The following is a 270,784-nucleotide window of genomic DNA, read 5'->3' as shown; positions in this document are numbered from 1 at the left end:
TTTGCACTATTCAGTTTACATATGTACATCTTTTGAGTATTTAATTTTATTTGTGTATATTGTACCTTTTTCTGTTTTTTTATCTACAGTTGGGAGTCACCATTTGAAATTTTGTTATGTGAAAACATAGTGACAACAAAGATGCTTGATTCTTGATATATAATGCTGTATAATTGTAATTTTTTACATTATTACAGGGTTTGAATTTTAATATTTAATTCGGTCTGGTAAATCTTTTTTTTTCTATGGCATTGCGCAATCTTAATAATTAAATTTCAATTAGTCAGATGCATTCATATCAGAAATAAAAAGACAGGGACTCGATTTTATTTAAACTTGTCCGGTAAATTCATAACGTCAGTCTTATTCCTCATTTGGAAAGCACTTTGACTTTGTTGTTACACACAAGCAACAAAAGAATATTTGACTAAAAAGATCCTCAGTATAAATCACATAAAAATAATATGAATCATTACCTATTCAACTCTAAAAAGGTAATCTATAAGAATAGGCTTTAAAGAAGTTTTAAAGTTCACTAATTACTTAAAGAGAGCTGGTCTGATAATGCACATTTAAAGCATCTGTGACGTATAGAAAACGTTTTTGTATCATTATAAATCACAATACAGATATATTATAGTGTAGCATGGAGCACACAGTATTGCTTAAACTATTTCTTGTCTTTTCTTTTAATGTATTTTCAATTATTGTCCCTGCTCTGATAACCTTGTCCAGCCGCTGTGACACTAATATGCATAATTCTGGTGATACCATAAAAAATAAGTCAAATTTGTGTGAGTAAAACACTGATTCACCACCCTGAACAGTAAACAGCATAATTCACTCTTCCTGAATGTAAAATATAGTTGCCATACTGTGATTAACCACAAGATGGCACCACAGTGGCACAGAATATGAGACTAGCCAGACTGATAATGGAGAAATTCATACCACATGGACAAAAGGGCTTTTTCACAGCAGACATTTTGACATGTGTTGGCAGAAAAGGCATGTGTGGCATTAAAAACATTAACGATGGCAGGACACCGTTTATCTGTGACAGTTTAAGGTTCGTCAAACGCTGACGATGGACACGACCTGCACTGAATTCAACAGTCTTTGTGAAGGTTATTGATTATATTTTGCCAAAATGTATCTATTGCTAATAAAAGTTCTACAGTAAAGGAACAAAAACAGAAAACGATGTCCATTTTACATGTTTTTATTAAAGTTGCATAAAAGTGTAACAAAATTGGGCAAAAACAAGACCTGTTGTTGATATTGCTACATTTGTTGGTTGGTTTGATCTAATCATTATCCAAAAAAAACCAAAAACGCACCACCACTCCACCAATCTGCATGGTTTAGCTCTTGTATTTAGCCTCAATGATAATAATCAGTATATATAATTTTTTTACTTTTTTTTTTTTTACTTTTTGCAATTTTCCCCAACAGTAAAAAAACTGACTTCTCAATAACAGTCTAAGAAGGTATAATCCAAAACCTGGATTTAGAAATGAAAATCCACTCAAATGCAGCTACTGATTGAGCTTTGCCTGGTGCGATTTGACCAATCACAACATCTCCAAAAAAATAAAAACTGCAGATTTGGAAACACCACCGGGAAAGGCAAAAGCAATCGCACCGAAAAACCGTGTATCTGAATGGATTTTTCTCGTTTCGACTACATGTTAATCCAAGGCCTGGCGTCAAGAAGTGTCATGATCACAATAAAAACAGACCAAGTATTCAAATGGTAAATGCAAAGAACATTGTTTATCTAAACAAAATCACTGTATCAAGGCCTAAGTATTAAACACTCACTTCTAGAAAAAAAAAGAAAAAAAACAGAATCTCATTTTGTTTGTCTCAGTAATACACATTTTTTTTTTTAGCAGTTTTCAAAAAAAATGAATGTCTCCTGTTTATTTGGTTTGTGTAACATAAATAATACCTAAGGCAACATCTGTTTAATAATAAAAAAAAGGAGAGAGAGAGAGAGAGGAGGGTGGAGAGAAGGATGGAAATGGATGGAAGGGAGAGAAAATGAGGGGAAATAACAGAGCAGCAAGATGAAAACGGGCCAGAGTGTGTGAATGTGTGAGAGAGAAAAGGCAGTGAAGGTCTGCTGTCACTGCAGGTGTTCGCAATTGGTCACAGGAATCGCTGCTCCTCCCGTCGGCCAATGGGCTCCGGGCTCTGATCTGATTGGCCCAGGATCAGAAACAGATGGCTTATTCTTGGAGATGATTGGCAGCAGCAGCGGAGGGAGGAAAAAAAACAAAAAGAAACCCACAGATCTTGTGACATCTATGGGTCTGTCTCACTCTCTCTTTCTCCCTGCCTGGTGTGGATGTGCATCTGTGTCGGAGGCAGCTGTGTTTGGTAATGCGAGGAAAGAAGGAGGGAAAGAAGAAGCGTTTAGGCAGCTTCCATCTGAAACAATGGCCTCCCCTCCTGCTCAGCCTTTCCTTTTTGGTGACGTGACAGGCAGCTCCGGAAACAAAGAATGTGGCGGTCGAAATAATTTCTTAGAAAACGGCGTGGAAGTAGAGGGGGAGATGTGTGGGTTTGATTCAAAAAAGGCAGCTTTGTTTTGTTCTGGGTCCCCCCATTGGACTGTCAGTGTGTGTGTGTGTGTGTGTGTGTGAAGAAATGAATAAAAATAAAAATAAAAACAGGAACCAGTCCTCTACTAAAAAAATCCTATCTGTCGCACAGAACAGCAGAATATACAGGCCCAAAAAAACACACTCCTATAACAGATGTTGCCGTACATTATGTAGCAACACACACACACGTAGCATTTTAGCAACACAGACATACAGGACGTATGTGCAGGCTGGACAGCAGTGGCTTCTGAGGAGATCTCTCCTGACTCTACTACGCATTTCATGAAAGAAAAAAAAAAACGCCTTTTTTTGTTTCTCAAATTTGAACTCTAGTCATCCAGAGAACCTACATCTGGTCAAGCTTCAAAAAGAGTCTAAAACTGCTCCAGCCATACAACCACTACAGCCAACCGTTTTTGTTGGTTTTTTCCCCCGTTTCCAGGCATCAATTTTTCCTCTTTTCTGTACTAAAGATAAACCATACATTATTCTTTGTGGTCAGAGGTTCGGATTTTCTTCCCAAAATGACATAGTGCAGATTTTCTCAACAGACATACAGACACGAAAAAAATAAAAATAAAAAAGTCTTTGAATGCACCACTGCAGCAATGCCTCTGATTACGGGGAAGGATTAGCAAAACGACCGTTCTGACCCCCAATAAAAAATATAAAACCTAAAAGCAATGTGAATAACCCCGTGCCCTCAAACTGAACCAGGAAACAGTGAAAGAATTAGAAGTTTAAAAAGAACAACATGAGGAACCTCATTGGTGGAGACATAAGCGACGATTAAGCTGACTGGCTGCTTCTCTTTTGCTTGTTTTTTTGGGCTGCTGCCGCCTCTTTCTCTTGTCCTTCTTCCCACTCTGCTCTCGGTAATTACGGGACTCATCTCGGCTCCTCATCCTCCTCAGACAGATGGGAGGAGGGGGAGGAAGAGGAGCCGGGCGAGGAAGAGGAGCAGAGCCAAACGTTGGCCGGAGCAGAGTCAGGAGGAGAAAAGAGGGAAGGGAAGGAGCCTGGATTAAAGCCCGTAATCGCCTATTCAAGAATTCTTTACTTTTTCTTCTTTGCTGAGTTTTTTTAAATGAAGGAAGTCCAACAAAACAAACAAACGAGGGCCACTGACAGCAGAAAAGAAAAAGAGAAGCGACATCTACGGTTGAATCCAGAAACAAGGTTCAGTTGTAACATTTTATGACCTTCAACAGAAGAAAACGGACATTAAAACAAAAGAGCGGCAGGAAGACGAGAGGTGAGGGCCGAGGTGGAAGGGTGAGGAGGAGGAGGGTGAGGGGGAAGAGGAAGGACGCCATCATTTCTTTTGAGGCGTGGAGAGCTTCTGCATCCCTCGGATCTTGTCGAGCAGCTCTGAGATGAAATCCTAAAGGAAGACAAGAACACACGAGGGGACTCAGAATGAAACTAAATGTGGATTTGGAGGTTCGAGAAAAGGGAGTGAAGGAGGAAGAAGTTTTACCTCAGTAGGTTTGAAACAGTCAACCAGTAAGTCCTGTAAAGACAAGAAAACACAGGATGAAAAGATGCTCTGTGGCAGGAAAGTTTCTGCACTTTTATCTAACTGGTCACCGTTTTTGCTCCACAGAACAATTTCCACACTTAGATCTTTAATAAGTTAGAGCTATTGTTGGAATTCAGCAACAAGTTTGACAACGCCAGACTTTATTAGAGTTAGCCGGCTAAACAAATCCTAAAACCCAGTCAGAGATGAGTTGTGTCTAGACAGCTGTTGTCACATTCTTTGTTGACCCTCGTGTTGTCCTGCAGGTCAAAATTGAACCGTTTTAAAGTTCGAAAATGTGGAAAAAATATAGATTTTTACAGTGAAACTTCTGATGTCCACATTTTCAACATATTTGGAAAATCTTTGAACATTTTTTGGTGGAAAAAAGAAACGTTAAAAATGTTTCTTTAAGAACATTCACATAGAAATCAACCAAAATTCAGCGAATTTCACTGCAAAAAATGTTCAAAGATTTCCCAAAAATGTTAAAAATGTGGACATCAGAAATTTCACTTTGAAAATATTTTTTTTCCTCATTTTCAAACTAAAACGTGTCAATTTTGACCCGCAGGACGACACGAGGTTTAAAGTGTCCATACAGGGAGGCTAAACAAAAAAAACCAAACTAATTTTAATAACAATAATAGTAATCTGCAATCCTGCATTTCGCAATAGAGGTGGCAATACAAATTACTTAAAGAATGTTTTGAGAGAGTCTTAATGGTTTTGGGGGGTGTGTTAGGTTCACTGATGCCTTAACGTCTATCTGAGCCCCTACAGACTCCATCAGTCAAAAACCCCTATCAAGTTTTTACATGCTTCAACACAAGAGTATGTTCGTCCTACCTTGACCCTGGCTGCCCGTTCAACGTCACTGGGCATATCCAGCAGTTCATCCACATCTATCTCCAGCTCTGGGATGGCTTCCTCCTGCAACAACAAGAGAACAGAGCAGAGTCAGAAACAAAACTTCAAACACACCTTCTTACAGTGCTAAAGTCAGCTGACAGCTCACACACACATCAGTGAAGCTCCTTTCATGAACACATGGAAAGAAATCCTCATCATCCTTTCTATTCTTAGAGTCTGCGTTTATGTTTTTGTGGTCGTCTGCAAATAGACCAGCAAGCCTTCCTGTCTGCATGACGTGGTGCAGCTACTGATGAAGCTCTGGACACTAGGGGGCGATGCTCTCCCACCAGCCCACATGTTGTACAAGACGGAGACAAAGAGACGCAGACATGTGGACAGTTTTTGTGAACCAAGAGCCCATTTATTTTTAAAGTTGAAGTAGAGACAAAGGAAATACAGTTGCCTTAATGTAGTCTGCGTTTGTGGACAGTTTGTAAAAATCCCTGAGCTGCGTGTGAGAAAAATGCTGCTTCTTTATTTTTCATAACCCCTGTTTGAAATGGCTTTAGCTGCTTAAATAATAGAGATAAAGCAGTGGTGTGATGACAGTGTTTTGACATAAACAGCAATGAGGCATCACATAGAAAGAGCAGCAACTTATACCCTACATGTGTATGTCTAAAGCACAGACTATCTTCAATTTAAACTATCTGCAGCTTATTTTGCACAGATTGTTATTACCAGGATTGCTTAGGACAAATCAATATGTAAAGTTGGCAAACAAGATGATTAAAGGAATAGTCTGAAATTTGTGGTTTGCTTCCTTGAGGTCGATACGTCTGTCATGTCCGTCCAGCAGCCACTTAGATTAGATTAACACAATGACTGGTAGCAGGAGGCTGCTGTGGTCCAAAGTTTACCACTGATAAAGTCCATATGTTTCTTTTTCCACGATGAGACAGAGCTACGGTCGGCAAGGAGTCCCAGAAGCATTTTTTGTGATATTTGTGGAAAGTCTCTTTACATTCCAATTGATAAATGAACTGTCTTGCTAACAAAAAGACAAAAAATCTGTCATCTGTGCTTGTAAAAAGCCATTTAATTATTACATTCAGTCCACTAAGATGACTAAATGGTCTACCTGTTTAACTATGTACTCCTACATGGGTTTACTGCTACTCTTTCACAAAGTGAGGGGGACATTTCTAAAGCTAGTGAGCAGACAGCCACATTTTGAATTTCCACATAAACCTGCAACATGTTGCAGTGTTTAACCCGTCAGATAGTTATCTGCATTCATTTGCATTTGTGCCTCTCAGTGCTCATCATCCTCCATTTTTAGCCTCATTGTGGGCCAGTATTGTTTAATATCTTGTGTTGCTCTAGCCTAGCCACGCTAGACCCATGCTCTGAAGACGCAAGGGTCTAGGCACGCTCGACAGGGAGGGAGGCGGGCTAAAAGGTTGTCTATCAAATCACTCTGCAGCAATTGGGTAGGTATACAACCAATCAGCGCAACGAATAGGTTCCTCGAGCGCCGGAAATCAGAGGATGCGGTAGTTTGGTGAAGCCTTATTTATACAGTCAATGGGTGAAGCTCAAGTATGTTACAGACATGTTAACAGAAAGATTATTCAGAGTCGGTGCTACTGGAGCTCAACGACTGTTGTCGTTTTTGTTGTCGACCCTGGCAGAGAATTAAATTCGTTGCCGTGGGTTGTCTAGCGCGGCTAGGCTAGTTGTTTCCGGTTGTTTCTGTCAGAATCGTCGCGCCTCTGTCGTCACGTAGTTACGCCCGCCTTCTGACTCTACACTTCATGGTGATTGGTCCGGCCAGTTTTAGGAGAATCCAGCCTCGATCCTTATGGAGGGTAACTAGACCCACCCTGGCAGAGAATTAAATTCGTTGCCGTGGGTTGTCTAGTGCAGCTAGGCTAGTGTTGTTCTACACTGGCTTTGAACAGGACTTCAAGTAAACGTGTTTTTAGGGATGAGATGCTGGTAACATTGCATTATTATCTTGAGCCAGGTTAGCTAATCCAAGCCCATTTTCAGTGCCTGTGCTAAGCTAAGCTAACCATCGCCATAACTTACAGTACAGACATGTGACTGATATATATATAATTGCGATTTGATTTGTGACAACTTTTTCAAGTCAAATTTAAGTTCAGTTTTTACTGTACCGCACAGGATACCATTAAAAGCCAGACTGTCGCGCAAGAACGACAGCTTGAATGTGTATAATCAGTTGAAACTCTGGGTCAGAAGCGCTGCAAAATGCACAAGATGAGGCTATTAAGTACAGAAACTAGGATTATGTTAGCTAAACCAAAGGGTATAAACTCATCAACCCCTGAAAGCCCCTGAAAGTTTCAATCTGGTCAAATAAAATAAACTGAACTACAGTATTAGTCTCATTGTTTGATGGCCCTACTTAATGTTTTCACATTGCAGTATTGATTTGACATCGATTACTGGTTGAAAACACAATCAGTACTTACTAAAAAGTATGGAGGAACACCATTAAAACAACATCGTCTCTAAAGCTGTGTATTGGACATGAGCATGAAATCTACTGCACAAGACTTCTAAGATTTATTCCAGAATAACACCTTTCTTCATTTGTTGTTGAGTGTTTCCTGCAGAAAGGGCTTTGTTAAAACTTGGCTGCTAACTGCTGACTATCCCACTGTTGCCTCAAGTGAAAACAGGCGGTTGTAAATCTCAAAGGGGTGAAATCTGCTCCTGTGAAACACCACAGGCGACACATGCAGAATTGTCTGTTCAAAATTGACCTAGAATTCACAGTAAATGGTAACACATACTTCGAATATCAACTTTAAGAAGACCTCCAGGAACGATTAGCGAATAAGTGAAGCAGAAAAACTCTTTGTCTCTTTCCTGCCACTTCTTCTCTACTTATCCAATCAATCCCTTTTCCCGGTTAATCTGTCGCTCTATAAAAAGGGTTCAAATGGTCTTCCCGTCTTCCTCTGTCTCTCCATCTGTCTCACTCACACACACTGGCTCAGTGTGTTCCATCAAAGTGCTTCACCACTAGCGACAAGAACACACACACTCGTACCAGCGCTCGTTTCCCCCTCTTTTGCGGCTCAATTGCTACCCTATATTCATGCCGTTCTCCAGGAATCTCTCCCTCGCTCTCGTCCTCCCCCTCGGTTCGAGTTGCCCACACCAGCTGTCTCTGCACCTGCCCGACTGCCCCCTATCCCATCGCACAAACACACACCCCAACACACACTTGCACAAGTCGTGTGGACTCACAAACGTAGAGACAGACAGGCGCAACATGCTGCGTGAGCACATTTGTGTGTCACGTTAACCGAACCGTAGGTTTTTTTGGTGCACACCTTACACACACACGGATTAAAGAATTATAAAATGGGCTTTAATAAGTCTTAGATGAACCGTGTGTGTGTGTGTGTGTGTGTGTGTGTGTGTGTGTGTGTGTGTGTGTGTGTGTGTGTGTGTGTGTGTGTGTGTGTGTGTAGAAAAGCAGAGTATTAGGATTTAATTCGAAGCCCGACAGCCTGTGTGTGCGAGATAGAGACTGGAGGTGACAGACAGACTTACTGTCAGCAAAGCAACACACTTACGCACACACACGGACGCACTGTAAGCACACAACAATGTGCAGCACATGCACAACAGATGTAGAAGCAGCAGAAAAAGCAGGCAGCATTAACACACTTTCTCACTCCAACACAAAATCTAATTCTCGGGAATATTAGTAGACATATTGAAGACTGATGCACACGACATGTGGGCTCCATGCGCGACTGCAAGTAAGAAACGATGAAAGACAAAGGAAGCTAAAAGGTACTTAACCCTCCTGTTGTCCTCATTTACAGGCACCAAGAAATATTGTTTCCTTGTCTGAAAAAAAATCCAAAAAAATCAGCAAAAAAATTCCCCAAATTTTTTGAAAATTTGCAAAACTTTCAGGAAGAAAATTCTAAGTTTCCCTTAAAAGTTTTATTTAAAAAAAAAAAATCCCACAAATTTGGCCAGAAAAGTCTTGTAAATATTTTCGAAAAATGAGTAAAAATTTTCCCCCAAAAAATCCTAAAATATCTGAAGTGATTACATATATATCAATAAAACTTCTAATATTTTCTTTAAGAACATTCACATAAAAATCAACCAAAATCCAGCGAAATTCGCTGGATTTTGGTTGATTTTTATGTGAATGTTCTTAAAGAAACATTAACATTTCTTTTTTTCCCACCAAAAAATATTCAAAGATTTCTCCAAAATGCGGACATCAGAAGTTTTACAGTGAAAACATTTTTTTCTCCACATTTTCACACTTTAAAACGGGTCAATTTTGGCCCACAGGACGACATGAGGCACTTTTCCAGCGATTATATGGATCGATGTTTTTAAAGCTCTGTGTCGACGCTCGTGAGGTAAATGTAACATGTAAAGTACTGAAAAGCATAAATTATAGCAGCTTAATGCGGCTTACTTGAAAATGATTTAACAGACACTGTTAAATCTGTGAAAGGGGGGAAGGGAACGCCAGGAGGAAGGAAGGTAAAAGGTTAAGGAGCACATGGAGGAGGCTGAGCAGCTGAGTAGAGCAGACTGGAAGAGTGAGGAGGGGGAGAGCCGAGAGACGAGGGAGAGCGACGGGAGGGAGGGGAGAGACGTTGAAAAAGGCCGGAAGACAGGCTTCAGAGAGGAGACACAAAGAAAGCAGGGAATCACGAGGGAGGATTTCCAAAACAATCCTCCAGACTGACTTACTGAACTAGTCTGGAGTCTGGAGGGGGTTTACTGTTGGCTGCAGATGTGGTCGGGAATAAAAGAAAGGCGTCTACGAGATATTGGCATTCACTGCAGGCTTGTAAACAAAGCAGAGCAGCGAGGAACGATTCAGAGGAGGTGTGGAGGTAAAGCAAGGCACGTCTGCTTTAGCCTAGACTCTTTTCAGGACATTCAGAAACACATCTGGATCAGATGGGTGCTTGAGGTGCCTTTTGATAGAGGTAGGTGTGAAATTAAAGTAAAAAACTGAAGTGGCCGAGCCTTTAAGTGTAAAGTTATAGCTTTAGCAAGTATGTGAAGGTCCACTAGAGTCCAGGTGATTTCAGTTTCAACATCACAGATTGTACATGAAGCATCCACCTTCATACAAGAACACAGATGTTGATCTACGTATATATGGAACATGTCCTTCAACTGGAATAGAGAGTAATATAATAACATGTCCATGGTGCCTGTAGCTATCCAAAGGAGTATAACCTTTAATGTGTCAGACCATAACTATCATCTGAGACACCCATGAGGGCCATACCAGTGACTCACGCACAGTTAGTGTGAATGTACGACCCCCTCTCATTAAAATTACATGCATGTATGTAAATAAATAGCTCCCATTCAGATACACATTTAGGCCCCATCCACACGAAGACAAACCGAGGTCTAAACGCATAAGTTTCTTGCCGAATCAGCGTATCATCCACACGAAGACGGCGTTTTGGGGGTCTGTAAACGAGCATTTTTGAAACCAAGTTCCAGAGTGGAAAGATTTTGAAATGCCGTATATGCAGCTCCGCGTTTACTGGCTCCCCGCTGCTTTTCAGATACGCTTGCGTCATAGTTTCGTATCTTCATTGACACGCATGCGTCACACGCGGCAACGACAACAACAATGGCGGCGTACGGTGTAGCAAATGTGCTGATGAAGCTAGTGACCCTACTATCCCTGTTGCAGCAAAATCTCCTTCTCAATCACCACGGAGTTGAACAACCAATTATCGAGGACACATTATGGCACTTTATGGATAAACCCCGGAAAAGGACCCACTGTTTTTTCTTCTGTTTGCGCGTTTCCGTCATATCGTTACAGCGCCCCTAGAGGTCTGGCATGTGTTTTGTAGGGTTTCCATGCGTATCGAGTGCATTCATGTAGACGCACACATTTTCTGAGACGCCTTCGTCTTTATGGCGATCGTTTTTGAAAGTGTTAAGCGTTTTGTCTTCGTGTGGATGGGGCCTTACACAACAATGGTGACACCAAGACTGGGTTCAGTATCTTGCCCAAAGACACTTCGGCAAGCAAAGGGGGAAGGGGTTGAACTGCCAACCGGTTCTATCATCTGATCCACAGCCATGCAATACATAACGTGCCGTAGCGAATACTTTCTGTAGGAAACTGCTTGTGCTACAGTTACTATAAGGAATAATAAGGAAGTGTAACAGGATGTATTTCCGAACATCACGGCTACAGTTCTGTCTCTTATCTGTAGTAGGTAGGGATGTCTTGATAAGGGATGATTAAGACATTTTTTTTAACCTCTTGACGCCTATTGTCACGAATTCGCAACATGCCGCTTTCATTCAGACTGCAGGCGTAGTAGTGTATCCATCCCTCTGATGCCGGTTTGTGCATATTCAATACGTAACTCTGAACCTTTTGCAAGCACTGGTTTCTCATAGGACCAGTCGGAGTAGGACTAAATTATTATATATCTGTTATTATGATTATATATCGGTGTATCTATGTGTTATAGATTAATGAACAATCTCCACTTACTTTAGCATCAGCGAGAAAGCCAAAAGATACAAAAAGTTTTTTATTTAATTGTAAATAAATTCAAGGGGTTGATTGATTGGTATCAGCAGAAACCGAAGCCTGATCTTTTGTTTAAGTCCACTGTCACATAGGTGTTATAAAGAGAGAGCAGATTTGTGGCAGGACAGTAAGGATGCAAGCCTTAAATACTTTGTCAACTCAATAATCAGCAGCATTATCAATCAATAATCAAGTGATGATACAGTTTAAGTACAGGGAATGTTCGTCATCAGGCACTCTGGTACAAGCCACTGGGATACCTAAACACTGTTCTAGTTGATCTCAGTCATTCTTAAACACATGGTCTGGCTGGAGGTCATTAAGCGGCACTCAAGTCTTTGTCATGGTGCCCATTGCTAGCTAAAGCCCCAACAATGCTCTCTGCTTGCCAACAAAGAACTGACTGTAGTGAATAATGATTTTAGTTACTTAACGTACTTGAAGTGACTTAGAAAAAGGTATTAGATTGGACATTCAATGACTCAAATCAAATTGGGGGGAATAAACTGAATCCCCTCCCTTGTAGAAGATAACTTAGAGTAACCACAGGTGACATTTCACTGACAAAACAGCTTCGACTGAGTCCAAATCACCTGAAAAACAACCAGATACCGTAAACTGGCATATTGCTTCATTGCATTATTGTAGTCTTTGAATATAATTACACTCTTCCTGACAAGCTTGCAAATGTGATTCTCACACGGCGAGAGAGAGCAACAGTCAGACGCGGTGTTCGTCCGGAGGCTTCCTGCAGAACACAGTCGAATGAGAAGTGACAGTATGAGAGCGCGGTGTGTGAATATGTGAGCGTAGGCCATAGTACTATTCCTCTCACTGGGGAGCTGTGCAGCGGCTGCAGGCTTTGGACAGATGAAATGCCAGATACAGCTCCCTCTCCGGAAAAGCATAAGCTACACACAAGTGGGTCAGTGTCCTCGCGTTACAACAAAAAGGCCCGTCGTGGCTACTGGAAATATCTCTGGAAGGGGAAGTAATGAGAATGGAGAAGCAAAGTCAGTTTTTTTTATGTTTGCCTGACTTGATTTCACACGACCCCAACTGACCTTACACCTGATTTAAACTTGGAACTTGTGTGTAAAAAGAGCCGAGACTGCAAATACAGGAAAGCTTAACTGTTGCATTAATGCATTTAGACAAGAAATGACAGTACAGGTATATTAATGGAGGATATAAGCCAACGCTTTGGCAGCTCTGTGTTGCGAAAGTAGGTCGCAGAGGCCACCTACAAGGATTACACAGCATGCCTTCCAGTGATATCACACTCCATAACTGATGTATTTGATAGAATCTGTGTAAACTGTGTGTGAGAAACTGTGTCAGCTTGTGAGGGCTGAGAAGAGCATTTTAAAAAATGTAAAGACCGACATGGAGGCTTCACAGAATCTGGATGACGAACAGCCACTTTTGCTTTTCTACTGTGTCGATAACAAACAAGGATAAAAATAACCAGACTTGAGGATGGACAACTGCCCGTTCTGCTACACAACACAAAAACAATGTTTTGGCTGGTTTGACAAAGGGACAGAGAGAAAGAGGAGGGCAAGAGGAAGCGGGAAGCAGAGGGAAGCGGCGGCTGGAGCGGACAGGATGGAGGAAGGAGGAAAGGGAAGAAGTAGGAAAAGTAGGCCGCGTGGCAAAACACAATGACATTCTCTCTAATTTCCTCGTGTGTGTTTGTTTAGACTCGTGGCAAGCTGATACTTTATGCATCCATCAGAGCAGAACGGAGCCTTTACTGCTTCTTTTATGTGCTGTTTTGGATTCGTTTGCTTTATTGCAAAGTGCTAGCCTAGCCATGCTAGACCCATGTTTCTGACGGCACAAGGGTCTAGGGAAGCTCGACAGGGAGGGAGGCGGGCTAAAAGGTTGTCTATCAAATCCCTCTGCAGCAATTGGGTAGGTATACAACCAATCAACGCAACGAATAGGCTGACGTAGTTCCGAGAGCACCGGCGGATTGTGGCTAAGTCCCATTAGCTTCCCAACCAGCGGAACCGCGGAGCCAACTGGTATATTAAGGATTTGCCATATCCCGTCGGCATAAGTCCAAATACGTCTTTCTTCTCAATGAAACACTTAAGTGCCGTCCTTTGTTTATCTTTCAAGTTGAATTTTAGCTTCAAATCTTTAAGGGCTGTGGCCAAAGCCGAGTCGAAAGATAACTGTTTATTGTGCGCCGGTTGTTTCTGTCAGAATCGTCACGCCTCTGTCGTCACTTCGTTACGCCCGCCTTCTGACTCTACACTTCATGGTGATTGGTCCGGCCAGTTTTAGGAGAATCCAGCCTCGATCCTTATGGAGGGTAACTAGACCCACCCTGGCAGAGAATTAAATTCGTTCCCGTGGGTAGTCTAGCGCGGCTAGGCTAGCAAAGTGCCGCAGAGACACGGGTGATACAGACGAGGAGATCTGCTCGCTACAACTGCTACACCGACACTTTGTGCCTTTCCTTTGCAGATTTACCCATTCTGTATTGAGGTCAATCCAAGCAGGGAGGCATTTTGCTGAGTGTTTATACTGTAAGAGTGCAAGCTACGGCGTGTTTATGTGTGCGCTCCATTAAAACTATTACCCCATTCCGGTTCACTTGGCACAGTCACACAGGTATGCTGACAATGACGAGTTGCTGCGGAGCAAAGAGAGCTCAGGCCCTGTTGAAATGGTTTGACTCTTAGTGTGTGTTTCGGCTCTCACGGGTGAGAGAACATACTGTCCACACACCAGTTTTACAGCATCGTGAACATCAGAGCAGTTTGAGCTACTTAGGATTAGTCAGCGATATGAGTTTTTTTTTTCCAAGGCCTGATTAACCCTCTAATCCTCAATCTCTTTCTGTGAGTTTTTTTGCTCCTGTCACATTACTGCACCTCTATGGAAACAGCACAATCATGTCTTTAGTGCAGTAAAACAAAGCTGTAATGCCATAAATCATTGAAAAGTGGAATTGCTTATTATACAAAATAGAAAAACCTGGAATCAGTCTATACAACCTTTTCTGCCAAGCGCCCACACGTTACCAACAGTGGGAAAAAAATCCTTGAATATTTGTCATCTGACTTGAAGTCACTAATGGCTTCTCAGTGGCATTGAGGTGTGCAGATTGAACTTCTTTTTTTATTTTATTTTATTTTTTACAGATTCTTGTTCATGCAAATGGCATATTGTGGCATTTTTTTTAAATGGAAACATGTATAATAAAGTGATTTTTAGCTGAAGTTGTTCAATGGAGCGTCACATCAACAACGATAATTCTTTTTCTTCTTCAGTTTCTGCCTCTGATAAATGATCTTCTTTGGGTGACTTTTTAAAGAGACAACATGCCCTTTTTGGGATTCAGAGAGTCAAGGATGTGGGTAACTGATATACATTTGCAGTAAAGCTGAACTGTTTGGTATGAACACTTTTTTTAATTGCTGAAATGCCATCCATCCATTATCTGTACACCACTTAATCCTCATTAGGGTTGCGGGGGAGCTGGAGTCTGTCCCAGCTGACTGGAAAGGCCACCAGTCTATCACAGGGCCACATTTTGAGACAATCACATTCACATCCTATGGACAATTTAGAATCCCCAGTACACGAACCAAAGATCTTCTAGCTGCAAGGCGACGATGCCAACCACCGAGGCACTGCACAGACCCCTGTTCAAATGCCCTTGTTTATTTATATTCAAAATACGCTTAATAACAGAGACCTTTTCTGCATTTATTCTTCAGTGTTGATGGCTGGTTATTACTTGAAATGAAACCAATCAGACCACAGTCAGTCCACAGAGCAGTGAATACAGTTTTGACAGATTTGGCTGCATCATAATGAAAGAAGAAAGAAAAATAAAAATAAAACAACAACATCAGATTCGTTAACTGGTCGACACCCTTGTAAGGATCAAGGTCAATGCTGAAACTCTTACGTGGTAAAGTTCTTGCATATCGTATCACGATATCAGAAATCACTGGTGCCAATTATTTTCTGTCGAAATGGATTATTATTTGAGTTATGAGAGAATTTTATGGCTCTTGAGGGCAGCATTCAAATCGAATGAGGCAAAGTGAATTAAAATCTACTAAAACAGTAAAGAAAATGAAAGTCACAGCAAAGACAAATCAGAAACATTATTATAATTGAAATAAAAACACATATTGCTGTGATTAAATGCATGATTCCTGCTTTTTGTTCACCTTCAGTTATCAGAAAACCGCTGCATCATGATAGAGTTGTCGTCACATGATATCACGTGTTACTGTGTCATTTCCACCCGCAGAGGGAAAAAAAGCTAAAAGCATGCCTTTGCAAAAAAATTCCCTTAATTATATTTGACTAAGAATGTACAGAAGGGGTTTTACTGGCAAACACAGCTCATAAAGCCTCAACCATGAGCCGGGAACTGCACATTCAGACTGTCACATCGTATGCATGTGCAGACCTGAGTTTCACATAAACACCGACTGACTGAGAAAGGAAGGATACGCAGCAGAACTGCAGCTGAGCCCAAATCAAACACGGGAATATAACACAGAAACCAAACACAAAAGCATTCTTTCCCAGCAGAACTCCACATTAGTTTCCGAGAAGAGGATAAGCTGCTAAATTTGGTGCTGGCAGATTATTTGGAAATGTCCGCAGACAATATGGAAACATGGGCCACAACAAAACCACATTTTCCTCGCCAAATTCAAAGACAAGGAGCTGGAAGCTGAACTGCAGCCTGGAAGCCATCTCGAGGTGGTAATTCATGACACCCTTGTGACTGGTGTGGTAGTTTGGTCTACGATCATCTGATTAACGCAGACAAACAGACGCGCAGAGACAGGATGGAGAATAGTAGAAAAATACCGGGCTTGAACCTGCTTCCTGCCTCCCCCCTCTGTCCCTTTATCTTGACGTCTCCTTTGATGCCCTTCCCCTCTGGCTGTGTTGCAGAGATTCACCCTCGGTGTGTTTGCAGTAGGTCAGCTGGTGGCGTTTGGACCGCCTGGCTGCAAACCACTTACGAGGGGGAGTCACCCAGAGGTCGACAGGGGTGTAGGGATTAGAGATGCATTGTGTCAGTCATCGCCTGCTGCTTTCCATCTCCCTTCTATCTCCTTCTGTCTCACGCACACATGGCTGCTTATCAGGAATCTGCAGATCTTACAACAACAAGCACACCGGCGATGTTGGCTTCCCGTAGAATCCCCTCTGCTTCGAGTCACACAGATATGTTTTTGCAGTGTGAGAGCTGAAAATACAGCTTCATAAACGTCCTTAAGCAGGAGTGTCAAACTCATTGTAGTTCAACAGCCACATTCAGCCAAACTTAAGTGGGCCGGACCAGTTAAATCACAGCATATTAACCCATAAAACTCCAAATTTTTCCTTTGTTTTCGTGCAAAAAAGCATGTTCTTCAAATGTTCACACTTAATGAACAAAACATTATGAACAACCTGAAGTTTCTTCAGAAAAATAAATTGAATTTCAGCAATAACATTCCTCAGTTTACTGACACATTACAACTTACAGATCACAGTGTGTCTACAAAGGCACAAAACATTTAGTCATGATCAAAACAACAACAGTTGGACAAGAAAAGACAACAAAGAAGACAAAATGTTACAAAAATGAGACACAAAATGACAACAACGAGAACAAAACGACAAAAAATGAGACAATCGACACGAAACAAAACAGAAAAGTGACAAAAATTAGGCAAAAGAGTTGCAGAGCACCAAAATAATAGACAAACGACAAAACAAAGACAAAAAACGACACAACCGAGACAAAAAACACAATACACAAAACAGTGAATAAAGTGAAACACAAAATGAGAAAAATAAGACCAAAAATACGAGCACGACAAAAAGGAAACAAAACGACAAAACTCAGACAAAACACAACAAAAGCAAGACAAAATATCACAAAAATGAGACACAAAATGACAAAAGAACAATGAGCAACATAATATTTTACTTTATGATCAAAATAACTGGTCTAGAAATTATTTTAAACTTATAGTTTCCAAATTTACTCTCTGCAGTTAGTGTCTTCTCTGTAATTTTTACTCTTTATAAAATCGTCCCACTGGCCAGACTGGACCTTCTGGAGGGCCGGTTTTGGCCCACGGGCCGCATGTTTGACACCTCTGTCTTAAAGGGTTAAAACTCCACCGCAGCAGTCAGCAACTTCCGGTCTGAGCATGTGAACTAGGAGGGGAGGGGAGGTATAACGACATCTGTGGGAAGTGGCCATCTGAGTGTAAGACTTAAAAAGAAACACTTAAAAGGATGCAGAGCGATAACAGTGTGTGTGTTTGTGTGTGAGCGCACAATTAATCTAAGTGGTGACTGGCTGCTGTAATGAATATGTGGCCTAACAGGCAACCATAAACCAAAGTGATCCATAATCAATGCAATGTACTTAATCCTGTGCTGTGTATGTGTGTTACTGTGCGCCTTTTGTTTCGTTGGTTGTGTGCGTTGTGCGCTGATCTTCATCTCTATTGCGCGTCTAATCAGTTGGATGCACTTCCTCACAGGAAGAATATGATGTCCTGTTTTGAATCGTATGAAAAACAGGGAGAAAGAGCCGCAGGCAAAGCAGACAAACTGCTTTATAGCTTCCTTACAGACGGAACGGAGACTAGAAAACATCATTTAACTGCTTTAATCAGTCGTGTTTTCTTTACTCGACTTTGTAGTGCAGTTTGCAGTAGGGATTTGTTCTTTTTGCCCTGCTGATGAAAGGAAACATTACAAATTTCTTCATAAAAATTAACTTCTTAATGCTTCGCTACATGCGCCTCTTAGAAGTAAGTACATAGGAGGCCTGTTAATGGCGTCATTCTATAAAAACTCTCTTAAAACAACCCCTCATTTAGCCCATTACACCCATCCCTCCATCTGTTTTGACTCTGCAGCCCCCGTCTATCTTCCTGCTATCGCTCTGCAGATAAAATGGCTCTGTCATGTAAAGTAAAAAGAAGCAGAGCCTCCAGAGTGTGGTGGTAGTGATGTGGGCATGCTAATGTGTGTCCCGGTGCTGTGTGGGTAGTTTCAGACTTCTTGCAAGAGAAAGCCAAACCAAACAGGCTCCAAGTACACCGAACAAATCTTTACACGAAGCCAGGAAACATTCATCACTATAATTAGGACGCGGGCAGAGCAGTTTTGATTGGACTCGCACTGTAATTAGACGACAATAGAACAGATAGAAAGACGAACTTAATTGTAATATCCAGTGGCTGTAAGAAGTTTTCATCCCTGTTGGAAGTTTTCCCCTCATTAAATCAAACAGTTGGTGTCGTTTTTGTTGAAAAGCGCTGGATAATTCTGAAATTGTTTCGAGCCATGAAAACAAAATAACTCCTCACAAAATATAGGGAAAGTAAGGAATAGGATAGACTGGCTTTACTGTCATCACACAGGTTTGAATGACGAAAATATAAATAGCTTCCGCTGGATGGTGTGTTAAAAACAAGCAATAAGAAATAAGATATCAACATTAAATAATAAAATCAAATCTACATATATATATCAAGACATTACTGAAAATGACAACATACGCAATGAAGCCAGATATATACAACACAGGAGGTAAATGAAATGAAACGAGAACCAATAAAATACAACATATATGGTCAGGAAATTGCATAAAAGGAGCAAAAAGTGAAATTTAGCATTCAGCACATTCAACACTTGAATAATCCATCTTCAAAAGTATTTATCTTTTTTGAAATTACTTTTATGCTTTAAATCGTAGCCGATTTAATTTAGCATTTTTGACAAGAATTTACAAAAAAAGACTCGTTCATGTCAAAGTGAGAACAGATTTCTAAAAAAAATCATTTTATGTAAATTTTGGATTTCAATGTTGAAATCAAAACTTTCAAGGTGGGTAAATAGTTTTTTATAGGCACTGTTGAGTGAAATTATTTCTCAGTAAAAAAGCAGAACATCAACATAAAGCCACAGTGATGCAGCATGCCAAAAATCTGCAGAGAAATCAGCAGTTTTCCACAGTTATTCACAGCAGATTCTAACACTAATGCAGCTGTCTGTCAAAACTGCCTCGGGGTGAAACTGTGGTTCAAGTTTAACGCTCCGTCTCCCTCTGATTCCACCCACAGCACACAAACATCACACACTTTGCTTAAAAAAAAACTATTTGCAGAGTCAAAATGTAGAACGTCACCCAACCTTGACCCTTCAAAAGCTGCCCCTAGTCACAACTAACTCGCTGTACGGTTGAACGATTCGCATATCGGCTTGTTTGGCCTGACTGAACGGTTCAGTGGTTTCTGTGTGTCGACTGGACATGTCTGCGCTGCAGCTTCACCCGGGGGGACTCTGCTGGTCCCACAGGGTCACAACCAGCCCTGGGTGGACTTGTACTGGCAACTGAGCGGCTGCTGCCAGGCCTGGAGCTCCGTGGCTGTGTTCTGCTTTCTAACTACACGAACACGAAGGCGCAGACTGACACGGCCGCTTACATGCAGCAGTAAACACAGCACGACAGGAGCGATTTAACCTGTGGACTCTCCATAAAAATTTTCCTCTTTTAGCATTCTAAGCACTCGTGGCTTAGCAGGCGGTTTGAAATAAATGTATTTATAGTTACAGCAGTTTTCACCTATATAAACACAAACTATGGCAAAAAAAAGTGTAAAGACATCACAGTCACACAGCCCGATGAGTGATCTGAGGTAAGTGCAGCGCAGAAATAGCGTAGCATCAAGTGGTTAGCAACACAACGATGAATCAGACCATAGAAATGCTGCATAAAGACAGAGTCATGATAGCAGCTCGGATGAGGCTCAGGATTATGATGTGAGCATGACAACGCTGATATTAACCCTCAAGATCGACCCATTTTAAAGTTTCAAAATATGGGAAAAATATATAGATTTTCACAGTGAAACTTCTGATGTCCACATTTTCAACATTTTTGGGAAATTTTTGAACATTTATTGGTGGAAAAAAGAAATGTTAAAAATGTTTCTTGAAGAACATTCACAAAAAAAGAAAAATCAACCAAAATCCAGTGAATTTCGCTGGATTTTGGTTGATTTTTTTCTGAATGTTCTTAAAGAAAATATAAGTTTTACTGATATATATGTAATCACTTTAGATATTTTTAGGATTTTTTCAGGAAGACTTTTACTAATTTTTTGAAAATATTTAAGAATTTTCTGGCCAAATTTGGGGTATTTTTTTAAATAAAACTTTTAAAGGAAACTTTTAAGGAATTATTCCAGTAATTTTTTACTAATAAGTGATTGCTTCCATAATAAATAGTTCGAATTTGTAAAGACATTATCTTAATGAACATAAAAAACATGAGTTTTTTTTACTTTTAATAAAAATGTAGATATATCCCATTGACTTCAAGAGCCCCTCAATTATACAGTGACCCAACTGTCAAATTGGCCTTGTCATGCCAAGAAAAAGGTTGCGTAAATTGCATAAAAGAATCATTTAATGGCTGAGTATGGGCATAAACAAAGCAAAAACAATGTAAAGATTATATAAGACAACCACAGTTGGCAGACTGAGAAAAACACTGAGTGCACAAACAACCTTTGGCTCCAAACTTTTCACTTACAGATGCAATTTCCATGCAGCAACACACAAAGATCACCCATTTCTCTCTCTCTCTTCGGCCCACTCTAATTACAAAATCCCTCATCTGAAATATGTGATCCAGACAGTATCTGAAGTGGCTCCTTTCACCCTCCACCTCCACTCTGCATCTCTTCTTGAGCTTTTGTCATTTGTGCAGCAGAGAACAGGAGAAAATCACAGCGTGCCACAAACTGATATAAATGACATGCATGTGAGGGATGAGCATGTTCAGCATGTGTGAAGGTGTCTTGGGTAAATTGGAAAAAAGCGGCCTTGGGCGTTTGTCGAAAAGCCGATTTTTCCCTTTCATCTTCAGTCGATTGCTAATTATCATCAGCGCAGACAAGTAATAATGTAAACAGTGAGACATCAGACCACACACCCTTTTCTTCTGCAGGCCAGATGAGTCATTAGCACTACAATTGGACTGAAAGAAGAGATTATCTGCAGATTAAAATAAGAATGCATACAAACAAGGATTACAGCAGATTATCATTATGTCACTCTTGGCAAGTACCACTAACACAACAAAATGGCTTAACACGGAGCTGCTCACTTGCCATGTTTATACAATGACTTACTCCTTCATTCTGACAGGAGAGGCGACTGGAGAGTCACTGAAGTTCCACTTAATGCTCCTGTTGTCCTCATTTACGGCTACCAAAAAGTATTGTTTCCTTGTCTGAAAAAAAATCCAAAAATTCAGCAAAAAAATTCCTCGAATTTCTGAAAATTTGCAAAACGTTCAGGAAGAAAATTCCAATAAAAAAATCCCCAAAATTTGGCAAGAAAATTCTTGTAAATATTTTCAAAAAATGAGTAAAAATCTTCCAAAAAATACTAAAAATATCTAAAATGATTCCGTACGTATCAGTAAAACTTCTAATATTTTCTTTAAGAACATTAGCATAAAATAACAAAAATCCAGTGAAATTCATTGGATTTTCTTTGATTTTTTTCTGAATGTTCTTCAGAAACATTTTTAACATTTCTTTTTTTCCACCAAAAAATGTTCAAAGATTTCCCAAAATGTTGAAAATGTGGACATCAGAAGTTTCACTGTGAAAACATGTATTTTTTTCCACATTTTCAAACTTTAAACTGGGTTCATTTTGACCTGCAGGACAACACGAGGGATAAACAGTGTTTTTAGAGACATCCACGTTTTTTGTGCAGCCTTTTAATTCATTCTGCCGTTACTGAGATATAATCCATTTGGATTTCAAAAGGGATTTTGAGAACCTTATTATTCTTTCAGACAGATCAATCATCAACACAGTCTCTGACCTCTTGGCAACACGTTGGATAATCTAATCAGCTAATGCTTTGGTTCATTTCCATATTCAGTCAATCAGCTCCCGGATAAAAAAGTCACAATGCGGGAGATTCCAGTAGATTATCACACAGGAATGAAAAACCACACAGATAAGGCCAGAAACAAGAACCCCAATAAGCCTCATTCTTCCATTTCTTCTTTTCTTTCTCTTTATTTTCCTACTTAGTGATATTTCCCAAACTTTAACTAACTCTGCTCATGCGTGCCTCAGTGACTGTTCACTCCATCCTCCAGAACATCACTAATAAGCAGTATGCTCAGGATTAAACATGAAATGTAGCTAATGAATGACAAAAACTAAAGCTACAGCTGCCACTTTAACTGTCCAGTGTGAGGCCTTTTTTACTTTAACCTTTATTTAGCTCAGAAAACAGAAGTTCTCACTCTTCTGTGAGGCTACAACAGAACAGAGTAATACTGAAACCAGCAGGAACCGACCAAACTCTTCCCCTGCAGGCTTGGATGTTTACTGTAAAGGAAGTTTCTATTCCCAGTTTGTTCTTTTGTGCCTTAAATGAATGTAATTCGTTAGAATCCATTACACACAGCCACTGCGTAGCTTTGTCATTGCATGTGCTGTTACCTTCATCTTTGCAGCATCAATGTCAAATGTTGTAATACAGACAGAAAGGGGAACAACAGGTGAATGATTTAACACTTGAGTTGTTCATTCTGTGCTCCCAGTTCCAGCATCATAAGGGCGTGAGGCAGAGACCGACTCCCTTCCTGATGAATCAGCAGCTTGTAAATTCCCGTCACTCGACACGTTGGCCAAATATGGTCAGTCGTTCCTTCCTGCTCCGAGACCAAATGCAAATTCAAAGCGTCAGTCTCGTACAATAAAGAGGACTCAGATTGTAGCGATTAAAAAGGAATCACAGGTGTATCTATTCATGATCGAATTATGCAAAAATAGAGCTGATAGCATTATTCTTCATCCTAACTGCCTATCTATTTGTCTGTCTGCCTGCCAGCTGTCTGTCCATCTGTCCACACGTCTATCCATTTGTTCCAACAGACATTCAGAACAGAGCATAACTAAGAATTCCTCCACATTTTCTTTGCCGTCGCCTACGTTACGCTTCCCTGAAGGCTTAAGCTTCACAGCGATGACATCACCGAGGACACAGGAAGCCAACACGACACCTGTTCTCCAAGATACCTGGCAAAATCAGTCGCCGTCTGCCTGCCCGACGCTGACATCAGGTCAGGAAGTAACTGGCTGCAGCTCTGAAGGCAGCCTCTTTCTGTAGCTATTTAATAGTAGAAATCACACCCCGAACCTGACATCATCTATGTACACAGGGGGGACATTGTGGAGGACTCCTGTCCACTCGCTGACCGCCACAAACAGCACAATAAACACACTACACGCACAAAACACAACACGGATTGGGAATAAAGCCTGTATCTGAGCTGCCAACCAACAGATCAACTGGCATCTGCTCTAATGCACCTTCTGGCGCTGAACTAACCTCCTGACTGGATCTGTGTCACCGGCGTTTACTTACACAGAGGCTTCATGGTGACTCCACACCAGCGATCCATCGCTTCTGAAGGACACTAGACACGCGTCTCCAAAAGATCTGCCCTAATTTTAAAGCGCTATTATAAAAACAGCACCCTGGAGCCGCATGTGTGGTAATAACGGAGGCCTGTGGACCGAACGGCATCGCCATTACGGCTACGCTCACTTTTAAAGGGCTCCTCGAGGGCACAAGAGCATTCACAAAGCAGCTATCAAAAGCATATGTGTGTTCTTAAACTGATTTAATTACAAATAGCAGTTTGGTTGGGACCAACAGGAGCATTTGTTTGAAATAAAGAACACGATACTGTGCATACTGTGTCAAAGTAATGAGCAGAGAAGCTGAGGGGTTCTTTAACCCTCGTGTCGTCCTGCGGGTCAAAACTGACCCGCTTGAAAGTTTAAAAATATGGAAAAAATATACATGTTTTCACAGTTAAACTTCTGATGTCCACATTTTCAACATTTTTGGGAAATCTCTGAACATTTTTTGCTGGAAAAAAAGAAATGTTACAAATGTTTCTTAAGAACATTCACATAAAAATCAACCAAAATCCATCGAATTTCGCTGGATTTTGGTTGATTTTTTTGTGAATGTTCTTCAGATAATTTTAGGATTTTTTTGGAAGATTTTCACTCATTTTTTGAAGATATTTACAAGAATTTTCTTGCCAAATTTGAGGGATTTTTTTAAAATAAAACTTTTAAGGGAAAATTTTAAGGAATTATTGGAATTTTCTTCCTGAAGGTTTTTGCAAATTTTCAGAAATTTGGGGAATTTTTTTGCTGAATTTTTAGATTTTTTTCCAGACAAGGAAACAATATTTTTAGGTGCCTGCAAATGAGGACAACAGGAGGTTAATTATGTTTATGGCGGCAAAGACATTAACAGCTTGAGTATTTATTTATTCATCTATCAAACGCAAAATGTGAGCAACTGTTCAGCAGGAAGACGTGAATAGACAAGATTTCTCGTGCCAAGCCAAGTTACATAATCGAACTGTAAACGAGGCTCACTTGACTTCTGGTCTTTCAGGTAAGATGGTTTTGTTTAACCCTATATTCTCGCTAAGTCTTCAGTTGACTGACGGAGTGCGACAGAGGCTGGACTGACGAGCTCATCAAGCTGAGCTGGTGCTGAAACATAATACTTAAGGTTTGACATGACGGGAAGACATTAGGCAATAAGTTTGTACAAGCTGTACTGGCTGACACATGACGGAGAACATGCCAAGGGCTGCGACGAACAAAGCAAAGAGACAGACGGCAAAAGAGTATGCAAAGAATTGCACGCACACACGCTGTTCATCAAGGCTGTCCATCAACTACATTTTAGTTTTTGGGTTTTTTGAAATTGGCACAATGGTGAGCTTGTATCCTCAAGGTGTTGAGCTTGATATGCAAAGAAAAAACTCTGCAAGTGCCAAGAAAACGCAATGATAATTCTACTTTGTTGTTGTTTGCTCCTTTTTAGCAAGAGCTAAGTCGCTAGTAAGAACAAAATGTGGCCATAAGAGCCAAAATTTGGTCCCCTCTAGACCCCATTTATTGCACATTTTGATAGTTTTCCACTGCTGCAAAAAGTGCACTGAGAATAAAACCAATTCAGTAATTTGTTCAGTCATTACACCTATAAACATCTGTGTGGACTACATGGAAAATGCTTGGCATACACTGAACCCTTCAATGCACAGTCCTCAAGTGTTTCCATGATTTGTGCATTCTGTGCAATTCTTAATCAGTTACTTTTAAGATGACTGTTGAAAAACATACAAAGCAAGCTGACACAGAGGCTCACGCTTCACCATCATCCTGCTCAAATTGTTTTTAAGTAACTTGTTAATTAAAATCTATGGGATTTAAATGAGTAGTTGACTGTTTGACCAGCAGCCGGTGCTTCAGGGGAGCTCTGCTTTCCAATTCTAATCTCACAACTTTAAGAGCCATTAGTTCTCTCTCTTCTTCTGCTCTTACTACAGAACACATCTGAATTAACTGCGACCACTTGATTTGCTCATGAGCCATTGTGGAGCAGTGTAGTTTAGAGAATTGTCTGTTAAAAGCTGCTAAAAGCTGTGCATTTCAGGTCTCAAAACATGTGCGAAGCCAAGCGGTAGATTGTTGTTTCCAGACCTGTACACTTGTGTATTAGGATCAATTTTGAGAGGCAAATGTCAAACATGATCTAAAGCAATGCTGTTATTTGATGCCAATGCAAGGTACGGTCAAATAGTTTTAGATCCAGGTGTTAAGTCTGCACCTATAAAAAGCAAAAACAGCACCTGATTTAAATTTGGCCTGATCAAAATAGTCTTCTTGTGCAGTGACACATCAGTCCCAGTGCTCCTGCCACGGTCGATATACTCTCTGGAAATCTTGTTCTGACTATATGCAGTCATGAATTTGGAATTTCACCGTAGAAATTAACCTTGCAGAGAGCAATCATCAGAATCTGTGTCAAACTGATCCAACCTTCGTGTCGCGGATCATTACTGGTGACCAGATTTGGGTCGATGGTTACGATCCTGAGGCCAAACCACAGTCTTCAGGGGAGAATCCTGCAGTCTCCAAGGCTGAAGAAGGTACAGCAGGCCAGCAGAACATCCAAGAGCATGCTCATTGTTTGGTTGTACATTCACGTGGTTGAACTCGATGAATCTTTCCCCCATGGTCAGGCTGTCAACATCGATTCCAACTGTGACATCCTGAGGCGTCTCACAGAGACAATGCAGCGCAAACAAGCTGAGCTGTGGCACGTGCCGATGCACGGCGGTTTACATCATATTGTAAAGGCGCCAGTATTTTTGGCTGCACTAACACAATCACCCCGCTCAATCTGCCCCACTCGGCAGATTTGAACCTTTTTCCACATACCCTTAATGAAACTCAAGCTAAAACGTCGCAGTTTTAACACTAGAGGAGACCCAGCATGCATTGTTCTTATTTATTTATGTATTTGGTAGGGACAGTGGGCATTAATGAACACCTATTTAGACAGCAATGGGTGTAAATATGCCGGATTATAGCATAATGCTAATTTACATCTGCAGTCCAGAACTGCTGTTCTTGATGCGCTGGGATGCACATCGATGGGATTTCCAGAAGGCGTACTAAGAGTGGCAGAAGCACTGGGAGCAGTGTGGTGCTGCACAAGGACTTTCAAAGAGGTGGCCAAATGTCAAACAGGTGTTGTTTTTAACCCTCGTGTCGTCCTGTGGGTCAAAATTGACCCGTTTTAAAGTTTGAAAATGTGGGGGAAAAAATAATTCACAGTGACACTTCTGATATCCACATTTTCAGCATTTTGAGGAGATTTTTGAACATTTTTTGATGGGAAAAAAGAAATGTTAAAAATGTTTCTTAATTCACTGGATTTCGGTTGACTTTTTTCTGAACATTCTTAAGAGAATATTAGAAGTTTTACTGATATATTTGGAATCACTTTAGATATTTTTAGGATTTTTTTTGGAAGATTTTTACTCATTTTTTGAACATTTTTTGGTGGAAAAAAAAGAAATGTTAATGTTTCTTTAAGAACATTCACGTAAAAAAAATCAACCAAAATCCAGCGAATTTCGCTGGATTTTGGTTGATTTTTACGTGAATGTTCTTAAAGAAAATATTAGAAGTTTTACTCATATATATGTCATCACTTTAGATATTTTTAGGATTTTTTTGGAAGATTTTTACTCATTTTTTGAAGATATTTACAAGAATTTTCTTGCCAAATTTGGGGTATTTTTTAAAATAAATTTTTAAGGGAAACTGTGAAGGAATTATTGGAATTTTCTTCCTGAAGGTTTTGCAAATTTTCAGAAATTTGGGGAATTTTTTTCTGAATTTTTTTTCAGAAGGAAATGATATTTTTTTGGCGTAAATGAAGACAACAGGTGGGTTAGGTTGCATGTCTTACGCTGCAACGAAGCGAATGACCTGCAGTGGATGATTTTGTTTCCAATTTCAACAGATTTACAATCAAAAAATTGTCTTTAATAACTTGGAAAGCCGAATCTCTAATTACACAAAAATACTCAGTACAAGTTCACTTCATGTATCCAGGTATGAGTGAATGAACAGGTGTGTTCTGGGTACAATGAGCTTTTGAGAGAAACTGCTAGGTTGATGTTGTTCATTTTCGTTCATCTGTGCCACTTTCTTTCTCAAACACTTCCTGTAACAACATGCATAAACATTCCTCTGAGTGACTCACATCCCTGGTTCTACCTCTCCCTCCACATCCCTCTCTTTCTTCATCCACGCGTTCTCTCTCTTGGCGTTCTTTACTTCCTTCCGATGTTACTCACAGACGAACCAAAACACGCGCTTGGACTGCTTCACTCTCAGTAGGCTTGGCAGTCTTCCTCCTCTCCGAGTTTCGGTTGATTTATTTGTTACAGAAACGTTCACATAGTCAGTCAGTGGGTCAGGCTACAGTTCCTGCTGACTCACCCTCAAGCTTGAGGAAAAAATAACTGCGACTTCAACCTCAACATGTAGAACCACATGTAACCTATTAACGAGATGTGTGTGTGTCCATGTGTGTGCAATTGTGTGTGTGTGTGCGCACTGGTGTGGGGGGTGTTTACAAAGACACAGTGGAGTCTTTCACTCCTGCTGTGTAACAACCACTCTTTGTAGTCACTCTCTTCCACACACACTGACTGAAGCTGGGTAATGCTGATTGGTATTCCAGCCCTAAAGTGCACGGCTTAAGAAAACGCTGTGACTGTTTCCATGCATGTGTGTGTCCTCCTGCAGCGTCAGTGAAGGAGGCCAACTCAATCCACAACTGGGAAAGCTATGAAATTACAGCTGTTCCCACAGTCCGGCTTCCTCCAATAAGTTTCTCCTGTACAGACACACAACACCAGGGCGCCTTTTCTGGATTTTACTGACCTTATTAGGTTAAATAATTAAAGATTCATTTGTTTACTTCTTCCCCATGAGTACAAGATACAGCCAGAAGAGCATGTGATGTTAATAAAAATGTTTGTGTCACTGTGTAAGGTGCCTATAAAAAGATTTGCCCTTTTATTTGTCTTTAAAGAGTCAGTCAAGGTCAGTGTAATTTGGCTTTTTTTTATTTTTACAAGAAATTACAGAAAAGACTTTTTCATGTCAAAGTGGGAAACATTTGGCAAAACAATGTAAATGAATCGAAAACATAAAAATATGTGATTGCATAAGTATTTACATTAGTATTCAGTAAATCTAAGTCTAATCTAATGGCCAGAATGTTACATTTTGGTCTCATCAGGCTAAATAACCTTCTTCCAGCTGACTTCAGAGTCTCCAACATGCCCTCTGGTAATCTCAAGGCCAGATTTAATTTGAGCTTTTTCCACCAGTGGCTTCCTCTTTGTAACTCTCCCAAAAAGCTTTGGTTGATGAAACAAAGACAACAAGAGCTGATGCCAAGTCACTGAAGCTTGTAACTCCTTCAGAGGAGTCATAGGTGTCTTGGTGGCCGTTCTCACTAGCCTCTTTCTTGCAAAATCACTACATTTTAGAGTACAAGCTGCTCTAGACGTATGCCCTGATTTATTCTTTTCAATAACCCTTTCACAGTGTTGCTTGGGGTATTCTTTTCTCCTCGTGGTGTTGTTATATCCAGGACTACTGATTCATCAGTGACTGGACTCTCCAGACACCGATGTCTTTATATTACAATCATGCATCCCCCCTGATCTCCATTTTACCAGTTACCTGACTTCTAGTACTAACTGGCTGCACATGTGTTGAATTAGGTGAGTCACTTTAATACTTATGAAACCACTTATTTCAGATTTAATTTGTTGAATTCTGTCTTTACTTTGACATAAAAGAATCTTTCTGATTCATTCAACGATGAAATTTTCAAGGGGGTTGAATACTCTTCCAGTGTTACACGTCCTATTTTTCCTGTATTTCATAAAGTAGAATTGTATTTGTGTGGCTGTAAAAACATTTCAATGTTGAATTTGCACAGTTTCTATGTAAATGCAGGAACAGGAACTATTGTAACCGTTTCATGTAATGAATTGTATGAGCTGCACTTCAGCTGGCAGCACTTCCTCTTTTCCATGTAAAGAGTCACATTTTCTCGGCCTTGTTTGCTTCATTTTGTTTTCACTATATAGTCTCTGTGATGTTGCATTACTTCAAACAGATATAAAATGAACATTTGACATTCTTACATTTTGGAACAAATGTTTTATGCATAAATTGCGACATTAAAGTCGTCCAACGTGCAACACAAACGCAGACTGATATTATCTGGATCTGAGTGTTTTCAGCTCAGACAGCTGCGGGCACATTGTGAAAATTTCCAATGACTGATTAATGACTAAAAACATTTCATCAGAGTCTCAGTAGAAAAACTACTGTGCTCAGACAGGATTTCAAAACTCTTTTCATTCGATATCTTTGGTATCTAAGTGATCCTTGTGCACACAGTGGCTTACATGAGAGAAGTGGGCGAGTCGATAACGAGCGTCTTGTTCAGTTTCATCTTTAAAGAACAACTGCTGGGGTTACAAACTGATTTTTAGACCAACTAAAGCCCGGCTGGTGAGACGTGTGGGAAATCCCTGAGTGATTAAAGCGACACCATGCTCTGAAAAATAGGAAATAATGAAGGTAGAAGCAGAACTGAAAGCACAGGCCAATCCAACCTTTAGCATGAGGTGAGAAAGAGCATCACTGTTTGTTTACTCAGCTGTCAGAATCATTTAAGTGTGAACTACAATTAGAAGTAGAATCTTTGTGACCACCACTGTAGCAGGGAACACAAAAACACTTTCTCCCTGCCCGCTACTTTTTCCTTCTCCTCTTGCCATCCCATCTACTTTTTTTTCCCCCTCCTTTCTCTTCCCTCATTTACAGCATTCCTGCTCACCAATCCTGCCTCTGTTCCCACTCGTATTCCCATCTGTGTTTATGTGTGTGTGTGTGTGTGTGTGTGTGTGTGTGTGTGTGTGTGTGTGTGTGTGTGTGTGTGTGTGTGTGTGTGTGTGTGTGTGTGTGTGTGTGTGTGCGTCTTTGTGGCCACGTAGGACCCTGGAGTTTGGGGATTCGGTCCGCCCACTCGCTCCACCGTTAACTATGTAACTACTGGTCAGCTGCGAAACACTCGAGATGAAAACGGGAGAGAAAATGAGTCTTTACAGTCAAATAAAAAAAACTTAACAGGCCAGTTACCATGGAAATGACAGCACGACTGGAGTGAAATCTGATTATTTTACTAAAAGCGGGGCTGGAGACTCGCTGAGCGTAACCCACAGTTTGCTTTTCCCCAGAGTAAGCTCAAACTCACTTAACACCTCATACACAAACCCTCTAATAGAGTGGACGCTCATTAACAGAGAATATTCTTTAAAGAGCACCTACACGTGTTACGCGAACCGTTAACAGCTTTAAATCCTGACATTTACTGCCAGTTTAGGGTGCATTTTTTAACCGACCACAGTTAAATGTGAAACATAAACTGTGATATAGGGATTGTGGGATTTGAAGGCTTGATTGCAGCTATTACTCCCCAGCACCAGCCATGAATGCTTCGAGTGCAGTCAGATTAGATTTTATGTGATTTCACCTTCACTGAGGCTCGACTGATTAAACAGCCACCACGCAAAAGTCTGAAAGTTCAGATTAGATCAACATCAGATCGCTGGTTTTTCACTTCAGTGGACTGATTCAAAAATAATTTTCAAAAATGGCACTAACGAGCCTCCAGTTTCACTTAAAATAATTTGGGTGTATTGTTTGTTTTGTACCTAAAATATTCCAAATGTGTTGCTTGTGAAGTAAATGAGAGTTAATATACTATTTTATTTCCTTTCAGAGAACTGTTTCAACCTCTATGGTGTCGATTTTTCTTCATAAATCAAGTCGGCTGATATATTTAATCAGAATCTGCAAATGGAATCGTTTACTTCCCAAGATTTATTCCGCATAGCCCCTCACGACTGCAGAAATGCACACAAGTAACCCTGATCTGCTCCGTTGTGCACCCTAATAAAACCAAGGAGTGTTTCTTTAACAAAGCAAATGCCACATTAACATCAGCTGCAGGTATTCACCAAAGCTGCTTCTATTATAACTCAGTGACTCTAATTATAATAATGGAATAATGAAAAGTGGAGCTTCTTGGAAATTATACAATTCTACGTTTCTTTTACTAAATGAATGGAAGCTGTTTGTGTTTTTTTTCCCTCATTGCACGGCTAACCAACATAAACATTTATTAAGCCCTGTTGCCATGGATCCACGCTAAGGTTTGGCGCTTCACTATTACCCATAGCAACTCTGGCTGATAGGCTGACTAAGTGGCTGGATGAATATCTGAGGAGCTGGCTGGCTGGCAGAAGTGACTGGTTGACTGCTTGTAGCGTGTTTAAAGGGATTATATGAATGGAAAAATAGCTCATAATGAATCCCCTGCTGCACAGATTCCATGCAGCTTTATTATTAGTCGAAATATGCACCAACAATCGGAGAGAGCTAGAAAACGGGACGTTGATTGATAGGAAATAATGAAAAAAAAGGGGTGAAAGAGGAGAATGTGGATTAAGTCAGAAGAAAAAGAGCGACATGGCAAGAAAAAAACATTGTGAAAAGGAGTAAAACCAGAGCATGGTGCATGTGTTTGTCCTGGAGCAGGGTTGTCCAGGACCAGACCAGCTAAATCTGCCTCTCCAGTTACAGTGTTTTGTAGCACGTGCTCCATATCGCCCCGTCTAAATGAGCCCAATGTGTCTCCATCATTGAAGCGACTGTAAATTAATCTCTTTGTTGTCTAACAGCCGAGGCAGAGGCTGGATCGGGACAATGAAAAGAGGGGAACTACTGTGGATGAAAGCCAGAAGTAGGCATCATCATTAGGGATGAATGAGGTGCGAGTGTCCAGAAATGTAAAATAAATCTTTAATGTCTCATTTACATGACTATAACCTGATACGCCTGTGACCCGATTGTGAAAAATCTACGCGAGGCTCAGGTCTCACTGTGGAAAGGACAGACGGAATCATCGTGCATCCATTCCTGGGGTTTTTTGGACTCTGTTTGACCCTGTTTATGCTGCTGAAAAGCAGACTAACTACGAATCATCAGTGCATTAAAGCATGCATGACTGAGTGGATTACTGAATGAAAGATGGACGTGGGAGGGGTGAAAAAGATAAATATCCATTCCTGAAACTGAAGAGACTGTCTGGTATCAATCATTAGGATGCTGCGGCACACAATGGATTTAATAAGATCACTTATCAGCCATAGAAATCAAAAAATGTCTGCATTTTAAATTCCGCTTTGTCTACAAAATCACACCACAACACAGTACTATAAAGCTTTTTGCTCAGACTTTTTAGGCTCTGCAAAGTCTACACCCGGCATATTAATCCATTACTGGCAGACAATCAAAGCACATTGATTTTAAAATCCTCTCTGGGTCCTTTAATCACCTCTGCTGGCATTTGTAACTCAGCAGTGTCATTCCACAGGATATCCCTGTCACATCATCCATCACTACAGACTCTCCGTTGACAGGGTGAAGAACTAATTTAGTCCAAACAGAGGGTGACGGACTACAGTCTGGTTTTCTGGCATCACATGAGCAGTTCGTGGCTTTTTGCTGAGTGCTTTTACACTCGTGGATAATGGCTGGTTGCTTTTGGTCGGTGAACTGGAGTTTGAAGGTGTAAATATAGGTTTAATGGTAAAGCTGTCTGCAAAGCGACAGCGCACTGTAGCAACACTCAGCTCAACCCAACATGCTTGTATGTTTGCTTCAGGGAACATTTTGAGAGCATCAGTTGATAAAATGCAAAAAAAATTTCAAAAACACAACATAATTAAACAACTCCGGCATCCTCTAACCCGTAACCTTACTACGCTCCTGCCTTTCCTCTTCTGTAGCCTACAAGGAATTCTCCATACCTGTTAAGTCGTTGTATTCTTCACCCTAGGAATAGAATGTGGGTCAATGCCAGCTCAGTTGAGTTGACAAGAGCTTACCAACTACTGACGCCAGCAGCTACACCACAGCTGCCGCCAGGTTACATTACAGCCGCATGCGTGTCACCATGACCAAGGGTTTGAAGTGAGCTAGCCACTGCTAATGGTTCCACACAGTCACCACTACAGCAGGGAGGTCATTACAAAGGGCTGACTAGACTAGACGTATGACTAGACTCCCCCCCACCCCCCCCAATGAGACTCATCAGTAGCATTTGTCTCTCGTTTGACATAATCTCCTTCACCTTTGTGCACATTTTTCTTTACACATGCTCTGAACCAAACCAGACACGACTACACAAGAGCCAGAGCGTTTTTATCAGTCGGTAGTAGTACCTCGTTGCGCCACAAGGTGGAGTATCTTAATGTTTAACCCTCGTGCTGTCCTGTGGGTCAAAAGTGACCCGTTTTAAAGTTTGAAAATGTGGAAGAAAAAAAACAGTTTCACAAAATTATTTCGCTGGATTTTGGTTGATTTTTATGTGAATGTTCTTAAAGAAAATAATAGAAGTTGTGTTGATATATATGTAATCATTTCAGATATTTTTAGGATTTTTTTGGGAAGATTTTCACTCATTTTTTAAAAATATTTACAAGAATTTTGTTGCCAAATTTGGGGGATTATTTTTTAAATAAAACTTTGAAGCGAAACTGTTAAGGAATTATTGGAATTTTCTTTCTTTTTTCTGCAAGTTTTCAGAAATTTGGGGAATTTTTTTGCCGAATTTTTGGATTTTTTCAGATAAGGAAGCAATATGTTTTAGTGCCCGTAAATGAGGACAGCAACAGGAAGGTTAACACAGCTGCGACCAAAGGAGACAGTCATTTGGACTACATGAAGTTAAATAATGAGAGAGAGCATTATGGGAGTTTAGCAAGTAAAGGGCACCACGAAAAAGTATCCTGTGATGCTTAATGACTGCCAGCCATAGCTGAAGTGCGTCATAATGATGGATAAGTTACAGTGGAGTAGATGTCTGCTGAGTTCATGTAGTGTTATATTTTTTTCTGACTAACTAGGCTGCAAATTATAAGTTAAGAAAATTGCTTACAACTTGCATCGCTAATTGCTACCATGGTATATGTAGGCTGATATAAAACCTTCTTTTACAGATCATAATAGAGAAAAACATATGCCGGCTAATTTAGAAACTGTGTCATTGCATAATGTGTCCAGCAGAGGAGCTAAGACTTCAAAGTTTTACTCTCTATACTGTCTGCAGCGCATGTAGCAGAGTATAGCTTAACAGACAGCAGTGTGGAGTCGAGTGGTGCTGCCATGCTAAGCTGCTACTTAGTGGGTAAAATACTTTTGTGGAAAGGTAATAAACTTTTTCAATAAACCTAAAACATATGAATGAGCAATACCAGCAGCAGTTTGCGCCCCAATCATCGGCATTAATCCCAAAAATGCAGCTTTTGTCTTAATTTCTATATTGAAATGTTATTTTGCACTCACACTGTTGCTGTACATCCTCTGAACCAAACCAGACACCACTAGACTATGTTGTACAAGATAAAAATCATATTTCATAGAACATAATAGAGAATAATAGAGAAAAAGATGCTTGGGATAACACTGAAACTGTGTCATTGCATGACTTGTCCAGCAGAGTAGCTCAGACTCCATACTTTACTGTCTGCAGCACATGTAGCAGAGCATGGTAGTGTGGAGTAAAGTGGTCTAAGTCGCCAACTAGTTTGTAAAATCCATTTCTGGGAAGTTAATATGCAACAATTCCATTATTTAACCTATGCGATATTAGTCTAACATATGCAGAAAAAAATATGAGCTCAGTATCACACGTTTTTGCCTTCATTTTTACACTCACTTCATTAACTTTTTGTCTTTTAAACTAAAAAAAGCTCCCAAACAGCATCTAAACAATACATTAAATAAACTACAAAAAGACCGGAAATGGCTCATCTATTAATAATGAATTAATTTAATTCACAGGTGTGCTTTAAAGCGCCTCAGCCAATCAGAACAAAGAGCAGAGTGTGTCGGTTTCATGGTCGGGCTATAAAGGTACCTGTGCTGCATTTAGCTACCTGTGGGGAGGGCATGAAGTTTAACCACAATACACGACTGAAATGCATTAAAATTAGACATTCACACTCTTTGTATTTACATTTCCAGCTTCTCTAAATTATCTACTTGCATATGGGCCACATACTGTAGGCTGTGGAGAACCGGAGCTAGGCCAAAAGCACCGACAAAGGGCCCGGTAGAGCCCTTTATCAACAGTTTGCTCCGGTTTGGACCCATACTCCTGCTATTACTTATCACCGCCGCCTAATCGATACCTTTGATCGGCTTCGAGGGCCGCTTATTGTTTGGAGTCTTTACCTCACAGTCGTAGAGGTCCGTTAGCTGGTCGATAATCCACTCCTCCAGGTTCAGTCTCTTCCTCAGCTCCTTTCGGTCGTATTTCACGGTAACGCGCCCCTGCTTCCGAACCGGAGTCTCCGGCTCCTCCGTGGTGCCGGCCGGCGTCTGGAAATACACCCGGGGCTGAGGGCTCGTCTCCGGGCTCGTTACAGCTGCCATGGTCGCTCGGTTTCTGGGGGGAATGGAGGGGAAAAAAAGGAAAACCTCCCAGTGTGTGGAAGTGTGACTGGAGAGGAGGAGGAGGAGGCTTTTCCGCACTGAAAAATCCCGGCTGGTGAATGTGTGACTTGAAATCCCCCCGAAGAAGAGACGAGCGACACGCCGGACCTGATGCTTTTGTTGTCCGAACCGGCTCGAAGGGACTCTGGGCAGCGGCTGGTCGCCTCCACGGCACGAAGAGGAGCGACGGACGCGGCGGAACGGAGAGAGTAACCGGCTTATTGGGCTATTTACAGCATGCAAAGTGTGCTTATATAAAAAGAGAAGCAGCAGCAGAACAGCCGGCCTCAACTCTTCATTCAGTACAAAGAAATCTCACGTCTCCGCTCTGCTCCCCACGAGAGCTGCGTGCGCGCTCTCTGGACTCGAGCGCATCCCACGTAGGGACAGAAAAAAGGAAAACCTAATGTTGGTCCACTGTCAGCTTAGGTTTATACTGGAGTCTGCACTGCAAACAACAACATGAAAAACACTAAAAATCCTTTTAAAAAGCTGCATATATATATATATATATATATATATATATATATACACACATACATATAAAATTACTAGAAAAAATCTTAAAACACTAACATTCCATATCTATTAAAAGAAATTAACTGTTATATTACAGATTTTACATCTAGTGCTCAATTTTACACTGTTGAAGAAAGAAAGAAAAACTATTAAACACTGTTAAAAGGCAGTGAATGGTGTGAGAAAAATTATGTAAAAAACAGTGGAATATAGTAATTTTCAAAAGCTGTTAATATAAAAAATATAAACTAAATCTAAACATTTAAATGCAAAATACAATTCATTCTTTTAAGTGTATTTGTTGAACAGGTTATTGGTTTAGTATTTTTGTTTTGTTTCGTTTAACAGATTTTCCCAGTTAAATTGCACACTGTGATAAAGCAGCATAAAAGCAAAAAAATCTACATATATATGTACTCATATATATATATATATATATATACACACACACACACGTCACCTCTCAATAGAAATTAACATTTGTACCTTTGCATCATACTAATGTACAGATTTTCTGCATAATTCTACGACTGTTGCCTCAATTTATCTGTCTAATTCATTTTTAGGTTTTTGAGTGCTTAATTCAGTTTATTATGTCGAGTTTTTATATTCAGACAATTAAAAATACAATGAAACATGAAGTTGAATGAACTCCCTCCTGAAATTTCACGAAACTCATTAAATTTATGATAAGCTAATATGTGCGCAGTTATTGAGAGTTAAAACTAACCAGAGACTGTTCTGTTTCTAACAAGTCATGCTTGTTACTTTCCATAATAATGGCATTTAAATTCTAACCATGACAAAGGTTTGTATTGAATTCAGTTCTTAAAACCACACATTTACTCAATAGTTACCACCTTAGAGATTGCCTTCTGTTGTCTTCTAACTCTATAAAAGAACTCTTTAAACTAAAAAATGTCACATTTAAAGCAAGTTTGCAACTACTGTCTGTCATTTACATGTCAACTCAACTGAATATCTTAAGTTTATTAAATTTGTGTTTTTAAGTTCAGCTAACTCTGCTACTTTTACCATTTTAACCAACATAAACAACATAGGCTCACTTAACTCACACTTTTAAGTCAGCGGGAAAATTTGTGTGTCAAGTTGAACAAACTTAAAGTGATTTACAGCATATTTCATATTAATATGCTTACACACACTTGGCACAGCTAACATCAACTACAAACAACTAAGGCTAATTTTTCTTTCCTCTGTGTACTTTCACTCCCATTATCCACAGCTGCCTATTCAACAGCCTAACCTTTGACAAGCTGACTTTCTAAATAGGCTATTAAAGGCCATTGTGTGCACCATTAGCCTGCAGGAGGCATTATATAGTCGACTGAAGACCTAGATTTCCGTGCACTGTGCAGCTCTTTGTCCTTACACAATATTTACACACATTTTCCCAGAGGCCAAACTGCTTCAAACAGTCCGAGTATCCTCACAACTGTTAAAACGCTTCCTCTGGAATGTGTGAAATGCATATGCGCAAACTTTCACACCTATATCTCACATATAAGCACAGATTTCACAACAGAAACCAGACTACATCCCAAAATGAGCTTACAATCTGTCCCACAGGTGGGAGAGCAGCTGGAGTTTCCAGTTTGGATTCTCTAGATTTGACTTTTGTGCTTCATATCCAGGCGATAGCAGCGTAAACCCACTGGAGGTGTTCCATTAATAGGAAACCAGTCGCATTTCTTCACAGTTCCTTCATTGTGCTGCACCAGCAGGGAGTCCCACACCCGGCCAGGCTGCTTAATAACAAGAGTTTTAATAATAATAGGAGTGTGAAGTGAAGGGGGAGGTAACAGAGGGAGAGTGAATTCATAATGTCTGCCTCTTGCCTCTTCCTTTGGTGGGAGTACGGGGGTGTTCACATCTGTCAACATGCTCATATTAGTGTGCGTGTGTGTGTGTGCACGTGTCATAGCGGCCCAAGCAACCATTTCAGAGACAACCATAGCAACAAGACATAAAAACCTGAATAATTCAGCAAGCATGTCTGAAACTTACAGTTGAGTAAGCACAGACAGACCAGCACTCATACACACGGTGACTACATGTGTGCTTTCAGATAAAAATGCATCACTTTTATAAAAAAAATAACACTTGACACAATCCAAGTGGGTCGCCAGGTAATAGAATCAAATGTATCTGCAAACTATGTGTGCTTGCAGCCAACTGGACTTGTGTGACCTGCTGGTGATATTTGGGTTTTTCCATTTTATGTCAGACAAAACCTCAGGAGATGGAGGTCATGGTGAAGTTGGCATGTAATATTAAAACTCTAGTGAGAGGTAAGAGGTACAGCTCTACTATATGTAGTACGTGTGAATGTGCCCGTTTGTGAGAAAGTGTCATGAGCTCAAATAATCTCCCAAAGAATCTAAAGATTGCAAATGGCCATAAAACTGAGCGTATTAACTTCTGTAGTGAGACAAAGAGTGACCTTTGTGGCCTGAGTAGTGCAAAGACTGTTAAGCAGCGTGGGAGAACTATACTTACCTAGGAGTAAAATGTACAGCAGTCCTGGGTCAGTGGTGACACACAATACATTACAATGTGATACAATAAAAATCAATGCAATACAATGATGTAATCTAAGATATGATGTAATGTATGATAAACGATACAATATGATGACACGACACAGCACGATACAATATGTGATTATGTAACACAGTATGACATGATACGATATGAGAAGATACAATAAAATATGTGATGAGACTAAATATGCTTTACTGTCCACTGAGCGTAGTTTTTCTTGAGCTAATGTTGCATTTTACATACAGAGTACACATACATGTGACAGTCAACCAAATATCTTAACTTAAATATTCTGTGAGAATAATGGCACAAGACAAGCTTCAACGAGTTTTAAAGATGCACAGAAACAAATAAATTTTACTTCTCCAGACACTTCTGATACGACTTTTCGCAAAAATTGGTTAAGGAAGTTACACATTGTTGCTGGTTAACAATGAAACGAGCTCAGTGTGGCAAATGCAGCACAGCAACTACTGTGCAGTACAATTTTAAAGTATTTGGACTTAAATATTCAAATTTTCTGTATCCTTCTATTTGAAAAGCTAACATATTTAGCTATTCTCAAAAATAAGCAAGATTAGAGAAACAAATGTTATTTTGTCCCACACTCATTAATCACCTCACAGTTCCCTAATACTTAATATTAAAAGTCAAATAATGTGAAATAAAAACACATCTGGTATAGCAGTAGTGAATTTGTTTTTAACTTGCAGCTTTAATAAAGTTACAAGCAGCGTTGGATGGGTCCTCGCGTCGTTGCTGGTCAGCGAATCCACACATGTCCACCAGGTGGTGCTGTGACTGAGAATGTATGTCATTCTATAGATGTTTCATCCTGTTCCTCTCAATTCCACTTGATCTATCAGATCTCAAATCCTGAATGCCAAGACCTTAGAAAAACTTGTTTTTTTTTAAATTAAAAATATATTTTTAGAAAATTCCCTCCCTGCCTCAAAGACAAGTTCATAAGCATCCTGACATTCACAACACTTTCACTTTGATTTTCATGTTATGACACAAACTCACATTATTTATTGACTGTATCTAAAGATATTAAAAGATATTTTAAACTTAAATTCAGATATTAAATTATACAATATAAAATAGAGTAACTTAAATTGTATTATTGTATATACTAGGTCATTAAATCAATACGTACCACCTGGAGCTCAACGCTCAGAAGACAGTGGAGATGAGGATCAACAACAGATGATTTTCCTTGACCCAGCAGAATCCACAGAGGACCAGGAGCAGACCGAGGAACCTGAGGAGTCAGGTAACAAAAAGCCATGTCCAGCATCAAACAACAACTGACGATGGTTCTTATAGGACGCCAGGACCTGATTAGCTGGCCTCCACCTGCACATGATCTGCTGATGACAGATGACACACACCTGGACTCCTCATCAGCACAGCTACACCTGCAAAGAGAGCCCTGCCACAGCTCACAGCCTAAGCTGTGGCTATAACAAAACATGTGAGTTTGCATGTTTTAACACCTTATTTTCCAAAGAAATTAAAACATTATTGCCATCTGCAGATTGCACTTTAAAGAGAAGAGCCTTTATTTGTCACATTGAGATAAAACAGAGTAAAATGTTCCCTCTCCAGACTCTACAGCAGAGCCTGGTATTTGCCTGATCTCACACCAGCTCAAGAAGTGATTGCTGGATGTGATAAAGATGAAATGTAATAGTTTACGCCACCATGAATCTGATTGTAACGTCCACACTATTAGAAAGGTCGATTAGAGCATTTATGACTATTTGCTCGGTGTCATAAAGGGAAGTGGGCTGTTTGATTAATACGAGCAGCTCCAGGTTCAGCACATTCTGATGTTGCATATAACTTACAGAGGTGGTAATGGGCCGGTTCATACACTAAAATGTAATCTGTCACACATGTGAGAGAAGCAGAATTATGACTAACACATTCTGCATTTATGGGCTGCACAGTGATGTAGTGGTTAGCACTTTTGCCTTGCAGCAAGAAGATCCTGGTTCAAATCCCGGCCTGGGCCTGGGATCTTTCTGCATGGAGTTTGCATGTTCTCCCTGTGCATGCGTGGGTTTTCTCCGAGCACTCCAGCTTCCTCCCACAGTCCAAAAATATGCTGAGGTTAATTGGTTACTCTAAATTGCCCGTAGGCGTGAATGTGAATGTGATTGTCTGTCTGTATATGTAGCCCTGTGACAGACTAGTGACCTGTCCAGGGTGTCCCCTGCCTTCGTCTGAGTCAGCTGGGATAGGCTCCAGCACCCCCCGTGACCCTATTGAGGATAAAGCGGTGTATAGAGAATGGATGGATGGACATTCTGCATTTCCCCCAAGTGCTGTGTTTGATATGCACGCTGTGTAAATGTGGGTGAGTAAAACTTCAGTTTCATAACTCTGGAGGACACGCACTGGCCGTAGTAAATGTTTGAAATGTTCCAGGTGGCGCTGTGGAGCCATTTTGCCACAATCAGGTGAAATTTCCCTAAAACATGAAATGGTTTACCAATCCAAATATGTGTGTTAATTTTGGCGAGCTTTTGAGCATTTTTAACCTGTCAAAAAGTAATTTGTTTGTCACGGCAACGATGCGTTGCCACGGCAAAAGCGTCAAAATCTTCACACTGTGGCATCATCTCGGTGTGAACACTGAGATGATTCATAGAATATTTAACACATGATCCATGATGATGAAAACACATTAAAATAGGAATGCATGGCAAAAATTGCAAGCTGCCAATATTTTGGAGACCCAAAAGCTGGCAGTAGTTCTGTCCACATTCCTGACTGTTGCACAATGAAACCACATGCAGAGCAGAGCAGCGTTTCCCTGCAGCCACTAGATGGAAGTGTAGGATTATATTAGAGTAAAGGCAGCGGAAATCAGCTGTCATGGATGGTCAGTATGAGCACTTGAACCAAGTCCTTTGAGGCGTTTGTGAAGGCGGCTTGTCCTGAAAACTGGACTGAGCAGAACTATAATGAGAGTAAATCACAGCTGTGGGTTAAGCACATCTGCATTGTGAGTGAAGCCTCTTCTGGGGGAAAACTGTAATCAGCGCTTTGCCTTCTCGCCCACATGAGAGCTTTTCTCCAAAACACACTGACAATAATCCTGCAGCGTTATGGAGACAGACGGGTCCGGCATGCAGTCAGCAGACGGCCGTTTCAGACCAAAATCTCAGCAATCTCATCGAGTTTTCTTTCTTTTTTTGCTACTGCTGTCTGAGTCAGGCCTTTCCCATTAAAACCAGTGCGGCCTTCGTGCTTGTGTCGGCCTCTTTGTGTGCTTGTGTGTGGGGAGAGACAGTGAATGTGTCTTGTGTGACTCTACACAATGTGTCTTTGTGAGTCCTTGGCGTTGCGTTGGAGAGAGAGATCTGGCTGCTGCTGGACGGAGAGACAGATGAGTGGTTGGGGGTCTTCCCTCTTTTCCATGTGGCCATCGCTTTGTTCCATTTTTAACCTTCACCGTCTCCCTTTTGTCTCTTTCCTTTACTCTCATTTATCCTCCTGCTTCCCTACTTCTTCTCTCTGTTTTTCTTTCTTTCTTTTCAACACCATGAATCAGAAAACTGGACTTCCTTGTGGCACGAAATGCCTGAGCGTGATTAAATCTGACCGCAGTTGGATTCCCAGTGAATGAGCTCTGTTTCTGTCACTTACATTCCACACTTTCTTGTATTTTTTTACTGCATTTCTCTTATTAACCCACCAAAAAATGCTGTTTGAAAAAAATCTAAAAATTCAGCAAAAAAATCCCCCAAATTTATGAAAATGATCAAAACCGTCAGGAAGAAAATGTTTCCCGTGAAAATTTTATTTTAAAAAAAAATCCCCAAAATTTGGACAAAACAATTCTTGTAAATATTTTCAAAAAATAGAAAAAAATCTTCAAAAAAAATCCTAAAAATATCTAAAATGATTATATAAGACAAGTTCATTTGCAAAAACAGGTAACTCCGTTTTCAGAAAACTCATTTTTTTATTGTTTACTTGAGATAATAATAATAATAACACTCATAATTTATTTTTTCTCTATTTTCTTATGTATTTTTCTACTGAGTCAAATCCACTCAACATCAGTTTGATTGATATTATCTCAAGTAAACAATAAAAAAAGTTTTCTGAAAATGTATCAAAACAGAGTTATCTGTTTTTGTAAATGAACTCTTCATATATAATTGGCTGGATTTTGGTTGATTTTTATGTGAATGTTCTTAAGAAACATTTTTTAAATTTCTTTTTTCTACCATAAATGTTCAGAGATTTTCTAAAAATGTTAAAAATGTGGACATCAGAAGTTTCGCTGTAAAAATATTTTTTCAACCACATTTTCAAACTTTAAAACGGGTCAATTTTGACCTGCAGGATGACACGAGGGTTAACTGATACCTCTGTTTGCTCAATTTCCTCACCCACATTAACAAATAAATCAGTAAAAAGTAACATGCTCAGTAATCTAATGGTGGATTAGTTGAGACAGAAAGTGCTGAAAAGCCAAAACAAAAAGTGAAAACAGCATAAATGGACAAATAACCAAAGTCATATTTATTCAGAGGAACACTAGGAGCAGGACAATTGTTGGAATAAGACATTAGATATGGAGTCCAGTGTTTGCAGCAAGGAGAACACAGATTTGTCAAGGGGGAGACAGGCAGAGAATAGGGTGAGTCAAAAGGGGGAGGAGACCGTCTATTGACACCACAGGTGCCTCTACTTCAAATGCAGCGTTCAACACAACGTTCCATAAGTATGCACTGTAAAAAAAATTGACGTTTTAAAACTGTTTTAGCTGTGATTTTACAGATTCCCTCACTTTGTGAAATTACAGCTAATATCAGAGCTGGAATTTTTTATTTATTTTTTTGTTCTAGCAGCGTCTTAGTGGGAATTTTATTGAGTTCTAAAAGACAGGTTTCATGATCTTTCATTACATCCCAAAAATGTTCCCAAAATGTTGCAAAAATGTCCTTCCTTGTCATCATAATCTGACCACCCTGACATCCTCTGACAGTTTCAGTTAAAATATTGTGCATTTGTTCACATTTAACCTCTTCTAAAAGAGAAATGTCCTCAAAATATTCTTCGAACATTAATTTAAAATGTTTCATAATGTTAGCCAGCGCTGTGAGAATATTCCCTGTTTGCTGGGTAAAATCACAGAGATGAGGTATGAAATTACACATTAACCATAAAAGACAAGACTCTGAGTAATGTCTGCATAAAAAAATATGTTTTTTTTTACAAACGGCAATTTGTTCTTAAACAATATTCAGCTACGCTCTTTTTAATATTTAAAAAAATATGTATTATTTTCAGATATTTTCTGTTATTTGAATCAAAAAAGATGTGTATAATAAATTGAAAAATAGTAAATAAAGTATTTTACAAGTACAATTTCAGGGAAAAAATTCATTATTATTTATATGTGACTGTAAAAAACGTAACAAAACAAATAAAAGCAAATAGAATAAATATAAACTGTAAATGATGTCCAAATCAAAAATCTTCATTTTTAATTTTTTAAAATATTTTTTACTATTTAAATCAGTATATATTTTTTTGTTTTAAATATTTACCATTATTTGTAAGGATAATTATTTATATTCATAGTTTTAAAAATAAAATAAAAAAATTAACTATTTAGTCGACAGATTTCCCATCTTTGTCTATATTACAGATAATATATTGTAAAAAAACACCTTAATAGTTTTAATTTAAATGCCAGCTGTAAAAAAGTAATTTTTTACAGTGCAGAGCTGTCAAATAACTTTGTTGAACTGCATTCGAATTGACCAAATTTATTATTAATTAACATATTTGTCCATATGTGTTCTGTTTTTGCAGTTCTTGAATGATACAATATTTCACATTTTTAATGTTTTTTTTCTGCCACATTTCACTGCTTTTTGTTGTAGTTTTTACAGTGTATGTTTATGAGAGCAGGTGGGGTTTTGTGTATAACTGCATCCTATTATACACCACAGAAACACAATATGCGGCCTGATTATGCATGTGTGCTGCACTGCTGACAGGATGCATATGCATGTGTCCGTCTTGTTTTTGTTTGTTGTCATACGAGAGGACGAGCACAGAGTGTGTGTTGGCTGCAGATCAGATTAATCAACAGTGTACCTGGACTCAGTTACTGCCTGGACTCAAACACACTGAGCTCAGATGTACACAGACACACACACACACACACACACACACACACACACACACACACACACACACACACTGCTAAATTGTTCAACAATCCTGCTGCTGTTGTACAGGGTGATGTAACACTAATGGCAGCCCTTTCTACATGCAAACACGCAGAATTGTGTTTGACCGATTCTTGTGAAGTGTCATTTTGGACTTCCTCTTCCTCACTTTGGTTTGGTCAAAGGAAACACAGAGAGTCAGGCTCTGTGTCAGTCAGCAGGCTGCAGCATAGCACACATTCCTGCCGGGTGTAGTTAGGGAGTTGGAGAATGGCAACGGTTGCCAAAAAATCTGTTGCTCTGCAGCATTTTTTACAAGAAGTCCAAGTTGTAATGTTGCTTGGCAGCGGGATTTGGACTAGATCGCACCGTGGCTGTGCAGCCTCCTCTGCTCTCACGCTCCTTAAAACATGATACGCTGCCACTGATCAGGAGGAGGGAGGGGAAAGTTACCTGACCACTTTCAGCAGCTTCAATTACCTCCAAATCCTCTAAATAATTTCCTGTTTTTGTGATGCAGATTTGGTGTCATCATTTATAAAACATGGCCTTAATTTAACAATCTGACCGCCTTAGAAACTGAATCGCTCACTGCTTTCCAGCTCACCTCGGAGCTGATTATTGTATGTTTCTGATAACTGTAATAAGTGCTGCCATGTTTTAATAACATTACTGACTGTGTCAGCAATCTGTCACTGTCAGCACCAGGGAAAACTATTTAAATCGATGAAAGGCAAAGGTAATTAGAGGAATTAAGAGAGCCCTGTAATTACTTTTGCACCCTGCAGTGACCAACAGTACAGAGGAAAATCTAGTATTTCCACAGGCATCTCTGTGTGTGTGTGTGTGCTATACTGAATAAAGAAGGACCTCACACCATATTTATTGTAGTTATTTTCCTTTATTGGCTTTTCAAATGAATAGTGTGACACTTTGGTGACACAAAATCACTGTCATAGCTGTTCTACGCAGGAAAGCAAGTGAGGAAATTGTAATTCCAGCCACTAGGGGTCTCTCAATCAAAACAGTAATTAAAGATGTTGTTTAAAGACTTTGTTAAGTAGCGTGGGATCATGGGAGTTGTAGTCCTCACCACCATTGCAGATGTTAGCTAAGATGATGCTAACTGCTAACTTATCATTTGATGACTCAGCAGCTACTGAACACGCCATGATTAAAAACTTCTAGGACTGTTTGAGGTGTGCATGCAGGGAACAGTGTGTGCGACTGTTGCGACTAACAAGATCATACCTGTACACCTCCAAACCCGATGATCAGGAGACTTCTCGCTCTACCATCTGACTCATGGACGCCAATCTACTATTTTTGGCTGCAACAACACAATTGCTCCTGCAAGACTCACTAGATTTGGCCTCTTCCTTTTCTGCAAAGATGAATTCAAGCTGAATGTTTGGAGTTCTGACGCAATGAAGGAGATTCATTGCGGGTGGTGATTAGCATGTGGACCTAGCAGGACTTCCAGGGAGTGTTGCAGGAGCACTAGGAGCAGTTTAGCGCTGCACGAGGAAATTATAGTGACTAAAATCAGATCAGGTATGGCGTCTGATTTTATTTCACACCTCTTACCTTAGTGCTGTGATTTGCGGTCAGAAAAATCCCACTAAAATCATCGTGATCCATCACAAGTGAGCATGAAAAGAACAACAACTAAGTGGCATGGTCTCCATGTCTGAACACAAAGTGCACAACTGGCAAACTATGTCACATTGATTTTGTTGTTTTTGGCCGTTTTACTGTGCAACTACGAGGTGCATATTTGCGGCTTCTCATCGAACACCTTTGGTAGGTGGATATGAGGTATGTGAGGTATGTGGATGCACACTACAATATTTACTCAGGGGTTTATATTTGTATGTAGCACTGTGCCTCAGTTCACTCTGGCAGACCTGTGATAGCTCTCTTCACTTTCATATCTGCTCTGCTGAAGGTGGCTCAAGTATTTGAGAGCTCATTAAAGGGGCACTCCACTGATTTTACACATCAGGGTTAATTTAGTGGGAGTGAGAAATAATGCACGGCCTGGAAACAGCAGTGTGTCGAAGAAGAACCCGCATCTTTTGCTTAGGGGTAAAATACAGCATGATGGAAGCACTGCAAGACCTGTAAGTATGCAGCTCAAGTCTATTCATCACTGAAAAAGCAGGATTTTACGCTTGTATCTGGTTGAAGTGAAGCTCACTTGACTTCTTTTGTGTCCGACTGCAACTAATAATAACTTTTTCCAGTAACTGATTGTTTGATCTGTTAAAGAGTCTAAAAACACTGAGAAATGCCATCATGAGTTCTCTAAATGATCTAAACAGCTGTCCAATTTCTGCTATGTGACTAACTGATTAATCTGATAATCAGTTCAACTGTACTGATGTAAACTGTTGGCTTTATATGAAGCTTCTCATGTGCTTTGTGTTCAAAAAAACTCTATTTGTCAATTAGCTAAAGCTGTCAGGTAAATGTAGGGAAGTAAAAAGTATTTTCTTTGCAGATGTATTGGAGCAAAAGTGGAGAAAAGACTCAAGAAACTTCAAATTTACCTCTGTCTATATGCTACTTCAATAAATGTACTTACCTTCTTCTGCGAGTGTATTTGAGCTGTAGTTGAAGCAGTAAATGGTACTGGCGGTCTACTTTTCTAGAGTCTATCAACTTGAAATTACATTTTGTCCCTTTAAACTGGTATCTAATTGTGATAAAGTGAGAAAATTAGGTGTGCGACTCCTCTAACATTGTGCATCCAAGCAACTGTTTTCTTCCAGTCGGATTACAGAACAAAGAAAAGCAAAGATCAGCACATCTAATGACAAAAATCATGCTTTTCATTTTGGCTGAAGCACATTTACGTAAGAAAAACTGGAAACTTTAAATTGACTTTGCTTCGAATTAAGTTACAGTGATGCTAATTTGAGAAGAACCAAATAATTGAAGTCAGAAAAAGCAGCATTAACAGACTTACTGCCACCTTAATTCAATTGTGTGCTACCAAATGAAGTAATTTATTTAAGTTAGTCCAACTATTCTCTTTTTTCAGGGACCATAGATCAGCATATGTTGATTTACTGTCGTTTGATTTTGACCATTACTTTTTGCAAGTTTTCCAAGGAGATGGAAGCACAATATTAAATCAGTGGAGCAGGGAATCTGAAGTAAGCATGAAAGCTATTTAACCATTTTGCAATGATTACCTTGAATCATTTTAAATAAGCTCTTCTCTGACATTTCTCCTTCATTTCTTATTTTGATTCTCCCTTCATGAACTGTTTCATAACTGACCACAACTGATTACTTGGTTACTTTTTCTTATTAATAATTGATTGTTTGGTTTGTAAAACTCCTAAAAACACTGAGAATTTGCATCATGATTCATCTTAATGACCATGTAAGTTGTGAAACTGATCCTTTTACCTGTGCATGGGTGAACTATTCAGTGTATAAAAAGGATTTTTGAGTGTTTTGTGTGAAAAATCTCAAGTTTTTAAAGCAATTAAAACGTACTTTAGGTCCCTCTGAAGTAGTGGCATGAAGAGAAAAGTACCTTAAATGTGTGCTTCAATGGAGTACTTTTGAGCACATTTAAGTCAGAATATTTGGATTTCTTTTGCTCTGATAGCACAGATTACAGTTCCAAACTCCAATGTGACGGAGGCCCAAATTTAAGGCAGTTTGAGTGGATTTTTGGAGTTTTGAAAGCTTAAGAAATGATCACCACAAATAGGCTACAGGGGAAATTAATAACATCCCAGAAAATGTGCATGACTTGCATGTGTGTGTGTTTTTTTACAGCTCAAACAGGCAGAAAGAGAAGCAGCCAGACAGAGGAACTGAATTAAAACACACCCATTTTACACAACTCCCTCCGTTTCTCTATCATTTCTCATTCACTCAGCGCTATCTGACGCCGTCCTCACTCTCTCTCTCTCTCCTCTCCAAATCTCTCCCCCTCTCTTTTTTTCCTCCCCTCTGCAGAAAACATGCTGGGAGGCGAGGAGGAGGAGGAGAAAGCAAGAAGCGAGGCGACAGGAGAAGAAGCGAGAGGAAGCGGAGAAAGTTGAAGAGAGGAGAGGAGAGCAGATGGGAGGAAGGAAGGAAGGGATCATACAGGATTGTGCGAGAATAAACCAGCGCGGCGAGTTGTTATTATAATTACAATAAAAAAAGTGGGTGAATCAGACGCGCGCCTCCGCGGTGCGTGGACGCGGACAAGACAAGACAGCGGCGCTGCTGGAGCGGCTCTGTGGATTTTTGTTGACTCCTCATGTTCTCCAAACTCTCTCAGTGAGCTTTTGTAACTTTTAAAGACAGCTGCTTCCCCTCTCTTTTCCCCTTGTATTTAACTTCCCGATTCCTGGAAAAGAAGAGAAGGAAAAAGCTGCGGGGGTGGAAGCAGGAGGAAGCGTTTTGTTCCCTTCCGAGGAGTCCAGCTCGCCGTAGCCGGGTTTAGGCGTTGGCACCCGGGCAGGGAGTCCCTCGTCATGGCCGGGGCCAAGCCGGGAGTCCACGCGTTGCAGCTGAAGCCAGTGTCCGTCCACGAAGCGCTCAAGAAGGGGGGCAAATTCATCAAATGGGACGAGGTGAGCGGTTGTGGGGAGGGGGAGAAAGTTTGCAAAGTCTTCTATATCTCGACAACATGACAGGCAGTGTTTGACAGAAGGCCCCGCAGTGAAGTGTGTTCAGGTGTGTTAATCAGGAGGGTGGAAAAAAAGAAAGATAAAGTTCCTCTCCAGTCGCCAGCAGGCTGCTTGAATGTGAATGTTGTGCAGAATTCTCGTCGAGCCGGTTTTCCTTCGGGTTCAAATGCCTTCCTACACCCTCTTTCTGTACTTCCCCCTGCAGAGGAAAGCACCTGTCTTGATTCCTGAGTGCAAACGTGCGTATTTCTGCACAACCTGGCAACCCGGGCAGGCCCATAGGTGCCATTGACCTTAATGCTCGTGCCGTCCAAGTTTGAAAATGTGGGGAAAAAAAAAAAAAATCATAGTGAAACTTCTGATGTCCACATTTTCAACATTTCTGGGAAGTCTTTGAACATATTTGGTGGAAAAAGGAATGTTAAAATTGTTTCTTTAAGAACATTCACATAAAAATCAACCAAAATCCAAGATTTTGGTTGATTTTTATGCGAATGTTCTTAAAGAAAATATTAGAAATTTTACTGATAATCACTTCAGATATTTTTAGGATTTTTCGGGAAGATTTTTACTCATTTTAAAAAAATATTTACAAGAATTTTCTTGCCAAATTTGGGGGATTTTTTTTTTAAATATAACTTTTTAAGGAATTATTTTCTTCCTGAAGGTTTTGCAAATTTTCAGAAATGTGGTCAATTTTTTTTACTGATTTAAAAAAAAATCAGACAAAGAAACAATATTTTTTGGTGCCTGTAAACAAGGACAACAGGAGGGTTAATAATCGTGTTAGTGTGGGGTTTTCTGAGCCACAGTGCAGACTTGTAGGCGTGTGTCCATCAATGATTAACACACTGAAAGGCTCAAAGTGAAGCTCCTGAGTCTGGAATCTAAAACAAACTGCATGCAAAGTGGATCATCAGATGTCCTGCACACATTTTTATAGTAGTAATGACAGCATGAGCCCTGTGTGTCCTGCAGACAGGGGTCTTGTCACGCAAACAAGTCCTTTTGATTTCCTCCCTCACACTGACTCTCTGTTTCTGTCCCTCAAAGGGAATTCCCAGGAAATAGTTATGCTGGTGATTAAGTGTGTGAACACTCAAAAACATGTGCATGTCGATCTTCCAGCCCCCTCTAAGCCTCTTATTTGCTGTTAGACGAATGTTGCAGGGTAGATGGTTGGAATATTTTCATGCATCGGGAACCTGAAGGTGCTCCAGAGTTGAATCCAGAATCATAAAATGAGACCGTGGTGGACCAATTAGTGTGGATTTTCTTCAAATTAAGTCTCGCAGCTCGCTCATAATTGACGAATCTAAAGCTTATGTAGCATGGAAACTGAGATTAAATAATAAAAAAGTTCATAATAGACATCTCGTGTTCATTTTCGAGTCTCACTAGCACAACAGTAATGCGATTAAGTCAAATAAAATCATGGAAAATGCATCCAATTGTTTCAAAATAGCACAATGTGCATTGTTGCGTAATGCTGCACAGTGACCCCCCCCTCAGTGGAAAAACAGGGGATTTATCTTTGCATCTTTATTTTTCACATTGAGCTTTAATCTTTCTATCTCCAGACATCCGTGTCGCCTAAGCACGCAGATCGAGATAATTTTGGAGCTCTGCATCTATGTTTCTTCTTAATTAGCTTCTGTCATGCACTTTTTGCTCAAAAATTTGTAAAGTTTAAGCATTTGCATCAATTTGACTCTTTTGACAACTTATTTTTTCCATTTTTAATCATTTTAATGACTCAAATAAGCATGAATTCAGACAGAACCTTCAAAATATTCACCTAAATGACCCAGAGTCAGTTACACCACGGTTTGCTCAGTGAGTTTATTGATCCAGGTTGGCCTAAAGAAGGTCACTACAGACCGTATTTGTACTTATTTTTACCCTTATTATATCCCCGAATTCTCTCAGTAATGACTTGCTGGTTTCAATTTGATCTAAAGTCCTGCATCTTCTCTGATTCCTGCTTTGCTAAATGAGATTTTGCTGCTCTTCTGTGCTCTCACTGACTGCAAACTGAATTTATTTGAGTTCTAGATGATGGGAAACTTGAATTTACAGACTTTTATTACAATTTTCTAACATGTAATCATTGAAAAGTTCCTTAAGTTGAAAAAAATCATCAGATTTCCAGTTTTATTGCAAAACTTCAGCCTTATTCCTCTTTGTGTCGTCTCAAAATGACGCTTTTCTTTGTCTGAAACGTGCATGAAACAGCAGTTTAGTCCAGATTACACCTTATAAATCAAATCCCCAATGATTTGCAGCTAAGATACTCCATTTCAGTTAACAAAATACACTAAAAACAAGCACTGGTTGCAAGCGTGCAGCTAAATTTTCTCTCGAGACTTTGCGCGTCATTTCTTTTACAGGAGAACCAAAATGACAGTGTGCAGAGAAAATAGATTTACAACGTTCGCATCTAAAAGGAGAGAACTTGACCAGTGTGAAAATGCAGTTTTCTGAGTTTTCAGGCTTTCGGTTCATCCAGTTTAAACTGAGCATTGACTCAACCTGGCTTTTTTTGTGAAGAAAACTAAACGCGCTCAAACTGTGCAGAGAGAAACACTAACAACCGGTAGGAGCTGCTTTGGTTCCCATGTGGATTTGCTTATCATTTATTAAGATTTCAGATAATTGTGATTTGATTAAAGATCAGTCGTCTCAGAGGAACGTTTGCCAGAGTTTCAGCTCAGCGTGTGTTTTCTAACGAGCTGACCTGTGGACCGCTGCTACAGAGCCTCAGTGTGTTTCTATAAGGACTTAACAAAGTAAGATAAGCATTGAGACACACAAAGTGCCCTGAAGGCAGCGCGGTGTGTTTGCATGAAAACTCCACTGATGACCCCTGAGTCCTCCATCACCACGTCCTCTCTCCACAGGGCTCATTGTTTCATCGTCTGCTCTCTGCACTGTAAAAAATAGCATGTTTTGACAGTTTTTTATTACACTTTTTAAATTTTTTCCTGTTTTGTTCAGTTACACACTGTTTAAAAAAAACACAACGGTGTACAAAAATAGTGAAAAGGTGCCAGAAAAAATCAGTGAAGGATGAGAAAAAAAGGGAAAACAACATCAAATATCTGGAAAATATTATTTTAAACTGGTTTAAATACAGTAAAATTGTGTCATTTTATGGTCACACATTGAAAAGGAATGAATTATTTGTTCAAATACAGATTTTTTTGATACAGACTTTAAATACAGTTTTTTTTTACATTCACTGTGTAATTTTACTGGATATTATGATATTTAGCCAGTAACTGTATAACAATATTCAGAATTTTTCCACTATTTAATATACTTAATTTTTTCCTATGAATAATGGCAAATGACTGTAAAATAATGATTTTGTCGCATTTTTAAATACAGTAAAAAAAAAAACAATAATTATTTTACAGTAAAATGCTGTAAAAGTTACCTTTTATAAACGTACAGATTCTTGAAGTGGACATTATTTATATTTTGGGCCTTTTTTTAACGGTTAATTTGTAAATTAGTACTTTTTTCTGTGATTTTACCAGATGTTATCTGTAATTTAACAAAACAGGAAAATATGTAAAAACAAACGAACAAATAGCAGTAAATTAGTGAAATAAATGTGAAAAAGAAATTTTTTTTACAGTGCAGATATAAACCATAAAATTACAAATTTTTTTACGGAGTCATTCTTTTATTTTTATTTTAGTATTTATTATACTAGTATTTATTTTTTGAGCAACATTTGATTATAATTTATACTATATGTAAATCAGTCAAAAATATCAGCATTATTTTACAGATAATTACTTTTATTTTGAAGAACATTTGTGCATACTGAGGATTAAAAAAATCCTAAATATTTTTTCAATTGCTTGGTAATTCTTTTCTAAAGGTTTGGCTGTATTTTACTGTTGACTGTTGTGTTTTTAACCTATTTTTTTCTGCCGCATTTTAGCACTTTTTTTTGCATGGTTATTTTAGTGTCTTTATTTTTGTGCACCGTCTCCTCAGCCTTTATCCTTTCTTTCTCTGTAATTCACCTCTCTTCTGTCATTCATTCTGCTGCTGCTGATTCCTCTTCCTTTTATCGTTTTTGTCAGTCTTTAGCGCCTCACAACAGAAGCTTGGTTTCTCAATGGCTTTTGGGAAATCTACTACGGCACATCAAATGACACACGCCACTGAGTCATGCGTGGGGGAGGACTGTGCTCCAAATTGACCCTCTTTCTGCCGCCTTTTGCCTTGTGTACACATGTGTGCTCATATGCGTGTGTGGTTGTTTTGTTCTGGGTGTGCGTTTCACGTTGAATGACTTCCTGTTGGAGCTTGTTGTGAGGCTCCAGAGCCAAACCATTTTCCTTCGCTCTCCCTCCCTGCCGCTGCCGCTCCGCCCTCTGCAGCTCGGCCGCAATTCAATTTAGACAAATTCCAACTGGAATTTGGTTAAAATTCCTCCTAAACAACCAATTAAACAAACAGAGACAGACAGTTTGTCTACAGAGCAGCTCGCCTCTCTGTGGAGTCTCATTATGAATCATAAAAGCACATAAAAGTAAAATAATCGTCTTAACACCTAACAGGAACATTTACCTCTACTGCAGTGTTTCTGCTACTGAAATGCGCTCTATATTCGTGCCAAATAAGCAGCATATGTCCTTTTCGGCATTAAGAAAAACAAAGCGAGCACAAACACTCCTACATGTTTGCTTTGGTCAGAACCAGATGGGGAAAGTGCACTTTTCTCCAATTTTGTGGACTTGAATTGTTTATATTAGCGTTGCACGATTACAAGCAGACCAGGGGCTGTAAACAAAGTCACATGGAATCACAAGTTGCTGCTTAATTGGACAGAGATTTGGGAAGCTGACATTCCCTGGCTTCATTTCAAATCTCTGTGAGGTGAACGAGGCGTGATGGACCATAAAGTGTTGCGTTTTAGGGTTGTTTCCTTCAGTCTGGTTGGGATTATTTGGTCAGACCTTATAGACCTCGCTGCAGTTCGCTTAGAGGAACTAACAACTATAATGTGGCCACAGCTGAGGACGACGGAGACGCTTAATGCTGTTGTTTTCCTCCGTTGTTATCAACACTGTGCTGCTAAACCAAACCAGCACTTGTTCCCTTTCCACAGGTATTCTGACTAGCTGAGCTATTGTTGTCATTACGTTCATCTAAAGTGCCTATAAAGAGCAATTACCCCCCCCATTGAAGGTTTCGACATTGAATCATGGTCTGTTTAATCTAGATTTGTTTGTGACCAGAAAAGACAAGAAAAAGACTCTTTCATGTCAAAATGAGAACAGATTTTTACAAAATGATTGGAAATAAATACAAGTATATAGTGTAAAATAAGTGATTGCGTGAATATTTACCACCTTTAAAGTGACTCGGTTCATTTAATGCAGGTTCAGTTTGCGTTGGATGTCACACAGTTATTGAATTGGAAATCATCTGAGTGCAGTGAATGTGTCTCAGAGATTGTAGTATGAAGGCCACTTCGACAGATATGAGGAGTTATAAGGTTTAGCAGCTGAGAAATGTTTTGCAGTGACCGAGTCAGAGTCCAGACCTCAGTACAGTTGAGAATTTACAGCTGGACTTAAAACGGGTTTTTCTCTCATGAGCGCTCTCTGTAGCATCGGTCAATGCACTGACATAGAATACAGGAGACTGAATGTCTTTGAATGGTGTCGTGTTGATAGATGAGGTAACTGAAGTTCAACTGTTGATGTAGTTTGGCTAAACTGTTATTAAGACTGTTGACATAATATGACTATCCATTGCTGGAACAGCTAAAACAAAGAGTGGGGGCTGGTCTGACTATGCAAGACTATAGTTTCATTAGTATTCTGTTTTTTTTGGTCCCTCGATGAATCGAATGTTCTGCCGATGTTGACCCCAGTTTTCATCTAATGTCGCTCTGATTCCCATTTGGCCAAACACTGACGTTACTTGATAAAACTTTGTGTTGTTGCCTGTGCTCTGGTGGAGTTTGCGTTGGAGGCTGTGTTGTACTCGGACCCGGCCATTTGTTGACATTGGCAGAATCCATTGCTAAGCGTGCGTTAGCTTGTGTTTCTTACTGTTGGCACTGTGGCAGGGCACTGGGAGCAAGCATGAACGTCACATCCTTTTGGATTTTCCTGGAAAATTTACCCTGAGCTCCTTCCATACAAGCAGCAAGCAGTTCATAGGCTGTCGAAAAAGTCAGAAGTGGTTTATACATGTAAATTGCGACTGGAAGAAAATTTAAGACCATTTAGCATCAGATCTCCTAAATATGTACAGCCATGGCCATAAGTTTGGACACAAGTACCATGACGCTTGTGAATCTTAGAAAATACCACAAAATTGTCACTTACAATACAGTACACAACTCCTGAGAACTATGTTAAGTTTCATATTTAAAAAAAACATCAAAAGAGTTTGGTGTCATTTTGTTATTCTTACCAAATTCGGTTGTGAAAGTACTGCATTTTTTTGTTATTTTCTTCTAATATTATGTTTTGGGAACAAAGTTGTTCCAATTGCTGGAATTTATTGATAATATTATATCCCTTGTTGATTTGTTGACTAATTAAACTGGTGCTGTCAAAAAATATTAGTTATGTTCTGTAATAGACATCAAAACAGACATAGTAAGTCATGCTGTGTCCAAACTTATGGCCATGGCTGTAGGTTCTTTGTTTAGTTTTTGCCCTGTAGGGTTGCTATAGACCTGTTTTCCTTTGAGAAGTTTCCTTTTTTTGGCATAGTCTTGACAATCTTTTTGCACATTTGGTGATACCATGCCAAGATTTGTTGCCTTGTCATCAAAGTCTGGGAAAAAGCAGACTGCTTGCTAATAAACACGGATGTAAATAATGCAGGCTGTAAACTACTTAAACAGCTTAGCAAGCATTTTGCAGGAAATGCTCCTTTGGGAACCTGGCAGAGGTTGAAGGATATATGTTTGTTTTTAGAGAAAACTATGGCCTTTTATTTAAGAAATGCATGCAGTTAGAAGGTTGACCCCACAAAACTGCAATTTAAATCATCATCAGAAGTATGTGACCCTTTTAATGTCGCATAGTAGCAGAAAGAAACGTGCATTTTTGCAACGCTCAGAGAGTCCAGTCCTGTTCCTTAAGTTACATTTGGAATTTTCAGGCAGGGACGATTTCCTTTGCTTTCTTTAGTTTTAGACTCAGCACTTATCACAATCAGTAAGGATTTCAGGGTCAGTTTTCAGGGTTTTTTTTGAAAGATGCTGTTCTTAACTTCAGGGCTATTTTAGTGCTCCTGGAAATCAATTCAGCAAGCACTTTTCCCCTGAAACAAATTTTTATGACTTTCAGTCTTGTCAACATTCCTTATAATCCTATAAACCTGATTGAAAGCCTGTTTTTGGAGCGAAATTCGTATCAGTTGATCCCGTTTTATAAATTTTCTTCATGAGGAAATTTTTCCTGCTTTTTGAAACTTTTTTTTTGCCAATCCTTTCATATCATGTCATGCTTTTTTTTTTTTTCTTCATCAGCAAGAGCGCGGATTAAAAAAATCTACCGTAGCAGCCTTGAGTGATCTTTGCTCTCTCCAGAAAGATATTTTTACGACATGCTTAATTGCGGTTTTGAAATGAAGCATGCGTCAGCACAACAACTTGGAACTGTTTCACACCTGAAATGCGTTAAATGCATTTTTAGCGTGGAAACGCAACCCTTTTGTAAGCAGAGGTGCTGTGTCATCCTGTCTTATATCAGAGAACACAATGGGCTCCACTGTCAGGCCAGTTGTGGGATCTTTTTCAGAAAATGGATATTTTGGTTTTGCGTTAGATTGATGCGAGGAAGCAACAAGCTACGAATTGACATCATGAGATGGATAGCTGGTAGATTAGAGAGAGGGAGAGGATTAAGAAACGCAGGACGGTGTGAAGGTCTGACACTGTGTCGACAAACACTCTGACATCCTGACAGAATGGTGAGAAACAAGGGCTGGATGGAGGGATGGAGTCAGAGAGGAGGAGGTGGAAGGTCAACCACAGCCACATGTTAAGTGTGGAACTGACATCTGGACGGCTCCGTCTCAGCGCCTCCTGTTTCTGTCTGTTAATAATTTGCCTTCAATGCCGTCTCTCTGTATCTTGTATGTCATCTCTTCCCTGTCCATTCTGTTGTCATCCCTCCAGCTCTCTCTTCCTCCTTCTATGAATCCGTCTGCTTCCTGTCTTTTCTTTGTGTTGTTTCCTCCTCGACTTTTAGTTCTGTTTCTGTCTGTCTCGTCTTCGGCTTTGATTTCTGGTAAATCTTGTGCACATCTTACTTGTTTCGTCACCGCCGTGTGAAAACTTGCACATCAAGGTTCTTGGCAAACATTACACTGGACGCTGTCAAAAAGCAAAACGTTTCAGTGAGAAACGGAGCTGAAGTTGCACTAGTTCCAGTCTGAAGGGCTCAGCAGGCTTCAAAAAAGTGCTTTTCATGTCAGTCAGATGTCTTCAGTTCTTCCCCTCGTGCCTTTACAGTGTCAGAATCAGGCGATTGCATCCATTTGGTTTTGTAACTTTTGGAGGCTGTTGAAAATGTCACGATTGGTCATGAATGCTTCACGGAGAAAGCGAGTGCCGTTATTGTGGTTTGTACGATTCATTGCATGTCACTCTTCCATGACTGCCGACAATCTCTGCCACGTTGGAGTGTGGTTTGTCTTGAAAGAGCTACAAAAACTATTGACCTTAGTCTTTATTCTTTCCTGTGTAATTCAAAAAAGGCAAAGGGCTCTGGTTACCGAGTTAAAACGTAGCTTCCTGTGTTTTTGGTAGCTGTGTTTCCTTTTCTTCACGGTAGTTTCTGTCAAGTGTCACCAAAATCTGCGTAGTTTCGTGACTTTGTGGTGAAACATGATTTTCCCTGTTGGGTGTAGCGTAAGCAGCAAAGATACTGTCAGGTTAGCCTGATTCTTGACTCACATGTGCACAGCCCCAAGATGACAATTTCATCTACTTTCTTTACAGCGATTGAATAAAAGACAAAATTTAGAAAATCGTCTGTCCTGCAGTATTGATATCTAGTCATCCTTTAGCCTATTTCAGCTTAGGGCTGCTGTGATTAGTAATGTGTCAACATCAATATTTTTATTCACATTTTCTTACTTTAAGTAGTTAGAACAAAAGTCTTCAGTATCACTGGCAATCGTTGCGTCATGATGCTGGTCTTTTTGGTAGCAGCAGCAGCAGCAGCAGCAAAGTCTGGTTAAATCAGTTATTTTCCAAATACCCAAGACTTGTAGAAAGTTTTTTTTTGTAACCTGTGCAGAGTTTTCATGAAAGACTACAGTAGTACAGCACAATGCATGACTACCTGAACAGTAAATTCACAGGAGGGAATTTCCATCTGTTTACTTCTCTCCTGCTCCCTGTGCTCACATATATATTGTATTTAAATACAGTCAAATTCCCAAAAAAGCTGCTCTCTTCTGCATATTTTTTCTGTTCCTGTTGTCAGACAACAGAATGAGCATGAAGTAGCAACAGAAAAATGGCCAAGTAAGGCTACTCTGCACCGTTAACGTCCTGATTTTATATCATCATTTGCATCATCGGATAAGCTCAACATGCTCATGGAATTAAAACAGCTGCTGTACAGTGATTTTGGCTACTTTTTCAAAAGATTTTAAGGGTGACTCAGTTAGCAATTACACAACAAGTAGACAAATTTTCCAAAGAGTTCTGTGCATTTTCACTTTAAGTAGATTGATTGAGCCTGCATTTCTTTTGGCGTTGCACTACTGACTTAGATAATGAGCAATCTTTTTTTGTTTCCAGGTTAACTTTGCAGTTTCGGACTTTTACTTTTGCACTGTGCCGCATTTTGCAATGACAGAGTTAGTCAAAACTAAATAAAGTTCAAGGAAATTGCCATTTTGATTTTTTTGAATTTTAAATTAATCATCAAGTTGAATCAACTAATATAGAAAATAGTTGTTAGTGGCCGCCCTATTCAAGCAAATAATCATATGTGCACACACTTCTAGTTCTATATTAAAGAAGAAGTGGCTGGTGTTGCCTTGTGATCGGTGAACTCCAGTTATTTGCAGGTTACTGTGGCGTTAAACAGTGGTATGGGCTCCAGTGCATCGGAATTTGGCATTTCCAACAAGCGGGAAAATCTGAAAACTTGATCTTGCAACTTTATTTAGCCCAGTGAAACCTGCATACACTGGGGGTTTGTTTGGTATGTAGAACGTGGCTCTGGTTAGTGGTTCATTTGCCTGCTTATGTGGCCGGATCGGATGAAAGTTAAATGAACCCCATGGAGAAATGAAATGGTGCAGAACCTGCTAATAAGAAAGTGAGAAGAACAGCCAGGTAATGCTGTTTGGGTGCCATTTATACCGACATTAAATATTATCTTTACACGCCCGGTACTTTCTTTTCTGTCCGTTGGTAATCTGTAGCTTGCTTTCACCTGGCCGGCTTCACTCCTCCCTCTTTCCCTGTCCTCGCTCTCGAGTCCAAAGGGCAACTACTGTCATCAACTTTTTACACATGTTGCCAAAGCAGCCAGCTGAAACACAGTAAGAACGCACTGGCTGTTCTCACAGCGCTCCTGTAGGCACACACCGCTGACCAAAGGTGCACTCGGAGAGACTCTTTTATCAGTTTCCATTACAAAATGCCCACACGTATTAATCTGAGGCGACGATGGTACGAGAAGAGAAGCACAGCAGCCATGTGTGCGACTTTTCTGCATGCAGACTGTGATTTTTTTTTTTTTTGAGAGGCGCTCATTAAGCTGGTTGGCGGTAGACGACGGCCGCAGGGGGTTGGTCCTTCCACTCGCTGTGTTTGACATTAGGTAATGAAGGTGTTTGTCAGAGGGTCAAGACTCCTGGAGTGGGTCTGCAATAGAGAGACGTGGCCTTTAAATCCAATAGGGAGGAAGAAAGCAGTCAAAGTGTTGCATAAACTGTGAACTGAAGCAATGATTGACACAAAGAGAGGCAGAAACGAATGAAAGGAAAGGAAGCAGGGCGAGACTTCTGAAAGGTTTCTACATGTGGTGGGTAATTGGGGAGTGGGTGATGTCCAATTATAGACCTACCACCCACTGTCACACAGAAACACAGCATAGAGGGTGCATGTTTACCATAAACAAGGTGTGTGTGTCAGAGGAAGGGCATGCACTAATGATTTCCTGGTTAGGCTTTAACCTCTAAACCTTAATTTGAGCTGGAAGTGACACTTTTCAAGAGCGACAACATGGAAAAAAGGTGGACAAAGACCCCCAAAAGTCATCCATTAGTGAATCTACTACAGTCCGAATCCTAAAGATGTTCAATTTACAACGAAATAAAACAAGAATGAGCAGCAAATCCTCACATTTCTTGAAGCTGGAACCAAAGAATGTTTGGCATTTTTGTTTTGTTTTAAATCATAAAAAAGCAACTAGACAAAGAATTAATTGAGTGCATTTCAGAAAACACAGGAAATTACTGAAAATGTGGATGAATAAGGGAAGAAACAAGGAGTGTGTGGTCTAACAACACAACACTAGAAAGCAACAGACAGGTATGTAAAACTCAGCAAGATATGCAAATGTGTATCAGACCACAATCGTGTGTGTGTTTAACCTCCTTCTTGGAGCTGTATGGGTGATGCAGTCCATATTTGTAGTCACATGACGAATAGATCACTGTCTTCTCAGTAAAAGTGTATTTGTGTATCTGCTCCCAGTGGAATTCCCCCGTACAGCAGTAATCAAATACTGTATACACCCAGTCAATGGATGGGCAAAAGGAAGCAAACATAAGATTGTTTTATCCCTTTGTTCGTTGCCATCTGAACCAAGCACACACCCAACAGGACAAATCTAGCAGCTATGCTTTACCAGTCACATCCAGTGCTGCAATTACAGTTTCAGAAAGCAGTTTGTTAATTTTTAATAGCATTTGCACAGAAATATTGATACTTTTTTTATTTCCATCACAGAAAATCAGTATGAAACACAGGACAGAACTGTGTCTGATATAAGATGACAAGGCTTGTGAATAATGTGCAAGAACCGACTTACCGTTGTGTGAACAATGAGGAATGCCATTGCTTTTGTTCCAGTTAATCAATCTGTTGAATTACTGAAGAATACTGTTGCACAACATGCAGTGATTCAGACTTTCTTAACAATGAAGATGTCTCTTCTAACACGAACAAGTTGTCTGCAGTGACCTCATATGAATAGTCAAACTCAGGTTGAAAACATATATTCATTGTCAAGGAGTTTACTGGAGATTATGTGTTAAGTTGATGTTTGACTGATCTTTTGCTGCATAACCAATCTCTGTGAATCTTATTATCCTGATGGACGGTTTTCTCTCCTTGTTCCTCTTGACTCTTGCATATTGTACGCAGTGATGATGCATATTATGCATTTGTATTTAAATGATGTTATTGAGTTTTTTCTATTTCTAGTCATATGTTTATACTGTTCCATAGAGATGTAGGACTTTACATTGCGTGAAAAAAGACGGCACCGTGAATAAAATGTGACTGAAGCAAAAGTTGCTCCTGAAACTGCTTGTGGGTCAGAGAGTTGAATGTAAATTTTGAGTGTGCAAACAGCAACAACTGTCTCATTTGCCTTCATTGCCCAAGCATTTGGATTTGCAAATGCTTTGCTGTTTGCATTAATAAAAAGATAAAAACCTTTGTGCGGATGGTAATAGAAAGTCTGACCTTGCATACAAAAAAAAAACATACACTAAAACTTTTTTGGCCCAAATTTGCAAGCTGAGTGTTCACTGTGAGTTAGACTTAAGAACTGTCTGGTGTTGGTGTCTGAAGCATCCAGGCAGTCACAGCTGACAGCAGCATCTGACATGAGGTCACAGCTTTAAGATGCAAATCGCAGCATGAAATTGAGGTTGTATAGCTTTCCAGTCAGACAGTGAGTAAATACAGGTCACAAGTTCAGATTCAGATGGATAGATAGGTATTGACAGAAAAAAACTAAATAAATATATATAAGTTGTCAAATAGTGCAAAATAACACACATATACGGCAAAGTGTAAACAGTAGTTTGCAGGTTGATTGTCTATTGAGTCTACTGTTTCAGGTTGAGCAGACGACAGCCTGTGGGAAGAAACTCCTTCTCATCCTCTCCATGTTTGCCTTCAGGCGGCAGCAGAGAGAACAGTCTGTGGCTGGGGTGGGTGGGCTCACTTGCAATCTTCCTGGCCTTAACTTGCAGCGTTTGTTGTAAATGTCCTGCATGTTGGAGAGGGTGGTTCTGATGGTGCTGCTGCCCATCCAGTGGTGATACTCCGAGCCACCAAACTCAGTGGTGCAGGTGTAGAAGTTCCTGAACACCTTGAGGGGGAATTAAAAAGTCCTCAGGCGTCTGAGGTGGTAGAGATGCCGTTGAGCTTTCTTCATCAGGAATGTTGAACCATGTCAGGTCCTGATGTTAACACCCTGGTACTTGAAGCTCTCCAGTCCTCTCACCTCTGTCCTGTTGATCCTGAGTGGGTGGTATGCCCTCTGTTGCTTCTTCTGTAGTCCACAATCAGTCTGCTTGGTCTTGCTGACATTTCAGGAGGAGGCTGTTGTCTCTGCACCAGACCTCCAGGTGGGTGATCTCCATTCAAATAGTCCTCCTCAATGTTGTTGGAGATCAGATCCAGCACTGCTGTGTCGTCAGCAAACTTAATGAAGTGTTAGAGTCAGATGTGGATAGGCTGTCATGAGTGTACAGTGAGTACACAGAGGGCTCAGCCACACAGCCCTGGGGGTCACCGATGTTCAGGGTGTTGTGAGTGGGACAGGTGGTTTTCCCACTTGAACTGCCTGCACAGGGAAGAGGCGAATCTGAGGTCCTGCAGCTTTAGTGGCTAGTCGGAGAGGATTATGGTGTTGAGTTCAGCAGCACATCTGTCACAGCTGGTTGGTACTTCAGAGTAAGGTTGCCTCGCACTCGTCACTAACTCTAATCTAAGGATGCACACTTTAAATAGACAACTGTTTTTACATCCTCAAGAAGTTATTGACACGAGACTTTTGACTGATCTGAAATTCACCCTTCTCCCATCATTAGTTTCTCTGTATATAATGGACATTCAAAGGCTTGCTTGATAGTTAACAGTAAAGTAATGAGAATTCATCCAGAATTGAACATTGTAATAAAATGACTGATATAGGGATGATTTCAGACAAATTTCAGATTCTCTTCTTTTTCTTCTGACATTTGTTTCTTTTTCTTTTTTAACCTTTTCCTAACTCCACTTGTCTTCTTATCCTTCGTTGTCAAAACCCTTCTTCCTTCCCCAAATCCAAACATTTTGTCCTCCTGTCTAACCCTCTGTCTGTTAGCCAACTTCTGGGAGCTAATCAAGGTATGTTAGCTGAAAATACAATAGATAAGTATGTTTTTTTTTTTAAAGGAATAAGATGTCTTAATGAATAATTTAATTTTAGGAATATTCTGCTTGTTTCTAAGAAAATTGATGTGTGTGGTAGCTCAATGTAAAGATTGAAACGGGAAAATAGCTAGCTTGCTCTGTAGAAAGGTAACATATATCACATGATATTTATGCTATATGACAGGTTCAAAACATAGCTAGACATAACATTCAGGAAGTGAGGCTTCTTTAAGGCACAATTTGACATTTTGAGAAATATGCTAATTTGCTTTCTTACTTAAAGCTGCTCAATGTCGCATGAGTAGCTACATCTTTAGCTTAGCATAATGATTGAAATGAGGGAATGAGTAGCTTGCTCTGTAGAGAGGTAGCATCATAATATGTCTCACAATATATCTTATCTAGTTATATGACAGCTTTGGAATTTAGCTAACTTTAAATTTAGGGATTGAAATTTTTTTCAAGAAACAAATATGCTAATTTGCTTTCTTACTAAAAGAAAGCTCAAAGTAGAGTGAGCGGCTACAGTGTTAGCTTAGCATAAAGACTGAAAAGGAAGAAACAGAGGGCTTAACTCTGTAGAAAGGTAACAAAATCTGGCAATATATCACATATGTCTGTTTATGTAATGATATGTCTAATATTTTAACGATAATACAGCATTGTCTTCCTAAGGCATTAGCTCATGTTTTATTTATTTGCTCATCATTGAAACATCATTGTCTTTCCAGGTGTTTAAGTATTTTCCACATGTTGTTCAACTGCTAATGAGTTATCTCTCCATTTACAGCACGAATCTCATGAATATAAATGTGCTGGGGTCCCAATTCATTGTGAAATAGATTTGCATTGATTATTTTATGTGAAGATTGTGTTTATTATGCTGTTTTTCAGTCTGACTGTCCGCTTTGTTAAAATCACATGGAAGCCATTTTATTTGTCTGACCCCCACATCACAAAATACCTTCTGCATGTGGTCACTGGTTGCGTGTTTGTTGCGTTCTTGTAAAGCTGCCTCCTCTCTGACAGTATGTCGGTGGGAAAGTTCGGCGTTTGTTGCCTAGAAGAACTTTCTCTCCTTTGCCAGCTGATGCTGATGGAATGCTCATGATGACAGATGTCCATGAGTCATCTGTCACTTTAATAACAATCTGGATCATCATCGCTGTTTCCCAGGAAGTCTGGACAGTGTGTTACTCTGTCGGACCAGACTGTAATTACAGAGCCAGAAGCCGTGTGGATGTGTGCGTTGTCATGCTATCTTGCGTATGACCCCCGTAATGATGATGCTAATGACATGTGATTCAGGCTCCTGTGCCATCATTATGCTGCACATGAATGAGATCTTCATGCTGGCTGAAGCGTGTGTTGGTTTTTTTTGTGTGTTTTTTTTTTTTTTTTTTTTGCAGCGTCCAAACAGGTGACACACACTGTCTGTCCCTCTCTGTCTGTCTAAAACAGCATGTAGTGCTACTGCTGCTACTGCTACACATCATATGCTGCTTCTATATAGATACTGGATTCAAATATAATAGCTGCTTTAATTCTGTTTGACATCAAATGATGATTTTATACAACTAGGGTCTTATTTTTGTTAACTTTGGCCACATTTCTGTTGGTAGTATCACTTTAGGCTAATGCAACTGTAAGGCAGGAAGACTTTACAAAGCCAGCAAACAAATGACATTTATGACTTCTCTATCTATTGTGTCAAAATCCACAGTGCTTCTGCATTTTCAGATGGTTTGCTGTCATAATTGTCCTTCATTATCTTATTTTAGTGAAGCGTCCAGCAGTAGTTTAGTCATAATTATGCAGTAGATCAGATGAGGAATCCTGGGTTTGAGATGTGGAAGCAGTGTGGTTGATTTTGACCTCGTGTATTCGATATGCATGCACTTGATTTCAATTATACCTCTAATTTATGAGGCGTAGCTACTGTGGCTAAACTACTTTTGTAAAACCTGTCATCATCTAAATTGTCATGCGTTTTTGCCCAATTGAAACACAATGGTACCAGTGTTATCTTACACAAGTGCTGGCCAAAAATGTAAAAATAAGACCCTTCAATGTAAGAATATTGTGCGATTTAACAGAGTTTTTTGTTGTTTATCTTATTGATTTATTTCAGCATTTTGGAAATGCACACAAATATTATGTGCACTGACAAAAACAGACTGAATTTAGATGTCCAAAAATTAACTCTGACATAAACAAGATCTTTGAGTTCACCTCTGTGTTAAAAATACTTTTTTAATTACAATTGGTATGATTTAAAATTTTTAAAAAAATTAAGCTATTTTTAACAAAACAAACATGTAAGATTTTTATGTAAAATTACATGTATAAACTTGACTGAATTACTGGTTATAAAGTAGTATTTTGATTTTTTTTAAATAAGATTTTTGCATAAAACTATGCCAAAAATGAACTGCTAATGGCATGTTTCTGCAGTATCAACATTATACAACCATATTTGTAGGTAATGATTCCATACATTGTGTAAAATTAAGGCTAGAAACTGTGCTTTGATGATGAAAAATTAGTTTTTTTTTAAATGGTGCACCTATTTTGTAGCAGCTTTCGGTGCCCTAACTGCATGAAAATTGCATTTCTTTTAAACAGTGTAGCTTTAATAAAACAAAAACATCTTTTAAGAGTGACTAGCATGCTGGCTATTGGTTTTAAAATCTAAGCTATCTCTTCTTGCCACTGTGCGATGTAGGTGTGTGTGTGTGTTACTGATAGTTTTGGGTGTGTTCGTCCTTCTAACATCTCTATTTCTGTTGTCGCTTAGGAGCCCAACAGCGGGCCCCCCACGCTGGTAACCCTGAAAGTTGACCCAGATGGATTCTTCCTCTACTGGACTGGAGGGTCCAACCTGGTAAGACACACAAAACACACACACTGGCTGGTCTCAAAGTAGGCCAAATGGACTGTCGCCCATTTTGCAAAGTGCTCATGAAGTCAGATGTGATCAGATACAAATGGGCCACTCCGCAGCTAAACCACAATGGATGTTTTATGCGCCAACAGAAGTGCTAACATGGGTATTACACCCCTTATTTCTGTACTTTAACACCACTACATAGCTACACCCTGTCTCATCCCACATGTTTGAGCTCCTAAATTGCTCCCTCCTCCTCCTTTCATTGTGTGCCTGTTGTTGTGGTTTTTATCCCGTCCATTAGTTCAGCCACAATGGGTTTCATCAATTTGTCCTGATCTTGTTTGTCTCTTCTTCCCCCCTTCTGTTCTCCCTGTTGTGTTTGTGGTCTTCATCTGAGCTCCATCCGTCTTTCAGCCATGCCTCCTCTCGTATCTCTGTGGCTGCGCTTAAGCCATTAGTTTAGTAATATTGGATTTTACATTTTAGGCATTTAGCGGACATAATTAGCCAAATGCAATAAGCGGCGAGTCAGCAGGATGGGAGGCTTTGAGGTTTAGATTAAGGTTGTGTTTGATTTTAATCCTTGCGTTTTAAAGCCTGAAAATGTGGGGGGGAAAAAAATATTCTCACAGTAAAACTTCTGATGTCCACATTTTCAACATTTTTGGGAAATCTTTGAACATTTTTTGGTGGGGAAAAAATGTTTCTTTAAGAACTTTGACATAAAAATCAACCAAAATCCAGCGAAATTCGCTGGATTTTGGTTGATTTTTATGTCAAAGTTCTTAAAGGAAAATCTTAGAAGTTTTACTGATATATATGTAATCACTTTAGCTATCCTTAGGATGTTTTTGGGAGATTTTTACTCAATTTTTGGAAATATTTACAAGAATTTTCTTGCCAAATTTGAGGGATTTCAGTGCTGGATTTAGACAGTCGCCAGGTCACCACGAGCGCCGGGAATGATAGGAGGTTGATGACATCATACAAAGTGGCTGCCTCCATGAAGAAAACATGATACGCGGTTCAGCTCGATTGAGCGGATTTGGACGGTCGCTGGGTCGCCATTTGTGACTAAAAATATCGCAAATGGCGACAAAACCAAACTCTACCAAAATGACCCAATACTTAAAATTTCTTATTTTTATGACTAAAAACATCGCAAATGGCGACCTGATCAACACTGGCGACCACAGATTTGGACGGTCGCCAGATCGCCATTTGCGACTAAAAACGTCGCAAATGGCGACCCGGCGACCGTCCAAATCCGCTCGATCGACCTGAACCGCGTATCATGTTTTCTTCATGGAGGCAGCCATTTTGTGTGATGTCATCAACCTCCTATCATTCCCGTCGCTCGCAGCGACCTGGCGACCGTCTAAATCGAGTGCTGGATTTTTTTAAAAATAAAATTTTAAAGGGAAACTTTTAAGGAATTATTGGAATTTTCTTCCTTTAGGTTTTGCAAGTTTCAGAAATTTGTGGAATTGTTTGCTGAATTTTTGGATTTTTTTCAGACAAGGCAACAATATTTTTCGTTGCCCATAATAGTAGTCAGATTGTATTAATCTTGAGACATCTGTAAATGCTTCCATTAACAAAACCTATACACAAAGTCCACTTTCTATTGTTTTGTCTTGCATCTTACGTCTTTTTTCCCCCTCTATCTCCACCTTTAACTTTTATTCTTCTATGCTACTCTCCGTTCATCTGTCCGTCTACTGTAAACACGTATATCTGTGTGATGTTGGCTCGGCCTCCTGGATCAAATGACATTTTACGGCACACACCTCCCCCTTCCCAATTACTCTCTATGTTTTTCTCCTTCTCTTTCCCACACACACACACACCTTCTCCTTCTTTATTTCTGGCTGTCTGTTTATCCTAAAGGCATGTATGGAATGACCTGTTGATAGCCAATATTATCGCTGCCTTGTATCTGCATGCGTGTCCAAATCTGGGCCAGAGCTCGCGTCACCTCGCCTGTCTGCACGTGCATCAGCATGTGTTCACGCAATCACATCACAGGCAGAATTAAATACTCGTTTTATCCTGATGTCTTACTTGTGCATGTGTCTGCACAGGCCAGTGTGTGTGTGTGTGGTATTAAGATAGTAGGCCGTTTGCCGCCTGAGGTGCAACTGTGACACTGTTTAGAAAAGAGTCAGGCTGCCAGTCATTGAATCTTTTCAACAAGACGCTAAAGCCGAGCTACACAGGGATCGTTCAGGCGTCAGATAAGGTGTAGTTGAGCTGTAAGTTGGCCCTAGAAAGTTTGATAATTTTAAGAAAATGGAGCATACTGTGTTGAATGTTGTCCTTGAAAGAGTACCACACTGATTTAGCATTGCACTTATGCATTACATTTTAAAATGAGCATCAAAGCAGCGCAACACAAACAGAGACATGAGGAAAAATGTTTTTGGGAACCCTTAAAATTTTACACAATCGGATATTATCAGGACATATTTGGGGGAAAAAAATCCTTTTTGTGTTTCAAAAGGTGTGGCTGCATTAGACAGACACAAACAAATACAAATGATATTATTGTTTGTTTACATAAAATAACAAAACCAAACTCTACCAAAATGACCCAATACTTAAAATTTCTTATTTTTATGAAACCAATCAATATTTAATGGCTTTTTAAGTACTCTTTAGTATTATTGCTGTAATTGTACTTAAAGAAATTACACTTGAAGACTGATTCTTAAAGCAATGTTTTACAAATGTAAGGGGTGCCCCTAAAACTTTTTTCCACCTCTGTATATCGTTCACAGTAATTCACAGTATGGGTCATCTCAGTCCACTTTATACAGTAAGATCAAGACCTTACAGAGCAAACATTTAGCTGTAGGGAATGGGGAGGAAACTGCTTTGTAATAGGAAGAAACTTAGAAAAGAACCTGTCTTAACTGATTGGACTTAGAGGAAATTAAAGAGAGAAAAGATGAGCAACAAAGATGACAATAAACACTGTACAGCTTTGAAGCCAGAGATACCAGCAGGAAGGTACAGGGAAGAGATAAAGAAAACAAACAGATACAAAGTTAATGACATGCAATGGTGCCATATAAGAGGAGAGAGTAGATGCACAGTGCAGCAATCCAGGCCTACAGCAGCATAACTAAAGGGATGAGTCAGGGTTAAATGAGCAGCCTTAACTAAAAGATTAATCAAAAAGGAGTTTTAAGATTAATGCTAGGAGTCGAGACAGTGTCTGCCTCCCAGCACTAACCTGAGAGTTGTTCCACCGCAGAAGAGCCTGACAGCTAAAAGCTCTACCTCCTATTCTACTTTTGGACACTCTAAGAACCACAAGACAGCCTGCACTCTGAAAGCAAAGTGCTCCGTTTGGATTAGAGGCTTCTATGAGGTCTTTGAGATAGGATGGAGTTTGGTTATTAATGGCTTTGTATGTGAGGAGGAGGATTTTAAATTCCATTCTGGATTTGACAAAGAGCCGCTGAAGAGAGGCCAATGTGCTGGAAACTGGATCTCTTGTTAGCTCTGCTGTCTTTTTGGATCAACCCGAAGCTTCTCTAGCCAAGAAGTAACAAATGCATGGACTAGTTTTTAGACTCACTCAGGCGTTACTAATTTTGGCAATTTTGGCAGCAAAATAGTGTTGGAGGCCAAGCTACTGCCACCCAGAGTAACAACATGTTTAGTGTGTTTATGACGTCTGTAGGGCCACATACAATGACTTCAGTTTTGTCTGAATTTAGAATTTAAAATGTAGCAAGTCATCTGGACCTTCATGGCTTTAGGACATGCTTGAAATTTGACTAACTTGTTTTATCTGGCGTCATGGATAAGCGATGGAATTTCATGTGGTGCTTTCTAATAACATTGGCTCAGGGAAAAAAGAATTTTCTCCCACACTTTCATTCCATGTGAAAACCTGGTGCCTGCATTACAAATATTGTAACTTAACCACCAACTGAGTGAAAGATTTACTAGTGTTTTGCTGTTACAGACGAATTCCGCCATTTGTTGCGCTCCTGAGAAGATTTTAGATGTCTTTCAAAGATCAGACGTCACAAAAAGATCTGTACACAGACTGTAAAATTTAGGGCTGGCCCGAATAGTGGTTTCTGGCCTCCGAATATTCGGGCCCTATTGAAGACGAATATCCGAATATTCGTTCCGCCCCGTAACGTCTGACGGAGGGGGTGCAGCGTGGTGCGGAGGTGCGGTAGTGGCGGCAGCAGCGGCTTGTGACACAGACGGCCCGAAAATCCGGATCCTTTTTCATTTTTAGAAAGTTCTGGCCAACATTTCCTGATGACAGATTGAACCCAGTGTAAACTGACCTTCGTTGCCTTCGTTTTGTCTTCAGCAGAGGTCTTCGGCATCTTGTCTTGTGTTTATGCAACGAAGTGAAGCGAGACATCAGAGTCAGCAGCCACCCGGCCATTCGGGTGGTGTTTACAAACACAAATGGAGGAGCCGAAGAACACGGCGGGATGAGCCGAAGTGGGCCGAAGGCGCAGGGAAGAGACGAGCTCCGAATATTTTCGTCTGGGGGGAGGAGGCAGTGATCACATAGACATATGTGGATATGTTATAGACATATGTGTATATGTTTATGTGATCACATGATGAGATGAGCCGATAAGTGCCGATGTGGGCCGAAGGCGGAGGGAAGACAGTAACGCGGTAACGTCTTTCGGGGGGTGGGGGGCGAATATTCGGATACCAAATTAATATCCGGATAGTGCCGTAGCGAACGAATATCCGGATATTTGGGATATTCGGGTCCAGCTCTAGTAAAATTAGTGGATTTCCCCTTAAGTCATTTTTAATTGGTTGCTTTATATTTATGCTTCCTGGTTCTGTAGTTAAAAGAAATATTTGTAGCTTTGCTCGTCAAAACAATCTGTGAAATAGCATGTCATTCTTTTTGGGCTAATGTTGTTCTGTCGGTCTGTCACCAAGTTATTTGCTGAGATTTGAGAATGTGGAGACATTAAAAAAAACATTTCTGTCACGTGAGTTACTGTCAACTTTCTGTGGAAAAGAAAACATTTAACCAAAAATTCCCATTAGAAGCATCCATCATGGTTTAGACTGTTTGTTTTTTTAAATGTAGAACAGTTTTCTCTTGCAGTGATGGATTTTTTTTTTGTATTTTAAAAACTTTAAACCTTAAATAAGAGGCTGGTTAGCTCAGATCATTTGTGATGTGGGTAAAAAAAAGATCAGGATGAAATAAGCCATAAAACGGAGTCTTTTCTGAACCCTTTTGAGTGTGATTAAAGAACTCTAGGTGAAATATCCCTCAGGCTGACTGATGTGTTTTCTTATTTGGATCCAGCTTTTCAATTGACTTATTTCCATAATGCTGGGTCAGATTTTATCTCAACACTACAACAATTTCAAGGCAGCTTCCAGCAGTGCTATTGCCACCTCATTTGCCGTATGTGCCGCAATGTTTGGCTTTTCTTTCATTACTGCGTTTCATTTTTGTTGACGCTGGTGTGACTGAGCTGGATTGTGGCCACTATTCTTATTTCAGTAGCGGGAATGCAGCTCGCTGACGGTCATGGCCAAAAAAAAAAACATGAAATATGCCTCAAACCCTTCAGACCACCGAGGCTAATTACAGGGACATGTGGCTATTTAGACATGAACGAGGTCAGGGACTGGCAGTGACTAATGCGTTACTTCATTTATGTTATTTTACGTTCAAAAAGTTGCGTATTGTGGTTTTTTTTTTTTTTTTTGCAACTTGATTTTCAGTCGTTACTGTGGTGTTTTTCAACTGTTCTTCCCAGAGATCACTTCACGTCAGTCAAGTTTCAAGCTTGACGCACGTTTAAATCCGGCTCAGAAAATCCGGAGAGTGGAAATGAAAAACAAAGCTTCCTTGCGCTGCTCTAAGTTGGAAATAGGAGCCTAAACATATAGAAGTGAGCCGAGGATCTCCAGAAGTCCTACTTCAAAGTGACTGTGTAGTCTGTTCAGTGATCGTCGTGGCTCCCCAGGAGATTTCCAAGCAGAGCTGAAGAGAAAGAGGACACTGCAACACAGATATCCAGCGATTATTAATGAGAACAGTTAATACGCTTTTACACAGATGACAAGGGTATTCTGGATGGAACCCATTTCTCTGAATAGAGGCGCCCAAAATATTGCATCTCCAGTGCAGTTTTTATTTTTGCCGCTCTGCTCTTCTTATCGCTGCTAATGTCAGGAGTTTTAAACCGCAGGCATGTATAGTTTTACATCATGGATTCTTTCCAGTTGGACCCGATGAAGATGTATTGTGCGTGTTTTGTATAATCGGAGTGCTCATGGTCAGTGAGTGGAACTGGATCACGCTCATTTTTAGAATCTCAGCAAGGGCGTGCAAGGACGCCCACAAGTTTGGAGCCCAAAAATGTCAGAAGCACTTTTCTAGCAACTTGAGAAAAGAGGATATGTTGTACCGTAAAGGTGACATTGCATTTTATTTAGGACAGGCATTAAAAACTTCGCCCCTGTGGATGTGAGTTTACAAGGACTCATACTCTGACTTCTGAAATAACAACCCGACATCCAGCTGCACAGTATCCGAAACTGTAAATGCTTTAAACAAAAAGCCTCTTTGATCACTCTGTGTATTTTTTTTTACCACAACCTTATTAAACATCCTGTTTATCTTTAGGGATTTAGAAGGTTTTAATATTAGTTTTCTGGTTAGTCATGTAGTAGATATGCAGTGTGGCTGCTCTGAGGACCAGTCTTGAGCCAAATTGAAGCAGAAATTCAACAAATACTCTGCTGTGTTGTCTCTCACTGTGGCTGCAGTTAAGGTTTTCTAATGGTTTATCTACTGTCCTCCCAATATATATCAATAGTATTTTTGATCTGATCCAACTCTTGTTGAGATGTGGTGTTTAAGTTCATTACAAAGAACGTGTAAATGTTTGCAGAATCTCCGGCCAAACCTCTTGAATGTTCGCTTACATTAACGCCTGCAGAAGCGTGTTCCAGCCTTTCCTATTGCTCCATCCATCATCCTTCTAATAGCCTCTTTTCATTCTTCTGGGACTTTATTTACATCGTCTGCCTCCTTCTTCTCACCTACTCTTTTACACTTGTTTCACGACTTTTCTCTCTGGAATCTGCTTTATCTCATTTCCTCCTCATTTGTATATAGTTATCTTTATATATGTCCTTTCACCTTTTCTCCAGGTATTTTCACCTCATCCCGTCTTATCGCCATCTGTTTCGTGTCACCGTCCTCTTAAGCTTCACTTTGTTTAACATTTTCATTAAAATATCTCTATATTTTCCAGCCTTTCATTTATCACTGTCTCTGTGCTGACAGCTTTTCTTGAGAACAGTATTCTTCCTGCTGATATTTTCTCTCTCCATCCCTTTACGGTAGTCTTTTACATCTCTCTCTTTTCCTTTGCCTCCTTTCTACATCCTTTCCTCCTCCCTTTCTCTCTCCGTTATCTCCCTTTTGCCGTCTTTGCTTAATGTTTGGAGGCTGAACTTACAAGACCTTTGATTTTTGTGTGTTTGTGCGTGCGTAGCCCAGTATTTCCCATAATTCTTGAGTCAGTTTCGATAACAACCAACTGCCGCTGACAGATGCACGCACACACTCATTTGCACACAGTAGTTGTGGGTAGACACACCCACCATGCACCGGTCTACACTGTTTTGCTTTCCCTTTTTCTCACTGTGCTTCTTTCTTTCTGTCTTTTCTTTTCCCGACTCTTTAAATCTGTCCAATCTTTGAGATGAAGTATGAGTAACACTAATATTTTTGCTTGAGGAACAGAAAACACTCCAAGGATTTACATTAGGTATTATTTCCTGGGTGTTCTGCAGACATAAAGAAATGACACACAACATAACATACAGGCCACATTGTTAGTGTAACATGGCTGATAGAGTTTGATTAAATACCTCACTGCTAATCTATACAGTCCAGAGAGAGGTTTAAGCTTTAACCCTCCTGTTGTCCTCATTTACAGGCACCAAAAAAAGTTTTCTCATCTGAAAAAAAAATCCAAAAATTCAGCAAAAAAATGCCAAAAATTTCTGAAAATTTGCAAAACCTTCAGGAAAAAAATTCAAATAATTCCTTGAAAGCTTCGTTTTTAAAAAATCCTCCAAATTTGTAAAGAAAATTCTTGTAAATATTTTCAAAAATAAGTAAAAATCTTCCAAAAAAATCCTAAAAATATCTAAAGTGATTACATATATATCTGTAAAACTTCTAATATTTTCTTTAAGAACATTCACATAAAAATCAACCAAAATCCAGCGAATTTCGCTGGATTTTGGTTGATTTTTATGTGAATGTTCTTACAGAAACAATTTTAACTTTTTTTTTTTTTTTTTACCCAAAAAATGTTCAAAGATTTCCCAAAAAAATGTAGAAAATGTGGACATCAGACATTTCACTGCGAAAATATATATTTTTTCCACATTTTCAGAATTTAAAACGGGTCAATTTGACCCGCAGGACGACATGAGGGTAAATGAAGTGCACATTTCACCAGACCATCCAGGAGAAGCTCAACAGAAATAGCCTAGCCGCGCTAGACAACCCACGGCAATGAATTTAATTCTCTGCCAGGGTAGGTCTAGTTACCCTCCATAAGGCTCGAGGCTGGATTCTCCTAAAACTGGCCGGACCAATCACCATGAAGTGTAGAGTCAGAAGGCGGGCGTAACGAAGTGACAACAGAGGCGTGACGATTCTGACAGAAACAACCAGCGCACACTAAACAGTTATCTTTCCACTCGGCTTTGGCCACAGCCCTTAAAGATTTGAAGCTAAAATTCAACTTGAAAGATAAACAAAGGACGGCACTGAAGTGTTTCATTGAGAAGAAAGACGTATTTGGACTTATGCCGACGGGATATGGCAAATCCTTAGTATACCAGTTGACTCCGTGGCTCCGCTGGTTGGGAAGCTAATGGGACTTAGCCACAATCCGCCGGTGCTCTCGGAACTACGTCAGCCTATGTGTTGCGTTGATTGGTTGTATACCTACCCAATTGCTGCAGAGGGATTTGATAGACAACCTTTTAGCCCGCCTCCCTCCCTGTCAAGCTTCCCTAGACCCTTGTGCCTTTAGAAACATGGGTGTAGCATGGCTAGGCTACAACAGAAACCCATTTGGCTAAAAATTGCCTCAGGTTTCTATGCATATAATCTTTTTTCATGCTGTCCATCTTCAAATTTCAAGCAGTAGAATTTAAATTTGGACCTGCCGTAACTGCCGTGGCATCCACTTTGGTTCCCCATTATGTTCTCACTGCGGGTCGCCGGGTTGAGTCCAGCTGAGGTTAAACGCTGAACGCAGAGTACATGCCGGTGGCCACGGGTTATACAAGATCCACATGCACATCCCAAATCCACACATCTGTTCCAACATGTGCTCGCAACTTCCTGCTCATCCTGCTGTGTCCTTTTTTTTTTTCTGTCCTCTGGCCAAACTTTTCCTCCTCTTTACATTTGCAATCTAAATTAAACATCGTGGTTATCAAGCAGATGTGTTGGCTGCTTGGATTAAAGTAACAGCAAGGTGGAGACAAGAGGATAAAGAGTTCTCTAAAGAGATTGCGATGGATGTTAAACCAGAGCTGTGAATCATGTCACATCAACAAGTACATAAAAGTTGGTTGCTTGTTCCTATCTAGAGGCAGAAGCTGCTCGAAATAGCATCAAAAAGTCCTCAAAATGCCAATAGATAGTTTAGAAAAAGTTTCTCTGCTTGATTTTTGCTCTTAGAAACTAGTGTCTGTGAAGGAGAAAGTGACAAACTCCTGCCACCCTGATATAGGTGACCTACAAATTATTATGTAAGTGGAGAAAACTGCTGCAGAAGAAAGAGGCTGGATTTGGACGGTCGCCGGGTCACCATTTGCGACTAAAAACATCGCAAATGGCGATCTGGCAACCGTCCAAATCTGTGGTCGCCAGTGTTGATCAGGTCGCCACGTTTTTAGTCGCAAATGGTGACCCGGCGACCGTCCAAATCCGCTCGATTGAGCTGAACCACGTATCATGTTTTCTTCATGGAGGCAGCCACTTTGTATGATGTCATCAACCTCCTATCATTCCTGGCGCTTGCGGCGACCCGGCGACCGTCTAAATCGAGCACTGCATTTGAGATCTGGGGACTCTCAGTTTAATTTATGTTTATTTATATAGGGCCAATTCACAACATGAGCCCACTTATGTCCACAGGAGTCGTCATTTTTGTGCTTCCGGTTGTAGACATGTACCTTCAGGATGCTTATTATAGTGATCACAGTGTAGTATTATAGATTGGAACCCAGCAAATTCAACAGTTTCCTTTTGAGCAAGAACTCCCTTTTTAATAAAGCGAACCAGGCTCAGGGAGGGCAAATATCTGCCTCAACCGGTGAGGATGAAGGATAGCAGCCTTCATCTGTAGTGTTTTTTTTTGTGTGTGTTATTCACATATTGTCACAGGACACATTGTAATAAAGTGGTACCCTGTTTTGCATCCAAGTGTGGTCAGAGCAGCTGAAGAGGCCGTGAAAACCGAAAGGTGAAATTTTAAACGTTCTGAAGTTCACTCACCATTTCGCTTTTAGTTCCTTTTTAAATGGAATGTCCTGCAGATGTTGTCATTCTCCAGAAGTGCTTACACTGCATCTGAGGTGTTCCCATGTGTCCTTGCCAATCAAATTTCCATCTAACATTTGCCTCAGTGGAAATTTAATATCCGGGCCACACCGAATAGATACAGGAAACAAAGACTACAGTGGAATTTGACGATTCAAATGTGGTTTAGTTTGGATTCCACCACACAATCAAGCAGGGCAGACATCATTTATGGCACCTTGTTTGCTTTAGGAATATTTCTGCAGGTATTCTCCAGTTATCAGTACCAGCTCCGATGATTCGTCAGCCAAACTATAGCTTCCAGTAAACAAACAGGAGCTGATTCTGGCAGAGTTATCCTCACCTGCAATGGGGGGATGAGTTGAGTGAGCTACACCTGGCACGGCGGTTAATCCTCCCAGTCGCTCCGTTTTACTTCGGCTACCCCTTTATTTTACACTTTGGCTGTTGCTCTGTTTCTACACCGCTAATCCACCTTCAGTTTATCTTTGTCTGCCCCATTTCCCTTCCCCATGTCTCTCTGTCTTTGGGCAGCTGGTTGCCGTCAGAGAGATGAGGCAAAAGTTGTTCCTGTAATATAAACTGTATGTTTCCTCCCTCTCCATTTTTTGTCTTGCTTTTTGCCTTCCACCTTGTTATCTACGTTTTTCTGCCCTTCTCACATCACCATTTTCTGCCCTTCCTCTCCTCCCTCTGCTCTCATCTTCCTCTTCTTTTCATCAGTGCATCAATTTTCTCACGTGGTCACTTCTCTGCAGAGTCGTTGCTCCTTAATTTCTTGCAACAACACTTCTGATCTCTCTCATTCTCTCTCTTGGCGTGGGAAAGTGGGCAGGAAGTTGCTCAGACGAGGATATGGGGGTTCTGGGGAATTTCGTTGCCCCCTCCTCCTCCTCCTACATCTCCACATTTCCCAGTTTTTTTTTTAAATTTTCTTTCCTTTTCTTCCTATTATTTCTTTCTTCTCTCCCTTCTTCTCTTAAGGTGTACAGATCATGTCAATAGCACCTATTCCTTTAGACATTTGCCCCCAGGGATGTAACTTGAGTCACCACAGAACTCCAATTTAGCCTGTAATGGTGTGGAATTGATTTCACAAACCTTCACCAGAATGAAGGCTGAGACGAACACACAAAAACCACAAACAAAAACGAGCTCTAGCGTGTCAGAAAGTGATTCCAAACAGTGTAAATCCAAAATGACAGAAGTTAGTGTTTAAAAATGGCCATAACTACGGTTATTATTACATTTCCGTTTGTTTTTCTTGATGAAATTTTCCGTTTTAATTACTCCAAGTGTGTGTTTATTGCAGGCTTGGAAGTCAAATGTACAGATGTGTGTGTGTGTGTGTGTCAGTGTAAATGTTAGTGATTGTTGGCACGTATAAGTAGAGATCTAATAGAGATTATCTCCCCTGCTCAAGTCAAACATCCACAAGGAATTAAGTCGGAACAAGAGGTTTACATAACACACTCTTTGTCATTCTCGTGCACACATGGTGGTTCGAAGGGGAAGTTGAGAGTGTCAGTTGATAATGTGACGGCTTCCTCCCTGTTTCTCCTCTCTTTTGGTTTCTTTAATCTGCTCGGTCACATGTTCGACTTTCTGTTGACATTATCTGTCAGCGCACATGGTGGATCAGTCTTCATTTCAACTCCTGTGCTGGAGACGTACTGAGACACACACACACTTTTATATATATATAGACAGAAATATAACACATAACACACAATCACCTAGTGGACTACTAACACAGTCATGTACATTAAAGAAAATAGATTTTTCACGCTTTATGGCTGATCAAAATAATTTGAATATTCGACCGCGCTGCTACACACGCAACTCCAACTGCCAGTTTCTATTAGTACACACCTTGAACTGCATTTTACTGGTTGAAATGAAGAACTGAGACACCACATAGTATCGAATCCATTGCCTGTGCAGATGCTTCCTCCTCAATGTGTGCGTTTATGTGTGAGAGAGTGTGCATGTATATAAAATTCAGTTTATTACATCTCGAATCCCATATTCACGTAGTTAATTGCTAAGATGTGGGATCACAACATCATCGAGAAGACGTAGTAAATTGAGGTGAAAAACACGACGAGGTAAACAAACCGCGCTGGTAAACAAAGGCGATCAGTAGAATCAATCAGCCTTCTTTGTTGCTGTAGTGGGTGAGCTCACTTTGTGTTTAACCCATAAATACAGTGATATATGTTTACGATAATCTTTATAACCTGTGAAATCATCTTGCTTCTTGTTATTGCTCCGTAGGTCATTGCTGGATTGATTATAGGTAAAATATCCAACCAGTCACCGTCAGTCAAGCAACCAGCAACTGCCGATATATCTGAAAATAGCTTCATGGTGTCAAATCAGTGTTTCACATACATAACCTTATTTACTGTGGCGGACCACAACATCAGCATGGACCACAGCATGAACAGTGATGAAGGATAGCGGAATGTACAGACGATTCACACTTAATCCAGAGCAACAAGAAAACAGTTTGATAGAATGTTCAGTACCACATAATGAAAACAACCTCGGACTTTATTCAAAAAAGATCAATTATTATCGATATCGGTTGCAATAAAGCGTTTCCTCTTTGTCTGTCTCATGAACACATTGACACCAGACATGCCTGAAAACAGTCCCTCCTCTTGGTGCAATTCAAACATGCGAGGGAGTAATGGTTATTGTTGGCTGTACCCTTGCAGAATACAATTAATCTGGAGTTCACCAAGAGTTTGCTGCACTCCTCTGTTAAGGTATTTTCAGCGTGTAAGGTGCAGAGTGTTAGGGAGCCCTCTGGTTTCAAATGTCTTTACTCTAACCTGGCTGGTAACTGCTAACTAGCCTCGACACTGATGGCGCGAGATATGTTGCATTAGCTGGATCTTTATTTCCATTTATGGGGCAGTGATCATGGTATACAACATATGGATAGCGGTTAGAATGAAACTTGAGCCTATCTACACTCCTGATAACAGATTACAGTAACTTGAACCTTGGACCGTGTTGCTAACTTCAACAACTCTGACTGCCCGTTTCTACTAGCACACTTTAAATTACATGTTGCAGGTTAATCATTTACTTGAAATCTCAATCTCACAGACCAATAAATTAGTACAATACACTGACAACAACTGCCTCAATGAAAACACCCAGAGATGGACTTTTTTTTATCACCCTACCTGACTGTGGTAGTCAGTTTTGGTTACAAATTTCATATTTGGACTGTAATGAATTTGTCAACAAAAAAAAAGACAAAGCACATAATAAACAAAGTTAAAAATTAAAAAAATCATTATCAGGAATCATTTTAGCCACAGTAACTGTTTATAGAAAATGTGATAGCAACCCTAATATAGCATTTTACATGGATTTGCTAGCTCTCAAAGAGCATGCTAACAAACTAGCTTATGTTTCAAAGCTATTTTGAAGTGTAAAACTAAATGCACCTTTGGTCTGGTATAAAAACCTGCTTTTTTAAAAGAAATCTAATTATTTTGGGAAATATTTATATTCTTTAACTTGCTATTTGATGATAAAAACCGGTCAGATGACACTAAACATGAAGCTACATCCAACGCTTGCTTAGCTTAAGTTAGCATTTTTTCAGCTCTATTAGACTATTACTTTGAAGAATGTGATCTGAATGTAAGTCTGTAGATTGAAATTCTGGGAAATATTACTAATTTACTAGAAAGACAATGGATACCACTCCAATGTAGTAAATTAGCTTAGCATAAAGACTGGAAAGAGACCCTTTTAGCCATCTCTAGCCAATGCACTGACTGTATAGACTTTGTAGTGACGTTAAGCCTTGATTATAAGCTTTTAGAGGCATGCACAACTTGGGAAACCACAGATGCTTAATTGTTATTATTATGCTACTTGCTTAACTCAGTATGCATTGAAGTGCATATTCTTTGCACAAACAGCTTTGCTGAGCATGTTCACTGCTGCTCTCGTAGAGTAGTTGCTGCATGGACACAAATCTGGGGCTGCCCGCGGACATCTGCTCTCTTGCGGACATGAGCCGATGCCGAAATTTCAGCGTGGAAAGTATAACACCGGCCTCGGCCACAGTCTAGACAGCAGCAGACGCACCAATCGTTTGTGTGGCAAAGAAAATTTGTTCAAAATTGCATCCTTGGTTCACACTGAAGTTAAAAAAGTGTAAAAGTTACATTGTTTCTTGTCTGGGTGCAGTGTTTATGCTAAGCTAAGCTAGTTCTTTGTTGATTCTGATTTTAAAAATATGCATACAGGAAGAAGAGGACTATAAATCTTTTCATCTGATTTTGGAAAACAAAATCATACATGCTCGGTCTGTTTGCTGCTGTTTTGTCTTCGTGTGTGTGTGTGTGTGTGTGTGTGTGTTTGTGTGTGTGCGCTACAGACGGCTGCACATGCGGGTTTGTGATGAAGTTCACCCTCGCTGATCCATGTGTGTTTGTTTTGTGAGAGATTTATGATTACTGCAACTATTTTAGATTTGTGTGATTGTTTTTTTTTTCCAGCGAGCCTTTGGTCCAGCCGGTATTTATTTGCGCTCTGAGACATTTGCGTTGTTTATGTGTGTTTTCACTTTATTGATGTTCGTCTTGCTTTTTCGCCTCATAAACGACGATGTTTTCTGTCCTCGTGCTTTTGGGACCGACTTCGTTTCTCTTTCATGTTTTATTGTTTGCGCCTCTTGTAGTTTTTCCATCGATTCAGCATCTTTTCTCCTTTCTCTGTGGATCACACACGCTATAAATCACTCTGCATCCGATTATTGGCTAAGTGGCTGAAATGTGAATGCTAACCTAGTCTAATTTGTCTGCTTCAGATCGCAGAAATATGAAACAACTGAGTGGGAAAGAAGGAGAAAGATCCAATTGGTATATAATGAGACGACCCAGAGACAGAGTTATAGAGCTGTCCCATGCTTCACAGGGGTATTAAGTATCCCCCTCCTTCTCTTTCTCTAAACACCTTGCCAGCTCTTCCATCACAGCCATAAAACAGACTGAAGTTCTCTTTGTTGTGCTTCTCTGTTGTCTCTCTGTCCTTTAAAGTCTTCCTCTGTCAAGTCTCCCTCTCCTGCGCAACGATTGGCCGTCTGGGTTGCGGCCAAGTGGCAGCGGACAGAGACGCATGCCGTCTTGGCAGCGTCTATGTTGGCGTGCACGTATGAGCGCTCCGGAGGATCAGTTTCCTACATGCCGTCATCATGTGCGATTCGATAGCAGCCGTGATTGGTCATTCGAGACATATTTAGCAGCGGTGATCTTTCACAACGCGGACACAAGAGCGTCACAGGAAAAGGAGTGGTGCCTCTCCCAATTGTTTGGTCGGCCTGTAATATTTTGCTAATCTTGGGAAAATGAATGGATGAGGGTGGCAGGACAGGAGGGAGGCAGGGGAGTGGAAAGTCAATCAGAGAAATGAAGGAAGGAAAGGAGTAAGTGAACGAGGTCCTAATCACAGCACATCAACATGCTGTGATTGTTTTAGTGCCTAAATATAGGGCGACCTAATAACTATTGTCGGATTAAAATCACCTCCACACGCAAACAGTAAAACATCAAAAGGTTATTCTATTGTTTGCCCCTTGCATTGTGAGTATTATGGGAAAGGGCTCGCCTGGTTTGGTGGAAAAAGTCTCCACCTCTAACGCTCACTAAGTTATAACTGCCTTTTTATCCACACAAAAAGACTAACCGTTAAACTTAGGAGTTGTTTCTTGTCCATTTGCACTTTCACTGTGGAGGATTAAACATCAGTGTGTCCTTTTCCCCCCTGAAGGTTTTGTACTGATTAAACAAACAAGATATTGTTTCTTACCAAGCTCTAAATTTCTTTTTAGATTTTTTTTCACTGCTAAGCTTCAGTTATAGTCTGTTGAAACTTTGAACTGCTCCGTTTCTTTGTGTTCTCCAAACAGTGGTGGCTGAAAAACAGTGGACAATGTTGGGGTAGTGTTACCAAAGCTACTGTAAATAAGAATAAATATTCAAAAACCAACTGAGTCTGAACACAGATTGGTAGCTGCTGTGCATGTACAGCATATTATATCTCCCATTTAGTTTTATAGTAGCATTATCTTCGTGCAAATCAATACACTGTGTTTGATACCAGTCGGACAAATCGCAGTTGTTGCAGTCTAAGTGTAGCTGCATTTCTGAGCAGGGTCATGTCAGTTTATGTCGTAGATTCAATGCAAAAATGTAAATCAAGCTAACATTTTCTCTGTTTCCTATGTTTGCGAAGGTAATTATGCTCAGGGAGTAACTTCATGTACTCTATAGACACTAGACTCGTATTGATCGCTTCATCTGATTTTAGGTAAGTGTAATTTTAAAATTACTTTACGATTGACTGAGGAGATTGACTGGCGCAAAATATTTCTAAAGACCACTTAAAAGGTCACAGATGGAAATTGAGTCAGCACCTAATGACAAACACTGGTAAAAGGTTAGCTTCTGTCATGTTTTCTAGAGTGATCTCATGGCCAAATATAGTATTACTTGTCTCTGATTTCACGCTTGAGTAGTATTATGATTAGGACTACAAGATGGAAGAAATGTGCTGTCGACATTTGCACTACTGTCCTGGGTGCAACATCATAGTTTCAGGTTGCTGCTGAGAAACTAATCTGCTAACTACAGTGCCGAGTTAAAACTGGAGGAAATCTGTCACAGCTCATGTAGCATTGTAGCATGTATTATTTCTCTGGTCGTTAGCTGCTGATAAGATAAGATGGGGAAGTTAAATCCAGCAGATGCAAATGCAACATCATCTGCGCGGCCACAAATTGGGTTTTATCCTCTGCTGGTGAGTTAGTGCATACCAAAATAGCAAATTTGCTCGATGCTGTTGTATCTGCAAGATGCCCGCGCTGCTGCAAAACACCCACGCTCCATTTGAAAGCTTACATCTCGAGTAAAATCATCTGCTTTATTTATTATTTCACGGAGTAATTCAAAAACGCTGATTTCCATCTGCTTATTTTATCTGTATCGGAGCTGAATTTTCAGCTAGTACCATGAAACACATAATCTTCTAGGCTGATCTGGTGTTTGTGTTATTAATTTCAATGCAAAGTATGTCTGTCAACGTAGCGGGGAAGGTCTTTGACACCAATATTCAAAGTTCATTGTTATCCTTGGATACAACAGTTGGTCCATTGAATAATTCTTCTGATGTTTTCTGTCATATCACATAATCTTCTTCTGCATATGGTGTTTTCCCAGCTGCCATGGAACGTTTTTCACAGCTCTTTAAGGATTTCTTGTGCACATTGGCTGAAAAGTTGAAGTTTTAAGCCAACAGTGGAAAACAGTGGAGGAAACACTTGTCATGAAGTGCTTTTAGCAGAATCTTTATGCTAGTTTACATTATAGCTAAACCAAATAAATGGATCACATTTCCATCAGACTCTGTGGTAGACCGTGATTTGGCAGCAGTGCATCAGATTAATGCTTCTGTAATTGTTTCTGTGTGATTTTCTTTGAATCAAAGAGGCTCCATAGATCTGAAATGCACTCTAACAAAAGACAATTAGCTCTGAGTAAAGGGTGCGACTCTGCTTTTCTGAGCTGAAAAAAACTCTACTGTTAGCTGGCCGCCCAGATAATCCACAGACAAGTGAATGGAGTTCACAAGAAAAGGTGTGGGAGTGCATTCTGGGAGATGTAGGAAATCACTAACTGAGGCAGAAATGCACAAAGCAAAGCTGGGGGAAAAGTTCCTCAGTCTTGCAGTCTAGCAAAAAACGGTAAATTACGGTAAATTATAGCACTTTGTCACAACATGACTCCTGGAAAACTCTCACCCAGACTCATTTGGAGCAGTAATGAGCCTGCAGCTGAGTCTGCCGTGATGAATAGAGTGAGCTGTGTTTGGTCTTAGCGCGCAGAGAGATGAATGAAGCTCCACAGCTGCCGTTACTAGCTAAATATTACACACCGAAACACACAGATACACACACGCTAACTGAGCAGAAGGCCGGAATATGTTAGGAATGTGCTCTCAGAGATGACCGACCTTCACACGGACACACGCACCACGTCATGCACTCGGCTACACAACTATGCGCCAAAACGCACACATTTTCTTTTCACTTCACACACTTTTCCTGATCGCACGCTGACACATTTGTGCTCGTCTTCATTGAACATTTGCTCGCAAAGAACCGTTTCTGTGTCACATGCGTGTAACGTAATGCGCTCCGACTTGCAAGGCTCCAACACACACACACACACACCTACACACTCGCACATACACACCCTGTCTTGCTCAACAGGTCAGGATGTTTCACAAGTCGGGACCTGCAAATCGAGGATATGCCTGTGTGCATATTACAAGTCTTGAGTGTGTGTTTTGCATTAATAGCCGGTAATGAAATGTTAAAGACACGTACACAGGCTGCAGACAAAGTTGTAGTCTCATTACTGTGGTCTCCAAGGAGTCACTATGGCGATGGCAGAATGAAACCATGGCCTGTGGGAGAGGAGGCGTGTGCGCAAAAGTGTGAGTGTGTGTCCTACAGACCCAGAAGTGGTTTATTCCCCCAGGAAGTTAGCTATTCTCCACAGGCCAATCAGAGGACAAAGTTTGAGACGGGGTTTAATCCAATTGGTCCAACACTTCTGACCTTTATTGCTCACGACCAATCTCAGGGGAGCAGACGGCCTGCAGGGTAGTGACATCACAGCCAGAGTGAAAAACGAAAAAAGGAATGAGGAAGGCATTAGTTTCTATACTTTCAGGGGACATAGTGGCTTAATCTATGTTGTTGTTTTTGGCTCGAATATATATGTAGAAAAACAAGGAGGACAAACTGACAAACAGTAACAGGATCAGATGAAGTAAGAAAGCTTAGGGAATGAGTGTGTGTGTGGGGGGGGGGCGACACAAATATTTGTACAGGAGGATGCACATATCCTCCGCTGTGTTTATGACTCAGTTTATGACCACCTCCTGTTCACTCTCCCATTTTTGTCTCGCTCGCTCAGCTCTGCTTTGGAGCAACTGTGCCCTCCAGGTTAAAGGTGCTGCTTGCCCTTACTTAGTGCAACCTTTTCTCTCTTTTTCCTTTAGATTGGTGTGCATGCATTCATGTGTGTGTGTGCATCAAACATACAAATATGCTCCCAAGACGTCTCGAAGACAAGTAATGCATATATGTGCAGAGTTCTTGGGCAGTTTCTCTACGTCTCTCTGTCTCACACAGAGTTCAGAAGTCAGTGGTTGGGTTTTGTATCTGAAGAAGTAGGGGAGTTTGATAAAAGATAAATAAAAGAGGACTTAATGGAAGGAGGAGAGAGGCTAGGCAAACCCTAAGCTTTTAGCCTGAGGAATTAATTTCTCCACAGCCCTTGAATCGTTTTCTTCTTGTTGCCATCCATCCAAAAGCAGACTTTTGTTCTGTCAGCATTGCTGCTCGCTGCTTCTTACATAAGAAGCAAATGGCAGTAAATAATAGAGACAAAACAGTTGAAGTACATTATCCGTTTGCTTTTTTTGGTGGCAGTTGAGTTATTTGAGAACAAGTGCTGTCAGAACACGTGATCGTTTTTCACTGACATCTCACCTGCCTTTCCAATCACAACGATTGGATAATCTTTTATTTGAACTGTCTGAACCCAAAAACCCTGCTGGTGGGTTCAAAAGGTAAAGGTAAAAAAATCACCCAAATGACACTATTTATTAGAGCCAGAAACTATCAAAACTGGAAGAATCATTAGATTTTCAGCTCATGTGTGACATGTAGAAAAATAACCACATTTAAACTTAAAATGTTGATAATTTGTCTGTATTACTTTATACTACGTGCTTCATTTAAAAAAATACAGCATTTGTTTTTGATTTTTACAACCAAATGCTGTAAAAATAAAAACATTCTATGTTCACTGGCACAAGTAAGAAGTCGTTGGTAGCACAGCTGACATGTGACAAAAATTCTGAGAGTTTTTGGTTGATCTGCAGGCGGTGTTTAGACAGAGCCGACAAGTAATAAAGCAAGTTAAAATATAACTAGTAAAATATAGTCAGTGGAGTATTTTTGTAAAATAAATAATCAAAGAATTTTAACTTTTGCTTTTTTATTTTAAATAATTTATAGCTATATAAGTCTGTCATATTGCACAGAAGATTTGTTTAGTTCTCTGTACTTCTATCCATAGCTGTGCTGTTTTTGTAGAGGTGCAGGACTTTATATTGGGATGAAAAATGAACTCAAAGTGAATAAAAATGTTGATGTCCTTTATAATTACGTAGCATAATATTACCAAAAGAATAAAACAAGAAAAACAAAATAAAATAAAAATAAATACAATAACGACACAAAACCAAAAAAAAAAAATATAAAAACAAATAATATTTCACTTTTCACAATAGGGATGTTCGTTAAGAGACCTTTAGTCCTATATATATATATATATATATATATATATATATATATATTTTAATATTGAATTCATTTAACTATTAATTTTTATTAATTACCTAATTTACTCTTATGTTTCTTTCATTAATTTTTAAATTACTTTTGTTTTGTTTTTTTGTTTTGTATTTTCAAGTGTCCGGACGTAATAATTATTTTTTTCTAAATGTTTTGTCACAGCAAATAACCTTTCACACACACACACACACACACACACACACACACACACACACACACACACACACACACACACACACACACACACACACACACACACACACATATATATATGTCACTTCTACGACATCCCTCCCTAGAAAGAAAATAGAAGCAGCAACCATCGTTTACACTATTTACCTACTTTTATAGTCTGCTCATTATAAGGAACACCAATGTCTACTCATTTTCAGTCATTCTTTGCAAAAGTATTCAAACTTGAAAGTAACGGATTCCAAAGTTCTGTGAAACTTTGACCCTGACCATATTTTTCAAAAGTTAGCCTCTCCAATGGTAAGAAGTCTGAAATTTGGGCAAGAAATGTCTTAAAAATGGGAGGAGAGTGATCCTTCCAACACAGAAGTATACATTTCTTTGCAAAATATGTCATTGTAATTAGTAATCTACATTTCTTTCTATCTAAAGGGAGGTTTTGTGTGTCATTCAACAAATAGAAGTTAGGTTTAAGTTCATATGACTTCTGTAATGTATTTTTTGTAAAGAAATGGATTGACCTCCAGAAAACTGTCAAACATTTACATTCCCAAAACATATGCAGAAATGTTCCATCTCCCGTTTTGCATCGAGGGCAGTTTGCAGAAATGCTGTTTGATATTGAATGAATGTACTCTGTAAATCGATGAATCACGGCACTGACACTCAGAGTTTTTGCACCGTTACTGCTGCATGTTCTCTGAATCCTTCATGTTGTGTTCACTCTTTGCAAAGGCTCTAATCTTTCGACTTCCCTGTGTCTTTTAGGAGGTTGAGACTCTGGACATCAGCACCATCAGGGACACCAGAACAGGAAAGTACGCCAAGCAGCCAAAGGTGGGTGATGTGTGGGAGAAAGAAGCCGTCACCTCCTGCTGTCGATAACTCTGTCCTCCGACCGCAAATGTGATGCTCGAGTGCGACTGTCACCCAAAGATGCGTATGTGTCCGCTGAGTATGCGCTTCCTCTCTCAGCCGACGGTGCAAAGGTGACGGAGCGCTAATGAGGCCGCCGACAGATGGAGCGTCAGACAGGAACTGATAGAGCCAGTGACTGTTGGTTGGAAGTCGTTGTGTAAGAGCGCGGATCAGCCCGAGGCGGAGAGGCTAGTCTAAAACCAAAACAGCTCAAACATATGGACGTGTTGACATAGCGCGGGCGTGAGGATGAATACGGTGAAAAGCGAAAGATTGTTTGCCGTGCTTTTATTTTATCGCTTTGAACACAATCAGCAATTTAAACACAACGTGTCGTTATCATTATGCAACAAAAGCTGCTTGTTTAAGATTACTGTGTAGCTACAGCATCCATCGGTGTCAGTTTTTTGTTTGATTTGTCAGACATTTGTGCCTCCACCCATACTTTATGTGGTCACAGCATTAAAATATGTTATAGCTGCTGTAATGAGGGTTTTTATATGAGCGATAAGGACTGAAGGATGTGCAGAAAGAATCGCATTACAATTATTCTGACACGTATTGTGACAAACAGGAGAATATGTTCCATTTGCAAGAGCCTGCGTAGCACCACTGTTTCATTTAAGAGGAGTTTTTTTTGTGTGACATATTTTACCTTCTGTCTAAAACTTGCAGCTCATGTGATTTAAATATTGTCCATTCTGCAGTTTGCTTAACTTTATTAGCGGTTTATTATTTATTAACCCATTACCCTATTAGCAATGGATCAAATCTGAGCGTTATCACCCGACTTCACTTCCCTTTGTCTCTAAAAAGCATTTTAGCATCTTTTTGCTTGTCAATTTTCCTGTACAGCGTTTAACTTTACTGGTTTTGACTCATTCTCGTTTTGTAGCTGGTGAGCACAGCGGTGCATTTAGCCGCTATGAAGTGAAATATGTTGAGCAGAGATAAAACAACAGTGAATATTTGTCTTGTTACTCATGAGTTGGACGGAACAGTTACTTTAAATGCTGCTAATGTTGCTGTATATCCTGTGGATGTGCAAATAAGCAACAAGTTTTGCCTTGTGATCTTTACGAGATAATCATATATCAAGTTGCATTTCCAGTTTCTTGGTTAATGGCAGTTAAAGTTCAACAGCAATATTAAGATCCAGATGCGGTGTTTCTGTCAGTGTGGAAATTTCACAGAACACACTGTGAACAGTTGGTAGAAAGTAGTTCCAAAGAAAACTGTTAATAGTGAGGTCTGTGAGTTATCTTTCGGAGCATGGATGCCGTCTCTGGAAAGCTGTTCAAACTCTTGCTGCTCTGAAACGCCGTACATTTTGTGCGTTTGCTTTTGGAAGCATATTTTTTCATAAACAGTCTTCTGGCTAATTTCCTTAATTGAAAAGACGGAGAGCCATGATGGAGAAAGAGTGATCCATAATGGACAGAAAGACATCTGAGTGTCAGAGAGAGCTGGTGGTGTGGAGACTGAAAAGGAGGAAAGAGTCGGTCGGTTAATTAGATCAGAGTGCAGCACCACATGCATCACATTTACTGTTCTCAGGAGACAGGCGCATGGACGAGAGTTTTTATTCGCCCGCTCGGTGTTCAAATCGGTGCCGAGCTCGTTAGAGTGTGTCTGTTTGTGCATAATGAAACATCCTGAAAACGTATGGACGTGTGTGTCAGGAGCCGAAGGTGCGGGAGGTGCTCGGCTTCGGGAAGGAGAACGTAGAAGGGAAGCTGGTAACCGTCGTCCATGGCAACGACCTGGCCAACATCTCCTTCCTTAACTTCCAGGCCATGCAGGAGGACACGGCGAAGGTAACCATGGAAACCGCCATCCTATAATCTACTTAAATGACTTAAATTTTCCTATGCTATGCCTTCCTTCCTCCCTTATGTCCTGCTTCCTCCCCATCTATCTGACTTTCTCTCCTGAGGCCATATGCTGATTGCTCACTTGTCGACATGAAGGCATGTGCATGTTTAGGAGTTGTAAAGACGGATTATTTCCTGAGTGTGTGTGTGTGTTTTACATTGTATATAAGAGCTGTTTCACTTAGTTGTGACAACAGACGAAGGCTCAAACAGCCCCGTTTCATCCTCTCACTCTCTTATCTGTGTGTTTCCAGATTTGGACAGATGAGCTGTTCACTTTGGCCACAAACATACTTTCCCAAAATGCAACACGGAACACCTTCCTTCTCAAAGCGTAAGACCTGAACTGCGCGTCTCGTCTTGACATAATGCGGGTTTTAGGTCATTCTTTTTAAAAGTAAACACTTGTTCTGTCTCTGTGTGTTGCAGGTACACTAAGTTAAAGCTTCAAGTGAATCAGGATGGGAAGATTCCAGTGAAGAAGTGAGCAACACCCTCACCGACCACTTTTTAAACTCTAGACGCAAATGCTCTCCACTTCCTCTTTCTTTTCCTCTTCTCCGTCTCTCTTCCACTTTCTCCAGTGCTCTTGTGTCACCTTTTTAGTTGATCTCTGTTCATTTGTTTTGGTTGGTTTCATGTAAATCTGATCTCTTTTGTCTTGAATTTCATGTGGTGAATGGTAAACTTAGCATGACGTACAACTCTTCGCCTCTGTCTTACAGCATTCTCAAGATGTTTTCTGATAAGAAGAGAGTGGAGACGGCTCTGGAGCACTGTGGCCTCGTCAATAACAGGGTAATCATTAAATGCAATCACGGATCACGAGGCTGTTCAAGTGTTGTGGGTATTGTATTAGCTCATGCAGAACAACAGCTCTGAGCTCGGTCTCTTCCCCTGGGGTGCTGCATACAGTTGCATTCTCGGCATGCCATTGAAATGCATGGAGGCAACAAAAAGGCTGCAGGCCTGCAGACGACAGGTCCTAATATCTGATGATTTGCCTTTTAATTAGCTGTCAAAAAAGAAGAAAATAGGTTTCAGTATTCTGGTAGGTAGATTTTATTACAAACAGAGGCTCGCTGCTGCTAAGCTGTGCCACCTGGCTGCTAGTGGAACCACTGGATTTACCACACAGCCATCAGAGGGATGTTTCCTTTAAATATGTTTGGTCTCATCTGACTTTCAACAACAATCCAAATCAATATATCTCCCAAAATGTCAAGCTGTTCCTTTAGCCACATGTTGCCCCAGATATGGAAACTAGCTAGCAAGTTGACAGAGAAATAAATCGATAAATTATCATAAGTCATCAATAAATTGTTTGAATAGTTAGCCAAATTTAGTGAAGAGACAGCTGAAACTATTAGCTTCAAATAATGAATGAATGGGTGAAATGATTAGCTGACTAAAATAATGGATAAACAGTAAATATATCTAAAAAATAATGGATGAACACTGTAAATAGTTGCCTATAAGTAATAGATGTACTGTTAACACATCTACATATAGTGAATAAGTAGTTAATAAATACTAATGGCTGTAACCAGTAGTCCTAAGTAATGGTTGAATAATACTGTAGCAAATCCACTTTTATGTTGTGTGGTTTCCTTGCATAGTAGATTAATAATTAAAGCTGTTTGGAGTCATAGTATTATTCCTGTGATGAATTTGACTTCCTAGAAAGAACATCTACTGTATTTTTTGTCTCTGTTGCATTGTTAAACTCTGCTTGGATCTGACGTTTACTGTACCTCAGCCGTATAGATTGTAGGTAAGACAAGGTTTCTTGTGTCTCGGTGAGTCGGTGTAATCTCACCTAAAAATCAGTTTGGAAGTCACAAGACGTTTCTGTTTGAAGAAGAGATCAGATAGTGCAAACTGTGCTGTCAGCATTTCTCCTCCTATCAATGGACTCTGGTGCCTCCTACTGGTTTAACTTAGGAAGACACATAGGGGAAAAGACATGAAATGCAAACTGTACCTCACGCTGTTATATGCTTTATAGCATTTAGTAAGCTCATTTACACTGACCTTAAAGTTTAGAGTACTTCAATGTGTAGAATAAGTGATGCATACTGTTTGTAAAATGTGTAATTTGTGAGTAAGTTGGGCGTCGGTGCAAAAAAAGCCGACTGACTGTTCACAGGATCAAACCGTCTTTACAACAACTAACCTCTTCTGTCACTGTGTCGACCTCTTCACAGCATCACAAATAAACTAAATCTGTAGATCTGACAATTTTAGTGTTGATTAAATACGTCTACAAATTAGGGCTGCACGATTATGGCCAAAATGATAATCACGATTATTTTAATCAATATTGTAATCAAGATTATTAATCACGATTGTTCATCATGTTAGGGAAAATGTCTGTATTTTTATTGCACTACTTTTAAGCAAACAATATATGAAGCGTTTTCAGTGCAAAGAACTCGACAGTTGTGATTTCCCTCTCTATTTCCCCCGACATTTTTCATACAGTGTAGATGACGCTACTTTGAAGAAATAATTGCGCGAGGGCATCACATATTTATTGTCCAGTGTTCTGACCATTTTTCTGAAGCCCTCGTTGCTCGCTGTATTTATTGGACACATGTCTTTGGCCAAATAAAACGATATTGCGTCCGTTGTCTCTGTGTGTCTTTGGGAGGTAGCTGGATACGGTGTTGCCCGATGCAGGGTCGCTGTAACGGTTGTCTGGGTTGCCGCTGGACACGGACGGGGATTTTGTGAATCAACGTTAGCTTTAGCCTTCACCCATTCCTTGTATTTGTATTTGTGATGTTTTTTTCAGATGGTTAAACAGATTAGTTGTGTTACTGTGCGGGGCAGACACGACTCTGCTACACTCTTTACATATGGCTTGTTCTTGTTTAACGTCACTTGCCCTGAATCCAAAACAAGTCCAGACGATGGATGCTGATCCGTTTGGAGGCACTAGCTCCTCACCATGATGCTCCTCGTCTCCAATTTCTGCGGTAACTTTCTTCTCTCGGCATGACTCGCTCTCATCAGCCCAGTCCACTGAGTGATTTGAGACTGCCGCTGCAGGGTGCACTCGCTTGTTATTTAGGCAGCTTAATGAAGCCTTAACCATGTGTTCGCCTCCTGGTGGTTGGCTGACTACTGGTTGACAAGGCTCTTGATAAGATACGCACCAGAGCCCGCATTTTAAATGTAAATATCATAGACTGTATATATAGTGAACGCAGCATCTGGCTCCAGAATTGAAGCCAACCCGGAAGTGTCAAAAACTTGCAATATCACGCCGTCCGCTAGGGTTGGCTCCAAAAAGCTTTTGCTCCATAGACCCCAATTCATTTTTGGAAAAAATAAAATTTGATAGACTGATTTTCCACAGCTCAGGATTTTTTCCCGTTAGTTTTCATGGTCAAAATGAGAGATCAGGTGGCCGATCTTAAAATAAATCAATACTGAATTTTAAATAAATCGTTAAAGTTGGCGGAGCCAGGGGGCGTGGCTATACTTGATAGACAGCAACAGAAGCCTCTGCGGTAAAATGTGGGCGGGATAAGAGAGTTCTCAGCCAATTCTGCCCCTAGTTGCTCTCCGGTCCAGTCTGTTTGGTGACGCTTTTTACGTCACTGGCTCCGAAAAATTCAAAACGGCGACCAGGAAGTAGCAAAATCCGGGCTTCATTTTCTCGCCGTTGAAACCAACGGGTGACGTCACGGTTAGTTTACGCCTGGTAAATATCGCCAACGATCAGGTTAATTTAATTGTGGCAGCCAAAATCGTGATCGCGATCAAAATTCGATTAATTGTGCAGCCCTACTACAAATCACGAGTTTAACGCTTTGATCTGCAGTGGAATGTTTGATCTGAGTGTCAAACTTTGCATTATATCCTCAGTCTGGTCATTTTTCTGTCTTTTTATTTCCCTCTATATCTTCTAACACAATCCTCTGTGTTATGTTTCTGCAGTCAGAGGGAATAAAACCTGATGATTTCACATACGAGGCTTTTCAGAAGTTCCTCGACAGCTTATGTCTCCGAACTGAAATTCAAAGCATCTTTGAAGAAAGGTATGTGACACCTCTGCAAACATATGCTCTGATTTTTCCCCTATATTGATGTCATTGTGCTGTTGTCCTTGTAATCCTGTAATCCTAGTAATCTGTCTTTGCTCCAGTGGTTCCAAGAGGAAGCCTTTCATCTCCTTGGACCAGCTAATGGACTTCATCAACCGCAGGCAGCGCGACTCCAGGCTGAACGAGGTTCTGTATCCGCCGCTGAAAAGAGAACAAGTCCGACAGATCATGGAGAAGTACGAGACCAACACAAGCCAACTGGAGAGGGGTCAGTAACTCTGTTTACATGTCAGCCGTTTTTCAAGCTTGTTATGGAGCTCCTTAAACCGTGTGACATTCATTTAGAGATTTGTTAGGCAAAAACACATGAATATTGCTTAAATTGTCTTTTCTTAAGCTGCTGAACAAAATAACAGCATTTTAGAGGCTTGAGACTAATGAAATGTCAACAATTCCAAGTTCTGGCTCCTGTATCTTCTTTTAGATTGTTTCTGTTTGTCCTAAAGCAGATTTATTAGTACTCAGATATTATATGTTTAGAGACATAATGGATTTTCTTGACTTTTATTACACCAAAGTGGAGAAAACTCTTCTAAAATTCTTGGACATAGCATCCATTTCACTTTTATTATGAAACGTCCAGTATTTGGACATTATTTTAAATGCTACTTTGCATGTTTTGCTGTTGTCACTTGTGGATAAAATGTACAAAATGTTGGAACAAACTGAGCCATAAGCAGGAGTTTGCTAAGCTGTAAGATGAGACCCGACCTGAAGCTGCACTCTCAGCCTCTTCGTGTCTGTCCTAAAAACTGGAGCCTTTGCACATTTAGGCGATTTTCTGGTGGAGCAGATAACATCATTTTAGTGGAGCAGCTTCTAGTCATTCCCCTCCAAAACAAATCGGATGCTTTGGTTGCTGTTGGCACACAAATGCCTCTCAGTTTGATTAAATAACATGACAAAAACAAGTTGGACTGCTGTTGTTCTCTGCTGCAGACCAGATCAGTTTGCAGGCTTTTAGTCGGTATCTGGGAGGAGAAGAAAACAGCATCGTACCTCCAGAGAGGCTGGACATCATCGATGACATGAACCAGCCGTTGTCTCACTACTTCATCAACTCCTCACACAACACGTACCTCACAGGTAAAATTCAGATCCGACGGTGCACCGACAACTTAAACCCTTCATGATGGTATGGAGCTTCGCATTCAACCTTTCTGTGTGTTTTCAGTGGGTCAGCTGACTGGTCCGTCGTCAGTGGAGATGTACAGGCAGGTGCTGCTGACCGGCTGTCGCTGCATCGAGCTGGACTGCTGGAAGGGTCGACCACAAGACGAGGAACCCTACATCACCCACGGGTTCACCATGACCACTGAGATCCCCTTCAAGGTGGGATTCACTGCAGTCATGTGTTGTTTCTCTGTTTGATTCCCTGTAGCCTTTTTGTTTACTTTGATTCCGACAGCTTGAATGGGTTGTGTCTAAGTTATTGCTCTCGTATAACACACGGCAGTTTTATAAGGGCATGAAATGAATTTTTCCCATATGCAAATGTCTGTTTTCCTACTCTGACCAGTTAACCCGCTAATGGGGTTTTTACCTTGGCATACAGGAAGCATGTCTATGGAGGCATTAAGCTTAAGAAGACCACTCGACAGATTTACATGATAGTTATTTATATACATTTAAGAGAGCCCTGACAAGCTGAGACGTTGTTTCTCCTCCTTAAGCTGCTAAAACTATCAAATTAATGAGGAAATTAGGTGCACAGACCTCTTAATCTAGGTGTGTTGGTGCAGTTTGGGCTGCAGAGGATTCGTTATGGAGGCAGCATCCACGCAATGCTGCTTCACACCTGCACAAAGAAGGCAAAGATCTGCTGTGTGATTCATTAGACACATTTGCAAACTTTCAATTTTTACCATGAAAAGTTTAAGAAACGTCGGCTCTACCATGTACGTAGCCATTTTCTTCAGTTAATAATTTTTGAGTTTTTTCCCCAACTGCAGGAGGTCATTGAAGCGATAGCAGAGAGTGCTTTCAAGACCTCACCGTATCCCGTCATCCTCTCCTTTGAAAACCACGTAGATTCGTAAGTCGTGTCGACATGTTTAAGTGCGTTTCTCAGCACTATTCAGATTAGCTAATTAGCCACAGCTCAGCGATTTAGCCAATTTGCACTGTGTGTTAATTATTTATTACCAGAATGGATGCAGAATTCAAGGTTTAAATTGAAATATTAGCTCTAAAATATGTTGTTAAAGTGGCAGTTGGTGATTAAAGGCATGCTGAGTTTTAATTTAGGGGCATTCATCTATTATGGAAGGTCAAAGGAAAGCAGAACCTGACTGTTGTCTTTTGTCCCATTAGAGCCAAGCAGCAGGCCAAGATGGCAGAGTACTGCAGGACGATCTTTGGAGACGCTCTGCTCATCGAGCCACTGGAGAAATATCCGGTAAGGCTGGCGTCCAGTCAGATCTGATATGAGCAATGAATTAAAGGGCCCATAGTATACTTTTTGGGTTGCTTCAGTGTCTTATTTAGCCATTTTTGTACTTGTAAAAGTTCTGCAAACATACTTTTGCACAGAAAACACTCCTCCTTTCTTGCCTGAAATGCCTCACTTAAGGTCGAGCTTAAAAGACAGGAGCTAAAACGAAGGCTGAGAACATGTGCAGCAGCAATGTACAGTAAAGCAAAAAAAAAAGCATCTTTTTTTAACATTAAAGCATGTGAACATTTCCTAATAGACCTTGTATTTAAAAAAACAGTTTCATGGTTTTTGGTCTGAAATAAATTAATTTGAGGGATGTCTCACTGCTGCTCCCCACGGGAACTGAATTACACACCAATATCTTTTTACTTCCACATCATGGTGCTAATCAATTTGCAAGCCATCAAACACGATCAAACACCTTGTGACTCATGTTCCTGATGATACGAGTAGATATCTCATGGTGCACTGCTTTCACAACACAAAAGTTCTTAAAATACAGCATCTGGAAGAAAACTTGATGTGACCACACATCCACAGTAAAACTTTATATGATACTATAAGTGAAGGGAAACAACAGATTAATATGCACAAAAAGAGCAAATGATGACACAACACATTTACCTTATTTGATTTTTATTTCACGTTAGACACAAGGGAAAAATATTCTACAAAATGTGCTCATAATATATAAAAGCAGGGTTAAGTAACACTCCCTACAGATTAAACAATCTTATTAAGCAATTGAAGGAGGCAGCTTAAACTGCAGCTAAATCAATTTGAACGTTCCTCTTAAGGCAGACTGTTACAGAATTTGAAATAAACAGTCATCTTTTGTTCTAAATGGCGGTTTTCTTATTGACGAGGCTTATTTCAGGGACATCAAGCTTCAGCTACAAAATATAGCGGTTGGCAGTGTGACATTCCAGCATTATGTTTGGGTAATATTTTGTATTTGCAAGACCACACATGAACTGTGATCTTGTTCCTCGTGATGGCTCTTAGTCCAGGCTAGTAATTCATCCCAGTTATAACTTTTAAGGGATGTGGGTTTTTCTTTTGTCTCTTGATCTGCTCCGGTAAGTTAAAGTCACAGTCCTGGTTTTCTGATAGCTGCTAACTAACTCTCTCTGATTGAACCCTCATGTCTGTGTATCAAAGATACAGAATTAAAAGTTGTTTCTTCCCAAGAAAATGATTCCTTCCTGCTTTAAAATAGTTTCGATGTCACTCTACATAATTGTCTCCTCTACAACGCCCATCTTTAACTCTGTAAAGCCACTCAGTACTGCTCAACAACTAATTCAGCCAAGAATGTTCAAGCCGGAAATTGATGCACAATAAGAAAAGGGATATCGTATTCCTCGCCCTGCAAGCTGACTTGTTTCTTTGGTTTGTTATGTATGAATCTGTGTGTTGCTCAGCTGTAGTACCGACTGCTTATTTTGCTCATAAGTCCTTTAGCATATAAAAAAATCCACCACATGGTCATGCTAACAAGCTAAAAAGCTTGATTTTTACCAATCTTAAAAAGTTATAAAACTGTGAAGGTTTAAAGTTTCCCATTGTTTTATCTTTGTAACTGTAGCTGGTCCCAGGTCAGGCGCTCCCCTCACCGCAGGAGATGCTGGGGAAGATTCTTATTAAAAACAAGAAGAAGCATCACCACCACCGACCCTCCGAAGGTGGCGGCAGCATACGACGCAAAGAGCTCGGCGAGCAGTCGTCACCCAACAACGGTAAGAGCAGACAGCCACCTGTGTCTCCTGACGTGTTGTTACATTTCGTTTAAAGTGGCTGATGTCCCTCCAAACTCTCCGTCTGCTGGTGATAATGAAATGAAATGAGCCTCTGTCGTGCTGCATAATCACAGGCGATGGTGGCATATAACTAAGAGCCATGATCAAGCTCAAAGGCAGGCTGATACAAACCTCCATCTGCACATTTATATCTAAAATCAAAAGAACCAATTGAAAACTGAGCGCTAGCTGTTGCCTGTGTAGACTGCCCTTTGACTGACAACGAGGGAAACCAGCTGTCCAATGGTGAGGAAAAGCTGGCTGAGCGGATGATCAAAGACTTGGAGCCTCGCAAATCTATTGGTGGGTTAAAGAAGAATGGAATGAATGGGTGGAAAAGGGTGGCGGCGTGTCGCACGTTTTGTTACATGTTCAAGCTGTTTTTATTGCATCCTAACAGGAGGCGAAGGAGAAAGCGAGGAGGACGAAGAGGATGAACCCGTGACGGAGCTGAAAAAGCCAAACTCTGACGAGGTAAGAGCCGTCAGGATGGATGGACTGTTTGACTGGCTGATGGGCTGTTTGACTGGCTGATGGGCTGACTGATGGATTGGCTGTATCTGCGTCTCTCAGGGTACCGCCAGCAGTGAGGTGAACGCCACAGAGGAGATGTCGACTCTCGTCAACTACATCGAACCTGTCAAATTCAAGAGCTTCGAGGTGGCAAATAGTAAGTGAATGATGGAGAGGGAGACAGAGACTTTGCGAGACAGAGAGTGTGTATGAGGGGAGAAGTCAGGCCTCGTTAGCTCAAAGCACCTTTACTTTGTAGCTCATTAGGCAGACAGATTGTCTGTGTGTACCCACTTACTGATAATGATCTGTCACACTATACTTGTGTCAGTTTTGGTCAGTTTGTCCTTTATTTTTAAAAGTAATTTTCTCTGTTTTTTGCCTCTTTTCATCCACCAGAGAGGAGGAAGTTCTTTGAAATGTCGTCGTTCGTGGAAACTAAAGGCATGGACACCTTAAAGAGCTCTCCTATCGAGTTTGTTGAGTATCCTTAGAAGCTGGTGTAAAAAGTCCAACTGTGTGGTTCTATGAGAAGTTATTTGTTGTACCACTTCCTTGAACCTCATGCAGAGAAGCAAGATCACACATGTTGTGAGTGGAGCTGCTGGCTGGGATCCGTTGCAATCGGGCAGGCTAACGTTTTCCTCTCGTTTCTAGCCTTTATGCTAAGCTAAACTAGCTGGGAGCCTGTTAAAAACCGAACCCTCTCCATTCCTAGTCCACCAAAGGGTTTAAATCTGCTTGTAGAGCTGAATAAATTATCTTTCATTACAGTGTTGGGTATAAAACAGCAGCAAACTTCGGCCGACACATATGAGAAAAATAAAATTTTCCAATTAAGAGTCTGCTGTTTTTTTACACAATAGTATGTGTACATTTTTTTTACTAAATGAGTGCCAGTCTAAATGAAGGTGTATCCCTAAATGTCACCATCTGACTTTAAGTTAAAGTCAGACAACACTAATTGTGAGATTACTGTGTGAGTAAAAGTACTTCACAGTCATCAAAAGTGATTTTTGTCTTTTACCGTTTACACCGTGTAATACGTCCTCACTGCACACGTACATCTGTAAGCTGCATCATTCTTTAACAGCACTCCTCCAGATACAATAAAAACCAGCTGAGTCGAATCTACCCCAAAGGAACAAGGGTGGACAGCTCCAACTACATGCCTCAGCTCTTCTGGAACGTCGGTTGCCAGATGGTGGCGCTAAACTTCCAGACTCTTGGTAAGTGGTGGTATTTGAGAAAGCGAGGAATGAAATGGGCTCAGATGTTAAGTCCACAGTGTAGTATTAAAGATCCACAGACATGGATTTAAAGTTTGGCTTTCTGAGGCTGGCACATACTGCACTATTTGATAATATAAAAAGCTTCCTTTACACAGGAGCCAAGTCAAAACCTCTCAGTCTTTATTCGGCTAAATCCTTCCCTTCTCAGCTTTCTGTCCCTTTCCTGTCCCTCTCTTTTCAATCTCTTCTTTGTTTTTTTGTTCCTCGCTTTCAGATCTTCCAATGCAGCTGAACATGGGAGTATTCGAGTATAACGGCGGCAGTGGCTACCTGCTGAAACCAGAGTTCATGAGGAGGACGGACAAACACTTTGACCCTTTTACAGAAAACATAGTAGACGGGATAGTCGCCAATACAGTCAAAGTTAAGGTACTTACAAAGTGTAAATGTGCAGTTAATGTGGCTCCTGTGAATGAATATGATCTTTACGAGAGTTGTCATGGTAAATCTGTATAATTTAACCTCCACCAGGTGATTTCAGGCCAGTTCCTGACAGATAAGAAGGTGGGTGTGTTCGTGGAAGTGGACATGTTTGGACTTCCCGCTGACACAAAGAGGAAGTTCAGAACCAAACCATCCAATGGGAACTCGCTGGACCCCGTGTGGGATGATGAAATGTTCGTCTTCAACAAGGTAACTCACAGATACAAATCTTTCCTGTAATCCTTCGTCTTCTGTCGTTAACGCCTACATGCTGTCTAAACTTCTCCCCCTTGTGTCAACACTCTGCAGGTGGTCCTCCCTACACTGGCCTCTCTGAGGATAGCGGTGTTTGAGGAAAACGGCAAGTTTATTGGACACAGAATTCTCCCCGTGTCGGCCATTCGACCTGGTAAATACACACATAAAAACACACCAATTAAAACAGTCTCTTAACATTAGGAATTTACAGAAGTCTCTTTTTATTGTGTGAGTTGCAGAAGACTTCCTCTGACTAGCATCGTTCATGGTCTGCCTTTTACCATCCAGCCCTGCTAGGCATCAGCCACTTAATTGTTTCGCCCTTCTCTCCAGGCTACCACTACATCAACCTGAAGAATGAGCTCAACCAGCCACTACTGCTGTCCTCCCTCCTGGTTTGCACAGAGGCTCAGGACTACATCCCTAATGAACACCAGGGTAAGAACAATGCGTTAACAACGCCTCTGCAGATTGCGCCACACAATCCAACCCTTAATTCATTTGACGTGACTCAGACTCGACTTACTTTAGATTTACCACGCAGTCAGGCAACAGTTTGACTCTTTGAGCAATAGCATTATATCTGACCATCTGTTTCACCTCTTTGGCAATGATTGTTTAGCCAGAGATTTCTTTTGTTTGTTCTTTTCTTTGTTGCCAACAAGCTTACATGGTTAATTGGTTATCTGATGATCTTAAAATGTGCATTTCTGCGCTACACATCCTTGACGAAATAAATGAATTGAATTGAATTGAATGTACCCTAATTTACTTGGCTTTAAAGGGAAACTTCGACATGTTGTGAAACCTGATTATTTGCATTCTTGCTGAAAGTAGGTTGATGCCACTTATGTAATAATACATTTTATTCGTAATGCACTTTTCATTTTGGCAAAATCTCAAAGTGCTACAATGAAGATATAAACAGGATAAAAACAAACCAATCATGTACTAAAAACAAAACGATCAGATGAAAGAATAAAAATAGAAACTTCAGGGGCTCGTTTACGTTTGTAAATATAAAGAATGTCAACAGAAAAAATGTGTCTGTGATACTGATGGCTTGATATTATACCATTTCTAACAAATTATTGGAAGTCTCATGAGTCCAGTGAGTTTGTATTTTAACTCTGCTCAAAAATACAGCACAGATTGTTTATTCTATCAAGGCTGTAGTACAGCTGCGCTCTTTTAGTATCTGTAGTTATAAATCCAACAGGAAGAAGACTGCAGGAATCTTTCTCTACATTTAAGAGTTCTGTTCAGTGAGAAACAGACCACAAGAGGCTGTGCAGATCCTGTTTGGCATCACAACAGGCTGCAAAAATGAACAGAAACACACTTTGTGATCTAAGGGTAAAAGTAAAGAAACAAGAGAATGGTCTGTAAACATACTGGGGACTTTCATTCATGTTCAAAAACAGGATTCTACAGGTGCAGTTTCTTTGAAAACCTGTTACTTTACTTGAATCAAAACCTGTAAACAGTTCTGCTGTTGGTCTAGAATTCAAGATCTAGCCTGTATAAAGGTGGTGTCAGACAAATCTGGGCTATCCACAACATTAAAGTACTCTTTGTTGTGTTTATGTGTGTAATATCAGAGTATGCAGAGGCCCTGACCAACCCCATTAAGCACATCAGTGAGCTGCACAAGAGAGAGACACAGCTGGCTGTTCTCCTAGAGGACAACAATGAGGTGAGACGCATCTGTGTTCACAATAACCAACTGGAGAAAAAAAAAATGTTGTTTTAGGTCAGAAGTTTTTTCAGACTTCCCATGCATCATTTTTCTATTTAACCTGTTTCCCTCCGTATTAACTGTGCATAATACTGTTGTTCAGCATTTCCCCTTCCAGCCCAAAGAGGGAGAGATTAAGAGAGAGAGTGACGTCATCCAAGGAAGTGGACTCTCCTCCCCTTCACACTTTCAGCCCCCCTACCTACTGGATGAACCCCCCGACATCAACAAGTTACCCGCACCAGGTAGAGATCCCACTTATCTGCACCTCCCCACCTCTTATTTAACCCTCCTGTTGTCCTGGATGTCAAAATTGACCCATTTTAAGTTTAAAAATGTGGAAAAAATATATATATTTTCACAGTTAAACTTTTGATGTCCACATTTTCAACATTCTGGGGAAATCTTTGAGCATTTTTTGGTGGAAAAATAAAAATATGTAAAAATGTTTCTCAACCAAAATCCAGCAAAATTTGCTGGATTTTGGTTGATTTTTATGTGAATGTTCTTAAAGAAAATATTAGAAATTTTGCTGATATATAAGTAATCACTTTAGATATTTTTAGGATTTTTACTCATTTTTTGAACATATTTACAAGAATTTTCTTGACGCATTTGGGGGATTTAAAGAAAAAAACGTGGACGGGAAACTTTTCAGGAATTATTGAAATTTTCTTCCTGAAGGTTTTGCACATTTTCTGAAATTTGTGGAATTTCTTTGCTGGATTTTTGGAGTTTTTTTTCAGACAAGGAAACTATTTTTTGTTGCCTGTAAATGAGGACAACAGGAGGGTTAAACCAACATGTAATTAGACACTTTTAGGCCATTAGAGGCGGCATTTTCCACGACTATAATTGGGTACTAGGAGCCATTTATAATGTGCAGAAAAACAACATTATTATCATTGTGTACAGAATTTTCCATTAAAGTTGGTTCTGCTCTGTGCAAATGAATTCTCTCAATCAGCTGAATGTATATCTGCTTACTCCAACTCCAGGGAAGCAGCGGTTTAGTTTGATACTGCTCCTTGCTGAATTTAGCTAGTGTAGTATTAGCTAAAATAATACGTGATCTATTTACAGTGTGTATAGACTGTGAGCAGCATTTGTCAAGGCTTCAACCAGAATGCAGATGTCATGAATTGAAACATAATCCTCATAGAGATCCAAAGGTGTTTTTTACTAGTTTATGTCATTCCACACATTTATGGAAAGCTTGCTTCGGAGTCTGTGTTTGTACAAGAAATTTTTAGCTCTGTGTCTGGTTCATTCATCCATCATCCATTTCACACATACAGTTTGTTTGTTTGCTTCCCCTCCTCTGTTTTTTGTGTGTTTGTGTAGCACAACCTCAGAGGGAGGACCTCATAGCCACAGTTATGGCAGGTAAGGTCATCACAGCATGCTCATTTCCACACAGAAAATAGTTAAGCCATTTCATTTGTCCCATAAAGCTGTGTTCCCTTTTAGACATGCAAGAAGTGACCAGTTATTATCAAGATGTACATTAGTGTGTGTCTGTCCCTCAGATGTCCAGGTCCAATCAGTGGAGGAGCTGAAGCAGCAGAAAGGTTACATGAAGCTGTTAAAGAAACAGAGCAAAGAACTCAAAGAGCTGCGTAAGAAACACCTGAAGAAGGTACGCAAAATAGAAACACTCCATTTAATGTCATATGTATTACATTTCCTACAACATGTGAGAAAAACTGGATGTGAAAAATCCACTTTGCTGCCACTACATTTACACTTTTGCTTGTGTGCTGCAGAAGAAATATTTTTTGCTTGTGTGTGGTTTATTTAGGTGTGGAATCTGAGTAAGGAGCAGAAGAGCCGGAGCAGCCAGCTTCAGTCAGACACCCAGAGGAGACGCAGTCAGATGGAGAAACACCTCAAACGTAGCATCAGGAAAAAGTAAGCATGGATTAATGATGGACAGGAGGTGTAAGCAGGTCCTCAGACTCAATACAACTCAACAATGTCTACGGCAGAGCGAGTGGCAGATGACAGTGAATAGATTCCTGTTTACCTCCCTGTTGTCTTCATTTACGGGCACCAAAAAATATTCTTTCCTTGTCTGAAAAAAGAAACATTTTTTTTAACATTTCTTTTTTACACCAAAAAATTTCCCCAAAAAATGTTGAAAATGTGGAAGTTTTCACTGTGAAAATCTAATTTTTTTTCCACATTTTCAAACTTTAAAACGGGTCAATTTTGACCCGCGGGACCTACATGAGGGTTAAACAAAGACAAAATGGGACATAGTGGTTGCCTAACTTCATTGTGTGCTGCAGTGAACCCTATGAGCCGGTGCAGCGCGAGTTGAAAGAACTGGATCAGGAGCTGGAGAAGCAGACGGTCCAGCTGCGGGAATGGCAGATGCAGGAACTCCTAAAACTTCGACAGGAGCTTCACTCGACAGAAAGAGAGCGGCAACAAGCACACCTGCAAGAGGTAACGATACTTAAACTGTACGTACGAAAGTCACTTTGGCACACCGGGGTGTCAAACTCATTTTAGCTCAGGAGCCACATTCAACCTAATTTGATCTCAAGTGGACCGGATTGGTGAAATCATAGCATTATAACTGATAAATAACGACAACTCCACATTTTTCCTTGGTTTTTGTGTTTAAAAAAAGTACATTCTGATAATATTCACGTTTAATCACATTTAAGGAACTATCTTTCTGCAAAACGTTATGAACAACTTGAAAAGAAAGAAAAGTAAGTTCGGTTTCATCAACATTCAGCCTCAGTTTATCATTTACACGTTACAACTTACAGATCACAGTCTATCTACAAAGGCACAAAACATTTAGTGACAGGTATCTGGAACTGAAACATACAGTATTTTACTTTAAAAAGACTAAAAAAAACAACAGACAAAAACAAGACAAAACGTTACACAAAACGACCAAAAATGAGACAAATGACACAAAAGAAAAAAAGACAAATATTTGCCATAAAGTTACAAGGCGACAAAAAAATGGACAAACAAGACAAAAAATGACGAGCGTGAAACAAAACAACAAAAACGATGCAGAAAACGATGACTAAAGCGAAACACAAAATGACAAAAATGAGAAAAAAAACACAAGTGAAAGAAACACAAAGCGACAAAAACATGAGGATAAACAACAAAAGTCAGACAAAAAATAACAAAAACAAGACAATACATTTCAAAAATGAGACACAGAATGATAAAAGAACAATGAAGAATTTTGTATTTTACTTTATGATCAAAACAACTTGTCATGGTCTAGATATTATTTTAAATTTAGAGTTTTACAATTTGCAGTTAATTTCTTCTTTATAATTTTTACACTACAAAGACGTCCAACAGGCCGGATTGGACCGCCTGGACGGCCAGTTTTGTCCCACGGGCTGCATGTTTGACACCCCTGTGTTTAAACACTTGATGCTGGATAAAATGCTAGAATTTATAATTTCACTTCTTGCAGTTCTTGCCTTCTCTGTCCTAAGAGCTTTCCACCACTCAAACATAAACATAATGTATACAGTTAAAGTCAAGATTGACTCGAGACTTCAAACACTGCTCTCCTGAGTAAAAATACTTTTCTTAACCCATTACACCATCACATTCTGCATCATTCGGTAAAAAGGCCTGTGATTGGCTAAAGTTTCCTGTTATGGGGTGGATTTTCTAAAAAATCCACAACCAAGGGAGCTGCTGGAGTCAGTTTCTTCTCAGGCCTGTTGCATTGTAAGATGCTGAAAAGTTACTGTGGATGTTCTACCCAATGACAACTAAATAATACCTGAGCTCCAACAAAGTGGCCTCTCTTTCCTGTGACTTCTTAAATGTACACTCACACACACAGAGTTCATCACTAACTGACCTTTAAGAAACTTTGTGGCACTTAAGTGCTTCTGCTCAGTGGTACGCTGACAGCTCGTCGTCTGCTGTGGTGTGTTTTCAGGCCTTCCAGAAGTTAAAGGAGACGGCTCATGAATGCCAAACAGCTCAGATGAAGAAGCTCAGGGAGACATGTGAGAAGTAAGTGCAACTATTTAACCTTGGGCGGCTGAATAGGAAAATAGCTGGGACAGCAGGAAGTCGGATCAGATGTTGCTGCCAGCGTGACTTTCTGCATTTAGTTATTATTATAATGGTATGATTAAGTTTTAAGTTCAGTAATGTTGGTGTGTCTGCAGGGAGAAGAAAGACCTCCAGAAGATTCTGGACAGAAAACGACAAAACAGCATCAGTGAAGCCAAGACCCGCGACAAAGACAAGGCTGAAACGTAATAAACCTGCCTTATTATTTTTCTCTTTTCTTTTGAACTTATGTTTCTGAGCAGAAGGGGAGATAATTATTGTATACGTAGGCAGTCAGGCCTTTTGTTTTTTTCCTTTCCCTTCATCCTCTTATTTTTCTTTCCAGGGAGCTGAATGAAATCAACAGGAAACATATTCAGGACTCTGTCAGCTCAATCCGTGGGGTAAGCAGCCACACTTTAAATGCTCAAACGCCCACAGACTCTCTTATCGCCCACAGTCCTTCAGTGTCCATTTATCTGCTTTCTGCTACATTTTGCTGTTGTCATCAACTTTGCTCCACTTCTCTCTCACATTATCTTCTTTTCCCTCCCTCATCCCCGTGTGTGCTTTTATTTCTTTTCTCTTTTTTAAAAACTGGTGTCTCTTTAAACCTTCAACTCTCCTCTCTTTCGTCTGTGCACCAGCTGGAGGAGGCGCAGACCAGGAGACAGGACAAGCTGGTGCTGAGGCAGCGGGAGGTGCTGCAACACATTGATGAGGAGCTTCCACTGGTGAGCACGAACACGGAGAATCACACGGTCCAGTCTGACTTTAGGACAAAGACACAAAACAGCACTTACTAGACTCTCCGTCAGAGCAACAGCTACACTTAGCTGAAGTTCAAACTGAATTTGTTTGCTGATTTTACTATACCCATGGATGAAAAATATTTATTTCTAAGAACTGACATCTTTGTAATTTACTGTAGTATAGCTAAAGACAAAGACTAAATGCAGAAATGATACACATCTGTCCAAAGTACAGCTTACAAGAGCTTGAAAGCTGACTTAATACATGTCTTTATGATTTAATTAATGCAAAAACAAAAATGAACGACTTTACTGAAGACCACAGTCTACCACCATGTTTGAAAGGCATGTTTTCTGAAAAAATTTACCCAAAATACACCGTTTATCAGCCAGGAACCAGGAATTATAGCGATTATATTCAACATTTTAAGACTTTTTGTAAACTCAAGCCCTTTCAGTGTCTTCTAAAATGGTCTGTTATGGGATGGCTTCACCAGACTGTCGTAGCTAAGATTAGCTTTGTAATGTTAAAAGATCATATTTAACATTACAAAAGTAACTGTGCAAAAAAATTAGCTTAAAGCTCTACTACTACAAAAGTTAGTCTAGAATATCGGTATCGGCGACATTGGCCCTGTATTTACTTGGTATTAGATCGATACCAGATCTTGCGGTATCGCACACAATGCTAACGTCACTGTATCCTGTGTATCTTCTTCGTGGCTGCAAACTGACCTTAGGCTCATTGCCGCCACCTACTGGGCTGGAGTGTTCATCAGTATTGCAGGTGTGCCAGAAATTAGGGAACTGAGAAAGACGCGATTAAATGCGTTATTTTTTTACACGTTATTTTTTCTGTAATCAGTTAATCGAAATTGACGCATTAAAGCCCCAGCCCTAAATTGTACATTTGTGAATATTTTCCAGCTTCAGTCTCAGCTGGACAGGGCCCTGAAGGACGAGTATCAGCGACTACCTGAGGAAATCTGCCAGCACCTTCAGCTGGAGCTCCAAAACAAAGGTCTCCGAAAGGACGCCCTCTACTCTGCCGTGTCCAACCACAGCAGCCCCAGCTCGGGTTCGGGTCCGCCCTCCAACTGCTCCACGCCCTCCTACCCGTCGACGCCCAATCGGAGCACCTGGAACAGGAGCATGGACAATAGCATCGCCTCACTGGCCGATTCCACTTCCTCGTCCACCACTCCCGTCCTATCAGAGGCAGAGATGTCATTCAGCTAAAATTATTATTATTACTTGTACAAAGAAAGATAAATACATTCAACAGGGGTCTATAGTGATTAGAATGTGGGATAGTAATGATATAGATTATTTACTAATTTTATTCCCTTTTTTATTACAGACTGTATTGTCTACAGAGCTATATTATTTTTTATTTTGCTGTTTTTGTCAGATGATGATATTTCATATGAATCATTACTTTTTTCTGTTTTCTTTTTACATTTTCCTCTCTGTCATACATTTAATGTCAAACCGATCCTTTTTCTTTGCATCATTTCCATTTTTTCACGGACAGTGCTCTGATTTTGCCACAATCTGAAACTATTTGACCTCTATTTGACATTTTTAAGAATTTTTTTTAACTGCATGGAGAGAGGATCAGGTTAGAAAACAGTAGCCCCCAAGCATTTGACAAAAAATGGTAGGTAGGAAAAAGTTATTCTCTCCTCAAAATTTGACTATTTTGTGTAACAACATTTGACCAATGACATTTCTTTGTAAAGGCTTTATGTCCTTCAGGAACAGCTTAAAACGCAACCAAAGGAGATGTCTGAATGCTACAATTAAGTCCCAAAAACTGCAAATTTTTTTTCCACTTTTGTAAGCAAAAAAAAATCAAGAAGAACATGAAGAAAAAAAAAGGGTGAATTTTTATCTAGATTTTGAAGGTTTTATCTGTAATAGCAGGAGCTGACCAGCAAGTGGTGCTGCAGCCCCAACTGTTGCTTTAGTTTTAATTGGTGGTTTGAGCTTCCTGTTCTTCTTGTCTGATAATCCTGTTATACTGCACCCCAACACACACCTGGGCCATCAGGATTTGCAGCGTCATTTGCCGGAACAAAGTCTCCGGCCTTTAACCTCCAATCAAATCGCAGCCAAGGTTGCGTCGGGGACGGTCAGCAGACATCCATCTGGCCAGAAATTATGCACATCAGTGTGTTGGTCTTGGAGTAAAGGAGGGTTTAGCTGACGTACCGCTCTCACTTTCTAAATCGTTTGAAAGCAAACATCTCTCTGAACACACACAGGAGGTGCGTTTTATTGGCTCAGAGGGCCAAAGTCTCTAAAATCCTCATCCCATCCAATCTAGAAAAGCAGAACACACACACATCAGAGGCAGAAACCTCAGTAACTTTACAAATATCAGAGATTACCGACCTCCAAGAGGGTATTTGGCCAGAAGTTAATCTCTTGGCGAGGCATCTGCTTTTAGGGACAGTAATACTTCCTACTGCATTTAAAGCCTTTTTGGCATCCTAGAAAAGGACATCAGATGCTAAATTAGCAGCACCACTGCAGTAGATGGTCCTCCGTTTGATGACTTCAAGCTGCACTAGGACATGTTAATGTAAAATTCTCAGTCAAAACGCTCAAGAGCACGCCTTTCACTTGTAATCGAGACCATTTCTTGGTTTTGCTTTAATTACTTTCTGCTGCTTTAACTTCATTAAAGCCTCAAAATTCAAGTTTTGTAAATGGACAAAGAAATAGTTTATGTAAATGTTCTTCTTGGTTGAATGTGCCCTTTAAAATCCCCCCCAGAGTCCTGTCAGCGTGTTTGAGCCAAATGTTGAATTGTACACAAACTGAACGGTACTTTTGTCTCTACCAAAGCATCCTGTCTTGCTGTATTTATTTGCTTTTTTCCCCGCATTTCTGTCCTTTTTTCTTTCTGGTTTTGTCCACTTCGAGGGGTAAATTATGGTACTGTGTATATGTATTGTGTGTAGATGTGTAGTTGTACATGAATTTTACTACTGACCACAAGTGCTGGTGAGAGATGGAGGTCAGAGAGGGCTGGGAGGACGAATCAAGAGAGTTTAATTTTACAGAAAAGATTCGTAAGGTTTGTCCTCTCCCACCTTCCTCCTTCGATGAGCACTGGCTGCCTGTCTGTCTGATCACCCCCCTCACAAACACACGTTTATCGAAACTGTCATCTATTTAAATGGAGTTTTAACAACTTTTTTTCTTTTATGGTTATTTAAGATTTTAATTGATGAAAGAACGTGTCCGTTCAGGCTGCTGAGAAATGGTGGAGATTCAGTTTCTGCATGTTTTTTAAATCATCAGCGAGCTCTGCTTTGTCCTCCAACAGGGTATTTTTAAAGCCAGTAACCATTTAAATCAGTTGGTTTAACTTACAGGTTATTAGTAGGGCAGCCACAACAACATACACCCGCCGGGGTCGGTGTTTGTTGAGATGAAACACCAACCTGTTGGTCATTTTACAGCAGAAGACTGCCAGCCTGTCCACCCCGAGTATGTCAATGTTTTTGCTCAGCTTTCTCATTTTGGACACTAAATCTATACAGTGTGTTAAAGACTCCGATTATTCACTTTTCAGTGGACTCAGAGGTGAAACTGCCAACAGTCTTCTCGAATCAGAAGGTTTATTTGCCAAAAATGTCGATACATTCCTCACTCTGTCTCTTAGGGTCGGGTTGGTACAAACCATTCCAAGCCCAGTGGCAAGTGTTCAGATGAACTCCATTTGTTGTCCTTGAATATGACTTATACGTGATTATCAGGTACTTTAGAGAGGTCGTATTCTTGTTGAGGAAAACTCATCTTTTCATGTTTTGATGCACTTTTATCTCTCTCTGTTTGTGAAAACCTTTCGTTCCTCAATACAACCACTTTCCAATGAATTTTACTTGTCGTTTGAATTATCAGTAGTTTGTTTTTTACAAGGTCCAGTCAGCAAAAGAGTAGATTTTGAATATTTGGCAAGGCACAAGACGGGTTTAACTCTTTGCAGTTTGAGCTTGGATTTACTTGGTACTATTTTCATTAAGAATGTAAATCGATGTAAAAAGGCATCACATTATCAGAGCTTTAGTAGCATAACAAAGTCACATTTCTAAACAAAACTGAGATTTTGTGTGGAACTTCAGTAAAGTAACTGATTGTAGAATGTGTTGATCTCAAACTGTTTCCACAAGTGTTAATGTGTGAGGTAAAGTCATGCAAGACCAAAATATCAGAGGAGTATATATACTGTATATGTGTACATGTATGAAACATACAAACAAACCAAGAGTACTTCAGATATTTAAATGGACTTTTTAAGGCTTGTACTTTACTGTAGAAATGCATGTTGTTGGTTCTAGTTGGCTGCCAGTAGCTTTACAGTTGGCGTCTTTGTCGATCAGCGAAGACAAAAGATGGTAATACAGTTTACACGTGTAACTGACAGATCTCATTTGTTGTACCTACAGTAGGTACTGTGTGCTCGCTTTGTGACGCTTGGAGATGTCATGTATGAATCCGTCAGACAATTTGAATGGTATTTTAGTTTGTTTGAACTGTAATGCACGAGTAAAAGTGTCAACTATAGAATGTATAAAAGATGGATTTAGTCGACAGGTCGAAAAAGTGACATCTGAAGGCGAAAACTGTTGTTGATCGTTTACCTCATTTAACATTTTTGTTCTGAATTTTTGGTCTCAGTCGCTAGTTTCAAGACTTTTAGAATACGGCATGGTGTTTAATTGGTAAATTATGGTCTCATTTCTAGGAAAATAGATGCTATAACAGGGTCTGGTTTAGTGTGGGGCTACCTTATGATCGAATCTAGCCGTCATTCTTGCATCTGGTTTCAAAAGACCAAGATGGCAACGACAAAATTCCAAAGTTCGTCCTTCAAAATGCTAGTCAACAAACCAATGAATGACGTCACTGTGATTATGTCCATCTTTTATGTACAGTCTATCGTGACACAGATGAATGTATCTGTTGGCTCTGAGACTGGATAGTGTACGGCCTATAAAGTGAAAATGTTGCTCATTTCATATTTTTGCTTGCTGTTGTTTTTAACTTCTCAGCACTTGGTAAAGTACAAAAAGTCTTCTGTATTGTACAAGTGCAACATATGTCCACTGTTTACTCTACGTTAGTTGGTCCATCGTTGGTGTGGACTTGAATGAACCAACAAATATTGGATAAATTACCAAGAAATGAGGCATTTATGACAGAGATTGTTGTTATTTCGGTGCTTCCCTTAACTTTTAATCTAATGTCATCATTTGGCCAAACTTTAACTTTTCCAATATTTCCAGTTTATAATGCTGTCATGATTTTACTATTATGATAAAATTTGAACAATGTTAGCACTGTTCATGGCCTATTTTAAAAGCAAATAATGTGCTTTAATAATAGTTATATCCAAAATTAAATGAAAATAAGACATTGCCATCTGCCTAAGCTAAACTTTGGTTGGTGCTAATTGGCTAAACTAAGCTGCTGAATATAGTGAACCACCGTTCACTATACCTGCTAAATATTAGCTCTATCAGCTTCTTAGCATGCTGATTTTAGCATTTAGCTAAACTAAAATAAAAAATAATGAACACTGCTGATTACAACCTTACAAACTCCTTGACTCCCCCCCACTACTACTACTAAATTTTATTTGTTTGTGTCTAAACATACCTTTTGCTAAAAATTAGCATGTGAATTATGTATTATATGACTGTCTTTCAGTCACTCAGTTACCAGAGTCAGCTGTTGTCAAATTTAGTGCAAAATTGGTCAAAATCCCTTAAATTCTAGCTGTAAGGAAAACTAATTCTTATTACACCCTGAATGAAGGTGTTTAACTCCTATTGCCAACCCTGACACTGTTTTAGTTCACTTGAATACATGTTTGACTTTGGCCTGTGCTGCTTTGGCACATAGAATGAGTACTAATGCCGCTAGCTAGTTTCCTTCCCACCAGAATGCAGCCTGGGGTTGTTTCTTGTCAGCCGTGCGCTTTAACCTCTCTTATTTCTGTCCTGTTTACGGTGAAAACTCTCATTTAATCAGACACGCACAATACTTTGCCACGACGTGGGCACAGCAGCGTAGCGTTAGACACCACTTCTGCATCACAAACAGTTCTTGTCTTTCCTCTTATTAGACATTTGGTTTGACTGGGCTGCCTTCAGCCCACCCCGAGGCCTCTGGCTCTCATGTCTTCTCCCCCTTTTTTCCCTCACTGTCCCATTTCCTCGCCTCCATTTTCCCCCAGTAATGAGACCATCTTTTACTTTTCAACTGGTTAAATTAATTAGAAGCAGCAGCCGTGTTTGTAACTTCAGACAGCATGCGATAGACATTAGAGTTGTGTTGACACTGTATATGTGGTGTATATGATTGTCGGATGTAAAGGGAATACTATCCAATGATCCAGATGTAATATTTTATTGTTCCTATAATTAATATAAAGTATATGACTGAACATTCAGTAATAAACGTCTTATGAAGCTTAACTGTGCTGCTTTCTGGTTTTCTTTTAGATGAAGACCGTGTTTGTTCACCATCACCAACAGGTCTGCAACATTTCCATTTCAGCTCGTGGTTCATTTGTCATGAATGTGAGGTCTTTTTGCAGCTTTTTGGGCCACTTGCCTCCAATTCATTTGTCATGAAAAGTGTCTATTATTCAACATCTTGTGCTGTGCGATGTGTTTGGAGTTAATTCAGTTTGACTGAGGCAGAGCTTCACCTTCACACCATCTTAAGTTCAGAGACAGTTTGCAGCAAGAAGAGAAACTGGTTTGAAATTACAGAGTGCGGTTAGCAAGCTGTTAAAACTGCAAGTACTGCAAGTACTGTAGTGTAAATGACGGGTTGTACAGATACTGAGGTCATATCATTTCTCTATTTTGATCCTCCTCGTCTCCTCCATCCACCTGCTTACAACCTGGAAATCGATCTTAGTGTAACATCTCGAAGGACGTCTAAATTACTAAAATGCACCTCGAGGACTGAGCAGGTGAATCCTCTGTATCCTTTACCCATGATGTGTTAGAGACGAGAAGCACAGCTGAAACAACCAGGGTGAAAGCAGGACTGATAAATCAGAATATATGTCTGTATTTATATAGTACTGTTTGTGTGTCACATGTGTTTTATAAATAAAAGCAAGTTGTTGAAGATACATTCAGCATGGTGTAACTTCTTTCTTTCCAGATTTCATGTCCATAATCCTGTGAAAAAACTAAGTAGTAAAAGTCGTATGTGGAGCCATCTTTTTTTCCCAGTGTTGATCAAACCTGTGGAAACTTAAAAACGTTGGCTTTGTCTTGGGTCCGTGTATTGATCTGGTAATTCGATTTTCGTTCTGAAACGGATATTAAAAAACAAAAAATGAGTGGTGATTTGATTTTCGTTTTAAAAAACAAAAATAAAATTGAAATACAAGGCATTTTTCCTTTTCATGATCAAAAGGGATATACGAAATTTTAAAAATGTTTTGATTTTCATTTTATATTTAGAATAACAAAAAAGTAAAATCAGTAAGAGACAAAAACGAAAAAAGGTCAGTTTTTTCATTTTCTGAGACCGGAAGTGGTCATCAGCAAGCCTGGAGTCAAACAGAGTAAGGTGCATAGACTGTATATAATTTTTTCCCCGTTAGTTTTCATGGTCAAAATGAGAGATCAGGTGGCCGATCTTAAAATAAATCAATATTGATTTTTTTATAGAGCCTTAAAGTTTTGCGAAGCCAGGGGGCGGGGCTACCCGATTGACAGTCCGGTCTGGAATAATTGACAGGTTCATGGAGGAGACATAGACTGTATGTAAAGATCTCGTCTACGGGAGGAGGCAGCTGAGACACTGCTCTCCTCGTTTGGATTGATTTTGATAAAATAACTGTTTATTTATCGGTGGAGCATCAGAACATTTTCCACAGATAGTTTTCTCTACCTGTTGGCTTGTTTAAACCAGTTTTCTACCTTCTGCTGACTCTAGCAGCAGACACTGAAAGGACTTTGATAGTTCGGCAAGTGTTTATTTTCGTATCGGTGCCGCTTTTAATGCACTTCTTATGCAGCTGTAGTGTCAGATATAATGCGTGCCATGCACTCCAGATGTTGGGGAAGTTTATTTGTGTGTGTGTTCACCAGAGAAGAAAGTTAGCATCCAGTAAATATTAGTTTTAATGTTAGCGATGCCAACCGAGCTAGCTCCTCCGTCATAGCCTGATTAAAGCTAACGTAGCATTAAGCTAACGATGTTTGCATTGTGGGGCTGCACAGTGACGTAGTGGTTAGCACTTTCGCCTAGCAGCAAGAAGATCCTGGTTGTTGGGCCTGGGATCTTTCTGCATGGAGTTTTCATGTTCTCCCTGTGCATACGTGGGTTTTCTCCGGGCACTCCGGCTTCCTCCCACAGTCCAAAAATATGCTGAGGTTAATTGATAACTCTAAATTGTAGGTGTGAATGTGTGTGTGATTCTATATATGTAGCCCTGCAACAGACTGGTGACCTGTCCAGGGTGTCCCCTGCCTTCGGGATAGACTCCAGCACCCCCTGCGACCCTAATGAGGATAAAGCGGTGTATAGAGAATGGATGGATTTTGTCCAGAAAAACCCCGCCATAGTATGCTATGTCGAAAACAATGCCATTTTTTCAACATGTCGTAAAAACATGCCATATGATGAAATAATGCAAAGGAGGCCATGAAAAACACTACAGAGCAGTTTTCTTTGAAAAAGAAAATCGTCATAAATTTTGTCCAAAAAAAAAAATGCCATAGCATACTATGTCGAAAAAAATGCCATTTTTTCAACATGTCGTAAAAACATGCCATATGATGAAATAACGTCAAGCAGGCTCTGAAAAACACTGTGGAGGAGTTTTGGTTTTTTTTAAAGAATGTTTTATTTTTACTGTGACAGTAGTAGTGAAGAGTGACAGGAAACAAGGAGAAGACATGCAGCAGAGGGCCACACACAGGAATCAAACCCAGGCCGCTGTGTCGGACACCAGCTCCTGTACATGGATCGCCTGCTTAACCCGATGAGCTATACAGGGGACCTAGAGCAATTTTCTTTGAAGAACATAAAAATCATCACGAATTTTGTCCAAAAAAACGCCATAGTATACTGTTTTGAAAAAAATACCATTTTTTCAACATGTCGTAAAAACATGCCATATGATGAAATAATGTAAAGGAGGCCATGAAAAACACTACAGAGCAGTTTTCTTTGAAAAAGAAAATCGTCGTGAATTTTGTCCAAAAAACTGCCATAGTATACTATGTTGAAAAAAAATACCATTTTTTCAACATGTCGTAAAAACATGCCATATGATGAAATAAAGCAAAGAAGGCCATGAAAAACACTACAGAGCAGTTTTCTTTGAAAAAGAAAATCGTCACGAATTTTGTCCAAAAAAACGCCACGTCAAAAAAAATACAATTTTTTTCAACATGTCGTAAAAACATGCCATATGATGAAATAAAGCAAAGGAGGCCATGAAAAACACTACAGAGCAGTTTTCTTTGAAAAAGAAAATCGTCATAAATTTTGTCCAAAAAAAACGCCATGTCCAAAAAAAATACCATTTTTTCAACATGTCGTAAAAACATGCCATATGATGAAATAAAGCAAAGGAGGCCATGAAAAACACTACAGAGCAGTTTTCTCTGAAAAAAAAAATTTCATAAATTTTGTCCAAAAAAAAAAAAATGCCATAGCATACTATGTCGAAAAAAATGCCATTTTTTCAACATGTCGTAAAAACATGCCATATGATGAAATAACGTCAAGCAGGCTCTGAAAAACACTGTGGAGGAGTTTTGGTTTTTTTTAAAGAATGTTTTATTTTTACTGTGACAGTAGTAGTGAAGAGTGACGGGAAACAAGGAGAAGACATGCAGCAGAGGGCTACACACAGGAATCAAACCCAGGCCGCGGTGTCGGACACCAGCTCCTGTACATGGATCGCCTGCTTAACCCGATGAGCTATACAGGGGACCTAGAGCAATTTTCTTTGAAGAACATAAAAATCATCACGAATTTTGTCCAAAAGAACGCCATAGTATACTGTTTTGAAAAAAAATACCATTTTTTCAACATGTCGTAAAAACATGCCATATGATGAAATAATGTAAAGGAGGCCATGAAAAACACTACAGAGCAGTTTTCTTTGAAAAAGAAAATCGTCACGAATTTTGTCCAAAAAAAACGCCACGTCAAAAAAAAATACAATTTTTTTCAACATGTCGTAAAAACATGCCATATGATGAAATAAAGCAAAGGAGGCCATGAAAAACACTACAGAGCAGTTTTCTTTGAAAAAGAAAATCGTCATAAATTTTGTCCAAAAAAAACGCCATGTCCAAAAAAAATACCATTTTTTCAACATGTCGTAAAAACATGCCATATGATGAAATAAAGCAAAGGAGGCCATGAAAAACACTACAGAGCAGTTTTCTCTGAAAAAAAAAATTTCATAAATTTTGTCCAAAAAAAAAAATGCCATAGCATACTATGTCGAAAAAAATGCCATTTTTTCAACATGTCGTATAAACATGCCATATGATGAAATAACGTCAAGCAGGCTCTGAAAAACACTGCGGAGGAGTTTTTTTTTTTTTTTAAAGAATGTTTTATTTTTACTGTGACAGTAGTAGTGAAGAGTGACAGGAAACAAGGAGAAGACATGCAGCAGAGGGCCACACACAGGAATCAAACCCAGGCCGCTGTGTCGGACACCAGCTCCTGTACATGGATCGCCTGCTTAACCCGATGAGCTATACAGGGGACCTAGAGCAATTTTCTTTGAAGAACATAAAAATCATCACGAATTTTGTCCAAAAAAACGCCATAGTATACTGTTTTGAAAAAAACATACCATTTTTTCAACATGTCGTAAAAACATGCCATATGATGAAATAATGTAAAGGAGGCCATGAAAAACACGACAGAGCAGTTTTCTTTGAAAAAGAAAATCGTCGTGAATTTTGTCCAAAAAACTGCCATAGTATACTATGTTGAAAAAAAATACCATTTTTTCAACATGTCGTAAAAACATGCCATATGATGAAATAAAGCAAAGGAGGCCATGAAAAACACTACAGAGCAGTTTTCTTTGAAAAAGAAAATCGTCATAAATTTTGTCCAAAAAAAACGCCATGTCCAAAAAAAATGCCATTTTTTCAACATGTCGTAAAAACATGCCATATGATGAAATAAAGCAAAGGAGGCCATGAAAAACACTACAGAGCAGTTTTCTCTGAAAAAAAAAATTTCATAAATTTTGTCCAAAAAAAAAAATGCCATAGCATACTATGTCGAAAACAATGCCATTTTTTCAACATGTCGTAAAAACATGCCATATGATGAAATAATGCAAAGGAGGCCATGAAAAACACTACAGAGCAGTTTTCTTTGAAAAAGAAAATCGTCATAAATTTTGTCCAAAAAAAAAAAATGCCATAGCATACTATGTCGAAAAAAATGCCATTTTTTCAACATGTCGTAAAAACATGCCATATGATGAAATAACGTCAAGCAGGCTCTGAAAAACACTGTGGAGGAGTTTTGGTTTTTTTAAAGAATGTTTTATTTTTACTGTGACAGTAGTAGTGAAGAGTGACAGGAAACAAGGAGAAGACATGCAGCAGAGGGCCACACACAGGAATCAAACCGAGGCCGCTGTGTCGGACACCAGCTCCTGTACATGGATCGCCTGCTTAACCCGATGAGCTATACAGGGGACCTAGAGCAATTTTCTTTGAAGAACATAAAAATCATCACGAATTTTGTCCAAAAAAACGCCATAGTATACTGTTTTGAAAAAAAATACCATTTTTTCAACATGTCGTAAAAACATGCCATATGATGAAATAATGTAAAGGAGGCCATGAAAAACACTACAGAGCAGTTTTCTTTGAAAAAGAAAATCGTCACGAATTTTGTCCAAAAAAAACGCCACGTCAAAAAAAATACAATTTTTTTCAACATGTCGTAAAAACATGCCATATGATGAAATAAAGCAAAGGAGGCCATGAAAAACACTACAGAGCAGTTTTCTTTGAAAAAGAAAATCGTCGTGAATTTTGTCCAAAAAACTGCCATAGTATACTATGTTGAAAAAAAATACCATTTTTTCAACATGTCGTAAAAACATGCCATATGATGAAATAAAGCAAAGAAGGCCATGAAAAACACTACAGAGCAGTTTTCTTTGAAAAAGAAAATCGTCACGAATTTTGTCCAAAAAAAACGCCACGTCAAAAAAAAATACAATTTTTTTCAACATGTCGTAAAAACATGCCATATGATGAAATAAAGCAAAGGAGGCCATGAAAAACACTACAGAGCAGTTTTCTTTGAAAAAGAAAATCGTCATAAATTTTGTCCAAAAAAAACGCCATGTCCAAAAAAAATACCATTTTTTCAACATGTCGTAAAAACATGCCATATGATGAAATAAAGCAAAGGAGGCCATGAAAAACACTACAGAGCAGTTTTCTCTGAAAAAAAAAATTTCATAAATTTTGTCCAAAAAAAAAATGCCATAGCATACTATGTCGAAAAAAATGCCATTTTTTCAACATGTCGTATAAACATGCCATATGATGAAATAACGTCAAGCAGGCTCTGAAAAACACTGCGGAGGAGTTTTTTTTTTTTTTTAAAGAATGTTTTATTTTTACTGTGACAGTAGTAGTGAAGAGTGACAGGAAACAAGGAGAAGACATGCAGCAGAGGGCCACACACAGGAATCAAACCCAGGCCGCTGTGTCGGACACCAGCTCCTGTACATGGATCGCCTGCTTAACCCGATGAGCTATACAGGGGACCTAGAGCAATTTTCTTTGAAGAACATAAAAATCATCACGAATTTTGTCCAAAAAAAACGCCATAGTATACTGTTTTGAAAAAAATACCATTTTTTCAACATGTCGTAAAAACATGCCATATGATGAAATAATGTAAAGGAGGCCATGAAAAACACGACAGAGCAGTTTTCTTTGAAAAAGAAAATCGTCGTGAATTTTGTCCAAAAAACTGCCATAGTATACTATGTTGAAAAAAAATACCATTTTTTCAACATGTCGTAAAAACATGCCATATGATGAAATAAAGCAAAGGAGGCCATGAAAAACACTACAGAGCAGTTTTCTTTGAAAAAGAAAATCGTCATAAATTTTGTCCAAAAAAAAAAATGCCATAGCATACTATGTCGAAAAAAATGCCATTTTTTCAACATGTCGTAAAAACATGCCATATGATGAAATAACGTCAAGCAGGCTCTGAAAAACACTGTGGAGGAGTTTTGGTTTTTTTTAAAGAATGTTTTATTTTTACTGTGACAGTAGTAGTGAAGAGTGACAGGAAACAAGGAGAAGACATGCAGCAGAGGGCCACACACAGGAATCAAACCGAGGCCGCTGTGTCGGACACCAGCTCCTGTACATGGATCGCCTGCTTAACCCGATGAGCTATACAGGGGACCTAGAGCAATTTTCTTTGAAGAACATAAAAATCATCACGAATTTTGTCCAAAAAAACGCCATAGTATACTGTTTTGAAAAAAAATACCATTTTTTCAACATGTCGTAAAAACATGCCATATGATGAAATAATGTAAAGGAGGCCATGAAAAACACTACAGAGCAGTTTTCTTTGAAAAAGAAAATCGTCACGAATTTTGTCCAAAAAAAACGCCACGTCAAAAAAAAATACAATTTTTTTCAACATGTCGTAAAAACATGCCATATGATGAAATAAAGCAAAGGAGGCCATGAAAAACACTACAGAGCAGTTTTCTTTGAAAAAGAAAATCGTCGTGAATTTTGTCCAAAAAACTGCCATAGTATACTATGTTGAAAAAAAATACCATTTTTTCAACATGTCGTAAAAACATGCCATATGATGAAATAAAGCAAAGAAGGCCATGAAAAACACTACAGAGCAGTTTTCTTTGAAAAAGAAAATCGTCACGAATTTTGTCCAAAAAAACGCCACGTCAAAAAAAATACAATTTTTTTCAACATGTCGTAAAAACATGCCATATGATGAAATAAAGCAAAGGAGGCCATGAAAAACACTACAGAGCAGTTTTCTTTGAAAAAGAAAATCGTCGTGAATTTTGTCCAAAAAACTGCCATAGTATACTATGTTGAAAAAAATACCATTTTTCAACATGTCGTAAAAACATGCCATATGATGAAATAAAGCAAAGGAGGCCATGAAAAACACTACAGAGCAGTTTTCTTTGAAAAAGAAAATCGTCATAAATTTTGTCCAAAAAAAACGCCATGTCCAAAAAAAATGCCATTTTTTCAACATGTCGTAAAAACATGCCATATGATGAAATAAAGCAAAGGAGGCCATGAAAAACACTACAGAGCAGTTTTCTCTGAAAAAAAAAATTCATAAATTTTGTCCAAAAAAAAAAATGCCATAGCATACTATGTCGAAAAAAATGCCATTTTTTCAACATGTCGTATAAACATGCCATATGATGAAATAACGTCAAGCAGGCTCTGAAAAACACTGCGGAGGAGTTTTTTTTTTTTTTAAAGAATGTTTTATTTTTACTGTGACAGTAGTAGTGAAGAGTGACAGGAAACAAGGAGAAGACATGCAGCAGAGGGCCACACACAGGAATCAAACCCAGGCCGCTGTGTCGGACACCAGCTCCTGTACATGGATCGCCTGCTTAACCCGATGAGCTATACAGGGGACCTAGAGCAATTTTCTTTGAAGAACATAAAAATCATCACGAATTTTGTCCAAAAAAACGCCATAGTATACTGTTTTGAAAAAAAATACCATTTTTTCAACATGTCGTAAAAACATGCCATATGATGAAATAATGTAAAGGAGGCCATGAAAAACACGACAGAGCAGTTTTCTTTGAAAAAGAAAATCGTCGTGAATTTTGTCCAAAAAACTGCCATAGTATACTATGTTGAAAAAAAATACCATTTTTTCAACATGTCGTAAAAACATGCCATATGATGAAATAAAGCAAAGGAGGCCATGAAAAACACTACAGAGCAGTTTTCTTTGAAAAAGAAAATCGTCATAAATTTTGTCCAAAAAAAACGCCATGTCCAAAAAAAATGCCATTTTTTCAACATGTCGTAAAAACATGCCATATGATGAAATAAAGCAAAGGAGGCCATGAAAAACACTACAGAGCAGTTTTCTCTGAAAAAAAAAATTTCATAAATTTTGTCCAAAAAAAAAAATGCCATAGCATACTATGTCGAAAACAATGCCATTTTTTCAACATGTCGTAAAAACATGCCATATGATGAAATAATGCAAAGGAGGCCATGAAAAACACTACAGAGCAGTTTTCTTTGAAAAAGAAAATCGTCATAAATTTTGTCCAAAAAAAAAAATGCCATAGCATACTATGTCGAAAAAAATGCCATTTTTTCAACATGTCGTAAAAACATGCCATATGATGAAATAACGTCAAGCAGGCTCTGAAAAACACTGTGGAGGAGTTTTGGTTTTTTTTAAAGAATGTTTTATTTTTACTGTGACAGTAGTAGTGAAGAGTGACAGGAAACAAGGAGAAGACATGCAGCAGAGGGCCACACACAGGAATCAAACCGAGGCCGCTGTGTCGGACACCAGCTCCTGTACATGGATCGCCTGCTTAACCCGATGAGCTATACAGGGGACCTAGAGCAATTTTCTTTGAAGAACATAAAAATCATCACGAATTTTGTCCAAAAAAACGCCATAGTATACTGTTTTGAAAAAAAATACCATTTTTTCAACATGTCGTAAAAACATGCCATATGATGAAATAATGTAAAGGAGGCCATGAAAAACACGACAGAGCAGTTTTCTTTGAAAAAGAAAATCGTCGTGAATTTTGTCCAAAAAACTGCCATAGTATACTATGTTGAAAAAAAATACCATTTTTTCAACATGTCGTAAAAACATGCCATATGATGAAATAAAGCAAAGGAGGCCATGAAAAACACTACAGAGCAGTTTTCTTTGAAAAAGAAAATCGTCATAAATTTTGTCCAAAAAAAACGCCATGTCCAAAAAAAATGCCATTTTTTCAACATGTCGTAAAAACATGCCATATGATGAAATAAAGCAAAGGAGGCCATGAAAAACACTACAGAGCAGTTTTCTCTGAAAAAAAAAAATTTCATAAATTTTGTCCAAAAAAAAAAATGCCATAGCATACTATGTCGAAAAAAATGCCATTTTTTCAACATGTCGTAAAAACATGCCATATGATGAAATAATGTAAAGGAGGCCATGAGAAACACTACAGAGCAGTTTTCTTTGAAAAAGAAAATCGTCGTGAATTTTGTCCAAAAAACTGCCATAGTATACTATGTTGAAAAAAAATACCATTTTTTTCAACATGTCGTACAAACATGCCATATGATGAAATAAAGCAAAGGAGGCCATGAAAAACACTACAGAGCAGTTTTCTTTGAAAAAGAAAATCGTCACGAATTTTGTCCAAAAAAACGCCACGTCAAAAAAAAATACCATTTTTTTCAACATGTCGTAAAAACATGCCATATGATGAAATAAAGCAAAGGAGGCCATGAAAAACACTACAGAGCAGTTTTCTTTGAAAAAGAAAATCGTCATAAATTTTGTCCAAAAAAACGCCATGTCCAAAAAAAATACCATTTTTTCAACATGTCGTAAAAACATGCCATATGATGAAATAAAGCAAAGGAGGCCATGAAAAACACTACAGAGCAGTTTTCTCTGAAAAAAAAAATTTCATAAATTTTGTCCAAAAAAAAAAATGCCATAGCATACTATGTCGAAAAAAATGCCATTTTTTCAACATGTCGTAAAAACATGCCATATGATGAAATAAAGCAAAGGAGGCCATGAAAAACACTACAGAGCAGTTTTCTTTGAAAAAAAAAAATTTCATAAATTTTGTCCAAAAAAAAAAAATGCCATAGCATACTATGTCGAAAAAAATACCATTTTTTCAACATGTCGTAAAAACATGCCATATGATGAAATAACGTCAAGCAGGCTCTGAAAAACACTGCGGAGGAGTTTTTTTTTTTTTTAAAGAATGTTTTATTTTTACTGTGACAGTAGTAGTGAAGAGTGACAGGAAACAAGGAGAAGACATGCAGCAGAGGGCCACAGACAGGAATCAAACCCAGGCCGCTGTGTCGGACACCAGCTCCTGTACATGGATCGCCTGCTTAACCCGATGAGCTATACAGGGGACCTAGAGCAGTTTTCTTTGAACAACATAAAAATCATCACGAATTTTGTCCAAAAAAACGCCATAGTATACTGTTTTGAAAAAAATACCATTTTTTCAACATGTCGTAAAAACATGCCATATGATGAAATAATGTAAAGGAGGCCATGAAAAACACTACAGAGCAGTTTTCTTTGAAAAAGAAAATTGTCATAAATTTTGTCCAAAAAAACGCCATGTCAAAAAAAAATACCATTTTTTCAACATGTCGTAAAAACATGCCATATGATGAAATAAAGCAAAGGAGGCCATGAAAAACACTACAGAGCAGTTTTCTTTGAAAAAGAAAATTTTCATAAATTTTGTCCAAAAAAAAACGGCATGTCAAAAAAAAATACCATTTTTTTCAACATGTCGTAAAAACATGCCATATGATGAAATAATGTAAAGGAGGCCATGAAAAACACTGCAGAGCAGTTTTCTTTGAAAAAGAAAATCATCATAAATTTTGTCCAAAAAAAACGCCATGTCCAAAAAAAATACCATTTTTTCAACATGTCGTAAAAACATGCCATATGATGAAATAATGTCACGCATGCTCTGAAAAACACTGTGGAGGAGTTTTGTTTAAAGAATGTGTTATTTTTACAGTGACAGTAGTAGTGAATTGTGACAGGAAACGAGGAGAAGACATGCAGCAGAGGGCCACACACAGGAATCAAACCGAGGCCGCTGTGTCGGACACCAGCTCCTGTACATGGATCGCCTGCTTAACCCGATGAGCTATACAGGGGACCTGGAGCAGTTTTCTTTGAAGAACATAAAAATCATCACGAATTTTGTCCAAAAAAACGCCATAGTATACTGTTTTGAAAAAAAATACCATTTTTTCAACATGTCGTAAAAACATGCCATATGATGAAATAATGTAAAGGAGGCCATGAAAAACACTACAGAGCAGTTTTCTTTGAAAAAGAAAATCATCATAAATTTTGTCCAAAAAAACGCCATGTCCAAAAAAAATACCATTTTTTTCAACATGTCGTAAAAACATGCCATATGATGAAATAATGCAAAGGAGGCCATGAAAAACACTACAGAGCAGTTTTCTTTGAAAAAGAAAATCGTCATAAATTTTGTCCAAAAAAAACCCCCGCAATGGCATACTATGTCGAAAAAAATGCCATTTTTTCAACATGTCGTAAAAACATGCCATATGATGAAATAATGTCACGCATGCTCTGAAAAACACTGTGGAGGAGTTGTCTTTTTTTTTAACTGTGACAGCAGTAGTAGTAGTGAAGAGTGACAGGACACGAGAAGACATGCAGCAGAGGGCCACAGGTAGGAACTGAACCTGGGCTGCTGCATTGAACACCAGCTCCTGTACATGGATCGCCTGCTCAACCTGATGAGCTATACAGGGGCTCTGGAGCAGTTTTCTTTGAAGAACATAAAAATCATCACGAATTTTGTCCAAAAAAACGCCATAGTATACTGTTTTGAAAAAAAATACCATTTTTTCAACATGTCGTAAAAGCATGCCATATGATGAAATAATGTAAAGGAGGCCATGAAAAACACTACAGAGCAGTTTTCTTTGAAAAAGAAAATCGTCGTGAATTTTGTCCAAAAAAACTGCCATAGTATACTATGTTGAAACAAATGCCATTTTTTCAACATGTCGTAAAGACATGCCATATGATGAAATAAAGCAAAGGAGGCCATGAAAAACACGATAGAGCAGTTTTCTCTGAAAAAGAAAATTGTCATCAATTTTGTCCAAAAAAAAAAATGCCATAGCATACTATGTCGAAAAAAATGCCATTTTTTCAACATGTCGTAAAAACATGCCATATGATGAAATAACGTCAAGCAGGCTCTGAAAAACACTGTGGAGGAGTTTTGGTTTTTTTTAAAGAATGTTTTATTTTTACTGTGACAGTAGTAGTGAAGAGTGACAGGAAACAAGGAGAAGACATGCAGCAGAGGGCCACAGGCAGGAATCAAACCGAGGCCGCTGTGTCGGACACCAGCTCCTGTACATGGATCGCCTGCTTAACCCGATGAGCTATACAGGGGACCTAGAGCAATTTTCTTTGAAGAACATAAAAATCATCACGAATTTTGTCCAAAAAAACGCCATAGTATACTGTTTTGAAAAAAAATACCATTTTTTCAACATGTCGTAAAAACATGCCATATGATGAAATAAAGCAAAGGAGGCCATGAAAAACACTACAGAGCAGTTTTCTTTGAAAAAGAAAATCGTCGTGAATTTTGTCCAAAAAACTGCCATAGTATACTGTTTTGAAAAAAAATACCATTTTTTCAACATGTCGTAAAAACATGCCATATGATGAAATAAAGCAAAGGAGGCCATGAAAAACACTACAGAGCAGTTTTCTTTGAAAAAGAAAATCGTCATAAATTTTGTCCAAAAAAAACGCCACGTCAAAAAAAAATACCATTTTTTCAACATGTCGTAAAAACATGCCATATGATGAAATAAAGCAAAGGAGGCCATGAAAAACACTACAGAGCAGTTTTCTCTGAAAAAAAAATTTCATAAATTTTGTCCAAAAAAAAAAAATGCCATAGCATACTATGTCGAAAAAAATGCCATTTTTTCAACATGTCGTAAAAACATGCCATATGATGAAATAACGTCAAGCAGGCTCTGAAAAACACTGCGGAGGAGTTTTTTTTTTTTTAAAGAATGTTTTATTTTTACTGTGACAGTAGTAGTGAAGAGTGACAGGAAACAAGGAGAAGACATGCAGCAGAGGGCTACACACAGGAATCAAACCGAGGCCGCTGTGTCGGACACCAGCTCCTGTACATGGATCGCCTGCTTAACCCGATGAGCTATACAGGGGACCTAGAGCAATTTTCTTTGAAGAACATAAAAATCATCACAGATTTTGTCCAAAAAAACGCCATAGTATACTGTTTTGAAAAAAAATACCATTTTTTCAACATGTCGTAAAAACATGCCATATGATGAAATAATGTCAAGCATGATGTGAGGAACACTGTGGGGGAGTCGTCTTTTTCATATGAATGATTTCTTTTTGCCGTGACAGTAGTAGTGAAGAGTGACAGGACACGAAAAGACATGCAGCAGAGGGCCACAGGTAGGAATCGCACCCGGGCCGCTGTGTCGGACACCAGCTCCTGTACATGGATTGCCTGCTTAACCCAATGAGCTATACAGGGTCTCTGAAGGAGTTTTCTTTGAAGAACATAAAAATCATCACGAATTTTGTCCAATAAAACGCCATAGTATACTGTTTTGAAAAAAATACAATTTTTTCAACATGTCGTAAAAGCATGCCATATGATGAAATAATGTAAAGGAGGCCATGATAAACACTACAGAGCAGTTTTCTTTGAAAAAGAAAATCGTCATAAATTTTGTCCAAAAAAAACGCCATGTCCAAAAAAAATACCATTTTTTTCAACATGTCGTAAAAACATGCCATATGATGAAATAAAGCAAAGGAGGCCATGAAAAACACTACAGAGCAGTTTTCTTTGAAAAAGAAATTTTTTTTGAGTCCAGACAGAGTCCTTCAAAAAAATCCTGGATTCAGACGGTGATCCGGATCTCCTCCAAAATCTAATCGATGGTTACTTTTGCTCTTCCGGACATTCTGTAAAAATTTGGTGAAAATCCGTCCATGACTTTTTGAGTTATGCTGTTAACAGACAGACGGACAGACGGACGGCCTGGCGGGGGTATGCGCTTTCCGAGTGCTTTTCTAGTTCACTCTGTGCTCATACTTCAATGTTTTTAGAGTCACTTGGGGGAGATATAGGAGCAAATTCACAGTATTTTCTGTGGCAGGCATATAATGACAAGCTGATAATATTCACACATGAATCCTAATAAATGGCCTTTATTCAGAAGCAATGCATTTTAATTTAGAAGCTGCTCAGTATGCTTTGTATGTAAAATCAAAACAACCATTATCTACAGTCATCAAATGGAGGAAAAGTAATATATTTGCCTCTGAAATGTGAAAAGGTGGAAGTATCATAAAATGGAAATAGTTCATCACGTGTACTGGACTCATAGCAGTCTTCCTTCATCTTCATTACAGCTTCGTTAGTGCTGTTCTGCAGCTGACCCTGACCTCTGACATTTGTAAAAACGAGACATAATTTACCCAGAGGGACTCATAATTGTTTTAACATCATGATCACAATAATCAGAACAGACGTCAGCAAGTATTTCCTTAAAAAATTAACCGCTCGAGTGGAAGAAGAACACTTGAGATGTGATGGACACGTCCTGTCTTCCTTCAGAAAGATCTTGAGATGAATGTGAATCCCCTTGTGGTCCCGAAGGAGCAGAAATGTCAGCGATGGCTCTCACTGCAGCTCAATGTGACGCACATGGATTATTGTCCTGGTGTGTAATTATGAGGCATTCCTTTAAACAGGAATCATTTTAAGTAGCAGCTCTGGACTGTTGCAGGGAATCAGCAGAGTTTGTTTTAAAATGTGTTTCCATTCGCTATCACTGTTAATCAAGATGCTCATGAACATGCTGGAGAAAGGACGCCTTATGTACACCTTCATCTTCACTCAGCAAAGCAAAGAAGTGACACCATTATCTCTGACAGCTTTATTTTTGTGTCCTCATCCCTCTTTCTTCCTCTTATCCTCTGCTGCTGCAGGGCAGGGTCGGCAAGGTGAGCTTGAAAATATAATCCATCACTGATTACCCGCTGCAAATCCGCAGTAATCAGCCCCACAATAGACTCTCAGAGGAGGCAATTGGTTTTTGAGGGGGGAGGGAGGATTATGCCCATTTTCATCCTGAGTCGGTAATGTATCCTGATTATCACCTGCGTCAATTCAAAACATCCATAACCTCATAAACAAACCGTGGCGTTTGTGAAATCTGGTCCGACTCTGGTCTTTCTTCCTGGTTTTAATCATGTCTCCAAAGGAAACTCCTGCACTTCTTCTCAAGGTGGATTGATTAACTTTGGTGTTTTCCTGTGTGTGGATGACTTTGTGTTGAGATTAATTCACATTGACTGCAACACGAACAGTAAATACGTTCTTGCTTATCTTGATTTGGCCTGTGGTCATTGGCAGAATAAGCTGCAGGAGTGCTGGTCTGTAAGGAATAAAATACAACCTGTTACTGGACTTTACTGCTTCAACCGTCACTAAACTTTAAAATTCAATGGTCGGCTCCTTTTTTTTATGTTCTGCTGCAGGACTGTTCGGGTTTCGAGGACGCCGCTGACAGTAACTCCATCCAGAACCGAGCCATGAGGAGCTTCCTGGGCTGCATAAATTTCCTGCTAAGCGAGCTGCTGAAGAGGGGATGAAGCCAGAGGAAGCTTGGCTCCTCTTTATAACATATGAGCTCCCCGGAAAACATGATTTGTGAAATCTTGCCATGCATTTTCCTCAGCATCTCAGATCGCGCGTGAAATGAGGCTATTATTGACGTATGATTCATGCATGGAGCTGATTCATCACTCATTCGCTTTAAGCAGGCATGCTGCTTCTGTCGTCACTGTTGAAGTCTGGTGGCACAATATCCTAAACTCTCATCAAAGATCAGGAATCAAAACAGACTTTATTGATACCAATTGCTATGAAACTTAAAGCAGTGAACAAACCCCTCTGTGGTGCTGAAACCAAGCATTTGCAGCTATTTTTCATCTGTTTTCTTTTTCTTATGAATTATTAATACTATTGACATGTTAAAGCTAAATCAAAAGGTTTATAAATGTTGCAATCGTTTCTGACCATGAAAAAGTGAAAAACGTGGCCTCCTTTTGTGCTTTTTTTTGTTGTTGATGAGGCTGATTTTCCTTTTGCATTGCACTGCTCTGTCTAGTTCTAATTGAAGAATCCTGATTTGTTGGCTGATATGTTGTTTTTATTTAATATGGAGCTTTTTTCATTCTGGCAGCTGAGACAGAGAACAGTGTACCAACTATATGCTGAAATGTGCCTTTTTAGGAATTCAAGAGTCTTGTGGGGCTCTAGAATCAGAAAAGTCGAGGACAGTGAAACAATCAGTCCTATCTTTTGCTTCCTCTTTTTTTATCCATCTTCTTCTTTCAGAAAAATTTTACCTTCATCTTTCACACCATTCCTCTCACTCTTCTTCCAGTTAATCACAAGTCTTCCTCTTACAGTTTTTCTTTGGCCCATCCCTCCATTTCACTCTGTTAGTGTCATTTTCATCCCATTCTCCCTCTAAGCCTTCTGTTTGTCTCGGTCGCAGCCACTACTGTCTACTCTCTCTGTGATTGCATCGGTTTCTTTTTATCCCTTCCTCTCTCTGTGTTTTTATCCCTCTTATCCTCTCACCTTGGTCTGCCTACCTCTCTGTCCCCTTCGCTGTTCTTGCTAGCATTACGGTGTGTTTTCATCTTTTACAATTCTCTGAACTGCACCAAAAATCAGCTTTCATTTAAAAAACACTTGTTTTCTTTTTTAAGGGCATTTGGTCAGTAATAGGCGATGTTATTTGAAGACTACAATTACTACATTATGTATTTATGAATGTAAGCATGTATTTCTGTATATATATGTGCGTGCGTGTCCAAAACGTCACCAAGAACGTCATAGTATAGTATGTCATCTAAAATTTAATCAAAAACGTCATAGTATAGTATGTCGTTTGCCTGGAAAATCCAGACTGACTTTATTTATGTATTAATATAAATCCAAATAAAGGCAGTCTGGCATTGTGATGATACGAGACGATTTCAAAAAGGAGGGGCTAACGAATGCAGCTTGAACGAGAAAGAACCAATCAGCGTAACACGGATGTGACGCAAACAAATCGACCTTTAAGTCCATGTAGTCCAAACAACAATGGCATGCAGCCGAGAAAGCGTCGCGGTGAATGATTACTGCCGTTTTTGTCACAAAAATCTGCGAATACATGGGGTACTCTCAAGTACAACACTTATTTTTGAAAAGGCTACTCAACAAAAGACTCCTTCCGAACGATTAGCGGTGTTAGGAATAACTTTGTTAATGTTTGTGTTTGGTTACGGGAGGTGCGCAGGTGTTTTATGGGTAATCCAGGCGCTGAAGATGACACAGCATTAACTCCCGCCTCCCGTGCTATGATTGGTCGTACCAAACTGTCACCCAATGCCAAACTGACTCTCCTGTATCTCCGAACACGGAGATAGGAGATTACATGGAGATTCAGTTTGGATTTTCCAAGCTAGTATGTCGTCCAAAATTTAATCAAAAACGTCAAAGTATAGTGTGATGTATTACATTTGATAAAAAACATCTTAGTATAGTACGTTGTCCAAAATTTAATCAGTTCATCAATGTCAGGGGCAGGTCTTCTACTCCAGACCTCATAATCCAGCTGAGATGAGTCACAGAGACCCTCCCAAACCAACCACATGTGAGCCCACACACATGAACTCCCCATACAGAGGTCTAGAAGGAATCGACCCCAAGAACAAAACGACACATAATTATCGGTGGCCGGAACAGACAGTTTCTGTAGTGTAGTGGTTATCACATCATATAAATCTGAAAACTTGAAACTTGAAATTGAAGACGTTGCAATTTAGCATGTTGTCAGAAATTTTATGCACAATCAAGCATCACAACCCATGTTCCTCAGTCACCTGTAGTGCCAGTTATCTCACTATGATTAATACTTTCAATACAGAAAAAAGTTCTTTAATCTTTTCATGGCAACACAGCTGCAGCATTCGATAAAAATGTGAGAAAAAATAACAGTTTTTACTTTCTGCTCAACAGACACTCACCTGCTTTAAAGGCTTTTTCTGATCCTGTTTAAAATCTATCGCTTCATATTCAGCAAAAGTCCTGTGCTGTAAACCCATCTTTTTCTCTTCCCAAACTGCTCACTTTGCAACAAAACTATTTTTTTGTGTGTGTTTTTGGGTGAGAAATGGCACTTTGTTGGGTGAATACCAATAATAAGTTGTTTGTTATAAGTGCGGCGCCAATTAACCAACTAAGAAGCGTCGAAATCAGTTTATGTGTGGAGGCAAACATTTGGACCCAAGAGGAGAGAGGCGATTACTGTAGCGTGTCACTTGCCGTCTTCCTCTTCATCCCACAGGATAAATCTGTGTCAGCACCAACTCCATCACTTCTTTCTCATGCTTCAATTTGTCTACAGATTCCTCCCCGTCTCTCAAATTCTCCTCATATTCACACTCCTCCCTCTCAGTCTGCCTTTCTTTTTGTCGTCCCTCCTCGCTCACTTTGTAGCTTTCTGTCCTCTTTTTCCTCTGCTGTCTCTTTCTGTCTCAGTCTGAGCCTTCCTCCTCCTCCTCCTCCTCGCCTCTATCTCCCCCTCAGGACTGTTGTGTTTACTCTTCGTCTCGTTCTCCTCCAGCGGAGAATGGAGACGTGTCTCACCGTCGTGGTTACCGCCGGGTTGCGGTGGGAATAACAGCTGCCACTTCCTTGTTGAGAAACTGACAGAGAAGAACGAGAAGCGGAGGGGAATGCAGCAAAGTAAAATCATACAAAAACAAACAGTTTCCAGCCTTTTCACCAAAGTTTGGCTCCTTTTATCCTTAATTAGGTCAGGCTCAGAGGAGGAATACAGCAAACACACACCTGGACAATGAGGTGTTAAAGCACTCTCACTTCATTATTCCCAAAATGCCTTAAAGCAAATCAGGAAGCCACGGTAGAGCTGTTTACGGGCCAACAGAGCAACGCAGCAGTCCGTGTGTTGGTCAGATCTCAGTGTGTCTCTCTGTGTGCTTGAGTGTACAAACCTCCAGCACCTTCCCCTCCAGCCTGGGCTAAAAATATGACGGAGCTTTTCAGGTTGCCAAGTTAGACAGCAGCTAAAAAGCAGCAGTAAATGCACATGAGATCATTTGCAGTCTGGATGAAAAATGTAATTCACAAATTTCAAGAACCTTCTGATTGACATAATCCTACCCAGCAAGCATTTCAACAAGGCTAACCCCTCAGATTTACATAGCATGGCATTAATCACAATTAGAAAGATATCATGATGTGATACAAGTTTAACACACATTTTGGATTTATGCATTTCAGACAGGTCTTGAAGATACATTTAAAATCAATCAACTAAATAAATGATGTATGTAGCCTTCAAGTTTCAAAAGTGAAGCCAATGCAGACGTGTTTTAAACTTGCATTCTCTCTAATAGCCAGCAGGGGGCAACTCCTCTGGTTGCAAATTTTCTTGGTCTATGAGAAAATGATCCTATGTCTCACTTGATTTATCAGCTCAGTAAACATTTTTGTTTTTAAAAAGTGGCCTCAATTGTAAGTTTCAAGTCTCCTTAAATACAGCATCATGTTATTTTGTACATTTTGAAGACATTTAGAGGAAAACCGATGATAAAGCAAGCTATGCTTACCTTGTTACTGACATTTCCAAACTCAAGGCTTTTAAATAGTAGTTCACAAAGCAATGGATGACACGACTTTAGTGTGTCTATCCTTTATATACAGTTTTGCATACAATCTATGTTAAAATCAGACCACAATAAAAAAAAAACATCTGCATTCACTCACTTTTAGCTATCATCTAAAACACAAAAGAAAACACTGAATTTCTTAGGAAGTTGAAAATGCTAGCATGTTAGCAAGCAGTTGTCAGCAGAAACAGATAACAAAGTCTGACATTCACTCTTTATCGCTCCACTTTGGTCTCCACCAGGTTGTCCAAGAAATTTCTGGTTGTTTTGTTGCTAAACGTCCAACAAAGCTGATAGCTGCTAGTTGCAAACTCTGGGTAAATAGCATGTACTTTAGTTCCCAGAGCTTTTTAGCTGAAAACAGAACATTAGTTCACTAAAACCAACAAGCTAAAAGAGCCTGAAACACTGTGGACCTGCAGTTATCTGTGGGTTTGTCGGTGCTACTGACCTTCTTCACTTTACATACAGTCGTTTGACCTGTCGTTGATATAAGTATATTGGTTGGAGCGACTGAGGCCTCGGCTCAGACGGACCACTGGCAAATGTTTGAAAGGATTCTCCGCTCCTCAGCAAATTGACTCTCATGGCGGGGTCAGATCCAGGTGAAGAGACTGAGCATAGATTTCAGTGACACCAAAAGCCCTTGTCAGACTCATTTTGACTGGAAAAATCAATATTTGCAGTTTCAATTAAAGAAGTGACACCAGCAGGATCGGTTTGATGGGACACAGATGTTTCCCAGCTTATCACCTTTTATCAACAGGAACAGAGAAATGAGGCATCATGGATTTGGCATTTTTACGAACTCCGTCCATTGAAATGTGTCCAACGTGGGCAGAGACGGAAGCTTTATTTATGTGCAACAAGCTGGATCAATGGTCTCTGAGCAAAGAGTGGTACTCGAGTTTCAAAAAGGCTTTTTCCTACACCTTATTCTAACACCCATTCAAAGCAGCCACTTGACATGATGGGTTTTCATTTAGCAGAGTTCCTCAAGGGGAAAAAAATGCCTCTTTCGTATCTATGTTAAGTATGTTTGGCTAAAGTTTAAACACTTTTCACTTTACATGTCAAAGTTCATAGCAGCTTTTTTGAGATTAGTTTAGAACATTTTCAACATTTGGATCTGAGCATATCCATATTTTATCCAAAAAACCTCTAAAGAATTTTCTTTTCAAGTGTTCAGAGACTGCTTTGGCATGCATAAAAAGGTTTGCTTAAGGTTTGGAAATTCCTTCCAATGAGGAATTCTAAAGATTTAGTATTAGAATTTCACAAAGTTGGGGCAAAAATTAAAGCAGAAGGCAGCAAAGATATTCTGACTTAGTTCTCAGTGCAGATTTTGCTTCAAAGAACCGTCATCTCCCATAATACAGTAGCTATTTGGTTTCACCTCCCATGCATGGTTCACATTTTTCCAACTCCTTGTCACCACTTTGTAACACAGATTTTCTTTTTTCCTTCAACCCAAGTTGACATAATCCTGGTCATATCAGTACGACATCACCAGTTCTCTTCCTCTGGGCAGCTTCCCAAAGATCCACAGGCGAACATCAGTAAGTTCCCCTTTAATCAAATATTGAATGAGGCCACTTTGAGGTCTGCCAGCGCCAAATGGAAGAAAAACTAATAATTAGATCTAGGAGTCACAGATATCTGCAGAGCTGCATAAACTGAATTATGCAGAACAAATGATTAATCCTGTCAGAAATCAAACATCCAGACTGAGAATAACAAGTGCTGCTCAGGCAGATAGTTTATTGAGTGATTCCTTCTCTTTCTTTGGTTTATGAAGTGGTCCCGTTGCTGGCAGCATCTCCATGTCACACTTTCACATTGGAACTTGGGTGTTCAGTTCTGTTCATGTGATTCATGTTCTTCTAATCATGCATGCATCATTTTGTGGTCGTGCTGTAGCTGTCGAGGCTGAAAATGAAGATCTAAGAGAAGCCAAACATCAGAATACTCTATTTTGCCAAACATTTGCTCACACCGAGGAGATTTCCTCTGATTGATTCTTCAAACAAAGTGTGATTTCTAATTACAGAACTGTTTCAGACACAGAGACTAGCACAGAAAAATATGAATTCTTGTTTTCAAAGTGGAAATGAAAGGAACATTTTTAGCAAAAGAAATTAGGCTTCAATTAGATTTGTCATTATTGGTTTTTGCAGGGGCTGCACAGTGAAGTAGTGGTTAGCACTTTCGCCTTGCAGCAAGAAGATCCTGGTTCAAATCCCGGCCTGGGCCTGGGATCTTTCTGCATGGAGTTTGCATGTTCTCCCTGTGCATGTGTGGGTTTTCTACGGGTACTCCGTCTTCCTCCCACAGTCCCAAAATATGCTGAGGTTAATTGGTTACTCTAAATATCCCGTAGGTGTGAATGTGAGTGTGATTGTTCATCTGTATATGTAGCCCTGTGACAGACTGGTGACCTGTCCAGGGACCCTAGTGAGGATAAAGCGGTGTATAGAAAATGAATGGTTTTTGCAGCCATTTCACTGCTTATCCAAGAAGCTGCTTCAGTTCTGACTAATGGGGAGTCACAGATGTATATCCATCCATCCAATATCTACACACTGCTTGATCCTCGTTAGGGTCGTGGAGGGACGGGAGTCTATCCCAGCTGACTTTGGGTGAAGGCAGGGGGACACCCTGGACAAGTCGCTAGTTTATCACAGAGACAATCACACTCACATTCACACCTACGGTCAGTTTAGAGTCACCAATTAACCTCAGCATGTTTTCGGACTGTGGGAGGAAGCCGGAGTGCCCGGAGAAAACCCACAGAGAGAGAACATGCATTAAAAGTACCTGATAAGTGGTGTCATAGATGACTCCTCTGTTCAACAATGTCAGACATGTCAGAGCTGAAGAAGCCTCTTGGATGAGAAGTTAATCATCAAGGACCAAAAAGAGTTGAGCTGCCTTCAACAAAAGCTCTCAGGATGAATATATTGCTGAAAATATACTCTTACATTAAGCTAACTATCAGGACATATCTCTGCTTTGACTTCCTCCTTACCTCTTTCAGCAGCTTTCTTACAGCTCAGTGTATGTTCAATTTCCTAATCGTGCAGTATCAGTTTAAAGACAAAAGTAATGTTTTACGGAGAACTTGCTAAAAATCCTCAGTATGAGCATGGCATTACAGTGACAGATGTTGGAACTTAGCACTGCTGTGCCCGAGTACTGCCTCACAGATTCCCAAAAAACATCTTCACAGATCTTTTTCTAATATGAAACTTCAGCGGGTAACAAATCAAGAGGCGAAGCTGACGTATTATTTTGTCTGAGCCGAGATATATGCCGATATAAATAAGAAATGTGATGCTGAAAGTACAACAACTACTTGATCTGGCTGGCTTGGGTCTTCATACATCTGAACTTCTGGATGTAGTCAGGAACTCCTTCAGGGGGAGGATGGAGCTCCTCAGCATCTCCATGTCTGGAGGTGGGATTCAAGTAGCTTATGTTGATGGGCCACTTGATTGAAGGAGGCTGTTGGATTGATAGTCCACTTGGTTGTGACATACATATTGCTTCCCATAATCAGGCTGAGACTTTGCACTCACTAAGATGTCTTTCTTGAGTTCACAAATACATTACAGCACTGTGAAACTCTCTTTTTTTTAGGAAGTTGGGGTCAGAGACAGATGCCACTGGAGCAGATGGGTTTAAAGACCTTGCTCTAGGGCCTAACAGCGGTAGCTTAGTTGCACTGGAAATGGAAACCCCAATGTTCTGATCAGTAACTCAACATCTAAACCTGTGAAAATTGAATTTTTGTGGCGTTGAACCTCTGGGGGTCTTCTGTGGGCGTCGGGTACCAGGATGTTGGTTGTGGGTCCTTTGGGTCCTGTTGGCTGGGATCCATGGATTGGACGTGTTTCAGGGCATCCCCCTGACATTCCATCTCCATCCAGGTCTAGGGAGACCTCCATGAAGGTCTAGGGAGTTTGGTAGCCAGTTTAACAACTTCAGCGCTTGAGCGTGGCAGGCAGGGTGCATTCTGTTGACTGGAGAAGTCTGTGGCATTAGGAAGCATACTGGTCTGCAAAAAGAAGTTTAGATAGGTAGGAGGCTGTCCATTCACTTCACCTGTCAGTGTTTTCTTCTAATGTTTTGGCTGATCATTGTATAGGTGTGCTGGCTGGATGTTCAATCTGTTTCAAACCTCCACCAGAAACCCAAATACAAACTGGTGCTGCTGCTTGTTTTCCAACAGTCTAATAATTTCAGTGCAAATGTAATTACACGCTGCAGTCCATTTGCTAATTGCCAGGCATTTAGTAAAATAAACATCTTAATTCTGAAAAATACCCCCCCCGACCTTAACCGAGTTAAAACCCTCCATCAGTAGAAACGATATGACGCGCTTCTGAGCATTTGCCAGTCAAGTTTTATTTCATCTTTGAGAAAAAAAAGAGAAAGAGATTAGTTTGGTCTTTGTAAACATCTATATCGTTTTTCATATCATGTCATTTTCAGCATTGAAAAATACTTTACTCTTTACTACGACAGTTTCCAACATCAAGACTGTATTCAGAATGAGTTTAATTCATGCATCGACACACTCATGGACGGAATGATATGAAGAAATGCACACGTCCACACACACCCTCAACACACCCACCCACACACCCACACACACACACACACACACACACTAAAAAGGATAAGAGCACACTCATTGTAGTTTGTTACTATTCTAAGTTGTTCTACTCTTTGAGGGATTTTTTTTGTCCTTTTACAAAACAAATCACCAGAACAACATGAAAACAAATGCAACAAAAAGTACAATAAGGTAATAATAATAATAATAAAATGAATGAAAAAAATTAAATACCAGATATTTTTTATCAAAAGCACTTTGTGACCTCATAAATAGGGTTGCATGAGTATAAAGTGAAAAATATATAAATATTTATAAGGTAGAGAGTGGCTAACGTAGAGGTGGGAAGAAAAGAAGGTAGAAAACAAAGAAAATACACACTGGTTAATACATAGTGGTCTGAAACACACACACTGGAGATGTTTCCAAATTAGAATGGTGGCAAAGCACATAAATGTAAATTAATTTTGTTCTTTATGAACTATTTAGGAATTACTTGTACCAAATTCTTTATATATATAGATAAATCCAAACATTTCCAAAAAGCACACAACTGCCTTACAGTGTCTTCTTCAGATGCTCCAAAAAAAGTAAGACATTAAAAAAGAAACAGTTCTATGAATAAATACAGACAAAATATGTAATGTAACCATGAAGAAACGGTGAGAAAACACATTTCTAACATTCACATCAGTATTGTGAAATTTTCTTTTATAATTTCAATGACACAAAGTAGAAAGTCAAGCAGGATGGATCCCGTTGTATGATTGGCTATCCATTCTGTCAACCAGCCAATCAGAGAGTAGAGTTCAGAAATAGGAGGAGCTTTACGTTCCCATCGATTTTCTTCAATGAAAATGTAAGAAGTAGAGTTTCAGAGCGATGAGTAACATTCAGAATTTTGCCAATTTTGGATTACTTTGCGATTTCACTAATATGTTTTGTCTGCATTTATCCATGGTATTATTATTATTAATAATGTCTTTGTGAATTAGTTGCCGAACAGTTTTCATTCAGAAAAATTGTGAAAAGGGTGTAACAACAATGCCACCAGCTTCAAGGTGTACTCAAACAAATACTTTCACAAATATTCTTTCCATCATGAAGTCATTTTCTCTCACCTCAAACACACACAGCAAATTATACAGGAAATAAACACATTTCAGTTTCTTCTCAGGCCACAACTGTAGATATTTTCTCATTTTAAGTGTTACATTTTCCTCACAGTTCTATTTATAGATGCTGTCAGCGGCAGAGAAAAAGCGTGTGTGTAGCTTCGTCGACTGATTTCTGTATCGATCCTCTGCACATGTGCGTGAATTAGCATTAATCTGCACACGTGTTTACATGCAGCCAACCGGCCAATCAGGATACGAGGAGGCAGAGACCTTAACGGTACCGATCCAAACACACTCTTTATCAAGCAAAGTGCCACCATCTATTCCCAGCCTCGATTGACAGCCAGATCTATTATATATCTAATCTTATTTGACGGGTACACACACAAACACACACACACACACTAGACGGGGAATCCAATTTCCAGGTCTTTTTCTTTTTTACTGTGGGTCAGGTTGGCATTCGAATTCATTAATCTAGCATATGGGACTCAGCCAGGGACACACAGGGCAAGCCCTCGTAAGGAGATTAGAACACCGACCCACACACACAAACACACACACAAAGGCACAAATACACAGTGGAAACACATGCAAACGAAGGGGAGGCACGGGGGAGAAACAAAGCAAAAGAGAAAAACTTGACGTGTTGAACTTTTCCCCAGAGAGAGAAAAACCAAACTACACTGTCACATTCACTGGAAGGAAGGCAAGCACACACAAAGGGGGAATTGTTAGATGACGCACACATGATGCCTCGCACACACCGGCAACAGTCAAGAAGACAACGGCTAGCAGCTAGATGGTCGCTAAGCAACAGGCAAAAAGACTAAAAATATGGTTGCATTTCTTTGCTCACTAATAAAGCATGCACACGCAGCCGTCCTCCAGCGAGGCTTATCAGCCTTTAAAAAGCCTCGATTTCTAAATGCGGCCCAGCGTTTTTGTGTTCCTGTGGCGTCAGCAGCACTATTATCCTGCCCACTCATTCTTAAACTGCTACGGAAGGCTCAGTCATTGAGGAAAAGAGAGTTTGGCCCAGCTGGCGTCCTGCAGAGTCAACCGGCTCATGACCTCTGTCTGCCTTCCTGCAGGAAAGACTGGAGCAGGTAATGAAAAGGATCCGGAGTTTCGGTGGCGTGACAGTTATCCAAACGGTGTCAGCGAGCGGTCGGGCCTGAAGCTACAGCCGAGGACACCGAGGTCATGTCCGGTCCAGTTTGGGGCAAAATCTGGCTCCGACTGAAATATAAATATTGGATAAACCGCCAGAAAAGATATGAACCCTGAATGATTCGTGGATTCGTAGTGCTGAAAGAAGCCGTTAGTAACTGGACGTTGATCTCATCTGCAGTTAAGTCATCTCAACCCGATTGCTGCCATTTCCAACACTCAAATCTGATTCGCATCAATTTCCATTCCACGTCCAAAGATCTGCACAGAAATCAGGAAAAAAACGCTTTTAATTCCTCAAACTGCTTGAAAATGTTTGCATTTTAAAGTTATCATCACACAAAGCAGTTTTGAGGTATTTTTACTCACTGTGGGCTCATTTTTCACTGTAATAAGAAGTCCTGCCCCTCTATGGAACCAGCACAACCATGACTAGAAGTAGAGAGAAGTTAGAAATGTCTTCTGTGCAGCATAACAGCTATAACGCCATTAATCACAGAAAAAGAAACAGACAGTTGAATTTTTTTGATGACCACTAGCGGACAAAAACTGCACAAAAACTACCTAATACAGACTACTCCTATGTAAACACAGCCTGCAGTTCAGCCGAGAAGTCACACAATTATTTGTATTCATCACATATGGCTTCATGGACTGCTGGACTGTTTAAATGAGACCCATAGAAAAAGTGATTTTAAGAACATATGATTTTAGGCTTAGATTTAGTTGAGTTTTTTGACGGGACAGGATGTCACAGATGAGTGGTTCAAAGACCATCGGAAAGTTAAAAAAGCACAATAATTATCTCTGCTTTGACAGTTCCTGGCTCTGATAAATGAGAAAATTTTGGCAATTTTTAACATTCAACAGGCCTTTTGGTGCTAATTTGCTCAAATAACAATTTAGTTTTTTTATTACTCGCTGAAATTTTCCAAGGACGATGGACTTTGAGGAGACTGAAGGACTCGACATGACCTCAGTTTTTTTTTTTTGACTCCTAACACATTGAACTGTCCTTGGCCAAAACACTAAAACCCTCCGAGCTCCAGGGTGCCTGCTCTATGAAGTGGAAACTCAGCAATCATGTCTTAATTCCAGACAGCAATGGTAAATATTAGCAGCCAGAAAATATCCCTTTGAAACAGGCCGAGAGCAACGTGGCAGGAGGCCAAGCTCTTTCTATCAATGAACCTCTGGCTGGAAAACAGCTGTTTGAAGCTTCGACTGCTGCTTTCACTGACCCTCTACAGTCGAAGTTTGGAATATGTCATTTCCACTTTATAGCCGTCGGAAAGCGAAAGGGAACTGGTGTGGCACCGAAAATGTCACATTAGAGGGAAAAGCTAACAAAACGGCATTTTACCCCGCAGAGAAATGTCCCCCAGCTCCAAATCAATCACTTAAATCCCTTTTTTACAAGCACCGACCTTGTTCAGGCGACATCAGAGGCTTTTCCTTTGTGAAGCCTGCGCTTACATGGGGGCTGAAAGCGGCGGCTAATTCGTCCATATTTAACAAAGGGGGGATGCTGGGCAGGTAAATTGCTGTTTTCAGGCCGGTTTTTCACTTTGGAGGACAACAAAAAGCCAAATTATTGTTTTCTCTCAGGAGGATTCTCCTTGAAGTTCACAATCAGCGCGGTGGGCAGCTGAGAGGAAAGCGGCTCGGTTCCTGCGGAGCTCCTCTTTCTATACTATTGTTAACAAGGGGAATGCATTCAATAATAATCTACACTGACAAGCCATATGCCGTCCCTTCTGTCCAGTTTCAGTCCAGCCTGCGGGCAGGACAGCAGTAATGACACCACATAACGCTAATCTGGGCTTCAACACTCAGACAAAACAGCTGATTTTTTTTACATGATATATGGCGTAATATTCTCATTTCGAGCTATTCTGGCTTCACTTCCACACACACCATGCCTGAGTCAACAAACATTGCACAAAAACTAAATAAATAGCACAGTTTTTCTCATAAAAGATGTCAGATCATTTAGCCGTAGTGTGAACACTCATCGATTTGCCAGTTTTTACCGACTCCAGGAAACAGCTTGTGGAGGATTTGTGAGTAAAACTGAAAATGAACTGAACTCTACCTGTGAAGTGACAACGTTCGTCTATTAAATCTTTGGATAACAGAGACTTGTGTGGTTTTTATGTCCTTGCGTACACAGAAACTGATGCAGAACAGTCGTGATATTTCAAAGCTGCCGTACATTTCCTTCACAGCGTCCGACTCTTTCGTGGATCTTTCTCTTTTATATCTCCACAGTTTTCCGTACGAAGAGGGGAGCTCAACATAAACGAAATACCAATGTTTTCTCACACACATCGATAAAAGTTTCTTATATTATCATGTACATTTAGAAACACTGGGTATGGTCACAGTCTTGATTTGTCATGAACAACGCTGTCATCGTCGTCCTCAAAGAAAGTCAGTCCTTCATTCTGATCGGTCCTTCTCGTGTCTAAGTCTCTTGGCGGTGCGTAACTTGCTGCTTGGCCGCAGTGTAAACGGTGCACTTCACCATATTTAGTGCACAATGCTGCTGCACTGCAACAAAATCACCCGTTTAGAGGTGGAAAACGTTCTACTCCAACATCTGGACCCCTCTTTTCTTCATCTCTTCATGTTGTTGTTGTTGTTTTACTTTTTTTTACAATTGCACGGTAACAACATCAACACGTGACGCCATTGAAGAGTTGTAGAAAAAAAAATAGCGCTGGGTCGGGGAGGAACAAGGGAAAAGGACTCGGGATTGGCTCAATCGAAAAAAAGAGGACCAGTTGGTGGCGACTACGGCATTTTCATTATCACAACTTTGAGACGATTCCTACGGGGGGGGAGATAAAAGTAAGGCAAGAGGGAGGGACGGGGGAGAGTATGTTCGCAGGGATAGAAGTGTACAGGTTGTGTAGATGTGTTAGAAGGTGGAGGGACTCGCTTTGCACAGTGTATCCAGGAAGGAAAACAAAGGTGGTCAGTTTTCATCTCGCCTGCAAGGTGGTGAGAATCAAGTGTGTGTGTGTGTGTGTGTGTGTGTGTGTGTGTGTGTGTGTGTGTGCATTTGGGGGAAAAAATGTAGAAGTAATAAGTCACTGATAGTGTTAGAGTTCAAAGGTTATGACAGGAGGATTCACCGTTGCCATGACGATAGTGTGAAGATGGAGAGAGTGAGAGAGGGAGTCAGGAGGGGATGCTGTCCTTCTATTCTTCTTCTCTTGCCTGTTTTTTTCCTCTGTTCTCTCAGATTTTCTCTTTTCTTCCTTTCTCAGGTTTTCTCTGACTTCTTTTCTCCTCTGATCATCTTCCCTCCTGCTTTTTTATCAACTATTAAACTGTTGAGGATAGAAGTTGATCTTTAGCTCTAGAAAATGTGTTTATGGTGGAAGTTTCCTCCTCGCTGGATGGATGGAGAGTAAGAAAAGGACACCAATGTCGAGGATTAGTTTGGACATCATTGGAGAGTTTTAGTGTCAAATGAGACTCATCTTTCAAGAAAAACGAGAAAAAACATCCAGTGAAAAGCTTAAACACATCAGTGCACCTTTGCTCCGACCTCCCTGAAGACTCGCCCTTTCTCTCTCTCTCTCTCTCTCCACATCTTGGCAGTAGGTCTCTCTCCCTCTTCTCCCCCCTCTCCATTTAAAACCCTGGTATATGGCAGTAGGCCTCCAGTGAAGCCAGCAGGATGTAAATGAGCCACAGCGAGACGAACATCAGCGACGTTAGCAGCTTGCAAGTCCGCGGCCCGCCCAGCTCGCCGCCGGCCACCGCCGCCCGCCGCCGGTACAGCAGCGTGAGCACGCACACCACGGCCAGGATGGTGAAGAGGGTGACGGAGAAGGCCAGGCTGCCCGGATCCACCTTGAAAGGCTTCCCCTTGGAGCGCCAGGCGACGGCGGCGATGGTCCACGCCACGCCGATGCCCAGAAACACGTTGACGGCGTTGGAGCCGGTGACGTTGCCGATGGAGGCGTCGGCGTACTGGTCCTGGATGGCGGCGACTTTGCTGGCAAATGTGTCTGGATGAGAGAGAAAAAAAAGTTTTACATACATGCAGTGAAGCTTCATCATCCCTTTAAAACTTTCTTTTATCTTTTCAGAATCTCCTCTCATCCCTACAAGTAAACACTTCAAACAGCAGAGGAAAAAAAAATCAACGCAGGAACATAAAAACAAGACAAAAGTAACTCAAGCGGAGGTAAAAACTAAACAATGAGAATCATATGGATGTTTTTCTCAATGTCTTTCTCTCAAGCTACTGATGGAACAACCTGGAGGTTCCATCCAGTGTAAAAACACCCACACAGCTCAAACATGCAAACAGAAGCCTGTACGCAAAGAGAAACAACACAGAAGCACAGAGGTGTTGGGTAATATATGCAAACGCAAGAAACCAATTTGTGTAAAAGAAAACAATTAAACATTTAAGGTGCGCCTGTTTGACAGAGATGGAAAGAAACGACTTGAATGAAGAGAAAATGCTGGAGGAAGGAAATACTGAGAGGAACCGAAGAGAATTAACGTCTGGACGCCAAATATAGCAGATTTACATACAACCTGCTTATCAAGACGACTGAAGTAAAAGGTGATTGAGACTTTAGATGGAAATTCAGTCTTCATTCTTATTCTCTGTCAAAGCCACAAGGCGGCCTTTGGTGTTAGCTCTAAGTCAACAAATCAACACAGATTTTCCAGTTTTAAAGAGATTCACAGAAGGAGGTTGCAGTAGTGGACTTTTAATCTTGTGTCAGACCTTTGTTCTTTTACTTAGTCTTGTTGTTTGATTTCGGTAAAAATGCATCCTTTCAAAACAATAACCACAAAATTTATGATCCCTGAAAAGAAGCAACATCAGCTGAGATAGTTGGCTACAGATGCGTGGCGTCTACTCTGACGTTTAGAGAGTTTAATAATCTGTAGGACACCACTGTGTGTTGAAAAATGACACTAAAGAGTATCCATAGAGTCCTGACCAAGCACTGGGAATGAGAACAGGTTAGTTTTTCTCATAACCTCCAGTTCTGACTATGGGTCAGGCTAATCTGGACATGGACTCGCCTCCTTTATGGCAGAACGTTGAAAAACACAACTAAGAAAACAACATATTGAAAAAGCTTCCCAAATAAACACATATCTCAGCTTATCTTCCCAGATTTGCCTTTCCACCTGCATACATAAGATCTACTTCTGTGTTTACAAGTGTGAAGATTTAACAGGAGAAGTGGTAGCAGATGTGATACTTCTTTAATCTAAACCATCTTTTTGCAGTGGGAGGTGATCCAGTGAGCTGTCATGAAGACAACTGTGAGTCGTTCCTGTTTGTTGACTGACCAGAAAGCAGAGCGCACAGACGAGGAGTTGGATCAAATGTGCGAAGACAGACAAAGGCAGGAAAGGACTTAAGAATCTGGTGGTGCTCCTGTGGCCAAAGCTCTCCACAGCTGACCGAGGACGAAAGCTTCAGTGCACAGAGTGAAGATCCAGATGTGTGCACAGAGAAGAGCGATTTAAGCTACTGCAAACAGTCAAAGACGAGCTTAAAATGTATGTGAAAAGCATTTGTCTTCCATCCTATATCTCTACAACAGGCATGGAATTATCTATTTTTTTCTGTAAGTCACTTGGTTTATGTAATTTTTCCATCCATTTTCTAAAAAAATAAATACAAACATGACTTGCATTTTTTCCCCTCAGCAGATTTCTGAGTCTTGCTGTAATCCTTTGCTGTACACTGGCATCAGCATGTGCAAAAACCCAAAGCACTGAATGCTGGAAAATGCTGGAGGTGTTCACAAGCGAGCTCCTTGGTGCTGAATTTGAGGAGAAATTGGATGAAAAGCGTGGAGGCTCTACAACTGGGTTGGCAGGAAACACCAGGGAAAAACAGCTGCCAGTTATTGTATGCCTACCGCGGATTATTTCTATTTTTAGACCGGGCTGGTAAAATGAGCCGCAATTCCCATTTGAATGTCAGCAAGATTAGTTTAAAATCATATCCCAACAACTATCCTACAAAGTTTATTGGGAGATGGATGAATTGTAATCCTGTTGGTGGCAGATCACACAAAAAGAAGAGAGAAGTCTGTGTGTGTTGACACATGAGCAGGTGACGTTGTGGATCTGAATCGTCAAACTTCGCATTATTGCCTCCAAATAAAAGCAGCACAGACTCTCTACTAACAAACACCGGCAACAAAGAAGATGATCAGACGCGAAGGAAGAATCTCGCTGCATCATGTACTGTGCATTATCATATTTCTCTCCAAATCAGCGGCGAAAAACACTCAAAGGGTCAATTCATCCAAAATACATGAAAAAAACAACATTTCTCACTTCACTTTAATGGTATTTCGTCATTGTTATAGGTTTTAGGTCTTTAAATTAACCATTGGGGGATTTATTGACCATCTACATCTGATAATGCACCGTATAGATGAAGTGGAGGTTGCCACCGTGACTTTGGTGACAAGAGGCTGAAGCTGGAGAGGAGCAAGGGGTGGTCGACTGAGAACTGACCGAGCCTCTATACATCTATATATCAGATTAATTAGCATTCATCAGGATGCTAATTTTGCCCACTGAAAAATTGGCTTAACTAAATGTACTAAAAAATGAGCACTTGACTCCTTAGAATGTCTTTAAAAATAATCCAAGATGTTTACAATTGGCTAAATGATCCAAATAACCATCATAAACTGAACATACATTGTACACAAACACAAAAACAGGCAAAATCCAGATTGTGCATGTAATTCAAACATGCCGTGAAAAACACTGCTACACCTCTATCCTGACTGCCACGTTGCAGTCGTGACTTTATTGTGTATTTTACTCTAAATTGGGACCATATTTGACAAGACAAACATCACGCTGCATCAAAGAAGACTCGAAACTAGTGATTGAGACCATAGATTCGTTTTTAAAATGTTTACCGAGGCAGCAAATCAAATGAGAAGTAGCTCGATTTTCTGATAGACTTCTACAGAATCTGACTTCAGGAGTCGCCCCCCAGTGGCTGTTAAAAGAATGCAGGTTTATAACTCCCACACCTACATGCTATGTCATTCTTTTAGGTCCAGTTTATGCAGCTAGCTTAATGCTAGTCATGGTGAATGTGTGTAAATCTACAGGAGTCACGACAGCAAACAAACTGGACCGAAAAAATCTCCAATTATAGGAGCATTACCAGGATTAGTAATGTAATTTTTCAATCTGAAATTGTAATTCCTGACACTTTTTACAAAATCAAGATGTCACTAAGTAATGTGTTACTTCTTCACATCCTGAAAGCAGAAACTTACTAAAAACAGAGAAATGGTCATGAAATTGCCCAAAATTGTGGATAAGATCAAGACAGAAGACAACTCGATACAGAATTGCACTTGAAACAGACACGATAGATTTAGATACAAGTAAATTTATTTTAAAAGAAATTTAAGGCAAAGTAACAACCCTTAACTATCAGCAAACAAGTCAGCTGAACACAATGCCAAACAATAATGAAGGGAAACAGTCAAAAACCAGAATGAGACACCAGTGGAGAAGTCCAGACTCTCGCAGTTTGTGCAGAAACAACATTTTAAACCGTCTGAATACAAATCTGTGGATCTCTGCAAGACTTGTTCACCACCAACGCAGACATCAAACACCACTCGCTATTTAAATGGCTCACATGGTTACAAATGAGCTCCATAAACCTCTTAAACGGCCGGAAGCGTTTTGCAGAGCGCAGCTTTCAAACCGAGCGCCCGATCAGCGCTCGCCCTCTAATTGCCTGAATCTGCAAATTCGGTGTAAATTGGCCTGAGTAATCCTCGAGTGTGTCTCCGATGTAATAATGCAGAAATGCTTTTATGAATCCAGAGGAGGAGTGATGGGCGAGAAACCAGAGAGCAGACGAGTGTTTCTAACAAGTTTTAAAGGGATCACTATCGCACACGGTCACTGGAGGCAGCGAACACTCCCAGTGGAAGTTATAATGACCTGCTGGGCTCAGAAAACACACACTTTCACCCACGCACAAACACCTGGGCTCCACAACACACACAGGTCAGGATGATGGATGACACAATAGCAAAAACACAACATCCAATAAGAGGAGGGAAGAGAGAGGGGAGTGAGGTAACACCGAGTCAGAATAACAAATTGAGCGGGAGCGTAACGGAGGAGTGAGCTGGAATACGAGGAGGAAAGCGATAAAACAAAGCCCTCAGAAACGGGAAAATTGAAAAGCCAACAAATTAGCAGTGAGGCGTTTTGTGACAGAAGCTGATAATGGATATCAAATTCTACGTTTACAGCTTCCAGTCCCAGCATAACGCAGCCGTTGAAGGAACTGATTCAAACGCTACTTTCCAGAGCCGCTGAAGCTATCGCCGAGCAGAGTGGCAAAGGAGCTGTTTCTATGAATCACCGAGGGGCAACAATAAACTGACTGCTAAGAGGAATGAGGGGGGAACTGAATTAACCCTCCTGTTGTCTTCATTTATGGGCACCAAAAAAATCCAGTTTCCTAGTCTGAATTTTTTTTTAAGCAAAAATTTTCCCAATTTCTGAAAATATACAAAACCTTCAGGAAGAAAATTGCAATAATTCCTGAAAAGTTTTCCTTAAAAAATTATTTTAAAAAAATCTCCCAAATTTGGCAAGAAAATTCTTGTAAATATTTTCAAAAAATGAGTAAAAATCATCCAAAAAAAATTCCTAAAAATATCTAAAGTGATTACATATATATCAGCAAAACGTAATTTTTTAAAGAACATTCACAAAAAAATCAATCAAAATCCAGTGGATTTTGCTGGATTTTGGTTGATTTTTTTGTGAATGTTCTTAAACATTTTTTGTAACATTTCTTTCTCTTTTTCCACAAAAAAAATGTCAAAAATATCCCAGAAATATTGAAAATTTGGACATCAGAAATTTCACTGTGAAAACAGTTTTTTTCCCACATCCTTTAGGGTGGCTAAAGGCTTGTGAGGTAAAATAAAAAATATAATAATAATATATACTTAAAATACACTACTAATTTAATAATAAAATATAGAAATGCACTACTAACAATAATAATAGTTACACCACTACTACTACTACTACTAATAATAATCTTAACCATGTTCCTCATGTAAAAAATATTTCAACTTTATTTGTCGCTGACAAAAGACCTTAAAAACTAAATAAAATCTCGTTTACCAGGTAGAAATGAACAGTGGAAACAGTACACAGCTTTAACAGAACTGCACTGGGCCACTGCGTGTTATTTTTATTTTAAAAAAACGAATGCTTGTGGATGTGAGGAGGAGGAGAATAATGTGAATTTGGTCCAAAATGTCTATGATAAGAAATAATAATAATAAAAATCTATTCCCATTAATATATAAATTCCCATTTACATTCTGTTTTGAGACGTCCTGAGGGAAACCATCAAGATGTCAGCATCAGTGACAGCTCATGAGGTAAAAATAACTCCTGTGATATTATTATTGAGTTTTCTGGCAAAAAGTTCTTCAACCTCACTAGTTGGCTGAATGCTGAACTCTCTGGGTTCTGCGTTGTTTGCATTTGTTTGCATCCTTTCACATCTCTGGCTACAAGCACTTCTGTAGGCTCTGTGCAAACAAGAGTGGATCACTTTTGATGCTGAGGGAGAAAGTAAAGAGGAGCCCAGAACTGAATAACTCATTTGGAGCGTCTTTCTTCTTTGTTTAAATCAGAATGATGTATTTGTTTACAGCACATCAGCTTCCTCACCTGGCACCGACGTTCCCAGCGCCACGAACACCACCGCCGTCACCGAGTCCTTCAGGCCTATCGTGCAGCCGAAGTGCGACGCCAGATCTCCGGTGACGGCCGTCAGGACGCCGATGAGCGATATGGAGACGATGAAGCAGGCCCAGCCGTTCCAGTACTCGGTGGGCGGCACGAAGGCGAACAGAACCTTCCAGAAGACGGTGAGGAAGTGCATGATGTAGTCGAAGCAGGACGGCAGACGCTCCTCGCCGCTCTCCTCCTCGTCGTCGTCTCCTTCAGGTGATTAAAAGAGCAAAAATAGAAGATACAAAAAAAATCAGCAGGAGACACAAAAATGACACATTTACAGGGATACAGATGAACTTTAGCTGCAACATTTTACTTGAACAAGAGTTTGTTATTGTTTTATATAAAATTTCAAAAATACTTTAAAAGTTTCCCTTAAGAGTTTTCTAAAGTGATTAAATATTTATCAGTAAAATTTCTAATATTTTCTGAATATTCACAAAAAATCAACCAAAATCCAGTGAATTTCGCTGGATTTTGGTTGATTTTTTTGTGAATGTTCTTAAGAAACATTTTCAACATTTGTTTTTTTTTCCCGCCAAAAAATGTTCAAAGATTTCCCAGAAACTATTGAAAATATGAAGTTTCACTGTGAAAATAGATATTTTTCCACATTTTCAAACTTTAAAATGAGCCAATTTCAACCTGCAGGACGACACGAGGGTTAAAAGGGTCTGAAGAAAACGCTGATGCAAAGAAACGCTCCCTCTCATCATCCGTCACGTTTTTCGAAATGAAGTCGAGAAACACGTCGAGCAAAACCGCCGTTCATAAATCAAACGGCGCCGTATATTATGGTGTGTTTGTGTTTTACCTGCGCTAACAGTCACAGCGCTGACAAACTGCTCCCTCCAGCTGCTGCTTCCCACCACCAAGGCCAGGTTGGTCTTCTTGATCAGCTTATCTACTGTACTCTACACACACACACACACACAAAAAGCAAACATGGAAGCGCATACAGACCAGGCAGAAGAGGAAAAGACACAACCCTCAAGCTGTTAATTCACTCGCAGGGACACAGAAAGAGGGAAAATGCTGATTTTCAAGCCTTTCAATTGAAACCCACGCTGCAGAGATACATTTAAAGTGAGGTTTCTAGGTCTGGGATGTGCTAATTAATACGATGCAGAGAAAGTGGCTGTGATGCTCCTCTTGGAATCTAGGAAAAACCTTAAGGCATCGCTGGTTGGATTTTTCGGTTTAAAGCAGCGAGGAAGAATAATAATAAAAGATGCAGCTACAGAGCAGCAGTCGCTATCAGCTGACAGGGCTTTGAGGAGATCCTGCACGGTTTACTAGCTACTAGGCGGCGTGAGAAGGAAAACTTTAGCAGACTCAATTAGAGAACTCACAACAATAGTCCACGTGTGAGGGTGAAAATTAAAGATTTACAGAGTACGAAGAGCGGCATTTCAGTTCAGTACAGCGAGAGATTGAAGCTCTGCATGCATTAGAAGGACGGCTAACCTGCTCAGCGCGCCAAACAAGAGTATTTACTGCTCTCTGCACGCACACACACACACACACACACAAAATGACACAAATGGACAAATTAACACACGAAATCTGTGAACAAACAAACAAATACGACAAATCACAGATGAGAGGAAAATTAACTGAATGGAAAGACAGTGCATGAAGACACACAACTCTAGTTTGTCGTGTTTCTTGTTCTGAACACAAGCAAAGTCAAGTTGTTTGCATTAATACATTTCTGAATTACAATCGATTGCAATTACAAAGGCACTCCTCAGAGTGTAAAACATTTACTGAATGACTAGGCCAATGTGTTTTCTAAGTTGTGGGATGAATTATGGAAAGAAAACATGTTGGAAATTGGGCAGCCAGGTTGCAAGAGAAAATAATAATGTTAAAATAACTGTAAAAATGGCCAAAATAACGGAAAATACATGTAGCATGAGGATATTTTTAGCCGATTGAAAAACGCTAAAACTCTAATTTTATGTGATGTGGACATTTTTTTTACAGTTTTGACCTGTTATTTATTTTTACATATAAAGTTGTTGTTTTTTCTCTGTGGTTTTACTAGATATTATCTGTAATTTAACAAATCAGAAAAAAAAATCTTTAAATTAACAGTTTAAGAATTTTTTTTTTACCATTTTACTCTTATTTTCGCTGATTTAAACGCACTAAAACTCTGTAATTTCATGCTAAAACTATCTTTAAAAAATACAGAAAAATACACGTTTGATGTAGACATAATTTGCAGTTTTGGTTTGCTACATTTTTCACAGTCAACATGTAAATTAATTTTTTCTGTGATTTTATGTATTACATTGAATAATCTACGGAAAACAGTTTATAAAATTTATTAGTATTTTTTACCTCTTTCAAACTCATAACTTTTCTTTATAAAATAATAGCAAATATCTGGAAAATAACAATATATTTGCCAATTTAGATCCAGTAAAACATGTAAATTTAGCTTTTCAATTTTACAAAATATTATTTCTAATTTAAAAAACTGGAAATCTGCAAAATAGCTAAAGTAAAAAGTAAGCAGTAAACTTTTTTTTTATAAATTACATTTAAAACTGTACTTTTTCTCAGTGTATCTGCAACTTTCTTTCTTTCTTTTCAGCCCTGTTTCATACTGAAGTAAGCTGACAGCTCACTTTGAATTAATGACTTCTCGTCTTTTGCAGGTCTGCTATTAAAATGACAATCATCTCAGCAGAGAGCCCATTACTCTACATGCGTCCATTACATGCTAACAAGACGACTCAATTAACCTCTGCACCGAGGCAGCTGACAGTCACTTTAAATCACTTTAGACTATATTTGCTTTAGGTTTCAATTAAATAAAAACACTTTTTAGGTGATATTTCATGTAGCTGACGTACAATCTAACTGACAAAAAAAAAGGTGAGGACAACATTCCCATGAAGCTGTTCTAGTGATAAAGGCTCTAAACACACATAAAGGCTCTTACCTTGAACTCGTAGGACTCTTCTATGACCACCTCTACCTGTGTGTGCTCGCCCAGACTGGGACATCCCATCTTGGCCACTTCCTCCTCCTCTGCTCCCACCAGTGGCTTGTTCTCATTGGAGTCACCTGGAGAAACCATAGAGATGAGCAGATTTAATACAGCAAAGGTTGCAACATATATAAGTACCACATGAACTTACATTTCTGTCCGTTTATAGCAGTAAATAAGGTCAGTGCTGGTGCATACTGAGGTTTGGTGCTCAATATTCACTCACATCTTTCAGTTTCGGTGGAAATTCAGTATCGACTGTATGAATCCTTGCACTAGTTTGTGACATTTTGTAAAAACACTGAAAAATAAGTGGGCACAAAACCCTTCAATTCAAAAATGCTACATATGAGTATCTAACAGGGTTGAAAATGACTTAAAGACCCCATATTCTGCACATTTACATATTTAGAATTATATTTTTGGAGTTTAAAACCCCACTTCTCGTGTCGTACATTGTTGTAGCACCTTTCCGTACTCTTCGCTCACTTTTAGCTCCTATCCAGTCTGTTCTGGCCCGAACAAAAGCAAGGCATTATGGGTAACGTACCAAAATAATGTAGCTCTAACACAAGTGGCTCTAGTGGTAAAATACTGTCAAACTGCAAGGAGGCAATTATTTGTTTGATGGCCAAACTAGCCGCTAAGTAGCGTTATGCAAATGTGTTACATGATGATGTCATTAAGTAACAACAGGAGAGTCTAGACTTCCACGATGCATTTTTAGGCAGGTAAGAATTTTCTGTAGGAGAAGGGTTTAAACGCTCAAATAAGCAGTCATATAATACGCTAAAAAAGAGAAGGAGAGAGGAAAAAAGCATCATATGGGCTCTAATTATAAAAAAATATATGCAGAAATAAACAAGCAAATAATATAACATGAATACATATACATAAATGTAGTTTTATTAAGGCTATTTGGGTTTTTACATGCATTTGAAGATCAGCATGTTTGGATTATTTGCTTGTATCTGGAACCAGCTTTCAAAATAAACAGAGAGATGCAGAAATAAAGAAAGAACTGGAGAAATAGCCTGCCATAAAGTCGTGAAGATGTAGAAATAAACCCAAGACATCTTATTCATTTTGTCCTTTTTTCATTACCAGAACGTATAAATTTTTTAAATGAATTCTATTATTTATTCCTGCATTGATTATGTATTTATACTCGAGTCATTTTTTGTCCTCCACAGTTCCATGTTAATGTAATTATGTCCAAGTCTGCCTACAGCTGTGGGTCAAAGGTTTGATGGAAGGTCTGAAGTGAAGAATTCAGCTCCTTCCGCTTTCAAAAATTTATTAGAAGCCACTCAGAAATACTCCGGTATGTTCACTAATGCACCAGATCGTGTTGAATAATTTTTACATTTCAAATGACAAATCCCTGCAGAGACACTCCAACTCATCTGCTTCACCTCATTTGAACAGAGTTTTGAAATTCGTACCGATCTTACACTCCTCTGAAAACTTCCAAGGAGCCCATTTCACTCCAGGTCACAGTTCATGTGGAAAAACAGAATAAAAACCTGTCATAATTCATCTTTGTTGTTTAATGCGGAGGGACAAGTTCTGCCCGTTTCATTCACTGCGCTTACTGATCACATGACGACATTTGTGAAGAATTAAGAGGAAAATCCATAAAAAAAATTAGAAATCTGACAGCAAAAGTGCCAGGAAAATATGGAAGAAAAAAGTTGAATCCTGTGAAGTAAACAAACTGTAAAAATAGTGAAAATGACTTGAAATATCTGTTGAATAATTATATATTTTCAGCTGATTTAAATGTAGTTAAAGGGTGTAATTTAGTTGTCATGCATCATCAAAAAAAGTAAGTAAATTTTAATAAACTGCTGATTTTTGATGTGGACGTAATGTGCAAATGAAGACCTTTTTCTGTGAGTGTTCTAGTTATCTGTAATTTAACAAAACAGGGAATTTTATACAAAAAAAATGTGAAAAATGATGTTTTATTTAACAAGACTGAAAAAATTATGCTTTTAAACATTTTTAATCTGTAAATTTTTTTAACATTTCCCTGTTATGTTACAGATTTTCCTTATTTGGTTAAATTACAGATAATATTTAGTAAAACATGAGGAAAAAGCATTCATTAAATGTGTCTACATCAAAAATCTGTATTTTCACAAATAGCTTGTTCTTTCATAATGTTTGACTGTAAAACTACTTGTTTTTCTGTATTTAAAGCAGCTAAAATATCATTTTTCACAGATATTTGCTGTAATTCTCACCCAGGCGTGAACTAACCGTGACGTCACCTGTTAGTTTCAACGGCGAGAAAATAAAGCCCGGATTTTGCCACTTCCTGGTCGCCGTTTTGGATTTTTTGGAGCCAGTGACGTAAAAAAGCATCAAACAGGCTGGACCGGAGAGCAACCCGGGGCAGGACCAGTCTATGGGACTGTCTATCAAGTATAGCCACGCCCCCTGACTCCACCCACTTTAACGATTTATTTAAAATTCAGTATTGATTTATTTAAGATCGGCCACCTGATCTCTCATTTTGACCATGAAAACTAGCGGGAAAAAAATCCTGAGCTGTAGAAAATCAGTCTATCACATTTTGTTTTTTCCAAAAATGAATTGAGGTCTATGGAGCAAAAGCTTTTTGGCGCCAACCCTAGCGGACGGCGAGATATTGCAAGTTTTTGACACTTCCGGGTTGGCTTCAATTCTGGAGCCAGATGCTACGTCCACTATATATACAGTCTATGTTCTCACCATTTTGCAGTTTTTGAGTATTACAGTGTTCCACCATTTTTTGCTTTTCACCCTTGCTGCAAGATTCTCACTGTTTTAAGACAGATTTTTTTTTTTAAACAATGTAAGAAACTAATGAAACCCTGCCCTCATGCTGACATCTCCATACAGTACTGTTCAGCCTTCATATATGCATTATTCAGTTTTTTCATAGCTTTTAATTTGGCCGTGGGAGCGTGCACTATTACGGAGATCTCATTTCTCTTGTGACAGAATATAATGTAAATGCTAATATTCAAACACTGATGTGCCGCATGGGAAATCCACGCTGTCAAGCATCGCGTGCTGCTACAAATATGAATCCCCACAAGGAATTTAGATTTTCTCTGACCTTTCTATGTTCCCATTACCATACGTTGCTCCATACTTCCCCCTCTTTCATCCATATGATCCTCTTCACATCCAGTCATTAACTGAGCTGTGATCAGAGTTGCCCAGCTGTAATTGAAAAGCCGTGTGCAGTATATATGTGCACGTAGAGTGTGTGTGACTGTCAGTCTGCTCGCTCTGTGACGGCCTCAAGAAGCCAATTACATCCCTCCATAATGAAACATGCCGCAGGCTGTTGGCTCTTCATGTCTGACATCTGCACTGTGGACCTGAAGTCTACCAGGAGCGACTCTGTGGGTGTTCAGAGCGATAAAAGAGGCTTCAGTTTTTGACTGTGATCCGTTTGATTCGGTTCCATAAGACAAGACGGCTGTAGGAAGCGGATGAGGGAAACCTGTCAGGATGGAAGTGGCTTAAACCTCCCTCCTGACTGTTAACCCTGTGAGCCCTCAGCTAATCTGAAGGTAAAATCATTCATACTATTGCTTCTTTTTTTCCCAGAACAGCTCAGGCTATTTAGATCTTCCATCCTTTAATATAACATTTCCAGATTTTCTTTTAAAATATATGCCTTTATAACAAAGAAAAGACTATTTTGCATCATGAAACTGTTGTATTTTTTCCACCCTGAAATGCTATCAGTAGGGACGCCTTTGCATAACAGATTAACAAAGATTGATAAATATATTCCAGAACTATCTGAACCATGATGGTGGATTTGACAGTAGAAGCTCCAAAGCAACGCTCCTCCTCCACTGATAACTTCCAGAAAAACTCCAACACATACCTGTTTTCAGTGGATTTTAACTGCTCTTAATGGCGTAAATAGTTCATATTGATTTTAGAAATTGATCTTAAAAGTTGCTGTCGTTTGCTGCCTGTTGAAGTATTTTACTGTGTCTATATATTTATACTTCACATGGACAGTTATGTTTTTATATTGTCTGTCTGCACATCACTTTGCTGTCTGATAAAATGGACAACCATTTGGTCAACTCAACTTGTTTTCAAACGTGATGCATAAATAGATTTGATTTGTTTGGCCTTAACGTTGGGGAAAAAAATATAAATATGTATACCAACCAACCAACCATGAGTAATTTAAATAAGAAAAATGGGTGTTGAGATTGATGCAAAGCTGTATGCAGGTTGTAAATTTGATCAAAATTCCCTCACAGACATGACACTATACAACAGATGCAATTTTGCACACCCGTACTATTTGTATTTATACTTTACATTTTGTATTCTATTCTTTATATACATTTAGATTTTTTTTTTACACTATGGGGCTCTAAGGAATGGCATTTCAATGTCTCTGTATGTACCATACACGTAGAGATACTGACAATAAAGTTCACTTTTGCTTTAATTAGCAGTGCTGGAAAGGTTATTCACTGTGTGTTTAATTTGATTTGTAGATTGCCTCAACCCAATGAGAGCAACTAAACCAAGAAGAAGGGATGTGAATGAGAAACATTAGACTTTAAGAAACAACAACAGCCCCATTAGTTGCTCTCTTGAGCTGAAAACAAGCTCCAAATTCCAATTCTAACGTGATGAGGCTGGTGGTCTGTAATGGACAAAGTGAAAGTCTGTCCAGATGATGGTGTGAGATGACGTTACAGCGAATACTGAGGGAAACAACAGAACGTACGCATCAGGTTTAAAAGCGAATGATCCAACAGAATGAACTACTGACACCGCTGGTAGTGAGGCTGAAGGGAGAGCGGGATGAATCTATATGGTGCCAAATCCTTTAATTGACTAACTGATAAGCAATAAACTTAACAGGATTCTTTAGTATTTTGTAGAGATTTGATGTGCAAACTGCAGTTAGACGGCCCTGAGAAGCCACTACAGACAGAAGTGGAACAAAGTTAAATGAGACAAATAAAAGTGGAAAAAAAGGATCAATGAAAGCCGGTATTTTCTTCTTCTTGTAAAGTTTTAACGGAGCGGATTTTATTTCAACAGAAGTAAAAGAGCAGAGGAGGCCAAGCTGCAGAAATTACTTATTGACTTTCAGCTTCGGTTCTCTTTAGCCTCCAGTCACCTGCCGCAGATTAGCCGTCTGTCTGCTGTAATGAGCCTTTTAAATGTTCCACCAAAGCTCCTCACATTAAACGTTTGAGATTCTTGGATTTCTGAGCTCTTCAGTGGATTTGGAAAGGACAGGACGAAGGGAAGAAGCTGGAAGGAAACAACTACAGAAGCTCTCTGGCTATTTATACACTGTAAACACGAAACCTCTTTATGGTAATGAAGTGGACCCAAAACCGATGAGGCCCAGTTATTATTCCTGCCCCGCCTCTGACAAGGACGCCATTATTTCAGAAACACCTCACAGCTCAGGGCAGGTGTTTGTCAAATCCTCCTCGAGCCGCGTCCTCAGTGGTTCAAAGTAAAATGTTTCCTCGGTTAATCTGAGTTTAGATGGGAGGCTTTAGGTAATCAATGCAGGCGTGACCCTGTTTCTGAGCGACAGATGTGGCCTAAATAAAGACAAATAAATTCTGTCTGTCTGTCCTTGATCCTGCTTCACCCACCGTGTTTCTGCCCAATCTCCAGCAGAACCGGCTCTCCCAGCTCGATGGTGAACGTCTTGTTCTTCTCGTACTCTTCGTCATCGATGATTTTCACCTCGATTATCTTCCTGTTGAAAAACAAAAGAGAAAGACAAGACTCGGTGAGCGTGTTCGACATTAATTACCCGTTTAGTTTTATGTGCTGGAGGTCGGTTCTGCTGCTCCAACACAAAAACGGCGACATGAGGACGGACTGCTACATTTAGGATGCATCAAGATACAAAAACGACTGGGTTTGCCCTCCTCTGATTCCTCCTGCTGAAGAACATGAAGGCTGAAGCCCAGGTTGACGTTCCTCAGCCGCTAACTTCGCCCCAGGCCCCGATAAAAATGCTCTCCAGCTGACAGTGATGCAACGTGCAGCACATCCGCCGTTTTCAATTAGCAGCAGCCGGTGGAGAGTCCCAAACTGCAGCGCAAAGAGTTTCGAGGTGACGCGTGCAGCAATCAAACTTTAACAAGGAAACTGAAAAAAAAAAGTGTGTGTGGGGAGATTTAAAAATAGCAATGTGCAAAACAGGAGCAGCATCTTAGACTAAAAAGGTTGATAAGACGTGCTTCCTAACACTTCTCTGGGTGTATCCAGAAACAGAACACTGCTTATTTTAATCTATGATGAACTAAAAGAACAACAGATCTGAGAAAATGCCATTTTCAAGCCCATGTACTTCAGAGTGAACAGCTCTGTAAATCACAGTCTGCAAAGGTAAAGTTCAGTACTAATGCAGGAAGTACAAGGCTTGGTTGTAACAGGTGGATTGTAAATGTGAGTTCGAAGAAGAAAACTGATTATACTGAAGCTACCATGTGGAATTTCATGATAAAGGTAACCATCATACTCACTAAAACACACCAGATGCACCTCAGGTTGAACAAATGTACTGAATGGATTTCCTTCACCATAAATATATTGGCACTATTGTGAATATTTTAAACCACACAGTGTGTGCATCTGCAGATTTGGTTAAAAGATGAAAGAAATGACGAATGTGAGGAATGTATGAGTAAAAACGTGGTGGTGAGAGCATCAGACTGCTCTTACTCTAATGGAAATACGATGCCACTGTTCTGGTTGTAATGCAAACCCCAAAATGTTGAGCATCTAATTCCAACTTCTGTCACATCTCTGGGTTGTAGCTGTAGACCAACTCACCACTGACAATCCTCAACATGTTTGTGCAGAATCTGATGTTTGCTGTCTGTAACTTAAAGATCCACGGTGAAACTGCGCTCCAAACATGGCCAGAGCACTGACAGCAGTGCATGGGTGGAATTTAAACGAGGTACAGTTGTTTGTCTTCTATTGCCGTCTCTTATCCCTTCCAATTTTGGTTGCAAATGTCCTGCTTCTCTCTCTGCTCTGCTCCCTCATGTTCTGTCTAGCAGGTTGACATTTATTTTACACTCCTCAGTATCTCCGTGCAAATACATTCTGAGGGCAGTGATGAGATCAGAGCTCCGATACGAAACCGTCTACGCTGAAAATGAACATTTAAAACATGAGTTGTGTGAGTGAAATATCTGGAACTCCATTTTGATATTGCTAATCTGCTCAAGCAAGAGAGGAAGGAACAAAAGAAAGCACATCCAGAAAGCTTCCAGCAGTTGTTAATTAAATTCAAACATTAAATGGAGTAATGAGGTTTTATAAAAGCAGTGAACACACAAAGTATTTCACTGGGCTTACTGGTGTGCAGCTGTGATTGTCTGAGCTCCTGCAGTGACCAGTGATGTTTAGGTAACCAAAACATGCACAACATGGAAATTAGTTTTAGTGCTTTGAGGCTAGTTTTTATCATATTTCATGTCCATTTGGCCTGTTCTGCTCAGAGTCTATAATCTTCATCTCAACAGTCCATCTGTATCCAACAGACAGAGGAAGAGCAAGTGTTCATTTCCACCTGGTTGTGTCATCATATGCTTCACTGTCAGCCATGTTGACTCTGATGTCGCAAATAGGCTTCGGTTCAACAGAGAAAAGCAGGCGAGAGAGATGGAAGGGGAAACATACCTGGGAGGATGTGAGAGAGTGATGGAGGGGAGGAAGAGAGGTGGAAGCGCATTGTTTTCATTGGTGAGCTGTCACGGCAACAGTGGATGAAACCGGCTGGATTTACTATTTCCAGCATCGCATCAGTCTGAGCGGCAACGGCGCCGGAAAAGAAATTAAAATATTGCTTACTCAGATGTGAAACAAAAGGAAAAAACAGTGACAGCTGCATGCCAGCGCCTTTAGAGGAGGGAAGGAAGAGGGAGAAGAGATCTAGATCCGTTATATGGCATATTTTATAGCTGATTTATTTACTTTAACCATTTCCAGTCATCTGTCAACCTTTTTTAAAGAAGCTAAAAACTAAAAATACTAAAGTAAAAGTACAAGAATTAGATGAACCGTGGTGTTTATCCACAGGGCTGCTGCTGGCCATTTTCTGCATCAATTTACGCTGGAAGCCTCTTTATTCATGCAAAGGGAAACAAAATCCAGTGGAATGGAATAGAATGCAGTAAGGTTCTCCGGCATTATGCGTTGCTTTTAAATATTTATTCTCCTGTAGATCAATTTCTCTCATTTAATATCATCCTTGCCGACTCAAGACACAAACAAGGCTTAATTCACTCTTTTACCCTCTTGTGTTTTTTGTTGGGGAATTGATCTCTCTAAATGAGCATGTGACACCTTTCCCTGGATTTTAATAGCTTATATGTGTTTAAAACTTTCTGTACATTCAAAACATCATAATAATATAATAACATGGGCATCTCAGCTATGTTATTGAACCTGAGTGAAAGGAGAATACAACATATTTTGGTCATAGCTGATATAAACGGGAGTCAAATCTTGTTAAAGCCTCCAAAAGATTTTGGAAGTTTAACATGTAATGCATGACAGCAGCCTAGCCGCGCTAGACCCATGTTCTGAAGGCACAAGGGTCTAGGGCCGCTCGACAGGGAGGGAGGCGGGCTAAAAGATTGTCTTTCAAATCACTCCGCAGCAACTGGGTAGGTATACAACCAATCAGTGCAACGAATAGGCTGACGTAGTTCCTAGAGCACCGGCGGATTGTGGCTAAGTCCCATTAGCTTCCCAACCAGCGGAGCCAACTGGTATGTTAAGGATTTGCCATATCCCATCAGCATAAGTCCAAATACATCTTTCTTCTCAATGAAACACTTCAGTGCCGTCCTTTGTTTATCTTTCAAGTTGAATTTTAGCTTCAAATCTTTAAGGGCTGTGGCCAAAGCAGAGTTGAAAGATAACTGTTTATTGTGCGCCGGTTGTTTCTGTCAGAATCGTCACGCCTCTGTCGTCACTTAGTTACGCCCGCCTTCTGACTCTACACTTCATGGTGATTGGTCCGGCCAGTTTTAGGAGCATTCAGCCTCGAGCCTTATGGAGGGTAACTAGACCCACCCTGGCAGAGAATTAAATTCGTTGCCGTGGGTTGTCTAGCGCGGCTAGGCTAGCATGACAGCTGAAATCAGAATAAATGACATCTTTATCAGAAAGGAGAAATGTTTTCGATATTGAGCAAAACTGAAAGCTGATTAGTTGATCTCTTTCTGATATCAGATAGAAATGACCAAGATGAGCTTGCAAAGGGCCACCATGACAAAGACTTCTGTGATGCCTAATGACATCCAGCCAGAGGTCAAGTGTTTAAAACAAACTGATCAATGTCAGTTTAGGACAGATGTCGACTGTGCTCAATTTATGTTATCAGTTAATTCATTATTATAGATGAATGATCAAATTTGCATCCCTAGCAACGAGCCATATGTTGTGACAACAGATGCAAACCGAGGATTGGGCTTGGGTCTGTGCTGACACCTACCAGTTTCATCAACATTGATCTCTTGAGGTCTGAATTTATTTACAGTTACATAATTTTTTGTGTGTTTTTGCTTTTCAGCTGATGCTAAATTAAGTGGAGACTGTTAATTTGTCGCACATAGAACAGATATATAATAATAACAATAAAAACAGATACATAACAATTAGGTCCCTCTCTGACCAGTCCTACGAGAAACCAGTGCTTGCAAAAGGTTCCTAGGTATGTATTGAATATGCACAAACCGGCATTGGGGGAATGGATATGCCATCTCTGCTGCAGTCTGAATGAAAGTGGTATGATGCAAATTCGCGACAATAGGTGTCAAGAGGTTAACATTAATTTGCTACAGATCAGAGCCTGTTTTTTCTCCCCATTGTCTGAACTCAAGAAGCCCGTTTCAAAACCTAATACCAACTTTGACGATAAATCTGCCATCATTATCTCTGTAAACTGCATATCTGCTCTGCTGGAAGAGAAGATTGACAACTCTGGCATCATTAACTAAAGGGAGTTTGTGGACTACTGATTGAAATGTGAGAGAAAAGGCAGAAGTAAGAGTATAAAGAGTGATGTAGAGAAGAGTGTAAAAGAAGAGGAGAGTTTGTAAAAGTCTACAGAGAGAGGAGTGAAGAGAGAGAAGGCGACAGACAGGGAGGCTGGTAGGAGTATGAGTAATGCACAGACTCCACTGAGATGTGAGAGGTTACGATTCAATACACACCGAGTTCAAGCAGGGGAACAAACACACAGACACACAGAGGTGGACTACAATGTACCCTGCATGCACAAGCAAATCACATCACACAACACTAGGAAACATACACACACACACACACGAATTCTCCGTGTTTTACATCACACACAGATTGCGATTTGTATGAACAGTCGATCCCAGATTGGCTTCACGCCTCACAGTCACTCAAACACACAAACAATTGAGCTCAATGTACACAAAGGAGACATGCATGAAAACATGTTTCCACTAAACACCTGGGGGATTCGTAAACACGATGCATTTACCGAGCCAATTTACCCACTGTACGCAACAAACACACACACACGCAGACTGTGGCGCTTTCATCATTCATAGTCGGTGCTGCCTGTAGCTGCACATCTGCGCCCTCCTCTCTCCATCTCTATCCCATTACTTCTTTTTAAGCCCCTTCTTGCTCCCTCTCTTTTCTCTCTTTTTGCTCTGACTTTCATCCCATAAGGTCATTTCATTCAGCGTGTTTTCTTTTCTCCCTCTGTGATAAATCCAGCCGTCCATTCATTTTCATGAAAAGCTCTGTGCAGGAGGTTACAATCTAACCCAGCATCAGTTTCTAATTATACCTGCAACTGATATTAAGTGTAAGGCCTTTATCACCTTCATTGTTTTTGTGGTTTAAACAGACTGGTGCTTGTGCAAAGCTCCAACAACGAGAGGCAGGAACAGCATCAGTTAATGGAGGGCCAGAGCTTAGTGTGATTTTTTATCGAGGGTGTTATAGAAATATTAGCAGCAGAAATGATACTACGAAGTCCAGGATTTGTTTTCACCATACTCTGATGAAAAACATCAGATATACAGGAGTGGAGGGAACTGGGTGACTATACTGACCATGATTTACAAACCCAACACCAGTTTGTACTCCTCACTGCAGAGACACTTTTACAACTGCACATTTGTAATATTAGTGTGGACTTGCAGGAGCAGCACTGTTAGTCACAATGATCTCTGAGATGAGCCAACCTTCATGTGAAGGGTCAGCACTGCTGGTCCAGTGGCTTTGATCAAGATATCCAACAGCAATTTTTGTAGTAGAAAAGCCTGCAGTTTCTAAACCAGAAGGGTCAGGAGCACATCAAAAGCCTGCTTGTTGTTTTCTTTTTGTGCACTTTGTCAGACGGTCAACACCGAGTTCTGTAACTGTTTTTTTGACTTTACAAACACCGCTGTTGCTCTCCACTGCTTCTGACTTCCACCTCTTTGAAAGCTGCTGTTTTACAATTCTACGATTTCATTTAGCTTCTGAACGAGCCATGATTGAGTTAGCTTACGGAATCCAACAGGAGGATTTAGAAGCATTAGAGTGGAGACTCAGCATTGTTGTGTGTGCAAAAAGTAACAGTCTCCCAACCCTACATAGGTGGTCTTTCAGATACACAGAAGATCTGGTATTCTGGATATGACGTATGCCACTGAGTTGTAGTTCAGTGCCGATTGTCGATTTGTTTCCTAACCTGAGAAATCTGCAGTTTTCTTCCTTAATATCTACAGAATTACCCCCCGAAATCCAATCAATTTCTTAATCAAACTGATGCTATTAAACTGTACATGCAAAAATCATTCCAGACCTGAAATCCCAAAACTAATTTAGTGTCCAACATTGTACCCTTCTGGTACAGGTCCTCATAACCAGTGGACTGTAAGCTCAGTCCTTCAGGATGCACGACATTATTCTTCTTCTGCAATTCTTCCCTCTCTCTCCATCTCGCCTTCCCTCCATATTTCTACCTTCTTATTTTTTGACACCTGCTCCCCAGAAAGTTTCTCTGTCAGACAGTAGCCTCGCCACCCCGATCTGTCAACACACCGACACTAAACACACACACAGACCAGGTTCAGTGAACACAGGACTCACCATGCCAGAAATAAAGATGGGGGAAAAAAAAGAGTGACAGAGTGAAATAAGGCCAACAAAAGGTATTGTTGATTGGAAAGCTCCAAACAGAATCAAGTGAGCTGTAAATCAACTTAATGGATAAGTTTTATGCCGTTGCAGTGAGTGTGTGTGTGTTTGCTGTAAAAGTTCTTGTACAAGCGAATGATTGAGCGACAGTTTGATTTGATTAACGGAGACCTCAATGCATTACTTAATGGACGAAACCTCTCTTTATATCTGTCTCTGGCTCTTTCCATTTTCTTCTGGCTGCAGTTCTGCTTTTTTGATTTGCAACCACCATGTTTGTGTGGTTGGTTTCAGGCTATGAAAGACAGCCCGGTATATTTTTAGAGAGAGCACATCTTAGAGAACTGCAGCAGCTAACAACTCATTTTCCTGAGTGAGGCTGATTTATATACGCACACTCTGGTTTTACTGTTCCTCCTACTGCTGGAACCTCTAGATCAGTGAAAAACAAAGGCACCAAATTTTAAGAAACAGCGCAATCTGTAAGTCTGGCTGCTCTTTAAAACTAAAAAGTAAGAAAGTTGAAGAGTATAAAAGACTGAGGACATCCTGTGCATCCTGAACAGACCTTCAGCTTCCACAAAGATTGTATTTGACAACAACCACCAGAAATAGGATTACAAAAATTTGATTAGGGACCAAAAAGGAAAGAACAGCAGTCTGCAACAGACTTTAGTTTACCAGGGATACTCAAGCGCTTGAACGTTAGAGATACACTGGGCTACAGTTCCAGGGAGATTTGATTTAGCAGGAGTAAAACTCCAGGAAACTGTCCACACAATGCATTTCTGTATTAATGAGTGAAGTCGCCAAGATCCCATTTAATCATTTTATGCATCTTGTTCGGGTTGGACGGTGATCCAATCTCCAAAAAGCCAAGCGAAAATTCATCCAAGAAGCATTTCAGACAAACCCAGTTGTTCACACCATCTCTAGCCAGATGTTAATGCAAACGTAGTAACAGCCAATCGCGGCAGCCGTTTAGGATGTTCTCAGTCCATTAAATGGTCATTATCATTGCAGGTCATTCCCACACATATGGGTCAGTGGGGACTTTCTCCACCATCTAGTAGGCTCAGTAGACTATTATCAACCCATTTAATGGTGCTACATCATCACCTCGTTTTATGTCCGCAATTTAGCCCCGATGAAGAGGTCCACATTTGGAGGTTAGAGGGGCTGGTGGAGGCCCAGGAGACCTGAGTTAAAGTTCTGTTTCAGACAGTAATTGTAGTCTTGTTTTGACCTTTGCTTTCACTTTATGCGTATTTGCATTTTCAGTCTGTACTTGGTTGAGTTTAGGCACCAAATCTACTCATTTAAATCTGGAAAAGGATCACAGTTTGAGTTAAAATATACCAGGTTGGTACAAAACTACATTTTGCACATTTCACAGGAGGTCACAGATGTATCACAGTGGCTTTGTGTCAGTCAGCGACTAGAACAGGTAATAACACACCTGCTGAGCCAATCAGAATGTAGAGGAGGTCCGATAAAATAACACTGTATTCTAAATTATGTTCTGAAGGAGGTACATTTTGTCGGACTGCATTTGTTTGTAACGTATCACAACAATGTTTCTAATCAATGTATAGTTGCCATGAATCTGTCAAAATGTTGCTCATTTTCAGCCAACCAATCGTATTTTAAAAAAGCTGGGACTTGTCACTCTGGACACCCAGAAAATGTAGTGAAAGGATCATATTTCAACTCAAAAATGAGACATTTTGTTGCCTAACCTTAACCAAGCCTCTAACATATTAAAGTATTTAACAAAGCGAGATATTTCCTTGAACCTAAGCAGGCCTACATCATTTTTGTACCTAAACCTGACCAGAAAGCAAGAGAAAACCAAAAGTAGACATTCGTTAGAAAACAAAATGTGACTGTAAGACTGATGATCTTTGGGTGAAACTGGTCTGTGTTGCCAACCAGCCCTCCTATAGCTCCAAACAAGGATTTTTTCAAACTGGCCATCTCTGCCACCACATCACAGATCATGTTTATTTCAAAACCAAATTACATTACCTTCAAAACATAACTGATTTCAGTTTTAGTTGGATAGGAATGTAATTTTGTGAAGACTGGGTTGGTGTGGGAATGATCTGCTCTGATGACGTTCACCATGTAATCAGAGACACTAAAGTAAGAGTTAATCATGGCTTAAACTGCTAATTCTACTTTCTTATCTCCTATTAAATAATATTAGCAGGTTCAGGTTTGTGTAGGAATGAATCAGCCACGACAAGATCAATCCACAATCTACTCTGCAATGTCTTTGTTAGTGTTATTTTAGATTAAAACTGTGCAACTCGTGATCAATTCACTCAGTCACTCGGGGCTGCAGCTCAGTTTTTAGTGCCACCACATTCCTGCCATCTATCACATCCAGCCAGTCGGTGTTTGATTTCAGAATAAACTGTTTTGTGCCTCATTTAAATGCATAGTTTTCACTGTCCACTTCTGCTTTGCTTGCATCAGCTTGTTTGGTTTTGAGTTAAAGCCAGTTGCAGCTGAAAGATGACAAGTTTCTCACAAACAGTCGGTTGTGGTGACATTTTGAGTCCAGATTAAGTTGCATTTTAATCTTAATCTGGATCAGAGTCTGACTATTGAGTATGTGGGCACTATATGTCTTAAATTTTAGAGAAAATACAGGCTGTGTATTAAGTTTACATTGCAAAATGAACTTGACAGATTTAAAATAAACCTAAGAACTGAAATCTTTCTAGCAAAATTCCCAAAATACTCAGACATTTCTACACTGACACTATCAGGAAATCAGTGTGAAAAGTGCTACCGCTGGATTGAGAGCAGAACAGCATTTTTTGGAGGGTTTTACAGACAGAAGAAAGTGCAGAAAAGGCAAAGCCGAGTGCGATGAAATGATACCAGTGAATATTTCCCTTTTCGTCACACAACCACAAAGTCAATAAAGTCAGTTCAGCTCTGAGTGGAAGCAACACAAACAAAAACAATATGAGGAAGGTCAACAGAGAGAGAGATGAAAAGCTCTTCAGGGGAGAGATATTACCTCTCTTAATGATATCATAATGAGAAACCGAGAAAACACACACAAACACTGTGTCACCCACATACACTCCTGCTAAGTGGTCTCCAGCTGTGGTGAGCAATAAAGTTGGAGTCTCTGATGTGCGTGGGAAGACGGAGATGGATCGGTGCCGGAGATGATTTGAGGGACAGAACAAGATATGGACATGGGAGGATTAGAGAAGGTGAGAAAAGGAGGATGAGAAGATAAGACGAGGAGGAGGCAGAGTCCAGGATATGAAGTGAAGCGAAACAGCAAAGATGGGGGCTTCCCCGGCCTCTCATGCAGGAAATTTAATCTACAACGCTCAAAAACTCACTGATGACTTTATGTTTCTCCGACAAATTGTGTCGTAGGAAGAAGCTTTATTTGCTCTTTAAGCTTTATTCGAAATTGAAATTTCAGTGAAGTTGTTTAACTCGCAGTCAAACGGGGCTTCGGAAATCATGTCACACAGCATTTGGGATACTTTAGCGGCTAATCTGCTTTATTTTCAGGCACAGCTGGTGTTTGTTTCCACCGAGCAGCTGCTGCAGATGCTACTTTTGGGTACATTTAGCTAAATTGAAATATAGACAATAAAAAGTAGGTAATCAGGTGAGACAACAGGGCTGAGCGATGGTGGATACTGCGGAACAAGCGGTGGGCGGGGTTGTGAGGAAACAAGAGGAATCAAGGTGGATGTTTTGACAAATCAAATTCGGAATTTACAGACAGACACTCACAATCCAGACTGCAATGTCAAGAGTGTTCCATAATTAAAATACTGTCTGTTCTTGGCAATGTAAAGCTGAATTGGTGAATTTTTGAATGGAGTTTTGTGACTTTCTGGAGCAAATGTGACATTTGACCTTAGTTTCATCACTGGCATGAGAGAACTTCAACTGTTAATGATGTGAAAATACCAACCACAGCTAATGACAGTAAATTACCAACACTGACAATAGATGGTTCAAATCTCTTGACCTGACTTCTGTTTAACTGTCTGAATCTCCCTCACACACTCACTTTTAACCCGCCTAAACACAAACATTACTGTGCAACGAACAGAATGAGCAATCTCTGTCACGACGAATAAATAGATGTTTTTGTGCTAACACAGACTCACACCAGTTTGTATGTCATTTAAAATTGAACTTGAGAAAATGTTATTGTAATGGTTTGGATGTTGTCACATTTTCCTGCAGTGAATGATTTAACCAGAAACTCGACCCTAATTACACCTCTAGTCCCTCCAGTCTGACTTTAAACCAAACTGTGCAGATTAGCCTTCGCTTCAAATAAGAGGTGGACACATGAGATGCCGCTTCACATTTCTCTATAAAATATACTTCTTCTGTGATATTAACTTTAGTGCACTTAAACAAAATGAATTGCTGTAAACTCCATTTTAAAAAAGCTGAATTTCTTTGCTGACTTTACAGAAATTGAAAAAATCTGGAATTATCAACGAGACTTTTCTTGTCTCCTATCTGCTCTGTCCAAACACCGCCTGCAGTTCAGCTGAAAAGTCCCAGATTTTTTGTCATGTGACAGCTGAGTCCGTCCTGGCTTCACAGTCGTGCAAAGTAGCGCAAAATTTAAATTTTTACCTTTTTTTTTTCTTTACAGAATCCAGTTTGAGCAAATGGTAAAATTGTGGCACATTTTCGAATGAGATGTTTAAAAACTTACAGAGACGACATTAATTGCAAATTGTAAAACTGTAAAACTATAAATTCAAAATAATTTCAGGACAAATTGTTTTGATCATCAAGTAAAATATAATGCTCGTTCTTCTGTCGCTTTGTGTCTCATTTTTGTAATATTTTGTCTTGTTTTTGTTGTGTTTTTAATGATTTTTGTTGTTTGTCTCATGTTTTTTGTCATTTTGTTTCTTGGTTTTGTCACACTGTGTATTTTTGGTCCTAATTTTCCCCTTTTGTGTTTCACTTTATTCATTGTTTTGTGTATCGTTTTGTGTTTTTTTGTCTCGCTTGTGTCATTTGTGTCATTTTTTTGTCTTGTTTTTGTCATTTGTCCTTTTTTTGGGCACTTTGTAACTTTTTTGCCTAATGTTTTGTCTCTTTTCTGTCATTTTGTTCTAGTTGTTGTCATTTTGTGTCTCATTTTTGTAATATTTTATCTTGCTTTTTTTTTTGTCTTTTCTTGACCGACTGTTGTTTTGATCATGACTAAATGTTTTGTTCCTTTGTAGACACACTGATCTGTAATGTGTAACTGATAAACTGAGGCATATTATTGCTGAAATTTAATTTATCTTTCTTAAGAAACTTTAGGTTGTTCATAATGTTTTGCTCATTAAATGTGATCATTTGAAGAACATACTTTTATGCATGAAAACATAGGAAAAAAATTGGAGTTTTATGGGTTAATATGCTGTGATTTAATTGACTTTAACAAACTTGTCTGGGATAATTAATGTGTAAAGCCCAACGCTGTATAGAGGAGCCACCGCATGTAGCTCAGAACATAAATCCAACTTCAATCCACTGCTAAAGGCTCCATCATCCCCAAAAACTCCTGAGAGAACTTCCATTTTCACGGTCCAATCTTTGTGCTTATTCCCTGAACTCCACCCTCCGTTCGCATCCAGGAAGGACAGGAGGGAGAAGATGAGGGAGGAAAAACTCCTTACGGGCATAATGGAGCATATGGTTGGCATGGAAACTATGGGGACATGAAGTGGAGTAACACACCCCACACATGGTCGCATGTACAGTTTACATGCACATTACAGTCGCTTACACACTTCATATATGAGGTCTGTCTTCAGATCAGTTTCCACAAGCATGTGGATGTTAATGCGCTCCTCTGTGCATTAGATTGTGTAGGATTAAGCCACTGTATGCCCCAAATCACATCATGAATACATTAACTCACACACACACAAATCTCTGCATGAAGCTCTGTAATCCAGAGCCATTTTACTTTCTTTTTAAAGAAAAAAAAAAAACTCCACCAGGAACTGAAGAGAAAAAAATTGCAGCTCAGAAATGTCAAATGTAAAATAAAGAACACAGAAAGAAGGAGACTGACAAGAAGAGAGGCTCAGATTACAGAAAGAAGAAGGGAGAGTGGCATGGATTCAATTATGGAGGAAGAGGAGGGAGAAAGAAGGAGGAGGCGAGAAAAAGTAGGACTGATTTGGTTTGATCTCAGATGTCGTAAAGTTTGGAGCAGAAAAGCAGCAGAACAGAAAGGAAAGTGGCAGCAGTATAGCGCAAATTCTGCACGGCTGCTGCACGAAGCTTCACACGCAAACACACTTTCATTTCTCCCCTGATCATCATCCACCCAGATTCAGTCCACTGCACGAATGAGTTCTGGGAGGTTCAGCTGCTGCAACATAAAGTATGCGGCCATCCACTGGATTGGAGGGATGCAATCTGCAGATGTTTCTGTTCCAATTTCGGAAAACGCATTCAGCAGGAGATGCTCGTCTCTGCGGATGTGTGTCCTAATTGTTGCACCCCCCCCCCCCCCACACACACACAAAATCTCTTTCTACTTCTGTTGTGTGCTGCTTGAAGATGGTCTCATGAGGACAAGATGCACTTAACTGTTTTCAAGAGGGAGCGTCAGAAATAATGAAACAGAGGCAGAGAAGAGGCACTAAAACTTAAAGGAAAACAGGACTGGGGGCTTACAGTACAGTAGCTGATGTCAATCGCACAAGATTGACGGGCTCTTGGCTTTCTATTATATGACAGTGTGCCCTCTTTGTGTGATTTGTGTCCGTTCAGAATACAGCGGGAGCCCATCCTGACAGCACAAAAGGAGAATGGATGAATCTGTGAGTCACCTGAGAGGTTTTTGATTTGACTATCATCGTGGGTCAGAGGTTTGACCAAATACTTTAACTTTATGTAATGGGTTATGTAACAGCTTGTGTCGCCCGGCCATTTTGCATCTTTCCCATTTGTACAGTTCAGACCTGCAAAACGGTGACAAGCGGCCAGGAAGCTTCGCCTTTAACTAACCCACCTGCTGTCCTCATTTACATGCACCAAAAATATTGTTTTTGTCTTAAAAAAAATGAAAAAATCAGCAAAAAAAATTACCCAAATTTCTGACCTTCAGGAAGAAAATTGCAATAATTATTTAAAAGTTTCCCTTAAATGCATTTTTCTTTAAATCCCCAAATTTGGCAAGAAAATTCTTGTGAATATTTTCAAAAAATGAGTAAAAATCTTCCAAAAAATCCTAAAAATATCTAAAGTGATTCCATATATATCAGTAAAACTTGTAATATTTTCTTTAAGAACATTGACAAAAAAAATAAAAATCCAGTGAAATTCGCTGGATCTTGGTTGATTTTTTTGTGACTGTTCTTAAGAATCACACAGTATGTATGAGTCCTATCATGCATACTGTATGATAGGAATCTGGGTGGTTTTGAAGGGGCCTTGATGGGCTTCTTTGCTTGAGGCCCTGCAGATTATAAGATCCCTACTGCAGTCATAGTTTCAGATTGAAGCTACCTTCCAGGACACTCTTACAACCCTGAACAAAGCAATTCAAGACTCTCAATCTGCTTTTTCATAAACAAGGAAACATGGCAGATCTTTTTGCATGTAATCCATGTCTAGATGCAACATTTCTACACCAGCAACACGTTGCGTAACATCCATGTCAGACTGTTTAGCTCGACGCCGTGGAACTGTCATTAAAGGGTTGCCATGGTAAAGACCGAGACACAGAACAAAGTGGCCAACCGGACTTTGAACAACATTTACTGAAACGTAACAACAAACGTTGCAGCTGCCGGTTGCCGCTCTCCCTCCTCTACTGCAGCTTTTAATTATACATCACCCTCTGAGTGGAGAGATGCGAGGGGAGAGAGATGGATGGACGGATGGATGCAAATGAGCGATGGAGGAGAAGAAAATAAAAAGGGAGTTTCAAACAAAGATTATGGAAATACAAAACCGGAAACAAAGGAACAAGCAAATAAATGTAAAGGATGAAAGATGCATCAGTCAATGGGGACCAGCAGATGGAGAGATTAAAGACAAAGATGCAGCGAGTAAAATGCAGGGCGGGAAGAATGTTTTCAAAGATGAGACAAGAGAGAAGGCAGAGAAGGAAAAATGAGACAGATAAAGCAGGCAGACATGACTTCATTGTAACCACTTTTTATCTGTTCGCCATCTTTATCGTGGGCGGAAACAAATCATGAAAAACAAGCTGTGTTGAACAGATAAAGAGAGAAAAATGAGCGAAACACTCGACTTTCCTCGTCTGCCGTCAGCCCTTCTTTTATCATCATCCTCTCTCGCTTCACGTCTGTGCTCATGTATGTTTTAACACTGCTCATCATATATTTATGTTCTGGTCAAGTAAGCGGCTGCCATGGAGTAGCAAGCTCTTTGAAGAATGTCACAACACAAAGGATAAATCTGCTCCACAAGCTTCTACTGTGTTCTTTGGATTGGTCCTTTGGTTTACTGTTTTCCGTGTTTGTTTCCCCATCATCAGCTTAAAGGTTGCTAAACCCATCTTATTTTCATACTCTTTGATAAAACCATGTATATTTATCAGCTTTTTGCATTTATATAATGCTGGAGTCAGTACCAAGATTGTTTGTACATCTGCAAAACCTCAAATATTGTTTTGTTTTGCATTAATTTAGTCAAAATCCATGACCTATTTGGTATTTTTGGTAACTTTGGAAACATTATGACAAACAGATTAGCCTGCTAAAAGAGCACCAGGACAGAAATGAGCAGCTGGGCCTCTATGAACAACCTGCTCGTCCCACCTTCTGTGCATTTCAAGCCTTTGTTAAGACAGAAATACAAGTTGGCCTCAGATACAGAGTGTGCCCTTTGCTGTGGTAAACTAATGAAATGCAAATCCATTAAAAAAATATGCCACAAGCAAGAACACCACCAAAATAATGAAGGTCGTGACATCGTGTTTTGATACAGAGATCCTCAGTGAGATTTGGTAATAAAGTCTGATTCTGCTTCAGGCTATTACCAAGCTTGTTTATTTCAATGCCACTGAAAATTTTCAATCCAGACTCTGAATCTGAACAGAGTGAGTGTGTTTTTCCATCCTAAGTGAATGCACTCAGCTTTAAACTGTTTGTAGACACCAACAGTAAGGCTGAGTTTAAGAGTTGTTTGGTGTAACCAAACAGAAAAACGCAGACAAATTGAGTGCAAACTGCACAAATCTGATCATTCAGGAGTGGAAAGACATTTCTAGCTACATCAAAGCTGCCATGAGGTTCAGCTGAGATGACATGGACAAAGAGCTGCACAGAAAGGTGAGGATTTTGGAGGCATGTCAACTATTTTAATGATATTTCAAACAGACAAAAAGTGACTTCATCCTCTGCACGGGACTACTTTGATTAACATTTTCAATTCAGCACTAAATAAGAGGTAAATGTTTCACAGGGATTTAATCGAAACCAAATCAAAGGATGAATTTAAATCAATCGACCTCTTGTTGGCGCTACCAGACCAAAGTCAGAGGAATACGAAAAGATTCATCATCTGGAAAATACAAGTACGTGCACAAAATCTTCTTTCTTGTAAATATCGGGCTATTTGATTTCAATTCAATATCATTTAGTGCCATGAATATCAGGTTAGAAATGCTGCCGAGGTATGAAGCATCGTTTAATTCAAATACAAATTAAGAGAAAACAAACAGGATGAAAACGGTACACTCAAATGGCAAAAAAAGAGGAAAATACTCTGTTGCTTTTCTTTATTTTCATCTAGTTCCGTGCAATTTTGGAACTGAAAAAGTCAAACTCTAAAGTACTCTTATATTGTTGTATTTGTCACATTTGAAGATGTTGGGACTCTAGATTTCTTAAGCTGTCCTTTCTCCCTTGCCGAAATGTTGTCACTGAGTATGTATTTGATCAGGATCTGTGTCTGCTTTGCATCTCTGACAGTGAAGATATTCTCCCAGTTTATATTATATTATTGCTTTAGAGCCAGAAACCAATCGAGTTGAGTTTTGGTTTGATTCCTCCAAAGTCCCAGATAAAAATCTTTGGTGAATGTAATAATTTGGTGGTTGAAGACGGCGTTGGTCTGAGGTTGATCAGGGTTGGGTTTTATCTGAGGAGCAGCTACCAGAAGAGACTTAACTAAAAACTGTTGGGGACACTAAAAGTAAAATTTAAGGATCATCAGAGTCATGAGATTTATCTTCAAGAGACTCCGAATGTCTACAGTATGCTAAGATGAGATGCAAGATCTCGAGATGTTTGACGATGAAGCACCAAAGTTAACCTGCTACCAATTGAGCCAGTAGATGTCGAGACATTTCAGCTGTGTCTCATCAAAATCATACTACTACACAACTTAACTTTATTCTCAGTAATATTTTGAGGGAGATGTAATTTTGTTTTGAAATACACAGAACTGAATGTAATGGAAGCTGTGGTGGGAAACACGACCAGTTCGAAATGCTATCAAGCCTTTTACCTAGAAGACCAGGATTTGTGTCCTGTGATTGTTTACTTTTGGTTTTGACTTGCTTTGTGGTTAAGTTTTAGAAAAAGACCATGCTTTGTTGACAATTTTACATGTTAGATGCCTAATTAAAGTTCTATAACAAAACAATTTGGTTAGGGTTCCAAAAAATGCCAAGGTTTTGGTGATAATACGATATTTTCACAACATGCTTCAAGCATCCATTCTATTTTCTGGGATACAAGGGTAACAAGTCCTGCCTCATCTAATATATGATTGGCTGAGTGAAAAGCAGTGACAGTGAAGCAGGGGAGAACAGTGGCAGATTAGAAATTAGTTGCAAAAAAAGAGCAGGACAGCAAAATGCAACAGAGAACGCAATCTATCTAGTGAGAACTTGATTGGACGTTTATGTCTTGATCCAAGTTGTTGGATAACTGACCAACAGACATGGTCATTCCTTAACCACAAACCTAGAACAGCTAAAACCAAGTAAAAGAGTAAAGAAGAACAGTAAGTAGGAATATACTTGCAGTTTATAAGATTTTTTGGCCTATGTGGTTCTGAAGCCATAGGGCAGTGGTAATCCAGACTTACATACTAGAAGTTAAAATGATGTTCATTGGGTTTGGGCAACATTCACCTCTATAGTAAGAGTCTGTGAGGCTCAGTGCATTACAATCTGGGCTTTAGGTTTAAGGAAAGCAGTTAGAAAACGAATACAGCCAGCAGAGGTTCTCACAAATCTACACAATCCACTGCGGTGTCCGAGTGTGATGCCACCTTGGGTTGATTGACTGGCATTAGTAGCTCAAGGTGAGGGCTTTTAAGCAGTGGGATATATATATCGCCATGCCAACCGCTGCCAGGCCTGCATGCGGCTGCCTGCCAAAGGCTTTCATTCATACGCTCACACACATACACTCTCATCCTAATTCTCTCTTTGCCCCTGGCACAAGAAAACCGACCACTCCTCTCCCTCCCTCCCTCCTCTCATCCCTCCATTCAGCTCCCAGGGTGGCAGCAGTCACCACATGTAAACCACCCTCCTCCTCTTCCTTATTTGTTTTACTCACCTTCCTCCCTACAACCAACATTTACTCCCCTGCCCTTTCCTCTCCCTCGTGTTTTCTCCCATTAATTCATCGGTCTTCCTGCCTCACCCGTCCTCCGTTCATTCTTCCTCCCTCTCCTTCCATTTACCGCCTGCCCCTGAAACCTATTCATCTTCCTCTGAAACCTCCTTCTGTGTCCTCTTTCGCACTCGTCTTTTATCCATCGCTCACAACACCTGCACAAGTGTGTTTATAACCTGGAGGTCATGGGAGGTTTTTGTCTTTGTCCATCAGGGGAAATTAGAGAGATGGAAGTAAATGAGCTGCAGAGAATATTGCTGTGCATCAAGTGGCACTGTAATATATGTGAATTATAAAAGTTAATGTTACTGATTGTACAGTTTCCCAGCCGCATTAGGGAAATTATAACTAAAGCAGGATCGCGGGGGTTTAGCTTGTAAAGGAGCACCATGATAAAGACTTCAATGAGGCGTACAGACTGCAGGCCAGGAAACAAGCATTATTACATTCTGGAAAGATGAATTAGGATAGTATTCCTGCATCCCACTGGAACATCTGATGGCACTATTCACGGCTTAACTTTTGATTCCTGACTTACTAGATGTTAACCACGAGTCTTATTTGCAGCCCTTCATGTAGCATGCAGTGGATTTACTGGACTGTTATCATCCAAAACAATCACCTACTGCTTCTCCAAACACCACAATGACAGAGGTGACAATGAAGCTAAACAATAAAGGTACAGACAGAAAAACCGAAACAAGAAGCTGAAGGATCCTACAATACATTATGAGGACAGAGGGTCATTTGAACCATTTTTAAGATTACAATAACGATAGGAACAGCTAAATAATAAAATAAGACACTCCAACTTTGTGCTCTCTGCTTTTTTTCCACCTTCATTAGTCTCCTGCTTCCTTTAAAGTCACTCTCCTTTTACAGTGCTACAGAAACAGTGCAGTCTAATGAGCGAGCCCTTCCTTCTTTCGGTTTGTTTATTTCATCTCTGTCCTCTGCTCACAGACGTCTCTCTCCAGTTTACCCTTCACCTGCTGCTCTCCTCCCCGTTTGTGTTTACTGACCATTAAAAACTGGAAAGTCGTCTCTGCTCTAAGCTTTATTGGCAATGCATTTATGGCACACTGAAGAAATCAATAATGACAAGCCACAGAGTACACTAACAAGTGCTCATAAAAAGAGCAAGCAAGTGTGTGCATACGCTATACATTGTACGTGTGTCTATCTGAAGTATGTCCTCTTCTGACCTTTTAAAAGCAACGGCCAAACTTTCTCCAGCCAGCAAACACAGACGCCGGTCAAACGTCACCTGCTATTAACATTTAGAGAATTTAAAGGGAAGGAGGAGGCTGATAGTGGAGGGTGATAAATATGGAGGGCAGACGGAAAGAGGAGGCAATGCAGCAAACGAGAGTTTAGGAGAGGTGAGAAGGAACGGATGGATGAACAATAAAACAGAGAGGGATGATATATCATCCTGTAGAATGAAGAGGGAGACAGAGACGACATCTGAGACGGAAAGAATAAAAGTGAAAAGCCGACAGGGAGGGAAGATGGATGGAGTGAAGGTGGAGGGCATAAAGAAATAGAGATTAATAAAAGCGAAGGATGAGTGATAGACGTGTGGACGTCGAGGAAAGAAGGGCAGATCAGGGCAGAATATTGGGACAGAAGAGAGGACAGCTAGAAGAAAAATAAGGAAGATAGAAGGATGATGGAGGGAGAGGACAGACAGAAAATGCAGGGTCAGTAAGATGATACAGATGATGAGTTAAATGGATTCAGGAGTGAAGAAGAAGAAGAAGAAGAGGAGCTGTATTGGAAAGAGAACTGAGAAGGAGGCTGAGAGATGTGAGCTGAGAAGGAGAGGCTGTGTGAGTCATATCGTCTCCTCCACAAGCTATTAGTGATTTAATCACTCTGACATCACTGTGTGTGTGTGTGTGTGTGTGTGTGTGTGTGTGTGTGTGTGTGTGTGTGTGTGTGTGTGTGTGTGTGTGTGTGTGTGTGTGTGTGTGTGTGTGTGTGTGTGTGTGTGTGTGTGTGTGTGTGTGTGTGTATCATAGACCAGATTACCCTCAGGTAGTGCAGTCAGGAACTGGCTCATCACTCTTCCACAGCAGCGAGCATTCATCATGTCACAGCGGAGCTTCACAAGCTTTGGACTGAGCCAGAACAGGTCGCAGGTTTCACTGGTGGGTCTCCACCGGACTGATGTGACTGATTACAGACCCGTTTCCTCCGCGAGTGCTTTGATAAACTGGACTAACAGAACGGCGGCAACACGATTTAGCTGCAGCACACTTCGAGGCTGCGTTCCGGTAACTTAAAAAACAGCAAATTGAGGAAATTTTTGCGTCAAGTTCAACTTTGCTGAACAATAATTTTGCATTATTAAACAAATGTTCTGATCTTTCAGGCAACCGAACCTCAGACCAAATCGACAAAGCTACTGTAGCTCACAAGCTTTCATTTAGCTTCCTCTGTGGCCTAAACAGCATAAACTGCTCCACAAAACAGCAAAATAAGACAGGAGTTCATGGTTTTAAACAAACTGAAATTTTACTAAAACGCTACATTCTGATGCCTCGATCAAATTGTTTTGCCAACTGAAGATGGGGATCAATATAAAAATGCCTTGATTGACCCAAATTTCGATTACTGAAATTGAATCATGACATTCCTTGCGGTGAATAGAACAGCAACAGAAATGAAACAAAAGTGCAGCAATTATTTTAATACTGGAAATATTAAATGTATGTTAAAGAAAATTGTGCAGCAGCAAAGGCATGATAATAAAACACCTCAATGACTGAAATGATGTGAAATCCTGATTTTTTTTTAAAAAATGACAAAAGGGGGTACAATGCATCAAACATTTTTTGGTGTTTTTAGCTGTTTTGATGATCACATGAACTTGAAAGAGTTTATGTGTTTCATAAAAGACAGAAACACCTTTTTGGAATAAGTTATGGATCAGCTGGTTTGACAAAACAACAAACAACGTCCAGGTTTGCAGCAGACATCAAAGAATCATTGTAAGTTGTCCTCTTAAACAAAAATTACTCTACAAGGTTTTATTGTTTCTTCTTCTTCTTTAAGGAAGTTTGGTGGTGAGGAAACAACTGATTTTGTTTCCGGTTCGCAGCCTCTAACTTCTTCTACTCTGCTTATTATCGTCATATGTAAAGTAGCCTGTAGCGGCTCCAGCACAACAAATGGAACCAAGCATAACTCATATTTCTCTGCATTAAACTTTTTGTGATATTCCAGAAATTCACTCCAAATTTGCTTGACAATTCAATAGAAACACAATTACAGAGAAGCAGTAACGTCCCCTTGTGAGTTCGTAGTTAGAGCACGTTTCTAAAAGAACGATTGTTGGCGATTGTGATTGAATGAGGATAATTTAGAAAAATCACAGCCAGATTTCGAAGGTTTGCGTCTCAATAAAAGCCAGCACGACTCACAAAACTCTTCTCTGCAACACAATCTTCCTCACAATGTAATCAAATTGGATATTTTAGTGCCAAAACAGCTCTTTGGAATAAGAGCGCTGTGAGCGAAAGGCTGAATGTTGTCATTATTATCACCTACAAGCAGCACATCACTGGTTCTAGAGACGAAAGGTAGAAAATGCTATTTAAAGGAGCCACCTTAAACTAAAAACTGTTGTTCAAGCGCTTCCCAACTGATTGCTGCCACAGCTTCACGCAGGAAGAACATTTCTGCTGTTTATATTAAAACCAGTTTGGTTTTCTAATATAGTTCTCAGTTATGGGATAGAACCAGGCGGTTTTACAGCTTCATCGTTTCACTTCATTAGCTGCTTACTGCCATCAGAGCCAATCGTGCACAAGCAGAGGTCAGTGAATTTAACAATCCCCTCTGACCGACCAGAGTTTAAACTGCGAGGCTGAACCCCGCCAGCAAAGCAACGAACGACAGAACACTGTAGGAAGACAGGCTCTGCTGCCAAAAACTCTGCAGGATGTGAACAGACAAGTTAAATGTGCGAACAAAATAAGTTTTAAAGTCCAGAGCTGACAAGAGAGAAGAAGAGGAGGAGGAGAGGAATGAAAACCTGCAGTTTGGAGGCAAAGAAAAGCAGTAAAGAAATAAAACTCAAGGACGAATGGGAAAATAATGATTTTAAATGACTGAAAAAATAGCATGCAGATCACTCAATAATGACCTTTAGTTGCATAATCAATGTTACAAAATTGCAGTTTGGTATTTCACATTAAAAGTATCTAGGTTTGTGTCTGCACTGCTGGAAAGCAGAAAAACTTTTAGTGTCTTTGGGTGGCAGATGGCAGAAAGAGTGAAGACACAATTAAAAAAAAAAAAAAAAAAAAAAAAAACACTTCCCACATGTTTATGTGCTTCATAGGCAAAAAAAAAGAAACCTAACACCCAGAAGATGGAGCGGTAGGTTTAAGGGAAACCTGTTTTTTTAAGAGCAGTGCTGGGAAACAGACACTGCCAGTCGCTGCAGACATAACTGCTACTTGTTAACGGCAAAAATCCTAGAAGAGACGAGGATTTGGAAGGATTCTGCGTCCCATGCAGTAGCGGACTCCGTCAGTCTGTTTGGAAACTGTTCAACAACTGTAAGAAAGTCAGACTAAATAAATGGAAAAGTGGCCGACCCACCCTGGAGCGAGTACGCTGGACTTGTCTGGTCAGTGAACTCAACGCTGAGGCCTGTAATGTGGTCTCGGCGTGGCAGGGCAGTGGTGGTGGAGGGGGGTGAGGCCGAGGGGGCAGATGGGGAGTCGAGGGGGAGTTTAAGCAGCCAGGGGACCAGCAGCCGGTTGCCTCGGCTCCCGGTGGGTCTGCAGGCCGTGATTACAGGGTGTGTGCAGCCGGCGGAGGTTTGATCACAGGGGTTCGTTGGCAGCAGTCACCGAGTGCAAGTTGCTGCATGTGTGTTTATGTGAGCGCACAAATCTGACCACAGGGTGTGTTTGTGTGTGCTTGGCAGAAAAAACAAAAAACCAACGAAGCACCACAAGGGAAGATGCAGCGTGAAGAAGTACAAGAAGAGAAGAGAAGCAGGGATTGACAGTGATGCTAAGTGCTGGAACGGTATAACAAAGAGACAGAAGAATAAACAAGAGGTGAAGAAGTAGATAGACAGAGGCAGCAGGGTTAGAATTTCAAAGCACCGGCAGCAGCATCTGAAAACCGTTTTGTGTTTAAGCATCGCCACTTTTTAATACCTGTCGCAAACACGACTGCAAGATCTGTAACTGTCAGGTTTTGGCCTCGTCTTGGAATCAATAGATTTTGTGAGACAAACAATGAGAGGGAGGGAGTGGACGAGGAGCCAGATTAAAAACGGGTTAAAACTGTGTTTAGAGGAAGCCAGAGGTGGCGTGAATGTGCGAGGCATCACAAAACGTCGATAGGCAAACGACAGACAGCGGCTGCCACATCGATTTTGACACACAGCTGAAACATAATACACGAGAGCTCGCACACATGAAGAGGAAACCCACACAGAGCTTCAGAAGTAGTTAAAGATGTTGACTTAAGCTACTTAACTTTGACTGCTGTGACATTAGAGGAGATGAGGAGAAAGAAGGAAGAGATGTGGGAGGAAGGGCAGAGGGAGGAGGAGAAACAAGAGGGAGAGGAAAAGGGAGGATGAAAACGTTCTGTGGTTTTTATCCTCCGCCTTTATTTCTGCTCTCTGACTCGGTCATTCAGTCTTTATCTCCGTCTGTCCTCCGTCTTTCTCTCCGTCATACAGACCATGACTACGCCGAAATGCGATTTACTCTTTAATCTTCATAATCCACTTGGCCGATGAATGTTTTGCGTTACTAATTAAAGAACAAACAATGGACGTGTATCTCTCACAGCGGCTTCAGAATCTGACAAAAGCTGGTCGAGGAGTGAAATGACAGATTAAAAACAGGGATATAGGAGCGAATGTAATCATGCGGTTCTAAACTTTTAGACACATGGCAGCAGAAAAACAAATCCTCAGAAGAAAAAAACACAAATAAAAAAACAACAAGTCTCCTTTTCATTCTTTATCTTTCTATTTTTCGCTTCTTTCCGTCGTCTCCTCTTTGTGGAGCTTACAATGGAGAGGGATCAAAAGTTGCTAAGGCAACAAACACGGAGAAGAAGAAGAGGAGAAAAAAAGAAACTGTCATCCTTTTGGAGGAATCCTGACGTTGCTCAGAGTAAATGGAGGGAGGAAGCAGAGAGGAGGGGAGGGTTGAAAGTGTTTATCTGTCCATTAGCAGGCTGCTGTTTGAACCTGAAAGGATGTGGAGGCTTGTAGAGTAGAAGGGAAGACATCAGAGCGCTGCAATAAAAAACAGGCCCAGAATGCAGAACAAATATGCCGACCTGCTCTCATGTTATATTAAGACGAAGAAGTCTTTCTGCGTAGTTCTTCACTTGCTCAAGCTCTAGTTTCCGCTGCTGAAATGTACCAATGAGACGGTGTGAACGACGGAACCGACAGGGAGGAGACAACTGAGAAAAGCCAAAACAGATGGATCAATGTCTTATATAACCGAAATTTAATAAACAGCCACTGTCAGCCCAACAACTCATTTATTTGAGAGCATTTTTGTTCTAAACTGGACAAAATTGGCAACTCAAAAGATCTAAATGAGGCAATTTGCTGTCTGTGCAGGTTGTAAAATATTCCAACATGAGCAACAAACCACCTAGAGATCTTTCAGCTGAATGCAGTACAACCAGGTGGAGACAAGACACGCTACATTGATGCCATCAATCAAAGAGCACCAACCAAAGCAGGTAAACTGTCATCACTCTGCTAAAATATGGTCGAAAAGTTCCAAGTGGTCGCTTTGAATTGCATTTTAAAGGAAGGCCATGAGACTAGAAAAGTGCAAACCTTTGTGCATGTTCCATCCACAAGAAGTGGACAAGCAGAAACTCTTTCAGGGCTGATTTTGGTGACTGATTGTGCAGTAGATACTTCTGAAGATCCATGGAAAAAACTGATAAGTGGAGCTTGATGTGGACTGTTAGACCAAAAGACGACGATGTTAACCGGCCTCTTGATGTTCTTGTCAAGTTGAGGTTTCTTCTCAGACTTTCAGCACATGGGCTAACATGAAAAACTCTCCACTGTTCTATTTCCTACATGCTCTAAGAACTGGAGTTACGTCCATTATATGTCGTTTTCCACTATATGTCAAAACTGTTGGCGAGTTAGAAGCTAAAACTCATTCTGTCTTGAGCTCCTCAACTTAAAAGCTGCCTGATGATCAAAAACATTTAAAACAATAAACCAATTGGCAACAGACTCAGCAACAGCAGATACATCTGTCCAACCCAAAACTGGGTCTATATAAACTCAAAGAAACCTTCGATTTAAACCTAACAGAACTGATTATTATCGCTCTTAGCGTCAAAATTTTTACCTAAAAATGTTATTAGAAGAAAGTATCTTTTCTAGTATAAAAAATTGAAAAGCTTTCACTTAAATTCTTTTACTGGTATCAGAAAAACGCACATAAAGCAGTCCATTAGACAATAAACTCCAAATACTGAGGCATAAGTGGTGCTTCATCATGCCACAAACTTACATGGACTCAAACAATTAATGCAAAACACATTTTTCTTATCCGTCCACAACCAAAAACCTACCAACAGTCACAACTATGGTGATATTTTGGAGTAAACATGGATTTATCGTTTTAGGGAAAACACTTGAACTAATGTTATAAAAAGGTCAATATGCACCGTTCACCTTCCTGTATGAAATCTGTCATCTGCCTTTTATGATATTTTTATGCAGGCGAGTATTTTCTGACAGCATGAATAATGCAGCGTTTTGTGGCAATAAAAGGTTTGTCCGCTTATCTTTACAAATCACAATACGATAACAAAAGCCCACATCTTTAGAAGCGCCAGGTATTTTACCAGAAGATGTTTTTAACCTTGTTAAGGGGGTTTAGGGCGAACATTTTCTAGCACCACCTCTGCTGCATAAATATGCCCTGCAGGAAGCGCTGTGCATACTAACCGACCAGGTAGCACGCTGCGTTGCTGACACCGTCTGTCAGCTGTGAAATCATACACAAAAACGGCAGCAACACATCGAAACAACAAACACAGGAAGCATGTTTTTCGACTGCGTGATTGGTTAATTGTGCTTCTTTTTATTCTGGCGTCTACTCAACCTCGCCTGGTGAACAACACATGCTTAGAGCTGCGGTCTGAAAGCAGTTTAATCTCAATATGATGATAAACAGTTTGTTAAGCAGCGTGCTGATAAGCAGGAAGGGCACAATGTGCAGACACGCTGATTGTTTGAAGAATGCTAAAGATGCTAATGTCTGTGTGTGTGATGATGTGACACCAGCCAGACGAGCAACAAAAGTGACGGTGTGGAAATACGGCGAGCTGCTGACACACACACCTGCAGCAGCAACCGAACCAAAACACTCACACAAACACAAGCGTGCAAAAAGACACACTTTCAGGCACGCACACACTCAGTGCTCAGCTCTCGGGGATTTGGGAGTTCAAAGGATGTTTTATTTTGGGAACAGCTTTGGGTTAGTCACCCTATGTTGGTGACAGACGGAGAAACAGGTTGCAAATATCAAACACTTTACAAGCAGTGCGACACCCACCCACCCACACACACACACACACACACACGTTCTCACTTTCCTCGCGTTTCCTCCGTCTCTCTCTGAATTCCGAGAAGCATCTCGCCAAAGGGAGGACGTGTTGTTTAAAAACTCGCGCGCCGACTCCTTCCTTCACCAGCAGCTAAAGCATGATCACAGCTCTTCTGACAGCTTTGTCAGAAACACTAACAAGTTGTGTTTGAGCTTCATTAACACATGATGCAACGTGGCAGGATGCTGGGATTACAGTAGACGAAGCTCAGCGTTGTGAAGTGGTGAATCGGCTGCTGGGCTTCAGGGGCTGTTAGAGCGGATCTCCAGGATCAAAACAAAAGAAGACGATTCTGCCTCCAGGAATCAGGCCACTTGAACTGTGCTGTTGTGGATTGGACGGACCATTTAGTTACTGCACAGTCATACACAGGCACCGACTCTCCATGACAACGCCAAATAGGTAATAGCTAGAAGAATTCTTATTGGTTCTAAAAGCGTTTGAGAAAGTTCTGCAAACTCATGTTCCCAGCAGGAAGTTTTCGTTGAGTCGAAATCACGTTCTCGAAACAGTGTTGCTTCGAGACTATTCTTCTGTTTTTATTTTGTGACACTATGGAAACGTTTTATAAAAAGTTCAAGAACCAGAGCATCATTAGAATACAGTAGTTCTACTTTGTTAATATATTAATATAATGTCTCCTGAGGCCTGGATAACATCTGAAAAACTGTTTTTGAATGTTAGTTTGAGAGCAACTTTTCTTATTATGTAACAATCTTCCTCTAAACATCCTCTGAATGTTAAAACGTTATGTCTTAATTCACTGGTTACCTCACAGGAACACTAAAATTATTAGTATCATTAAACCATTATTTGAATATTGGATTTAATGTTTTCTTTAAAACACTGATAGAACTAAAGTCATGTTAGTCTGTGCTGTGGGAACGTTTCCTGCTTCCTGTGACGTTTTTTCAAAATGTAAAATGCATCAGTTTTACTAATAAAGAGCTTAAAAATGTGAGAGCAGTTGACTTTTGGGCCTGTTATTTTCCATTAATCTGCATCCACATTATGTGACTGGCAAGTTTCTTTAAACCTCGACATAAAATCAGCAAAAAAACATGCTAGTATAAGGCTGAGAGGATAAAACATAAAATTTTCAACCAGACTAGACTGGGACCGTTACTTCAGAGTGTTTTCGCTGTGTTTACTGTCGTTTTCAGTCACTGTTTTCATTAGTTTTCACCCAAAGCCACTTGGTTAGGTCTAAGAAAAGATCAGTTTGGATTAAAATACACCTGAGGCCTGAATTATGAAGCAAGTTAAAAAAACAACAACAAGGTTATCTCTTTGTTATCTGGATATCTGGCTCAGTAATCCAAACAATTGTTGTCTTGCTAAGTGGTTTCACAAAGCTGGTTATCAACACACAAAATCCTAAACCAACCTAATGAATTTAAAATAGCTGTCTGGTTCTGCTGCTGCAGCCAAAACCAGGAAGGCAAGAAAGTAGCGACTGTGAGGTTAAATTATGTGGCACGATTGGAGTAACTTAAACACACACTACCATTCAGAAGTTTGGGGTCACTTAGAAGTGTCTTTATTTTTGAAGGAAACGCAGCTTTCTCAATGAAGATGACATTAAATGAATGATAAATCCAGTCTAGACATTGTTAATGTGGTAAATGACTGTTCTAGCTGGAAGTTTAATGGAATATCTCCATAGGGGTACAGAGGAACACTTCCAGCAACCATCACTCCTGTGTTCTAATGCTACATTGTGTTAGCTGATGGTGTTGAAATGCTAACTGATGATTAGAAAACCCTTGTGCAGTTATGTTAGCACATGATACAAGTGTGAGTTTTCATTGAAAACATGAAATTGTCTGGGTGACCCCACAGTTTAACAGTAGTGCATAAGTTGCTTAAATGCAGGTTTCATTAAATAATTACACAACAAGATGGTACAGCGACATTACTGTAACCTCACATTCAGGGTGAAGTTCTTAGTGTGTCAGATGGTTTGAAATGACTATTTGTTGATGTTGTGGAGCACTTACTGCTGTAGAGGAATCAGAAAGGCAAAAAGTCCCATTGGTGGGTTGTTCCTGTGAATGCTTGAACCTTCTTGTTCACAGACACAAAATCACTTCATGTTTATAAGTTCATGTTGTAATGTGATGTTTTTATTGTGACCTGCTAAGGGACTGCAGATGGAAATTAGCTTAAAGCTAACTCTGGTACAATGCATCAAATGGAAACATTTATGTGAAATATTGTACAAGGTCCCTTTAAATATAAACTGATAATAATGTTACCTTAATCTGCTCGGTATACTATACCTGATAAAAAAAAACAAACAAACTAAGAAATCAGCAGACTAGAATTGAGAAGCCTCCTCTTGTCCATCTGTGTCTGTAATCAAGCGCCTCTTATTCCCCCAGTTACGAAGAATATCTCGGGTTAAATCAGTTAAAACTGCATTTGAGCAAAAGCCGAAAGCTTAACAGGACACAGCAACAGGAACTAGGGGGCTTAACAAATGCATTATAATTATACTATTATTCCGTGAAACTATGAAAACTCTGTCATTAAGTGCAATTTTGGGAGCACAGCGAAGGTTAAATACAGCATAATTTGCACGTTAACGTACTAAAAAGTTTTTGTGCTCACTGAGAAATTCCTCCCAACAATGTCGGAGGTGCTTTGTTATGTAAAGCGCGCACACACACACACACACACGCATGCACACACACACACACACACACACACACACACACACACACAGGGCGAGGCGGTGATTGAACAGGCGTTGGCACAGTTTGGTGGCGACACCTGTTTCAAATTTCTAATGAGCAACCAGGGGAGAGGCTGCTCACACTCACACTGTCTGGGTGTTGGCGGCGACTCTGTGCTGAGTTGCAGGTCAGAGGAAGGCTAAGAATAAACGGAGCCCGCTGAGTGTATCATAGTCCACTCTGCCTCTTCCTTCTGCACACACACATGCCCTCTGATTAACCAAAAACACCCAGAAAGCGAGAGAGGATTCAGAGGCAGAGCTGCAGACTGAGGGAGACTCTCTGGCTCTGCCGGGGAAAAGCAGAGGGATAAATAAAAGAAGCACTAATTGGCTGAACAGAGAAAGAATTAATTCATCGCTGCTGCATATAATGAGAGTCCAGATAGTGAACAAATACAGATGCACAGCGCTTTGTGTGTGCGATTTCACACACAGACTGACAGTAAATAAAGCGTACAGCTCTCTGGCTCTCTTAATGCAGCCGTGGACTGAATTCGCCACAGCGGCTCGACTCGCCCACGGACTCGCTTCACTTATCGAGCTGCGACATTTAACCCCTGATGGTGAAGGCCGCTTGGGAAACGCTGTTTTCTTTAAAGGTCACCACAACCCAAAACACTGAATAAATTACTAGATTACATTGTTTAAACACACGAAGTGAAGCATGAAATACACTGGTGAGTAATGCTACACTGTAAAAAAGGATTCTGTAAAAATTATGTGAAAATCTGCAGCAATGTATCAAAAATATGTTTAAAAAATTGCGTATTACTGTAACAACACAACGTGCAAATAGCTGTAAAATCATTATATATTAATGATTTTTTTAAAGATAAATTATTTTATTATTATTAAAAATAACTTACTATTTGTATAAATACAGATTTTGATGTGAGCATTATTTACAGTTTAGTTTTTAGTCTTTTTTTTCTATGAATTTACCAGATAGTATCTTTAATTTTTTTATTTTTTTTAATCCTTACAATACATAATTTTTCTTTCAAATAAGGACTAATCCGTAAAACCAAATTTATGCCACTTTAAATATAGTAAAAATACATTTTTTTAAATTGACATTTATAAAGAAATTAATTACTAAAAAATTACAGATTTTTAAATTGGATAATATTTCTTTCTTTCTTTCTTTCTTTATTAGGTCAACATGTAAACTAATACTTTTATTCTGTGATTTTATCTGGAATTTACCCAATAATGACATATTTTTTTAACTGTATTTAAATCATCGTCATCATTTTAAAGATATTTGCCATCATTAAACTATTAAGGATTAAATCGTATTTATATATTTTCCCTTTGTTGTTAAATACTTTTGGAAAAATATAAATTATTTCACATGTTGACTGTTAAAAAAAGCCAAAAAGAGGACAGAATGTCTCCCATAAAAAAAAATTTTTCAAATAATTTGGTCTTTTATAATTTGAGACTGTAAAATTGCAGTGTTTTCCTGCATTTAAATTAGTTAAAAATATAACTATTAAACAGATATTTGCAGGTATTTTCACCATTTTCACAGTTTTTTTTTTAACCGTTTTTGGACATATTTGCCAGATTTTAATTGTTATTTTTTACAGTGTTGTATCATGAAAAGGCACAGTTATAACAAACATCATTTGGCGGGTTACTGGAATTTTTTTTTTTTAATTTGCCCTTTCATTGTAGTTTCATGTAGTTGCAATACATGACTCCTTCCTGCTGGCATTTACTCTAAATAAACCATTTTATGTGTTATTTAATGCAGTGAAATGACTCATTAAAATCTTATGTTCCTGTAGCAGCTTGTTATTTCTATGCAGCTCCATAACATTAAACATTCCTTCTGTCTGGTAAAATCCAGTACCTCTCAAACCTCAACACCTCCAGTTTACAAATCAGGCTTTCTATTGATTATATTCACAAATTTGACAAAAGCTCCTTCTTCTTCTTCCTTCAAAGAGGACATTCAGCTGTTCTCACAGACTCTTCACCACAACTAGACTGACATTTACGTGTAAAATTGCCCTTTTAAACACAATTCTAGAAGCGTCCAACTCGTTCAACTGTTGAGTGGATGCCAAAACCGTCCAAGCTCCGGGGAGCTGACAGCTAAATCCCGACCTCTGACCCTCAGTAAAGGGATGCAAAGGAAAAAGGTCGCCGTCTTTGTTGGATCAATGTAGCGTTACATTATTTTCTACAATTAGGGGCACACGAAATCGAGCTGAAACGTCCTTTTCACTCACTTCACCCTTCACTTCTTTTCCCCTCTCCTCCTGTCAGTTCAGCTCCAGCGCCTTTTAGATTCAACTCAAGAATTTTCAGCAGCATGCAGCTCACCTCCTCTTCCTCCATCCCCCTGTTTTCACCACTTCAGGCTCCCGAGGCTTTTAGGAAAAAGCTCATTCCAACACGAGCCGGAAGTTGACAGATTAATTTAGTGTTGCTTAAATGTAGTAAATGGGCAAAAAGGGGGTAAACAAAACTATTACACAGATTGAAAGAAGACGTACTGTAGGAGGAACAAAGAGGAGGGAGGTGTGGACAGAGTTATGTCCGGGTTGTGATTCAGCTAAATTGCTTTGGCAGAGAGTCGCTTTTCTCTGGGAGGAAGAGGTCGAGGAAGATGAAGGAGGCAAAGAAGGGGAGAAAAGGTCTGACAGCGTAAATAAGTAAAGGTGAAAAGCAGGAGGGTGGAAGATGCAAATGAAGACGTGGTGGAAGGTGAAGGAGGAAGGCTGAAATTATACAAAGAAAGAAAAGAAAACAGAGCAAATTCAAGGTTTTGTAGTGGCAGAAATGCAATGAGGAAAAGACGGTACAGAGAAAAAAGAGGCAGACGAAGACAAACGAGTGCAGCAGATCAAAGCAGGTTCACATTAGTAAAGAAAGACTGGATTAGTGGAGGAAGACAGAGAAAGTGATAGATGGGAGCAAAAAGGGGATAAATAAATAGTGAGAAGGAGCTCATGGGATCCAGTTAATGAGGGAGAAACTAAGCCACCTTAAAGCCAAAGTCAAGAACCGATGGGAAACAGTAGTGGATGGACGGACGGACTGAAAGGACCTACAGCGTTTATCTGGGTAATGAAGCATGAAAGGAACTTTACACTGAAGGAAAAATGAGGTACAAGCACAAGTTGGTGAAAAGAAAGACAAGACAAGAGATTAAGGAATAAAAGCAGGGGTGATGGAAGAAGAGGGACGGATCGATAAGCTGCCGGGGTTTCCTCTGAGGCGAATCCTTCATCCCACACTCCTTTTACATGGGAACATCGGATTATCGATCACCCCCATCCTGTCCCTCCGCTCAGCCAGCTTCTCCAGAGCAACAGCTTCAAAGACTCCCAGCTTCTTCTCCTCAGCATTTGATCCAGACATCCACTGCCTCCAGTCCTCCTGGATCTGGGGTTTTATGAATGGCTGGGCCAACATGAGTCAAAAGGTAAATCTAAGTGGAAATTAAGCTCGAGAGCAAGATGGAATTAGCTCACCAAAACCATAATAGATGGGACGTCTGAATGTTTTTGATACTTGAGACTTGTCACATTGATGGAATTATGAACTTATGCGGGTGGGGGTGGCGGAGACGGCCCGGCCCGAATACTGAATATTCGGATCCGTTCGTCTGGTCTCCCGGGTCTAAATTTTGCCTTCGTTTTGTCTTCAGTTAAACTGAAGAATTCCCAAACAGCGGAGGTCTTATGTTTATGCAACAAAGTGAAGCGTGACGTCAGAGTCGGCAGCAACCTGGCCATTCGGGCGGTAACAAACACGAAAGGAGGAGCCGAGATGAGCCGAAGTGGGACGAAGGCAAAGTGAAGAGACGAGCTCCGAATATTTTCGTCTGGGGGGATGAAGGGGTGATCACATAGACATACGTGTATAGGTCATAGACATATGTGTATATGTTTATGTGATCACAGGATGGGATGAGCCGATATGAGCCGAAGGTGGAGGGAAGACAGTAACGCCGCATATTCTTTCCGCCTGGTAACGTCCGACTGGGGGTGGGGGTGGGGGGATATTCGGATACCAAAATTTATATCCGGATACCACCGTAGCGAACGAATATTCGGATATTCGGGTCCAGCCCTAGTAGACACAGATATTTTACAGCTCAGGTCAACAGGGTCATCCTCTGGGCACCATGACTGTATCGGAGATATTTTTATTCAAATTTATCCCTTCAAAAGCCACTGACCTGTAATTTGCATGCAGGTTACTTTAGCACTTTTTAATGTTTTGGCAGAATGTATTTTTTAAACTCTACTAAATAAACCTGCCCAACACTTCCTAAGCTTCAGCTTTCCTTCACAAAATGATCTACATTTGTCTGAAGCCTGAAATGTGTCAAACCCATTGTGTAACTCGAGGAAAAACGTCTTTGAGTCCGCATATTTTTAGCTTGGAGTACATGAGCATCGCTTGTTCAAAGTGATGTGTCTTAATCAAAAGATAAGGCTTAAAGCGGTTTAAACTTGGAGTGAGATCCCCTGAATGTATTCTGTGATGCTTCATAAAGATATCTGCTAATCCACATCCAGCACAGGAAGACGCTTACTTATTGTTTATGCTCGACCCTCAAAGTTACGATCTCTTAGGGGTGAAGCATACTGCACCCAGTGATCTTTTTAATCCTCTTGTTGCAAACAATAGCTTCAGGTTCAGCTAATCTGATCGGGTGCAATCTCAGCTCCGCCGGCGTTTGCTTTCTGTTTGGTTCCCTGCACTGATACAGCAGCAGCACACTACTGAGCCTTGATTCTCCTCTTAACACCGAGTTACACTTATCTCTTTCTTTCTCTGTGGCTCTCCTCACCTCATTTTATCCCTCACTGACCTCAGCGTTCACCAGCAGCATTGTTGATAACAGAAACTGCATCAAACACACACACTATGTCCTATACATAGAAAGAAACTCCTGCCGAGAGATTGGCTGGTTTCAGAAGCTCTTGTTCTTTTCTAATCCTAAACAAACATTCATTCTTGTAAGGACAGTCGCTCAGAAATGCTTTCTTCTCCTAAAAACACCTTAGTACAGATTTTCTGCTGGATTAAGTCTATTGTTAGCGCTCATAAATATGTTTCTTATCAACATATCTTTGTAATTTATTTTACTGCTTCACTGTCGCTCCTTTTCAGTCAGTGTAGTGTCATATTTTTTGGGTACGATGCGCTAAAAGTAAGAGATGATATAATTATGCCTAATGCTATTAGACTGAAGACCAGAAGTAAAACATATGTACTCAAAACATAATGCTGTAAACTTAAGGAATTATAACATATATTAGAATAATATGCATAAAATCTATCATGAAATTAATGAGGAGCAAAAAGTTTGAACATGTCTGGGCATGTTCTCTGTAAAAGATGACCTAATGATAACCTAATGTCTTCTGTAAAGTGAGATCCGGGGTGAAACATGATAACCTGACGTCATGATCTGACCAGTAGATTTAGAAAGCTATGATGGTGTCAGAAGTGTCACTCCAATCATGCGCCCTATAGGCATGGAAAAATGACCAACGCTGACAGCACAAAAGATGCTCAGTATCTTCAGTTCTTCTTGGGGTGTTATCACTGCTAAGAATTACTCCTGGATTTCTGTCGACAAATAAATCCTGCTGCCTTTGAATGCTGACTTCTCGGTGATTTTTTTTGGAAGATCTTTAAAGAAACTTTTTAGACGTTTGAACACAGTCAAGTCTTAGACTGTGGCCTTGATTTGTAACTTAGTTTACATTTCATCACCAGCCAATCATATAGGAGATGGGAAAAGTCATCTTGTTAACCCAGAAAATGGAGTAGATGCTTCAAATATGTAGTCAAAGAGTCATATTATAACAAATTACGACATTTTTCCGAAGCTTGACCAAACAGTTTTGGCACCAAACCTAAACCAAGCTTCTAACAATCAAGTATCTAAAAAAGCGGGATATTTTCCTAAACTTAACCTTGCCATTTTGGTGCCTAAACTAACTCCTTGAACCAGAATTCAAGTGAAAACAAAACTTAATTCTGAGACTGTTGGCCTCTTGTCCTAGCCAAGCCACGCTAGACAACCCATGGCAACAAATTGAATTCTCTGCCAGGGTGGGTCTAGTTACCTTCGATAAGCCTCGAGGTTGGATGCTCCTAAAACTGGCCGACGAATCACCATGAAGTGTAGAGTCAGAAGGCGGGCGTAACGAAGTGACGACAGAGGCACGACGATTCTGACAGAAACAACCGGAAACAACTAGCCTAGCTGCGCTAAAAAAACATATTCAAGAATGCAGTTTTTGATTTTTATGTAAAACCGCTAATTTCCAAATTATTTGCCTCAACTTTGCAGTTCTATCAAGAATTGGGGAGAAAAGCCTTTGCCTGGAAACATCTCTAATGGGTCTGACTGTCCTCAGCAGATCGTCACACTGCTGCCTACTGGGTCAAAGGTAAACCTGGAACCTGCTGACATGGAAACAAAGCTCACATACAAGTCTAAATTCTCCAAACTGCTCCCTGGACTTGAAGGTCTGATGAACTTTCAGCCTCTTATTCGTTGCTGCTCGCCCTCTTAGCACGGGACAAATAAATCCTCACTATTGAGGTTTTTACAACAAACTGGCCACCTTTCCCACCACATGACAGGTCACGAATGACATTTACTTCAAAATAAAAACCAAAAAAACATATTCAAGAATGCAGTTTACTTGCAAAGGAACATCATTTTATGGAGGTGGTACAAACCTAACCCTCAGCTTTTAACCTGAACCTACATTTAATTCTAAGCTTAACCCAAAAACAGTCCTTTAAAGCCAAAAACGTCTGCAAGGTCATAAACTTAAATGGGTTCTTACAAGGACAGAAGCACACTCACACACATAAACAGACACACACTCCATCTTCTTAGTCTTTCTCTGAGGGAAAGCCACAGATGAACAGCTTTCCAATGGCCTTGCCAACATTTAGCGCCCCTGGACACAACCACACACACACACACACACAAATATGTATTACTAAACCCGTATGGATACATCTACTGTTTCCATGCCACATCCTGGCCTAATCTCAACCTTACCGATCCATTTCTAACCTTATCAATCGATAAGCCCCTTAACGAAGTGGGAACCAGTGTCCTCACGCTTGCATCTAAAAGTCAAATTGGTCCTCACACATACACATACACATACACACACACTCTCACGCACACACAAACACAGCGGTTGCTTTATAGGCCCCATGAGGCGCGGAGGAAACTGCATTCCCAACCGCTTTATGTATTGGTCAATTTAACACCGCTAACATCAGCATATTAAAAATGCATGTGGCCAAGGACGCCGGAGCAATTTTGCTAGTGTGTACGTGTGCGCGCACGTGTGTGGAAGCATTTAATGCAGAGTAGCCTACCTTGAAATGTGGGATTATTACACTGTTATCTACCTAATAGAGCTATTATACAGCGAGACGCTCTATTAACCCACACAGCAGCTTCTCAATGGAAGTCAATCAGACAGAAATGAAACAGAAAGAGGAAAGTGTCGTCGGTGATCCCAAAAAGTGTGTCAATCGGGCTTTGTTGCGTCATCAAAAGTGGTTTTACACGTTCTCAGCCATCAGGGTCTACATGAGACGTCCTGACAGGTAACATCTCTGTACTCACATGGTCTCGTCATTCTGAAACTCCAGCTTCCCAGCAGCCAGCTCGTAGTCCTCGCCTCCCTTAGCGGTGCCGTCCAGGGTTCGGTAGGGAATCGCCACCAGGCCTCGAGCCCCCGACGTCCTCAACACCTTCACCTCCATGACGCCGACGCTCTCGCTCACCTTCTGGGTGGCGCTCTCAAAGGTAAAGATGCCTGAGAAGAAAAAAAAAATGCTTCAAATGGGAGAAACACTAAAAAGACATGAAAGACGAAGTTGATAAACGCCCACACCCACTAGCTGCTCTCCGAGGTGTACAGTGTCTACTGTACAGTGAGAGAATAATAAATTACCGCCCACGCTCTGCAGATAAAAGGTAATAAGCACTAAGTAAACACCCACTCTCCACTCATCCTCCCGCATTTTAATTCTCTTTGGATGTCATCAAAGTCCTGCAACTGAAAAAGTGGTGACACAGCGGGGACCGGAACTATTATCACGTTCTTATGACGCCTTTTTATGGATACGCTGCTGTGGCAAAGTAGTTGATTCATGAGGATGCAAATAAAAACAGCTTTGAGTGTCGAGCCCTTTGAGCACGCACACTGTAAACATAAATAAATAGTAAATAAATGGTGAAAATCTGGCAGCAAGGAAAAAATACATTAAAAATGGAATATTCTGTACTATAAAAATGGTTAAAGTTACAGCAAATATTGGCAAAATAATAATTTTTTAGCTCATTGTAATAACATAAAACTGTTTACATTCACATATTGTGAAAGAATAAATTACTTTTTGATGTGGACATTACATACAGTTTCGCCCTTTTTTTTTTTTACAGTCAAGATGCAACTGTACATTACCAGTCCAAGCATCTGACATGCAACTGATACCTCAGAGTAGGGTTAGCAAACAACAAATAAAACATGGAATAAAAATTGCCATTGATGTGTAAGCTGAGTCAGTCAAGCCTTTGATAGTTTATTGCCTATTATTGACGGATATGTAGCAGAAAACTGTAAAAGAGAAGGTTAATTTTTCAATAATGCTGAAGCCCAAATGTCCTCCAGTTCTGGAATGAACCTTATAAACTGTAGACAGTTTGAGTGAAGCTGAGGTTCCTTTTACCTGCGTGATCATCATCATAGATGGTAACTGTGGCTGTGTGATTGTCACCCAGCACTGCTTTGGGCGTGGCACTGGCGTCCAGAGGGGCGGTGCCGATCTCAGGGTATCCGACCACACGAGGGTTACTGAGGTGGACGTAGAAATACTCGTCCTCCTCAAAGATGTCGTCGTCAATCACGCCGACTGTGATCTCTGCGGAAAGAAATGCCACTTTAGGAGCTTTCTGACTAATCTTCCCGCACTTTGATTCTCTTTGGATGTCATCAAAGTCCTGCTATTGAAAACATGGTGACAGAGAGGACTAGAACTATGATTCTTTTTACGGACACACTGCTGTGGAGACGCAACAATAAAGTGGCTTTGAGTGTTTAACCCTGTGTGGCACTAGGCTGTAAATGTAAAAAATATCTGTGACAAAGTAATGAAAACAACAGCAAATAAATATATAAATATAAAACTATGAAAACAGAATGAATCTATGGATTTTCAACTCTTTTAGGTCATTGAACTACTTATGCTTAATGTTAAAAGCCATGCAGTGGGAAAACCTAAAAAGATCCAGGCTTTAAATCATCAAAATCCCATTTTCTGTATGTCCCGTTTTAAAATTTGATACATTTTAAATCATGAACATGTATATGTCTATTCATCGACTCAGTCAACCAAAATATATTTGAATTGAAAAGCTTTGCTTATTGTGTCAAATATTGCTATTTGACTAAAATGTGATTATTGCCATTAATTAACCACAAAGCCTTTTTAAATCGCGTCCCACCACTAGTATTTATTTTTCTTCCAAACAACAAAATATATCTGTAAACAAACAACATTTTTTTAAGGATTTAAATACAGTAAAAACTGTAATGTGATCTTCGCAGAGAGAAACCACTTTAGCAGCTTACTGACTAATTGAGAGCGCGTCACAGTAAATCCAATAAACCTTAAAATCAGATTTTTGGTTGAATCCAATCTGCCTGTTGTGCTGCAGGAGCAATATGAGCATCGATGGCACGTTGTTTGAAAATATGTCAGAAATCCTCGCCGTCAGTGTTTCTACTTCTACCTTTCAGGGTCTCCCCTGGCTTGAAGAGCAGCGTTCCCTCGGCAAACTCATAATCTGAACCTGCGTTTGCTGTACCGTCCTCTGTGCGATAATCCACCTGAAGGGAAGAGAAAGAACCGTCACAGATGAAACGGATGTAAAAAGGGCAGATAAACACATGGAGAGAAAGCAGAAGAGAGAAGAAGAAGAAGAGCTGGATAGAAGAGGAGGGAGACGGAGAAGAAATAAAGGAGAGGCATTTGGGAGATAGGGACAGAGGGTGAGAGAGAACAAGAAAAACAGCTTCATTAAACCGAGCCCTCTGGTCAGATACACTCTGATAATACAGACTTTGAAGATAGTGCAACAAAACTTTCCCTGCGCTCCGTCCTTTCCCTCCGTCCTCCACCATCTGCCTGTTAATTAACCTCCTCCTGCTACACAGACAAACATGCTTACATTACTTGTAATGTGACCGCAGTGATCTGTCACCTAATATACAGTACCAAAATGAAAATAAATGCAGCTGAATGTGTGAGTCAGCGTTGCTGCTGTTCTCTCTGCTCTGCTCTATTTTTAGCTTCTCATAAAAAGCATCACAGCGTTACAACTTATTTTTGAAGGCATCCATTCAGCCAGCTGATGTTTCTGGGGCTGAAAATACTTCAGATGTTTCAGACACGTGGCCGAGCTCTTGAATTTTAGATTAAAATGTGGAATATAATATCTTCTTGTGTTTATAAAAGCAGGGAAATAATAAAATAATGTGTGCCTGTTGTGGCCTCAGATATGGGCAGCTTCATTTTCAGGAACTTTTAATGCTGTAGGTTGAAACAACGATATGACACTGCATAGATGCCTTCAGTATGACTCCGATTTACGCTCTTAAACACTCAATACAAACTTAATGCTGCTATAATCAGTATTCAAATTTTAATTTAAAGGTTCAAATGGCATTAAAGGTGTTGCTGATAGTGAAAATCACTGCGATTTATCATCTTTTTTCATTTTGAGCAGTATTGCATTTTAAGCATTATTCACATTGTTTTGGTTTGACAGTTTGAAACTTTAAGCCTCAGCAGACAGTAAAGCTTCATTTAGCAGATGCTTTTATGCAAAGTGACAGCTGACTTGATGTGGCTGATAAAAACTCACAGCAAGCAACATGTCCAGCACCAGACAGCAGACTAACAAAGTCTAGCTGCTGAACACAGCGGACCGTGGTTGGTGTGTTGGTTTGTTGGTCGGTTGGTTGGATAATTATTGGATGGATTGTTGGTTTGTTGGTTGGTTGGTTAATTGTTGGATGGATTGTTGGTTTGTGTGACTGGTTGGTTGGTTAATTGTTGGATGAATTGTTGGTTTGTGTGGTTGGTTGGTTGGTTGGTTGGTTGGTTGGTTGGTTGGTTGGTTAATTGTTAGATGGATTGTTGGTTGGTTGGTTAATTGTTGGATGGATTGTTGGATGAATTGTTTGTTTGTTGGTTGGTTGGTTAATTGTTGGATGGATTTTTGGTTTGTGTGGTTGGTTGGTTGGTTGGTTGGTTGGTTGGTTAATTGTTGGATGGATTGTTGGTTTGTGTGGTTGGTTGGTTAATTGTTGGATGAATTGTTGGTTTGTGTGGTTGGTTGGTTGGTTGGTTGGTTGGTTGGTTGGTTGGTTGGTTAATTGTTGGATGGATTGTTGGTTTGTGTGGTTGGTTGGTTGGTTAATTGTTGGATGGATTGTTGGTTTGTGTGGTTGGTTGGCTGGTTGGTTGGTTGGTTAATTGTTGGATGAATTGTTGGTTTGTGTGGTTGGTTAATTGTTGGATGAATTGTTGGTTTGTGCGGTTGATTGGTTGGTTAATTGTTGGATGGATTGTTGGTTTGTGTGATTGGTTGGTTGGTTAATTGTTGGATGAATTGTTGGTTTGTGTGGTTGGTTGGTTGGTTAATTGTTAGATGGATTGTTGGTTGGTTGGTTAATTGTTAGATGGATTGTTGGTTGGTTGGTTAATTGTTGGATGGATTGTTGGATGAATTGTTTGTTTGTTGGTTGGTTGGTTAATTGTTGGATGGATTTTTGGTTTGTGTGGTTGGTTGGTTGGTTGGTTTGCCTGTTCATTTGTCTGGTTGCTTGGTTAAACTGGAGTTAATTTTGAAGTTAAAATCTTTTGGGAGCCTGAATTACGATTCGAAATGAATGCTAATGTTGTAAAATATAAGCAATTGTTTGTTAAAAAGTTTAACATATTACTTTCAAGTGTGATAGTACATCAGTGCTGTGTCCATTGTTTAACATTTGTCAAAGACTTTGCTATCTTTCACAACCTCAAGCATTGTCTAGGCGTTTTTTTTTAAATTGTTTCTGTACATTTTAGTCACTGTGGACTAATTTTTCACTGCAATATAAAGTCCTGCACATCTATGGAAACGGTAATAACCATAGCTAGAAACAGAATGTTTGATTTTTTACATTACAAAATTTGCAAAAAACTACTCTGCATACTAGTGATATTTTCCTCACTTTTTTTTTGTTTTTATACTCGTCTCCAATCTGATCTGTTGAAACACTGCCTGCAGTGAAGTCCCAGAATTTTAACTATTTACACAAAATCTGCTTTCTACAGAATGACAGATTATTTTTGGTGAAATTTGATGAATGATTTGGATTAAATATCATAATTTAAAGCTGTGGTTTGACTGACTGGCACCACGAGTGGTTCAAGGATCATTAAAGAGTTTTAAAAAATGTTATGATTTTTGTGTTTTTACAGTTTCTTGTAAAGACATGTTATTTTTTTTTTGTACATGTGGCTGGTTTTAGATGGTTAATCCAGGTTTGAGTCCATTCATTAATATAAAGATGCAGGCTTAGAAATGCTTCCTTCTGCTAAAGATGCTAAAAAGCACTGTAGATTTGCTTACATGTATTTTTGCATTTCTAAAGGGCTGAGATAGCTGTGTAGGATGATGAATAGAAACTTGGGACTTTCAACAAGTCAGCTATCAAATACATGGAACCTGTGGGGCAAATTAAATATTTCTTTTGTCTCTAGAGAGCTGCTCTGTCACTCTGCCTGAAGAGTCTGTCTGTGGGCTAAATAGGCCTCTTTTAAGAAAATCACCCTTCAGTAGACGGCACACTGAGGCCGAGCCACCAGCATCCCTCGACAGACAGCACATCATATTTCCATTTGTGTACAAAGAGATGAAAAGAGCAGGCGCTGCTTTGCCTGTAGTAACAGCGTGCAGATCAGATATGATTCCTCTCTGCAGAGACTTTCATTCAGACAGATCTCTTATTCAGAGCATCAGGCCACGATTAGGTCTGAGATCAGTGAGCCTCTGCAAAGGGATGTGTGTTTTCTTTCAGCTGAAATGCAAAAATCTGAAGACGGCGGCATTTTTTCTTTTCTCTCTCTTCTTTTCCAACCCTTTTGCCGGTGTTTGACTAGAAGCTTCTGGAGGTGAGAAAACGCTACGAGTACGATCAGATCAAGACTAGGAAAAGTGCCAAAAGCGAGAAGATTTTCGGGCTTTCATCTGCCTCTCTTGGCTTCTTTCCATCGAACACACACCTTGACGGTAACTCCGGCGTCTCCTCCATGTCTGGCGACGGTCAGCTTCAGGGAGCCACAGTTTTCAAAGCACTGGTACAAAGGAGGCTCGAACTCCATCCTGATGGTGTGAGGGTCGTCCTCCTGGGCCTGGGTCTCGTGGCTGCTCACCACCTGCAGGAAAAAACACCCCACAAAGTCAGCCGCAACGTGCTCTAAACATCAGGTAAATGTCGGGTTAAGTGGATGTTTCCTTCACCTTGCGAGCCTGGTCAGCGGCGTGTTTCTTCAGGATGTTTCCAGCTCCGATCATCATCCTGGTCGCCTGGATACGGTAGAAAGCTCTGCTCTTCTGCTGCTGCATCAGGACCTTATCAACAGAAGCAGTCGATTAATGAACTGATTCACGCTGTTAATTTAATACTGCGCTGCTCAGATTAGGCTTAATTTGATAAAAGCTTTCAGTTTTAAAGTGGCAGCTGCAATCGGAGGGTTACGAAGCGGATCAGAGTTGGGAAATCCTCCACAGGGAAGTTAAAATAAGGGCTGAATGAGTCACAGAGCTGCTCTAGTTTGGAACATTTGAAGAGTTAAACTGTGCTTTTTAACAGAGACTTTTGCAAATCTCTACACTTTACTTGCTGCAAACTTTAGATCTAATGAGGCTTATTAATCTATAAGTATGTTTTCAATAAAAATGTACGGCTCAATAGTAATGCATTACCGTAATGATCCCCCAAATTGAAAACACATCGGCTATTGTAACTGCAGAGAACATTAGATTAAATGTGGCCTCAGGGCTCAAAACACTGCGATTTATTTAAATTTAGGAGAAGTGAGGCAGCAATTTTTTGCAGCAGAATCTTCATAAAATCTGTTTACAGAGAAGAAATCTGCAAATATTGAGTTAACTTAAAATGTCGCCAAGCAAGCTCCATTTCCCTTGAAAGCTAATTTTTCATCGCGTGATTCATTACGACCACCAGAACTTTCATTTACCCGGCGGAGTTTAACGTACAGGGCAGCTGTCAGTCTTATTTACGGCACAAAGCTGAGGGAGTCGCTGCAGGGGCAGGGAGGCTTGAAAGCAAACAAACATCTGGGAGCTGCCCAGGGCACTTTCTGCCTGCCAAACTCCTTCCCTTCCCTCCTTCACCAACCAAAGACAAACAAATGAGAAGGAGAGGAGGGAGGGAGGAAGATAACAGGAAGGGGGAGAGCAGCAGAGACTTGGACATCTTCAGCATTAACAGATGAAGCGTGTGCACTGAAAAACACAGGAATACTCAATGTGCCAGCTTAATGATTGGTGTTCATAAAAGTATAAGAAAGTGTGAGAAACTATTAGAACAGAAGCGTGTGTGGTGTGTGACAGACATCTAGCAGCAGCGTCTTAGTTTTCAGGGATGAGAACCGATTAACCGACAGCTCGATTAATCGCCTGACGACTGAAACTAAAGCAAAATTTAACCAGAAGTTAAATTCAGAATAAAGTTTTCATTGCCTATAGAAACCAGTTAAATCACAAATCTAAATTCCTCAAAAAATCTTAACTCGAGGTCCACTTGCAAGCTTTAGCAAAGCATTTAGAATGACAAAATATGACATTTCTATACAAGTAAACAACATTCTCATTTAGGTTTTTGAAGGAAACATCTTTTCTCCCATATAAGTCTCTAACAACAACAGACTCTAATCCATTAAAATCTAATGAGTCATATATTTTTGTGATTTGATGTATTGCTTTATAGTTTTGCTCCCTTTCAGCCATCGAATCACATTAAATTTGTGGGATTCCTCACCTTGGTAACTCAGAAAATGAAGGAGAAGTTTGTTGAGAACATGCACTGTATAAAACAATGGATGTAATTTCCTCTGCTGTGGTTGGAAAAATAAGTTCAATTGTGTAGAACTCTATGGGAAAATGGCCCATCTTCTCACCGGATTACTTTTAGTAAACCTTTTTTTAACACTGAGTTCATGGTTTCATCACTAGTTTCACATCTCCATTATGTTCCCATTTAGAGTAAAAAGCAAAAGTATGGTTTGCTTCAGCTACTTTGCTATTATATGGGCATGTCTTAGATCTACCCTTTCATTGTCGTGTACAAACGACTACATTTGATGGAGGTACATCCATCTTTTCTGTTGGCTCACAGACACAGAGAGAGTCTTCTTCCGGAAGGAAGTCAAAAATAATAAAATAAAAATAGATTCTGAGACTCATAAATTTGCTAAAATTGGGCACAATATGGGAGCTTGAAGCATAACTACATCAACCAAGGTCTCCTGGATAATAGTTGTGTTTAAACCACAAACCTATAAGTGGAAACTTTTCCCAATATTTCATCCTGTTACCTTACTGGGAGAAAACATGTTTTATTTAAACAGAATTGAGAATGCAGTTTAGTTGTGTTGGAATGTAACGTCTGGGACACAGGGTTGGCTTTTAACTTCATCTCATAGTCATCCTTAACCCTTTGATGCACAACGAGGATCAAGAGATACCCCTTTTCCATTGAATTTGGGTCACTTTTGACCCATGTTGTGAATCAAAGGGGTTAAAGTATGAACTTATTTAAAGAGACGCAGCTTAAAGCTCAGGTGAAAAAAAGGCAGCAAGGGGACTTCGAGTTAAAATTTTTTTTGTCAAGCTACAACTTCCAAAGTCAACAATGAGCTTTTACGCTCATAGATCTACATATAGATGATGATCATGTAACTTACCGGGCAAAAAATCACCTGGATGGCAGAGGGGTTGCATGTTACAGTGCTGTCAGTCAAGTCAACCTTCCACTCTGCAGACTAGTGGTTTATCATCACATGAACAAAAACTCTGCTTTATTCTGAGTTAAATCTGAGAGAGACTCAGAAGAAGTACGTCACCAACTCAGCTAACTTTCCATTAAGGTTGTTGCTAGAGGTACGGACCCGTACCCGTAGCCTGTGGACTACGGATATGGCACTTGCCATTTGCCAATCAGATACGCGAGATCTGGTCACGTGACTCCTAGTAGACGCTAGCTGTACGGACCCGTAGCATCGGTACGACAAGTACGGACCCTAAACCTGACCCTAACACTAACCCTAACCTTAACCTTTGCTTACCTTTCAACAGTTTGCAGTGGTTAGCAGCTTCTTGACTCGCGAGACTCGCGTACGGGTCCGTATCTGTCTGGCAAATGGAAAGTGCCGTACCCGTAGCCTGTGGGCTACGGATACGGGTCCGTATCCGTAGATACTACCTTCCATTAATGCCGTTTATAACTGGTGTGAACATTTTATTGGGCTCCCATTTTCTAGAAATTGCAATAGAAGACCAATTCACTAATTCAACTGTGCAGTGAATAGCAGTGAAAATGGGAATTAAGTTGTTTAACAGCTCTGAAGTGAGCTGCCACCTCTAACAACTGCCTTCCAGCTGTCACCTACGACACCCTGTTCACAGCTGAGCACATCGCATGATGATGTGACGGATGACAAACTCAGGAACTGAGTGAAGAAAGTGTAAGTCAGAACTTAAAGGAACAAAACAGTGAAGACAGAGCAAACAAGTTGGAATAAATGGAGCGTTGTGTTAGTTCAGGCACCCCAGCTGCTTCACTTATGTTTCATCATCAGACTGCCATCGTCAGCCGCTTAGCTGCCAGCTGAGTAGTAACATCCAGTCATAGTCATACAAGCGAGCACAGTTCATGACCTGACACTTCTCACAGTTTATGCTGACACATTCAATTTCACACTGTGCTCCGCTGCAGGTCCTGCCGGTCCAAGTTTGACCAAGATCTTATGGATATAATTAGATTTATTAAAGGAGCAGTCTTACTTTTTGTCAAATTAATTTAGCTCTTTTTTGTAGAGGTTTAGATGCTCTTTAAATGTTTGTGTATTAACCCTCTGAACCCCAAAGTCAGACTCGAAAGACATGTCAAAAATAACCGTCTACGTATTACTCATCTATAACGTGTCCTTCTGTTGGGAACTGAACCAAATCTAATCTTAAACTTGTGCTATTTTATCGAAATCGCTTCGTTCTACACATCTCATTTTAAAAATATGACAAAAATAAGATGTTTGCAGTAATCACATTGTAAAAATTTTTGTTAAAAAATTAAAAAATCTGTGTTCCTTGGCCCAGCAGTGAAACCATGAGTGACTCAGCAGTGACCAGAAGTCACATGACAAAACTTGGGGTACGTATCCGCTGAATGTGTAGGAGCCATTGAGTGCTATGGTATAAGTAGGAATCAGTCTTTGTCCAGGCAGGTGTTCTGCCTGGAAGGTAAAACAGTTTTGAGCGCTGAAGAAGCCAGCCACGGTGAATTGTTTGTTTGAGATTTAAAAAAAATGCTGGATTACAATTGCTTCAGAGCAATAAAAGCACAGATTATTGAAATGTAAGCTCTTGTCTCGGGCTCACTTCATCAGATGCGGTAAAGTTTGTTGGCATGTCAATTATTCAAGTCCTGGTGAAGCACCTCAGGGGCTTCAAGCACTGGCTTAGCCTCTACACGTAGAAACTACTTTAGGTCCAGAGGGTTAAGTATGGAGGCAGAGGGCAATTAGCTTAGCCTAGCATATAGACTCTCAGCTTAGCTCTCTTCAAAGTCCACAAACATGTCAATTAGCATCTGTAAAAATCACTAATAGCTACAGATCTATTTTGTATAATCCAACAACAAAACTGTCCTGTTGGCATACAGACACATTAATTAGTTTTCGAAGGGCTAGTAGACAGATTTTTAAGCTAATCACATCATATTTTAATCAGGGTGGTATTGATCCTCTCATCTTCAAAAATATGAACCAAAATTAGCTCATGTGATTGTGTGCTGCTAACCTGATAATTAGCCATCTCGATCAGCTGCTCCATGTCTTTATCCGGGTGCCTCTGCTTCAGCTCCTTCAGCGTCCTCGCCATGTCCCTCCTGGCCTCGTCCTCCTCGTCCTTTGCTCCTCCTTCCTCCATCAGCCCTCCGTCCAGCCCGCTGTGACAGTTCAGCGCTATCTGGCCGTCCAACTCCAGCATGTCCATTTTGGTGAAGCCGCCTGGACCCAGCGCTCCTCCCCCGCCTTCTCCGTCCATGCCTCCTATCCCTCCGTCGGCTCCTCCCTCTGTCTCGATGATGATGCCGCGATTCTTGTCGGCACGGTAACGCTTGCGGACGTACTTGTAGAAGAGGAGGCGGCGGTCGGCTACCCAGGCCTGGACCACGCAGAGCGGGAAGCAGAGGAAGGTCAGCACCGCCTCCCAAACCTGGAGGAGACAAAACATCGTTAGCAGCTTCCCTCCTTTTGATTTCCTTCCTTTCCTCTTTCACTCCTCCTCACCTCCACCTCTCCAGGGGAAAACACGCTCAGGATCAGGTAAAGCCAAATGTAGGCGAAGATACTCCAGGCCGCCGTGACGAAAAACACCCGAAGGTGTTTGATTTTGCGCGTCTCTCCTTCGGGAACCACGTAAACGCACAGGGCGATGATGACGAACATGTTGAAGGCGGCGCTGCCCACGATGGTGCTGGGACCCAGAGAGCCGGCCTCGAAACCGTGGCCGCACACCTGCAGGACGGGGGGAAAAAAATCAGATTACCGCGTTCCCATTACACCGTGTATCGCTTAATCTAATGTGTGGCCGAGCGGCTCATATTGCACCGACCTCAATAACAGACAGCAGTATCTCGGGGGCGCTGGAACCCAAGGCCATTAGAGTGAGATTAGAGACGGTCTCATTCCAGATTCTGACTGTAGCCGTCGTGGTCTCACCGTTCGATTTTTTTATGGTGATCTCTTTCTCCTGGGAGGTTATGACCTGAAGAGGAGCAGAAAGAGGACACAAGAAAAAGAGCTGGCTGAGTTTAGTTTAGTTGTCCAGTATTTTAAACAGCACCCACAGAGCCCCCTGAATTCAATTACATTTATTGTGTTCCACATGGGAATCGACAGATATGGGATTTATAGGGCCGATACCAATGCCGATAATTAGTAATTGATGAAAATGGTAACCGATATCTTTCAGCTTATATACATTAAATGTAATAGCAGAGAACTTGTCATTCATAACTAGGCTTATTCATTAATAATAAGTGATTAAATTAGGACACTCTCCTCTGATTATGTGTCTCCTAGTTACATTTGCTGTTCTTCTCTATTTTCTTCGTCTTTCACTGTTTTGTCACTTTTATTGCCAACTAATCTGAAAGCATTAATGATTGTTTTCCAGACTGTTTCAGCTTAATCTGTGGCTGCCTTCTAACTTAGCCGCTAGCTGTTAGCATAGCCTTAGCCACTGTAAGAGCAGTGAACTTCCTGGTTTGTGCTTCTTGCTTTGAGACCACAGAGTGATAACAGACAGATATCGGCCACGATAATCGAAGACGCCAATAATCAGTCTATCCCTGGTTCCATACAATTTCTGCACACTATCAGATCATGAGAGGATACCCATAATGTAGCCTGACTGTTTATTCATCCACCTACCTCTATAGAAGACATGAATCGGTCCGCTATAATGCTCATGCCCAGGAACATGTAGATGAGCGCTACGAAGTAAACAATGGCCCGCGCCACTTTATCCCCCACCGAGGGGTTCTGAGGGTTCCACACAGGCAGTACCACTCCTGAAATTAAAAAGAAATATATCAGAATTTTGCATCACAGAATCACAAGCAATGCATATGTGCAACAATTTTGTGCCAAACCTCACTAATCTAAACTCAGCGAGTGCGAGCATCTTGCAAAAAGCTCCGCAGCAAACCTGATTAAGGATTATAATATGTGGGGAGATTTTCCATATGCTCCCATTTGTCCTGTTGAAATGTACTACATGCGAGAATTCAGGGCTGCAATTTGGCACAGTCAGGTGTGTAACTCACCGCCGCTGTGTTTTTTTTGCTAATCGGGCAATGACACGTTGCCGCCTTTGTATGATGCGGTAGTGTTCTGCATATTGTGCTGACATTGTTCAGCTCTAAACACCGCATTAGCACCTGGCAAATAAATCTCTGTCCTGCTAAGCCTCTGGACCGGCTGCACCAAATGGGCTGGCAAAATATACCGCAATAAATGCCAGAAGGTTAGGCCATTTTGAGGTTAAGGTGTCCTCAGACCAATATATAAATCCTACCTGACGAGAAATATTTAGCAAACTGTGAAATTAAGCTGCAGAAAAATTATGGTTTGATATTGTAGCCTCCATAGGAACACCACATTATGGAGCCTGTTAGCGCTTCACGGGATAATTCTTCCCATGAACAGCTGCATATATAGTTTATTTCCCTGTATTTTCTGTATAATCTCAACGTTCTGAAAATCCAGGATGAATAATGCAAACAGGACAGCGAAGAATTGGTGATTAAATCAGCATTATATAAAGGGTGAGAGAAATGATAAATGATTGCAGCAAAGCAGCATGATTTAATGCAGTGACTGAGACCATTATAGCATAAATATAATGCTTAAACATTATTTTTTACATAAAAGGAAACTGTACTGAATGTATGAGTTGCTTTTTCTGAATGTGAGTGCTCCTATTTTGGTGTTGCCATGGGTGCACACCATATATTTCTACATGCAAAGGCCTTAATTTGAATTGAAATCAATCTATAGATGTATTAGAGTAAACCAGTACTTAATATTATTTCACAGACTGTACAATAAGTGTGCAAAACTACCAGCTGCTAAAAGCGTATTGCAAGTGCGCTCTCCTAATATAGTATTTAATACAGGTGTAGTGGTGTTAAGTGGCCACTGAGGTATGAAAAAACATTAATATGAATTAATTAGTATGCATCGTTCAGTCTTTTAAAGAGACTTAATTTATATTCTACATTAAAATATCCATAAATGTTAACTGTCTGAGCACCAAACGGGTTCCAGGTTTTGTCACATCTTTACCCACTGTGGGTTTATTTTTCACTGCAACATAAAGTCCTGCATCTCTATGGAAACAGCACAACCATGGCTAGAAGTAAAGAGAATTAAGAAATGTCTCAAGTGCACCATAACAAAGTTAAAGTGCTATAAATCACGAAAAAGAAAAACAAACTTGAATTTCTTGCACTATTTGAGCATTTTTCCAAGTGTTCTTTGGTGCTCCCAACATTGCAAACAGCAGGTACAGATAGCCATTTTGCCATAATTTTTTGTATGTTTCCTACTTTGCTCCTCTTTTCTTTGCAAACACTGCCTGCAGTTCAGCTAAAAAAGTCTCTGAAATGTCATGTGACTGTTCATTACAGCAGGATCAATAGTGGCTTCACGTTTGCACCAAGGAGTGCAGAATTTTTTTGGTTTATTACAGTATTTTACGTCTCTAGACAGTTTATTTTTGGTAAATTATTAACTGACACGTTAAAGCATTTTGATTAAATGTTATGATTTTAATTTTGGTTCAGATTTTTGTGAGAACGGCAGTCGCTGATGAGCAATTCAAGAACTGACAGAGCGTTGAAAATCCAACTTTAATTTTATGTTTTTATAGTTTCTGGCTGTAATAAATGATGGGATTTTGGCATTGCTTTAAAGATAACGCGTTGGTGGATTCTGGGATTCAGAGGATTAATCCAGGTTTAGGTCATTAATCCAGGATTAATGACGTCAAACCTAGAAAATGAACAAATTAGCTTCCATCACCTTTACAACTTAACTTGAGCTTTCCAGCTGCCTTAATGTAACAGATGAATAGCTTATCTCAAGCAGTCCTATTGTTACACGGCATTTAGTAGCAACATGTACGGTGTTTTAGCAGAACATCAGGACAATCTGAAGTAGTTTCTGACGTATTTCTTTGCCTACCTCACCATCCATCTATTCATACCATCTATGCTGTCTGACTGACAGAACAGGAGGGGCTGATGTCTAAGGAGGTTTTTGGGGAAACCCAGTGAGAGCACAAGGGGAAACCTGGTGAAAAATGAGATATTTGAGCGTTGCACCATTTTGTGAAAATATATTCACCATTTAAGATTGATGCTGTGAAGCTAAGTTTTCCCTGATGACATTAAAGAGCGAGTGTGTCGGGGTTGAAAACTACAGAAATCCATGCAGTCGTGTTAATTCCCACAAATTAACCCTCATGTTGTCCTGCGGGTCTAAATTGATCCAGTTTAAAGTTAGAAAATGTAAAAAAAATATATTTATTTTCACAGTGAAATTTCTAAAGTCCATATTTTCAACATTTTTGGGAAATCTCTGAACTTTTTTTAGTGGAAAACAAGAAATGCTAAAAATGTTTCTTAAGAACATTCAAATAAAAATCAACCAAAATCCAGTGAATTTTGCTGGATTTTGGTTCTTTCTTTTGGTGAATAAAGAAAATAGAAGTTTTACTGATATATATGTAATCACTTTAGATATTTTTAGGATTATGTTAGAAGATTTTTACTTATTTTTTGAAAGAATTTTCTTGCCAGATTTAGGGGATTACTTTACAAAAAAAACTTTTAAAGGAAACTTTTTAGGAATTATTGGAATTTTCTTCCTGAAGGTTTTGCAAATTTTCAGAAATTTGGGGGATTTTTTTTTTTTGTTGAATTTTTAGATTTTTTTTTTTCCAGACAAGGAAATAATATTCTTTGGTGGCCATAAATGAGGACAACTGGATGGTTAAAGCACAGTTTTCTCACAGACAACCCACCTTCTTGACACGGGTCTCCGCTGGCCGAACAGTTTTTCTCTCCGGAGCTTGCGTGGATGGATCCGGGCCAAAACAGCAGCGCAAAGAAGGAGAGGAGGAGGAAGCGGGATGGTCGGATGGAGGAGAGGGAGGACGGAGCCACGGACATGGCTGCCATTTCTGCCGATGCAGCCGAACCCTCACTGGACTCTACTGAGGTCTACTGGGTCAGCTCAGTGTGGGTTCAAAACCTGGAGGCAGACAGGAAGAGGGTGGAGAGGTTATTTCACCTTTTAATGACACCGTCTACAATCACATGAACAAATTTAATCGTTCTCGCTATAAAAATGCCTTCTGCTGCGTTTCTATCAGCGGTAAGGGTATTTAATTAAGGCATGCTGAAAGTAGTAAAACTTGACAATAATACCACAGGGTGAGGGAAAAACATCACCAGCCTGGGAAGTCTGTCAGCAAAAACCTTTTATCTGGTGTCTGAAAGCAACATCAGTTTTAATAGATCTCAATAGAACCTGGCTGCAATGTGCTTTACGGTGGATTTAAACTGATAAAATGAAAAGGAAAAAAGCAATAAAAGCAGTGATGAAAGGTCATTACATAAAAACAGGTTTTAAAAGACACAGTAGAAGCGCAGCAAGTGATGATACATTTGTGGCCAGCATCTGTAATAAAGCTGATATAATAAAGTTGAAGAAGCTTCTCAGGAGGCCAGATGGGGAAAAAAGAAAAAAAAAAATCAATGACCTCTGGTTTTTAATCTGGACTACAGAACAGTCAATAAAAGCTTCTTCTTCTAGTTTTTTTTTTTTTTATAAAGCTGGACAGTTAGAACTTGGAGATTGTTTTTGGTGTAGATCTCCTACGAGGCTGGTTTTGTGCCAGGCCTTCCATCCATTAACACTCTTAAAATCAACTGTGGAAACAAGGAATGAGCCATATATTTCCCTCATCAGGTGGTGGAGACCAAAACGGAGCTAAAAGAAGACTAAATGTTGGAAATGTTGGCGTCAAAGTAATCCAGAGTTTAGCTCCATTTCTTTCGAAAACTGCTTGCTAACACATTTTTATGCCAAGTTTCCAAGAGAAAAATGTTTCATTGGTTTGTTTACAACTTATTGTATCTCTGCAAAAGAAAAGAAAGAAAAGTCACTGTGTGTTTGTTAAGTTTGTTTTTGGGTTTGGTCATGGAAGACATGCTGCCTGAGAGAAAAAGCCAAGCCCCCACTGCGCTACTATTCATGAATATTTTGGCATGAGTGCATGTCGAAGGTGAAAACGTTCACACCGCTGAATCCTTAACTCGGGGCTTTCACTCTTCTGAACGGGGAGAACATACTTGGCACAAACTGCAACATTAAAAGGAGGTTTAAAATAAGATTTTTTTCAGCGTTTCCACGATTCCCTTGTGCAAATCACAGACTTAAATGTAGTCTTCCGTGTGTGAATCTTTACACGCAACTGGATGTGTGTGCAGACAGCTGTAAATGCAGATTTCATGTCTGGCAGTAAACGGAAGCAAAGCGGCTGACGGCAGATGTGCAGCTGCAATATGTTTCCATGACGAGGAGGCAAAGTGGCACCAAAACGAGAAAAGAAAGGGGGTGAAGAGGAACAGCTTGAACTGGCAGGATTGGGTCAAATCAGTGCAAGCAGACACACGTGTGCACAAACACACCAACACAACAAAGCATGTCGGTCAGCCTTGTGGTGCTGAAGTTTCTGACCTTGTACTGACACACTCTGGGCTCTCAGGGCTACTCAGGCCCAGACAAAAAAAAAAAATGCTGACCCTGTTTTCACACAAACACACACACAACCACAGTTAGTCATCGGTCCTGACATTAGCGTGGAGCTGCTGACCCTGTCTTCATCCATCTTCTAGGGTCTCGCTGCTCTGACAACAACCTGTCACTTCAATACTCAAGTCGCTTCTCTCCTTCAGCTTCCCTCCTCTGCTTTGGTCGCTCTCTTCTGCTTTATCATTCGCTTTCTGTCCTTGTAACCCTCTTGTTGTCCTCATTTACGGGCTCCAAAAAAATATAGTTTCCTTGTCTGAAAAAAAAGGAAAAAATTCAGCAAAAACAATTCCACAAATTTCTGAAAATTTACAAAACCTTCAGGAAAAAAAATCCCAATAATTCCTTAAAAGTTTCCCTTAAATTATTTTATAAAAATCCTCAAAATTTGGGAAGAAAATTCCTGTAAATATTTACAAAAAGTGATTAAAAGTCTTCCCCCCCAAAAAAATCCTTAAAATATCTAAAGTGATTCCATATATATCAGTAAAACTTCTAATATTTTCTTTAATATTCACAAAAAAAAATCAACCAAAATCCAGCGAAACTTAAAAATTTCCCCAAAATGTTGAAAATGTGGACATCAGAAGTTTCACCGTGAAAACAATTGTTTTTTTCCCACATTTTCAAACTTTAAACTGGGTCATTTTGACCCGCAGGACGACATGAGGGTTAAACAAAAATAAAAGGACTTCACTGCCGTTTCTTATTTGTTTTTTTTCAGCTTAGAGTCCTAAAAGTGTATTTAAATAATTAGAAACTTCCACATCTTGGCTGCAGTTGTTAGAAATCTCCCAACATCCTCTTAGTATGCAAATTCAATTTCAGTACTTTGCACACACTTAACCCCTCTAGAGGAGCTCGGGGCTAAAATGATCTGTGGGCGCAATTAGTCATTAACTCGATAAGGTATAAATTTATGTATTAAATACGCCCAGGCTCAGGACACTCAATATGGGAGGCTAAAGATGATGCTATACTGCAGGCGAAAGAGCTAATTTAGCAGCAGAATCACAGATATGGCTGTTTCTATTCTACGCGTTCTCCTAGCCTACATTACCCACAATGCAACTGGTGACAGATTTGGGTGCGTTACCCAATCACCAAATAATGTAGCCTCGAGCTGGTGGAACTTCAAGCAGAGATGAGCTACACAGGTCTGATGAGCTCAGGTGTTCCTTCACACATACAGATTTTATTATTTTTTTCCAGTTTCAAGGCAGTCTATCAGACTTCACAAAACTCTGGAGACAAATACTTCATGCAACGTTTTTTTGGCAGGGTTGCCAAAAGTCTGTTAAGGCACCTGATGTGCAAAATCAGTGGACGTCTCCATCATTCATGCTTTATATTTTGTCTTTGGGTCACAGAAATTACCACTACAGTGAATCTGAAGCCCTCAGGGTCCTTGAGAATTTGGGATTTTGGGGCAGTTCCCGTTTCACCCATCCTTGATGTTGGTTTGCTTTGTTCCAAACAACAAAAACAAAGAGATGACTGTTGGTTTGACGAAATAAGCCAAAAATCCATAGAAGTAAGTTTTTTGGAGCTTTCAGTCATCTACAGGTCTTTGTCATGGTTTGGAGTCTGCAGTTTTCACCATAAATGACAAACAAATAAAAAAATTAAACTAAAAACTTGACTTTCTTTCAAGTGCCCTAAGAGAGATTTCGAAAGATGTTCTTTTTAAAAAAGAATTGTTACTCATCTAGATTCTACTGCCCTTATGTGGCCTTTTGTGAAAAAGTCTTGATATATACTGATCAGTTGTATTTTAGACAACTGCTTCCACTTCTTTACAGCTGTTCTACATTCCTTAAAATATTTAAGTCTAAGGAATTGTATTTTTGAGAGCATAGTATTTTTTTGCTATTGATTTTTTTAAAGTTATGAATCTATGTGCTTTTTTTACAATTAGAAACATGATGAGAATTGTAAAAGCTATGCTGCTTTGGAATTATATTGTGTAATGTCACAGTTGCACCTTAGAAGCTCTACTCTTATTTTGGTTAATTTTCTTTATGGTTTTTATAAGAAATGGAATACTTCTTCTATTTCTCAGAGACACTGGAAGTGCTATAACGCCAAAGACACATGTAAGTGATCATTTACTACTTCAGTTGTTTTTTTCCTTACTTGTCTCCTATCTGCTGTGTGGTGCTGTGTACACAGCCTGCAGTTCAGCCGAGAAGTCCCTGTATTTTTGTCATGACTGGTGGGCTTAGCTGAGCAATTCATGGCTTCATGGTGTCACAGAGGAGCACTGATTTTTTTGTGTATTGTAAGATCTAACCGCTGATTTTTGGCAATTTTTTCCAATAAAATATGTCGATACAATTTCCAGCTTAGATTGTCTCTAAACTTTCTTCAGCAGTAACACTGAGCCTTCTTCTTTCGCCTGCTTCACTAAACCTCCCCTCTTTCTTCTCCCTCCCAGCCTCTCTGTCAGACTCCCACATCCTCATCCTCCTTTACCCCGACTTTATGTCCACCATCTCTCTGTCCTCCTACGCATTTGCTTTCCACTTCACGTCTCCATATCTCCCGCTTACTCTGCCTTTCACACCTCCTCTGAGTCCACGCTTTCCTGCCATCCTCATCCGTAAACAAATCTGTGCCCGTTTCACTCTACAATATGTGCATCTGCTGGCTCAAAGGCGGATAAAAATAGCAAAAACAAAACCCTGGGTTGACTGAATTTCAGCTTCGAGCGTATGCCGACAAACTGAACGTGCAAATGGCAACAATGCAGGCGGAATGGAGAATGAAATGGCTCAGGTTAAATGTGCAGCTGTGGGTGAATTTCAGCTTACCGCTTCAATTTTGAGTCAAGGTTTTGATAATTAGCATGGATGCATTTGTGCTGGGAGAAAAAAAAAACCTATTAGCCTTTTCGTGGGCTGAGTGAAGCTGGCCTTTAATTTTCAGGGCTAACATAAGTGCAACCTTTCAGTAATAAAGTGCAAGGCTGCATGAAAGAGAAATGTCTGCTCGGAGAACAAAATAACGAGAAAAGGAAAGATTGTGCAGGAATACTGGAGCATCTTCAGAAGAATCTATTATCATAGAACAAAGTGGAAACATGCTTTTATTTTGTTAATATTTCCAAGACTTGATTTGATGTGTGGCTTAGACTGTGCTGCAAAAGAGGAACAGTCGCCTCTTTATGGTCTTGAGTTTGTTTTCGAGGCCCGGACCAAAGCTCAAAATGACTTCTTAATCCTGCAGCGAGTGTGTGTGTGTGTGTGTGTGTGTGTGTGTGTGTGTGTGTGTGTGTGTGTGTGTGTGTGTGTGTGTGTGTTTGTGTGTGTTTGCATTCATGTGTGAGTGCTCCTTACTTCCTCAAGGCTTTCTCTTGTAAGACATGAATCATTCTGACAGATCACACACACACCATGACCTCTTCTCATTTGACAGTGATGCTCATGCAAGTGTGTGTTCGCCCGCACACAGACACGCATGTAAATGACACACAGAGAAACGCACAAACTGTACAATCCATTGACTCACCCTCAACACACAAAACTGTGAAATGTTTGTTTTCCTCTGCTTTCAATCAGGCCAACAGGTAAGCATGTGATAAATCTGATCACTGGGAGGCTTTGGGATGACAAAGGAGTCAAAAAATGTAATTCTTTCTATTTTTATAAAGTCAAACCCACATTATAAAACTATTTCAGGTCTGTATTTTTCAGTAGTTGCCATTAAGATTCTGCAATTGTCTTTTTTTTATTATTTTGGCTCAATTCAGACTGCCTTTGTACATACAAAAACAGCAACACCAAGCAAAGCGTGCACATAATCTGGTGTAATTCACATAATTGAGATCAACCTGAATGATTACCGCAAACGCAACGTTTCCCGAGGCTTCGTATGGGAACCATTAGCAAATCTCTGGGTGGCATTAATTGAGAAGCAGTCACAGGCAATGGAATGCATTTGTCTCTGAGGTTAGAGTTTACTATCATTCATCAAAACCTGACAATAAAATGAGAAAACAGTCAAATGGGGTGTTTTTTTGACAGTGGAGCAGCTTAAATATTACAGACAATAATGAATGTCTGCATCAAATCAGCTTATAAACTGATACCACTGCTTTTTCAGTTTAGAAAATACTACCAAATTAGCCAGAATTGAAATTTTAAATTTAATGAAATAACATTTACAGTCACGCCTGAAATTACACATACCTCTAGCAAATTTTGACTTAAAGTTACTTTTATTCAAACAGCAAGTTGTTTTTTATTGATTGGAAATGATACAGGTGTTTCCCAAAAGACAATAAGATGATGTACAAGAGGCATCATTGTGGAAAAAATAAGTTTTCAGCTTTTGAAAATAACTTCAAGTCAAAATTCGATAGAGGTACGAATAATTCCGGGGTTGACTGTACGCTTTCCTCTCTAATAGAATATATTTTTAAGCACCCGTCTTAACTGCTTGAAATGTTAAAATAGGAGAGATTTTAAACCCTGAACTAAAGATAAAGACATATTAAGCTAATTGTGCGTTTCTCTGTGTGTCAACTTACCTCAACTTGAATTTAGTTTTAAATCAACTAATGCAGGAATTTGAGTTTAACTGATGAAAAATATTAGGCTGATGCAAATAAAATTATTACGTTAACCAAAATCATCAAAATGTTTGTAACTTATCCACATTAACACATTATCTTCTTTTTGCCTTGCCATCATACACGTAGGCCCCTTGTAATGACGCCAATTATGACCACTTTTTGCCAATAATCGGCAGCCTTTTCAATCAATAGCCAATGCCATGAACTGAAGTCAATAGATATTACTCTGATGTAGTCACATGACATGGCTCCTCCAATAGCATCAATTATCTGCCACTGTACCAAATCAATGTCATCTTATTGAACTCCAACTCACCGACAGAAGAGGAGTTCTAGCTGAAAGGCATTAACTGTCACAGAAGACTATCTCATGGTGGCCCTTTGCTAATAAACTCCCATAATGCTCTCTGCTTGCCAACATGGAGTTGCCAACAGTAAGAGGCTCCACCTGGTGGCCCAATCAGGTACTACAGCTAACCTACAATACATTTTCTGACATCTATGTTCATTGTTTTCTTCTTTACAGGTTCATATATTCCAATAAAGCATCCCTAGTCCTATGAATTCCTGCTTAGAATGTATTTTAAAACAATAAAAGTACGCCAGAACAATGAACTGTATGGACCAAACCAAACTGTCTTGACACCAGAACAACAAGACAACGTTTGCCCGAAATGTGAATTTTTGAAAATGTTAAGCACAGTTTGTGCCAGAGGGGCCTGAGGACGAGATGAAGGCAGACAACGCACATATTCACGCCCACCGTGAAGCACATCACACACACACGAGCTTCAAGCCGCTTATTGAAAGCAGTAACAGAATTGACCACGGTTGTTGATTCATATCACATCAGCCGTTCTCCACTGCTCTGCCTCTTTTGGCGCCATGAATCACCACACGTGTTCTCGCGCACAAACACAACACCGAGGGCCGACGTTTTCTTTAGTGGCATTTGAATCGTCACGTTTTCACGGGCTCGGCTAGCATTCATACTTTTCATTCCATCCAGAAAGTCACGTGACCTGGCGCTGGGGTGTAGAAAAGAAAGAAACTCAGCCACTGAAGTGACATCATAGCACCATTGTGAGTGTAAATCACCTGTGACTCCTTGAAACACCCTGAAGAGAGCGAGCTGAAAAAAAGCGTAGGCGGCGTTTAAGGTTTTGTAAAATCTCTTTGCCCTGCAGATATAACTGCAACACAGTAGTGGCTGGACCAGGAGTTAAGCTCTCTCTGAGGACGACAAGTACACTTTTCCATTGCTTTCTTTATTTGCTTTGAATCCAGAGTCATTTAGTTAGTTTTATGGCAGTGTTGCATGTCGTATACTCTTTGAAAGATGCAGATTGCAGACCGCTGAAAAGGAATCATTTCTCTCGCTTTATCTCACTACCTCCATTATTCCATCCCTCTCTGCTTTGTTTCATCCTCCCTGTCATGAAGTTTGACTCTAAGAGGCTCTTTCTCACCAGCCTGAAGCTTGTAGCCATGATTCATATCAGGCAAATCACTTTATTTAAAAAAAAAAAAAAACGGCATTAAGTTGAAAGTTTTGCAAATTCTCCACATCAGAGGGAGAAGCTGAGAAGCTATTTGAGGGTAATATTCACGATGGATGGAATCCTGCTGTGCCTCTAGTATTTAAGTCTTTATGGGGGGCATCAGAGGCTTTAATTATACCATTTAAGCACAAATGGAATTCATTACATTTCTGATAAGTGAATGCAGCCAGTAGATCTTCATTAGGTCCCTTCAACATAATATCACACTGCAGAATGTGCAGGAAAAGATTGAGTAGGACCAAACAGACAGGATGTCAAATGCAGTATTGCAAAAAAATACCTAAATTGGGTTGGATTTTGTAGTTTTGCAACATCTCGTGCGACTACAAACAAGCTTGAGAGCTCATTCTGCGCTACACACAGCAACAGTTCGAGTTTAAGCCGCAATATTTTGAGAAGTAGCATTTCCCGAGTGTATGCATACTGCATGGAACATTAAGGACGGCTGTACTCAAAGCAAAAAGAAAAAGTGTGCGAGCCACAACACAGCCTCGGGAGACGATCCAGAAAGCTCGTCTTTATCTCCTTTTAAGCCCGAATACATCAGAAGCTCCTTTTTGTTAAATTGGTCTTATCTTCTCACATCTTATCTGCGTGTGTGATTCCATCAAATCTGTAAAAGCTGTTTTTTCTTGTTGATTAAATTTTATTTTATCCACATTCACACTTAATCCCTCTCTGCCAACAGTTCATTCTGACATCTATTATGAAGAATAAAATTCTGCCTCCATCTCTTCTCGCTTGTCCTTCGTTCTTGGAGCTATCCGTCCTCGTTTCCTCCATCTCTAAGTTATTCTCCACACAGGGGGCGAGAAGAAGCCAGCGTAACTGATCTCGCTCGTATCTTCAGTGTGTGCGTCTTTGTGTAGTTCTGTAAATTTACTGGTGTGTTGCTGGGTGTGAGCGAGTGCATGGCGATGTGTATGTGCAAAAGTACATGCGCGACTAATCATTGGCTGCACCCGTGGATGCTCCAGGCTGAAGGGGGGAGAGAGAGAAAGAGAGAGGGGAGGCTTGGTGGTAAAGGAAAAGAGGGGAGGCAATGAGGCGGCGAGGCGAACCCAGGAGGAGGGAGATGTCGCGTTGGCCCTCTGTGCCGGAGCTCGACGGCCTCGGTTCTTTGGTTACAGGACAAGATTAGAGGAGAGATGAAGAGGATGACGCAACAGGGAGGGGAGGAGGAGAGAAAGGTGGTGAGAAAAAGAAAACAAATGAAAAGCTGAGATAAAACCTCAGAACTGCAGGGCGGAGATGCACAGAGATAAAGGAGGAGGTGGAGAAAGAGAGGCAGAGTGTGTGGCTCTGGGATTACAGCTATCGAGTTGCTGAAGAGCTGATGAGATGCGTAATTAGGCAGATTTAAGGGCGATAGCGAATGCGCCCCACTGGGCCGTGGATACAGCTGTCCAAGCATGTTACAGAGCGCTGTGAAGTGCTGCCCACACTCCACAACACAGCGCAGATTCTAAGGCGACGCCGAAACGCAGCCCAGTGGAACAAAAAGAAAGACATCAGGGACGCAGTGAGGCTGTCCCCTCCAAACAGCGCTAGAAGTCCATGCAAAATGAGGCCCATGCATCAGTGGGCTTAATGTCTGTGTGTTTGTAGTTCTGAGAGGATAGTGAGTGACAGCTGTCCACTGCATCTGCAGCACATATAGAATGAGCACTTAACACTAAAATGTTAGATTTCTATGAAAGATGCAGACAAACTTAGAGATTTAGAGGCAGCAGTGAATGCATCACAGGGAGTCTAAACTTGTTGGATTTGTTAGTTGTGTTTTGCATATAGCTGTCAATATATGAATATGAAGCAAACATTTGCTACAAATGTTGCAAAAAATAAAAGACACACATGAAAAATTGGCTTATTTTACCATTAAATGCATTGGAACGAATAAACTAGGCTGCATAGCACCATCAGAAAGTGTTGCTATCGGCCATTTTATGCATAATTAATAAACAGTAGAAGAAGATGGGAACAAAAAACAATAAGATGAAATAAAAACTTTGACCAAAGAAGAATGCAATGAGAACTCAGTGGGAAGTGTATAAAATATTGCACTAAATGTCCACAGTTACTGCGGCAGAAGCTGATCAGTCATGAGTACAAGTTTGCCACACCAAGTTAATAGAAAATGGTATTTCCTTCTTCCACAATGCCCATTAACTTTGCAAAAACTACCTCAACTGAGCATGGAAAATATTAATCAAGGATGTTCTTTTTTTAAATTTGCAGTTCCCATGAACATTTTCTACTGTAAATCACAAAAAATGCCTTACGGGGGCCACAATAGCTCCCATGTATAAGAGTATAGTCCTTGATGCAATATTTGGATTCCTGGGTCTCCTCTTTTGAGCAAAAAAATTGCTTTTCAACTGGGCTATGGACAGACGGACCTGTACAAACAGATTTACAGAGCTTGCAAATGCATCCTGCAGGAGACCGAAGCAGCCACTGATGCACGCAAAGTAGTGAATATTTCATTGTTGTATTACATACAGTGGAAGATGCATTTTTCTTTGAGGTTTAATCGCCTTCTTACTTCCTTGGCCAACAGCTGCAGGCGGTGAGCAGCGTACGTGTGGTCAGTGCTCTGATGGACACTCAATGTTTCTCCCTACAGGACTGTGCTCAACATCGATTCGCCCTGAGCTCATCCATCACTCTGAGGACAAACACTTTCTCCACACACACACTACATCACACACATTCGACTAGCACAACGCACACAGCAATGTATAGATGACAGCATGAGTCATGTAATGTGCAGGAAGTCTGATCAAGCCTGCAGCCAAGGTCACGGAGGTTAAGAAACAAAGCAACCCTGCAAGTAATCCCAAACGACCTCCCTCTTTGTCCCATATTTCCTCTTTTTATCCCTCAAAAACCTCACCTTAATTTGAAAACACAAACAACAGCCAACTTGCCGTTCCTGTCATGTGGATCCATGCTGAGATATTTTTCGGCCTCGGTATAATTTAAGCAGCAAGAGACGGCGAAGTCAAGTTCATGAGCAGAGCAGTCTCGCTGTTTTTCTTTCCCCAGAAGAGCACGGCATACTTATTTCACCACAGGCTACCGAGTCAACGTGGGTTAATATTATCCTGTCTGAAGCCACAAAACTTCTCCGCTCTCTTATTCTGCCTTAATGTCTGATTCTCTGTTTTGTTTTCATCTTCTATGATGGGATCTAACTCTTGTTACAAGTTCTTATGTCACATAAAACCACATAAAACACAATAATATGTGCCGGCAGCCACGGTTCTTTTCAGTAAACTCTGCTTCCTCTCCTTCTCTGTCCCTTCTTGGGCATGCTGCATGAACATGTGGAAGTTTGTGTAGGCGAGGACATCAGCCAAATGAGGTTAAAAGGGTTTTAATGGGCTGTGACATTAATACGGGAGAAGATGATGCATGATGTGATGACGCCGGCCGAGTGTGGGGTTTGTGTGCGTGATTGTGTATGTTTGCGAAGTTTCTTTTTGTGGTGGCGTTTGGAGTGCGTTTCTGAGGGCAGAGGCATGGAAATTGGAGGACTCTGGAGGTGGAAATCGATTTGTCTGAATGCATAAATAAGGCAGATTTTCGCCAGTAGCAGTGGTGGGCATGCGTATGCTGTATATGTGAGTGAGGTGCTGGATGAGTGTGAAGCTAATCAAGCGACATGCAACTGTGATTTATTCCAACTTCTGCGCCGCAGAGATGACTCTCGGAGCCGCACGACTGAAAACGCATTACAGACATCAAAAGGAAAAGTTATATATGTAACTTTAGTCCTGTGAATTCTGCACGAACAACATTGTGGTCACATCTAGGCATAAAAAATGCTTACAGCTACTGTTTACATCCTAAGAACTGCAGTAAAAGACTTTTTTTTTGGTTCTTGAAGTGTCCTCACATCTAATCCAAGAGGGAATGTTGTTTCATGTGTTCTGCTTGAGGAAACGTCCCATATTTAGCTGGTGAAACCTCGAAGAACTTCCTACAAACAACATCCTAATCTACTGCAGACCATCCTAAGCCAAAAAAAACAAAAACCGCGTACATCCTCCTGAGACCCAGCCCATTCATTTATGTCCTCTATATTGGACATTTCTCTCCCTAAAAAGTTTCACCACTACTGACACCTTGAATCATCCTTTACTATTCAGTCGCAAGATTTGGGGGCGACAGCATATCCCTGAGTTCTAGTTAGACCTAACGAAGCTTCTTGGATAAGACGTAAAATGTCTTTAAGAATCAAAACAAAGTCTCAGAAGTAGCTCTTAGGATTACCATGACCAGATATGACTGAGAATTCACACAGACCTACAGTTTATGTTGAAAAAATACATGCATGAGTAGTTGCCCAACAGACCGACTCCATACAAGTAAAAAAATAAATAAAAAAGGCTGCATCTCTTCACGCAGGGCCACCAGCAGTATGAACATCTGTGGGCACATTACTGCCACCAACACTTAAAGGTGGAAAACACGCAGGATGTCGACTGAATGGTGCTCTTAGTGGCCAAAAACTCCACAGGGTACCTTTCATTCTCTCTGGGAAAAGCACATCAGGCATGACTAAAAACACTACAGCCGTTTCAATTTGAGGCCGTTTTAAACGTAACAAAAAAAAGGATTCAGGTAGGAGGGAAAAACTGGTCGTTACCATTCAAGTCAGTCAAAAGCTGTCGTCTGTAATGGCGGCTGTGTAACGCATGTGATTAATGATGACTGAATTATTGCTTTAATTCCTTACATAATCTAATGTTCAGTTTGTAATACGATTGTGGGGCAAGTTGTAATTGGTTAGCTTCACTTAATCTTGATAGTTTTATCATTTTAGTGGCTGGTACAGTAGTTTCTGGAGGTGATTTCACTCTGTCATATTTTTTCAAAGGTATTGTTTTGATCGCTAATCAGATTTTTATACTAGATTTGTATTTTTAGCACTCTACAGGACAATAATTCTCATAATCATATTACTCTGACAAATAAGTAATCATTCATAATGTATTCCAGATCATAAATTAATATTTGGACTGAATCTGACACAGAGCTAATATTGAAAATGTATTTAAGTGAAGCCAATGTTGAATCGACCTGTTCTGGCCAGCAGAGGGCGACTCCTCTGCTTGCAGTTTAAATAGAAGCCTATAAGAAATAAGCCCTACTTTTCACTTCATTTATTACTTCAGTAATAATTTTTCTAATGAATATATGTTCTTTATCCCTACTTTCAATTCTCCTTCAATCAGGGTCATGTTATTTTTGTAAATCATGGTTGCATTTAGGGTAAAATACACATTAAAGCAGGGTAGGCTTTTGTGATTGACAAGTAGCCTTGCCTCTCTATAGTTTCACCGTTTTGTCCAAATATGGCTCCAAAAAAACCCCAAAAAAACAGATGCCAACGGCCAAATTTCCAAACTCCAGTCTTCAAAGTCCACGTCACGGTTGCTCCATCCACCTCTTTAACACAGCATCCTCCTCATCCCCCGGGCTTGTTCTAGACAGATGATGCAAGCCTCTCTCCCTTTTCTTTCCCATCCTCACCCATTTCTCTGGCATCTGTTTGCCCTTTCTTTACCCTCCCCTCACCTCCCGCTGCTCCCACCTCCTGATGTTCTTTCACAATCCCCGTTTATCATTATTCCCCTTCTCTTCCCTCTCTTACACTCGAATCATTCTCTCATTTTATTCATCTTCCTTTTCTCCTTCCCTCTGTCCTGTCCCGTTGCCTCTTGTGCGCCACGAAACAGCAATCTCAATAAAGAGGCTAAAGAAAATCCCCTTGTCACTGGGAGCTTAGAGGGAAGAGAAAGAGACGCATGCCATTTGCTTGTACATCCATGTGTGTTAGTCAAAGGGAAAACACTAGAACATTATTGGTAGCTGCATTAATCCTTCCTGATCTCTCTTGTATATCCCAGAGAAGTGAAGTCAGCACACACTCATACACCTGTCAGGTACACAAACTTCAATTTTACATCAACATGATGACACTTTCACTTTATGTGTGCAAAAAAAAAAACAGTCATCTTTATCTTCTTCCATTCTCTTCCTGCCACACAGTGTTAATAAGTTTGGTATCCCATTAGTCACCGTGGTAACAGCATAGGGCCAATCATGTTCTTAAAGCCAGCCATTTTCCACACTCTCCATGCTTCCAGTTGTTCTGTTTCTATATATAGACATCTATTTTCTCACTGTTTCTCCTCTCTTCTCTCCATCCATCTATCCTCTTACTCTGCCTGTCACCCATGGATGGATTACTGAGCAGAGACCCAAGAGAACACAAGAAACTTTTGGGTTCACCTGCAAAAGGTCACTAGAGGAGACTCAAACTGACCATAGATAGATGAAAAACTGTTGTTTCTCAAAAAAAAAAAAAAGTACTTGCTTCTGACATTAATTGCTTTGTGTAAATGAGGCACTGCCTTCCCGAAGGATTTATGTTTGAGCTGGAAACAAGTTTCTGTCACTGTCAGAAGCTGAAACAGTTATTCCATTAAAAGATTACAAGAGCAGCCAACAGTAAATTAATCAGCAACAACTGTAGTACTGGATTCATCATTCAAAGCCCTTTCATCAATAAAAAAGTGATTCATTTACTGTGTTTTTTCCCCTGCTTTAGCATGCATGTCTTTGAATGAGACTGCTGGGTAGGTAGAAGGTTGGAAGCCGATAAGTGACTGCATCAAGAACTGATCTCGGTTGGGCTGTACAAGAATAGATGAGTACAGAATGGAGAACCATAGAACAATGCTAACACTACTGCCTGTTGTATATGTTATTAATTTTGGTGCAAAAACCATTGAAATCTGTGGCAGGCAGTGTTGTTTTGGCTAAAATTCCATAATAACCTTCCAGTATGTTGGAATTAAGGTGGTCTGAACACCTCTTAAGGTGTTCTAAAATTTAGCAAAGGACGGTAGATTTTAGCCAATCCCAAGCCTTTTCACTAGGGATATTCTGATCTAGGGTTTTCCGCTGATTTGACCCAAGTCATTTGAAAATATCTGTATATATTGTGTTATATTTAATTTTATTACTACTAGTTGTTTTCTCCCTGTTCTTCGTTCTATAGTATCTTTATTTTAATCATTTTCTTCAATATTCCCAAGGTGACACCAACAGCTGAAACCAAATTCATTGTGTTGTGTGCGTACTTGGCCATTAAAGCTGATTCTGATGTTCAGTATTTCCCAATATTCAATGCGATTTTCCTAGACACACAAAGTATTACAGATTAGATGTCGTAGCTGGTTGTATGCTAGTTGGCTTAGTTTGTAAAGGGCCGCCACGACAAAGTCCTATGTGAAGCTTAAAGACTTCGTACATAGATTAAACCAAGTCATTGAGGATAATGTGTAATAGGTCACATCATGTGTCTGTGGCTTTAACTAACAGCGCTACCATTTGTAGCATTAATCAATCAATTATTGGCTAGAATAATGTGGTGATATGACGTACACGGACAATCTTTATTCAGCAGTTTGGAGTTTGAATCCTGTATGAAGACACAATGAATGCTGACCTTTAGTTTGTCTGTTTTCGCAAGCTTGAAGTATACATGTATTCATCTGCTTCAGGAAAGGGAGGGGCTGCAGAGAGAAGGCTGCATATATTTAAATCCTGGCTTTCTTAGCTTTCCTTTTCTCTTTTTTGCCCATTTCCATTTCAGCATTATGAGACTTGGGTGAAAAAAAATTGCCAGACATTTTCTAGTTCCATCTGGCTTCTGTTATGTCATTGAAAAGATGTGATCTGAGGATTTTGGACTGCTGCTGGAACAGTGCAAGACGACATCATTTTTGGGCTATTTTAGCGAGATACTGGACATGGTATAGCTAAAACCGAACAATTATCAGATTAATTAATTAGCTGAACAAATGATTCAGTAGAATAAACAGCAAAAATAAACTGTAGTTGCAGCCTTAAAGATATTTTTTTAGTAAATAGCAAGTATTGAAGTGGCTGAATTTGCAATATTGATGCAATTATGAAGCCATCACATCTTACAGACATCACCTGAAACTTTATTGATCAGGCCACATGGAAAATAATTCATACTAAAGAAAAAAGATAGATTTATTAGACATTGCTGCTGCTAGATTCACCAGTAAGCTGTATATGATTCATATTTATGAGATTCTGTCTTCCCTCAGTGAGTTTAAAGATTCATGAAGTACATTGTCAGCCGCGCTGTGACACGGTGAAAACCTCTCATTTTACTGCTGCAAATATTTTGGCACTAATACGGAACAATGAGTAGGACAGCTCTTATCTTGAGTGCCATGTGAAAGGAGCAACCCTGTCGCATTGTGTGACATTCAAGTGACTGAAAGGAAGATCAGAGAGAGTAAAAAAAACACACAAAAAACACTAAATGAGAATAGGGAGCAGAGAGAGTGCTGTTGTGGCATTACCATGGTGATTAATGGGATAGGAAAGTTATTATCATTATCATTATGGGTATGAAATGAGTGGGTGATGCACTCAGTGTGTGTGTGTCAGTGTGATGGGAGTAACCAGAAAGTGATGTTAGCAGATTATTCATAGGGACACCATTAAATAAATCAATTAGATAAGAGGGTTTTCCTCATGTATTGCACCGTTAAGTGGAGATTACAACAACAGGCTGAGGCAAACCACCATGCACGCACTGCATAATTTCAAATAAGTTAAATTAGGTTGGTTTGAGTAGATGTGTGAACCAAGTATGGAGTGTGTGTGATGTTTTCTATGGTCGAATAAACCATCAGAAGACTTGAGGAGTTCAAAATTTGAACTCTAGCTAAGTGTAAAACCAGTTGGTTCAAGTCCAATATCAAAAACTTCTTTCATTGTCAGAAATCCATTCAGGAAACAGGTGAATTAGATTTAAAAGTATAGTGAATAGTCAGTTAGCGCGGTTAAAAATGGTCTTACATTATTTTTATGAAGAGACTACCTGCAAGGATAAACAATGAATTCCCCAAAACTGCAGTTCCTCAAATGACCAATTGAGGCTGGATCCAAAAGTGAGTCAACCCCCATAGACCCCAGTGTTAAAATGTACAACTTTATAGCAGAAACAAACACATTTACAATCTGGTATAAAAACTGTTTTGGCTTGTATATCTACTTTAGTCTTTCATGCAAACTGTAGAGGGGGTGATTTTTTTTTATAGAACTCAGCAGTTTCAATTATATTAAGATTTGAGTTAAGCATAAAGAAAGTGGCCCTGAGTGACTGCCAACACGTCTATGGCTGAAATCACCACACTGAGCTTCATACAATCCTTCAGGAAACCCATGAGTGACGTCACAGAGAGTTCGTCTCCAACTTCACATACAGTTGATGGTTGTTCCACAGAATTTCAAGTAACTTCAGTTTTACAACTCATTCACAAGCTGCTTTAATGCATCTAATGAATATTTTTGATTAAATCTAGTGAAACATATTCTATCTTCAACACTGAATCATTTGGATGAAATGGAAGAGAAATCCTATTGCTAACTTAGTTACACAAAGGACCAGCCTACACATTCTTCACATCAAACAAGAACTTGATGCACGTGATTGTGTATTGCTAATATGACACTTATTACCTCCGCCAAGGAGGTTATGCGATCGGGTCCGTTTATTTATTTGTCTGTCTGTGGACAGGATTTCTCGGAAACTACTTGTCGGATCTTCATGAAATTTTCACCAGAGGTGGATCTTGGACCAGGGAAGACTCCATTCAAATTTTGTGTTGATCCGGATAAGGATCTGGATTCTGGAGCCGGATTTAGATTTTCCAACTTCGTATCATTTCTCCAGAACTAATGAATCGATGGGAATGTAATTTACAACAACGTTAGATCTTGGGGTTCTCATCAATCTTGCTTTACCATCCACATCTTCCCTTGGCGGAGGTCAGAAATCTCGGATTGCTCTTGTTTTCTGAATGTACTATGACCAGTTTTGTGGAAAACCTCCAAAGCAAACTCCTAAACAGCTACAAGTTTCTATTTCAAGCTGCCAGGTGGTGAGAACTACAGTTCTAGCATCAACTAAATTAACTCACACATGCATTTATTTCAAGTAACTGTGCAGGAAATCAATGTCGTCATCTGGGTTGCTGTGGGAAACAAGTATGTCCTACAGTCTAATCAAAGGCATATATATCAATTAGAAATGTGCCAAAAAAGGAGTTAAAATTAGATTTTACAGACATGGGAACACAGTGGAATAAGCAGACTTTTACAGGTGAGAAAAAGAAGACGTCTGCACGTCCTGCAGCTGCACATTCTGCTGCAATGACCAGATGTACAGTGCAGAGCTCAAACGTTTTCTCTCAGTATCTATTAATAATGCTTGCCTTGTCTGTAAAACTTTGTTCTGCTGATAAATCCACCCAGAAACCAAGAACCAAAACATGCATCTGTGCTCTCACTGTGTTCCAACCTGCTAATAAAGCCAGCGAGAGCGTGGCTGCTGTAATTATGAGAGGGGGTGTTGCTCTGTTTGTGGGTGTGTGGGCGGACACGTGGATAACAGAGTGAAAGGAGCTCCAATATTTCACTGCCGCATAGACAATTAAACATTCACATTAAATGACACAATGTGAAGTAGCTGGAATGAACCTTTACTGCTATTATGAGGAACAGAATAGTCGCTGAGGAGCTGCACACACACACACACACACACACACACACACGTTTGTACTTCTATCTTAGTGAGGACATCTATAAGCGTAATGCATTTCCTAGAGCCTTACCCTAACCTTAACCGTCACAACTGATTGCCTAAACTTAATCCTTACCCTAACCAAACCTCAATTCATACCTGTTCTCTAAAAACAAGTCTTCACCCTCAAACATAGCTGTTTCAAAGTGAGGACCGGCCAAAATGTCCTCACTTTGTAAAAATGTCCTCACTTTGATAGTTAAATGCAGAAAATGGTCCTCACAATGTAGCAAGTACAAGAACACACACACACACACAGTTTAGATATCCTTCACAGCCACAAACAATGACTGTAAAATGCAAATGATGTGGACGGACCTTCGCTGCCACTGCTGTAATGACTAGGACGGTTAAGCAACAAGGTTGGCAGGACTTTTAACAGGTGCAATTAGCGGAGCGATGACACACAGTCGCACAAACACGTACACAGCAGCGCAGGCTTAGGAGCAGATAAGCGAGCCTGCCAGTTAAATCCAGAATGGAGACCGGGGAAAGAAAGGGACAAAGACAAAGAGGGAGGAAGGCGGAAGGGGAAACAAAGAGGGCACCAAAAAAAGAGAGAGATTTAGATTAGGAGGTGAAAATTTTGGGAGCTTGGCAGCCAATCAATTCGCCGTATTACCGGCAGCGTCACCGGAGACACCTGGCAATCAGCGTCTGGATGGACCTCGTTACCTCAAGGTCACACACCTATCCGGACACGAAAATGGAAGCAGACGGCGGTGTGAAAGGGGACGCAAAGTCACTGTTCCTAGGGACGTACAACCCCAACACGCTGTCTCACTGTCACTTAAATTCCCTCTCTCCACTTTCACCCTCCAGTGCTCATCTTACAAATCAACAGTCTTCAGTCTTTGCTATCTGCCACAGTTTGGGCCTTCCACTCCGCGCTCCGTCTTTATTGACTATTTGAGGAGCTCAGTGGGAGGATTAGCTGGCCACTTGAGTGAGCACTGATTACAGAAAAGCGCACGACTTAAATGGGACTCCTGCGCCCAAATGCTACGTCGAGGTTCCGCTCTGATTTAACATCATCTGGGCGCTCCTAAGCCCCGTGTACACTCTCAAGCGTTTTGGAGTCGAAATTCTGAAGCAATTAATTCGCACTCAGCCGTTTGCCTCGTCACAAACCTGATCCGCTGTGTCACGCACACGATGCAAATGTGCAAATTACGGTTGTATTAGAGACCCCCTTCTGTGAGAATCAACTTTCTACCTTGTTAACGTGCATTTGGTGTTTTTTTTTAATGCAAGGAGACACATCATTAGTGCCACGGCTGAGCATTTCCACCTTGAAACTGCAGCGAACTGACAACAGCCTCAAAAACATGGATTAAGACTTTTGGAGTTTTAGAAGTGACAAACAGGGAATCAAATCTGTCAGCTTCAGCTTACTGTATCATTATTTCTCCTCAATCAGTTTCTGTTTTTAATATGTCTAAAGATCACTCCAAACTTTGGTCATTCCATTGTAAAGTCATGCAATTTCTACAATAATTTCCTGCTCGACCTTCTCTGATATGCCTCAGATTTTATTGACGTAAAATGAGGATTTTTTTAAAGATATCTGTGAAAGTTTAAGTTTTAAAAGTTGTCCATCGACTGATTTTCAGCAGGTTTTTTCAGGAGAACATTATCCAGCAATATTTTTGTTTTGTGGTACTACTTGTCATACCTGCTCAATCAGTTAGGAAAGTTATGACTTTTTTTTCATTTTTGTATTTTAAATGAAAAAGTATTGCATATCTTTGGTGTTATTGTGACATGAAGCTACATAGACTTAAGAAAATATCACTGGCTGACCTTTATTATTGTTTTTTGTGAATGTGAGCTCAAAGATGGGACTTTTCATGTTTCAACTCACTCATAATCAGAGATTTTTTTGATCTACTCCAATATTTCAGATTCTGAATAAATGGCATGATCAGAAATAAAAGTTTAAATATCAGGCCTCAAATTTCAATGTGAGAAAAACATATTGGAAGTGAGTCGACAGGCTTTTTTGGGGGGGGGAAATTGCATAATAGGTCGATCTAAAATTTCATTTTCGATGTTCGGAATTTCTATTAAAAAAAATTCCAAATGACTCAGAGATGGTCGAGCAGACGGCCCCTGATGATTTGAGATGGAACAACCCAATTACAACTTGCTATTGTGTTGAGTAGTTTACAGCAGATGAGCTCGAGCTGTAAGACGTGGTGGAGGTTCGAGGGGAAGAATAAAATGGAGCCTTCGTAGATCTGCACATTTTAAAAGGAAGCAACGGTGTATAGTTACAGCTAAGCCATTCTGCATGGGATTATTTTAATGGAGAAAACACTTCTAAATATGTAACTTTAAGACACATAAATTAGTTGTTAGGGTTTTATTCAACAACCAACATGCCGTTCCAGTCAGTGCAATGAAGAACCAAGAACCTTTCAGGCTTCCAGATGTTTCAGTATTTCAAGTCTTGATTTTCCTTCTACGGACGCCTGCAGACACACAGTTGTCATTATGCTACTTTTCAATGTCGCAGGAGTTCATTTGCAGGACTATTTATCATGCAGGAGGTCATATGGACGTATTCTGTAGCATTAACGAAATTTACATCACACTGAGCTTAGCAGAGAGGAAGTATAAGACTAGCTTTACTTGTATGTTAAGATACTGGTTGGCGCTTTGATTGGCCGATGCACAAGACAACTAACCTCACATGGTTCCAGCGAGAAAGACAACGTTAGCTACATGTATGTGACTGGATGTGAACTCCTGTCAGTCTCATTCAGACATGGTGGTAGTAACTCAGCCAATATGGACATGATTTGTTAAGATCTGAGGACAGTTAATTTCAATGCAATTTAAGAGGCCTTTCAGCTGCTAACTGACGTAGTTACACGTGGGAGGAAATAACTCAACGGAGAGACAGATTTACACCGTTTTAACATCTGGCTCGGATGTGTCTCAGATTGCAATCCGTGTTGAAGAGCTCATTATTGGTTTATAGCTGGTAACTAATACATAAAGTGTAAACGGTGCAGAAAAATAGAGTGTTTTAGAAAAGACAGCGACGGTTCTCCTCTGTGTGATGTGCTGAAGTCTGAACCAGCTGACTGTTGCATCACCGGATCAACAGCAGGAGGTTCACCAAGCTGACAACACACACACACACACGAGCACATCCTCCTTCTCTAGGAAACCCTTCTTGCGAGACGTTTTCAGAAACATAAGCCCCCATATGCTCAGAAACCCATAAATCGCCCCTTGATATTCTGTTTGTGAGGAAGCAGCTATTTTCCGGCCGCTCGGTGCGAAACCTCGACGGGGGTTTCATCTGTAGCTGCGATCCAAATCATCTGCGGCGCAATGTGGTCTGGAGTGCAGTCTGATTGCTCTGACCTCGCGTTTGAAGGTCTGTCTGAAGCATCGCAAGGAGCCGTTTCTACGACTGGAACACGGTAATCAGCGTTTGCCTCATTACAAATAAATTCTGTTAATTAATGGGAGCTGCAATCGATAGAGGACGAGGCCGAGAGAGGAGAGCGAGGTTAGAAAACAACAGTTTATATTTACGATGTGAATGACAAAAGGAGGAAATCATCAGCTGGAGCAATGAGCAGAGCAAATGAGGCAGCACTGTTAAAAAAAAAAAAAAAAAAAAGAGGAGAGTTTAGGGGCTAGAGGAGATGTATAGCCTGACTAATATGGGCAGTGTGGATTTCCATTTTAACCTTGAGGAGGAATAAAAATCCTGTATGCACACAATCCCAATGACACATACAATCTAGATTCATATATAAACCTCCATCCTACATGCAATCCTTAAAACCCTCTATCATGAAAAATAAAGCCACAGTTGCTCTACTAATTACAATATTATGCCTGACAGAGATCCAGGCAGAAAGAGAGTCAGAATATCTTGCATAATCTGTGAAGTGTGGATCAATCTCAGCGTGGCCTTCACAGCGGCTCCATTAGCTCAAACCGAAGTGGCAGCGATGGAAGGAGGACAGGGCAATTTCACCCGATTTGTCTGGCCTCTAATGCATTCATAATTTTAAAACGCTCTCCGTCTCAGATTCCACTGCGGTGACGACGAATCAATCCCGCAAGAGATTAAAGAAAGCAGAGTAGCATCCAATCCACTTCAGTTAGCTTTTTCAAAAATACTTTGCCTTAGCGTGAACTCAGCACAGTTTTAAACCAAAGTGCAAACAGTCTGTCACCATCTTAAACTCAGGAAATCATAAAAAGCTCCACTTTCAAAACACTGGAACTCACTACAGCTGCATCCAGAGCTCATTACACTGCTGTGTTCCGAATTATTACAATCTAAAATATCCATGACTGTCTTCACTGTGAGAAGCTTCTGGATCAAACAAACACCGGAGTCAGATCAGAAGCAGCAAAAGAAAGCAGAGTTTTCTGCTGGACACTTGACAATGCAGACGCTAATTGTCCATTATGTAGGTGGGAGCGTCTGATCCCACCTCGTTCCTCTAACGATAATGGCTTCTCGCAGTTAGCTGTTAATTACTGCTGCTGTCCGCATCTGTCTGAGTGTGTTCGTTCATTATGCCGAGCACGCTCAACCGGTGTGTGCAGCCATGGGTGAAACCAGCCCTCTGCTTCACGGGGAGACGAGAGGAGAGAGGCAAAGTTAAACAGGGACTCCAGCGAACAGGTGCAGCGAGTCCCGAAGTCACCCCGACCTTCCTGCTGCTGCGCCGCCTCGCTCATCAACACACGCCTACAAACATGGAGGCTCCACCGCAGCTCGATGTGATGGCTTGATGTCACAGCTGCTGATTTCAGCCGTCTGCACTTGACTCCACCATCTGGCTTAGCTGCAGGTAACACAAAGTACGGTGGCCCAGAGGGCCAAACACAAACACACGAATGCAAAACTCACAACACAACAGAAAAGTACGGCACACGAATGCAAAACTCACAACGGAAGTCCGCAGCAGGCAGAAGAACCGGGGGACAATATTTTCTCACGGACTGTTTTGATTGCAGGAGAGTTTAAGTAAAGCAGAACGCTGCTGCTCAGTGATTGTTATTAATGTCGTTGTGCGTTTTCACAAATGTGCTCTGCCGTCCATCGTTTGGTTATTATGAAACTAGCTCTGCAGTAAGTAGTGCTAACTGCTAGCATTACGTTGGTAATGCTTGTAATTCAGATGAAGGTAACGTTAAAGCCCTGACCATATTACATAATACACAAATCTGGGAGAAAGAAGACTTATAGCTGAGATCATTCTTTGAAAGTGACGTGTTTTTAATCGCGTTCAAGTAATTAAAATCTAGTGCAAAGGACTAGTAATGTTACATGCATGCTCTGCCATGTAGCCTATGGAACACTAGCTTTTAAAGTAGCAGCGTTAATCTGGGTCATTTTGTAGATAAGCAGTTCCTGGAGGGCCACTATCCTGCATGTTTTAGACGTTTCCCTCTTTAAACACACCGGGCTTTAACGTTACCTTCATCTGAATTACAAGCATTACCAACGTAAGGCTAGCAGTTAGCACTACTTACTGCAGAGCTAGTTTCATAATAACCAAACGATGGAGCACAGAGCACATACAGAATGTTATGACAATTTCAACGTGGTGACCGACATTGCTGATTTGTGAAAACGCACAACGACATTAATAATCACTGAGCAGCACCGTTTTAATTTCATTAAACTCTCCTGCAATCAAAACAGTCCGTGAGAAAATATTGTCCCCCGGTTCTTCTGCCCGCTGCGCATTTCCGTTGTGAGTTTTGCATTCGTGTGCCGCACTTTTCTGTTGTGTTGTGAGTTTTGCATTCGTGTGCCGCACTTTTCTGTTGCGTTTGGCCTTCTGGGCCACAGTAACAATGTACACACACACACAATATACAACCCTGCACACTTAGCTTACACACAACCATCACAGCCGAGAGCCTCAGGGTACATCCACACGAATACGCTGTCATTTTAAAAGCGAACATGAACTCCATTCAGACAAGCGTTTTAGCAGTTTCAGAAATCACCTCTGTACATATTAACACACTACAATTCATAACAGCTGGTGAGCTGCAGAAATACTATGAAAGAAGAGCAGCTACAGTGAAAACACCACATATTACCTCAACTGCAAGATCAAGAACACTCATAATGTACTATCTATCCTGACTCAACCATTGGTACACTGTAAAACAAATACATTTAAACAAAAACAGAAAAAAAAAAAATCTGACACTGTTAAGTTCCAAATTTACTAAACAGCAAAAATAAAGGCAAATTTATTTAAAATTATTACTTTTTTGTAAACAGTAAAACTGTCATGTTACGGCCACACATTGTTAAAAAAAAAACCTAATTGCTATTCGTATTTTTTTTTAATATATTCTAAAAATTTGATGTGGACATAATTTACAGTTTAAGAGTGATTTCCTTACAATTAACATGCACATTTATACATTTTCTGTATATTACATGTGTCATTAAAGAAAATCGGGAAAAATTGTAAAATAACATTGTCAAGATTTTTTTAATCCATTTTTCATTTCTTAATAAAGATAATTTGGCAAATGGCATATGTCTGTAAAATGACAATATTTTGCTACTTGTTTAAATACAGCAAAACTGTAATTTCATAGTCAAACACTGTAAAAGAGCAAATTACCTACAGATTTTTATTTTGGTTTTTATTAACAGTTTTGATCTGTGTTTTTTGTTTAGGGTGACCGTGTGGAAATGAGCTTTTTTCTGTGATTTTACTAGTTGGCATTTGCAATTTAACAAAGCAGGGAAATCTGTAAAATATCAAATTCCTTAAAAACTACAGTTAACAAAACATCAATTTTTACAGTGTATTCAAGGCTGATGTTTTTGTTATCTCGTGAGAGGATCAGGAAACAATATGTAGTGACTTAAGACCAGGAAGTAAACAGGTGTCTGCATCATCATTTCCAAAAGCTATTAAAGACTACAACACAACTGTAGAGTTTTCAAAGTAAAACAGGGACAGCAGCTCTGTTTCATGGATCCTAAAACAGTAGAGTCGTAGCAAAAATGATGCATTTTAAAATCTAACTGCACCAGAGCTTAAAACTAACCAAATCTTCACCCCCGTCTATAAAACTTTAATACATCGAAACCAGACACGAGCTCACTTTCCTCCTCCAGCAGAAACTATCAGACACTCCTGGAACAAGACATAAAAGTTCAAACTGACAGTGCAGAACTCTGAACGAGTGTTGCTGCTGTTTGCAGGAAACGGTGCTCCCTGTTAACAAGGACAACACAAGCTTTGCTCCGACACACCTTCAGCTGCAGCAGAAAACACCGACGCGAGTTCAGTGACAACTCCATCAACGGCTGAAGACTGCAGGATGTGGCTGCCAGCAATCAGACACCAGGACTTAGCTGACAAGAGAAGAGCACCTCCTACAGAGAGGAAAACTTCCTCAAGAGGAAATCAAAGGAGAAGGTGTCACCATCCCACCGACACTGAGTAAGTGACAGATGATTTTGGAAAGTGCAGTGCAGAGACACAGCAGCAAGGAACCTCACAGCCCCCGGATCTGGATGTTTACACTCCCTCAAATGCCTGCCGTTTAATATTTCAGCGGTTTAAATTTAATGCAGGGTTTGGTGGAGAGCTCCAGAGACTCATATTTTACTGTTGGGCGAAGGCAAGGCGACACAGAGGCAATTTGTTAAGGAGCCGTGAGAGAGAGAGAAGGGCATCTGCATCTTAAATGATCCGAGGATGGATATTTTAAACTTTATGTGATCATAAATTATGAATATTAGTAGCTGGTGTTTATGATGTGAGGTGTTATAATCACTGTAAATATTTCTATGGAAGCTGTGCGCACATTTGTGTTCTTATCCTCAATCTGTGTGCTTTTAGTGTCAGAAGTTGGGTTAAAATGGGGTATTTTAATGCTAAGTGTAGCGATGGAGTGTGTGTTTCCATCTCTTTACCTGCTCAGATTCTTGATCCTCTCCTCAGCATCACCTTATTAACCACCAGATGGTCTCTGCTGGAGACCAGACTGGGGCTAAATGTATGTCATATACAAGCTACTTCAGATTCACCTCAGTTTAATTCTAATATTCCACTCAACACTGCTGTGAAGGTAACGGTGCACAGACGGTCAAAGGTGTTCTGTAGCAGTAAACGTCCTGCAGAGGAGATAAAAGAAGGTGTCCTGAGGTTGTTTAACCTTTATGTTGTCCTGCGGGTCAAAATTGACCCGCTTTAAAGTTCGAAAATATGAGAAAAAAACGTGTATTTTAACAGTAAAACTTCTGATGTCCACATTTTCGGGAAATCTCTAAATATTTTTGATGGAAAAAAAAAATGTTAAAAATGTTTCTTAAGAACATTCACAAAAAATCTCACCCAAAATCCAGTGAATTTTTAGGATTTTTTTGGAAGATTTTAAATAATTTTTTGAAAATATTTACAAGAATTTGCTTGCCAAATTTGGGGGATTTTTGGAAAAATTAAAAAAAAATATTGGAATTTTCTTCCTGAAGGTTTTGTACATTTTCAGAAATTTGGGGATTTTTTTGCTGAAATTTTGCATTTTTTTCTGACAAGGAAACAATATTTTTTGGTGCCCGTAAATGAGGACAACAGGAGGGTCAAGCTTCCTACACTTCATTTAGGTGTCAGTTCCTACTTAAAGAGCTGCTACTTGCACGCACACACACACAACAAACTAGTGAAATGCAGAAGTTTTAGCCAATTTTAATGTCTATATTCTTATCATTGGGCATCTGATGGCTCACAGATTTACTAACGCACAGCTACAGCACCGTCGGTGACAAGAAAAAGAAAGAGTCCTGCAACAGAGACCTCTGCTTCAGCCCCTGGTGTGGATCCTTCTCAAGTGTCACATTAGATGAGACAGCATGTCTCTGACTTTCACAAGGTGCTGATGAACGGAGTGGAGCTCACCGAGGGCAAGAGCTGGATGCTAACTGCACACAGAGACATGATAAATATCACTTCAACTCAAGGCTTACCCTCACGCTCTGGAGACCTGCATGTGTGTTTTTCCCATCATTCTCTCCATATTCACATCTAATACGAGCTGCTTGGATCAGTGCAGCTATTTATTAAACTCTGATTGGTGAATTTGCCTCTTCATTTACTTTATAAGACACTTTTGACTTCTACAATGGAATATTTTTTGTCTTTTTTCATATCCCGGTTTGTTAGGAAGGTGGGTTCAGAGTGCATCCACACTATGGAGCAGAGATGGTTACATGTCTTGCTCAAGGGCCCGACAAGGGTTTGAACCCTCGACCTTCTGATCTGTAGCCCAAAGTCTTCACTGACAAAAAGTCTCAGTTAATCCTGGCAGCTCTGAGGTTGATTCAGGTTCTTTGAGTTAATGCTAATGTCACACCGGCAGTGCTAACTTGGGCTAAGGTTCACCATCTAAATTTATGCTCATAGCATGTTAGCATGTTGTAATTAGCACTAAACACGTAGCACAGCTGAGGCTTAAATAAATGCCATTAGTTTAGTACCAGACACTTGCCATCCATCATATTTTGCATAAATTCCTTCCAATTAAGGTGGAAGCATCAACATCAGAGCATCATCTGGATATAGATAGAAATGCTGAATTTAAAAATGGAGAGATATTAATAGAGGGAAAGAAGGAAAAGTCGTGAATTGACCCTTTAAATCTGCACTTCTGAGGTTCCAGTTCCATACCATAATTAAAATTCTGGGCTAATCGTAATTTAAAACAGCTCTGATGGAGCTCAGGATTCATTCATTCTTTTATTTAAACTCTAATAAACATTGAGGAATCGTAACCTAATCTACAATATAGCTGAAAAATCCTTCTAAAGACTCTCAATTACAGGTAATTTCACTGTTGAAACCTGAAACAAGTGAGCTGTGCAGAAGACCACAGAGCATTACTGAGCATCCCATCCTGACTGGCCCTGCTGCGCCTGTGTGTAAATCCACAGATCACTCTAAATTCAGTGACATATTTTTCATTTCTGCCAGCAGCGGGCAATAAACAGAGCATCAGTTTGTCTAATATTCCTGCAGAATCCCAGATTAGGTGCAATGACACCTGATCAACATGACATTAAGATTGAGATTAATCTATCATGATCCGTGTGGGTTCACCTCTGCCGACCAAAGACATGCAAACCGAGGCTTTTGTGCTTACAGGGAGGATTAATTTACAGAAGGTCAGCCACCACTGACACACTCCCACAGATTGTTGCACAGACCCTCATACCTAAGGCTAATGTGAGTGGGGGTTACGGGATGGTGGGCAGTGGAACAAACCACTGTGAGGCCTATGCAGGGGGGACGCAGGCTTTTTAAACCTAAAAACACATACTTTGGTATCTAGAATTAGTACAAGTGCTTTTAATGCGTTATACCTGACTATTTTAAATGATACAGTTCTGATTCTAATGATATGTTCAGGGAGGAAACTCAGTTTAAAAACCCCTTGTCCAGCCTGTAATTTCTGTCCTGAAGGGCAAATAAATTTACATTTCAGTCGTGGCGGACCAGGTCAAGTCACGTCACCCTTATTTACAGAGCACAGTTAAACACACATCGAGCCCAATGCCTTCCAACAGAAAAATAAGATGAGAAAATTACCAAACAAGCTGAAATATTATGATAGAAACCCTACAGTATTGTAACAACATTACTTAAGTAATCTAAATATTAAAGTTTGACATTATAAAATAACAGGAAAACATCCTAAAAATCCAAAAATAGAAAGAAATGACTGCCAGAAAATGTCATTTTAATCAGCTTTGCTAAACAGAAAATGTTTTGCTTTAACACACAGATTCAACTCTCCTCCCTCTTTTTCTGTTTCTTTCATTCCCATCCTCTTTCAAATAACCCCAAATCTCTTCCCTCCTTTTAAAATTGCCTGATTCCCCTCCAAAACACTTTGCTCTTCCTTCTATCTTGCACTGAAAATCATAATGATTCCCTCATTCTAAATGGATGGAGCTCTCGTTCTCTCTTAAGCCTGGATTATATTTCCCTGCAGATGCACACATGGACAGCTGTGGACTCCACAGACTTGTACTTCCTGTAATTATGCTTGGAGAACATGCTCCGTACTTGCACAGAACATCTACAGGCACACTACTGTCTGTGTGTGGACTCAAAGTAGATCCTGACTGACGTGCTGATGCTGACAGTAGAACTCCAACCCTCAGCATCTCTGCTTGATGCCTCTCTTCTTATTCTTTCTGCTCTTCTATCTACATGGTACTTGAGTTTTCACTCTTCATAACTTGCTTTTTCGAACAAATTTCTAATCTACACTTCACTCGCCTCCATTGTTTATTCTTTTTGCAAATCTCCCTTCATTTCTCTGTTCAAATTCCACCTATTTCAGGGCTCTAGACTAACATCTCCTGTTTCAAGCATCAGGGAGGGAATGATAGAGTATGACTTACCACCTCTACACACACTCAAAAAATGGAGCCCTGACTTAATGCCACTGCAACCTTGCACAAGAATTTCAAAAAAAAAAAAGTGGCCCTGGTTGAAATCAGTGTTATTCCTCATTAAATAGCTGACCTGTCTCCATTCTTTATCTGCAGGATAATGGCTTCCATCTATTCGTTTCACCTTACAAAGTCATTATATGTTCTAATTAGGTGTAATCTTGTCCCGTACTCCGTCTCCATTGTAATCATCCATCCATTCTCCACCTCCTGCAGCGGCCCTGCGCTCTACTTTGCATCTCTGCTCATCTCCACTGTTCTCCTCACCTCTTCCACCTCTCTGCACCTTTTTCACCTCTTTTCTGCTTTCTCTTCTCTACACTCTCTGCTGCCGGTTATATGACTCTTGCTGCCTCTTCCTCTCACTCCATCACCCCTTTCCTTTGTTTTCCTCCATCTTCTTGCTCCTGTTTGAGTCGATTTCAGAGCTCCATCCCTCACCTGCTTCCACCTGCCATGTCATTCTGAATTTTTCTCTCCTCCCTCGATGACAGCGCTGCCCCAACCGGCTCGTCCGTCTTTGAGTTTTTAAAAAAAAATCATTTTCAACTCTTCACCTGTCTGCCGTTTTGTTTTACATCCAATCTCCTCTTTTCCTCCATTTCTCTCTTTCTGGCACTATTGATTTGTACATTCACCGTTGCAATAAAACACAACCATCTGCACACATCAGCATCTGTGGAACATATGGCTACAAATTAGTCGGTGGGTAAGTCGAGCTCAGTCAAACCAATCACGTCAGTGCTGGAAATAGTTGCCATGCTAAATGATTTAGAACCGAGGAGGTAATTCTTAATTGGATATATCACTTAGGAAGGAAGGAAGGAAGGAAGGAAGGAAGGAAGGAAGGACGGACAAAGAATCGATTCATCAAAGAAAAACACAAAGTGTGAAAAACAACACAACCTCATCTGTAGTTCTGTTGGTCAGCAGCTAATGAAAAAGACTTTAATTATTCAGCTCCAATCACGTTAGAGGGACTTAATTTGAACCGGCTCACCTCGTGCCCTCTTAGGGAATGCATTTCAATTCCCTACTAATGTATTCATTAGTGGTGCTGTAGGGACACCATTGCAAGAATTCAGATACTGACCAGAGCCAGGATCCATACTGCACAAGGCGCGCAAATAAAACTCTGGCACGTATTCAGCATCTCTCAGAAAGCATTTAAAAGGTTATTTTATTAGAATATGAGTGTTTACATGAGCTTTGACCTGCAGGGTATGAGCTGGTCAGCCACCCAGACATCCGTTTCTATTTTCGTTTCCGTATTTTTGTCCCCTTGACTCTTTAGTTCAACGCATGACATCTCAATGAATTATACATGAACGATATCAAAAATCGCATAATTTCCACCCAGAAATTAAACATTTATGTTGTTTCCTCCTCCTTTTTTTCCCTCCCTCAGTCTCTCTTTCGTTCCCGGTTTCTGGCTCACTGCAGAATGTGAAATAAACAGTAAATCTATAGCGGAGCAGCGGCGCGTGACGGACCGAGGGAATTCCAAAGGTCAAACAGAAACACGGATCTCACTTTCAAATCCAGACACACGCCAGCAAACACGCGATGCCAATGAGGAGACGGAGACGTGCAACGGAGATGCAAAAATGAATTAACGAATGCAAGAACTCACACACACACAAATGCAGCACAATGAAACACCCTCACACCTCCGAATGTGCTCCAGCCTTGTCTAAATGGCAGCGCATTGAGTTGAGGCTGAGTGACTGAGTGAGTCACTGTTGCAGTTGACTGCCTATTTGGCTGTCCGCCTTGCCAAAAGACACACATACACAGATGGTCAATAACCTAGCTGCGCTCACAAACGCACACAAACCAAACCAAACTGCTGCACGCCGAATGTTTTCAGAGGTGTGTAAGTCGGCTGAGGGGATGACTCATGCTCGTCTTCAGATGCTGTTTTCGCAACTGGGAGTTTGACTTTGCCACCACCTGGCTGTCTGACCTGCTCTGTGTGCTCTCTGGAGGACGACGCCACATTTTGTCATATATTGAAATGAGCTGGAACAAAAACACATCCTTGAATGATCCTATAATGTTGCCCACGGTCCTCCTGGAGTTATTTATCCGGCACCAGCCACTTTAATGGATGGCCCGCTTTCCCCGAACATATTACTTGCGCTTATAAAGGTAATTAAAGGACTACTCACGGATTCCAATCCAGTGCACTTTTTTGTCAAATTCAGCGATTATCTCCTCACGGTTCGCTGGCTCTCAGCTTTGCCTGTGCTGAAATAAATGTGGTGTTTGTGCACAGTTCTGGCTTATACTGCTACACAATTATTCCTGCATCTTCTCTGCAGGTTCAAGTTTGTCCTTATTTATACTCGTGCACAGAACAGGCTGAAAGAAGACAATGGAAGTCTGGTTAATCTGGTTCACAATCTAAATATGAAAACTAGCCATCAACAACCTTACTCCAGCTTGAAGTCTTTACTTTGACATTTTTGGGAAATTGCTAATTTGCTTTCTTTTTTGAGTTAATTCAGGAGATGTGTCCGAATGCTAATTATGTAGCTCAAGCCAGACGTTTTAGCTCAGCATTAAGACTGGTACAGGGATGGGATCAGCAAGTTCTGATTCTAGCGGAAAGTTGTTGGGGGGGGGGGGGCGGCGCAGTGACTTCCAATCGCTGGGCCGTTTACAATCGTCGTTAACAAGCTATCGTTAACGTCGTTACCATCGCGCGGGAGTATCAGCGACAATAAAGTGTTCAAACTTGTGAAATCGGCGTTCAAATAAATGAAATTGGCAGAAATCCGTGGATCCGCGGTCAATTCTCATCCCTGAAAAAAAGCGGAATTCTGCGAATTCACGGGAAAATCACATCCCTGCTGGTAACAGAGAAATGTTTTTCACCAGAGACTCCAGGAAATCACTGACTGGCATCGACTCATCAAAAATATTCACCAACAGAAGTTGTTGCTTAAATGAAAATTGATGAGTTTTACAGATTTTAGTCTTTGTATTTTTTTGCATTTTAAGCTAGGTGTTTCCCCGTGCTTCCTGTTTATATGCTAGGCTAATCACCTGCTTGCTCAAGCTACATACTTAGCATATGAGGTCAATCAAGTTATGAGACTCTGCCTACAAAACCCTGATTAAAATTTTCTCCAAATTGCCTGGCAGTGCTCCTGACTGTTTTGGAATGTTCCATGGAAGTGCAACAAGCATCATCTTTAACCCTTCCACTTGAATTTTGTTTTGGTGGAGAGGAGGAACTTGCAGGGAGGCAAGTCTGCCAAGAGGGGTGGGTGGGAAGTGGCGATTGTGTTGGTGCAACCCAAAAACTAGTGACGTCTCAACTTCTCAGGTTGCTTGTGTCAAATGTTCTCCCACAGATGCCTTAGGCTTTTTACAGCAGAAGTCAGCGTTGACAGTGTCAACCTGGGGCATGAATGCACGATGCCAAACCCTCTGACTGTCAAACAAAATCACACTCCTGGTCACACTGCTGATCTAAAGCAAATTCTTCTGCTTCCTCAGGGTCTTCCCCTGGTCTCAACAATGCAGCTATCAACCAAACCAGTCAGCAGTGATGCTCCTTGGCATCACGGTTAGGTCAGTTTGACATGTCGGTTTGAGGTCTACAATGAAATCACAGATGCACACACACAAGTGGCCACAACAAGACTTTGAGTGGTATAAGTGTGGTAGGAGCACTGGGAGCAGTGAATCGCTGAACAAGATTACTTTGAAGTAGTAGTCGGACTTTAACTTGGGTACAGGTTTTACTTCATGTAGGTGCAGTTGTGGAACTACATCATCACACCTTGCATGCTGATAAGTGGAATCAATCATATCAAAAAGCTCATGATCTTATTTTGAAAATGTCAAACTAATGCTGCAAACACACAAATATTTTCTGAGCTGTTACTGCATGTGTATGGAACATTCCAAAAATTGTATGTTTCCAGCAATGCAAATAAATCACTTTGTGTCAAGCCTTAGCAACCTACCTACTCACAGTGTTAGCATGCTAGTTTGTAGCACAACGTTGCCTAAAGTCTCAAAAATACACTGACCTGTGTAGGAGAAAAGTGCATTCAATGTATTGTAGTAGCATGGTGTGCTAATGGTCAAAGAGAGACAAAATAAAGCACAAATTTAGCCTAGTAGGGTTGAGCAGGTGGGTTATAAGTGTGGCCTTAGAGCTGGTTTGGGTCTCTTTAAGCACACATGTAACTCCAGTCCAGCACACCAACACGTCCATCCACCCTGATGTGAGCGTAGAGACAAATGAAAGAATCTCGTTTCATGATCTAAGTTTTTTTTTTTACACCAAACTTATGTTTACAAGGACAACAGCCCTCACTGAGGCTTGCTGAATGCACTTGGGGTTTGCAGGTCCAGACAAAGTGCCACAGAGGTAGTGACAGTGTAGTAACAGCAAGAGGAGCTGCTAAACATTTTCTCATACTTTTCTTTCTGCTGAGGTACCGTTCGGCCTCTTGTACCCCCAGGAGTACTCAATATCAGCAGCCAGGCGGGGCGGCAGCTGACAGGTCTGACTGCAAGTCATCTACAGTAGTGCTGATGTCTTTGCTTCGACATGACCAGGAGGCTGAGCTGCCTGACACCACACCGCTCAAATTCTAATCTCACACACACACTGGTGTGTTTTCTGCTGAATCACTTCTGTCTGCTAAAAGAGGATGGAGTCTCAAACATGTTAACGGGTGCTGTTTTACAACAGTCATTGTTTTTGCTGCATTTTTGAGATATATTTCATTCACTCATTGGACTCTCTTATAAGTGGTGGTCATTGAATGCTTCGCTCTGTTAGAGGTCATTAAAGAAGGCTGGGTGCTGATGATCTTGCCTTGGGCACCAAATAAACCAGCGATGTCACACTGACAGCAGCAAAGCCAGAGACAAAGGCTTCAGATCACAGTCTTCACTTACTTCAAAACACGGCACGTCTGTGCAGCCTGTCAGAGGAGAAACTAAATCAACAAGCATAAAAAAAGCAGGTCCGGGAATTGCAAGGTGTGTCACCCACAGGTGGATGTTCCCCTAAAAAAACCAATCACACAAAATGATGAGCCAAAGTGTCAGTGCACTGGGGTACGTTGCATCCAAAAGCTCATCCGGGGTTGTGATTCGATCAGTTGAAAAACACGATTGACATTCCACCATAACAACACACAGCTCTGGAGTTGTTATAGATTTTGCTCCAGACTTCAAATTTCCAATCCCTGCTGAGAGCAATATCCCCCCACCAGCACCTCCAGGACTACTTTTGATTTAATGTCTTTCAGTCTCATGCAGCCAGCAAGAGAGAACCCCAACCAATTTTCTGAGAATAAACCACCTGAAAGAAAGCCACAGAGAAAAATGACAAAATTAACAAGCTGCCTCTGACTCAGAGCCTGTAATGTTAAACTGGACCCAAGTGTAGAACTCACACTGCAAGCTTAGTACAGCCTCGTAATGTCATAATTAGTTGTGAGTTTTCAACTTTTGGTTGGACAAAAGAGATTGATTTTCCACATTTTAGACAGAATTAACTTACAAGACAAATTTGCTACATATGTCATAAAAATAATCACTAATTCCAGCGCGAATCTCCACTCATTTTTTATTAGCACTGAAGAAAGTTGAAGAAAATTACCTGCTGATTACTTTCCTCAATCTAATTTTATTCTCCACTATTGATTTTTAAAATTGCATTTTGACTTGCATCTCGACCGGTAAATCAGCCTGGCTTATATACTGGCAGACATTACCTTATTGCAGAGTGTATGACAGCTAATAGGAAAACAAGAAATTGAAGAGAAAAAGGAAAATATGTTTGAGGGGATTTAGAAACAGTGATGCCATCAGACAGAAAACGGACGAGCTGACTTCACACTGTCGAGGTTCTGCTCAGCGTGTGTCTGCCTCAAAATCCACCAGACTCCAGCTTCAAATCAACAATTACATTCCTGCTGTTTGAAATGATCACAGAAGAAGTCTTGCTGGAGACCAAAACGTAAACTAACCAATTATTAGCCATTTCACAGACAGGAGCACTCATTAAACGCTTTAAAATTTTACAGCAGACTTCAGTCTTTAAGCCCATGACTACCTATATTCTAAGAGGTGACAGAAAACTGAACCAGCCTGAATGCTGACAAGCCAAACTGTGTCATTTAGTTCCAACAGACATACAGATTATCGTGTTAAAAATCACATTTAGTAACAATACAATGTTCAATTTCAATAACTACGGATCATTTTTAATTGCCTATTTAATAATTATGACCAACCTCACTTTGAATTCAACCACTTTTAAGCACACAAAATTGTAAATTTACACACAAACTAGAAATAAATAAGGATAAAGTCATGATCTCACACAAGTGGAGTTAACTTGGAGGTAAGCTGACCAAACATCAGTAAAATGCAAGAAAAGTTACAGAAGCTCTTAAACTAATGATCTAAAATGCTGTAAAATGTGTTTTTGTAAAGGTTTGGTACCCAGAAGCACATAGAAGGAAACCAGGGTGAAACTGTACTTAGGTTAAGTAGTTGTTAAAGGACCTGGTGTTACCAAAAGTCGACCCTACAACGATTTCAGCCACCGAGAGTGCGTTATTTGGGTGGAGACAGACGATCATGGGTGTTTTTTATTTTTTTTAGAGACCAATGTGAGAAGGGAGACCTGCTTGGAAGCCAACAGAGATGGTGACAGGGGGAAAAGGGCATTCATTATCAAGGTATACAAGCTGTTTAGGAGTTGGGGAAGCAGCACACTGGGGGTTTGTTCATGTATCTGAGCTTCATGTTTTTGTGGTGGGGTTTCATGGAGGTTTGCATCTAACGTCAGTCAAACTAGTAGGGCTGGTCCGAAAAGCAGTTTCTGGGTTCCGGATATTCAGGTGCAATTACTGACAAATATCCGGCTCGGAGTGAAGCATATTTTCAAGAATTTTGATGTTGCTTCACAGTCCGACAGCTTCAGCATACCATTAGCATGGATATCTCCATCTTCGGCTTCTGTCTTCTTCGAGAGACAAAAGCCTTAGAGAGATAGAGAATCCGAGTGTTCAGATCTCAATATTAATATTTGGATACCACCACAACGACCAAATATTTGAATATTTGGGTCCAGCCCTACAAACTGGAACAATTTTCCATTACGTATCACTGCTCCTTTACTGCCCAGGCTTACTGTAACAGCAGATTAATGTTTTAATGCAAAGTGAGTTCTGCCTGACCCGCTTTCTATCCAAAAAATACAAAAGAACAGAGCGATTCTTCAAATAATTATCATACATAGTGTTGTGACTTTCTTATATCCCCTCATATTCTGTGCTCTGGCTCGTATGAAACTGTTTACACAGGCCCCTCAGGGTGACACCTGCATATACATACACAATCAGCTGCAGGGGCACATGCACACCATAAATGAATCATATAGCACAGGCTCCAGTAACATTTGAGTTCCCATCTGCTCTCGCTTAAAGACATCTTGAGCTGTTCTCACCTACTTTACACTCCAAAAATCTTGCTTTCTGCACGTACACAACCTACACAAACAGCGGTAATTCATATTGCATAGTAATATGAATGGGCCTGGAGCACACACAGATGTAGCACTGCTCTGCTAACAATGTAACTCTGCCCTTTGGGGGGTAACACACCTGCCACGGCTTTCTGCAGACAATCACTCATTCTGCTTCACCCACACGGCTCCGTTTCCTACACACGGATGCACAAACACACGCGTGTGCACACAATAACTCTGAAACCGGCAGCGCATCCTTCAGCAACGAAATCCAAGATACGATGAGTGTGCATCAGCAGTATGTCACAACCAATAATATCCAATCCGGTGCTGAATACAGATGGCGGTATAGTGGAGGGGAATGCGTGCACGCAAGAGGGAGAGAGTTAAAGAAAGAAAGGCAGGGTGGAAAGTAGGTCCAATACTGTTGCTATGGTGATTAATGAGATACAAAAGTCTTTAACGTTATCATTACGGGTATAGGAGGAGTGGGTGACTGCATGTGTGTGTGACGGCGAGAGATAATGCCAGAGTGAGACAAGAGAAATGAGAAATCCTCAGTGAAATGAGTTTCAGCCAACCCCCCAGCCGCTTTTCTATCTTTGGATCGATACAGATTTCTTGCATGTAACTGGGGCATTATTTGGCAAGGAGGGCGAAATGGATCAATACAAAAAAAAAAAAAAAAAAAAACATGCAGCATGTATACACAAGAGCTCAGAGTAAATGTGAGTGAAATGTACTCTCTGCCTGCCTGTCGTCTCGCTCAGATGTGAATTAACATGCAGCTTCTGACCAGCAGCTCCGCGAGGTGAGTTCACCGGGGGACGGAAGTAGTAGTGAGGTTAGTGGAGTCTGTGTGGGCCTCAAACTGGACGGTTGCCATTGTAAATCCTTTGATTGGCAAAACGTCACTGGAGAAAATGAATACGTAACAGCCAAGATTTTTGAGATATGATGCCTTTGAGCAAACAATTTTGCATCCGTTTCCCCTAAAGATTGCAGCTGCACCACATCAACTTTCCTTATGATAAGAAAAGTTACGGAACCACAGTGATGTTTTCTTCTTTATCATAATTAAAGACTGTACATCACACAGGCATCCACTGTTGCTCATTATTCCCACTAAAAGCAATCAATCAGCTCAAAGATACATGGAATTGATTGTCTTTTCTTTCTTGGTAGGACATCAGTAAGTAGTAGTGCTGGAAACTGGTGGATTGCTCCCACTGGGTTGGGGGTGAGCTGCTGCCTCGAGTGAAGGCGTATTTTGGGATTCGTACATGAGGGATGATGGCGATTGGTGCAGCATCAGCAGTAACGTAGGCATTGTACTAGACTGCAGTAAAGAGGGAGCGGAGCTGGGAGGCAAACCTCACAATGTACTGGTCAGTCTATGTTCTGAGCCTCACTGATGGTCATGAGCTCTGGGGAGGGGCCAAAAGTTGAAAGTTTCCTCTAAAGGGTGGTTCAGTCTTAGAGATAGGTTGAAGAGGACCCAGCTGAGGTGGTTCAGGGACCAGATTAGGATATCAGCTGGGTACCTTCCTTTGGAGATCCCAGTGTAGAGCCAGAACTCGCTGGAGGGATTATATATCTCATTTGGACTGGGAATTCCTTGGGATTGCTAGGAGGAACTGGAAAATGCTGCTGATTTGAAGTATATCTGGCATTTCCTGTTTAGCCTGCTGCCACTACAACCTGACCCCAGATTAGCAGAAATAACCTGGATGGCGATGTCAACAAATCCCAAATACAACCAATTGGAGCATATTATAGTAAAAAATCCAAAGTGTTTTGACCCATTCATCCTCCCTACAGTTACTGTGAAGCTCAGCTGACTTCCTCCTATGCTCTTGTACCAACTCCTATGGCCATTAGAGCGCGCTGTCACAATGAGCTATAGGAATTGAGCTCGCAGGAAATTCCTATGGTGTTTTGTAAATGGTAAATGGTTGTATTTATATAGCGCTTTTATCCAAAGCACTTTACATGATACGTCACATTCACCCTTTCACACACTGATGGCGGGAGCTGCCATGCAAGGCGCTAACTGCGACCCACCAGGAGCAAATAGGGGTTCGGTGTCTTGCTCAGGTACACCTCAACATGAGCTTGACGGGCCGAGGATCGAACCGGCAACCTTCCAGTTACAAGACGGCCACTCTACCCACTGAGCCACGCCGCCTCATGTTTTGTAAGGTTTTGTTGCAAAGACAGTCTGTTTGAACCACAGCATTTTTGAAAAATGTTCAATTTTTCATTTGACACATCTGTCAATGCCCAATACTGAAGGGATTTCCATTTGTAAGGTGCAAAGTAGCCAAAAGCCGTTTACTTTCAGTTGGTAACGAACCAGAACATAACCAGCCAGTAGGCTTTTCAAAACAATCTCACTTTACAGCAGCATTTCTTGCAATGTATTAAAGGATTATGTCAAACATGTTTTAGTCCTTAAGATGAACAGTAAGTATCCTTCCAAAAAGTCAAACATCTAAAATGTAAATCTAAAACCAAGAAGTTGTAAATGTAAAATCTATTTCATTTCAGCCAAAAACCTCTAAAAGCCCACTTCACACTACCTGCTCAGAAACAGTAACAGCAGACAGACACGATAAGCAACTAGTTAGTGGAGAGGCACATTTAGCAGCTAAAGGCGGTGGTATTTTTCTCAGGAGCTGGTGGAGATTAAACCAAAGCTAAAAGAAACGTAAATGATGGCTTGTATTGCTAGGGTGACAAACAAAATCACAAATAATTTCAATCATTCTGCAGTTCCCTTCAGAGCTCATTTTGAAAATCTCAGCTAATTTTTCTCATTTTCAATCAGTCTGCTGAATGTGTAAATTGGCGACTGTTTTCAGACGCATTTGATTCATTAAGTGATAATTTTCCAGAATTTTATTTGTGGCTTTTTCTGCTGGCAAGAAGTGAAAATCAGCCAATACGGTCTAAATTAGCGTAGACATAATCTGTAGTTAATATCGACGTATGGTATGCATTTTAATTTAAAATAACAAAACTTAATGAGCTGCAATAACTCTGGTAGCAGGCTGAAAGGCCTAAAATGATACAACATCTCGAGAGGATAGAAACAAGACGACAACAAAATAAGTCCTGGTGTTGTTATTGATGACTTGCCACTGCATAACTGCCTCTCTGCGTGTGTGCATATGAATTTAGAAGTTCAATTAGAGAGTTCTTGTTTCTCCAAATGGGTCAAATTAAGGCTGGTCAATCGATCCGCAGACCGAGATGTCGATGCAGCCCAACTGAGGCAGGCATGAAAGAGCTTTTGAAGCGTTTGACCCTCATCCGACATCTTATTCAACCAGCAGATCTGAGAATAACAAGCCTTCATTACACAGACAATCACAGCTCATCTGTACATGCTTTTATGTCCCCTCACACACACAGGTTTTTTTCTAATTCCCCCTTCATACATGTTTTATGTACAGCACATGCATGTTAGCTGTGCGTACTCATACGAGTGTAATATGAGTGGGTGGATTTGGAAGCGTGTGAGTGTGCGTGTGAATATTCAGCGATAACACACTGCACAGCATTTATTCAGTCTGTGAAGCCAATAATTGGCAATCTGAGGGTGTGGAGATGCAATGCATGTGACGCCACCATGTGTGTGTCCCTGCATGTGTGTGTGGTCGCGCTTAATATGTACTTTGATCCATCTAAAAGCATGTTTGAATCCACGATTGAGATTCAAGCAAGCAACAGATTGCTGATAATGGGAGAGAGGAGCAATTACGTAGGAAAGGAAAGGAAGTTCAAGGTATGCGTGAAGAAGAAAAACAGAAAGGACATGGACAGCAGGGGAAAAGAGCCACACAGATGATAAGAGAAAAGAGTAATGACAGAACGATGCAGAACAGGAAATGAGAAAAGTGTCAGTGGGCCCTTCAGGCTGTAAAGGCCAGAGAGGTTTGGTGAAGTATCAGCAGGCAGATGAATGGTGGAGTGTGTATGAATGTTTCATTCTAGCCCCAGATTAGGTCTACATTAGAAAATGAACTTAATGAGTGGGGCTCTGGGGCTGAAGGTTAATAACTGCTTCTACAAAGCCATGATCAGGATCAGAGGGAAGAATAAATGCATGGATCAGTGGGACAGAACCAACTGTAGGTGTGTTTGAAAAGGGAAACTGGTCAAAAAAATGTACTGGGTAGTAGTAACTTTGAACTATATTTGGGATATTAACATTCATCTACACCAAGACATGTTTTAATATTGACATACATGACAATCTGTTAACAGAAAATACTGCTTGCTTAATTGAATCCTGTACTTGTAAAATGGAAACTCACTGCAAGATCTAAAATATCAGCTAAGGGAACAGATTCAACTTGTTGAAATGTTCCAATAAGGGAGGCAAACTGAAACAAAAACAATGTCCATGGATTGAGACCATCATAGGAGCTTTGGTAAAATGCAAGTGAACTTGTCTTTTAAACTCTTGAAGATGTTTCACCTCTTATCAAAAAGGTTTTTTCAGTTCTAACTGAACCAAGGAACCTCTTGAATGAGGGCAAAATGTACATCTAAGTCATTTAAATCATAGATAAACATCTAAATATGTAACTTTGATGCAGAGTTTAAGGAGTAAAGGAATGCAGAATTTTGATTCTGAAGGCTAAAAGCTACATATATAAGTAAAATCAGCACCTCTTTAAAGAAAACAACTGAAATTGAGCTTCATACCTTTCCGAAAGGTAGATTTATTGCTGTATTGATGTCGGCACTGGTGTTAAACTAAGATTTTAGAAATCCAAAGATGAATAATTTCCCAAAGCCAGTGAAAATACTTTGATGTTTGGACACGCTGTCTACTAAATGGCAGTTCAAAGGAAAAAACTTGCAGTTAGGTGTTGCTGTAACATCCTACTGAAATGACAGTTTGCTCTTTATCCCTCCTGTATCCACTCAAATACAAAATCCTCCATAACCTAGATGAGCTATAAGATCGACATCTGCCTCCGGTGTTCCTGACATCAATTGTCAAAATTATAGTTCCCACAGTTTTACATGTTATACAATGATATTTGGTTCCGACTGGCGGTTTTATGCAATGTGACATCCAGGTGTTGGATCACCAGTTGATTGTGATCTTTCATGTGAAGCGCTTCATGCATACTAATATGATTTCATGTGATGTGCAACAAACCAAACAGGAAGTGTATGATAGTCTTCATGCAGCAGTGAGACTTTAAGCCTTCCCCTAACTGGCACTGGCAGTTTGACAGACCCCTAAACTGTGGCTTTAGATAGTCCACATAATGTAATGTATGCAATCTCATAATGCATATTACACGTACGGTGTTACGCAACCCACAATCAGCATGATCTTCCTCTTGCCTTTCCATGGATGGCGAGTCATGGATACGTTTTTGTTCACGCTCACAAACACATGCACGCACTCGGCTCTCCCCAAGCGCAAGTCATATTGCAGATGTTCATCTCCAGTATCTGCCAGCCGCCGTTTGTTTGTTTTTTCCTGTGTGTGTGTGTGTGTGTGTGTGTGTGTATGTGTGTGTATGATGTTGAGATGTACTGGCAGCACAGTGCTCAGACTTCCGTCCCTTGCTAATGTCACACACAGAGAGGATAGCAAAGAGCCTGAGGGAGCCAGCTCGCTAACACACACGCACGCACGCAAACATAAATAAATAACTATGAACACAGAGAGAACATTTAAACTTAGCATACTTGCCGGGACGCACCATGCCTACATGCAGGCCTTTCCTGTAGTCCTCCTCCACTCGTATGGATGTGTTTTTTGCTACTGAGTGTTCAATTTACACACACATGCACTCACATGGAAATCCACCACCAAAACTCGCCACCACCTGCACATAGAAACGCTCTCAGACATCCGAGTGTTTCACCCTGGATGCCTTCACACCGCAACAGAAACCATCTCTCCATTTTTACGTCAAAGCCTTTCGGAGCAGCCGAAGCCTTTAGTCCAAGTGACTTCCAAATGTAGCTGCAAACGGGAAAAGGAAGCCAGATCTGAGCGGACCAGCTATCACTTTATGAACAGAGCTTTACAAAGCGGGGATTTAGCCAAGTTGACTTGTTTATGAATCGGCAAGTTCTTTGGTAAATGCAAGAGACAACAACAGTAAGGAAGGGGAAGTTTGTTGGGGGCATATGGGCAAAATGTTCTACTGCTATTTAAAGGGCAGTGGTGGAAGGAGTACTCAGATCTAATAAGAGTAAACTATGTGAAACGCATTAATGCAAGCAAAATCCTGCATGCAGTATCCTACTTAAGTGAACATACAATTAGAGCAGCAAAAATGCATTATTAAAGGGCCTTTACAAGTGATATATTATCTTAAAAGACATAAGATTATAAATAACTGATGCATTAACTGCTGCGTAGCATTTTACTGTTGTAGCGGGTCAAGGTTTTAGTTTTAAATGAATGTTAGTTGTGTAATGTACTATTCAGACCTACGTGCATGGGTCAACAAGCATGCAAACTGCCGATAAATTGCTAATTAATTAGGTTTCACCATAATACTGTGAAATAAAGTGTTACTGCTGCTGTTAGTATTTAAAGCAACTACAATGGCAGTCAGAAAACACAGTGCTACACCAAGACCAGTGCCTCGTCTCATTTTTAAAGAAAGTGATCCAGTTCTGCACCATAATTTCATTGGCCGTGCTCCATCTCTGGCTAAGTTTCATGAAATTCGTCCTGGTAGTTTTGGCGTAATCCTGCTTAGGGACAAAAAGGCAGTGAAAACACACCGTCTCACTGAGGGACAATTCCCCCAAATCTCAGTGCAGAGTTACTGAGACGAGATACAAAGCAGTTTTGTGTTCAAAGCTGATCTGAAAAGTGATGCAATCCGTGACTCAAAAGCCCTGAACTGAGAGCTTTATGATCCGTTGCATCCGCACTAAATGTGGCAGTTTAGTCCAGTGGGTCACAACCTCTGGACGGCGGGCCCTCCAAGGCGTCATTAGATATATCTGCAGGGAGTAGAAAGAGCAAAGAAACCAAACATCTGACACGCAAATGTGTGTGCAGTTCTTTTCTTTAAAGGCTGCTGTTCAGTGTGTGAGGTGCCAATCAAGTGAGGAGTTTAGAGGGGAAATGACTCAAATGCTTTTTAAAAACATGTATTTTATAACCTAATCAGATAGATTTACAAATATTTATAGCATTCTATTAAACCATTTCAATGAAATAAAAGTGTAAGCTAACATAAAATGGCAATACAAGTACATCAAATGTGTAATAAAGTACAGTATTTGAGCAAAAAGGGTAAAATTTGAGGATTTTAAAGGCAGCTCGATGAATCGCCGTCCTCATCTGTCACTTTCATTTCTTTATTTTACTGCAATGTGATTAACTCCTCAGTTCTGTTCCCTTAATCTCTCATCTCCTTTCATCCACTTCTTTTTATTCCCCCCCAAATCTTATTTTCATCATTCCAGCTCCACTGCCTCGTCGCCGCTTCCCTCCAGCTAAGAAACAAGTGTACTTTACAAGTCCTTTGGCTCCGCCATATTCATAAAGTGTTGGCAGTCGCATGCTCCCTTTCTCCTCCATTTCTTTAATTTCAAAAGTAAATACCCCTGCGGTGATGAGAAATTACTGCTTCTTCGAATGAATGCCAAAAGGAGGTGAGTGTGCGGGTCTGTGGATGATGCCAAGAAGCGGTACAGTTTGATAACAGAGCAGATGGATAACACGACTGTGTTTGATTTGTTTGTGTTCAGGAAATGAGAGCGACAGAGCTGTGGTAAAACTAATGACGTTAAATGGAAGTGAGTGTTTCATTAGCTCAGAGCTCTTCCCGTCTAATAAAACCCCCACACTGGCCTTTCGTTACTTGACGGGAGCAACGCGGTGAAGCCGACGGAAACGCTCCAAACGCGCTTTCAAAAAAAGAGTCCATTATTTCCGGAAATGGAGGAAAACGCCGCTTTATTTTCAGATTCACGCTGACACTCGTGCCCTTTGGAGATCGGTCACACTGAAGTCTGAGGGCTTCCGAAAGGACACGAAACCTCGACAAACAAAGCACAAAAACTAGACCAGTGGATGCGAGATTGCACTGAAGTGCTATATTTGGTGTGAGTGTTTAAAAAAAGAGAGACACGCTGGGCATTGAATAGAATAATACACAGAGAGGCAATAGCTTGAAAACAGAGTGGATTATGGGTATTTAGGAGCTCCTGTCATCCACTTCATTTATTTTTTAGTGTTTTCCCATTTATCTCTGCTTTACTTATGATCCTCATCCCTTCTTTAATCCAATCAGAAAATCGCAGTGCCTCCTTCACACACACAGACACACACCAGCCGGTCCAGTGAAGCTGACACTTGCAAGATTTCACAATCACACATGCATGCACTCGTGAACACGCCGTCACACATGCACATCGCATGCTGACCTCACCAACCTGCAGTCATGCATGCAACGTAGCTAGACAGCTTGCATGTGTGTGTGTGTGTGTGTGTGTGTGTGTGTGTGTGTGTGTGTGTGTGTGTGTGTGTGTGTGTGTGTGTGTGTGTGTGTGTGTGTGTGTGTATTCTTATCAGATTACATAAGCCAGGTTTGGGTTTATGCTTCTGTGACAGATTACACACAAATGAATTGAAGAAAAGGGGGTCAACAGAAGGATATAAAAGTAAAAATGAATAAAAACAGGGCAGGGAAGACCAGAACAAAACGGGTAAGTATATTAGGAAATGTAACGTCAGATACAGTGGTGCAGGGCAGGCAATCTACTGATTCATTGGGATGTTGAGCTGAGCAGGAAGCAACAGCAATAAGGACATACGGGAGTTATTGTGGGAATTGGGCAAAGAGGGGGCTGGTGAGAGGTCAGGCAGAGGGGATAAAGGCAGTATACAAGCCAGGAGGGGAGTGACAGACAAGGGAAGGATGGAGAGAGGGAGGTGAGGAGTCCGAAAGGAGTAATGGGGTGAGTCTGGAAACAGGGGTCAGAGAGGGGGGAGATGACTGTGAGACAGAGATAAAGAAGAGGGGATTTGGGGATGTGAAAGGATCCAGACAGGAGTGAAGCTGATGAGGGAAGAGGTAATCAGTGGAAAGATGTGGGAACAACTGTATATGAGGAAGGAAATTAAAGTTAGAGCAAAATAAGAGGGGAAAGATATCGAAAACTGTTCTTCCATCATAATAAATCACACAGCAGTGCTGGAAGCCTCATCATCTCTCTGTATAGGTTTTGCATTATAGCTCTACATTGCGATTCGGGCTGAAGGTTATCTGTGATTGTGGAATTATTACTTTCTGGGGATACATCAGCCTTTCCCCAAGAAAAACCAGGATATTAAAGCTGCACTAATCAATATTTTTATATTACCAAAGGGTAAAATTACCATGTGTATTTGAAAGGTGTCGCTAGTTGCAGCAAAGCCAGAAGTTCAGAGGGAATTATCATCCAGTTCCTCTAAAGTCTGTAGAGCATATTAGCAGTTTCTTAGCTTATTGTTTAGGTTCTCTGTGCAGCATTCAGAAATATTGATGACACTAAAGCAGCATCTAAGACCAAAACAAACATTTGCCCTTTCTCTTTGCACATTTACACATAAAAGCAGTAAGGTTTGGTACATGAGAATCAACAAAAACATGAGCAAAGAAAGAGTAGCAGAGGAGAAATTCAAAACTGCAATAGAGCTAAAATGAGACAAGTGCACATAAATTAGATGAGCAACAAAAATAAAATATTTTATTTTGAAATTGTCTGGGTTTTTAAGGCACCAGTAAGATGCTGGACTGTCTGTCTTTTTAGAAGCCAACAGTTTCAACGGGAGGGACTCACATGCAGTAACAGGTTTTTGTTAAGGAAGCCATTACGCTATTCCCTCTATCTGTAGCAGATAACCGTTTTCTGTCATTAATATTATGTTTAGATTTAAAACCTTGCATATTGCAGATTTATTGGGTTGACTGAAAAATTTTAAATGAACTTTGCACCAAACAGCAGATGAAAAAATCCACAACACAGTTGAACATTAAGCTGCTAAAGAATAAGCTATTTCCCTTGAGTATTGGTAGAGGCAAAAAGGGCTAAAAGCAGAGCCAATTCTGCATTTATGTTCATCAGTTGGCCAACAACATGACTCCAAATGAGTGCTAATTATATTTTATGTCTGCCGTGTGTGTAAACAGCTGTTCAATCAACTTTATATATTCAGTTAACTGCTTGTTCTACTGTCCCATAGTGGCCAAAAACTAAATTTAATTCTCTATTCTTCTAGCCTTACTTTATCGATTGTGTGGGAATAATATCACTCTCTTGAAAGTTTGCTAATTATAGAATGGATTCAACCAAAATACAACCCACACAGAACCGTTTTGGTTTTTAGTATATCATCATATGTGTTGCATCTGAGCAGCTATAATGCAGCACATGAACATTTTCATACTGCTAACTTGTGCTGGAATGTGACAAACGCATTCATTTCTGCACTGGTTGTAATATTACGGCTGTATCATGCATTTGATGCTCCATGTTTTGACTGCTACTCTGCATTTTTATTTAAAAGTGGAGGCCTCTGTTGCTGATTGGACCATCATGCTTGCATAGATTTTGTTTGTAGATTTTGTTCTCTTCTTCAGTGATTTCTTATTTTACTAAATACATAGCCACATATAGCAGCTAGACTATATCTTGCTCTGAATTTAGCATGTTATTCTGTACACAGAATTAGCAGAGATGCGTTTTAAACAGCACAGGTTAAGACCTCTAGTGGCATTTCTTACGTTGCTTAACTTTCCTATAGTTTTGCTAATATAACAAGAGGATTATTTTTTATGTCACTATTTTTTTAATTAATGAACCCCATATGCTACAAGGTAAATGATACAAGAAGTGTGGTATTTGTCCACTGTACAGTGCTATGAACATTTACATCTAATGGTATGTGCCAGAAATCCAGGGATGCTTTTAGCAAAAGGAAGGAAAAAAACAAACTTCAATTCCCAGAATGGATCTGTAATTGCAACATTTGTCTAAATTGCTCAGGAAATGATTTTTAGCACCAATCTACACAGAAAGAGAAAAAGAGGGACAGACCAGAGTCGAACAGAAAAGAGGACAGAGAGCGAAAGAGACAGGCGTGAAGACAGGAGACATGGAGAAAATTAAAGACTGAAAGCAGCACAATCAGGGTGGAGAGCAAGACGAAATAACAGGGCAGGCAAAGGGAAGGAAAGAAGTCGAGGGACACACGGAGAGCAGGCAAAACATCAGAAAATAAATCTGTGCTTGCGAAACAAGTGTTTTATCTTCTCCACAGTCAGTAGCCACTCTGAAGAGGTTCACACTCTCCTTGATTCGGCTTTTTCCTCCTTTCAAAAGAGCACACACTGCCTTCTTCAACCGTCCTATTCAAGCCTGTCCATTCAGAGAAGCTTTAACCCTTTAAACCTGAGCCATAACTGTGATTGAAACACAACCGAGCACCTCTACTATGTTGAGAGGGTCACAGACAGCAGCACACTTGGCTCTCAAACAGTACCTGGACCGTACTGAAGCTAAAATGAGTTGCTGTTCTTCATTTCTATTGCACTTTAGACATTTTTTAACAGGTTCAGTTGCACCAATGTCCACTGATGAGTTATTTACTGTTGCTGCTTCCTACAGTTTCTTCCTGGGCCGGCGATGGGGACCAGGAGACTTATTGTATTTCAAATTCTTATCCACAGACCTCCAGGTTGTTCATTTTGGCCTTGCACTTGTACAGCTTTTACTGGCTCAATTTGGGTTTGTTTTCCATGCACAAATTCTAAAAATTGGCCTACGGCTTAAGGGAATTGAAAGGTCAATATATTCTTCCTCCGTGCCCATTTTCACAGTTGGTTGGATGAGTCCGTGATTGTTCATTTCACATCTTTGCCTCCCATTCATGATTTCAAAAGAGCAGATTGTGCTGAATCTGGCCTCAGAGAGCAGCGAGAAAAAGGACAGAAGCAGGGCTGTATTTTTTCCCTTCCCCTTTCTCTCGCTTCATCTGTCGTTTAGAAATTATAACCACCTTTGCCACTTTTCTCCACTTAGCAGAGTTTCATGCTGCCAAGCGTCAAGCCATCTCTGAAATGTAATTTAAGGCAACAACATCGCTGACAACAACAGCAACATCTTCAGGACAGTCTGCCCTGTGAATCATCGCAGACGGATCAAATTCAGACCAAGAAACAGACGGCTACAGACAAAGAGGAAGACAGACACAGACGTAGTTACAATCTTTCACACACAATGTCAGCAGTGCAAGTGTGTGTGTCGTATAATGAGGTTAGTCATAAAACAAATGGCTCCCCTCCACCTTGGTGTTATCTATTCTTAGCAGCAGGAGGACGAGGCTCTCTGCATATCAATGCCCGGCTCATCTTTAAACATCATCTGGTGGGTTGACGATGATGAAGGTGCCATCAAGTGTGTCCGTCAGTTTTTCTGCGTTAACTTTTGTAGGAATCAATGCACATTTTTGGATTTTCAAGAAAACCTATAATTGTGTACTGGATGATGTTGGTTGACTGAGAAGCAGCAGCAGTCATGTGAGACGGCAGCTAATCATTCAAGATCAACGACACGATCTGGTCAAGAGGTCCAGGAAAGTTGACGTCTACAAGTAATTCTGCAAAGGAATCATCCGCCAGCAGCCAAGTGTGGCCTCTAATGTAAACCAGTAACTATTTTTTTTTTAAATAGGATGTTAAAATCAACTCCAACATGGACATTAGGCCTTAGGATCGAGAAAGAACAGTATAATTTACAATCAACAATGCAAACTCGATTCAGCACACTTAGGGGTTTTGCTGTCAGAGCTTTACTTGGTCTTGTATGACCAAAAGCTGGAAAACAACTGGTACGTAAAACAAACGAGGAGAGAAAGTACAAGGAGATTCCCGGCCATCCAAACTTTTATAGTTCATCATAGACAGAGCTATATTGAAGTAGTCGCTGCAGGACCTTGGAGGTGCTTTCCATTTACTGAGCCAAAACCCAATGGGAAGCTCCAAATTCTCCAGAAATCCCGTCCCATGTCTACCCACTGTGTTCACTGGCACAGTGCGGTAGCCTAACCTGTAAGTAGCTCAAATGTAACTTTTATTCCATCCACCCTTTGATACTTGTGCTACGACAGCCATTTAAGCATTTATCATATCCTGTAATAGCTACAGAGGCTGCTCTAACTCAGTGTTGTTCCCTTGAAGGCAGCACATATAAAGCATCTAAATGACTTGTGATGTAAGAAAGGGTACGGTCAAATGTTGGACAATTTTTAACTTTACACTACAGATTTGTGCCCTCACTTTTCCCTCTGCCTGTATCAGGTAAACCTATACAGATCTCGATCATACATTAATTTTCCATTGAAGATCCACTATCTCTACCTAAGCTTCAATGGATTGCTCTACATTTGACTAATGAGCATTGGTGTGATCGAGAAACAGCGCTATCAGCAATTGGCAATGTCATCGGGAGCTGCTCAGCTTCACTACATCCACATGAAACCGTTTTACAACTGTCTTAATTCAGATACAAAATATTTTTATTTTAACTTGTACTTTTGGGTCTAATAACTCCAGAATGAGTGCAAATGTAGAGGATATAAAACGTAGAAACCTGAGAAACTTGGCTGTTTCACTGGGTTTCCCTTTGTACTCTCACTGGGTTTCCCCAAAAGCATCTTTGGGGATCAAACGCTCCTGTTCAGATGGCACAGATGGCATGGTTGGACGGATGGATAAAGATAGGGAAAGAAATGGGTCAGAAAGTGACATGGAGCCCTGATTTTGTTTCATAACTGAATGTTGACTGGTCTGATTTACTGTGGAGACTCTCAGCCATGGCATTGGCTGCACATTTTGCTCACGACATTACTTCTATCATGTTCAAAATGACCATATGTACATAACATTTTTTTTTAAGTATTTTTAGGTAGCAGATTGACTCACAGTGGCATGAACCAACATATTCTTTGCTTTATTCACCATCTTGACGGTCCTGGCGTAGGGGATGGGCAGCTAGAGAATCTTGTAGGAAAGTAAAGGTTTTCAGCACAGATCAAACCTTGTTTAGTCAAAGAAAAAGATATTAATTACAGGCCAATTCTCTATTATCGATTGTTTTTTATTTAAATGTAGGCGTTTGCATGTAGAAATATGGTGAAATAACTATGCGGCTCTCATTATGCCAGTGTGATGAGGACATTCAAGTAGATTATTCCAGTAACGCTCCTTTCTGTGGCCTCACACTCCTACATTTATATAAGATATAAAGCCTCATAATCCTCACAATCTAAAAGAGTGCTGGTCATGATCAGTGTTCATGGCTTTACTTAATAGTCATGGTAATCTTCATTTAATATGTTCCTGCAGAATGAATTTTAAACATGGCATGTAATAAATGAAGTGAGATCCAACAACAAATACTAAGTGATGCAAAGAGAAGAGCATTAAAGTGCACGGTCCTACAGTACTTTCTCCAGTCGAGCTGCTGTGTATTGTCAGTATGAAGATGAAGCAAACTGCTGCATGCCGCATTCTGTTCTTGAGGCTACGAACAACTCAGTTCATCTTTAGCCACTTTCCCTCAGTGAGGTAAACAAGTGTGAGGGCCAAATCAGGCCTCCATGCAAGTGAGATCACTGTTGGTACATCTGAAGCTGCTGCCCAGCTTGGAAGTTCCACCATTTGGCAATAAACGTGTCAAACGAATCCCTCAAGTGATGCTTTGGGAGTGATTGGGAACTGAGTGGAATGAATGATGTGAGGAGGCCCAGCCAACCTGTTTGGCCCTGCAGGGGAAACCAAGGTGATATTAGGTGGGCATCACTCGTCTTTACAGGACTTATAAACTCAGAGGTGTTTCATCCAGAATACATCTGAAGCCTGTATTGTTCCAGTCCTCTAAGTGATTATTGATTTTTTTTTTAGCACAATATTTAACTTAATGTAATACTTGACAGTGGTGCAATGCTTCTATTTTAAATTTATCTTTGGTCACGGTAAAGTAGACACATTTTATACTTCCAACAGACTCCTGCTACATCAGGCTTTAACTCATGCTGTAATTTCAAAGGACTGTACTGACTGCTAAATGTTGGGTTTGATAGACTACAGTTTGATCGCATAAACTTCTGTCTTTGCTCACAGTGCACGCTCTTCCAGTTCAACAAACCACTATGTGATGTGGCGTTTGGGCAGCGCCCGCAGATACTGGGCACTTTCCATGAATGTCAAACACCGTTTTAAAATCTGTTAAAAAACAAGACGGGCCAGTGACTTGGAGAACAGATGAACACTACGACACATCACTGTTCTCACATTCTATTGTTGTAGTGACTTAATTAATCAACCTGTAGGCAGGAGGCCACGCTTTAAACCTCCAGGGGCGAGTCACTGTTAGGATCCAGCAAGATTAAAATGCCTCCTGCAATTATCCCGAAAACAGCCGTCCAAGCGAATGATGGAGATGGAGTGGACTTTGAAAAAAGGACACTTTCCAAACACAAGATGAAAAAGATTAGAAGGCTACTGGGAAGTCAACTAGAAAGTCTTAAAAACAGAGTTCAAAGTTGGATGGGAAAACAGGGGGTACGTTTCTATGCGCAACAAGAATTCTCATTTAAGAAGTATTCATTTCAAGCACCATTGGTTCACCTAGCACATGTTGGACAGTCAATTTCTGGGCTGGACGTTTAAGTTCCACATGAACCTTCAAGAACTTGGGTGGATGATGAAATTTACATCACATGTACCCTTGTGTAAAGAAGAAAGTTCATCGTCTCTCCTGGCTGAGAATGCTAAAACAGCTCTGTCTTCAATTATTTCACAATTAATTGCTTCATTTATTCACACAGTTTATTCATCTAACTACTTACAACACTCAATATGTTTTAAATTGATGTTTTATTGAACACTGTGGGGCTCCATAAAGGCAATGGCCAGTATTGAAAATTATGACTTTCAGGATCAATAATCTGTCACTGCCATCGGGGACACTTAGCCCTGGAAGCCATAAAAATAATTGGTTAGTGATTTGAATGTTAGGTTAAAGCCGATGTCACCTCAAGGGAGCACCGACCACTTGTAACAGCGTGACCTTCTGTGTAAATGTAATACTCAATTAAAACCAAATGTCATTTTTCTTCTGCATGGTAACCTTTGCAGATGATGCTGCTCCTGTGTTCTTAAGTCCACCTTCCTATGTTGTCAAGATTATGTCATCCGGCCTTTCCATTCACAACACAAGGGTTCTATCTTCAGGACTAACAACCCTCCTGCTGGCACTAAGCGCATGTAATAAACCCACACCACAGAAGAGGATTATGACCACAGGGACTTTCCTATCCCTCTCAGCTACCGGATAGACGTACCATGCTGAAAGTTGCTCTCTGGGTAGAGTTACTAGCAACAACACAAGTAACCAGAGGTCAGTGCCAGCGACGTACATAACCAGATTAACATGGACAAGAATAGCGGCCTGGGATGTGGGTTACCACCTTCAGCAGTGGGGGAAGCGAGTGCGTTGTTTAAGTCATTAATGGATTAGTTTAGGATACAGTCGCTGGAAACAGAGACAGAAAGAAAGTCTCGGATATTTTTAGCAGCAGCGTAAACACACAGACCTAGCAGGTATGGAGGTGGTATGATTTCACAAACACAGAGGAACTATTAATGTGACAGCTTGACCAAATCAGCATAAATATTGACATTTCTGGGATTAGTCTGCTGGAAATAATGAATAAATGAATATTTTACCTTCAAACACCTGGACTCTCTGGTTGAGTTATTTCAGAGCACAAACATGCAGAAAATGAGGTGGGATGGCATCTTTTTTAAATAAGAATCTTCATGGAAATTCACTCAGACTCATCCACAAACCATCATCTTGTGTCAATACCTTGTTTCTCAAACAAGACAGCTTTATGGCAACTTAACTCAAGAAAATGAATTCATCTTGCTGCCAGGAAACATTTTCTTTTACCCTGAAGACAGCTTTGCATGTCTGGACTGTCCAAAACGTTCTATCACCTGCCTGCAGACACGCCAGCTCCTCCAGTCAGGAAAAATCCACTGGATGGCAGCTAGACGGCACCAAGCTGCTTAACACAAAGACTCATTACTGCTGATGTAAGCTGAAAATGGATTGAGATATGCATATTCAGTGATAGCCTTTGTCTATTTAGACAGCTTGTCTGCTTGAATTATTGAAGACCAACATATCTTCAGGTTAATTATTTACTGTAGTTGGAAAAGTCATCATCATCCTGCTGCCATGACATCCAGAAAACCACCATTATTATCAATATCACTGGCACCGTCATTACCCTCATCTCAGTTATTCTGCCATTAGTTAAGCTTTAATCATCTAAAGTCTCACCATCATCATCCAAACTCCCACCAAAAGCATCCATCCAAACACAAACCGCACTAAGATAGGTTGTTGCATGAAAAGAATCCATCTTCAACAATTCTGCTTTCCAGTTTCAATTTCATCACATTTATTCCACGTGTTTTGCAATTTAGCAGTAATTCTCCCCCTCCATCCATTCCTCTGGTGCACTCTGACCCTGTGTGCAAAAGCGGCTTCTGTGAGACCATCCCTAACCCCATCTCCTGCTCCCACACCGGCCACCTCTCGGCAGGGTTATACCCCCGGAGATCTGCAGAGGTTTGGGGGAGATGCCACAAAGTGGTCTCCCTCTCCAGCTCAAAGCAGAGCCTCGGTCTGCTCAGCTGGCGCCGGTCAAGATCTCCGGTTTACGCACGTACACGTCGTTTCTCAGCGGAGGAGACTGTGCGCTGGACAAATGCCTAATTGGAGCGGGACTGGACGGAGCCGAGGCAGGGCTCTGCGGTGCCGCACACACCTGAGAGAGCCTCCCTTCTTCCCCGGTCATGCAGGGCACGCCGGCTTCCTTCCCCATCCATCCTCCGGTGTTTTGCACCGTGTTTACGCACCGATCTGCGCAAATGCCACCACCCGCTGCAATTAAGGCAACTGTCAAAGTGATTGCACCTCACGCACAACATGCCTGCACACTTCTTCTGTTGGCACACACACGCAGGGAAAACAGAATAAATACATCCACAGCGGTAACCAACAGTCACGCACACGCACGTTCTGTGTCTCCTCACCGGTTCGGTACTCTGGAAAAGCCGCGGTCGGGATCCGTTCATTGAGTCACTGACTGGTCCCTCTATCTGTTCATCCTTCCCTCCGTTCCTTCCCTCATTCAGCAGCTGAATAAACCTCTCTCCTCCCGTGAAGCAGCGGCGGCGACGGAGCAGGCGCACTTCACCCCGCTGGCTCACTCCCGCGCTCTTGCGCCCTCTTCGGTCTCACTCTCTCTCTGGAAAACGAGCATCAGCCTCCTCTTTCTTTCCTTCTCTTTCTTAAGCACAACAACTGGATGGAGAGGAGGGAGTAGGGAGGATAAGCAGGAGTGGAGGGATGAGGACAGAGAGACGGACCGAGAGTGTGTTTGTGCGCAACTGTGCGCTGGAGGGCAAAGGATGGATGTGAAGCAAAGCAGCAGAATAGAAGAGAAGAATCAGCAGAGGTGAAAAAGAAGATGAAAAAAGATGAACGGAGAAAAGAGCAAAGCCTCCTACAAGTTCAAGGCTGTGGCTAAAACACACTGTAAAAACTGTTTCATACTGTATTTTTTTAAAGGTTTACTGTCATTGTTTTGTTAACTTACTGATAAGGTGGATACCTAAAATTTCCCAAGGGGATAATTAAATTACCCATCCATCCATATGTCTATCTAGATCCACAGTGGTGCGGATCTCTGGAATAAACCACAAAAGTCCAAAACTTTGTCTTTTTTCACTGTAAAAACATATTCCATTTAAGGAAAACCAAAAAAAACCCAGAAAGTTTGGCAACAAGGCTACGAGACAAAATATATTACAAATATTAAAATAATGTCAAATATATGTTTAATTATATTTTTAGCTCATTTAAACATATTTAACAGTGTAATTTTAAAGTGACATTGGAACAGAATGAATTATATTTTGTAAAAATATAGGTTTTGATGGGAACATTGTTTTCTGACAGTCAAAATGTAAGTTAATCTTTTAAATACCTGCTATCTGACAACATCTGTAACAAAACTGAAAAAATCTGTAAAATAGCAGCTTAAAAAATATCTACAATTTTAAATCCCAATTATGTCTAATTTGTCTTTCAAACTACAGCAAATATGTGTAAAATATTATTT

General features: G+C 40.2%; 3 protein-coding genes across 9 annotated transcripts; 1 reads left to right on the top strand and 2 right to left on the bottom strand.

Moving 5' to 3' along the window:
• Positions 1–1,206: 1,206 nt before the first annotated feature.
• On the bottom strand, positions 1,207–37,042 carry ppp1r14bb (protein phosphatase 1, regulatory (inhibitor) subunit 14Bb). The gene is made up of 4 exons (XM_022210298.2): positions 36,415–37,042; positions 4,984–5,067; positions 4,093–4,125; positions 1,207–3,996 (listed from the first exon to the last, which is right to left on the bottom strand). The coding sequence occupies exons 1-4, from the start codon at positions 36,613–36,615 to the stop codon at positions 3,928–3,930; spliced, it is 387 nt and encodes a 128-aa protein (XP_022065990.1). The 5' UTR covers positions 36,616–37,042; the 3' UTR covers positions 1,207–3,927.
• Positions 37,043–49,868: 12,826 nt separating this feature from the next.
• On the top strand, positions 49,869–115,828 carry plcb3 (phospholipase C, beta 3 (phosphatidylinositol-specific)). 3 transcript variants are annotated; one of them, XM_022210280.2, is made up of 34 exons: positions 49,869–50,551; positions 67,801–67,887; positions 89,925–89,993; positions 91,757–91,891; positions 92,203–92,282; positions 92,378–92,431; positions 92,674–92,746; positions 95,897–95,997; positions 96,105–96,271; positions 97,003–97,149; positions 97,238–97,395; positions 98,016–98,098; positions 98,377–98,461; positions 100,089–100,239; positions 100,504–100,602; positions 100,700–100,773; positions 100,873–100,969; positions 101,212–101,296; positions 101,917–102,041; positions 102,319–102,473; positions 102,576–102,737; positions 102,837–102,936; positions 103,119–103,223; positions 104,387–104,481; positions 104,627–104,768; positions 105,868–105,909; positions 106,053–106,162; positions 106,325–106,434; positions 106,815–106,974; positions 108,464–108,540; positions 108,699–108,788; positions 108,929–108,986; positions 109,230–109,316; positions 110,262–115,828. In XM_022210280.2, the coding sequence occupies exons 1-34, from the start codon at positions 50,453–50,455 to the stop codon at positions 110,571–110,573; spliced, it is 3,774 nt and encodes a 1,257-aa protein (XP_022065972.2). In that variant the 5' UTR covers positions 49,869–50,452; the 3' UTR covers positions 110,574–115,828. The 3 variants fall into 3 exon arrangements, with proteins under 3 accessions (XP_022065972.2, XP_022065980.2, XP_051800053.1); XM_022210288.2 differs by lacking the exon at positions 100,504–100,602; XM_051944093.1 differs by lacking the exon at positions 105,868–105,909.
• Positions 115,829–140,365: 24,537 nt separating this feature from the next.
• LOC110962325 (sodium/calcium exchanger 1-like) lies at positions 140,366–269,792 on the bottom strand. 5 transcript variants are annotated; one of them, XR_002596428.2, is made up of 18 exons: positions 269,694–269,786; positions 213,905–214,134; positions 210,748–210,887; positions 209,927–210,079; positions 209,602–209,829; positions 209,111–209,527; positions 204,530–204,640; positions 204,292–204,444; positions 200,750–200,846; positions 199,687–199,878; positions 198,578–198,770; positions 161,373–161,479; positions 155,668–155,792; positions 153,526–153,625; positions 152,646–152,918; positions 144,988–146,917; positions 143,262–143,324; positions 140,366–143,153 (listed from the first exon to the last, which is right to left on the bottom strand). XR_002596428.2 is itself a non-coding variant. In XM_022210259.2 (16 exons), the coding sequence occupies exons 2-16, from the start codon at positions 214,059–214,061 to the stop codon at positions 146,538–146,540; spliced, it is 2,826 nt and encodes a 941-aa protein (XP_022065951.2). In that variant the 5' UTR covers positions 214,062–214,134; positions 269,694–269,792; the 3' UTR covers positions 140,366–146,537. The 5 variants fall into 5 exon arrangements, 2 of the variants coding, with proteins under 2 accessions (XP_022065951.2, XP_051799645.1); XR_002596427.2 differs by having other exon boundaries at positions 143,262–146,917; XR_002596426.2 differs by having other exon boundaries at positions 140,366–143,324.
• Positions 269,793–270,784: the final 992 nt, after the last annotated feature.

This window comes from Acanthochromis polyacanthus, chromosome 23 (assembly GCF_021347895.1).
Source record: "Acanthochromis polyacanthus isolate Apoly-LR-REF ecotype Palm Island chromosome 23, KAUST_Apoly_ChrSc, whole genome shotgun sequence".
Classification (NCBI taxonomy): Eukaryota; Metazoa; Chordata; class Actinopteri; family Pomacentridae; genus Acanthochromis; species Acanthochromis polyacanthus.
This window is presented reverse-complemented; position numbering and strand designations above follow the sequence as displayed.

Coding starts and splice junctions, on each gene's coding strand:
- ppp1r14bb (XM_022210298.2), bottom strand. CDS start 36,615: ATGGCAGCTGTAACGAGCCCGGAGACGAGCCCTCAGCCCCGGGTGTAT. Junction 5,068..36,414: donor CGGACCTCTACGACTGTGAG/GTAAAGACTCCA, acceptor TTGTTGTTGCAG/GAGGAAGCCATCCCAGAGCT. Junction 3,997..4,092: donor ACTGTTTCAAACCTACTGAG/GTAAAACTTCTT, acceptor GTCTTCCTTTAG/GATTTCATCTCAGAGCTGCT.
- plcb3 (XM_022210280.2), top strand. CDS start 50,453: ATGGCCGGGGCCAAGCCGGGAGTCCACGCGTTGCAGCTGAAGCCAGTG. Junction 108,789..108,928: donor GACAAAGACAAGGCTGAAAC/GTAATAAACCTG, acceptor TTTTCTTTCCAG/GGAGCTGAATGAAATCAACA. Junction 108,987..109,229: donor CTGTCAGCTCAATCCGTGGG/GTAAGCAGCCAC, acceptor TCTGTGCACCAG/CTGGAGGAGGCGCAGACCAG.
- LOC110962325 (XM_022210259.2), bottom strand. CDS start 214,061: ATGGCAGCCATGTCCGTGGCTCCGTCCTCCCTCTCCTCCATCCGACCA. Junction 204,445..204,529: donor CCGCTGACCAGGCTCGCAAG/GTGAAGGAAACA, acceptor TTTTTCCTGCAG/GTGGTGAGCAGCCACGAGAC. Junction 153,626..155,667: donor AAGAGTCCTACGAGTTCAAG/GTAAGAGCCTTT, acceptor GTGTGTGTGTAG/AGTACAGTAGATAAGCTGAT.